A 284,177-nucleotide genomic window follows, 5' to 3' on the forward strand; every position below is an offset into this window, starting at 1 on the left:
CACACAGCCAGCAGCCTCCATCCTTTTTAGATCTGGCATCAGGGTAGTTTCTTTTCTTTTCTTTTCTTTTAAGTCCTCACCCCAGGACAAGATGAAAATTTTAGAGAGGGGGTAGGGAGGGACAGAGGGAGAAAAACATTTGATGCGAGAAACATGGATTGGTTGCCTCTCGTACATGCACTGACCAGGGACAAACCTGCAACCCAGGCATGTGCCCTGACTGAGAACCCAGCCCATGACCCTTTGGTTTATGGGACGATGTTCCAACCAACTAAGCTGCACTGGCCAGGGCAAGGGTAGTTTCTAATACCAGGCAGCTAACTTTCTGAAGACCTGTGATGATTCTGTTTCCACCCAGTTAGTCCCACATTGAAATGTTAATTCAAATGAAGATAATGAGCTTCCGAGGAAGGTAAACTACAATCCAACTCTGGATTCTGCTGCAAAGGGCTTGTAGGAAAAGGGAAATGTTATCTTGGAAGAGTGGTGAAAATGTGTGTGGATGGAGTACCTTGCACCTATCACGGGAGAGAGAGGACCTCCCCTCCCAGGGCATGCTGAGGCCTTTGGTTTCATTTATATGACGGCAGAAGCAATGAATACGAGGAATGCAGCTGGCAGTGGGTTGGCTGATAATGGTCACAGAGGAAGTTGAGTAATGAATGAGATACCGGGGAGAGCCCTTGACCTTCACTCTTGTAGGTATTTCTATTCCCCAAGTGCTATGAAAGTGATAATATGTGTCTGGAAGTGAAAAGGAAACCTGTCTATGGCTACCCAAGGCTATGCCTCTGGGCTGTTGCATATGGAAATACCCCAGAAGGTACTCAGGCCAAGAAGGCCCAAAAGTTGTGCCTTCAGTCAGGGGACCACTGCATTATCTCTCTATGAGCTTGGCTCACACAATGGTACATCTGTCTCTGAGGCTGTGCCCTCACTGGACAAGTGTGCCTGGGAAAGGGTATTTCAGAATGTTTACACCACTGCAATGGATGCCTCTTTAACAGGAATGACAATGAGTTTTCTTTCTAATGCCAACACCAGGTGGAAGGAAGTGGCTGCTGGCCATCTAGAAGACAGTGTTGGGGATTCTGACCCCTCGGAATCTGGGTTTAGCAGGAGAGAGGGCCACAATCCACTGGTACTCGCTACTATGCGCCTGGGAGGGGGCAGTGAATTTGCTGTGAACTTGCCCTCCTTGCAAGAGATTTTCTCCAGGGGAACAGACTGCTTATCCTATTATACTCCTGAGGCTATTCCTTGCAAAGCTGGAGCATTTTCTGGGTGAAATTATTTTCTGGAGACAGTTGTTAGCTCAAAGGTGAATTAAATCTGCTGCCTAGTTAGCACCTGGATATATTTTAAAATATTCTGTCCTTCCAGGGCATTCAAGCAAATAACATCATGTCAGTATGATGTTGCCAGGGCAGATGCTGTGACCCCATCACTAAGAGTCCTGGTACTCAGGGTACTCTCAGTCTTCTCACTGTATCAGTTGGTTTCTTCCATAGTCTGATCTTGGTTCTCATCCATGAGAGATGTGCTTCCCCTAGAGCACACCACCTGCAGACAGTTGGACCATTCGTGTTCACCAAACCCCGTCTGGAAAGAAGGCCAGTTATTGCTGTGGTTACAGCTGAGCATTTGGTCACTGGAGCCATCCGGGTGTTGTTGGGTAGGGAGCGTTACTTAAGATCTTTGTAAGATGGTTGTCCCACTGTGCCTCGGCAAAACAGTCCTCTCACCACAGTCATCGTTTCTGTAGGAAGAAGAGACAAAAATAATGCTTTGGTTTTCATCCATATATTTGTAATGTGCCAGGCACTGTGCTGGATGCTGGGGACACATTTCCATGGGTGAGACGCATGCTCTGATTTCAAGGTGCACACTAACATGCATAAGAGCAAAGAGGAGGGAGGGACAGATTTCCTGGGGACTGAGGAAGTCTACAGAGAGAATGCTGAACAATAAGTCTTTTTAAATGTTTTTAAATTTAAGTATAGTTGGTATATATTACATTAATTTTTGGTATACAATGTAGTGACTAGACATTTATATGCCTTACAATGTGATTACCGCATTAATCTGGTAGTTGTCTGTCACCATAGAAACTTATCACAATATTATTGATTACACTGTTCTCACCTTTTCCATTCCCCCGCCCCTCCACACTCTCTCCTCTGGCAACCATCAGTTTGATTTTTGTTTCTGAGTCTGCAAAGAAAGCAAGTCAAATCCACAGTGAGGTACCACCTCACAGCAGCCAGAACAGCTATTGACAAAAAGTCAACAAAAGAGGTGCTGGTGAGGATGCCTCGGGGAAAGGCCACCTGTGTGCACCCTGGTGGGCCTGCAAATCAGTGCAGCCGCTGCAGACAACAGTACACAGATTCCCCCAAAAAACAAAAATAGAACTAACATGTGACCCAGCAATTCTACTTCTGGATATCTATCCAAAGGAAATAAAAACACTAATTAAAAAAGATATGTATGTGTACTTCTATCTTCATTGAGCTATTATTTACAGCAGCCAAAATATTGAAGCAACTTAGGTGTCCATTATTAGATGGATGAATGAAGAAGATGTGGTGCATATATACAATGAAATATTACTCAGCGATAAAACAGAATAAAAGCTTGCCATTTGTGACAACATGGATAGACCTAGAGGGTATTTTGCTAAGTGAAGTAAGTCAGACACAAAGGCAAATACCATGTGGTTTCATTTATATGTAGAGGAATCTAAAAAACCAAAAACAAATGAACAAGCAAAAGGAAAGATAAGGCTAGGGCTGGGGTATCAGGCTGAAGTGGAGTCCATCAGGAGGGAAGAAAGGAGGGCCATCTTGGGCAGAGGAAGAGCCTGTGCAAAGGCACCAAAACAGGAAAGGGCAAGTGGCACACTGGAAGAGTTGTCAGAATTTGTGTGAGGGCGGACTTGTAGGGAGTGAGGCTGGGGAGGGGGTATATATTGGAGGGGTTCTGAGTGGAGCAAGATCCCTTCCTTGTTTCCAGTCTCTGAAGGACAGGCTTTTGGTGGAGCCTAGAGTTAGAGCAGCACGATCTGCTGTTTCACCCTCAGCCCAGCAGTCAGCCTAATTTATAAACTCGGGACACTTTCCAGTAGAGAGTAAGGGCACTGTTAAAGCTGCAGTCACAGAGAGAACAAAAGCCAGAGTCACTTCCATGGACATAGCAGTAACACAAAACATATATCATATAAACTATGGGAGAGCCACAGATATTCACAAACTGGAATACATAGACGGAATTGCAAAGAGCAACTGTTCACGTGTTAAGCAATCAGAGAAAGTAAGGCAAGCCAGAGCATGTGCTGTAGAGGGAAAGCTGTGTCTGATTGTGACCCTTGGCTCTGAAGCCAGTGTGTGGGGGTGGGCACACCCATACCCCTGGGAAAGGGTATGTTCCTTTCTGTGTCTAGGAGGACAATGTGAATGGATATTTGCCTTATGTTGTGATTCAAATACAACCTTCCCAGACCAGCAGATGCTCTGGAATACCTTCCAAATTGCTCTACTTCCCACCCCACCACCCACAACAGGCCCTGCTTCCCAGGGCCCCTTCCCTCAGCCGGGAGACCCATCCCTGTGGGCCCAGGGTGCCGGTCTGAGTCCTTCCTCATCAGGGATGGCAGAGTGTCAACAGGCTCAGCCCCACCAATGAACGAGATCCGGAATTAGTGACCCTGCTGTTAGACAGCTGTGCCACATTCCTTCAGCTTTTGAGTACCTGTAGTGTGCCAGGCACTATGGTATAAACTTTTCACCTTACAGGAGTCCCACAAGGTTCTTTATGGAGGATACAGAGGCAGTAGAAAGATTAATTTCTCCAAAGCCACGCTGTTACTGTCAGAGCTGGAATTTGAACCCAAGACCTCTAACTTCAAAGTCTAAGATTTAACAATGACATGATTCCTCAACTCATCTGGAAGTCCAGTCTACACATCTGAGCTTTTGCCTCGGTTTTCTAGGCAGAGGAGATAACTTTAAGACCTCTAGTCCAATCTAGCAGTGCACAGCTGGTGCCATATCCCACTTATGGGCTCCTACCTTATTCTCCGTTTCTCTGGATTCCCCTGGCTAGTGACCTGCGTGTGTACTTCATTTGCCCCTCAGTTCTATGTATGACCCCACTCTTCTCTGTTCTGACCTTAATTTCACCTCTCCATCTGAGCAATCCCTTCAGACTGCTTTGGGTAGGTACAGCTCTCCCCAAATGCCACAGCCTTAGAGACTATTTCTTTTTCAGATTTGTTATGGCCTTACCTGAAGCCTGCTGAGAGGGCTGGGCTATGGCCTTGGTCAGTCTTTTACCAGTCCCATGCCCAGGGATACCACCAGCAGAGGCCGTGCTGCCGATGGCCAAATCATAGTAAAGCTCCGACCTGACCTCCATAGCTGGGCTGCGCTCACGTAGTGAGTTTCCTTGTGTGCCATTAGAGGGAGTCAAGCTCAGCCCCCAGAACACTGTGGACTACACTGCTGGTCTCCCCGTCCTTCAGCTGAGTAAGTTTTCTGGGCCCTGATACTGCCTGGTCCCGGGATCCATTGTTTTCTTACACTAGACTGCAGTCTGCTAGCCATGAGATGATGAGGTAAAAGAGTTTCAGTGTGTCTGGTGAATGCAGGGGCCATCTCTACCAGGGGTCTTGCAAGAGAATATTCTTGAAAACAAAGTTCTCCTAGGGAAAGCTAGGTATACAAGCCAGGTGTGAGGAAAGTTGTTCAGCTGTTCCAGGAGAAGGGCAATGTCGAGTATGGCTGGGTGAATTGTGCTGTGACGCAACCCCTTTTGTTAGTCTTGTGGAAAGAAGACTGGACAAACTCAGCCAACCAAGCAAAACAAAATTAAGCAAATTACAACACATTTCCAAACTCTTATCACCTAATCCACTGTTTCTCAGTCAAGATTTCTGTTAAATGAGGTGTAAGAAAATAGTTTTCTATACTGACCCAGTAGGAACCTGGTAGCGGGATGGGGTGAAGACTGCGGCATCAAGACTGTAGACGGCAATGGTGCTCAGCACTGGTGGCCACAAGGCTGGCCTGGATGCTTGCAGTGCGGGCCTGGGCCCACGTCAGTGGTGGAAACAGATGACCTTGTTATCAGATCCAGTGGCCTCCCAGGCAGCATTAGGGCCACTTATACCAGGAAGTATAGTGGCATCAGCAGGAGTAGTCGTTACAATCTTATCTGAACAGAGGAGATTTTAGGCGAATTTAATTGTCCTGAGACATATGAATCTGTTTTGAATTAAATTGAATTGAAACCAAAGATGAGAACTGTCCCAATGGAAACTGTAATGTGAAGTGACATTTCGATCACAAAAATGACAGCTGATGTGAGGCAGGCCATTGAAACTGACCCTGAATTAAGAACATGAAAAGGCTGAGTGGGTCATTAGATAATATCTTCCTGTGAATTTGAAAATGGGCTTTGATTACAGGAAGTATCTGAGGGCTTTCAACTAAGAAGCTTGTCAAAAATTGAAGTGACTCATGACATGATTCAATTTTACATGTACTTAATATTGTTAAACTTAAATTTTAAAAATTTATTTAAAAGAGCATAAAAATCTCGGGATTTTGTTGACTATTTATTACGTACCACAGCTTTGCAAATAGATGCCCACTTAGAATCCAATTCTTCCCTTCTCCCTTTCTGCAAAGAGGGCATCCTTTATTCTTCACTCCCCCTCCCCCATTAAAGAATCAGTATATTAAAGACATAAAGCGGAAGGACTGTAACTATACTTCCAGCCAGGAGACTGGGGCAATAGCATGGAAAATGAAAGAGTCCATTTGGGTAATAACTGCTATTTACTGAGCACTGAAACACCCTGCTCTAACCTCAAGAGTTTTGCATACCTTATCTATTCAACCTTGGCTCTCTGTGATAGATATTACCATTACGTTTTTACAGAGGTAACTGAGTCTGAGAAAGACAAACTAACAAAGGTAGTAAATGACAGGGCCAGGACCTGCCACCATGGTTTATGGACCCAAATGTATGCTCTTTAAGTACTACGCTCAGGATACCAAATTACTGCACCCTGGCTGCCAACTCCATTACGATGCCTTTCTAAAAAGGATTCTCAGTTCAGAATAGACTTCTGAACAGTCCAGTCTTCACAGAAAAGTGTATTAGGATCCACTGTCAAGTGAACCTTGAGAGGAAAGGTGGTGAATGGTGGCACGTGTGACACATAGACTGTTGCTGAGAGAGAGGGGTTCACTGGAGACGAGCAAGAAGCACGGCTCTGAGTGAGGTGCTACTCAAGAGGTGAGAAGAGGAAGTCACAGCTTTTTAGATGAAGGGGTAAGTTAGGGAATTACTGCAAGGAAAATCTTACATTACCTGATGAAATTAAGTAGAAGATGTTTGGCATTTGTTACTCCAAGTGTACATTCATGGTATTTATTCACTAATTCATTCAACAAGCATTTCTGAGTACCAGGTAGGTGCTGTGACTTACTGAATGTGTCAAAAGTGGTTTGCAAAGTTTCGTGCTGGAGATTTCTCACTGGATGATGCTCCACAGTTGGGTAGACCAGTTGAGGTTGACAGTGATCAAATTGAGACATTAATTGAAATCAATCAATGTTATACCACATGGGAGATAGCTGACATACTCAAAATATCCAAATCAATAGTTATTAGTGAAAGTGAAAAATGTGTCATTTACTTTATGGAAAAAAACATACTGACTTTTTGGCCAACCCAATGTAATGTTTATTTTCTGTTTTTCCTATTAGCACGTAAGCTCTGCTAGGGCAAGAGTTTTTATCTATTTTAGGTATTCAATCAATATTTTTTATGAATAAATGAATGATTGCATCCCCCATTTCCCTCTGCAAGGTGATCATTTTAAAGGAAACTGGATTGACCATTACTTGAACAGAACATAATAAATGATGCAGGTAATGCAAAGAGGCATCTTCAAAGGTTGCTGAGATAAGCAGCCAGTATGGCGATTCCAAGAATGATGAAATTCTGAGCATTATGGAAGAATTAGTCGTGGGTCTCCCAGCTGGTTGTTAAACTAAGATGTTACTTAGCAGAGACCTTTATGAAACTGCCTGGGCTTTTGTGTTGCCACAAATCTCACCTGAGACAATGACGGGGAACTTAATTGCACTGTCTTAACGCCCATGGATGTCGCCTTGCCCTTGGAGAACTGGGTGCTGGAAGAAAGGTGGGCCTCATTTAATCCTCAAGAAAAATGAAGTTTCTCTGACTTTCAGAGCTAGCACCAGGTTACTTTTATATATTAAGAGAAACACCACACTTATAGATTTGAAAATAGGACATGAAGACTCCACCTAACAAATCAGCAATCATTTTCCAAACCGTAAGATAAAAGAAATTGGAATCCTATCTGACAAGAATGCATTCAGCGCCAACTTTGGGCCTGGCGTTTTGCCAGGTACTGGTTATACAACGATGACTAACAGCCTCACAAAGCCATTGATGTGCTGCAGAGGACACACGCAGGTGATACTGAGTGGCACCAAATATTATGTTAAGAGTAGGCGCAGGGTACCGGAAAGAGAACAGATAAGAGACATTTAACTCATAGTCGGACGGTGTTCAGAATGCTTCCTGCAGAAGAGGACAATGGACCCAGGTGCTTAAAAGAGAAGCTGGACCCAGCCAAGCAAAGAGGGTAGCAAGGCAGCACAAGAAAACGCGAAAGCAGAAAGAGGGGCATGGTGTGAGTAGAAAACACCACAGTGTAGATCACCAGTAACCGGGCATGGCCTCAGTGTGAAGTGCAAGGAGGAAATGGAGGTGGGTCACAGAGGACCTTGAATGCCCAGGTTGGGAGCTCTGGACAAAGGTCAGTAACTGAAGGATTTTAAGTAGGGGAGGGGCCCAATCAGACCAGTGTTTTGGGAGCGGGCCCTTGGAAGCAGTGTGGATAGGACTAGAGGACATACAGGACAGCAGTGAAGTCAGAGTTGAGTGACCCTCTGGGAGCAGCTGAAGCACCCTGCTGGCTTCAACAGTCCTCACCGCCCTGGCCCCGTGGAAGTGTTGGTCTGTGAAGGGGCCCGCGGGCAGGTGGCATCTGGCTGGTCATGAAACAGCACCGCAGTGTTTAAATTCAGTATTTCCTGAAAAGGGACAAATGGAGCTGTAAAAAAAATAACAAAGAGCTGTAACTATAAATACCAAAGAGATAGTAAATGAAGATTCATGTATCTACCTGTCAATCACCAGCAGACTCTATACATCAGTGCACAATGAAATGCATGCTAGATCTGTTCACCTATGAACCTGACTTCAGGATATCACCATTACCACTTACGAATAATGGGCATTTTCTGGATAAAAAGCAAGACCCTGATGTCCCCTAGTTCTCATTTGCCTGACATGAGGGAGACACTGGAGTGAGGTACACCCAGCCTGCTGCATGTATGGGTACTTCCGTGTCTCCTCTGGGTGCTTCCAGCCACTGTGAGGAGCAATGTGCAGACTGCATCTGCCCTAACCCTCCCTTGGGCACTCTCACACGGACCAGTCAGTCCCCTCCTGTCATGGTGAACATGAATGGACCATCACATACTTGGAGCTTCTCTGTGGACCAGACAGGAGAGGCTCAGTCACCATCTGTAGCAAAAGTCAGCAAAGAGCCCAAATCAGTAAGACACATCAATACAGTGACTGTGAAAGACCCCAGTTTATACCACGAGGAGAAAACACAGCCTTGGACCTGAAGGGTTCCCAGTCAAGAGAGAAGACAGATGAATTAACTAAGTATAAAGCCACAACTAGAGGCAGAGTGTGGTCCCTCTGAATCATAACTGAACTACCACGGGAGTGCTTTGTGTTAACTGGGGCGTAGTCACTGGAGACTTCACAGTGGAGGTGGCACTTAAACCAAACCATAAGGATTTCTTAGGATTCATATGGTAAGAATGCAGAGGAAAGGCATTCTAGGCTGAGAAAGCCTCAGGAGAAAGAGTACGAAAAGAAAATTAATTTAGGAACTACTAATAAGTATGGCCAGCCAGTAGAAACTTTTGTAGGAGGGAGAACTGGTAAAATACGGATTCTCCTCCCCACAGTGAGTGGCTTAGAAAGAGAAAGGAACAACAGGGGCTGCTGAAATCGATTCCATAGACCACCTGAAGGACAGATGACAGGCCCTGGGCAACCTCCTTCTGGGGCACCTGCTGGGACCAGCCTCTTCCGACTGGGTGGTGATACTCACTTCAGCAGATATGACCCCAGAGATGGTCACTGATTCCCAGAGTTTACACAGACCAAAGAGCACCGCAGTGGAATTTGTAGCCCACTGTGGTACCATGAGGGATAAAACACCGACTGCATGACGGCCTTAAGCCGGGCTCTCCAGCCCCTCTCCCAGGCCTTTCATGCACCCCTTCTTTCCTCCAGGCGTGACCATGGGTGTGTTCTCCTTCCCCAGGGAGGAGTCCTCAGAATTCGCTCAAACATCAGGATGTAGTTGCATGGAATAAACACACTTAATAGATTAAATAGAACTTGATTTTGAAAAGTCAAAACTATGTGGTAATTTTTAAAACTATGTCTTGCAGCTTACTTTTCTCTGAAAGATGAGAGTGAGCATGAGAGAGAGAAATCCTTAAAGGCGTTCGTTGTTTGAAAGAGGGTATGACATAAGAAACCTTCTTCTCAAAGACTTTGAGGCTTATATTGATATTATTGAAATATTAACATTTTTGGTACTGTTTTTACTACTAACTTTTCATATCACAATATTGAAAAAACCTATCAGCACAATTACTTTTCTCTTATCTGAGTATCTGCTTTCTTCTAAAAAATATGACTGATAGTAGGCCACTAACTGTATCTCTGCACAATGCTGTTCACGCTGGGCCTTTGTGTGAATCAGAAACAGGAACCTGCCCTGGCCGGGTGCCTCAGCTGGGTGGGGCTGTGCACCAAAAGACTGCAGACTCCATCCTCAGCCAGGCTGCTTACAGGAGGCAACTGACTGATGTTTCTCTCTCACATCAATAAAAACATCCTGTTGGGTGAGGATTGAAAAAAAGAAATAGGAACCCCCTCCAGGCACGTGTACCACTTGGTGAGGGGAAAGAACACTGACTTCAGCTTCATGCCTCCCCTCCACCTGGCGCCCCAGGGAAGGAGCTACTTGTAGGACAGTTTGTGGGGCCCAGGGCTGAGGGGCAGAAGCTCTTTGCGGGGCTATTGGTGGACTTAGATTATCAAAAGTAAAGTCCAGATACTATCTTAGCCTGAGAGGCTGAGTCCATGAGAGGCTATTCTGCATAATGATGTGAAGTGTGTTCCTCGCAGGCAGTTTCCTATTGGCAGGAACAATTACATCGTGAAGTAGATGTGTCTATCCCTGGCTACAGACTTTTCAGTTTCACACGATCTGTTTTGTCTTGTAATCCTTCATGTCGTCCCCGCCTCTTAGGAAACTTTCATTAAATGTTTCAGCCTGGCACTAGTGTGCTCTGGGGAGCTGAGAGGGACTGTGTCCACACTTGGGATGCGCACTACAGGAAAAGATGGCAGCTGGGAGCAGTTCTGAGACCCCTTGAGATGAGCAGAAGAGAATCTCTGGGCCCTTGGGAGCAGAAATGGTAAATGACAATTGGGATCTGGGATACAATGCAGACAAATACTCTTCAGGGAATGGTTGAGCCATGTGGGGAGAGGCAATCATCTTAGGGCAGATACAAGTGGTAGAGGTTCAGCTCAGGTAGAACTTGAGGTTCCTGGATTTTCTTTTTTCCTTTAATTATATTTTATTGATTATGTTATTACACTTGTCTTGATTTTTCCCCCTTTGACTCCCTTCATCCAGCACCTCCAACTCCCTCAGGCCATCCCCCCACCATTGTTCATATCCATGGGTCATGGCTACTCCATGACCCATGGCTACTCCATTTCCTATACTGCACTTTACATCCCCATGGCTGTTCTGTAGCTACCTATTTGTACTTCTTAATCCCCTCACCTCTTCACCCATTCCCTGACCGTCCCCCCCATCCAAATCTGGCAACCATCTGGTAACTAACTTCTTTTCTATTGCTGCCTTTAAGAGTTTCTTTTTATCTTTAGTGTTTGGCCTTTTAATTATGACATGTCTTAGAGTGGGTCTCTTTGCATTCATCTTGTTTGGGAGTCTCTGTGATTCCTGGATTTGCATGTCTATCTCCTTCACCAAATTAGGGAAGTTTTCTTTCACTATTTTTTCAGATAGATTTCCAATTTTTTGCTCTTTTTGTTTTCCTGGCATCCCTATGATATGAATGCTAAACCTCTTCAAGTTGTCCCAGAGGCTGCTTATACTATCCTCATTTTTTTTTGGATTCTCTTTTTTGTTTTGTTGTTCTGTGTGGTTGTTTTTCTTTTTCTTCCTTGTGTTCCAAATCATTCATCTGATTCTTGGCTTCATCCACTCTACTGTTGTTTCCCTGTAAATTGTTCTTTATTTCAATTAGTATATCCTTCGTTTCTGACTGGATCTTTTTTATGCTGCTGAGGTTCTCACTAAATTCCTTGAGCATCCTTATAAACAGTGTTTTGAACTGTGCATCTGATAGATTGCTTATCTCCATTTCATTTAGTTCTTTTCCTGGAGTTTTGATCTGTTCTTTCATTTGGTCCATATTTCTCTGTCTCCTTGTTTTGGCAGCCTCCCTGTGTTTGTTTCTATGTATTAGGATTTTCATCAAGGGGCTGCAAACAGGAGTGAAGGAGAAAAGTGACGAGGGTACAGCAAAGATTGGGAAAGCGCTGTTCCTCTTTGATGAATTACGTGTTGCTGTTACCTGTGGGGAAGCCGAATTCTCATGGCTCTGGTAGGAACCCCTGTTAGGCAAGATGAGCCTTCACAGGGGACAGTCTGAGCTCAGCTCCTTTCCCCTGGTGCTCAGGAGGGGCTGGGGACCAGAACAACAGGGGCAGCCATCCCCTTGCCATGGTGCTAACTCCAATCCAGAGGGCTTTGTGTCCCAGCCACACCTGCCTGCTCTCCCTCCTTTCTTGGTCTTTGCTCAGCTGCTTCCTGTTCCAGGCCTCTGTTCAGTGTCACCTCCCCAGCCACCATCACAAAGATATCCGCAGTCACTCTAAACATATCTCTCTGTTGCATTTTCATCCTCGACTTTATCGTGACCTACTTTCTTGCCATTTGTGATTCGTCTATTCCCTTCCACCAGAATGCAAGCTCCACGGAGGCAGGAATTTTGCCTGCCTTGCTCCACACTGTATTCCCAGGGTCTAGAATAGAACATGGCACATGGCAGGTGCTCTATGAATGTTGGCTGAATAAAGGTGTGAATGCGGAGGTCAGGACCACTGAAGACTATTGTGGGAACTGCTGACTAGTATCCTGATGGCCAGCCCTTGGGGGTTAGGAGTGACTTCCCAGCACACAGTGACAACACTCCCTCCCTGTTGTCTGTAGTGCCCTCACCCAGAGCTATGCATCCTGGATGTCACTTTGTAAGACAGAGTTCTCTCGTAGCCCTCTTCCCTCCACAACCAACTGTCTTGGCTGTTAGGTGCAAGGGTAGGCACCCAACGCAAATGGGTGAATGAAAGGTGCTGTTTTGGGAAAATAGGGAAGGGGAAGAAAGGGGAAAAAGAGGCAGAGAAATAAGAATATGGAGAGAGAAAGAGAGAGATGGATAGATATGAAGAGAGAGTTATGAGATAGACATGAAGAAAGGAGAGAGCAGGGTGAAAGAGAAAATAAACATTATGTGGCTTCCCAAAAGTTTCCAGTTGCCAGCCTCAGTCCTTCCTGGAACCTAGATATATTCCTGCCCTTGAATTCCAAGAAAATTTCCTCTACCCTTACAAAAACCCCAAGTGAGTTCCATTTGGTATCTGTTACCCATGATTAAAATAAGCTACAAGAGGAGGCCCTGGGCATGGGTGCCACCCCACACTCCCCGATGCCATTCCCAAGGCCCAAGACTCCCAAGGCTCCTGAGGCCTCCACCAGCCCTCCCGAGTCAGGGCGCACACACAGCAGAAGCCTCAGCCCTGTGCTAGGTAGGGCTGAGAGTTACTCGTGCAGACCCTGGAGCTGAGCATACCTTACAGAGTCACTCTTGTCACCTGCAGATGACAGTGCCACCTATGTGCACCACATTGGCTCTGCCCTAACTAGTCTCAGTTTCTGGTTGCAGCCCCAGGCTACAGCTTCTGCATGACTGACTTTGGTGGAGGTCACGCCACCCTGCCTGCCACTGCCAGCCTTGAAACCTGTCCCTGGCAAAGGCCCTGTGTGGCCTGCATCACTATCTGAGGCCTCCCAGCCCCAGCCCTCCAATCTCTCTTTTCTCTCCACCTTCTCATGTTGGTCAGGGGCTGGCAGTTCCACCCTGAGCTGTTGAGTGCTGAGACACTAAGTGATGCCATCAATGCTACTTCACAATCTCTCGGTGGCCTGTTGTCTCTCCTCCTTCCAGAGGTTCAGACAATGTTACTAGGACTCATTATCCCTTTCCCCACCTCTATCCCTTTCAACTCTGCTTTCCTTTGATTTGCTCCATTCTGGGGCAGGTTCTACAACAGTGATGGCAAGGTAGCAGCTAGGACTCCACACTTGCATCTCACAGCCCCAAGTGCAGAGGAAAGAGGTAATGTTTCCTGATGGTTCCTACAAAACTCCTGGGCCTAAACTGGGTCATGTCCCCATCCTGAGACAATGCCTGAATGTGCTGACTGGACACGGCCCCGGGGGCCCAGAGCCACTCCTAGAACTGAGGGTGCAGTTAGGTCCACCCAAACCGCACGGAAAGAGAGAAGGCAGAGGTGGGTCCTTGAGGAAAAGGGGTTCTTTTACCAGAAGAGGAGGGAAGGAATGCCACATAAGTAAAATCATAAGATTGTACCTCAAAACTTTCCAGGTTAGGAAAACCAGGAAAAATCAGGTTCCAATGTGAAAGAATCAAACCCTTGTAGTTATAAAGTATTGTCTTATCAGAATGCATTTAAAAACACATTTGTGGGAAAATCCCACAGAACATAACTGCTAAAATTTTTTTTAAAAAAGGATTCCATTAGCTTGAAGGATTTTTTTTAAAGGGTTTCCAGTTAATCAATTTTATTGCCTATTGTGCACCGCACACCTACTGGTTTTGAAAATTATGGTTATGTTGAAGCAGCTGATTAGGTGGGGGAAGAAACAGCAAAAGCAAAACAACTGAAAGTAAATTAGCCAAAAGCTCACATGAAAAGCCATTTGGGGATGTAAGCTCATAAGGAATACTGAATCAGCGTCAGCAGGAGGAAAACAAAATGACTTTCCAGAACATTCTTAGGCCTTGTTATAGTTTTATACTCTTAATTGGGCTGAATAATAACAGCACAGAAGGGAAAGTCTTTTAGAACCAGCACAGCTGTGTGACCCTTATGTTGACTGGCCAGTGGGAAGCTGGTTGAGTGTGACAGACACAGCTGTGTTTTCTTCTGAGCAGCCCGACCAGCAGAGAAGCAGGTTTGGGAGATTTGCTGAGAGGCGCAGATATGTGCGGCCTTTCTTTTTTTTTCCTAGCAAGGAGGCAGGGGGAAGAGAAAGAAGAGTATAACTGGAGCAGGTAGAGCCTGCCTCCTTCAAGCAGATGATGAGGTGATGAAAGAGAGCCTCTCCTAAGGGTGTGAAGAGAGTTCCACATCTGGACCCAGGCCAGACACCAGGGCAGCACTGAGAGATAGACGGACACCGATTTTAAAAGTACCGTGTGAAGAATTAGCCAGAGAACATATATGCTCAAGTTCATAGAACTGGGAAATAGCAAAACAATTATATTCATTTTTTAAAAATCCATCTATAATCATGCAAAAATTTTTGGTAAGACACAGCTGGTAAATTTCAATATTTACTAACGCCAGTTACTCTCTCCTGCTAGCTAGTTTTATAACTATAAATCATATTTATGATCAGATATTTTGAAGCAGAGGCATGGATACATGGAACAGACTGACAGCTGTGGGTGGGGGAAGGGGATGCTGGATAATAGAAGGTGAAGGGAGTAGCCAAAGAACATACATGCATAACTCAGAGACAGCCGACAGTGTGGTGATGGACAGAGGGAAGGTGGGTGGTGGCTGGGTGGAGGTGGGCAAAGAAGGGGAAAATGGGGACATCTGTAATAGTGTCAACAATAAAAATAAAGACAAAAATAAAAGCAATGTATGGAATCAGAAAGATCTCAGTTTACATCTGTATTGGTCAGCTCATGTGACATCCTCCACTCAATTTTAGTTGTTTACCACAGTCCACACGTTTCTTACCCATGGATTTGTTGCTTGGCTGCAGCTCTGTTGGGCTCAGCTGCACCTTGTTCCAGACAGGTGGAGGTGTGCTTCTGTGTCTTCTCGTTCTAGGACTTTGGTAACTCCCATGACAGATGCCAAAAGCTCCAGAGGATGAGTAGAAACATGTGATGCTTGTAAAGCTATCACTTGGAACTGTCACCCTTCCCATATTCTATTGGCCCAAGTCACTGGTGTGTAAGAGTGTGCACAGAACACTCTTGCAAGAGTGTGCATAGAACAACGGAAAAACTCTCTACATCACTATGCTAGCTCTACCACTTATTTGCCTCATGATGTTAGATATCTGAGTTAGTCCAGCCTCAGTTTTTTTTTTTCACCCATCTAGGGAGATACTACTGTTTACCTCACAGGGTGAGGGTTAAATTTGATGATGCAAGTACAGTGCTTGGTGCAGTACCCTGGACAGAGCAGGTGTTTGATGCAGGAAAGCTAACAGCACATTATTACTAATCTGAGGTATTGTGTTATAGGGAAAGCATGTCTGCTTGTTGGGAGGACAGTAAGTGGCACTGAGGAGAAGGGAGGACACAGTGATTGACAAGTTAGATGGGCACAGTCCAGGGCAGGGCAGCAGGAGGGGTGGTTTGGCAGGCAGGTAAGGGTTTAAGGTAGTAGGAAGGCCAGGGTCTCATTAGACACAAGGTTTACAAACACTGGGTGGTGAATGAATGAACAGATGCATGGAGGAGACACACCTTGGCCTGCCTCTCAATGCCGGGAGAGCAGTTGGTCTAAGAGTGGCACAGGCTTTATCTTCCCCACCCCAGGACATCAGTTACCTTACCTCCTGCATGTAAGGCAGGCTTTGCCCCTTGAGACTCAACTTGCCAGGTCTCCCCGCCTTCGCCTTCTGCCCTACTGCCCAGTCGCCTGTTTATTCCCTGCTGTCACCCACATCCTGTCCTGTATTCCCCTTCCCTGAAAGACCCCCCTATCCGAACCATCTTCAACCCTCCCCTGGTGCTCTCCATCTGCCATCCACTATGTCTTTGACTTTATTGAAATCTCCTTCCATGCCCCTGCCTTAGTGAATCCTGGTTCTCTCTTGAAGGCTCAACACTCTCTGTAGCCCTCTTACCAGAAAGCTGTTCCATTCCTTGTGTCCCATGCATCTCAGGTGGGGTGGTAGCATTGTCTCTTTCACTCCTCAATGCCTCTGCTTCTGCAATTTCTTTTAAAACCGCCCATCTACCTTATACCTCTCTTCCTTGTAACCACCAGTAACATCCTTGGCCACTCCCTTCAACACTGAAGATGAAGGCCCCTGCTGCTCCTGGTTTTCCCTTCCTCACCAAGCCCTGCCATTGCTCCACACTGATCACCAGGCCAAGGCAGTAAGTGTCTCATCTTGGTGCCAATTCATCCTACCATGAGACCACAGCCAAGCATCATGGTGACTGACTGTGGGGTGAGGAGGGAGTTTCAGGCCTCTGTGGGGGCTGTAGAGATGGGCATCTAACTCTGAGTATACACTGCAGAATTATATGAAGGACCCATGAAACGGAGTTATTTTGAAATAATTCTTTGTGTATGCAGCAGAGGAGATTTTTGCCACTTTATCAAATGATTTCAGTAGGTCTGGAAAACAAAACCAGGCACCACACTATGCTGGAGACACAGTGGGGATGGTTGCCCTTTTCAGCATAGACTGAAGTGGAATAATCACAGCATGAAATTGCAAGAAATAAAGCGCAGTTAGCTTGTTGAAGCCAGCACAAGGGCATGCATGGGATGCTTTCTTCTTCGGAGAAGGATGTATGTGCGGCTGCATTGGCCTCTGCCTTGTGCTGAGCACGGAGGGGACTGGAGTTGTGTGCAGAAGCTAAGATCGATGAGGTGCCTGTGTGTCTGCTGCTCATTTCACAGGAGCCATCAATGGCAATGATGTTCCCCCCAAGTTTTGAACCAGTTCCCCATACATGAGTACAGCACCCTCAAACTGCAAAAGGCTGTTTTCAGAATAGATTCAAGACAAAGCAGGCAGTGCTGACGCCCTCCTGGAGGCCACAGCCTCTTTGATCCTCTGTCTTCATTTCCTGCTGCCTCACCATCTGGCACATTCTCCATTTCACAAAGTCACCAAATCACCTCAAATTGTTAACTATCCCAGCATCCCTGGGCCCTCGAAGCTCAGCTGCATTTCTCTTCTCGTGGACTATGCAGATGTTTCCAAAAAGTCCCCCCAGAGAGGGAGAGTCTCTGTGTTGTCATGGATGTTGTCAGTGAGGGCTTTTCCGTTCTACTTTTCAGTGGGCAGGGCAGGGGGGCAGGGTCAGGAAGAGTTTAAACATGAAAATGTGACAAAATTATGCAATGATTGTCGGTGAAGGGCCCCAGTCTGCGTGTCAGGAAAGGGGCTTTAGTACTTCATGCTGAGCACATGGGAAGTTAGGCCTCCTGCCTTCCTGCCCTCCATCTCTCTCCTTCAGCCAATACTGAGCCCCTACTCATTGCTGGGACCCAGACAAGGGCCCAGGGAATCAGAGATGAAGGAGACACAATCCCTATTCTCAAGGACTCAAAGTCCATTCAGAAAGCAAACACAAAACTACAAAGCAGCCTTATGGGAGCTACCACAAAGGTATATGTACAGACAGGAGGCTACGCTTGGGTTACATCTGAAAGAAGTGCAGTTGTCCCCCCTTTATCCATGGTTTTGCTTTCTACGGTTTCAGTAACCTGTGGTTGACTGGAGTCTGAAAATATCAAATGGCAAATTCCAGAAACAAACAATTCCTTAGTTTTAAGCTGCTCACTGCTCTGAGTAGCACGATGAAGTCTCACACTGTCCGGCTCTGTGCAGCTGGGGACATGAGCCATCTCTCTGTCCAGTGTATCCACGCCGTAGATGCTCCCCTCCCTCAGTCAATTAGTAGCCAACATGGTTGTCAGATTGACTGTTGTGCTATCACCGTGCTCGTGTTCAAGCGACCACCCCCATGTTACCTAACATTGGCCACACAGTGATGCTGGCAATTTGGATGCGCCAGAGAGAAGGCGCAAGGTGCTTCTTTTAAGTGAAAAGATGAGTATAGTACAATAAGATATTTTGAGTGAGAGACTACATTCACATAGCTTTTATTACAGCACATTGTTATCATTATTCTACTTTATTATTAGTTACTGTGGTTAATCTCTTACTGTGCCTGTAAATTAACCATTAATCATAGTTATGTACGTGCAGGAAAAAACGTGTACAGAGGGCCACTGTGGACACTCCAGTTTTCCCCTCTGCTTCTCTCCTCCTGTACTTACCTGTGTGTTAAATATAACATCAGTTACTGAAGTTTACCTAGCAACCATGGAGTGCCAGACACTGTGTTGAACACATTGCCTTGTGTTTTCATTCAGGTCCTGGCACAGCTCTGTTTGGTGGGGCTTACCACTGTGCTATTTCAAAGGTGGGGAGCTGAGGCTGAGAGAAGTTCAGACACTTGCTCGAGGACACACAGCTCAGAAGTGGGGAAGCCAAATGTGAGCCCAGTGGTCTGACTCCAGAGCCCATGCTTTTAAATACCATAGAGGAAAGACCACATTTTTGACCATGAGTTACCGGAAGGTAGCCTAGGGCTCCTGCAAAATCCCGGCAGGGGAGGGCCCTCTTTGGAAGCTTCTTGGCAAAGCAAGCCACCCTCCCTTCTGTCCCCAGGCACTGACCTCCAGGGCCCAATAGTAATTCTGCTCTGGAAAAGCATGAACTCCATGGAAGATCAAAGGCAAAACCAGCACTGCCTGCTAAGCCCTTTGGCCTGGCCCCTCCTGTGGTGTGGGCCTCCAGGGAAACAGCCTGCTCAAGGCACAGAACATCCCTGGCACTACCGCCATGGGGAAGCACGCACATGGGCCTCCGCTCTGGAAATTGGGCAATTTCTCACTTAAAACCATCTGAAAACAAACTGCAGTGCCTTCAAAATTATACATTCTCAGAACATTTCCAGTCTCTGGAATAGGATCAGACGGTAATGATTTAATTGACGGTTAAGTGTGCAGATAAAATGAATGCGCTGAATCCTCTCCGTAATTATCTCCCCAAGGAGCCCTGGCAGCTGTAATTACTGTCTGAGGCCAAAATTACAAACTGGCTATAGATTTAAGCAACATGTGTTGCCACCCCTGCTGGATCTCTGAGTAAAAGTCGGCCACTCCCAGCACAGGGACCACTAGGACCGTCAAAGAGAGCAGAGCGCTTGCAGAGGTCTGCCTCCCAGACCTTGGGAATGTGTTCTTATGGTCGCTCTGCGCCCCTGCCAGCACCCTCACTGCATGCTGCTCTCTCTCCCAGAGCCTACACCCTGTTGGTGGCCAATACACCAAATTAAGTTATAAATCCACTTCGGACTACAATGAGCTGGAATGGCTATCTCCACCAATCAAATGAGTCCAATCACAACTGAATTCCTTGCAAAGCTAAGATCCTGCCTGAATAATTATGCAAAATTCATGTTCATTCAAGAATCACCACAGAATTATGGAGTGCCTCCTATGTCCCAGGTACTGTGCGAAGGACTGAGTACCCTCTGGTGAACAGAGCGGACGGGGCTCTTGAATTATCCTTGATTGCAACCTGCCAAAGGTTCTGGCCAGCACAGTCTCACACATCTGGATCTGCATCTGGAGAGGAGTTAGTTGGATAGGAGGGAGTGTCAGGATGGAGTGGGCAAGCTGCAGGGGAGGGAAGGGCACGCAAGCTGCTGATATCAGCAAAGCTTGTTGGGGACCATGGTTTGGCCCTCAGGCCTTGCCTGCTTTGCAGCCTCTATCATGCATTTAGCACTTCCCAAGATGCCTACTGTGTGTGTAGGAATGTGATTCATTCCTTGTACCCCCAAATCATGGATTTCATGCCCAGTCCGTGCTGTACAGGGCTCTTACTGGGTATAACCAAGACAAAACACAGCCCCAGGTAACACCATAATTGTTACAAGCAATCCCTCTGACTGTTCACTTTTGTCTAACCCCTTAACTAACTGTAAGTGCCATGGGGGATGGAGCTCCATTTCCCTAGTCTATGTCCAGTGCCTGGTAGAATGACACCTGCCCAGAAACATTTGATTTATAGCTAAAAAACCACACAATGCTAGGGAGCAGGCAGATGTCACTAGCACATTCCACCCTAACAGGGAAGGAAGGGGTGCTCAATTCCAAGGATGTTGTCGGGTTGAAGGTGCTCAGAGGCCAAGTCTATGCAATGACGAGCAAATCTAGGCTTCCACAGGGGCTCACTAGAAGTCCTTCATTCCCATTCATTCATACCCTCTCCCCACCGCCTCCCTCTTCACTTTTCCTCACTGGACTGTGCTACTGGCAGGCAAGCACCATATATTTTTATTGCTGAATCACCAGTGTCTAGACATTAAGCAGTACTAAGTGGCCCTAAATATTTGTTGAATGAGTGTATCCGTGAAAGCCATCAGAGCCCTGAAAGGTTACCTGCACTGACACTGATGGCCAGCAGAAGGCAGCAAAGGGCAGCAGAGATGATGGCAGAGGCCCAGGGAAAGGGATTTGTTCAGTGGGGATCATGTGGCATTGAGGCAAGGATCCTATTATCCATGTGGATATTTGGGGACACCGAGGGCACGAAGACTGAAGAAAATTGCTGGCAGAACTCCAACGAAGCCCAGTGTCATTAAGGAGGGTGATCAGTTTGAGTGGGGAACTAGAGAGCCTGGTGGCCCTGGCTGGGGTAGAGGTGTGTGTACAGGATCCCAAGTGAAGCAGTCCAGAGTCACCGTGCTGGCAGCCCAGGCCCTGTGTTGAGTGCCTCTGGGAGCTCTAAACTTACCCTTGGGGCTTTTCCTGGCATTCTTAAAGTGACAGGTGTCCTGAAAGTCAGGCCTGATGCCATCCTCCCTCCTGACTTGGGCTTAGGAACAGTGGGAGAAAGAGCGGGACCCTCCCTGAGCTGCATGGAGGGATGCTCTCACACTCAAAGTGCCCCCCGGGTGTGGGAACTGGCAAAATGCTGGGCCACTGGAAGAAGAGCTCCTCATCCCAGCCGATGTTCTCTGGAGCTGAAAGTGCTAATGGCAGGTGCAGAGATGAGACACGAGGCAGGTGGAGGGCAGGCCGCTGGCTGCCTACCAGGATCATCTCTCCCTGGAGAGGGTCTCTGTGGGGGCTGCAGGTCTGGCTCCAGACTTCATTTGCTGCCCTGTGGAGCTGATGTTGGCTTGAGCCTTTTAGAATTAGCTAGAAAATGGTTTGTTCCCAGGAGGGCAGATAATGGAGCCCAGAGGTGTTGTGGGCAGGCATCAGGGGAATGCAGGGAGAGACAGCTGCAAGGTCAGACAGACATCACTATGGGACGAGAAGATGGTATTTTTATTAATCTGAAGAAGGGATTCTGCCGGAGGCTGGAAAACAATGTCCTCCAAATCAGGGCCTTTGGGCCTTGGTGGCTGTGACGTGGCCCCCAGACCCAGGCAGGAGGACACATGTCCTTTTGGGATGCTGTGAGTGCCAGTAGCTTTGGGAGGTCCTTTGCCCAAGACGATATGAAGAGACACATAACTTTAGGTTTTGTGACCAAAGCTCTGAGGGAAGCAAATTTGCTGTATGATGCCTCGCAGTGTCCCAATTGCGAAAAACAAGGGCCCTGCGTTAAGTGCTTGGCTCCTTGAAGAATCCCAGCTTCCCAGTGTAGACAGAGAGCCAGATTTCTAGGGGTAGGTCTGGAGGAGGCCCCTCCTAGGAAGTGGAGAGACAAGCAAAGCTCTGTATTTCTAGAGAGTGCACGTGTTTCAGAGAAGCAAAGGGATGAGCAAGGGGCCAGATGGTGCTGAGAGACCAGGTGGTGAGAGAAAGGCAGGTGTTTCCAGCTGTTGTGCACATTCTTGTAAAACATCAGTAATCATGCTTCTACGAGCACCTCCCTTACCATCGCTCCGATTGCATCATCACAACAGCACTTTAAAGAGCTTTTCAAATATTCTGAGTTTCCATCTAGGCTCCCAGCAATTGGAAATGTCTACCTTTTTTTCCCCGTCTTCTGGGTTTTTGAAACTCTTTATTCTAAAGCCGGTGGTGGAATCCAATCAGATCCAAATATGCCTTTTGCTACCATGATCTCTACGATGATATTCCTAAGGGCCTAATGACTATTTTGCCAAAGAGTTCTTGTTTTTATACACACTTTCTTTGTCTTTCTCCTTTTTATATTAATAAACAGCTGACCCTTGAACAATGTAGGTGTTAGGGGCACTGACCCTCTCCCGCACAATCGAAAACTGACGAGTAACTTTTGTCTCCCCCAAACTGTAACTACTAATAACTACCGTGACCAGAAAGAAGCCTTCCCAATAACACAAACAGTCGACTGACATGCACTTTGTGTGCTGTATGTGCTATATATTGAATTCATACAATACAGTAAACCACAGAAAAGAAAATGTTATTAAAATCATAAGGAAGAAAAATGCATTTACAGTATTTATTGAAAAAAAGGCCACATTTAAGGAACCTACACAGTGCAAACCCATGTTGCTCAAGGGTCAACCATGTATATTCTCTTACCTGTCCTCACTGTCCACATTACTCAGGAGCTAGCAGGTAAACTACACTCTAAGAACCTGCCTGGCACCATCCCCCCTGTCTCTGCCTTCCAAGTGAACCATGAATCTGTCAGGTGTTCACCCCACTCCATGCTGAGGGGAAGGGGATCTGTCTCTAGAGTTGAACCATCTCCATCTTTAGAGTTGGACCTGTGTGACCCACTAAATCACATTCCTTTTGTCAGTGATGGATTAAAAAATTGGCACACATCTGTTGTGGGTGTGAGGAAGCTACAGAAGTGCATTGTCCTTTGGTTGTTTTCATGTTTGGATGCATGCCTGGAACCGCATCCAGCTTGCTACCAACCTGAGGATGAATCAAAAAGGATGGATGGTTCAGCAGCTTGGGGAGATCTGGTGTACTCGACCCCTGAATTAACTGCTGAAGCTGCACTCTCTGAACTCCATCCTAACTCCAATTCCTGAGCCAGACGACACATTTTCTCACTGCATAAGCCAGTTTGTGTCAGGGTCTCTGTTCTTTACATCGAAAGTATTCCGACTGATATATCTGGCCAGTAAAGTGACTCAAGGACTTGTCCGATCTCTGTTTTCAACTAAAGGAGACTCCCAGGAAATGACCCCCAGGCGAGCATCCTCCTCAGAGATTTTGTCTCTATGCTAGTGCTATGCTTTGCCTGAGGACAGCACCGCTCCCACCTGCGATGCTCCCTTAGCGGGGTCGTTCTAAGCCCCTTGTGGTATCAGCACAGGTTACTTGAGATCAACCACGCTCCTTTTTTTCTTACGATACTGTAAGTATAGATACATGTTTAGCTTTATATCTTTTTAAAAAATTATAAGAGGCAAATTTTCCATGTCTTTGAAAACAATTTTTAAATGGCTGCCTGTGTCATATCATTTCTATTTAACATAATCTACTTACGTTGGCACACATTCCATTCCCACATTTTTACCATTTAAAAAGAATGTGGCAATGAATGTATTTGTGCATAAACATTCGTACGCATTTCTGACTTCTCCCCAGGAAGAAAACGGCTGTGTCAAAGGGCAGAAGCTTTGCTTTGACTCTCCATACATTCTGCCCATTTAATTTCCATGTCTATTGTGTAACACCCTCCAGCACTTTCGTTTTTATAATTTTGAATAGTTTAGGATTTCCTCTCGTTTTTTTTTTCCTTAAAAAGTTTGTTCGATTACAGTTGACACGAAGCATTATATTAGTTTCAGGTGTACAACACAGCAATTGGACATTTACATACCTGGTAAAGAGATCTCCTATAAACCTAGTACCACCTGGTACCAGAGCACACACCTCTTTTCTCTCAGCCCACCCTTGGCTCTAACGCTGTCTGTAGCCTCCTTTTCACTGTTTCCTGGAACAAAAGAACCTCCCCAGAAGGTGTAGATGCAGGTTCTAAGTGAAGGTCTCGCACTATCACGGAAGCAGATCCAATGACTTTTCTTTCTTTTCTACTTCGTGTACACATCTCCTTGCCTCCACTGGCATGTATAATTCCAGTTTGTATAGTCCTTTTCATTCTTGCCTGGAATTTTGTCTGTGCCACTAAGCTGGGTGTTTAGGAACACTGTACAGACCGCTTCATGCCACCGCATGTCTTTCAGTTTGTCTGACCGAAGCCAAATAGGCACAGGGAGTGTTTGCGCTTGGAATGATGAGAGGGAGCCTCTTGCACCAGCGTTGGGCCCTCCCAGACTTTAGAATAAATGCTCAAAGACTGTCCACAGCTGGACTTGCTGGAGCTGAATAGAGAGAGTTGAGGCTATGAATTAGAGCTGGGCAGCGAGGACTTAGCAGGAAGATGCTCCTGCATCAGGGCTGGTGAGGAAGCAAGAGCTGAGATCTAGGCAGAGGCATGGCGTGTCCATTCACAGGTCAGCAGTGGGACGGGGATGGTGTCAGACCCTGCACAGTCGGTCAGGGAGGGGGGCTCTCATCCGAAAGGTGAAGCAAACTGAATTCAAAGTGCAGAGCAGAGTAGTGGGAAGAGGCTGGGTTGTTCCCAATGATGTGATCAAAATTGACCGGAGGATAAGAGCAAGGCCTGAATGCTGGCTAAAGGCCCCGCAGGTCCAGGTAAGGAAAAGGGCCCCATCAAGGCTGAGTCAGGTTGGAACAGGGCAGGGCTGCTTCCAGGACATGGGAGCCTGCAGTGCTATGCAGAGAAAACCTGGGGAGCTAGAGATGTGGGAAGGGAGGAGGCAGGCGATCATATGGACCTCATCGTGTAAATGCCAGGTGCTCTACCTTGTTCCAATGAGCAGCACACAGCTGCTCCTTAACCCCATCCTCTGGGGTAACCTCTGCTTCCATGGCCACAGAGGCGAGATAGGGCCATGGTGGCCAGAAATAGGAGAGGAACATCCTGTGTGCTCGGTGAGAAGAAATGGGCCACAGCCAGGGCCAGGGGTCTCCAGGTTAAAGCCCCCCACACACATTATCCCCTTCCTCTCCTGTATCTTCAACCTTTCCTTCCCTATTAGCCTTTTCCTCAGCCCATTAAAAACACTCAGATATCTTGCTTTTGAAAAAAAAGATCCCACTGTCAAAATCCTTCATCCTTTTTCAGCAGTTGGCCTAACTCTTGCCTTCCCTTTCAGACAGAAACTTGAAGGAGTTGTCTGTAATCATGGACTTTAATTCCCCACTCCTTGTCTGTCTCCAGTTGGAATGCCATCAGATTCCACTGCGGTCTGAGACTGCTGTCCTTGGGGGAGGGGGACACACAGACCTGACAACTCAGGGTCGCCAGCCCAACCACCCTGTGCACACAGAAACACTGGCATGCTCTCTCTTTCTCAAGATATTTGAGAAACTTGAACAGTAGCAAAGGGATTGGGTGTAGTGTTGAGGAAAGATTTTAAAATATTACTAATGGCAGTATTATTTGCAATAGCCACGATACTGGAGCCAAAAGGGCACAGTGCGTGTCTGCGCTCTGAATGATGAGAGGTACTCATCAGTAGATGAGTTGATAGAGAAATGGTGGTACATACATACAATGGAGTATTGCTCGTCCATAAAAAGGAATGAAATCTGTGGCTCTCTATGGAGCACGCCCATGCCTTTCCCCACCCCCTTCCCCCAGGTGCATTTCCTTTGCCTCTCTTCTTCCTAAGCTCCAAGGGCCCTTTTTCCCCACTCTGTAACTTGTTTCCTGAGCCCATTTCTTCTACAGCTCACTTTTTCTTTTTGTTTACCTCTGTGGCTTTCTAAATAAACTTTGAGTCTTGACTCCGAATCCATTCTCAGCCAGAACTCAAGGGCCGAGGTTGCTGACCCTCTAACTAAGCTGTAAGTTTATTATCTGTGGCAGCCAGGCTCCTACTTTATCTCCCACAACACTCAATAAAGTATTTTGCACATGATAAACACTCGCTAAGTGTTTGATGAATAAAATCAAATATTTTGAGTGTGGTCACAACTAATCTAACAAAGATTCTCCATTGTGAGGCTTGATATACAATTTTCTGGAACTATCTCTTATCAAAATATCTCATAACCAATCTAACTTCTCTTGGCTTTAATAATTTCTGGCATTTCCCACTCATATCATACTCATCCCTGACATTTATAAACAAGAAAAAAATCCCTTTTCCTCATTAAAAGTAATCTCTTCAGGCCAGTGGGAACTGAATATATACCTCATTACCTACCGGGTTTGGCCCAGATATGGAGATACTGCTGATGGTGTATGACAAAAGAAAAAAGTAACATCACCTGCCACGATCATAATGAAGCCCCCAATGAGTTATAATAGCATGCCCTAAGTTACTAATTTCAAGGAATGTAAGTTTAACCTGTTTGGCCCTCAGGCAAAATTGATGCCATATTTATAAAAAAGAAAAAGAAAAAAGAATGACATCTTACCATTTGTGACAGGCTGGATAGACCTAGAAGGTATTATGTTAAGTGCAGTAAGTCGGACAGAGAAAGACAATTGCCATATGATTTCACTTATATGTGGAATCTAAAACACAAAATAGATATACAAACAAAACCGAAACAGACTTACACACACAGAGAAGAAGCTGATGGTTGCCAGAGGAGAGGGGGTTGGGTGACTGGGTGAAGGGATTAAGAAGTATAAACTGGCAGTTACAGAATAGTCACAGGGATGTCAAGTTCAGCACAGGGAACATAGTCAACAATATTGTAAGTACTGTGCATGGTGTCAGATGGGTACTGGACTTATTGGAGGGTCACTTTGCAAGGTAACATAAATGTCTAGCCATCATGCAGTACTTGAAAGTAATATATTGACTGTCAACTGTAATTGAAAAAACACGTTAAGTTTAATGTGGAGTTGATTTGGATGGAGTTGCTAAGCCTTCCTCCAGTCCTGGCCTGCTCCGGGACCTGGCGCTGGCTGTCTCAGTGCTACCGTCTGTCCCGCCCTCGCCCCGTCCTCTCCTGCTTGCTGGGAGGGCACCCCATCTGTCTGAGCTCCCTGGATGACTTTTTTTCAGTCCTCACTCTCAGCCTCAGCAGGGAGAAGAGTGCCATGCAAAGAATCCACCTGTTGGAGTCAAGGTCCCTTCTCTTCCCAGTAGGGTCACCGTTGAGTCTGGACTCTTCTTACTGACATGTGGGCCACCTGGGAAAACCTGCAGCCTCCCAAATTCATGGATGGCTTTTGTCAGTAAAACCTGGAGCTTTCCCACGTGTCTTCCCCAGTGGATCTGGCCTTAAAATTCAGGCTAATTAGACAGTTGTCAGCAGATCTGGGGCATGGGCATCTTCATTTAAAAACCCACCTGCCTTCTTTACATGGCCTTGAGCCATGAACAGAATCTGACCAGCTGGCAGCTAGGAAAAGGGTACGAGGCAGGACCGCTGTTTGTGCTCAGATGTGTGAGGGGTGGGTGGTTGAAAGCTAGGAGGCTGGTTGTGAACACAATATATCTTCCAGGAAGAGCATGCTTCACAAGGTCATAGGCGAATGGTACATTCTGTCAAATTCCTCTGCTCTTGGCACATAAACTTCTTGATCTCCCCTCTCTCCTGGTCAGCTCCCCCATACCTCACTCATGTCCCAAACACCCTGTCCCTTCTCTACCATTCTGGAGCTTGGTAGACGACAGGACCATCAGCCAACACAGAGGCCTGGTTCTCAGCCCAGCCTCTTCCCTCTCCCTGACTTCTCACAAACCTCCTCAAGGCCATTCGTTCCTTCTTCCTCACCCGTCCCTTTTATGTCTGCCCGCTTCAGGCCAAGCCTAGTGCATCTTTTTTTTTCATCCTTACCCAAGGATATGCTTACTGATTTTAGAGACAGACAGACAGAGAGAGAGGGAGAGAGAGAGAGAGAGAGAGAGAGAGAGAGAGAGAGAGAGAGAGAGAGAGAGAGAGAGAGAGATGTGAGAGAGAAACACATTCGATGGTTTGGTTGCCTTCACATGTACCCTGACTAGGGTTTGATCCTGCAACGTGGATGTATGTGCCCTGACCAGGAATTGAACCTGGAACCTTTTGGTGTACAGCATGATATTCCAACCAATTGAACCACCCGGCCAGAGCAGCCCAGTGCATCCTGACCTCTGCCTCTCTCCTTGTCCCCCCTGTCACCCACACTCCTCCAGATGGTCAGGTGTTCCTTTTAAAACATAAATTTGAGCATGCTGAAGCTCTACTTAAAATCATTCCAGAGCTCCCTCACTGCCCCAGCAGAAAGTTCTAAGGCCTCATTGTAGCTGAAGGAGCCTTTCCCTCCCATTCTGGCCTCATGTCTGTCCTCCATATACCCTGGGTCTCAGTCACCCTCAACTCCTTGGTGTCCCAGGCTCCACACTCCTCTCTCATACCTTCCTGCATCTGAACGTGTTGCCTTTCTCCTTGAAATTCCTTTTTCTCTTTGCTCAACGGGAGGATTTCTACTCATTTTCAAGAGCCTGCCCAAAAGGTTCAATGTGTAGTCACTACCCTTCCCCAGTGGGTGGCTGGGAACTCTCTCATCTGTGCTCCCACACGAGTTCTGAAGACACAGACTGTACAATTTACTGTCAAATGCCCCCTGGCCCCACGCCCTTCAGGGCAGGTCCTCAGCACAGCATGGGCAGGAGAGCAGTCCTGTCAGCTTGGGGAACTCTTTCGTAACAGTGACACAGTCATCCAGCAAGAATTGCCTCTGCCTTCCTTCTGTGGCTTTACCCAACATTGTCCTTCGATCATAAACACACAGTTGGTGTCTCTGGGATGTTTAAGCATTTTAAGGCTGAGCCCAGCTCCAAACCAGACGGTTAAATATTTGAGATAAAAATAATCTACTTGTGCTCACGCAAATGTGGGGACACAAACTCAGGTATGTGGCATCTTATGCAGAGAAGCTAAAACCAAGGGGTGGTGATGTTTCCTGACAAAGAAACGGGATGAAGAGCTGGGAGTCCTGGTCTGTTGGAGGAAAAGTATTCTGGATGGCCCGAAAGACGCCTACAGTTGGCTGTGGGCCCACATCCCCCTCAGTCCTCCCGCACAACCGCACGACCACCCCGGCCTCTCTAAGTGTGCATGGCCTTCACTCCCCATTTTCAGAGTATGGATCATGACCTACTATTGGGTTTGGAAATCAACTGAATGGTGTGACCAGTTTTTTTTTTAACAAAGTAAAAAATTTTCAAAAAATGCATCACATGTATGTGTATTATTTCATGAGGCTTTTGTTTCAATTTTCCGTCTGCATGTGTCATGAGGTATACAGCATTTCTCACTGAAAATCACAGCCAATGTTGTTTGAGGCATACTGCTCCATTCCCTGAATAATCAGGAGCTTAATGAACTACTGCCTTCTACACCTCACATTCTTAAGATCGAAGTCTCTGTGAATCATTGGAAGTTCCAGAAGCCAAAGAAATGACACACTTGGAACATCCCCAGAAAAGTTATCTATTTTGAACACTGTAGTAACATCATCAAAAATCAGGGACAGAAAGCTGGGTGGCGTTCTATTTTCCTCTTCTTCAAAATTGGTGAGCATCTCTCCCAGCTGGGTATGATGCTGGATGCTTTCATATACATTGTATCATTTAACCACCACAATAAGCGTTCAAAACTAGGTGCTACCCGCCCCATTTCATGGAGGAAGCTCATCCTCAGAGATATGGGAGTTTGCTCAAGTGCACAGTTCTCAGCTCTGAGCTGGCATTAGCGCCCCCTTCCTGTTAGACAGTAATATGACACAGCTGGGCTAGTCTGCCAGGAAGTTTCGCTGGTTCACACTTTCCTCTTGGATGAATGCATTTGGCTCCTTCAATTTTCATCTGCTGCGACCCCAGTAGCTCTTGCTTTCATCTCTTTTATACATTCAGTTTCCAAATTAGATCTGACTTCAGGAAGGAGTTCAACAGTAACAACAAAACCTTCTGCAAACTGCACCCCACTGTGTTAAACAATTTAAGCCTTTGGGTGTGTGCTTAAATTTCCTAAGTACTAACTTACATTTGTACATACCTAGATGCATATGAAGAGCAGATTGCAAAAGATTTAGAATTATGTAAAACCTTCATGGGCCATTCAGTCTGGGAGTCAGACTCAGCAAGTTTTCATAATATGATCCAAATTCAAATCCATGTTAATCCCACTGTAAGACTTGCTGGAGCTATGAAGGTTACCTTGTCCCCTCCCAGCAAAACTGACTCCAAGTCTCCTTTAATTATCTTTCATCTCCCTACCCTACTCTCCCCAGCCAAACCACCAAATTCCTTTCCCTGTGGCTGCCTGCCCTCCACCATTTCTCCCTCTCCCAAACCTACTCTGCCTTCTGATTCTTCAACCACAACTCCTTTTACAACCTCCCGCCTCGCCCCACTCAACAGCTACTCAGCAGGCATGTCCCACTGAGCAACACAGAGCATTAGAAACAGGCCACCAGATGTTCTCTGATCACAGAGGGGAGGTAATACTGGAGGGGGCCCTGCCTTTAACTTCCGAGCCTTCTTCTCTGGGTGGGAATGAGCGAAGGCCTGAGTCTGGTCCAGATCTGTTTCTTCTATCATAGCCTTGGTTCCCCATCATTCTGTGGCTCACAGAGTCAATCCCCTTCTGGTCTTTGCAGCTGGTGTGCTAAGCAAAAAGTGATAACAATCTGTCTGCAATTGCTCAAAGACTCTTGTAAAGCTCAGAGCCACCCACCTCATCTGTAACACAAGACTCAGTGCTGCATTTCCAGGGCTATCACTATTATTAGTTCTGTTCCTAGTTCCTGCAACTGAGGAAGCCCCTACTCAGCAGAGTAGACTCCTGGACTCCCATGAATTCAAACACAGTCTGAAAAGACTGTGAAGGAAACTACATTTGTGCTGCCGGCTTCAGAGAATCCCTGGCTTGCAGCAGTAGGAGAAACATCTGGACTGAGGAGTGCTTGAAGACTCCCATGTGATTCTAAATCCTCTTCTTTCCTATTATCCCCCTTCCTGCTTTCAAGCATCTCTGTCGGCTGCCGAGGCTGGAGCTAAAAGCTCTTTCCCTGTAACAAAGCTCAGCTTTCTCAAGGCCTTTGACGTGTGAGAGCAGGACTAGGTGGAGCAGATGGGCACTGGGTGTGATAGCTTAGATTGTGCTGGGCTCAGCAGTGCTCCTGATTTCCCCTCATCCTGGGATTGTAGGGTTTCTCTGCATCACTATTTCTTTCTCTGCAAGGATCCCTGGATCTTTATTCCTGGTATAAGAGTTAGTTCCAGGTAAGCCCACAATGGCATGCTTCTTTGGTTCCATATTACTTTTAAGTGGCAGGATTAGAGATATTAGTACTAATCCTGGGAGTGGGTATTCTGCAATTTTAGGAACTTGTAATTTCAAATGCAAGTGAAGATCAGATTCTCTCAGTCTCAGATCCTCACCTACAAATACAATGTGGACTTTGCAGGTTCCAGGTGCACAGGTGGACGGCAGTCCTGTGGCTGTCCTGCCATGCTGAGGGGTCCTCTCATACAATTTTTCATAGCCAAGGGGCCTTGGTTGTCAACTCATTCCCCGGCTTTGTGTGCTGAAGTCTAACTCATACACCCTTGGCCTCCACCAACAGGCTGACCCAGCCTGCCAAGCTGGGGTCCTGCTTGGAGCTCCCTCAACCCTAAAAGTCTGCCATGAAGACCTCTGCCATCACTCTAACACTGGAAGCCCACTCTGACCCCTGCCTGACTCTTGGGTACCTTGTTAGAGGCTGGATCTGAGGCCACAGTCAGTGCCATAGAGGAGAGCCCAGCCTCGATCTCTGGATGGAAGCTTCTAGAACAAGGATCAGAGCACCAGATGCTCAGCTTTCATATGTTGATTTTGGATTCTGCAAACCCCTTTGCACCCAATTCACCCATGCCCACTTTCCCCCTATGAGCAGGAGGGGACTGTTCTCATCCAGCTTTGTCCTTGATGTGACCCTGACTCCAGTCAACAAGGAAGGAGAACTAGGTCCAACAAAAGCACTCTGCCTGGGCCCTGGCTGGTGTGGATTAAGCACTGGCCTTCAAACCAAAGGGTTGCTAGTTCAATTCCCAGTCAGGGCACATCCCTGGGTTGCAGGCCAGGTCCCCAGTAGGGTATGTGTGAGGGGCAACCACACACTGATGTTCCTCTCCTTCTTTCTCTCTCCCTTCTCCTTGAAAATAAATAAATAAAACATTTTTTAAAAAAGCACTCTGTCTTATACTCTGTATTTTTTAGAAAAGCACATGACCCTTCTAGAGTGTTTACATTGTTTATATTTAGTCAGTCTCAATCTCTTTGCCTGGCATTTGCTTTCTTGATTGGTTTTATGACCTCCCTCCAGTAAAGTTTCCCACTCTGGATGCTTATTATCAATGCATACAATATTGAAGCATGCTTCATTCAGATCCCTCAGCTACACAGGAGAAAAATCACACCTTTGTTTTCGGTTCATAACTGCGGTCTTCCTGACAGACCGAGCACAACCCCTGAGAGCACATCTGTACCTAGGAGTTAAGACTGCATTGCGTAAGGGTATAGTGATTTGTAAAGCTCCCCTGGCTTTTTAGAACCGCCCCCCATTCCTTATTTTTAAGCATTTCAATGATCAATACCATCACATTTCGTATTCTGAAATTTATTTAAAGTGGAGGAAAATATGTAATTTTAGCACTGTTAGCCATAGACTTTAACATACAATTAAGCTTTAGTGTACAATAAAAAATATAGGATTACTCAAAGTAATCTATAGATACAACTCAATTCCTATCAAAATAACAGTGGCACATTTCACTGATCTAGAACAAATACTCCAAAAGTTTATGTGGAACCAAAAAAGACTCCGAATAGCCTTGGCAATCTTTAGAAAGAAGAATATAGTTGGAGGGATCACAATACCTGATATCAAACTGTATTACAAGGCCACTGTAGGCAAAATAACATGGTACTAACATAACAGACACATGGACCAATGGAACCGAACAGAGAGCCCAGAAATAAACCCATGTCTCCATCATCAATGAATATTTGACAAAAGGGACAGGGGCATAAAATGGAGTAAAAACAGCCTCTTCAATAAATGGTGTTGGGAGATTTGGATGAGTAGATGCAAAAAACTGAAACTCTATCACCAACTTACACCAATATTTTTGCCAATATAAGTCCTAGGGCAAGGGAAGTAAGGGGAAAAAAAGAAACAAATGGGACTACATCAAACTAAAAAGCGTCTGTATGGGTAAAGAAATCATCATTAAAAGGAAAAGGCAACTGAATGTATGGGAGAACATATTTGCCAATGATACCTTGGACAAGGGTTTGATCTCCAAAGTATATAAAGAGCTCATATGACTCAACACCAGGAAAACAAACAATCCAGTTAAAAAAAATGGGCCAAGGACCTGAATGGACACTTCTCCAAGGAGGACATACAGAGGGCCCATGGACATATGAAGAGATGCTCAATATCACTAGCCGCCAGGGAGATGCAAATTAAAACCACAGTGAGATACTACTTCACACTGGTCAGAATGGCCATCATAAACAAATCAACAAACAATGAGGGCTGATGAGGATGTGGAGAAAAGGGAACCCTAGTACACTCTTGGTGGGAATGCAGACTGGTGCAGCCACTGTGGAAAACAGTACAGAATTTCCTCAAAAAATAAAAAATGGAACTGCCTTTTGACCACTACTGGGAATATACCCTAAGAATCCTGAGTCACCAGTTTAAAAGAACTTAGGCACTCCTATGTTCATAGTGGTGCTACTTACAATAGCCAAGTGCTGGAAATAGCCTAGGTGTCCATCAGTAAATGAGTGTATCAAAAAACCGTGGTACACTTATGCCATGGAATACTATGCAGCAGAAAGAAAGAACTCCTACCTTTTGTGACAGCATGTGTGGAAATGGAGTGCATTTTGCTAAATGAAATAAGCCAAGGGTGAAAGACAAATACCGTATAATCTCACTTATGAGAGGAATCTAATGAACAAAATAAACTAATGAGCAAAACAGAACCAGAGACATGGAGGCACGGAACGGACTGACAGTGGCCAGAGGGGAGGGGTAGGGAGATAATGGTACAAAGAAGGGGAAGGGATTAGACAGAGAACATGTATGAGTGACCCATGGACATGGACAATGGTGTGGGGATTGGCTGTGGGAGTGGGAGGTGGACTGGGTGGAAGAGGGCAAAGGGGAAAAAATTGAGACAACTGTAATAGAATAACAATAGCACATGCACACACACAAATACAGGATTAAAAGAGAATGTTTAAGTTGCTCAAATACTATTATTAAATGAGTATAGATTTTCATTTTCATTCTAAGCTAATGAATTGCAGTATATGGGGAACATGTAACAGGGAAAGGACAGGGATGTTGCTGATCTTCGCCCCTGAGGAACCGCACAGGATGGAGAGCTGCCCAGGGCTCCTGCAAATCCACGCAGGATTTGAATTTGCCTTTGGTAAATAAGATACAGAGCAAAAGGAAAGCAGTTTTTCTCACTGTTTACATTGTGTGTCATTAACAGCAGAGTCCTTCTTTTGGCCATAACTGTTTCAATACACAGACTAGTTAACCAAACATCAATAATTTGTTTTTTTTTTAAGGATGCTTTATTGACTGTCTACCACGTGCCACATACTTCGTTAGGTATTGTACGTACGTGGTGAGCGAGACAGAAGGGCTGACCCCATGGCAGCTCTGGGAATGGTTTTCTGTGTCCCTGAGAGGGTGTCTTCTGTTTCAGGCACAGAAATCCTACCTCGCATTGCTTACACCACAAAGGAAACTTACATGCTTACATGTTCATAAAGGCCTGAGCAAACACTACACTCAGGAGAGGCTCGTTCAGCCACGTGCCTGAGGGTCAGAATTCTTTTTATCTATTCTGCCACCCATGGGGCTAGCCTCACCCTAAGCCTGGCTTCTCCAGAGGTCCTACAGGGCCACAGCTGCTCCTGGGAGATAGGCTTCCTTGTTTACATCACAGGGAAGAAAGATCATCTTTGTCCAAGCATTCGCACAGAAAGGTCTATAATACTGTCTGATTAAATCAGCCAACACAGTGCTAATCCCCATGGCTGGCTTGACTGGTTTAGCCTGGGACTAGGTTGTTGTTCCATTACTGGAGCCAAGATTCCTAGCATCCCCAATGAGAAGTCAGGGTCATCAGAGAGAGGGTGCTGGTGCCAGGGAGGTAACAAGCAAATGTTCGTGCTGTCCTGGGGGGGGGGCGGGGTAACTGCAGAACTGGGCAGACCCCTGCCAGCAATCCTGCTTTTTGTATTTGGGGCATAAGAGCTAAAGCCAACTCCCCCAACATCGCTGACTACAGAATACACTCTTCATTAACTTGAATTTACTCTTCTATTGCCTTCATTAGCAACTTGATTCCCAGAGAAGACTGTTGTCAAACTTAATAAAAACTGCAAACAAACTTATTGCACATTATGGGGACCTCCCAAAAGACGATCAACTCTTCCTTAGAAAGCATCAACAATTTATACCCCCAAACTCTTTGAACCCTGGTCTCAAAATCTTCGCCTTTCTCTGTCCACCTAAACTATCCTATCATGATATTCACCCAGTTGTAGCCAAGCCCCTCAGGCCCTGTCTCATCCCCCTTACCACAATTAAAGAGCAACCTTAAACCAAACTTCAAAACCTTCATAAATCAGACTTTGCCTCTCCCCTTCCATTACCAGGCAAGCAATAAACCATTCTGTCTTATCAACAGGTTGTTCTGGTGGAACTTGGGAGGGAGCATTCAACAGGCACATACCCTGAAAGGCCATTTCCAGGAGCAGTGGTCTTCCTGAGGCCCTCTGTCTGCTGCCAGGATGCTCCACCCTGGCTCCGGGCCCCCTCACCCAGGAAGTGCTCTCCTCCCCACAGACAACCCCAAGGAGGTGTGGTTCTTTGAGAGGCTGACATAAGCCACTCTAGTTCATTTCATCTAGGGGGAAGAATCAGCCAGGGGCCCATTATATTAGCAGTCACTTCTGAATGCCATTCCTGGAGCTAGAGACTGTTAAGACTCAAGCCCACTGTTAACATTCCTTAACTTAATTACTATTCAAGTATGCCGCAGGAACGGCCCAGGACAGTGACTGCTGGTGCATCTGTGAATGACAGAATAGTCAAGACGCACTTGTCTTTCTGTTGAGGCAGCAATGCTATTTTCGAACATATCGTTATCCCTCACGACTCCTGTGTTCACCCTAATGCTCCCGTGTTGGGTATGATTACTACCTCTCGAGACCTTTGCAAGAGTCGCTAGTTTTGTATCCAGGCTGAAGATGAGAAAATGTTTAGTGTCCTTTTTTGTACAGATAACTCAACACAAGAAAAAAGACTTGCTTGGGAAATTTAAATGCCCTTGGCTTTGTTTGCTGACCATTCCCTCCACCAGGTGGAAACACACCCCGTTAGCACGAACCATCCTGCTTGTCCCAACTGCGTTCTGGCCACTTACAGCAACTGGCACGGGTTCTAACAGGCTTGTTAATGCTTTTCAGATTTCCAAAATATGGAGCGCATTGTTATGTTCTTTGCAGTCAGTTTTGCTTCAGTGGCCCTGCAGGTATTTATGGACACTGGCACGCTAAATCCCATCAATAAAAATAGCTTTTGGGGGGTAGGGAGGGGAAATCTCAGTTTATAAGTCCCTTATTTTGTCCAAAAAAACACTATCCCACTATTTTTCTCTTTCTCATCTTCACATATAGGTGGAGCGAATCATTACCTTGCATAAAACTGCTGCTAAAATGTTTCCCTGGTGAGAAAATCCAACTGGAGGACCAATATCCTTGTCACCTCCCGACCAGTTCTCATTCAAGGGGCAAGGGTCTGCCCCCACCACAGGGATCTCTGTGGTGTTTCCGTTTCCTCTGTCTCTTATGAAAGCAGTCACTGAAGCACTTTAGTGCCTGGCCATCCACGTAAGCTCAAGAGAAACCTTCAAGATTTGGTAAGATGCCTTAGTTACTGTTCTGAATATTTCTCAAGTGCACTCAAAATGTGAAGCCAGTGGTATCATCAGAAGGCAGTACGTGGGAGCCAGGGGAGCAAATGACCTCGTCTCACGTCCTCCTCCTAAAAGGAGAAAAGGTAATTCAAGCCTGGACCTTAATAAGGACCATCTCCATTAGAAGAGTCTACTGCAAACTCAGTCTCAATATCTTTTACATCGCCCTGAACTGACTTCTACTTTGGGTTCCACTGAATGGGGAATTGTGGAACTTCAGAACCAAAGGAACCCAATCGCTTTCATTACATGACTCTTTCATTCAATCATCAAATACTAACTCGATATCTACATAATAGAGATAGTATTTCCATTCCCTGTAAACCGTGTTTTTCCATGCAATTAATAATCAATGCCATATATTCCAGAACATCAAAGGCAAATAACATAAGGTCAATGATCAGCTAGTTCCTCATGAAGCAAGTGCCTTGTCTGAAAAGAGACACATTGAAATTTCTACATGTTCCCTTTAGATGTTGAGACGAAACTTTGGCTATCTGAGCTAAGACAGGAGTTGAGGGGACACATGCCACACATATAAAGGAAGTGTCCACCAGCTGGGAGGGGAAGGAGAGAGCCTCTGGTGGAGGAAATAGGTGCAAGAAGGATAGGAGGCTCTGATGTAAGGTCCTGGCTTCACTCTCAGGCTTGAAACCCTGAGTTTTAGGTGGGTTAAGGAGGCAGCTGAAGGCACGGGTGGCTCCTGTGCCCACATGAGGCCAGAGGAACAATGTAGAAATGGCCAAGCAACAGCATGTAATGTAATGGCACCAGGTCTCCTGGAGCGCCCATGTGTCCTCGAATGCTCACAGGATGTGGAAAGGAGGTGACAGTATTGGTGACAGAGTTTCAGGGGGCCTCCAGTAAGTGGAGAAGTGCCCCTGGACCAAGGGTTACAAAGAAGACCTCCTGGTCCAGGCACCCAATGGGATGGGCTGCCAGACCTGAGACCTTGAGGGCCATCAACAGCGCAAATGGGGTCTGGTCAGCCTCAAAGTGGGCGACCAAAGTGGCTGCTCCTCCAAGGAACAGCCCTCTTGCCTGGCTGATGCTGAGAACAGGCTCAGGTTCCACCCACAGCGACGCTCAGCAGCACAGGCAGTGATGGAGGTAGCTGGACAACACGCTCAAACACCACAAGCACCGCAACCCCCGCCTGCCATGAGCTTTGGGCTTCCCTGCACCTACACGCCAGCTTGGGAAGGAGGAGGCAGGAGATCTCTAAGAGGAAGGAAAAGAGTTCTAGTTGGAAAACTAGGTGTTACATTTGATTGAATATTTATCCCAAAGAGACTGAAGTAAACTGAAAATCACTGAAAAGCAATAATTGGCAAGATCAAGTTTATATTCTTCCCTTCCTGTTTTTTACTAAGATGGCATCTGTTTTAGATAAAGAAATTTCTTTGCACTATTTTCATGTACTTTTAAACGCTTCTTGTCCTCTCAGTTCCCACCCGGAACAGACACCCCTGCACTACCTGTGGGGGAGCCTGTCATGACAGGAGGGAGACGGTGTGATGACATGTGGCCTTCGTGTACTCACCACTCATCTTCTCCATCACCACCCCAACATGCACATTAGGCTCCTTCATGCTCTGTGCTTGCACCACGCCTACATGGGCAAAGCATGTGATCGCCCGCCAGGGTTCACTCCCTACTAACGGGGACTGGAGTTTGCGGTGTTTCCAGACCCCCAAGCTGGGGTGCTGAGGGGCACCTCACGAACCTTCCGCTTGCTGAGTGGCAATGCTTCCAAAGGCTTTCCCTGTCCTATGCCTCAGGCCACGCTTTTACAAAATAGTTTTTCTGTCTCAGTTACCTTCTCTACTGGTCTAATACTCATCTGAACTCCTTGATGGGAACCTGATTTGCTCGGGTTTTCTAGTCACCCACCCTCCTTCTGGAGCGTCACTCCTGTTTCCTCCATCTGCTGTGAATAGCAGTTTCCCCAGAGAGCTAAAGCCTCTGACTCCCTCGCTTCAAAGTCTGGGTGGCAGTGTGTTCACTTCTGCCAATGACTCTGTCCCGCCAGGACCCTTCTCAGGAAGTCTGCTCCCACATTCCTGCTGGAGTGAGCACCAGATCACATTTCCGCAGCCTGAGGAGAACTGGACCAGGGTGGACACCTAACCCAACCTCAGCGACCAGGACTCCTCGTAGGCTCTTATGCCCCTTTAAAGGGCCCAAGAGTGCAATTCCCTGTGGAGTCTGCTATTTGCTTTAGTTCTACAGCTCTAAGTTCACAAGGCAGAGGATGGTAGATGAAGACTCTGCCTGGCAGGGTTCACTATGCTGCACCTGCCCCCTAGTTATACTGGGAATTATAGAACCCTGAGTCCCAGGGGACATTGGGCTCCCTGAGGTGGTCCCAGCATTCTGCCAAGACTAGTTGGGTGCAGAATCCCATTAGCCTTCCAGGCATATACATAGAAAAGGCTGTGCTTGTAGACAGGAAGACCAGTCCACACCTGGGCAGCCCCTGAGGAGGACGTTGAATTTAGAAACTTGCATCTCTGCCAGTCAGGACAGTGCTGCTGATCTTCACTGTGAATTCTGATTAGAGCCTCTGTCTTCTCTTTTCAAAAAGTAAAACTGGATTTAACCAAACGGTGTCTGTGCCTGGCCTTCCCATCAAACCGGTTACAAACTGTTAATGAAGAGGGTGTATACAGCACTACACATGGAGGCGATGGAAACCTGGAGCTATTTCTATGATTCTCCCCAGGGATCATGATGTAGGTCAGCTCCACACCCAGGAGGGTGGGCAGGATGCCAGGGTGGGGCCAGGCAAGCACCATCTTCTCTCGGATAATTCGGTGCAGGGGGCTGTGGTGGGAGTTCTGAGAGTTCTGTCGTCTCCTGAGGCCCTGCAGAAGAGGTGCTCCTGTCCCTGGTTCCCGGGCAGCCTACTCTGGGGGTGTCTGCACAGCTTCCCAGGCCTCTGACACCATGCACAGAACAGGAAGTGGGATTGGCTGACCTTTGAGTGTGCAGTGAAGCCATCCAGAATCCCTGACAAAGAAATGGGTTTTTGAACTCCTTGGCTTTGAAGACTCCATCTGCCACCTGTCCTGGCAAGGTCAGGGTAATTTGGACGCAGCCCTGAGCAGGTTGCCAGATCTCTGCAGGGATCAGGGTTGAGTCCTAACTTAGTCCCTCAGCCCCTGGCAGTAAGAGCTTCTGCCAGGGCAGCCTCCCTTTACACTACATCCTAATCCCAACTATCCCATATTCTCTCTTTTCCCTTTCTCTCTCTCTCTCTCTCATTCAAACACACATGCTTATGTACACACACACACACACACACACACACACACACACGAGAACTGGGACTTAATTACTGTTTTTGTTTTAAAGCAGAAATTTAAAGGAAAAGGGTATAACAGCAACTTATCCTTATGGATGAAGAAGAAAGGAGAAGGAATAGAAACTATGTATGTGCATCTACGTCCAGCAAAGTTGCAAATGACCCCTCCCCGTAATCTGACGTAACAGCTTGTGGGGGTGCATGGGGCAGGGGATTTCTTCCCTTCCTGTGATCCTCCATGACAGACATTATGGATGATGTTTCTTTATGTGACAGTCACATGAGGACACACAGTACTCACTCAGAGCATGGGACACACACAATAATGACTATAACTGAGGGCTTTCCTGAGCATTTATTATGTGTTGGCCACCGTGCTTCACATACATTAGATGGTTGAAACCTCACTACCACCCTGTGTGATAGGCGCTGTGGTGGCCCCTTGACAGAGGAGAAAACTCACACTCAGGAGGGGAAAACTTGCGAGTGGCAGCAGGGAGGGACTCGAATCTGCTGGGTCTGTCCAACTCCACAGTGAGTGCGTATCCAACCGCCCTGCCTCCAGCCTCCTCCACCCTCACGGCTGTTAGCGAAGTGCAGTGACCGCTCTGATACTGCCTTTCATCTCCTCTGGTACCAATGCCCCAATTCTGCTAGTTGCACACTTATTTTTGAAAGTATCACTTCCTCCCTCAGGATGGATCTGGAGCCCTGGGTATGTGCTTCAAAGAGCAGAAGGCCACAGGGCAGGGACAGCCTCCCTCAGCCCGCCCTTCGTGGAAGGGCACAGGCGTTTCATTTCCTAGGTTCCGCTGCAACAGTTGAGAAGTAATCATCGTGTTAGCTGAAGTTATTTTAGCTGCTGGAACAATCGACTCCCAAGGTTCAGTGGGTTAACCCTAAAAACATTCATTTCTCACTTACATAACCGTCAAACACAGATTTGCAAAAAGCTAAGTGCTTAGGGTTAAGGAGTATCTCCCAGTGACCAAAGTCACACAGCGTCTTTTCCTTGGCAGAGAAGGAAGCTTCTAAGGTCCGCTGTCTACACGCCCCTTTGTGTTCCATGCAGGCACAGCTGCCCAGGGCCCCTGGTGCACGCGCCTCCTTGTGTCACTCCCTGGCAAGGTCACTGAGAAAGAAATGCTTGCACACTGAATCAGGGCTCACGTCTCAGCCCACACCACACCCCTTTTCCTTATCCTTTTCCATGTCCTGTGTCTTGAGAAGCAGAGAGCTTTGCCACTCTTTGACACTCCAAATTACAAAAAAGAATTAAAGTCAACAGTGACTTACTAAGGCTGCAAAAAGTCTACCACAATTGCCCTAACTGCCATGGCTAGTAACAGGCATAGGCAGTTCACTGAGCCCACAGGTGGACTCCTTGGAGACCCACACCAGGAGCTGAAGAGCTGAGGTGCCATTCGGTCAGCATTAGTTCTCCGGCTACGTCTCAGGTGCCTCACAGAACCTGCAGGGCTCCTGTGGGGCTTAATTTGAGTCCAAGAAAGAAAGAGTCTTGGTTTCTATGGCCCAGGGGCAGAGGTGTCCTCCTGGACCTGCAAATCAGAGGGTGGGGGGGGCCCTAGGCTCCTCCTGAATACCCTGAAGCTTAGAATCAATTCATAAACCCTGTCCTGTTCTTGTCCTGCCTCGGGGGCACCATCTCCAACAAAGGAAGACTGTTCCTCTGTCCCCAGGCCAGATAGGGGGCCCCTCTGCCTCTCTACACTGACTGCACGTGGACTTCCACAGACTGACCTGACTGTGCCCGGCAGCAGTACCCACACTGAGTGAGGCTCTGGCATGGGGCGGGGGGCGGGGGTCCTCTCAGGCTGGCTTTGATGGGGGGCAGAGCTGTCTGAGCTGGGACGGTAAGAGAAAATTTTCTGCCTGAAACCCATATTCCCTGGAGCTCCTATTCCCAGGGGCTCAGTTCTCTTCGCCTACCAGGGGCAGGAGGAAGAACTGCTTCGTGGACAATCTCACCTAAGCATGACCAACACTTTCCGGCTTTGTCCTTCTGCAGCACTGGATGTGGGTGGTAATGATTATGAGTGTGCACTTCGATGAGTAGTTTACACGCCATACTCTGTCTCTCTTATGGTGTATGAGCTCTTCCGTGGAAGGAAGGGATGGCATTTGACTCTAAATGTTACCAAGTGAGTGCAATTTATTTTTGAGAGGGTGAATTAGTACATAAATAAAGAGTGAGTCAATGAGCAAAGAGGAATGGGAGAGTAAAAGAGAAGTAAATCATGAGGAGCGAGAGAATGAATGAGGGTACGAGAGGCAGTCACTGCCTCTTCTCTGCAAACAAAACCCTAGTTTTTAATTGGGCACATTTTCACCTAACAAAAAAATACATTTCCTACATGTCTATGTGACTAAGTTCCATGACAAAATTAACTGTAAGTGCCAAGGTTTCCTTGATGAGACATCAAGGAAAATCCTTGGAAAAGGAATGTGTGTGCTTTTGGCCACCTTGCTATGGCAAAGAGGATATGTGATGGCTAGAGCTTGGCAGCCATCATGTACAATGAGTAGACCTCAAAAAAAAAAAAAAAAGCCACACTAGGTCAGTGAAGTAGAAGTCTAGGTCTCTGTTGGTCACAGAATCACTATAACAATCTAGACTACCTTCCTCTGGACCTTTATTACGGAAGACAGAAATAAATTTTCATTTCACTGGTTTTGTGGTCTGTTGTTTCTTAAGATTTTTATCACGTGTAGTTGAATCTGATACTAACCAACTTGTTCAGAATCACAAGTTCATGATAAAGTCAGTCCTAGCATCCAGGTCTCCTCTTTCCCAGTCTCAAGTTCTTTCTGACGCCCATCATAAGTCACTATATGATGGTCTGAAAATGTCACAGTCACCCAGAACCCGCAGATGCCTTTCAAATGTCAACCCAAAGCTGTAATGCAGAGTCAGAGAATCCTGACCTTTTATTAAAGACGATCAAAGTGAGGGATGGCCTCTGATCTGTGCTCAAAACCCACCTGGTGGGTGGAGATCACAGACTCAGCCTCCGATTGAATGCCATTCCTAATAGCCCAGGAAAGTACACTGGAGGTTTTGGTGGCTCCTCTATTTCAACGGCCAAGCATTCCTGCTTCCACACAGCGGAGCATGTGGGCGGGGGTCTTACCTCCACCAGGGAATGCCAGTGTGCGATGGGCTTCCGAGGATACGACAACATTTCACTCCAGTGGTCTCTGCCCAGCCTCTCGGCTTTGTTGCCTACTTGACACACGCCGATGATCTCATTGTGACCTATACTGTGAAAATGGCCCACAATAGTTTTTTCTTAAAGTTGTGGCATGTAAGAACAGCAACTACTCAATGAAACCAATAAAGGAATTAGGGGAAGGGTGGTTCTTCTTATTCACTAATTTAAAACCAGATGCTGGGTTTAACAGAATAGGAATTGGGATCCAATACTGTGCTCACGGGCACAGAGAAGAAGAGCAGAGTCTGGCCCTCACGCACCTAGGCTTTTGAAACAAGAACGATGTGGCATGCCTTAGCTTGTTCCCCAGAACCCCATGCTTGAAAAGCTCCCTGACGTATGCTAAGGACGCCACCTCTGTCTGGTTTTGGAGCTAGGTGGACCTCCTGGCCTCCAAGTCCATGGAATGAAAGGGGGCCACCTGAAAGGAGTTTCTTGCAACAACAGTTGCTCAAATTCCTGCAAGAGGCAACCAAATACTGAGAGGGGGCAGTTCTGTGTCTGCCAGCCACAGCCTTGAACTCACAAAGTGGGCAGAGTCGAGGAGGCTCCAGGGTCTTCCTGCTTCCCCTCTCTTTCTCGAATATGTTTTCTTATGCTCTATCCTTCTTCCTCCCAAACCCAGCTTTGCTTCTTGGACCTGATTTAATTTCCTTACTGTAAAAAGATTCTGAGCTCCTTTAACTTTAGGGCTAATGTTTCTGAAACATTCCCTGGGTAGGTCCCTGCCTTAGCCCATTTTTTTCCCTCAGCAGATTTTGGTGAGAAATGCTTTGCATAACTAGAATAACATGGCCCATCCTTTAACTCTTAGGGAGCCAAACACACAGACTTTTTCTCTCCTTTTTTCTTCCTGTTTGTGGAGGGGGAGACGAGCTGGGGCAGTGGGGTGGAGGGCATCTGAGTCTATGCTCACTGAAATCCGTTGCATGCAGAAGCTCTGTGGATTCTGCCATGTAGTTTTCCAGGCCAGATTCACGAGTTCACTGAGAATTACACCGAGCAGAGCTCACATAATCAGGTTTGTCAATGCGGGAAACTTGGCAACGTCATGAAAAATGCTGGCTTAGCTTTCCACGGTTGGTGGGCAGCATCCCCCACTGTGGCCTGACACTACTGGTGTTGTGTGCTGTCCAGCAGAGGTGGGCGGAGGTCTACTGACCGGCAAGACCTGGTGCACCCCCGTGTAGCTCAGCCCCCCTGCGCCCCTAGGGTGGCAGATGCCTAGGCTCCACCCAGGATCCACTGGAAAGAGTGTTCAGGGCACTGCAGCTGCTTTACTGACATTTCGGGGGCACGTGGGAAAATTTTTAGCTACAAATAATATTTGGAAGATTGTATTAGAAGTCAGAATGATTTCTTTCAAAACTGTGCCCAGACCACGTGGGAGGTTTCCAATTAAAAAGAGACTTTTCATTTCAGTCTAATGACTGGTTTAACATATATAATTCCCTGTTGGTACTTCCTTTGCATATTAAAGTGACTGTTTTTCAAATCTGTTCTTTAAATACACACTTGGCTACAATGTAGGCTATAAATATCTCTTCTGTGCTGTATTAATTAGAAAGTCGAGCATCTTATACATTTTAATGCACCCTGTCACCCATACTGATTCTAGCATTTTCAAGAGAACACTTCTGTGTTTGCTTTCAGACTTAAGTGGATGGAAATGATCTTTATTAAACACACTGGGAGAAGGGAAAAAATAATGTAGTTATGGACTTGGAAATGTGGGCGGTCTGGCTAAAGTAATCACTCTGCTGTTTTGAGTGGCACCTTCCCACGAAGGCCAGGCAGGATCGCCCAAGAGGAGATCCAGACCTGTGGGGCCACAGTTCTCTGGCTGAGGTTCTAGGGGGTGTGCAGGGGTGGAGAGGGGAAGAGGTGGGGGTCGGGAAGGATAGAGAAGGGGAAAAGGACTGAAGAGGGGGAGGAAAGAATGCGAGAGCTAGAGGCACTTTCATAACCCGGCTCTACAGCTGGGTTTGGACTCCCTGCCAATCAGCTTTCCACGGGCTGCTCACTGGAGTCACTGCCTGCTACGGGGACACCAGCTAAGTATCTGTGACCACACCGCCTCCCCCTTCCTTGCTGGGAACACAAAGGACTTGCACTGAGAAAGACCTCCAGGTATCTCACCGGTCGTAGTCCATGACCGCTATGGACAAGTGGATTTGGTCAATGTTGTCGGGAGGGACATCAAAGACTATGGCTTCATTGTAAACAGGATTCAGGGTGTTCCTCTTGGTGGACGTTTTCCTCTTCTTCAGCCGTCTGCCATCGCACATCAGGGAGACCTTCACGTAGGGATCTGCAGAGACCACGAGAAGCAGGGGTATGTGAGGATGCACGCGGACTCAGGCCGGCAGTTTCCTCGCTGTGGAGGTTCATGGACCGCATGCGGAACTCCTTTACCTGCCTGCCAACTGGAGTTGGAGGATTTTAATTAATATGATGCCCGGGCAGTGACTAGAGTTAGGATAATTGAGTCTTTCATTCACGAAAAAGCACAGGACACTGTCTCCTCAGAATGTGTGAAATTTAAAAATAGTGTGAAAAAACACCTGTTACCAAATTAGAAACCGTTCCAGCTAGAATTCAGGCCTGCCTGGCAGTGTGACAGGAAAGGAAATGCAGAGGCACTTTCGAAGCGAGGAGACTCGGGCTGCAGGCCCTGACTCTGAGGCTCTCGGGACAGTCGTCTCCTAGACATCAGGTCTGCAGGAGAGGGAGAATTTCAGGGGTGGATTTCCTAGGTGCAGGGGCCGTAAGCCCCCAGAGCTCCCTTCAGTCAGGCTGCAAAGAGGCAAGCAGTTCAGCACGTCAGGAAGAGCAAGGACACGGGCTTGTGTGGGTGCGACGCTGGGATGGGGCGACAGGTGATAAGGCTGGTTTCTGCCTCAGGTGGGACTTCCCTCATTCCCCCTCACTACCCTACTGCTCAGTGGGGAGTTCTTCTCTCTTCACCTGCATAACAGTGCGTTGCCCTGACTCCCATACACCGTCCAGGAGGGATTTGGCCAGAAGGGGCCACCTCTTCTTTCTGCCTGGAAAACCACTGCAGTACTGGCAGCAGAAAGCGATGTGTCTGACATCCTCTGACTTCAGCAGTGAGCAGCCTGTGGACTGGGTACGTTACAGCCACATTTCAGGAGCCCCTACAGAGGCTGCTTGTGAAGCTGCATATTAGGAACTGCATACTGAGACTTTTTTTAGGGTTTAGAATTTAAGGTACATGTTTGATTTACTGGAAAAACCAAACTGCATAGTTCACTAATGAGCCTTTCATAAGGACATAGGATTCCTCAATCTTTAGCAAGCCTGAGACAATAATTGTTGTATCTGAGGAAAGACTCAAAAGGATAAGCTGTATCATCCTATGTTAACTGCAGACCGAGTTCACAATTATGGTGAAGAAGACTTAGAATAATAACAATGATGATAGCTAATGACAAATAGCATTTAGTGTGTACCAGGCATATTCTTATGGTTTGTTATGTATTAACTCATTTAATCTTATAACAACCCAACAGAGCCAGTTACTATTATTACCCTCATTGTACAGATGGGGAATCTGAAGCCCATACAGGGTAAGTGACTTGCCCAAGGTCACATAGCTATTAGGTCTAAGACAGGGATTAAACTCAGGTAGTTTGGTTCCAGAGTCCATGTGTTTATTACTGTACTAGAAACTTCATAAGATACAACAGAGCTGTGTGAGAAAGTCTGAACTAGAATGTCCCACCTGATGCTCCTGTTATGTCCATCGCCTTTAGATTCCTTGCTTTGATGACAGTGATGGTCAGCCTGCCAGCCGTTGGCAGGTAGCAGAGGGAAAACATCAGCTCTCCAAGATCCACGTTGTCCTGTTGAGAAAGCACAAACTGAAGCATGAGGAAGCGTCTTCAGCCTGGTGTGCGAAAGGACCGGCTGCCACTGGTCTCTCTGTGCGGCTCGCAAATCCCTGGGGCCTCTCACCTACACTTCGGGAACCCTTTGCTGCAAGGAAGCCCAGCCCACCTTCAAATGGCAAAGCTGTGGAGGCCACCCAGAGCCTCTGCCACCTTCTACCCAGCCACGTGCAGCCCTGCACAGCCTCACCCAAGTTCCTGTGGTCCAACAAGTAGCCCCCAGAGCAGTAGCCCCCACAGCATTAACTATTCTGCATGGAGTCCCCCATGTGGGTCCATTCATATCGCCATCACCACCCACACAGAGCCCGCAGGGTACAGCTACCCCGAGAGGCACTATGGCACTGTGCAACCCCAAACCCAGCCCTGCACACATGCGTGCTCTGTGCACAGCCCAATGCAGCCTCATGCAGCCTCTCACCGGTCCCCACTCAGCTCCCGGGGACTGTCCCACTCCTGTTTCCTACATGGCCTCCCAGTTTCCCCCAGAGGCCTCACATAGGCCCACGAAGTCCTCCAAATAGCCACCATCCATATGCACCCTTGCCCCACACACTCTGCTACACAGTACACCCCAAGTTCGCCACTATACCCCTGTATACTCCTGCAAACATGCCCACACCCCAACACACACACACACACACACACACACACACACACTCCTCCACCCACCAGAGCACTGCACACATCGAGTCCCTATGTGGCCTTGAACAAGGACCCTTCAGAAGCCCCAGTAACCCCACACAGCACAGCCCCGGACACATGGGCCTCAGACAGCCCTGAGCAGTCTCCATGCAGGGAGCGATGGCTGAGACCTGGGACCCAGACCCCACAGGCCCCTATGGCCGGTCTTGGGGACTCTCACTTCGCTGCAGGGCTTGCCATCTCTTGGTGTGTCTCTAAGGAGCCCCCATTTCCCTCTGTGGGGGAAGACATCTCCTCGGGCAGTACACAGCCATTCAAATAAGTCAGAAGACATGCTGACATGTTTGTCTTTCTCATTTTTAGCCCAGGGAGAGTGTAACCAGAAAGGAAAATAAAGAAGCCTGTTCATTTATCTTCAATTTCTGTGATACCTGAGGTTACCGAGCTGGGTGCACGTGTCTAATTAAAACAATTTCATACTGGCAAAGCTCTGGGGAGTTTGGTCTTTGCCCTCAACATCCACAGCCTCCCCTCCCCTTCTCAATTCTCCAAGGATGCTTCTATTTTTGGAAGCACAGAATCAGCTCTGGAAGGTCACCTCGCCCAACCTCCCAGCCTTGACTGCTTCTGCTGGGGGATGAGGTGCAGGGAATCTGTTTGGTCACTAAGGCAGATGGATTGCTCTGTATCTTCATGCACCGCTGGCTTCATGTAAATAAATGACCTCACATTGCAAACCAGGCTCTCCTGGAACCCTGACCTCAGGAGATGCAGGTGGCTGGGCCTGTCCCTCTGGGGCAGAGGTGAGGAGGAGGGATGAGAATTCTACAGGAGTGGGGGTGTCACACAGGCAGGCGCTGGCCTGCTTGTGTGCTACTGGGTTCTGCACTGCAGGCAGAGTGTCTGTCTCACTGAAGAGGGAGGATCTGACCCAGCTGCCTGCTGGTGGCACAGAAGAGAAGCAACAGCTGTCCCCACAAATTATCTTTTTCCTCCCTTACTCCCTGGCCTATTCCTTTGCTCTCTGTCTGCCTTAAGTAGAAAGGTCCAGATTCCTGGCCCAGACACAGTTCTCCCCTCAGTGGGCCCCAATGCATCTAGCCCACTCCTCTCCTCTCCCGCACAGAAAACCTAGGTTACGCAAAGTGGAATGGGAGTGACCAAAATCATGCCTATGGAGCTCCACTGCCACCCGCCTTTTCAGCATACAATCCCCAAAGGCCCACACTGCACACGTCTACAGGGTCATGATGTGGCACCTCAGGGCCACTACACAGAACTGAATGTAGTATGCCAGGTTACTTTTGTGCTAAGCACATTTTTGTCCAACATAAACTCCATTCACAAATATTTATATTATATGACTATTTGCTCATGAGTAAAAAGAAAAAAATCAGAGCTTCAGACTTGGTAATACTTCAGAAGGAGAACTAGGGCTAATGTCCACATTTGTACTCGAAAAAATTCAGCAAGTTAATGAAATAGGTATCAAGGAGAAAATGCCTGCTTTGATTTCCAGGTGCTTTACAAATAAATCATTAAACAATTTCTATGTTGTGAGAGTAAAAATAATAAAATTTAAATGCAGAAATTTTTAAGTAAAAAGTAAAACATTCCCTTTTTTATGTATATACCACCTATATTACTCATTTCTGCAGAGTAACACTGTGGATAATCATCCATATTTTTCTTTATATCTCTCCATACATACATACATAAATCCATCCATCTATCCATCCATCCACTCACTCATTGTGTTAACATTTGCTGTGGTTGTGGTTGTTGAGCATCACTTTTTGTCAGGAACCCGGAGCTGTATTTACAGTGGAGAAGAACAGACACGGTCCCTTGATGAGAGGTAGACTTGCTAGGAGAGGGAACAGGAGTTGGTGGCACCTAGTGCTCACTTTGCTTTCTCCCTGTCAGCTGATGCTAATTAGAGGTCAAGAAGCTACAGATTCTGATGTTTGTAAACATTCCCTTAAACCAGTGGTTCTCAACCGCGAGCAATTGTGCTTCCCCAGGGGACATTTGCTACCAGCTGGAGAAATATCTGGTTGTCAAAACTGGGGACGTGAATATCTTACTGACATCTAGTGGGTCAAGTCCAGGGATGCTGCTAAACATCCTGTAATATGCAGGACAGTCCTCCACGACATAGAAAAATCTGGTTCAAATGTTAGTGGTCCCAAAGTTGAGAAACTCTGCATTATACATGCTGAAGTGTCCATGTTACTAGTCAAAAATTTTCCAGAATGCTGATAAAAGTCAAACATAAGAGGGTAGTGAAGCACTTGATTTCTTTTCAGCTTGACAGGATCCAAATAGCAGACGTGTCACTGGTGGCTGAGTGCCCTAGGGGGTGGGGGGTGGGGTCCAAGGGGGAAGGAAAATGTCACACAGAGAAATGCTTCATTTGCTCTTGCTTTGTGTGGCCAATTTCAGTACCATTGGCAAGATATATGGGGAATGCATAGCAACTATGTGTGAATTCTCCACCTGCCAATCTGTAAATTCTTTCAGTGATATGCTTGCCTGTAATGGGCTGTGATAGCTCTAGTTTTTGTCTAACCTGGACACTTTTGCATTCCTCTTGCTAGATTCTATTGGCGGGCTCTCTCTCAATTCCATAAAGTTCTAGGAGGGCTGCCACAGGAATCCAGGCTCACCAAAATATTTATGTCACAATCTACTGTTGTCTGTTCAGGGTGAGTTGTGTGGCCCAAGCAGAGCCATGTGGAGTCCTCTCCGAGACTGGAAAATCAATACTGAGAAATTCTCATTCCACTTGGGTATTCACTAGGAGGGGATGAAACCAGAACTGTTGTAAGGTTCCTGTAATATATAGTAAAAGTGGTACAATATAACTTCAAGTTAGGATGTTCATGTTAAAGATGTGTACTATGAACCCGAAAGAAATGACTAAAATAATACAAGGATTTATAGTTAATAAGCTAAGAAAGGAGATATAATGAATGCTTTAAAATATTAAATTAATCCAAAAGAAGGAAGAAAGAATGGAAAGGAATAAGATCAGAAGAGATAATTCTCAAAGAAATAAAAAAAAATAGTACAAGGGTAAATTTAAACCTATTTTAATAATTATATTAATGTAAATAATACAAGCATCCAAATAAAAGGCAAAGATTGTCTGATTCAATAAAAAGCGGCATCCAATTTTATGCTCTCTACAAAAAGTTTCCTTTAACTATAAAAGTAAAGTAATAGGTTCTGGTTGGGTGCTCAGGTGGTCTGAGTGTCGTCCTGATACACCAAGATTAAGGATTTGACCCCCAGTCAGGTACATACAAGAATCAACCAATGAATGCATAAATAAGTAAAATAGCAAACTGATGTGTTTTTTTTCTCTCTCTCTCAAAAAAAGTCAACCAATAGAAAGATATAAAAAAGATATGTCACACTAACACTAATAAAAAGAAATCAGGAATAGCTAAATTAATACCAGATAAAGTATATGTCAGAGCAATGAATATTATCAGGGACAAACAGGGTGATTTAATTATGACAAAAGGTTCAATTCATCAAAAGCACATAACTCTAAACATCCACTACACACCTTCAAAATACATATTTATCCTTGTGAGAATACACAAGTTATAGTAATAAATTTGAATACCTGTACAACACTACCAACTGTCTGGTAGCAACAAACAAACAAACAAAAAAACAAAAAACACCCCACAACCAAAAACAAAACAAAAAAACAAAAACAACCCCCCCCAAACACTCTACCAATTAACAGTAGAATACCCATTCTTACCAAGTGCACCCAGAACACTAAGCAAGATAGACCATATCCTGGGCTATTAAACAACTCTCAATTAAATTTGAGAAGATTCAAAGCATATTTTCTGGCTGTAATAAAAATGAATTAGAGATCAAATGATTTAGAAATAACAAAGAGTTATCTGGAAAATCTCCAAATACTTGAGAACTAAATAACTCACTTGTAAATAATCCATGGATCAAAGAAGAAATCAAATGAGAAATTAGAAAGTATTTTAACCTGAATTGATATGAAAACCCAACATATTAAAGTTTGTGGAATACAGCCCTAAAAGGAGATTTATCACACTAATATGTCTATATTACACAAGAAAAACACTCTCAAGTCAATGACCTCAGCTTCTACCATAGGAAACCAAAAAATAAAAATAAATGAAAAGCAAAGTAATCAGAAGAATGGAAATAATAAAGATTAGATAAAATAACATAAGGATGTATACTTTAAAGAATCGAGTAACCCCTAAAGAACTAATAGGTGTATGTTCTTCACCAAGCTAGTATTGAAGATAAAATGGAATTGTAAAAATACTCAATGCAAAAAAGGCAAGAAAAAAGAAAAGTACAGATGAAACAAACAGAAAAGGCAGCTTTAAACACTACCATATGGATAATTACATTAAATATATACACCCAATAACCTCAATTGGTCAGACAGAATAACAGAGCAACACTTAACCACATGTGCTGTCTACAGGAAACCCACATCAAATGCCATGGCAATGAGAGGCTATGAGATGAAAAGGGGATGAAAAATGAGGTGATGTAAATGTCAACCAAAAGGATGTTGTAGTGGCCATATTGATATCAAAGAAGATTTTAGACTGAGGAATATTACCAGGAAGAAGGAGACATTTCATCAATAAAGGGTCAAATCATCGAGAGGACATAGTCCTAAATGAGTATGTACCTAATATGAGAACTTCAATATATATTAAACAAAGCTGCTAGAAGTAGGAGGAGAAATAGGCAAACCCATGAACACAGTAAGAGACTCCAACACTTCATCAGTAACGGACTGAAGAAGCAAGCAGAAAACACGTGAGTGTATAAAAGGCTTGAACAATACCATAGGGCAGCTTGACCTGATTGGTATTTACTCTGCCCATCAATACTTCACCCAATAATAGCAAAATGGACATTTTTTCAAGTATATGCCAAACACTCACCAAAATAAACCATATTCTGGTCCATAAAAAGTCCTCATTAAATTAAAAAAGACTGAAATCTTACAAAGAACATTCTTTAACAAGAATAAAATTAAAACTAGAATTTGATCATAGATATCTGGAAAATCCCCAAATATTTGGAAATTAAACAATACTTGTCTACATTACACACAGGTTAAAGAAAAAAACATCACAAGGGATGTTAAAAATTATTTTGACTGAATGAAAATGAAGACACAAAATATCAAAATTTGTAGGACACAGCTAAAGCAATGCTTATAGAGAAACTTATAGCATTAAATGCTAACATTTAAAAGGAAGTATCATCTAAAACCAATTACCTGAGCTTCCATTTAGGACCACAGAAAAACAAGAGAAAATCAAACACAAAGTAGATGAAAGGAAGCAAATACTATAGGAGCAGAAAACAATAAAATGTAAAAATGGAGGCACTAGAGAAAATCAGGAAAACCAACATCCTGGCAAGACTGATGAGGAAAAAAAAGTGAGATAATATCAATCATCAACATCAGAAGGAAGTGGGCATGTCCGTACAGACACCACAGACACTGAAATAATAAGGGGACATTACAGAACAATTTTATCCCAATACATCTGACAACTTAGATAAAATGAACAAATTACTTGAGAGACAAAAAGCCATGAAATTTATGATAAAAAAAAACATTAACTGAGAATATATATTATTACAGACTTCACATTTTCAAAAAAAATTGAATTTATTCAGGTGACATTGGTTAATAAGATCATATAGATTTCAAATGTACTAAAAATTCTGGACAAGAAATACAGTATGTTATACTATAATATTTTATCTAGGTAATTTATTAAATATTAGAGCAGCCAACAAAGCACACATGAAAAAATAATTTTGAAGTTATAGTTTTCAAAATAAAAACCTAATAAGACAGAAAATTATTGAAGAAAGACCCCACCATATCAAACTAAGGAAAAAAAAACAATTACTGAAATCGTCTTACACCCACTAAATAAATGAAGTCACAGTTAAAAACTTTCTCACAAAGACAACTCCATTCCATTTTAGAAAGAAATAGCACCAATTCTACACAAACTTTTCCAGAAAACAGAAGAGGTGGGAACATTTCCTAACTTATTACCTGAGGAAAACATATCCTAATGAGGAGAGCATTATATCCTAATGCTAAAACTAGATAAAGATCTAAGAAAACTAGAAACCAGTGTCCTCATGGACATTGGCATGATTAGACTTAATGACATTTTAGCAAATCAAACCCAGAAATACGTTAAAAAAGATGTGTATTTTAAAGTGGGATTTATTTTGGGAACGAAAGTTTGGCTTAACATTTGAAAATCTTAATAAGGTAAATCACTGTATCAACATACTAAACAAGAAAAACCATAACAATAGATACAAAATGATCATTTGACAAAAGTCAATACGCAATTTAGGGTAGAAACTCTCAGCAAACCAGAAATGGAAGGGGATTTCCTTCTATTAGGAGAGGCATCTGTATAATACTGCAGTTAATATTATACTCAATGGTGAAAGAATGAGCACTTTCCCCCCAACATCAGCCAACATGGCTAGGATGTCTGTTCTCACCACTTCTGTTCAACATTGTACTAGAGGTTCCAGCCAGTGAAAAGAGGCAGCAATAAAATACATACACATTGAAAAGGAAGAAGCAAAACTGTTTTATTTGCTGATATAATTATTGTTTATGGAGAAAATCCTGAGGAATCTATAAAAAGGTACTAAAACAAGTTTAGCAAGGCCAACAAGGGCAATACAAAAGCAACATTATTTCTACATACTAGAAATGAAACAACTGAAAATTGAAATTTAAAAAGTAATTCACATTTATACTTTCAGATAAATTTAGCAAATTATGTACAAGACCTGTACACTGGAAGCTACAAAACACTGCTGATAAAAATTGGATAAAACTGAAATAAATGGAGAACATTCATGGATCAAGAGACTCAGCCTTGTTGATATCAATTCTTCCCTAATTGTATTGAATTCCTATAAATTCAATACAATTTTTAAAAATAAAATTTTATTTTTTTCATCCTCACCCAAGGATATGTTCATTAGAGAGAGAGAGGAAGGAAGAGGGAGAGAGAGAGGGGGAGAAAGGGAGAGAAGGAGAGAGGTAGAGAGAGAGAGAGAAAGAGAAATAGAGGATAAGAGAGAAATATCTATCGGTTGCTTCCCATATGCACCCGGTCTGGGACTGAACCCACAACCTTTGGTGCATAGGACAACATTCTGACCACCCAGCCACCCGGCCAGGGCTCAATACAATTTCAACTAAAAGCCCAATATACCTTTTGTAGATGGTGACAAACTGATATTAATATTACATGGCAATGCAAAACACCTAGAATGTTCAAAACCAGTTCGAAAAAAAACAAAATTGGAGCACTTAACACTATCTGATTATGAAATGTGGAATAAAATTACAGTCATCGAGATGGTGAGGCACTGGCAAAAGGACAGACATAATGATCAATGAAACAGAATGAAGAGGCCAGAAGTAAACTCTCATTTGTATGGTCAAGTGATTTTCTAGAAAGGTGCCATATAATTTAATGAGGAAAAGATACTCTTTTCAATAAAGAGTGATGAAATAGTCGGCTATCCATGGGGGGGGGCAAAATGGAATTTATTTATTAAGAAATTGTGTATTTATTCTTACATGTTTAAACTTCAGTCACCTTCAAAGTACTCTCCATTTGATGCAATACACTTATGGAGACTTTTTTTCCGCTGCTCAAAACAGTTTTTGAACTTGTCAATTTTGATATCTTTTAATGCTTCTGCCATTTTTTTTTGTTTCACCTCTTCTACAATGACAAAACATTTTCCTTTGAGGACTTTTTTTATCCAGGGAAATCAAAAAAGGTCTCTTAGGGAGAAATTGTGTGAACAGGGAGGGTGGGAAATAGGGGCCATGCAGTTTTTGGTCAGAAACTGCTGAACACTGAGCACGGTGTGGGCAGGTGTGCAGGTGCACTTGTAAATTACCCATCATGAAATGGGCAAACAAGTAGAAAGTCTTCAAAAAAATTTTTCACTGAAGCCACAGGCAGCCTCTCACAATAATGCCAGCTGGTACACTGATAACAGATAGGTTCCTAGAACGTTCACCTAGTGGGAGAAGGCTGTACCACAAGGTGCCCGCACTCCAGAAGATAATTCCAGGCGTTTTTTTGGTCCCGTCTCCTCATATTTGCAACACACACACACACACACACACACACACACACACACACACAACCTTTCCTTCATATGCTGTGAAAGCATTTACTGGAAAAGGATCATGAATCATGTAAGAACTAAAACTATGAAACTTGTAGAAAAAAGCATAGGAGAAAATGTGACTTCGGGTTAGACAAAGATTTCTAGACAAAGACTGACATTTAAGAAAATGGACACAAAAAGCACAAAGCATAATTGAGAAAAAACAATAAATTGTGCTTCATTTAAGTTAAAACTTTTGCTCCTCAAAACACATTGTTAGGAAAGGGAAAGGTTAATCTACTAGGTTGAAGGATCATACCTGCAAAACATATAGCTAATTAAAGGCCTTCCATCCAGAATACAGAAAGAACTACAAATCAGAGAAACAACCTGGCAAAAATATGGGCAAAACACCTGAACAGACACGTCATCAAAATTACATTAAACGTCAGTGAGACACCACTATACACCCACTAGAATCATTCAAATGAAAGACTGGCCCCCAGTGCAAAGCAACTGATCTGATAAGTGGCTGCTGTAAATGCAAAATGTTAAAGCCATTTTGGGAAAAGTTTGGCAGCTTCCCTTCAGGTTACACATACACTTGCCAAGTGACCCAGAAATCCCATGCCTACTTCTTTACCTAAGGGAAATAAAATCACACATCCGTCCCAAGACTTGTATGCAGTTTTCCTGAGCACAAACTGAAAAGAAACGCTAATGTAGCATCACATGGTGAAGAGATAAACAAAATATGGCATGTTCACATAACGGAATACTACTCAGCAACCAAATGAAATACACTACTAATAAAAGAAACAACATGAATAATCTCAAAAGTATTACGCTGAATAAAAGCAGTCACACACAAAGGCAACAGGCTGTATGAAATTCTAGAAAAAGCAAAGTGACAGAGGCAGAAAGTGATCTGCGGGAAGTAGGAACCAGGACTGGGAAGAGCAGATGGACTGCAGAGGGGCACTGGGAAGACTCTGGGGATGACGGGCACATTCTGTGTCATGGGTATGGTTGTGGACCAGGACTACACACATGACAAAACCTGTGTGCTTAAAACTAGTTAATTTCATTTTATGTTTAATTCATAGTGGGTATTTGAAAATTCTGAGAAGACTTTGCAAAGGGACTATATTTTTGTTTTCTAGTTTTATGGCCTTTAGTTCAGAATTATCCTATCCTATCCTATCCTACCCTATCCTATCCCATCCCATTCACTTGTGCTCAAATGCCTCTGAAAATAATGGGAATTCTCTATTTGTACGGGACATATTTTTACATGTCCATTAAACCAGACTTGTTAATTTTGTATCCAAATATTTTTCTTCCTAGAACTTATTATGCTTTTGTCTTTTAAAATGTGGTTTTTTACTGCTCTGTTTCACTGACAAATTATTAACAAATATTTAAACTATGGTTAAGATATTCTAATTTCTTGGCTCACTGCAGTTTCTTAACACCCACATCATCCCCACTTTTTAGATACAATTTTCATTTTGCTTCACTAGGTCCTTGAGTACCTTTTCTCCCAGTGAGGGTTTAACTACTCAGAGGTAGTTAAAATAATCTTTATTGTGCTCTGATTTTTTAAAGGTTTAATTTATTTATTTTTAGAGAGAGGGGAAGGAAGGGAGAAAGAGAGGAAGAGAGACATCAATGTGTGGTTGCATCTAGCATGCCCTGCACTGGGGACCTAGCCGGCAACGCAGGCATGTGCCCTGACTGGGAATTGAACCGGGTACCCTTTGGTCACAGGCTAGTATTCAATCCACTGAGCTACACCAGCCAGGGCCATTGTGCTCTAATTCTTAAAAGAAATTTGGCAGGGCACAGACTGTAGGTTCAAATAATTTTATCTTAGAATCACTTTATATTGTCACAATGTCTCCTAGTACTTTATGTTCCAGCAGGGATGTTTGATGCCATTCTTTGGTATTTTTTTTCTCTCAAGGAGATTTTAAGATTGTCTCTTTGTACTTTTCCTTTGTATTTGTACCTTCTGAAATTTCCCCAAAAGGTATTTACATACCTTGTTCTCACTGATGTTGCTTGGTCCTTAGTGATCAATGTTAGAGTTCTTTCTCTTGCTTTAATCTCTTTTTCCAGTGATCAGGTGATCTATTTACTTTGGACATTCTCTTTCACGGTGTTGGTTTTCCTCTGATTCCAGTACATCCCTAACTGTCTAGATTTATAACTGAAGGGTCAAAGCAAAAGTCTTCTGCCTATGCTGTGTGTAGTTCCTTTCCTATTATTTTCTGAAGAACCTCAGGAGGTGAGACTCATGGATTTCATCTGATGTATTTAACTGGAAGTTCTGATAAACTATTCTCTAATACTACTTGTGGTACTAACATCACCAAAATTATTGAGTTTTGGCTTTATAGAAAGTTACACAAGTTAGGTAAAGAGAATTATTATCAAAAGACTTTAGATACCCTCATCTCTTCAATATTTTTTGAGTACCACTATATGGGGGGTCCCCAGGATCACCCACAGGTTTTATGATTCACCAGAAGGACCCCCAGGACCCAGAAAAGTTATACTCGTAGTTATAGTTTATGACAGTCAAAGGACACCGATTAAATTAAGCAAAGGAAAAGGTACACAGGGCGCGGTCCAGGGGAAACTAGGACGAGCTTCCAGTTGTTCCCTCCCAATGGAGTCTCACAGACAGCACTTACTCTTCCCGGCAGTGGTGTGTGACAACATGTGAAGTACTGCCAGCCAGGGAAGCTCAGCCAAACCTGATGTTCAAGGTTCTAATTGCAGGTGACAAGGAGTGCCCACATGACTGGCCTTAACTACTCAGGCTTCATTTTCCTCATCAGGGGTCAAACAGCATGCCTGGGCCGAGGTACAGAAAACAGGAGTTCACTACAAACCATGTCGTTAGCACAAAATATCTGGTGTGGTAGTGGTCTGGTGTGGTTAGCAGGCTGTTTTAAGGGTTTAGAGGCTATCTGTCAGCAGCCAGTCAAGGGCCAGTCCTTTCTTTGGAATGTGCAGGGTTTGGGCACCCCATGCTTGCAGACTTAACACTTTTCTGCATGCACACAATGTGTTCATTTCAACCGGCCCTGGTGGCTGTGGTCCATATGCTCGTGTACCCAGCCATCACACATTCTCACCTGGAGGTCAACAGTTGGTGTCATGGAAGATGTTCTGGAAGGAGGTGAGGCAGCAGAGATGTTAGATGGGAGGGGGGATGAGCATCATGCAATTATACTAGAAATATATAACAAAAAGATAACTAGAAGGTTTTCATATGTGTGGAAACTAAGAAATACACTTTCAAATAAACCATGGGCCTAAGTAAATATCACAACGAAAATTATAAACATATTAAAATGGATGATAAAAATATTTTAAAACAAGTAGAATGCTATATATGGTGATTTATAATAAGAAATACACATTTGAGCCCTAGCCAGGTGGCTCATTTGGTTTGAGTGTCATCTCATATACCAAAAGGTTGTGGGTTCGATTCCCAGTCAGGGCACATGCCAAGGTTGCAGACTCAATTTCCTGTCGGGGTATATATGAGAGACGGCCGATCAATGTCTCTCTCTCCCTCCCTCACTCCCCCGCTCCCTCCCTTTCTAAAATCAGTGAATATATCCTTGGGTGAGGATTAAAAAAAAAGAAATACATATTTATCTTTTCGCCTGTTCCTGACATAGGGTTCTTGAAAACATTGTAAATTCCCAAGTGATAAGAGCACCTGGAGCATCTTTTGTTCTGTTGCGGTGACTCTGAATGGGTGGGGCTGGAAACAGAGTCCACAATAGATCACGCCTACATGAAGAAGCCTCCATAAAATCCCCATAGTATTGGGTTTGGAGAGCTTCCAGGTTGGTGAACACATCCACATTATCAGGAGGGGGATGGACTCCGACCCCACAGAGACAAAAATCTCCTGTGCTTGGGACCCTCTCAGATCTTGTTCAATGTCTCTTGTCATCTGGCTGTTCATCTGTATCCTTTAATAAACTGGTAAACATAAGCAAGCATTTCACTGAGTCCTGTAGCTGTTCTAGCAAATAATCAAATCCAAGGGGGAGGAGGTCATGAGAACCTCTGATTTGTAGACAAGTCACACCAAAGTTTCCTGGGGACCTACTACTTGCAACTGAAATCTGAAGTGGGGGCAGTCTTGTGAGACTGAGCCCTTAACCCGTGGGATCTGACACCATCTCCTGGTAGAGAGTGTCAGGACTGACTTACATTGGAGGACACCTAGCTGGTGTCACAGAACTGCCTAGTAGGGGAATGACTTCCACATGTCTGGTGTCACATGTATTGTGAGTATGGCAGTAGCATGACAATAAGGGAGAAACACGCAGAGCAAAATTAAAAGATTAAAAATCTGATTAAGGGGAAAAATTGAGCTTTAAATGCATAACATAACAAAATGAGGCTAATTATCAGTGATCAAAGCATCTATCTCAAGAGCTTGGAAAAAAAACAAATTAAACCCAAAGTAAGTAGAAGGAAGGAAATAATAAATATAAGAGCTGAAATTAATGAAATAGTGAACAAATATATAGAGAGAGAATTAACAAAGCCAAAAATTAGCTTTGGAAAGGCTAATGAAAATTGCTAACCTTCTTTCAAGACAGATGGAAAAGAACAGGCAGGGGCAGAAAGGCAAAGATAACTATGTCATGGTTGAAAATGCACCATCACTGTAGATTTTTACTAAAAGCATTAAAAAGACACTTTATGCCCACATATTTTAAAATTAGACAAAACATACATTTTTAAGACATAAAGCTAATAAAATTGATGTAAGAGTTAATAGCTGAAGTTTATATAGTTCATTAAAACATTGAATCTGTAAATTAAACACCTCACCATGAAGAAAATTTCAAACCCAGTAAGGTTCACTGGAGAATTCTATTAAATATTTAGGGAAGAAATAAAGCCAATGTTATGCAAACACTATTAGAAAAGAGAAAAAAAAATAGGGAACATTCCTCAATTCATTTTTTGAAGCCATCATATTTTGGGTACCAAAATCTGAGATGGAGATTACAAGAAAGGCCAAATTACAGACCAATTATATTTGAACTGAAATTTAAAAATGAAACAGAATGTTAGGAAACTGAATGCAGAAAAACATGATAATATAGTACTAACAGATGTGTTTTATCTCAAGCTTACAAGGGTGATTTAACATGAAAATTTAAAAACATAATTGTCTATAATAAAAAAATAAAGAGAAAATCATATAATTAAATAAGTGTAGAAAAATGAGAATATCAAGCATTTATTTATGATAAAAGCTTTTAACGAATCGGATATGGAAGTCGTACTTGCTCATCTGATGGAGGCAAACTAAAAAGAAGGCTGGAGCCGTGGTGGGCCTGACAGTGAGATGTGGGAAGCTTCTCAGTCAGTGCCAGCAAGAAGGCACATTACTGCTGTACGTGAGGTCCTGGTGAGTGAAATAAGGTATAAAAAGAAATAAAAGGTATAAAGTGTTGAATGAAGAATCATTATGTTATTGTTAGATGATATGATGTGCAAAAACAATCCAAAAACTCTACAAATAAATTATTGGAATTAATAAGTATGTTTATTGATGATTGATGGGTTGATGAGTATGCAATCCGTGAACAAAAATAAATTTCACTTTTATATACCAGAAAAAAAGGTAGAAAAAAAAATAAGAACTCACTTATAATAGCATCAAAAACATCAAATACCTTGGAAGAAATATAATAAAAAATGTCCAATATTTCTTCACAGAAAAAAAAAACATTATTGAGTAAAGTTAAGCAAGGTCTAAATAAATGAAGAGGTACACCATATCCCTAGAATGAAAGGCTCTATTACAAAGAAAATAAAGATATTCTCCAAACTGATCTACGGGCTAAATGTAATTCCAATCACATGACAACTTGACAAATTGATTCTAAAATTTTATTTGAACCTGCAAAGTACCAAAAACGGTCAAGATTCTCCTGAAGAACAAACTGGCAGCCCCCACTTCACTGGACAGGAAGACCTGCTAGAGCACCATGGACTAGTGCCCAGCTTGGACTGAACTAGTGCAGCATTCGGCGGGGCAAACAGACCAATGGGGTTGTACGTAGCTCTCAGAAATGGACTCCTGCATGTATGAATGTTTGTCTCACATACTGTTTCTCTTCATTTGCCCATCCACACCAGTCACTACTGTATGCTCTAAAAGGCTGTCCTCTACAGATTTACTAAGCGACTTAACCACCTGACACAGTGTGGGAGGAATTAGTGACAGGAGCATGGACACACACCCACACGTGACAAATAAAACCAAGATAATTCATAAAATTAATTACACATAAATACACATAAAACACACATGTATAAGAAATAGAGAGGGGAAGATAAAAGTAGAGAATGGGGCTAAGAGTGCTGGGGGGTGGTGTTAAATAAAATGTCAAAGGGGAGGCTTCCCAAGAGAGTGCCTTTTGAGTGAGGGCCAGGAGCAATGAGGTAAGGAGGCAGCTAGTGCTGCAGACCGTTCACTGGGGACCATTCCACACAGGCCAAGGGGCAAGTGCAGGTGCCTGAGGTGGAAGTGAGCCGCTATATCTGAGGAAGGGAAAGGAGGCAGTGAAAAAAGAAAAGCATAAAAATAATGAGGTGAGAGACCAGGTAATGTAGCTTATCGAAAGGATTTTGGCTTATGCTCTGAGCAGGAATGGAAGCCATTAAAGAACTGAAGTAGAAAAGCAGCACAATGTGACTTGACTTTAATAGGATCAGACGGGCTGTTGTGTTGAGAAAGTCTGAGGGGTCAGGGCAGAAGCAGAGCCATCATCAGTCAGGAGACTGCTGCAATGAACGCGGTAAGAGGTGATGTGACTTGGTCCAGAGAAAGCAGGAGAGAAGTCATCAAATTTTGAAGATAAAACAGGATTTTCTAATACTTCAAATGATAGAAAGAGAGGAGTAAAGGATGACTCAGTATTTTTGGCCTGACATAATGGAAAGGGAGAATTGCCATTAACCCTCCTTTCTAAATAGTAAGGGAACAAGGCATCAGGCTATGGGAGAGATCGAGAACTCAGCTTTGCCCACATTAAGCGAGATCCAAATGGGGAAGTCAGGCAGCAATGACAGTACAAAGATCAGTGGAAAGAGCCAGGCTAGAGATAGAAACACCCACTCTTGGGGGCAAAGAGACAATGTAATCAGCACACTACACAGTTCAGCTAAAACTAAGTTTACTTAATACTGATATAGACATGATTCATTATCTCCACAAATTTATGACACAACTGTTCTGAGAAGCTGGGAGAGGGAAGTGTGTGCAGTTGAACTTATGAGTTAAATCCTCATCTTCCATAATAAAATTCAATGAAAATCTAAAACTAAAAATAAATAAAGCATTAAAAAATATATGGAGGTTTCTTTGGATATATAACCAGAATTGGAATAGCTGGGTCATAAAGCAGTTTCATTTTCAATTTTTGTAAAAAGATTTTATTTATTTATTTTTAGAGAGAAGAGAAGGGAGAAACGGGGGGGGAGAGAGAGAGAGAGAGAGAGAGAGAGAGAGAGAGAGAGAGAGAGAGAAACAATGGGCTGCCTTTTGCACACCCTGACAGGGTACCTGGCCTGCAACCTAAACACGTGCCCTGACTGGGAAGTGAACTGGTGGCCTTTTGGTCTGTGAAACAATGCCCGACCCACTGAGCCACCCCAGCCGGGGCTCATTTTAATTTTTTTCAGGAACCTCCATACTATTTTCCACAGTGGCTACATCCATCTGCATTCCCACCAACAGTGCACGAGTTTAAAAGAAACAGTTAAAGCAGTTAAAGGTATTGCTTCTGATGGGTGGGAACTGAGGTTGGGGGTATAAACAGGAAGATGACTTCATTGGTATTCTAAGGCCCTGAAGTCTGGACACACAGTGCAACTAATTGAAGCTGAGTTCAAGTCTTAGCGCCTCACTTACTATTATGCAAACTTAGATAAGCTACACACTTTCTTAGTTTTTCTGTTCTCTGTTTTGTTTCATCTGGAAACTGGAAGTAATAGCTAAAGCATAGGGTTAAAAGATTAAATGAGAAAACATACATATGCAGTAACTACCAAATGCATGGTAACTATTATTACGAATGCATGATTACAAGTTTCTCAGTCTCCCCGGTCTGTGTACTCTTCAAGACCAAGTCCTTGGTCTCCCAGACACTGCTCTCCCAGTGGCTGACACTTAGGAGTAACTTAGTCACTATTTTTTGAGTTAATGAACTGATGCACAAATGAAGAGCAGGTGCAAGCATCCTTGGACATTAGCTGCAGCCTCAGTAACTCAGCTTCCTGGGGACTTTGGGTCAAATTTCCAGGGAGATGCCACACAGTGGGACAGCTGGTCATGACCACTCCCAATCTTCTGACTCACTGAGAAATGCTGTAATAACAAAGTCTCTTTCAAAAACAAAACCCTGTGAGATACAGCGGCAAGAAATTGTGATTTCACAAGTGGAGAAGAAATCTTGGTTGCAACCTTTCTCCCAAGTGTCATGGATTGTCACCTGTAATAATCACACTGATGGCCCAAACTTGGCCTACCTGTAACACGGAAGCCGTTAATGATTTTATCATTCTGTTTTCTCAGAAGCTCCAGCTGTATTCCTGATACTTGCCCCAGACATGACAAAATTGGCAAAAACACCCCCTTTCAGTGACAGAGCCTAGCAGTAATTAGCATGCTCTGTTAATGTAACTGCTGGTTACACTTTATTTATAGGAATTAACATGATTAATTGCATTGGAAGCATGCCTGGTGGATGACACTTTCTGAGCTGGTGCTGGGGCACAAGTGAGCCCAGCAGCCCTCACAGGGTATTGGGAGGGGCTGCCATCAGCCCACTGCTTTTCCTTTTCTGAATTGCTCCCTCGGATGATTCCAGGTCTAATTCCACAGGATTGGCCCTACATTAGAAAGTATTTACACTGACTAATGATTATGTTCAGCCGGGAATGGATAGGAGAATAACATCACATATGTGCAAAGCACTTTGTGGTTGACCAGAAACATTCACATCACTATCTTATCTGATCTGATCTGGTCTAGTTCCCTGGTTTAAAATGCCACTTATGTATGGATGATGCCATCATCTATATCTCCACCCCAGTCTCTTCCCTGAGTTATAGACTCATATACCCAACTTGTTTCGTAGGCATCTCAATCTTAATATTTCAAAAATGGAGCTGATTCTGCCCCCTACCCCCATCCTTCCTAACCATGTCTTCTTCATCTCTGTTTGATGAAAACATCCTGCCAAAGGCTGAAGCCCAAAATCTGGTAGTCATCACAGCTACATTCCTCCTCGTCTCTCACCCTCCCACATCGGCAAGTCATGTTATTTCTCTCTCCAGAAATATCTGTCTGTCCAAATTGTTTATTCTCTATAGTGCTACCCTATTCCAGATACCATCGCCTCCCTCACACGAACTATGGCAGAACAGTTAAGGCAAAAGGAGAAGTGAGTCCATGAAGTAAGACAGCTGCTATGTTATGCTCCTTACACATGATTCTGTGTGGGTCACAGCTGCTCAAGGTAGAGGGAAGCCTCTGCTGACGGCTTACATGTCCTCATGCCTGCACGGCCACACGACTCTGAGTGTGGGATTCCCAGTCTGGTCTGGTGCACTGGCACATACTCAGAGAAAGCTTCAGAAAAGGGCTGGTTCCGTCCATGCAGAGGACATGGCAGTCCTCTAGGGCCCCTCGTGATTGGGGCTTTCCCACAAACACTTCTAGACCGTGGCCCCGTGGCTGCAGAGTGCCTATCCCATCTCCACCACTCAAGAAGCCGGCTGTATCCTAGAGTTGCAATGGCAGGTAGGATTGCTAATAATAGTAACACCAAGAAGAACTTAATGTCAAGAATGGTATGTCTCATGGAGGAATTACTAGGTACTCAGCTTTTCTCAGCACTAGAGGGTGAAGGGAAAGTTTGGAGACAGGTCCCAGAGGACCGGACCATCTAGGATGACAGGCAGAGCCTCACCACTGGCTGCGGGCAGGGCCCTGACTGGCAGAGAGGGAACCATGGGCTGAGAGTAAAGAACGGAGCCCTTTTCCTGGGAAACTATGCTCAGTGCTTACCTCAGACACGCTATCAACCCTGATTATTTTTAAAGTGTGGTTTTAGAGGCCCTAAAAAAACAATCATTGAGTCTTCATGGCTTCATTACGAACAGGTGATACTAGACTAACAACTTCTGTTTTTGGTGTGGGCCACGTGACACACGTCAGGGCACTTTTGTGGGCACAGGAAGTGTAGGCCACGGCACGGCACTGGGGGAGCCCTCTCCTGACCATCTTGGAGCAGATCTGGAAAACTGAATGACGGTAAACCAAGGCGAATTCTTATCTAGTTGGACAGTCATAACTAAAGGATAGTTGGGTATTATCCAATTCTGTAATTTTATCAATAATTTAGAGGAAGACATAAAATTTGGGCATGACTTAAGAGGCATAATAAGTACACTGGAGTCCAGAATCAACATCCGTAGAACATCCTGACAGGAAGGTGACATGAATAAAGCCTAACAATGTAAATGTATCGAGATAAATTATTTGAGGGCCTAAAACATCAATGATGCAACCTCTTAAGTAGATGCAATCTAATGCATGTGAAAAAATAGAAGACTTCATGGTTCAATATTATTTTGAATCAAAATGTGATATAGCTACCAGAAACTAATTTTGCTTTAAGCTGCATCAATAGAGGTATAATCTAGAGAGGGAGGGTGTACAGCAGCCACAGCACATTAATCTGACCCTGGGCACCTGCATTTTGGAGACATGTGATCAGCTGGAAGACAGTGAGAAGAGCACCCACCATGGCAGAGGGGCAGGATTAATGAGGAGCCGTGAAGAGCTATTAAGCTTTATGGAAAAAATTCAAGAAAGACAAATTTCTTGTCAGCACATACTTGAAGCAGTGCAACATAGAGAAGGCATTAAACTTGTTCTTAAACAACAGAGAGAAATCTGATCAGATCACTGGGAAGGAGTAGGGAGGGGCTATAGGAGGAGGCTGCCTGAGGCAATGGTAAACAGTCTAGGATGGGATTGGCTGAGAAGCTGAATGCTTCCAGAGCACAAGGAATTATGCACGAAAAGATTTCAAATAAAAGAACTCTCTCTGGCTCTCTTGGAGGGGTGCTGGCTTTCTCTGGCTCTTCTTTCTTTTCTTCCTTGAGGATGCCTGGATGATTGTGCTGCAGCTGCCTGCATTTCCCCGAATATCAGGCTGGCCTGGCAGAGGGTGGCAGGGTTATTCTTTGGGTGTCTCAGAGGGGAAGACCTCGAAGGCAGAAGCCTGACATTCTTCCAAAATTGTGTAGCGTTTGTATTTTAAGTTGTTTTAGTTTGTAAACTAACCCTATAAAAATAAGATAATTAAGACTAATGGGGAAATGCTAGGTGAACTCAGGTGTTAAAGAGTTTAGCCTTAACTGACAGTCTAAAGTGACTAATGCATGTGGAAAGCGCTTATTCCAAGATTGTGAAGCTTTTGAATAAAGCCTCCTTTCCTTTATCACCAAACCTTTGCCTGTGGAATTTTGCCTAGAGGGTGGCAGCAGGCAGCAGGACCTCAGCTGCTCTTTGGTAACATTAATGGTTCCAAGGATTAGACCTGGAAGCTACGAAAATTCCCTGGCAAGTGTAATAGGGAAACTGAGACAGACAGCTGAACAAACAGGCTGAGTGATTTACAGCCAGATACAAAGGTCACCTCCCTAGAGGTAACATTTAGGCTTTAGTTGTATTTCAGCTCCAGGCCCAGAAAAGCAGCAAAACCAGGTGGGCAACACCAGGACCAGCTGCAATGACTAATGATCCCCTGTGCTGGCACTGACCAATCAGAGGAGGCCATGACTCTGAAAGAGCACACCTGGAGAGCTGATGAATATTCTGCCAAAACTCTCTCCTGAGACCTCCCCTCTTGACAATGGATCTAGCGCGCACTCTCCCTCTGGGGAGCAGCCTGTGCTAGAAGAGCACCCCTCTTCTTTCCTCACTTCTTCCCCCACAGGCAACCATATCCTAAACTCTAGGGGACCTTGAGTCTTGCAACCAGGTGAGAAATGGGCAGTGGCAACTCGTCCCAGGCTAACCCTGTAAACCTGTTTCCAAGGCCCCTTTTCTCTGACTCCCTTGGGGCTAAGGCAGCCCAGGCTGGGCCCTCCCTTGTTTCACTGTCCCCAGCTTTAATAAACATACCCTGCCAGTTACCTGGACTCATGCTGTGAAATCTTTCCTACGTGAAGTCAAGAATCCACACACTAAAGTCCAGCCCTAGGCAAACTCACTCAGGGCCTGGCCCCCTGTCCTGTAACAGGAAGATTTAGAATAATCTTCTTGAACTTTCAGCTAAGATGGAGGCATAGGTACATACACTTTGCCTCCTCGCACAACCAAAAAAAGGACAACAAATTTAAAAACAAAAAGCCAGGTGGTAAAAGACAACTACTATATGATCTCACCTTTAACAGGAACCTAATCAACAAAACAAACAAACAAGCAAAATATAACCAAAGACAGTGAAATAGAGAACAGGCTGACAGTGACCAGAAGGGAAAGGGGAGGGAATTTCAGGGGGAAAAGGGAAGGGTTTGCAGAAACAAGTATAAAGGACACATGGATAATAACAAGGAGGGGGGTAGAAACGGGAGAGAGGTGGGGAGGGCTGGGATGGGGGTAAAAGGCAGAAAACTGTACTTGAACAACAATTAAAATAAAATCAAAAAGAACTGCCAGAAACTTGAACTGTATGTAAGTTCGACGACCAAGTTGTTAAAGAAGAAACATTCAACCAGACCGGTAGGAGGGGTGGAGACGGGCATTGGGGGTGGATAGGACGAAGGCAAGGCAGTGGATGGAGGACTGGGCAGGCCAGGTGGCAGCCAGCAGAGTGGGCAGTCCCATATTTGCATGCGGATAAACTGGGAGGAACAACTGGGGAGAGAGACAGACCATGCAATCCAGGGTTCCAGGGCAGGAAAAGAAAGCCTCAAAACCTCTGGCTGTCAGAACCTGTGGGGGTTCAGGTGGTGGTGGGAAAAACTCCCAGTTTCACAGGAGAGTCTGTTGGAGAGACCCACCGGGTCCTAGAAAGTACACAAACCCACCCACCTGGGAATCAGCACCAGAAGGGCCCAATTTGCTTGTGGGGAAGTGACTGAAAGCCAACTGAGAGAGCCAAGCAAGTGTTATCATTCCCGCTTTGATACCTCCCCCACATACAGCACCACAATGCAGCGAAATCTGGCAAAGAAAATAGACTTCCGGGAAGCTCAGAGAGTCCCAAAGAAGTTAGACCTAAGGAGGCACGCACCAAGGCACATCATAATTACATTACCCAAGATTAAAATAAGGAGAGACTCTTAAAAGCAGCAAGAGAAAAGGAGACAGGGAGTTCCCAGGAGACTATCAGCTTTCTCAAAAGAAACCTTACAGGCAAGAAGGGGCTGGAAAGAAGTATTTGAAGTCATGAAAGGCAAGGATCTACATCCAAGATTACTCTATCCAGCAAAGCTATCATTTAAAATGGAAGGGCAGAAAAAGTACCTCCCACATAAGGTCAAGTTAAAGGAGTTCCTCAACACCAAGCCCCTGTTATATGAATTGTAAAGGGACTTACCGAAGAAGATAATAAAAAAATATGAACAGTAAAATGAAAAGAAACTCACAGCTATCAACAACTGAACCTAAAAAAAAAAAACCCCAAAACAAACTAAGCAAACAACTAGAACAGGAACAGAATCACAGAAATGGAGATTACATGAAGGGTTATCAGTGGGGAGGCAGAGGGGAGAATAGGGGAAAAGGTACAGGGAATAAGAAGCATAAATGGTAGGTAGAAAATAGACGGGGAGGTTAAGAATAGTATGGGAAATGTAGAAGCTAAAGAACTTACATGTACAACCCATGCACATGAACTAATGGTGGTGGGGGGGATGCTGTTGGGAAGGGGGTGCAGGGCAGAGGGGAGGAAATAGCATAATCAATAAGATATACTTTAAAAAATAGAATGATCTTTTTCAGTCCCAAACCACAGTCTGCCTCTGAAGGTGGTAAGTTCCAGGTCTGTTTGGCAGGTCTTTCTCTTCTTCAGAGAAGAATCCAGCAACAAGGAAGGAGCTGAACAAATGTAAAGCCTGCCCCAACTCTGATAATCCTGCGATTTCCTGATCTTAGACAGTAACTTGTGGGCAGGAGAAGACTAAGTTTTGGAGCAAGACAATTGTGTTATCGGAAGTGTGATTAACAAGACAGGATTTGGTGGACTGTGCAATTGTATTTCCGGGGAAGATCTGGAGACTGGGAGGTCAGACGATGAGGGCTATCGACATAACGCTTAACTCAGCATCCTAGGACAGTGTATACTTTAAAGGGGGACATGGGAAAAAGGTGAATTCCAAGTTTTGGTGCTCTTCGCATAGAAATTTTGAATATTGAAGTCTCCCTGGACCTTCTTAGTCTTCCCTAATAGATAAATTGAGATTCACACATGACTTTTGTAAAGCTCCTATTTTTCCTATCTCTAGAGAAAGAGTGTTCAGTGAAAACAAAGAGAGAAGATCTCATAAGTTAAAGAGCTATAGAAGAGGCTTTAATATTTAATTTGAAGGTAAATAATCTTCTAAAAAGACTTTTTATAGATCTATCAATTCTCTTTTTTAAATTGTTGTTCAAGTACAGTTTTCTGCCTTTCCCCCCACCCCTCCCCACCATACGAGCCCTCCCCACGTCCCCCCGCCATTTCCATCCCACTCTTGTTATTGTCCATGTGTCCTTTATAAATGTTTCTGTAAACTTTTCACCCTTTCCCTCCATTATCCCCTCCCCTCTACCTTCTGGTGACTGCCAGCCTGCTCTCAATTTCAATGTCTTTGGCTATACTTTGCTTGTTTGTTCATTTTCTTGATTAGGTTCCTGTTAATGGTGAGATCATATGGTATTTGTCTTTCTTTCAACAAACACTTCAAAAATTTGTATGGAACCATAAACAACCCTGAATAGCTGCAGCAATGTTGAGAAAGAAGAGCAAAGTAGGAGGGATCACAATACCTGATATCAAACTGTATTATAAGGCCACTCTAATCAAAACAGCCTGGTACTGGCATAAGAACAGACACATAGACCAATGGAACAGAATAGAGAGCCCAGAAATAAATCCAAGACTCTACAGTCAATTAGTATTCAACAAAGGGGGCAGCAGCATAAAATAGAGCAAAAATAGCCTCTTCAACAAATGGTGTTGGGAGATCTGGATACTACATGCAAAAAAATGAAATTCAAGCAACAACTTACACCATACACTAAAATAAATTCAAGGTGGATAAAAGACTTAAATATAAGTCGTGACATCATTAAAGTCCTAGAGGAGAACATAGGCAGGAAAATCACAGATATTACACTCAGCAATATTTTCACTGATATGTCCCCTACAGAAAGGGTCATAAAGGAAAGAATAAACAAATGAGATCTCATCAAAATAAAACCTTCTGCACGACTAAAGAAAACAGCATTAAAATGAAAAGAGAACCAACTGCATGGGAAAACATATTTGCCAATGATACCTCAGACAAAGGTTTGATCTCCAAAATATACAAAGAACTTACATGACACCACTCTAAAAAGACAACCAACCCAATTAAAAAATGGGCAAAGGACTTGAAAAGACACTTCTCCAAGGAGGACACACAGAGGGTCCAGAGACATGTGAAAAGAAGCTCAGTGCCACTAGCTATCAGAAAGATGCAAACTGAAACCAGAATGAGACACCACTTCACACAGGCCAGAATGGTCATCATAAACAAAGCAACAAACAACAAGTGTTGGAGAGGTTGTGGAGAAAAGGGGACCCTAGTGCATTGATGGTGGGATTGCTGACTGGTACAGCCACGGTGGAAAACAGTCTGGAATTTCCTCAGAAAACTAAAAATGGATCTGCCTTTTGACCCGGCAGTTCCACTGCTGGGATTATACCCTAAGAGCCCTGAAACACCAATCCAAAAGAACCTGTGCACCCCAATGTTCATAGCAGCACAATTTACAATAGCCAAGTGCTGGAAACAACCTAGGTGCCCATCAGTAAATGAATGGATTAAAAAACTATGGTACATTTACACAATGGAATTCTATGCAGCAGAGAGAAAGAAGGACCTCCTACCCTTTGCAACAGCATGGATGAAACTAAAGAGCATTATGGATCTATCAGTTCTCAATATAGAGAAAAACAGAAGTTATTGGAAATAAAAATATGTTCTTATTTAAAGCACACATATTGTTTGGGAATATCAGAGCATCCTTAGAACCTTGGGCACTGTCTGCTGGCTCTGACTGCTATGTGTCCCACCCAAAGAAAAGAAAATATCAAGGTGAGCTGGAAGTAATTGGGATTCACCCTGTATTGTAAGCAACATTGCCATCCTGAAAATTTCCATCAAAACTAAGAATTCACAGTTTATAAGAGATGGAAGGATGAAATACTTTAGTGAAGATGTCTTCTAAAGAGAAGCACGGCAGTAAATGAAATAAATAATGTGCTCAGTGGTATGAACAAACACGAAAAACACATTATTTTTATTTGACCATGGATGGAGATCTGCTCCAAAGATAGTCACAGAACACAGGGTATTTTTTTTTATTTTTGTTTTTGTTTTTGTTTTAGGATTTTACTTATTTACTTTTAGAGAGGGGAAGGCAGGGAGAAAGACAGGGAGAGAAACATCAGTGTATGGTTGCATCAGGAGCGTCCCCTACTGGGGACCTGGCCTGCAACCCAGGCATGTGCCCTGATTGGGACTCAAACCAGGGACACTTTGGTTTGCAGGCCAGCACTCAATCCACTGAGCCACACCAGCCAGGGCCAACACATGGTGTTTTTAACCTTTTATTGGGGACAAACACTAGGCATCCCACCTCTTCTGTCCCCACCAACTGTTCTTCCATCCCTATTATTAACTCTTAGAGCTCAGTAGTACATGAATCAGCATGTCATTTCATTCGACCTCCAAAATGCATCTTGATTACAACTATTCCTCTCCATGCCCTTTGCATCAGTGTCCGAAAGATTATTTGGGAGCCAACCTACCTCTTCTAATCCATGCTCCATATAAACACAGATCTGATCTCCCCACTCCTTGCTTAAATCCTTCAATAGATCTCGGGTGCTCTTAGGTTAAAATGTGAACCTCTTAGCATATCCTATAAAAGATGACTTCTCCCACTGTTATTCTCCTAACTTATCTTTTTATTTCTCTAACACGTCTAATTCCCCAATCAGTTGGAACTATTTTTAACTCCCTCTGCTTGCCTTGCCCTTCTAATCCTTTCTGTGCTGTTTCTTCTTCCTGAATGACTCTGCTCACTTCTCTGCTGGCAAAATGTTCTTTTGTATCTTTGAAGACCCAGCTTGCAAGTTATTCTCTCCATGTAGCCTTCAAGTCTGCCCACGCCTGTACTCTCTGCTCTGGTAACCCTGTGTCCATACTTCTATTACCAAATGAAATTATAGATATTTGTGTTTGACTGTGAGATGCCAAAGGCAAGAGCTGTATCTTCCTCCTTTTGGAACTTTTTTTCAGGGCCCTGGCCATTTTACAGAAGAAAGCCCCGGGTCAGAGAGGTTGAGCAACCTGCCTAAGGTCACACAGCTAGTTAGCGCTAGAGCCACGCCTCAACAAGAAAGCCTGGCCGCAAAGCCTGTAGCACTGCCAAGTGGGAAGCCCTAGCATAGCCCAAGGGGATCTTAGGTGATGGTTAAGGGGAAAGCTGCCAAATTTCCCCTTTTCGTGTGTGGTAGAGACTTGAGGAATCTTGGAGGAGCTGAACTGGGAACTACAAGTCTCCAGACCTTTCCCTCTACCACACAACATTTCCACCTTCACCGCTGACCTGACAGCTTTTATCTGCTCAAATTGCTTTTGCCTTTGAAGTTAGTGGGGAAAAGAGGAAAAGAAAGAGAAACTAACTTGACTAAATCCTATTTAAGAACTAGGGCAAATGGGGCTTTAGCAAAAGAAGATATGCCTTTCCTTCATGCACCAACTTCAGACCATTTCCTTCTGTATTCACTAAAATTTCCTAATGCTCTTTAGGGAAATAAGAGATTATGTTACAATGAAGGGCAGTATAAGTATATTCAGTGGCACCTCAGATGCACTTCCAGTAAAGACAATGGTAATAGTCCACCTCTTTTTCTTTCTCTCTCAAAAATTAAATAAATTAATACATGTAAAGCATTAAGCATCATATCTGAAATATATGTGTTAACCCATTACCAGTGCTGCTCCCACACCTCTGAAAGCAGTGCCTGGCTCAGGGTCCGTCCATAATTATTAAATGCAATGCATTAGTGAATGAACAGCACTAGTCTCTACAGCAGGGGTGGCTCAAACTCATTTTCACCAGGGGCCACATCAGCCTCACGGTTACCCCCAGAGGGCCGAATGTTATTTGAGGACTGTAGAAATATAACTACTCAACTGTTAAGCCAGAGCTTGGCACTGCCGCCGGTGCTGGGCTGGATAAAACAAGGCGGAGGGCCAGATTTGGACAACGGGCCTCATGTTTGCCACCTGTGCTCTACAGAAAGGTTAAGACCCATAGATCAGAGAGTGCACCAAGCAAGGACTCCTCTCCACCAGCTCGACCCACATTTGAAGACACTCTCACTTCCTGATCTATACGCCAGATAAAGGAGACATACAGGTACTACAAAATTTCTTAGGCCATGGATAGAATTATATAGGAAAAAAAAACAAATAAGATGTACTTTTTAAATGATATGCCCTGGGACCCCCAGACGGTTATCAGATAGCATTAGAGAGGCTGAACCACTTGCCCGTGGTCATAATGTGCACCAGTGCCAAAATGGGTTTGGAAAAACTGAAACAGACTCACAGATACAGAGAATAGGCTGATGGCTGTCAGAGGGAAGAGATCTGGAGGACTGGGTGAGAAAGGTGAAGGGATTAAGAAGTACAAATTGGTAGTTACACAATAATCATGGGGAAGTAAAGTTCAGCATTGGGAATATAGTCAATAATATTGTAATGACTATGTATGGTGTCAGGTGGGTACCAGAAATATCAGGGAGAACACTTCGTAAAGTATACGATTTTGTAACTGTTGTGCTATATACTTAAAACTAATACAAAATAATATTTTTTAAAAAATAGCTTTGAGCCCTGATTGGTGTGGCTCAGTGGACTGAGCGCCTGACCTGAGAAGGTTCGCTGGTTCAATTTCCAGTTAGGGCACATACCTGGGTTGTGGGACAGATCCCCAGTAGGGGGCGCACAAGAGGACACCACACACTGATATTTCTCTCCCTCTCATTTTCCCTCCTTTGCTTTCTAAAAATAAAATAAATAAAATCTTTTAAAAAATAGGTTTGAAGATACTTTCCATCTCCATGTGCTATCTCTGACCCTAAGTCTCTATTCATAGGTAGGGATTTTTAGAATGCGTCAATCAAACTTACTAGGACCTTGGGTCAGAGAGGTTAGAATTTTAGAACAAATGTCCCTCTCCCACTCCAGGACTCAAAGAGGGTCTTCAGTTTTCTCCATCCAATGGTTGAAACTCACAGGCATTTCTAGGAAGAGTAAGTCAACCAACCATTACAGAGCCTCTTTGGTGACGCCCAAGGTTATTTTGCACGTTGGGATGGTTTGGGTGACAAACCTGGGCACTGAGGTTGCCCCGACCATCTGAGGAATTCCCTGACTCCCTGCAGTCACAACTCAATCTGTGTCATGTTGGAATTCTCTCTTCTCTCCACAAAGGCATAGTTCTCACTCTCCTAGGACAAGAGTGAAGGCAGCTATGTAGGAGGCAGGGGGGAACCTAGGCATGTCTCCGAAAAAAGTCTTCACTTTAAGTGTATTCATTCACTTGTTCAACAAGTACAAGGCACTATATTGAGTGCTGAGAATAAAAAGGGGAAAACAAGGATAAGAATCCCTGCAGTAATGGAGTTGCCATGGTAGCTGACATTCTTGAACTCAGACAATAAACAAATTAAATAAGTAAACCATGTTGTATATTAAATGGTGCTAAGTGTTACTAAAAAAATTACAGAGAGATAGGAGGTGGTGGGAGGAAATGCCATTTTAAATTGGATGGTCAGGGAAGACCCCAAAGATGATAGCATTTAAAAGAAGACCTAACAGGAGTGAGGAAGCCAGGCACATAGAAATCTAGGAGTGGCTCAGGCAGAGAACATGCGCTGAGGCAGGAGTGTGTCTGAGCATCCGAAAGGAGGCTCCAGTGTGCTTGGCAGGGAGAAAGTGTTTGCAAGAGTAGTGGGGGTGATGTCACAGGTAATGGGGGGAAGTGCCCAAATCCTGGAGGACTTTGGCTTTTATTCTAATGCAGGAGAGTCATCAGAAGATTTGGAACAAAGCAGTGACAAGAATCAATCAAAAAGACAAAGGGATCACACTCAAGCTTTTGTGTGGAGAACAGACTAAAGGTCAGAGGGGCAAAATAGGATCAGGATAACCAATTAGGGAACCATTGCAATAAACTTGCAACCTATGCTAGTCAAGCTCTGACTATTTTTAGCTAATTTCTTAAGACTGGATTTGTATAAGGTCTGCTTAATCATGAAGAAGTATTTTAATTGGGCATTGCATTAACCATTGCTCCCACTGTAGACATGTTTCTGCTAGTCATCTAGTCAGATTCTGTAATGCGTGGTAGAGTGCTCCTTGTGTCCCGAAAGATTTACAATAGGGGCCTAACTGAAGATTCTCCCCAGGAACGGTGGGATATCAGAGCAAAACCTTCTGGGCAATCTAGAAAAATGTAAAAAGAATGTTGAAAGTGTTCATCAGGAAGCCCTTTCCCCACACCAAGGGCCCTGATCACACCCACTGCAGGTATCTTCGCACCATCTCTAATGGAGAAGTGAATGCTTCCCCAGACTCCGGGTGCTTCTGTGCAACGGTCACTCTTGCAGGTAAAAAATGGGGGCCTATCAGCAATTTCATGGAGTTTAACCTACTTCATGACTCAGGTCAGTGTGAGCTGATTTTGCTGCTGGCCTAGATGTCCTCATTAAGTACCTTCTGACGTAGTACATGAGAACTCACTCCAAGGTAAAATGCAAACCTCAACAACTCAGGGCAGTTGAGGATGCTGACAACACCTACACCTGCAGCAGTGGGACCCAGAGCAGCAGAGCAGGACACCTGGGAACCTCTGGAGCTCAGCATCTGCCAGCAACAATACAGGAAGAGGAGGTGTGAGATGAAGGGAATCACTCAGTGGTAAAACTGATAGAGGGATAGGAATGAAAAAGTGACACAGGTAATTGATTTATTTAAAAATGTATTCCAGAGGAAAAAAAATATAACTCTCATATTGAGTTTAGTATAATCCTGAAACCAACAGCAGATGAAGATGTACAAAAGAAGCAAGCACCTCCACAAAAACAACAAACAAGAAAGCAAGCAAAACTATAGGCCAATTCTTACACGAATTTCGTTGAAAAAGCCTATAAATACATTAGCACACAAAATCTATCCATATTAGTAATACACCTTGACCGAATAGGATTTATTCCAAGAGACATGGATGTTTCCAAATTAGTAAATCACAATAGTGGCTTAAAGAAGAAAAATACTGTAAACATTTCAACGGAAAAGATATTAGATCAATTTTGACATCCATTCCTAGTAAAATAATAAGGTAACGCCAAGATCATTATCATTAAATTCAGGATCAGGACAAGAATCCTTGCTATCACTCCTATTATTTGACAGTTTGTGAAGTTCTAGCCAACACACACACACACACACACACAAAATAAGAAAAATGTATAAAATGTAAAATTATAACAAAAAAGAAGCAAAAATATAATTCTGCACAGAAGATATCATTGTTGATAACCAAGTGAATAACTATGGGAACTAATGAAACAAGTAGCTAAGTATGAGTATGCAAAAATAGAGAAGTCCTACAAATCATAAATCAAAAGATAACCCAATAAAAATGCGCAAAAAGCTAAAACATCAGCTTTATAAAAGAAGGTATATGACAAGCAAGAAAAGGTGCCTAATGTCAGTAATCATGAAGGAAAAAAACACAACAGAATGCCACCACTAGGATGGTTAAAATAAAGAGATGACAACACCAGACACTGGCAGGGGTATGCAGCAACCGGAGCGCGAAATGCCCTGCTGGTTGGAATGTAAAATAGTGCAGCCACTCCGAAAAGCTATTTGTATTTCCTATAAACATGTATCTATCCTATAACCAAGGAATTTTACTCCTAGGTATTTATCCAAGAGAAATAAAAAACATGTGTCCACTCATAGACTTGTATAACAATGTCTGTAACAGCTGTATTCATATCAGCCAAAAATAAAAGCAGAACAAAACCCTAAACTAGAAACAATCCATGTGTCCAAAGGTAGGAGAATGGATAAACACATTCTGGTGTACTCATACAGTGTAAATACTACTCAGTAATGAAAGGAACAAGCTACTAATATACTCTATATCATGGATGGATATCAAAAAATTTTGTTGAGCCAAGAGTTCCACCCCCCCCAAAAGTATGAAGTGTAAGAACAGGAAGTCACGGTAAGAGGCATCAGAAATCAGCTGCTGTTGGGGCAGGAGCAGAGGGACTGACCGGAACAGGGTGGGGGGCAGCCTGCTGGGGTGATGGAACTGCTCTACACCTGGCCTTAGACGGCAGTGACACGGGTGGACGCCAATGTCAAAGCTCACCATACTGAGCACTCAAGACATGTGCTTCATCAAAAATAAGTTATCTCAATGTAAAAACAGTCTTTTCTATATATACCAGTGAATAAAACATTTTAAAAATGAAAAATACCCCATTCTCAATGGCAGCAAAAATACAAAGTATACAAGAAAAACCTTAAACAGAAATGTTATGAATCCATATAAAGAAATTTTACAAAATGTTATTAAATGACTTTGTTTTTTAAAAAATGGAATTGTGAAATGGAAATATTTTATGTTCCCAGAAGGGAATATTTAATATTGTAAAGATACTCATTCATAGCAAAGTTGTATTAAATATAAGTAATTCCCAGAATAATGTCACAGTTCATTTTTAAACATCTTTCCTAAATGATATAAAGGTTTTACTTGCAAGCTTAAGTGGATGAAACAACCAATCTTTTTATCATTTATAAAAATAAGATGGGAAATCTGTCTTACTTGATAGTAAAATGTATTATTAAGAGGCTGTAATTATAATATCAGCATACTGCTACCAGAAAAGTGAGAAAAATTAGAAGGAAAAAAACCCATTAAGTACAAAAACAGACCAAAGCATACAGACAGTCCCCTATTTTGGTACATAATTATCTCGTAAAAACATACAGAATACAAATGTATAAAAACTGAAAAACACACTTAAAGATTATAAAGGGGTTTCTATTCTCTAAGAACTAAGAATTCTATTAAAACACTAATCACACAAGTTTTAACAATATGTTCCCAACATTTTCTTTCCTTCACAATAGAGCCTAGAATTAACAGGCTAAGTGTAACAGCACATCTGTTTGAGGGGAACAGGGAACTGCTTTCAAATTCTAATTATTTCCATACTTATCACCATCTCATTACTTTTTTAATGCTTATACTTTATGACCCCTATCAGCACTTTCCAAGTTCCCACCTTCTGTGTGTACCTGGATGTGTCTGAGTGGGATGTAGGTTGGATTTTTAAACTGCCTCGCTGAGACATAATTTACATCCCATACAATTCACCTGCTTTAAGAGTAAAATTCAATGACTTTTAGTACATTTACAGAATTTTACAACCATCATCCTAGTCTAATTTCAGAACATTTCCATCACCCTAAAAAGAAACCTTACGTCCATTTGCAGTCACTCCCCACTCCCACCCCCAGTCCTGCACAGCCACCAATCTGCTCTGCATCGGCAGGTGTGCCTTTTCTAGACATTCTACACCAATGAACTCATACACTGTGTTCTATTGTGTCTGGCTTAAACATAATAAAATGACAATTTCAAAAATTTTATCTATCTATCTATCTACTTATTTATTTATTTTTAGAGAGAAGGTAAGGGAGAGAAAAAGAGAGGGAGAGAGACATAGATGTGAGAGGGAAACATCAATTGTTGCCTCTTGTACGTGCCCCAACCAGGGATCGAACCTGCAACCCAGGCATGACATATAATTTTTAATCAATTATATAAATACTTCTAACCAAATGATGATGAAGATTCTACTGAAACTGATCTATTTTAGCAACTTGAAATAGGTTTCAAATCACCAGCTGATGCTTCAGATTTCAGAACTGGGTTAGAAAAGGTGGTTTAATGATGACGTATAAGGCTCAACAGTGCAAAATGCACAGAAATTTAAAATGAGTAGTTGTCATATATGACAATATTGGTAGTTTACAAATGCTAGGTTATTCAGATGGGGTTGATGTAACTGATAAGTCGGAGAAATTAGTTAGGATCACTAGCATATATATATACACCAAATTCATTCCAATTGTATTTGGATTCTGAAATCAGACTACCCAGGTTTGATTTCAGGCTCCACCCCCCTCTATGTGACCTTGAGCAAATCACTTCACCTTTTTGTGTCTCAGTTGCTTCATTTGTGAAATGAGTTATAATAATATCATATGCCTCATAGGATTTTTGTGATAAAGAAGACACCATGTGCAAAAAGTTGTTAGAACAGGGCCCAGCAAAAAGTACTCAGTAACTGTTAGTGCTCGATGTTGCTTTTGTTGTTAATACAGGTAATTTTTGTAACCTTAGGTATGAGGGTGGAGGAGGAGGGACTTTCTAAGCACAATCCAAAGGCGTAATCTCCAATGACAGAACATCATGTGTGCGAATGCATAAACATTTACCAAAGTCACAAAGCAAACAAAGACTGACACTCTTAACTTCAGAGAGATCTTAAAAATTTCTAAGGAAAAAAGTAAACACTAATACAAAAACAAATTAAAGAAATAGATAAGTCACCAAAGAAAAACAAATGGTCAATAAACACATAAAAATGTTTATCTTCATCAATATTATAAGAAACACAAATGTCAAACCCATCATGTCATGTTTTGTTTGCCTATTAGATTAGAAAACAGTAAAATTATGATAACAAAAAATGCGGGAAGTCCACACTGAAACAATACCTACAACAATGAGAAAAATAAAAAGTTAACACAGGTGAGAAGTCCCCTGAGAATGACAGTAAAGGAAAAGCAATGAGCACCAGAAGCCAATGAAAACTTGGCGAGAATATTCCGTGAAGAAAGTTTAATCAGCCATTCACTCATTTATTTTAAAAAGAAGTCGTCACTCATGAGCTGTCATGCACAGCACGAGAAGCCAGAGTCTGGGGTAAGCAAAGATGAATGAAAGCGTTCTCTGACCCATGGAACTTCAAGCCAGTTTGCTCAGAAATGCAAACGAAATACAACCTACATTTAAACAATGCAAAACATTATCAAAACATGACCAACTATAAAGTCTTAAAAATATTTTTAGCTTTGCAAAAACAGAAAATGTGGGGGTTTTTTTTTTCATTTTTGGCTGAGAAAAAAAATATAAAACATGCTTTCTTCCATAAACTGGGAAGAGAATAAAAGATGTACATTTTAAACTGGGGTGTCTATTTTCCTGAAAAATCTCCTGTTCCCATTCTGCCACTCCCATTTTATGGGTTTCTAAGTTATTTCTTCAGTGTTTTTTCTCCTCACAGTCACAAAGACAAAAATGCTTATACTCCACTATCACAGCTTTCATTTTTCAGCCTTCCTGTTATTGGAGGGTTTCACTGCCAAGGAAGTGAGGGTAGCACAAGGGCAGAGGAAGTCTGGGAAAGGGAGCAGGATGGCCGAGGAACAGGTTCATTGTCTAAGAGCCCAAGACACAAAACAAAGACCCTTAACCTAGAAAACCTGTCCTGGGAGGCAAGTCATCACTGCCTGGATAGAGGGCTCAGTCTGGGACAGATTCTTCTTCCTTTTCTCCCTCAAGCATTTGCATTCTCATCCATCTGTCACAGCTGCGGAGTTCTGCAGCCACGAAGGAACCTGACCCCAAATTCTATTTTAGACCTAGTGATGCCTTACATTTCATCAAAATAAATGTTACACGGAAGACAACTAACTCTGCTCACACAGGTGAGAGTTTTCAACTGGGTCACAAAGGATGTTACATATCCATATGAACTGTAGAAAGTCCAGGGAAGGAATGGCGTATGATTTCCAACAAGTCAGTAAAAAATGGGAGATCATTTTTGCCTTTACCATACTCTTTTCATTTTCTTTAAATTAAAGTGTCAAACAGATCTGGGGTTCAAATACTTGAGTTTGGGCAAATAATTTAACATTTGTTTACACATCTGTAGAGTGACAAAAATAGCACTTACTGGGGTTTTGTGAGTATTTATTAATAATAATATATTGTTATTTTGAACAGTTATTTGTTGGGTCAATTAAGAGTAAGAAAAATAAAAGTTTTTATTTTACTTTCACTTAATTCTTCTTTGATGCTTTATGTAGATTCACGTTTCTGACATATTATTTTCCTTTTCTCTAAAAAATTTCTTTGAAAATTTTTTTTTGCAGGGCAAGTCTTCTGGCAAAAAAATTCCACCAGTTTTTGTATGGGGGAGTATTTCTCTTTCACTTTTGTAGGATAATTTCATAGAGTACAAAATTCTAGGTTGGTGATTTTTTCAATCAACTCTTTAAATACTTCACTCCACTCTCTTGTTGCTTGCTCGCTTTCTAGAGAGCTTGTTTGGAGGTTCTAGCAGGGGAGCGCAGCTACTCAGATACCCTTGACTGAAGACTGGTCCTCTCCTCCAGTTGGGAAGGTTGTCCTCTTTGACTGAGTGCACAGCTTCAGAAGGGACACACGTGGATCAGTGAGGGAGGAAGAGGACACCCGCCTAGTCAGCCAGATCAGCCGAATCAACCTTGGCGAGCAATGGGGTGACAGATGTTACAGCCAGATCGCCCTCCCATCTGCTTGCCTGCTTTCTTAAGAGAAGTCAAAGGTAATTCTTATGTTTGTTACTCTATGGGTTAGGTGTTTTTTTTTTAACTGACTTCTTTCAGGATATTTTATCTTTGTTTTTCTGTAGTTTAAAAATGATATGCACAGGTGTAGTTGTTTGGGAATTTATTCTGCTTGGTGTTCTCTAAACTACCTGGATCTGTGGCTTGGTGTATGGAACTAATCTGGGGGAGATTCTCAGTTATTACTGTTTCAAATATTTCTTCTATTCTTTTTTTTCCCTTTTGGGTATTCCTAATTATGAATATATGATGGCTTTTATAGTTGTTCCAGAGCCCTTAGATATTCTTGGTGTTTCCCTCCCCACCCCAAGTCTTTTTGTTCTCTTTCCTATATTTCAGTTTTGAAGTTTTCTATTGAAATATCCTCAAACTCAAAGATTTTTTTCCTCAGCTGTGTCTAATATATTAATGAGCCCATCAAAGACATTCTTTATTTCTGCTAGTGTTTATCTTTAGCATTTGTTTTTTATCCTTCCTCAGGAATTCTATTTGGGGTTTTGTCTTGATTTTGTTAGGCTCCTGCCAATGTGCCTATTAGGAAAAATAGGGGAAGTAGGTTTGAAGTATCTGGTTATCCATTTATCCAAAAATTATTCTATCAGGGTTTACTTCTCATTGCCTCACTATCTTTAGGACAAATTCAGAGAAGGTGGTGTTTAATTATGACTGGTTCATCTGTATTACTTTGCTTGGGGAGACAAAATTTAGCAATACCAATAATTTAAAACATTTTTTTAAAGATTTCATTTATTTATTTTTAGAGAGAGGGGAAGAGAGGGAGAGAAACATCAATGTGTGGTTGCCTCTTGAGCATCCCCCACTGGAGACCTGGGTCTCAACCCAGACATGTGCCCTGACTGGGAATTGATCCGGCAACCCTTTGGTTCGCAGACTGGCATTCAGTCCACTGAGCCACATCAGCTAGGGCAATTTAAAACATTTTTATTATCGGATCCTGAAGACCAGTGTAAACAATATTATTTTTGTTTTATGCTGGTATCTCTATCCTGTACTTCCCACAACTAGACATCAGCTCCTTCTTAATCTCTCAACATAAGATAATACCAACATAGCCTTTGAGAATTTTCCTAGACACCTTACAATCTCTTCTCCACATAAGTCTGAGGGTTATTTTAAAAAAGATTTTATTTATCTTTTAGAAAGAGGGGACAGGAGGGAGAAAGAAAGGGAAGGAAACATCAATGAGAGAGAGAAGTATCGACTGGCTGCTTCTTGTATGTGTCTTCACCAGGGACCGTACCCACAACTCAGGCATAGAACCAGGAATAGAACCAGCAACCAACTCACCCACACTGGTCAGGGCTGAGGATTATTTTTTTTAAGATTTTTTAAAATTTGTTTATTTTTAGAGAGGGAGGGAGGGAGAAAGAGAGAGAGAGAGAGAAACATCAATGTGCAGTTGCTGGGGGTCATGGCCTGCAACCCAGGCATGTACCCTGACTGGGAATCGAACCTGCGACACTTTGGTTCGCAGCCCGCGCTCAATCCACTGAGCTACGCCAGCCAGGGCTGATTATTTTTAAAATGCAAATAATTTTATGTCATTCTCTTCCTAAAAATCCTTCACTAGGTTTCCACTGTTGTTTAGGAAGAAACAACAAAAAAAAGGTTTCCGCTGTGGTTTTGGAAGAAAAAAAAATCCCAGACAGTTACGATGGCTTGTTTTCCATCAAGAAAAGCGCTCTCCCCAACTTCTCTTTAGTGCGCTTCCTCAGGTCACCTTCTATTAATACTCCGGCCCTCGCAGAAACACCGATTCTCTGGGGATACGTCCCCGACTCCTCAGGCCAAGTCTGGCCCATGTGTTACAGGTTCTTGGAGTACCTGGTAGTTTTCTTGTATAACGTCTCACAATTTTAATTAAATAAAAATTTGTGTGATTATTTATTAAATATCTGCTACCCCTCGCAGTTGAAACACCATGAAGGCAGAAACCCTAGGACACAGCAGCAGAGTGCCTGGCACCTGGCAGCCCATCAACATGGAATTGTGAAACACATGAATTAGCATGCAATAACATCACAACTAGAAAAAATGAAGTAAAAGTCATTGTTCTCCAAATACCAGAACCTGCACATGGAGCTTCAATTACTGATGATCACAATTACTGATGATCACAATTACTTTTAATTGCATTTGCTGTAAAATGTGACAGTTGTCTGTAAAGAACTCGACGGTTCAGAAAGTGGTTTTTTGTACTTTCTCAAATGCTCTCAAGTTGGAGGATTAAGTGAGTAAATCACCAGGGGAAAGGAGCATTAGCAGAGTACAGAGAGGGAATGTTCAGCAGGCCCTCCTCTGCCTCTCCTCCCTCACTGGGGGCTTGTGTTACAGAGTCCAAGTCCTGTTGGGAGGGAGAGGAAAGAGCAGAAGAGGCAGAGCCCCTGAACCAGGCAGGGTTGCTTAGGTTACGGCCTTGATGCTAACGTTTCAGAGTTTACGACACTGAACTACAGAAGTAGCCACTTCTGCCAAAGGAGAATCTAGATGCTGAATGTCAGTTGCCAGAAAATTGCTGAAATTAAATTTCACAAATAAGGAAGATGACACGAGTCTGAAGATGCTAACAGTAGGCTCACCAGCTTTCAGGCTTTCTTTCTGTGCTAAGGCTACAACTAGGATCCAGACAGTTAGCCTCTGGGAACCACCTCGTCCATCCTTCGACAAGCTCATTTTCATTTGCTGACTTTAACCACAGTGACCAGTCTCAGCTCCTGGACAGGCTCAGACACAGTCACCTCAGCCTAGACCTGAGATAGCTAAGGAACACATGAGAAACTCTCATCCTGCTGGAATGATTTGAATGACTCTCAAATGAAATTTAAGGAGAAAGCAATCAGGTTCAAATAAGAAACATTTTATGAGCTCCTATTTGTACAGGGCCCTGGGCCAGGCTCACTGTGCCAGACACAAGTCAGTAAGGACAAGAACAGGCCCCCACATTGCTCCTGGGGAGAGAAGACACAGCACAAGAAACACACACAATACAATCCTGGAATTCCAATTCCACCTCCAGGTGACACCTGCAAAGAAATGCCAGGTCTGGTGGTCCTTCTGTTCCCCTCACCCCATCCTGAGCCCATCACTCCTGGGGGGTTTGTTCCCTGGAGAATACACTCACAAACCAATCACCACCAGCTCCTCAAACAGCAGGCTCTGATACCAAGTAGTTGGTTGCTCATTATTATTTTTTTCCCCTTTCTCCTCCCTCTCAGGCCTGTCACACTTCTGGAGATGTCTGTAACACAGATGGAGTCCTGGCAGCCCTGGGTATTCAAATACTAGCATATCTTTCAAGTAAGCCTACTGTCTGAGGGTACTTTGCTTAGGAGAGCAGCCGAATGTTGACAAAACAGAGCTTAGCCTCATCTCAAGTTTCCACTTCCATCTTCTGAATCGATGAGGATTCTGGAAAGTACATCATTAATTCCATTACATCACCTTATTGAAGATGCTGGTGTGGTGTTTACAAAAGGGAATGCTTTCTTTCCCCATAAAAATCAATGATGACAGGCCAAGGCTCTGGGCAGGGAAAGAGCAGTCTGCAGCTCCAGTCTGTTACGCCGCTCCCATGTGGGGAGCCTGCAGCTCAGGAGATGCTCTTAAAAGTAGGCCAGCACCCCCACTGCACTGGGCATTATGTCACTGCCGTCAGACAGGCTGCTCTAAGCCCGGGGCCCTCTTGTGCTGACTGTGGGAGCTTGCTCCTAGCTAGCCACCTCTCTGGTCAATGGGTCCAGGCTTTCGAACATAGAGCCACTGCCCCAAACAACACACAGGTCACACTTTACTTGTACTGAAGATCTTAGAAACTATTGGGCCTTTAGTTCCTTCATCAAAAGTTCATGATATTCGACCATAAATAGGTAATACTTGCCATTTTTTTTAAGATTTTATTTATTTATTTTTAGAGAGGGAAGGGAGGGAGATAGAGAGAGAGAGAGAAACATCAATGTGCGGTTGCTGGGGGTTATGGCCTGCAACCCAGGCATGTACCCTGGCTGGGAATCGAACCTGGGACACTTTGGTTCCCAGCCCGCGCTCAATCCACTGAGCTACGCCAGCCAGGACCATTTCATTTTTTTTTCAAGGTACAAAACAATGATCACTAAAAATTATTTTTAAGACCCTACCTATTTATATAAAAAGTAGGGCTTTCCAAAGGTGGTAACTTTGTTCTGGATATTTTTGAGAAGCATATCATATACAAATCACTGGTTTCATTACCGAGTTGATGCTCACCCTTCGCCACTATGGATGTGACCATCAATCACAAATAGGCAGAGGGTTGGTGATGACGTCAGGGAAAACACTCACCGAAAACAGTGGTTTTATACATTAGTTACAGTGCTGGTAAAAGGTGGAAGTTTCTCTGTTTGCTTTTAGGCAGCATGGAAATGCATGTAGCCCTCATCTCTTCGGGTACCATCATGCTCCCGGGTTGAAAATGGGCGGGGCAGCAACAGCAATGCCAGTTAAAAAAGGAGGAGCTGGGAGTGGGCACTGAGAGCTGAGAGCCCTGGACCTGTAGGGAGACAGAGCAAGGCCTTAGACAATAAGCCTCGAGGTAAGGGAGATGGAGGAAGTCAGCAAAAGCCACAGCCTTGCATTTTGGAGGTACGTGTCCGCGACGCAGAAGGGAGCCGACAGGAACAGAGGCTTGTGGCCTGCAGGATGGACCAGTGCATGTGGGCAGCTCAGGCAGGAGCTGACTGTGGCCATCCTTCAAACTGGTATTCTTCAAATGCCTGTTCAGTGTTTACTAGAAGAGAAGCTGACCACTCTGTTGGGTCAAGAAAGCAGGTAGTGGGGGGCGGTAATGGGCTCCCCACTATCATCTGAACCATCAAGTCCAAAGCCCACAGCTAACTGAGCCCAGATCTTCAGAAGACAGCTCAGTGAGCATTCATTGCAGCCTGAGCTACTTGGGAATGCCACTGCTCTCCTTCACTGGCTTATTAAAGTATTATTTCCAACTGAATGTAATATTCTCCTGGAGAGAAGTACTGATTAATAGTTTCCTCTTCCTCCGTGTTTCAGCCTCCTTTATTGATTAGTTCTCTGGACATCTGTCTGGCCAGCCTGTTCCTTGTTCTGGCTCTGATGGAACATCTATTCATCGGAAAACACGCAGCGGGGAAAGGAGTTGTGGGTGGTCTCACTGGCATGAGTGACTCTCAGGGTGCAGGGATCCACCTCTGGTGAGCAAGCTAGATAGACACCAATCATAACATGAACTCATTTCTATTCCAGAGTTGGCGAGGGCATTATTCCAAACATATTTTTATACTAGGGCAGATATTCTGAAGTGGTATAATGGTTCTGGCATAGGCTTTAAACAGGTTGACATTCAAACTTTGTTTTGCCCCTTATTACTTGTGTGATCTTAGGCAAGTAATGAACCCCACCCTGACAGGGGTGGCTCAGTTGGTTCGGTGTCATCCCAGAGCAAGAGGTTGCCAGTTCAATTCCTGGTCAGGGCATGTGCCTGGGTTTTAGTTCAATTCCCAGTTAAGGTGCATGTGGGAGGTGGCCAATTGGTGTTTCTCTTGCATGGACATTTCTCTCCTTCTCTTTCTCCCTCCCTTCCCCTCTCTAAAAGTGAAAGTAATAAACCCCACTATACCTCAATTTCTTCTTATGTAAAATGGGTACAATACCTACTTCACTTCTGTGATGATTAGGAAATAAGTCATTGAGCCCGGAGTCTGGCACGTAGGAAGTGTGTGTCATTCCTGAGACCCCTCCTTCCTTGGGGGACACTGGCCAGGACTCCGCTCCAGGCAGCACTCAGAGTCTGGAGGGCTTAACCACAATGCAGCTGTTCCTTGACCACACTGATGTTTTTACAGAGGAGTGAAACCTTTTTTAAACAAGAGTTTTGTTTTGTATCTCCCCTGGGTATACCCAGCACCCAGGAGAGAACCTGGCAGAGGGATGGTGTGGGAAGTAAGAAATGGGGGAAGAGAGTGGAAAAAGAAATGGGGGAATTTTGTTAGGACAGGTGTTGGTGGGGTGACGGCCCAGGTCCCTGGGAGCTGAGGCCAGACCAGCCCTCGCTGCCTCCTCATTCTGAGATGAGGAGGAGCCATCTCAGCATCCTCGTTCGGCCCCAGCTGAGGCAGGGCAGCCGGCTCTGCGCACTCTGGTCTGGCTGTCCTCTGCTGGCCCCAAGGCTCTTTCGCATCCTGGCACGCAATTTTTGTTTTTGTGTATATTTTTCAAATTAGAGTACAATACACATTACACAAAATTTGCCACTTTAGCCATCTGTAATTGTAGTAATTCAGTAGAATTAACAACACTCACAATGTGGTGCGAGCACCACCACTATCCATGACCAGAGCTTCTGCCTCATCCCAGACACTATTCGTACGTAAGCTGGAACTCCCCAATCCCCCTCTCCCAGCCCCTAGCAGCCCTGGTTTTTAAGCTCCAGTGACGAGAGCATTCCTATTCCAAACCCATTTCTAAATTCACAACTCAAAAAGCAGTGGGGAGCTCACAACCACATCAGGGTGTGTGGCCTCACTGCCTGGGAGCCCGGCACAGCCCTCCCCATCCCACCCCTGGCTCTGGTGCGGTAAGCAACTCAGCTTGTGGAGGGCCGCTTCCCTCTCTTTCTCCAGGATCAAACGGACCTCTGCCCCTTCCTGTCACTGCTGCAATGGAGAAATACACAGACTGGAGCCAGGGGCAAACCTGAGGCCCACGCCTGAGAATGAAATTTGAGAGACAGTAGAAGGAAAGCCCATTTTTTAAAAAGGACCATCTCAATCCCTAAAATCTACCCATGCACAATCTGAAAATGCAGAAGGATTATCCTTTAAAAACAAACAAAAACAAGGTCTGCTGGCTCTGATACTTGGAAGGGATTAAATGCTAAAAATAGCTCTAGGTGCCCAGAATGCCCTGAGAGTGCTCAGTGCAGGAAGCCCGGGGCAGTAGAATCAACACTAAATGCTAACAAGGGAGGAGTTCTGAGCCTCTGGGACCCTCCTCCATTAGATGTGAAAGCCATCTTCTTTAGTAGCAGCACAATTATGGACCTTACTGGCCAGTCCATTGTGTTAAGAAAGAACTAAAGGCCCAGAGAAGTATTCTACACTGTCTTGAAACGAAGGCAATGAACTATGAGTTAGATTCTCTCTTGTCTCTGTTTTTTGGTTGAAGCCGTGCTGATGATGGCCAGGTAACATTTGCAGGGCCATCTGGTGACATTTCTTTTTGGGAACAGATTCATAGAGACTGGGGAGGGTGATGAGGCAGGTACAGTGGCCAACACAAGGTTCTTAGGTGGTTTCCTGGAGCCCGTGTCCATCTTTGAAGGGGGAATCCCCTATTTTTGTTCTACAAGAGTGTGGTCAAACTATCGTTACTGAACATTCCATGACCTTGTGGATAGATCCTGTGCTGAAATTACTCCTTTTCATGTTGGAAGCTTCTATGAATATGAAACCCAGGGATCAGGGAAAGCCCCTTACTAGGAACTGTTCTCTCTTCCCTCCCCTCCCTCTTCCTGAGTGAGAGGGAATAAATGCAGGTAGAGACGAGTTCCTTATTCTTGGAATTGCTTCCTGCTCAGATGCCGCAGACCTAGCCAGCTTGCAGTCTCCTCCTTCAGTTTCTGTGGGCACCCCAGCGCCTAGCAGACACCCTGACTGACACTGTCTGTTGAAAGAACAAATTCTTCACTGGGCCTTGACCATACCATTATGCTCTGCTTTTCCTGAGTTGTTGATCTCTTTCTCAATATGGCAAAATGCCCAAATTTCCTCTGGCTTCCCATCCCCTCAACACACTGTTGTCCACGGCCTGTTGTGAATAGTGAGACTCTCCCCTCAAGGCCAAAGTGGAAGTGTCACAGGTGGGCACAGGTAACCAGGTTCTTGGTAATCGGGACAAAGAATGGAACCGAAGATGCAGAATTCATATCAGAGAATATGGGAGCAGGCCAACTCCAGCAGAGATTGACCTGATGGGCTGGAGGGACTCTATTTTTAAAGGGAAGATCCTTCCTGGCTAGTTTTGGTGGGCCTTTACTGAGCATGTACAAGTAGTTGTATAACTTTAAGGCTACTGCACATGCGGTCTCCCATGATTTTCCCTGATTGGCTGCCAGGGAAGAGGGTTCCAACAATGCTACTGAATTGACCCCCTCCTTCTCCAGGGGTCCCCCTGTAATAGGTTCACCTTTCCCTCTGCTAGAGAATTATAGTTCTCCATGTTAGAGATTGGTGAAAAGGAAAGGAGTTATTTATTCAAGTTATACAGACTTAAGAGTAATAATTTAATGTCTTCATCAAAATCCCAAAGTCCCTTAAAATACCCACAAACACACACAGTCCTTCCTTCCCCCCCTGCCCAGTCTGGGGTACTGTATCTCAGGAAAACAAGTAGAAGTCTGTGGCTCAGGCAGCCCCCAGTTCTTCCCAGTAATCCATGCCTGGCTGGTAGGCCTCTCTAGGTTCCTGGCACCAATGGCTGTGTTGCCGGGATCTCCAGCTAAAGCTGAGTGGTGGTTCTCTGCTAAAGGTGCATGGTGATTCTTTGCTAAAGCTGCATGGTAATTCTCATGGCTGCAGTGGGGGAGGGTCCCCACTCTGGCCAAAGCCACGTGGCTCTCCCTCACTAAGGCTGCGGGGCCCCCACTCTGCCAAAAGTGCATGGTTTTCCTTCGCATGGCTGCCGCATCTGGGTTTAGATCCCCATGCCAATCTTCCTCTGCAGCCCCATTTCCGACTCCTTTCACAATCAGCTATACTTGCCAGCACTGCCATATCCTTCCAGCTTTACTGGGCTGCCATAGTGGGTCTGGGCAGGTGTGGCCCCATGGCGTGGAGCCAATCATCTCCAAGCTCTCATGCAGGCACTGTAACCAGGGGGAGTTGCTTCCCAGTTAAGTCCAGGGTGGAAGTCACTCCCTGTTCCATGGCTCAAAGCATGGCCACAGCTATTTAACATATCTATGCAACCAGTTTAAAGGTTATAGATATGTTAAATGACCATGCCAGACTACAAAGCTGTTGCTATACAAAACAGCTCTCAATGGCCCTGCTCCATGTATCCCTTCCCCCAACTCACACCTGTGGGGTGGGGGTGAAAACATCCTATAGATCTTTCTAGTATTTCCTGGACACCTCGAGGTCTGGCCCTATTACAAATCTTTCTTTTGGGGGCCCCCTGGCTGTACCCTCCTACAGAAGCGTTTCATATCTGCACACTTCCTTACTCCCCAGCGCCAGCGGCATCCTTCAGTGCAGGGATGCTGGCTCCAAGACCCCCGGGGCTGCACCTGCAGCATTTCCCTACTCAGATTGGAATATTTTCATAAGAACTGTTTGACAGTAGGATTGGTTAACTGATCAGTGCCAGCTTCTCTTTTGGACACACTGACTGGGCCTGCATGGAGTGAAGAAGCTGGACAAGTGCCCTCTGAAGGTGACACACTGGACTTGAGTTTGCCAGGGCTGTCTGGCGGCTCCGCAGGCCTTGACCTCAGGAAAGGTGGATGCAGGGAACAAAGCCCTATCTGGCTCTTCAGGGACAGGAGCCCCAACCTCGCATAGGGGGGTTTCTCTGAGATACACACCTGTGCAGTGTACTTCTTTCCTTAAACTAACGGAAAGAACCTGGCCAGAACGTGTCACAGCCATATCAAAATCTCAAGTGAAGAGCCATGGACAGAGATTATACAGGAAGGACATGTCCAAACTTTAATGGTGATGTCTCTGGGCAGAGGGATGCTGGGTGACTTTGTACTCACGATTATCTACCCTTGTGTTTCTACTCAAGTTTTCTGTATTGCACAAACTACCTATTGAAGAAAAAACACCAATGAATTATTTTTGAAAAGATATGTTCTAAATTTTAAAACAAACCAAAGATAAAATGAGACTGAATTTCACAAGTTGTATTTTGTAGTTACTGGAAAAGGAATCACCAGACTAGTAGACCCTAAAGCGCCCCACGCTCCCCAAGGACAGAGGCTATTTCACAGGCACTCCCCGCACACAGCTCTGTCTCATACTCCATAGAGAAAACAGAGCCACCACTGGGGCTACACTTAACTTCCTGACTCTGCGGGCCTCTCCTTCCCAGGGGTGACTTGGGAGGAAGGGGCCTATCCCAAGGTGATCCACCACTTCTGTTCTGGTTCCCAACCATGCCCACCTTCCAAAGGGCTCCCAGTCCCCGGACACCCTCTACTGCTCAGCCCCTCTTCCTTCCATCTTTAAGCCTCTCCACTCCACTGGCTCTTACCTGCCAGCATTTAAACTGTCTGCCCCTCCCCCATCTTGACAAAGCCCTCCCTATCCAGCCCCTCTCCTCCTCTTCGCAGCCAAAGGTGTCACAGAACTATTTAAACATTCTGCCGTTCATCTGCTTTTCAGTCTTCTCCAATCTGGCTTCTGTCCTTATTGCTAACTTCCCTGACTGGAGCCACCCGAGACTCGCATGTCACAGAATCCAGTGGTTTCTTTCCAGTCCTTTCTTAATTGACATCGGTTTAGCTTTTGACCCACCTGACCACTCACAGTTCCTCGAAACACTATTCTGGTATCTTCCATGACACAATCAACCATTTCCCTTTCGCTTCATTGGTTATCCCATTTCAGGTTAAAGTCTCAGCAATTGGCCCCACACCCACCTCTTTCTTTGCTCTAGATTCTACCTTTAAGTAACTTCATCAGTCTATGATTTAAATACCATAAACAGTATATGTTGATAATTCATAAATTAATATTTCCAATTGAGACCCTACCTCTGAACTCCAGCCTCATATATCCAATTGCTTTTATTTTTTACACTTGAATGTTTCACTGAAAATACAAACAGAATATATTAAAAATGGAATACATGATCTTATATATAACAACAACAAACTCCTCTATTCTTCACCTAATTCTTTCTACCTCAGTGAACACCAACACCTTCCTTGAAGCTGCTCATGCTGGAAATCAGAAAATCTTTGACTACTTCCATTCTTCAAGTCTCATAGAAAATGAATCACTTCTGACAATGATATAGACACAGGAAATGAATTTATCCTCACGTTTTAAACAACTGAAAATCTGGAAAAAGTATATGAAACAACAGTTTCCAAGACATTGGACATCAGACCATGAAGAAAAGTGATATTTGAGTGACAGGAAACAACTGAGGTGACTTCTACAATTGTCCCTGCTCACTACCCTGAAAAGAACTTTCAAGACACAGCACAGAGAGGTGGGAACCCATGTGGAGCCTAGTGGGTTCCCTGAGTTGAGGAAATGAACTTGGGAGTTTCAAAGGCCAACCTGGTTAGAGTTCGCCAGGCAGATCACCAGAGAGGAGAGAGATGAATGCTGAGATAGTTCTAGAGATCTGTAGCATAAAACAATGCTGAAATAAATCAAAGATATATTAAATGGAAAGATATACATTGTTTGTGATTGGGAAGACTCAATGTTTTTAAGATGTCTACTCTTCCCAAATTGATTTTACTGTCAATGCAACCCTAAGCAAAATGCCAATGGGTATGTGTGTGTGTGTGTGTGTGTGTAAAAATAGATTAAGTTGATTTTAAAATTAATATAGAAATTTGAAGGACCTAGAATAACCAAAACCACTTTGAAAAAGTAGGACAAAGTTGGAGCAATTACATTACCTGATTTCAGGAATTATTATAAATCAACAATAATCAAGACACTGTGGTTTTGGAGTAGATACACACATAGAACAATGAGTAAGAATAGAGTCCAGAAACAGACCCATATATGTGATCACTTGATTTTCTTCCAAAGTACAAAAGACAGTTAGATAAAAGATATTCTTTTCAACAATGGTGCTGGAACAATTCAATACCAATAAAAAACTCTAACCTATGCTTCATAGTACAGATAAAAATCACACAAAGTAGATCATAGTCACAAATGTAAAAGCTAAAAGTATAAAACTTGTAAATGACAACAGGAGAAAATTACACTGTGTAAATTTGAATGAGGCATAAATACTCCTAAATGTATACTTTCTAAAGATTAAATTGATAAAATGGACTTAAAATTAAGAACTCCCTTGTTAAGAGAATAAAAATGCACACCGTAGCTTGGGAGAAAGCATTTGCATTTCATGTATTCAATAAAGGACTGGCATCCGGAATACATAAACAATTCTCACCACACAGTAATTAAAAAACAAGTAACCCAATTAAAATGGATGAAAGATATGAATGGACACTTCAACAGAGAACAGTTGGCAGATAAGCACAGGAAAAGATGCTCAACATCTAAGTCAGCAGGGAAATGCAAATTTTTTAAACCTCAATGAGATTCCACTTTATACCTCTTAGAATATCTAAAATTGAAGACGGGCCCTGCCAAGTGCTGGCGAGAATGCAGAGCGAGAACTCTCACACATGGCCGGTGTGGATATAGAATGGCAGGACCGTCTCGGCAAACCACAGGGCGGCTCCCTAGAAAGGTAAACATGCACCTGCCCTGTGATCCAGCTGTTCCACTCCCAGGTAATTACGTAAGAAAAATGAAAGCATACACTCATACAAAGCACATAAATGCTGACAGCAGCTTTATTTGTGATAGTTCTACAGTGAAAATAATCCAAATAATATAATAATTTTATTAACCAATGTCACCCCAATAAACTTAATTAAAATAAAAATAATACAGGCATTTGCCATAAAATAAAAATAATTAAAAAATAAAATTAAAAAATAATCAAAATATGCACTAATAAACAAACAGTAGTATATCTATGCAATGATACAGTACTCAGCAATACAAGTACTGAACTATTAATACACACAGAAACATGGATGAATCTCAAAATAATTATTTTAATCGACAGAGCCAAGCAAAACAGAGAACATACTATATGATTCTTATGTATATAAAATTCTAGAAAAATTCCAACTAACCTATAGTGATGTAATCCAGATCAACAGTTGCTAATGGTTGGATGATGGGCAGCAGGGAAGGAAGATAGGAAAAGATTATACAGGGGCACATAACAAGTTTTGGATTTGTTTGTTATTTTGATTGTGGTGATGGTTTCACAAACGTACACTTGTCAAATACCGTCAAACTGCATAACCTAAACATATGCAGTTTATTAAATGAGGAGGGACCCTCCCAAAGAATGAAATTATCTTCTGGAGGGCAGGCCCCTTGTAGTACAGGCTTCCCTGCTAGCTGAGTGTTCTAGGAACCCTTTTGTACCAGTGTACCAGCTCGCATTGTTGTGAGAGGCTGCACTTGGCTTCAGCAAATTTTTTTGAAGACTTTTTCAATGCACCTGTCCATTTCATGATGGGTGATTTATGAGCACACCTGCCCACACAGTGCTGAGCATTAAGAAGTTTTTGTCCAAAACGGCATGACCCCTATGCCTCACCCTCCCTATTCACCGGCTCTCACCCCAAGGGACTTTTTTTTGTTGTTTCCCCAGATAAAAAAAAAGTCCTCAAAGGGAAACATTTTGCCAATGTGGAAGAGGTGAAACTAAAAACAGCAGAAGCATTAAAAGGCATCAAAATCAACGAGTTCAAAAACTTCTGAGCAGTGGAAAAATGTCTCAGTAGATGTATTGCATCAGATGGAGAGTACTTTGAAGGTGACTAAAGTTTAAAAATGTAAGAATAAATGCACAATTTTTTATAAATAAATTCCTTTTTGGGAGGCCTCCTTGTATACCAATTATTCCTCAATAAAACTTAAAAATTTTCTGGAATCTGCTGTTCCTCTTTCCTATGACCACTATCCTGGTGAGAAAAATCACTCCCAGCCTGGCCTGACCCTTCCTTGCTGTCCCCTCTTTTCCATTCTGCACGTGACAGACAAAGTGATCTTCTGAGAACATAAATCTATTTGTGTTGTTTCACTGCTCAAAATTCTTCAAATTTACCCATAAAATAAAGACCCAAAGACTTATTCTCACCTTCAACACTCTATGTATTCTTGCTCCTGCCCAAATCCTACTCTCTTTTCCATCTTGTTTCCCCACTTTTAAACCTTCTTTCTACTCTTGGAACTTGCAGAAATTGTTTCTGTTGTGGGGCCTTTGCACATGCCAATTTCTCTTGCTTGGGACATTGCCCTTCCACGTGAACTTCTAACCTTCCTTTAGTCTCAGCTCCGGTGTTACCTCCTCCAAGCATCTTCTGATGCACCGGGCTAGGTTAGGTCTCGCCTATGTCTCCTTCACAGCACCAACCGCACACCTAACTATCAGTGCAATTTTTTGTTTTCTATCTGTCCCTTCTTTGTGACTGCCCATCTCCCAAGACCGTAATTTGAGGAGAGTAGGGATCATTATATACTGATGCCTAGTACACTGCCTAGCACATAGTAGGTTTTCAAATATTTGTTGAATAACTAACTGATGGAGACAAAACTGGCACTCACTCCCTAACTTTCAAATTACATTTTTCTCAATCTATTCTTGCAAAATCCATCCTTCTGTATCTGACAACCAAATGTCTTTTTCCTATAGCTACTCAGGCCTCAAACTGCTAAGAATTAAGAAATGTTCTAGAGCCGTATCTTAAGTATTAAATATTTTAAAAAACCAAAGTATTGGACTTAGGGAAGAAAGCTTAGCAATGTGAAACACAGCTGAACTGGATTTAAAAAAAAATCAGTCATGCTCATTTTAATGATACAATTATTCTGGAAGTTACACCCCAAGAGAGTTACAAAGTTAATTAATAAGACAATTAACAAAGAAGGAAACTGACTGGAGGGGAGACTAGAGAGGCAGAACCACCTAGGAAAAGAAGGCACAGCTCCCTGCTGAGAGTGGATGGCTCACCCAGCACGGCAGTGATTCCAGCAAAGTGGTGGCCTAGATTCTTTCTCAGTGAGGCTGCGTGTGTGGGGCTGGGGAGATCAAGATCGCCAACATGGCCATTTTCCAGAACAGCCTCCTAAGAAACAACCTACCTTCCCCTCCCTTTCACTCCCCCATTTTGTTTATAGACTCCCCTTAATTAGAGCATTTCAGCATGGAAGCATAATCCAATCTGAAAGAAAATTTCCCCTGAGAGCCATCTGTCAGAATTAGACCACACTTAGCCACTGGACAGTAAGGCTGGGTTGTAAATACCACCGCCTGCTTCGATCCTCCAAAGGCTCAAAACTCATTTTCCGAGCAAGCAAATGCCAGTCCAGGGGACAGGGCTTTCTGTCAGGAAACTGGCTCTCTGTTTCGGAGTTATGCCTCCACAGGTAGAAGATTATTAAAAGTGGTCCCAGGGGGTCATTCTACCTGCCCAGCCTCACCTTCAGAGACGAAAGTGCCGTTCTTGGCAACTCTATTAAGTCTCCTTCAGTTGTTCTAGGTTTGCAGGAGGTATTTTTTGTTGAGCTAGATTTTCTCCATGTGTTCCACTGTTGAAGACATTTGACTGCATAAGAGGGGGACCAAGTGGAGCCCACTCTGGCTCCCTATAAAGCCAGCCCCCCTCTTCAGGGGCACCCAGCTGGCCATGCACACACCTCCCTGTGGTACCCATACCAAGGCGCAGCTGACGCTTGCCTAGGAAAGGAGCGTGTAGGGTTGGGGTTAGGGGGTTGGGAGGAAGAAGGTCCCTTTTCTCTTTCTTCATCATTTCCCTCTGTCTCAGACATCACCTGATCCAAGGCCTCTCTGTGTCCCTGTCACCCCTTTCCCATCGTCCTGTTCTGTCACACCGCAGAATACTCATTATGTCCAGGCCAGTGCACCCATCTCTTGGTTGCTGTGAGCGCTGGCTGCTCACAGCTCATTGATGCATCCTTGTTGGAACAATGCACCTTGGCTGCTGGGCACCACCTTAAAAGTAACTGGCAGGTTACGCCCTCTCTCCAGGGGTGGCCACAGACAATGACAAAGGCAGGGTAAAGAGGAAGTCCCTGTCTCAGAGCAGGATACCTCTGTGGTGCCTTCCATGTGCCACAGCTGCCTGTGGGCTCGGGCTCAGGACTTTGCTGAAGCCCCATCTTTGCCTGTCCTGCTGCCCTTACTTCCTTACAAGTTTTACTTCAAAGCAGTTCCACAATAAACCACCTGCGCAAGAGTCCCTCTTAGCCTCCGCTTCCAGGGAATCCTAGTGAAGAGACACACACTATATTGGCGCTATCTTCATTTCATTCATCCATCTGCTCGTTCATTCATTTGTTCACTCAGAAAAACGTTTATTGTCTACCTCTTAGGTTAAGTACTGAAGTCACAGACCTTCTCCTCAAGGAACATCTAGTCTAGTGTGATAGGCAGGACAGGTACTCACCACCGAATGTGGTACTGGCTATGAAGGGGTATGTAGAGGATCCTATATGAGCTCACAGGGACACCTAATCTGTTCCTGGTGAATATAGATAGGAAGGGCTTGCTTAAGGTGATGGTGAAGCATAGGACTTGGAGAAGAGTAACATTTAAGTGACCAGAGAAAAGAAGTGGAAATAAAAAGGCCACTGCAGACAGAGAAGAAGGTGTGTACAGAACAAATACACGAGTGAGCGGTTAGAGGGCATTAGATGGAGTAATGGAGGGAACTGGTCGTCCGAAACCTACGCCAGACATGGCTATTGGACCCTGGCCTTCTCATTTGCTAAGCCCTAATTCTTCTTAACAAGCCCACTAATTAGCTAGCATCAGTTGATTAGAACTGGTCAAGATCAAAACCCTTTGCCATACCTTTTGCCCAAAAGTTTCTGTTTATCTTCAAACACAAATCTCCAAACTTTCCTGCATCTGCTCCCACACTTTTCTCAACAATTCCCATGACAAAGGAAACGCGTATCTAAAGCCGGCAGTCTACCTGCACCTTACAGCCTGTCTCCTACCTTTTCTGGGAGCTTGCCCTGTTGATTATTGCACATTCTGTATTTATACCGTCACACTCTACACACACTGACTCTCTTCATCAGATATTCTTCTCATTCAATTAAGTTTCCATTTATCCCTTAAGGGTGGTTTTTTAGTTATTAATTTATTTTTCATGTACGTACAGCAAAATTCAGTTTTGTTACAGTTTTACGAGTGTTGACAAGTGCATGTAACCACCACGACTGCAAGAGCGAACAATTCCCTCACTCCCCTAAAACCGCCTCTCACTGACCCTTTGTCAACTCATCTCCCCACCCCCAACTCCTGGGAACCACTGGTTTGTTCTCTTTCTCTAAAATGTTGCCTTTTTCATAATTATCATATAAACCAATGGTCCCCAACATTTTTGGCACCAGGGAGCAGTTTTGTGGAACACAATTTTTCCACAGACAAGTGTAGGGGGGAGTGATTCAAGGGCATTACACTCAAGCTCACCTCCTGCTGTGTGGCCGGGATCCTAACAGGCCAGGACCAGTACCAGTCTGCGGCCCACAGGTTGAGGACCCCCGACATAAATAGAACAAATAGAACGATGCAGTATGTAGCCTTTTTAGTCTGGCTTCCTTCACTTAGCATAATGCACCTGAGATTGATTCATTTCAGTGTGTGTATGTCACGCACACATTGTTTCCTTCATTGCTGAACAGTATTCCACTGAATAAATGTAGCAGTCTATCCATTTGCCCATTGAAGGATGCTGACGTTGCTTCCGCTTTTTGCTAATTATGAACAACACTGCTTTAAACATTCCCAAATATGTTCATAGAGACTTTTAAAATAAATGTGTTTTTAGTTCTCTTGTAAATTTACTGCTTATTAAATTTCATCTAAAATGATCAAAATGTGGGGAGACTGTATAGAGAAGAGTATCAGCACCCCTGTTCTCTTTTCTGAGCTGCAGAATGCCCCCGTCTCTGCACACAGGAACCCTAACAGAGACAGCCTGCTTTCTCGGCTTTCGGCCCTGTCCTGCTGTTGTGAACCCCAAGAGTCACAGATACGAACTTCAGTATACTGATTATCTCTGGGGGACTGTGGGATGGAGAAGGGACACACGGAGCTTCAGGGAGACGGACAATGTTCTTTACAGTTACATTCTGGATTGACTGATGTGCATTTTGCTATTTTTAAATCATACCTATATGTTACACATACTCTTGTATGTGTCCTATATTTCAATTAAAAAAGCAAATGCTTTGTCCTGGCACCTACAGTGGGAGGAAAAGCTATCCAAGTCTCTTTGCCAGAGACCTGTAGCTTTATTAATTCCTTCTTTCGGACGTTCTGTTCCACAGTTCTACACCTTTTCACTCCCTCTGAACAATCTAGGCATGAAGGGCAGATAACGTGTCTGAGGGTGGGGTTTGAGGGGCTCTCATGGAGACAGACACGGCTCGTTACACTCCAGCGATGGCCCACACCACGCCACGCACACCCACGTTATAGAAGGAACCTGGTTTCGCTGTCATCAGCCAGACACCAGGGCTCCCTGTCGGGCTCCTCAAGTTGTCGGTCCCTTAGGGCCCGTTATCCAACCAGCCTTCGTGTGTCCAGTGCCACATCCAGTGGTAAACCAGAGCTGTTTCCACCACCGGCACCAGCTGGCGAGAGCCCGTGTAAGCGTCTTCTGCCAACTCTGCCTTCAGGGATGACACACTGGTAGATAGACCCAAACCAGCCCTGCTGGCAGGACTGACACTGCAGAAGTGAACCAATGCTGGCAATCAGGTCCCCTTTCCATCCCTCCCGCCCCAGCCAGTTGTTACACTTCTACCAGGACACCAGTGAATGTGACACGGCCACACATAGTCAGCGATGAGGGGCGCGCGTCCTGGGCTTCCCCGAAAACTTGCATGGTCCCCTGAGTGGCTCCAGCTGTTTACCGCCATCGGGTCTAGAAATAGCCCCAGGGGCCTGGAGACAGAACAGGGAAATTCCTAAATCAGCCACTATAATACACTGGACTTGGCAAGGACTCAAAAAGTCAAATTTTGATGGAAGTGCAAGCTTTTTAAATCCCTAACATTAAAATAAAGTGTATGTTGTGGTAAGCCATACCATTCCCTTTCCTGAACGTTGCCCCCTATGGGCGCAGAGGGAACCTCACGACTGCCCGTGTTGCCGTGTGAGGAGGCTGGCATCTCCTCCACGTCAGAGTCAAGTGGAGATGATCACAGGTCCCCGAGAAAGTCCTGAACCAGCTTCTACCACAGCCACCGTGAGAGACTCCTCAAGTGCTCACTGCCTGCTTGCCAGAGAGCCAGCAATGAATGGGGTATATTAAAAATGCCAGGAGCCCATAAAAAAGAATGAAATCTTACCATTTGTGACAGCATGGATGGACCTAGAGGGCATTATGCTCAGTGAAATAAGTCAGAGAAAGACAAGTACCATATGAACTCACTTACATGTGGAATCTAATGGACGAAATAAACAAACAAATAAAATTGAAACAAAGACACAGAGAGAAAACTGGTGGTTATCAGAGGGCAGGGGTGTTGGGGGGCTGGGCGAAACGGTGAAGAGATTAGGAAGCACAAATTGGTTGTTACAAAATGGTCACAGGGATGTAGGTAAAGCACAGGGAATATCCTCGATAATATTTCAACAACACTGTATGGTGCCAGTTGTAGTACTGGGCATATTGTGGGGAACATTAAATAAAGCATACGATTGTCTGACCACACTATGCTGTACACCTGAAACCAATGCAAAATAAAATTGAGAGAAAAAATAGTAAAACTAAAAAATAAAACTGTTGGATCAAAATTGATTTGCATGATTTTAAGAGGTTACTCTGTACATCATTGTCAGGTAAGATTTTGCTGCTTATCATAAAGATTGACTTTAAAAAATGAAGTGCATAGGGGTTAAGTAAAATTAAAAAAATGAATAAATGAGCCGGAAGTACAGGTGTGGCAGCCAACGTTCGCCCAGACCACTCACCTCGCCCTTTTCTGAGACCTTCCCCCGAACGCTGCCCTCTCTCGTGTCGGCCGCCCCACGCCCCACAAAGGTGCATTATACCATTATCGGATGCTCTTGCTTCACTAGGTGAGAGGTTTAATTAAACTATCATTTTTACGTTCAATAATTGCTATTTTTTCTTCACAGGAAGGTCCGAGAATTAACTTTTATTTGACTGTTAACACTTACAAAACTCATAATCTCCCTGGAGAAATAAAGAACAAAATTTTAAAAAACTAGTTTATAGGTTCTGCTCTGCATAACAGCTCCCAACCAAATCAGGCCCAAAGCCTTACCAAAGCAGCCCCTCCTAAGGAACCTCATTTTATTCAGTTAGTGTTCACTAACTATTTCACTTCCAAACACCATTCTAGAGGTCGGGCACACAGTAGCATACCAGCCAGACATGGTCTTTGCACTCAGAGAGCTGTCTAAGGAGAAGAAAGAAATTGCCAAATACCAGAAAAGAAGGTATGATAAGGAATGGCAGAAGTAGAGAGTGTCATGGAAGCGAAGCCCAGAAATGCCTATCCTAGTCCAGGGCTCAGGTAAGAGTTCTCTGAGGAAGTGGCATTTAAGCTGGGATCTAAGCTTCATACAAGCTAGTCAGGGAAAGAAGGGAAAGAGAAGAAGAAAACAAACATGCATGATAATTTTGAGGCGACTTTTCATGAACAGAGTCAGCTGTTGAAAAACTTAGTCCTCATTGCTATCTGGCCATTGTCCAGCTGTGTGACCTTGGTTGAACCTCCTGATGGCCCTCCACTCGGCTGTATGTGCTAAATGAGGATTTTTAGATTATAGGACCTCTGAGGCTCTTCGTGGCTATTCAGTCACAAGGCAAACATAGAATGAATACACAGGTTACTATTCAGTTAGTATAAGTAAAAACTGCTTTCTGAACAGGCTTGGAGGAATATGGTATACAATGTTTCTGGTAATAGGTTGGATGTTCACAGAAACTGCTTCAGATAAAAATACTGGATTATAAAATCCTTTTTAATGCAGAGCAAAGCTGATGGGACAGAAACAGTAAAAAAAAAAAAAGGCATAAATCCACAGAAGTAAGTAAGCTCTAGAGCTGGGGCTTAAATGGAGGAAATTGTGAATCTCTTGTGGTTTAATGCCTTGGTTTGAGGGCTGTTGGAAAATCCTGCATGTATCTGGAGTCCTAAAGATTAAGGGTCACATTTTTATTTTAATTAATTAATTAGTTAATTTGTTTATTTTTAGAGAGAGGGGAAGGGAGAGAGAAAGAGAGGGAGAGAAACATCAATGTGTGGTTGCCTCTCGCATGCCCCCTACTGGGGACCTGGCCAGCAACCAAGGCATGTGCCTTGACTGGGAATGGAACCATCAACGCTTTGGTTTGCATGCTGGCACTCAACCCACTGAGCTACACCACCCAGGCCTAAGGGTCCCATTTTTAAAAGATAAACAAAACAGAACATTTGCTTTGCATAAGTAGGCATTGGAGATCCATTCTGTCTTGAACTTGCTCTGGGTAAAGCAAGAAAAAAAAATCCCCCATGCCAGTTTCTAACCACTAGTACCAGCCTACACTTACACATTTGGAGCCTATACCTACTCTACCTCTGTTGTCCAAAAACCCTCCAGCTCAAAATTCAGTTTAAAGTGGTTGCATGTTGGTAGTTCACCTAGGCATCTGGGAGAAGCTATCACAAATCATCTCTGAAGGGATATACTTTAAACCCAGGGCTTGAAAACTTCAGTGGCCCCCCGTCATTCACGATGTCTGCATCTGCACATTCCATATCAGTCTGCCCTTGGTTGAATCCAAGGATGTGGGACCCATGGATACTGAGGGCTGACTGAGGGAGTTGAGAATCTGCAGATCTTGGTATCCATGGCAGTCCTGGAACCAATTCCCCACAATAACCAAGGATGACTGTACTGACCAAGTTCCAAAACAGATGAGCTCACAATCCTAAATCACTAAATACAAGCAACTACAAGGGATGGTAAGTTACACAGTAGATGGAAATGCCAAGCAAAAGAATCAGAGCTGCAAAGGTTATGAGCAACAGAATATATATGTATATGTGTGCATATATGTGTGCTTGCATGTATGTTTATGTACATGTATGTATGTTTATATACCTATATACATGTTTATGAACATACATCTGTATGAAAGAGTAAAAGAAATAGAAAAGGGAACTGAAAATATGTTGAAAAAAAAACTATCATATATATTAAGCAAATGTGAAAACGTGTCAAATAAAACTTCTACAAATAGAAGAAAATGGCTGAAAATTTTCCAGAACTGATAAAAAGAAACAACTTCAGATCCAGGACACCCAAAAAATCTCAGGTCAGGATAAATAAAAAGAAATGTCTACTTAGCAATATTATAGTTAAAGTACAGAATACTAAATAGGAAAGCAAGATCTTGAAAACAGTAAGAAAGAAAAGAAAAATTACATACAAAGGAATAAATATGAGACTGAATGTTTACTTCTCAAAAGCAATTAGAGGTCAGCAGACTGTGGAATGGTAGGTTCACAATACTGAAATCAGCGTAACTGAAGAGTTTTACAGCCCCCAGTTTTTGTACCCAGAATAACAATCTTCCGAGAACAAGAGCAAAACAAAGACGTTCAGGAGCTGTGGCTGTTAGCTGAAGATTACTGCCAGCCTATGGAGACCCCAAAGAAGATATGTAGAGAAATAAATACCCCAACTTCATTCTCCTCCCTTCCTCATTGTCTGGACCTAATTAGAAGCAATAGACTGAGGGAGATCTTTTCAGTTTGAAGAAAAAGAGACAAAAAACCCAAAGCCTCCAGGGGACTGAGCAGAAACAAATAGAACATGATCACATTACTCCCAACCCAGATAAAGACCACACAAGAAAGTAGATTACAGGCATCACTATGTCAAAAACGCTAAACAAAGTATTAGCCAACTGAACTCAGCAATGCATAAAATAGGTACTGACTGCATCAAGGCCAATTGGGATTACACTAGTGATCTAAGATTGGCTCAAAATGAGAAAATTAATTAATGTAATTGACCAGAGGGGCATATCAAAGGGGGAAAACCTCAGAGTTTCATAGCATTTGGTAAAAGAACTGTTTGTGATAAAATTTTTTGTCAACTAGGAATAGAAGGATACATCCTTAATATTATGAAGACATCCACAAACTATCTATAGCAAAATTTGTATCAGTGCAAATGTTAAAAACATTCCATTTAAAATAAGAAAAAAGTCAAGGGTGACTACTATCGTAATTATCATTCAGCATTGTTTTGGAATTCCTTGTCTCCCCACACTAAATGTTTTTTTAAAAGAATAAAAGGTATACAAATTAGAAAGAAACAAACTATCATAGTCCACGTGACTCACATCTACAAAGAAAATTAAGAAGCATCCACAATCCAATCAGAGAATTAATAAAGTTTTGCAAGATTGAAAAATAGAAGATAAATATTCAAAATTTAAACTCATTACTATATAGTAGCACTAGTTGGGAAGTGCAATTTCAGAAAAGATACTACTTAAAATAACCAGAAAGACTCCTGCCAATAAATCTAACAAGAGAGATGAAAGATCCTCATGTAGAAAATTATAGGACTTGAATAAAAACTTTAAAGGACTAAATAAATGGAGAAATGCACAATGGTCACGAGCAGGAAGACTCAATATCATAAATGATGTAAAACTTCCCTAAATTAACCTACAGACTTCACACAAGTGCAAACAGATAAAAGAAAATATTTTGTGTAACTTGACCATTAGATTCTAAAATTTAAGGGAAAAGTCAAGTACCAGTCAAGACTGAACTGGAGAAAAAGCAGGGAAATGAATAAATTGCTCTTCCAGATATTAAGGCTTATCATAGAATGATAGTAGAGATAGAACAGTGGATAAAAAAAGAGAAGCCAGAACAGACTCTTATATCAAAACCTGTATAGGACAGAGCATGCACAGATTACTGGGAAAATATGCCAGAAAACTGATTACCCATACAGGAAAAGAAATGTGGATGCATTATGGAGTGAATATTTATGTCACCACCAATTCACATGGTGAAGCCAAATGCCAATGTGATGGTATTTGGAAGTGAGTCCTTTGGGAAGTGATTAGGTCTAGGTGAGGTCATGTGGACGGCATCCCCATGACAGAACTAGTGTCCTTGTAAGAAGAGGATGAGCAACCAAAGCTCCCTCACTCTTTGCCATGTGAGGCCACAGTGAGAAGGCGGCTGTCTACAAACCAGGAAAAGCGCCCTCACCAGGAACCAAATGCGCTAGCATCTTGATTTCACACTTCCCTGTTTCCTAAACTGTGAGAAATAAATTCCTGTTGTTTTAACAGTTTATGGGGTTTGTCTTGTCGGCCTGAACTGACTAATACAGAATGCCTGTATTCTCTATATAAACAGTTTCATTCTGGATAGATTAAAATCATAATTAGGAAAGTCAAAGTGTTAAGATTTCTAACAGAAAATATAGAAGAAATCTATAGAGTAAGGAAAGATTTCTTAAACAGGACACAAAAGTCCTAACTTTCAATGAAAAATATTGACATATTTTGCTATATTAAACATAAGAACCTCTATTGATCAAAAGCTACCATAACATGAGTACAAAGGTAGCCATAAGTGGAGAGATGATGTTTGCAATACACATCACCAAGAATTTGCATACAGACTATATATAGAACAATATGAATGAATAAGGAAAAGGAAACAGAAAACAAGTGCTAAACAAGCATTTTGCAAGAAAGGAAACATAAATGGCCAATAAATATATAAAAGATGGGCAACCACAAAGTACAAATTACATACCATTTTCCACGCATGTGCGGCACACATATTCAACAGTGCAACAACTGCAAGAGTTGGTGAGAATATGAAGCATCAGGAACTATCATATCTCACCAGTGGGAGGATCAATTTGTACAGCCGCTGTGGAAAAGAACTCGGCGTTGCCTAGAAAAGCTCAACACATGTCTACTTTACCTCTACTAGGGATGCACCCTAGAGAAATTATTGTGTATATAAACCAGGAAATGTGCACAAAAATGTTATGTGCCATATTATTCAGAATTGTAAAAAACTAATACAAACCCAAATGACATCAATACAAGAAAGCTAATCTGCCATACATAACACAATGGGATGTTCTATAGTAATGAAAATACATGAACTGCATCTCTGTTCATCTCTATTTTAAATGTCAAAATCAATGTGAACTGGGAAAAAAGTCAAAGAAGAGCTATGAAAATCAGGAAGAGACAAAACCAAATAATACATAGTCTTACAAACATGTCACAATAAATAAAAATCAAGATAGTGGTTTTCTCTGAGCAGTGATGAGAGAGAACCCAGAAGTCACCAAAGTACTGGTGATGTTCCATTGTCCACTTGAGCGGCAGGTTCATGCCTGTTGATTTAATTATCCTTATTCCTCAGTACGTGTCCATCATACACACTGAGTTCCAGGTGTGCTATTATAAAGACAAAACCTTGGCAAATGTCAGTCTCTATACAAAGTCACATTCAAAAAAGCACAGTCAACACAGTCCCAAATAATAATTTTTAAATGAAATTTTAAAATTATATGGATTATAAAATAATCTGTATTCCCCTTTTCAGAATAGCCTCTCTCCTGCTGACCATCCAAAGGCCTCAGTCAGGGCTTAGAATATTCATTCATTCATTCATTCATTCACTCACTCATTTTGAGGCCATTGGCCTTTTTGGGTTTCCTCTTTGATAAAAAATTTAACGTTCTTCACAAATTCGTTGCAAATCAAGACTTCCCCAGCAGTGGATGAGGAACTCAGTCCCAGGAAGGTGCTCAAATGGCAGTGATCCCTGGGCCTGAAGGCCGTACAGGCTGCCTTTCTCTGTTCTTATGCCACGGGAAACTAGAAGCCATTCCCACCAGGGAACAGCCTTATTCAGATTTTTATCAGCCACTGTCCAATCAGTGTTGCTCTCTCCACAAAGTCCCTGGAAGGCCACTCACAGCAGGATCCCTGTTGAGCTTTTTAATAACCATTCCAGCTATTTTATGGAATTCGTTTATCAAAAAGTATAAGTTGATGTCATACTAGATGGGATGGCCAACCTCCCTCTACCAAGGCCCATCACTATTGGCAGCAGCGTCTCAGTTTATACCCAATGGAGTAGACTTTGCAGACACTCCATTGAGAGTGTTCGCTCTTGGGCTGTTCATACATTATAAGCAGCCTGCTCATCTTATTTCTTTAGAGCTTCTCATGCTGCCTACTGATTTGGGAATAAGTATAGTCCTTGCTTCGTCTTGCATCAATTTTTGAGTTTATAGATATTGCAACCTTTCAAGATTGAAGAGATCTGTTCCTTTCCTAATCTCTCAAATCACTTCAGTTTCATCACATGATGCTCTCTGCACCTTTTCTTTCCTCAACATTATCATCAAGGCCAGCAAAACCCATGCCACACTTCACTCATTGGAGCAGCAGGGCAAAGCTGGCACTGGGTCCTGGTGGCATGTGAAGAGAAGGTGTCCACGTGTGTTCTAATCCCTAGTTCACAGGCTGAGGATGACAAAGAACTAGGGTGGTTACCTGGTCATCGGGCAGAGAATTTGTATGTTTGAGTCCAGAGCAGGAGTTCTTGAGTTGGAGTCCATCACTAGATGGGCTCCAACTCAAGCTGGATCATGGTCTTGGCTGAGTAAGGATTTGGTGCTTGATGTCTTTGGATTCAAAAAAGGGAAAGGGAAAGGCCTCAGAAGGGCCCATACTCCCGACGACAAGCTAACAAAGTTACCTGAGGGAATTTGGACAGGTGAAAGAAACAAGTAGCATTAACATATCAGTACAGTTTAATCAGAGTGCCGTTTTTTGTTAAAATGATTTTAATTATTGGAATGCACATTTTTTAATATGCAAATAAAAAGTTTTAAACCTAAAGAAAATATCAGTTACCTAAACAAGTCCAATTCCACTTTCCACCTCAGGAGTGTCACTGAACCTCTGCAGGCTAATGGAAAGGATGTAGATGGAATAAAAATAATCACCACCGCAGTCCTGGGCTGAAAATGTACATGTGGATATATGGCATCACCACGTGGCACTCCTGCTCTCTCTCTCCTGAGCTCTAAACTGGGTCTGGCCTTCTATACATTAGTGTTGCCAGTACATGTACATATTTTCAGACCGCTTTTCTTTTAACTTTGAGTCAATATTTTAAAATGTGGCACCAACTCTTCCCAACCATTCTCACTTCTGAGGTTAAGTGTGAAGATCCCATCATAAGAAATGCTACTGAGCCTAGCTGACCTGAGAACATGGGTAAGAACTTAATGCTCTTAGCAGCAGATTACGGTCAATAGGATGCCGGGACCCATTTAGCACAAATGAGCTAAGAAATCTTTAAAGAAAATTGGGTAAGGAGGGAAGATAATATGTAGTGTCTACTAGAGAGGATAGCTAAGGATTACAAAGTAGAAAAGAGCGAAGGTTATTCTTGAATATTGTTTTCATCAATAATCCTTGGAAATTTCAAATGAATATCATTAAAGACCTTTTAAAGTACCGTCTCTAGAAAGGTACAAGGAGGTTCTGAAGCCACAGCTACAATACATGTATATTGACATGAAATTTATTCTTTGCCCCTCAAATACAATAAGGTATAAATAATTTGTTTGCATTCTGACCAAGAAGCACTCCTGCCCCCAGAAGAAATGCTGGACTTACATTGGTGACATATTCGATGTCCTTCCAAAGGATGCACTCCCTGGGGAAATCAGCCAAGTCTAGGAAGTGATCCACCACCACTTGGCCAATTAAGTCATGGCGGGAGAACCTGTCAAAGTCGTACACAGAGAAGTGAAGCTTCCGGGCTGCAAGTTCATTGTAGGGAACAGGAAACAAAAACACTTCATCAAACACAGGGTTCAGGGTCTTTCTGTGAACTTTAGTCTGGTGTTTTGTTTTCCGATCAGGAAGCAAATAGATCTTGACATAAGGATCTGAAGTCCCAGAAAAGTCCTTGGCAGGCAAATTGACAGCTTTATGAATCTTCACTATGAGCTGCTCTAAGTCACAGTCATATTTTAAAATAAAGTTCAGTCTCCCACAGGCTTTGCTGTTATTCCTTCTCCCGTCGTCATTATCCAACGACCTCTGCTTATATAACTCTGGCTTAATTCGGCCAATTCCAGCCAAGTGTTCCTGTTTTTGAAGCTGCTGGATATTGAAGTCCGGGTTTGACAGGTTGAGTTGTCTTCGGATTGAATTATGCCTTGAGTGAAGAGCAAGAGAGGACAAAGTTAAAACCTCATTAGCTATGGGTCTTTCAGAAACTTGTGCCTGGGATGTAGGCAGACTGCTACACACTGTCAAAAGCTTAGATCTGTGGGTCTAAATTCACTAGGCTCATCAATGTGAGTAAGCTGATCCCCAATACTTGAAACCCAAATTTGAGGGCTGGTTTCAGGAAATGAACTTAACTACATGTGACCTTGGAGCTTTAAAGGTTTAATGAGCTTTCTAAACTAATATGCCATAAAAAAGGTCACTTGACTGGTGGAATTTAAAGATTTGTTCAGACTGCTTTAAAAATAGAAGTATTCACTTTTATATATAATATCATCCTGGCATTGAAATAGTTAGCTGTGTATCTTAGAAGAATGAATCTCTCTTTAAATTAAACAAAATATCCTGTCACAGGCTTACAGCTTTATATGGATGTATATTCTTATTGGTTCAAATCACATCATTTGGTTACAAGAACACAATTTTTGCTTTTGTGAGAATGTATGTGACAGGGTGTCTCTGCTTGCAGTGGACTGCATTGGCTGACAGGTCTGGTGACGGCTCTGGGAGCGTGTTTCTGTGATACCACGTGGGTAATGCCTGAGCAGCAGGAAGGGGCTTATGTCTGAACTAAACATTGTGGGTACAAAGGCAAAGAAAGCTACTGCACATGTGTACAAGGATTCAGTTAGAGAAGACTGGATACAGATATTTGCAAATGAAACATTTGCTAACACAATCTACTCTTCACCTTCTAAGTGTATGGGTTTGGGTAAAAAGTTTCCCTGAAATTCTCCTTGAAACGTGCATTATTGTGTGAATCTTCACAAATTGAAAGGAGCAGTCATTACATACAAGGCTGTTTTGAAGGCTGCTTTTGTTTGTTTTTAGCTCAGAGTTTAGTCATGACACGGCATTTTCTGTAGTCTCTCAACAACCTTAATTAAAATAGCCTCTCTCCGCCAGCTCAAAGGGTATGGCCGGGCTATATCTAAAGGATTTGTACATAGTTGGAGAGGCAGAGCAAACATTTATCTTCTTTTCCTTTCTTGAGACTGCTGTATAAAATAAAGATATAAAAATGGTATTAATGACCCCTGAAACATGTTTGAAATCATCCTGCCTTGTCATACAGATGTTATGCTGAACATTCCTCTTCATCCTAAGATACATCCCTAGTCACTAATCACCCACATAGTACAAAACAGGCACAGTCACAAGGCTGTCACCTGCACCCGTCACAGCCAACACTGCCCACCACAAGCAGACATACCCCAGGCACACACATTTCTACATGAGCAAACAATTGTGTGGTCTGAAACTTTCTGTTGTGAGATTTTAATTTCTTACAGAGAAACCCCCCAGCAGAAGTTCTCTCAGTATCTTCTGATTGTTCAGGGGTAGGAAGAGAGTCAGGGGACACTCTGGAGCACCCAGACGGGCTCTCTGTGCAAGTATAGCCTCCCCTGTGCAAGTCCTCCCCTTGTCGAGATGCTGAGCCTCTGTAGTCCTGGAACAAAGCTTTGGTCTTGCTCTGTTGGGCTCTCTGGGCAGAAAGGACGGGCAGAGAGCAGCAAGTATCTGGCCCCATGCAGAGGCCACCAGGGGCTGGTACCAGCTCTGGCTTCTTCTGCTATTGATTTCTCTCTCGAGACTGGATTCAAACAAGAGCCATACTGGGGTCTGGAGTCAGTTCCCACCTATGATGGGCCATTCTAGGAGCTGTTAGTGAGGCTGTTTAAATACTAGAAGTGCTCCACTGAGACTTACTGGATGTGCCTTCTCTGCACCAGTGCCTGTGAGAGGCCCAGTTCTGTGTCCACACCATCCCCAGACCCTGCCACTCTGCTGTCACTTTTCTTCCAAGCTGGTTGCTGAGCAGACTCCTGGTGCATAACAACACACCTTCAATTTTTTTGGAGAGTGCTGGCCTTAGATTCATCACAGCAAGGTTTTGTCTTAACCCTTATCTGTAGGACTAAGCCTGCCACGTAAATTTTAATTTAAAACTGCACAACTTTGGCTGCTTAGCAATGGAACATATTCTGTTTTCCTTGTACATTTTTGTTAAGACACAAAATCTGAAGAGAAATAAATAAGTCCTACATGTTCTGCTGTTCCCAACCACAGTGGATTGCCAGGGGGTAGAGGGAGTGGATCAGGGAGGGCATTACAGAGTGTGTGTGTGATTCAAAGGCCAAAACATTCCCTCAAAAAACAATTGCACAGACACCTCCATTCAAAATTCCAACACAGCTGAAGATTGTTTTTTTAAAAATCAGATACACATGTGAATACTATTATCCACCCAAATGTTTTACATGATGAGTTTTATTCCCAACACTTACCTCACCCCCACTGGGATTCAGAATCCCACTTACTATGGGGAAAACACTTGCATCCAACTGTAAGGTAGTGGCTTAAAGCAGAGAGCGAGGCTGTAACAGGTCAGGACAGTTCTCACTCCCTGGGGCCCTCTTTCAGTTGCTTTCAATTTCCTTTCAGGAAAGAGTCAGCGATTCCTGGGGTTGCAGGCATGGACTAGAGAAGTTCAGGGCTGCCCAAGAACCCAGGTAACTAACTCACCACCTTTGCAGCTCCCTGGGCTGAGAAATGAGAAAGTAGAGCAGGGTGCCTGCCCCAGGGTCCTTAAGGGGAAGGGTAGAGGAAATGGAAAATAAATATTCCCTAGTTCTCGTAGGCTATTCAAATGGAGGTAGGTAGGTAAGCAAGTCAAATGCAAGGCAGAGGAAAGACAAAACAGATGTGACCTGGCTCCCAGCACCCCAGATGAGGGGTCGGCTCTAGGATGGTCTATGGAGGTGGTTCATGACTGCAGTAAGCTGGAAGAGCTGCCCCACCAAAGGAGCAGAATGTCAAGGTTATGGAGTGACACTGAGTGAGCATAGTAAGGGGGGATCTGTGTCTGAAGCAGACAGTCCTCTGAGAAGGTCTGGGGAGTCCTGTATTCTGGTGTTCTTAGGACTTAAGGTGTGCAATGAATGGAAGAAGAGGAGGTGAGGGTGTGATAAGGGAAGAGAGTGTTCTCTGTATGTTAAGTCATACCCTAATGCCGTCTGAGAGAAGCTGGCCCCTGGAGCTGAAACTCAACTTCCTCCACCTCCCACAGAGGCCATTTTCCTGTCTGAGAGAGGCCAGGATGAGAACTTTATCCAGGCCTGAGCTGGAAGATGCATGGTCGAGCCTGAAGAAAGCCTAATTTCGAACATGACTAACAAAATCCAAAGGCAGACTCTCCATAACACACCCAGAAACATACTTCCATGCCTGAAGAAATCTGAGCCTGGTGTCGAGCTGTAGCCAAGGGTCAGGAGAGGCCGGGGCCCAGGTATGAAAGGCTTTTCCTCCTCTCCTTTTCTCAAATTTGAATTAACCAGGTCCAGCACCCCACTTTGAGCCCCCAAAGTCTTGGTCCCTGAGTCATCACCTAAAAAGCCAACTATCTCCGCTGGATGCTAAGACAACATTACTGCAATTCAACAAATTTGAATGTGTAAAAGCAAGGGGTCAGGTAGGGTGGAAGCAAGAGAGAGGAAAAGCCTAGTCACTGCCTTCAAGAAAATGACTCCCAGGTGGGTGGTGAGATAGTCATACACCAACTATATAGACATGGGGGCAGAGGGGGATGAAAAAACAGCTCGAGGTTGGAGAGCCACAGAGGCAGAGGCAGAGGGGAAAACGTGCCTCTGGCTTGGGAAACTGTCTGGAGGAGATGGTACTTGAGCTGAGCTTTCTTACTAACTTGGCCTCATACTTACCAGCCTCCACACAGAGGCTCTAGATCTCAAGAGGGAAATGAAGTTTCCATCTCAGCCCCAGCTCTCCAGCAGGACGAGGCCTTCGGCTCTTCTGCCCCAGCAGCTTCTCCGAACACCCAGTGCCCAGAACCTCTGGCAGCCTTCCCATTGCTGGGTTTCCTCTGGGCAGACATGGACAAGGGGACACTCTCCCTCACCGCAGGGACCTCATTTCAGAGGTGAAAGTTGGCCAATCTTTTCCCTGGTTCTGGGGCGTTCATGTTGACAAGGCTTCGGGGTCCATGGACAGGAAGGAGAAATAAGTAAACTGTGATTTCAGAACCATCATGGGTTTCTTGACTAGGTTCCCATCAAAACAGGGAGGTTTGGAAACAGTGGAGACAGGATTCTTACGTTTCTTTTCCTGAAATGCCCCTGGCTGTGGAAATGGAAGAGCTGCGTTGGCCTGGCTGGCAGGCAGACGCAGAGGAAGGTGGAGTCGCAGACGGGGGACAGATGCAGTCCAACGGCTACAAGGGCAGGGCAGGGGAATCGGAGGCTTTTTTGTTTGTTTTCATTAGTTTTTCCTTTTTATTGACTTTATTGGGGTGACACTGGTTAATAAAATTATACAGGTTTCAGGTGTACAATTCTATAATACATCATCTGCATGTTGTATTGTGTTCACCACCCTAAATCAAGTCTCCTTCCATCACCATTTATCCCTCCTTTACCTTCTTCTACTTCCCCCACCCCTTTTCCTCTGGTCACCACCATACCGTAGTCTATGTCTATGAGTTTTCTGTTGTTTTGTTTAATCTCTTCACCTTTTCCGCCCTGCCCTGCAACCCCTCACCCTCACCTCTGACAGGTGTCAGTCTGTTCTCCACTTCTGTGAGGCTTCCTTGTAATGGGATTCAGAGACTTCTACAGTGAGTGGGATAATTAGGATGTAGGCCTTGGCCAGTGGAGGTGTGTGGGCAATGCAGTCAGATACACTAAAGCATAACCCAATGCTTCTGACCCCCTCCCAAGTGAAACACATTTAAAACCTGGGTGTCATCTTCAAATATTGCATCCCTTGTTACTAAGACGAGCCTATGTCCCCATCACTAAGACTGGCCTTTGTCTAAGGAGCTCACATCTCATACCCCTTTCCTTTCCCACGGCTCCCAAAAGAGTCCAGACCCTCATCACTGCAGGCCTGAACTGGTCCCCCGTACCCAGTCATCACCATGTCCCACGGTGGGGCATCTTACCCACTCCTGCCACATCCAACAACTGGAGCATTAAATGTATGTAATTCGCACATGTCATCAACTAGTCTGTGGACCTTTCCAGGCCAGAGCTGTATCTTTTTTCTCTTTATCATCGGCATATAACATAGAATGGTGCACATAGCAGATGCTTCATGCATGTGTCTGGAGTAAAGATATGAATGCCATGGACATAATAGCTTGCTATAATTAAATCCCAGTAGAGAAAATAGACATTTACGTTTAGTTGAGAGAGGTCTAGACAATTTCCATTTTTGCAGCTGTCAGTATATTAAAATCTGAAGAAGTAACTAAAAAAAGCATTAAAAAACTGTCTCATGTTCCTATCGAACCGATGCTCTCAACATAAAATAGTCTAGCTTAATAGAACTGTGCTACTTAAAGTCTAATTACCACACCTACTCCTAGTGCACCAGTTATTGGAGTGGCAGCAAATAATGGGGCCATTTAAAGTGTGCTCCTTGACTTCTCTGAGTTTAGTCAGTGTATTTATTTCTATGACTCTAAGAATTGCTTAGTTCAGAGATAAGGACTAAAGTCTGGAAGTGAGGCCCTTAATGAATCTGGGACCTGTACAAATGGCCTCACGCCAGCCTCACACCATTCTAGGCCCTACTCAGTTTACATTGTACTGTAGGCCTTTTGCCATTCCTGTCAGCAGAACATGAGCAAAGTGGCCTGATACTGACAAATGTGTTGTCAGTCATTCATGAAAAAAATCTGCTATGTGTCAGAGGCTGGGCTAGTGGTTACACAGTCAAGGGAGAAACAAAGTGGATGTGGCTGGCCTTTGAGCTCACAGAACTCATAGTCTAAAGACAGTAAGAAACAATCAAGAGTCATTTAGTTAAAAATAGAGTTCAATCCCTGTGAAGAAGTGAATTCTCTTACACAGAGAATTAAGAGTGGGAGGGCGTGGAGGGAACAACACATACCTCAGACAGGGTGATCAGGGAGGCCTTTCTGAGGAGGTGACATTTTAGGTGGGAACAAAGGCTGCAAAGGAGCCAGGGATGGCAAAGAAGAGGGAAAAGCATTTCAGGCTGAAGGAATAGCAGGTGTGAAGGCTCTAAGGCAGGAAAGGGCTAGAGACACTGAAGGAGCTAAGAGAGAGGCTGGTGTAGTTGGAGTGTAGTGTGTTTTTTCACGTAAAGCCTTCCACTGAGTCCACGTTAACAGTGTCCTCTGGGGTTGTGGCCCATGGGCCCTGGCCGAGGGTGAGCTGACAGCTGGCAGAAGCAGACTGTGGCAGTATCACACAGAGCCTTAAGAGACCTCATAAGGAGTCTGTGGTGGGGTAACTGAAATTAAAACTAAATTTAGTTTCTCTCTAAAACTAAATACAATTTTTTAAAAAAAAGAATTAACAAGAATTTTGGAGGGTTCTAATAGGAATGGAGTTAACTAGAAACAGAACGCTAACATGTTTGATCTTGGAAGACAACAGAAAGTCATCCTGACCAGAAACGTTCTTCGAAGATGCAACAGAGCTCATCTTCAGGAGAAGCGATGCCGACTGCAGTGACAGTGGGGATGCCCCAACTGGGAGTCTGAGCCTTACGTGCTCTGGCCAAGGAGTGTCCTGGGGATTTTGGGACAAGTGACAACAGCCACAGGAGGGAAGCAGTAAGAGAGAAAGTGACAGCAGTGAGAAGGTAAAGGACATAATGAGAAAGAAGGCAGAAACAGTAGTAAGGAGCAGAGTATCTCCCCCTCGCCAACTATGTTAGTGAAAAAAGAATGTTAAAAACGTTTTGGAGCATGAAGGAAATTTCACTAATGTTTCCCATTTTGTCAGTAAAAATGCTTTATGTGTATGTGTGTTTATAATACAACACAATTCCTAAACAATTATAAGACCATATACCATTCTCATGGTAACACCATCAGCAGAGATATGTATTTCCAGACATAACCCATACGACAAGGGCATTAGTAATTTCAATAAGAATGTTTTAAATGCATAATGATGCAAATTGTCGGTATTAAGTCAAATGCAGATGGAAAGAGTTATTAGTTTTCTTACTGTAGTTCAGATATAACTAAACTTGTTTTGGCCACCAAAAAAGGTAATTTAGCCCTGGCTGGCGTGGCTCAGTAGATTGAATGCCGGCCTGTGAACCAAAGGGTCATTGGTTTGATTCCTAATCCTGGTACATGTCTAGGCTGTGGGCCAGGTCTCCAATAGGGGGCGCATGAAAGGCAACCACACATTGATGTTTCTGTCCTCTTTCCCTCTCTAAAAATAAATAAATAAAATCTAAAAAAAGAAAAGAAAACTTAATTGCATGCCTCCAAACTAAAATAAATCTAAATACAAAATATATTTGACAGGAATAATTTCTTCTCTATTTTCCTTTCATTTTTTCCTTCTATTTTCCATGAATCAGCAGTGACAATATCTGTAGTTTTTATTTTTAAATAAAAAATATTTTTGACATGCAGAGTACTTACACATTTTTCTAGAATAAATACTGTGATAATTATAGTGATGTGATTGCTATCAATTCATTAGAATTATGGCAGAGTCCTCAGATCTATAATCTAATAAAAAACATAACCTTGTCCCCCTGTATTGATGGAACCCAGACCAGAAAAATTAACAGGCAGAGTAAAACCAAAAAGGAGACAATCTCAATGGAAACTCCATCTGAAAGGCTCCAGTTATTCAAGCAGTGAGAGACTTTATTTTGCATCTGCACCACTGCATGAACTCCACAGAAGCATCAAAAAGAGCTCCAGTTATATTTAAGTGTTAAATCCAAAGAGAAATTCTAGTGACAAAATCCGAGGATTCCTTCTAAATCAAATGGCAAACAACCATCCATTTCCTCACAGAGGAATATTTTAGGTTTAGCTCTTTGATTCAGAATTGGAAATGATGCTAAAATAGGTTTCTGAAAAAATTAAATTATAAACTGTCATATTCCATCCCACTTAATGTGAATAAGCAGAGCCTCTAGGATAAACTCGATTAACATAAAAAAGGATAGAATCTTATTTCTGTTTCTAGAGAACAAATAACGAAAGATTTTTAAAAATTATCCCCAAACTGCTCCTACTTTCCAAATAACAGCACAAGCTTTTCCTCTGGCTATCGCTCAAGCAAATAGTTTCATTTTAAAGAAAGCTGCTTCCTGAGTCTCTTTTCCTACAGTCTCTTACTGAGAGTGAATTTTTATATCCAGTGATTCAAAATTGGCTGTGTGACCTCAAAGCCACCTTTATGCAACATCTGAGTCTTTTGGGAGAGGCCTGTCTCTGTGATAGCGATGCTGATAATAGCAACCCTGAAAGCAAAAAAGGCAGCTCACGCCTGCAGTACCTGCCAGGTATAGGTCTGTGCAAAGCCCATGGTGTCCATGTTATCATCTCATTCCCAAAACCACCCATACGTCTGCTATCGCTATTCCTCTCTTACAGAAGAGGAAATGGAAGCATGCAGAGATTAAGGGGTCCCATATCACACACATAAGTAAAGCAGTTCACTGGGCCCTGGAACCTTGCATCTGGGACTACATTATATTATTTCTCCACTGCTGAAGTGCACAAAGCATCCAGCCACAGAACGAGTGACCCCAGGCCTGGGCACTCTGTAGGCCTTGCAAAGCCTGGAGATGGACAAAGACCACCTGCCACTCTGTGGAGTGTAAAGCCAGCCTGTGTGTGACAGCTAGGCTTGGTCCGAGGCACGGGGAATAAGCTCCACAGCACCAGCAGTGGTTAAAAACTTAGGCTCTGGCACTGGCTGAACTAGGGGTCAAACCTGACCTGGGTGCTTACCAATGTATGACTTTGTTACTTAATCTCCTTGAATTAAGTTTCTTCTGTGAAATGAATATGATAATAGGATCCATCTCACATCAAGCTGTCAGCTGTAATAATACAGATAAAGTTCTTAGTACATGACATGGTAAGTCTTAGTCCCGGTAACTACTATTATATCTAGACTAAGCAGAGACTATGCAGAGCTCAGGCACCTCACTGGAACACTGGAAGCACCAACTTTTCCCATATTCATATCCATGACACTGAATGGACATGTGGAAGGTCACAGGCTTCTTGCCTACTCAGTGCCATTGCTGCCAAGAGAGGGAAATGAGTGGGTGGTCCTTGCCTTGCACTCAGAAAGAAAGGAGGCGTTACTGACCGAGTCGACGAGGCTGGCTCTGTGACTTGGCGCTTCATGCGGATGCCCTGGGCACAGTGCTCCTGGCCCCCCACCTGGGTGGAGAGGGGGATGTCGGGGGAGGTGTGGCTGATCTTCATGGAGGAATCAGGGCAGGGGCTGGGAGGGTCTAGGAAGCCCTCACTGTTCTCCTGCTCATTGGTCTCTGTGTCCGTGTAGTTAAGAGGCTCCTGGTTGTTGTCTTTGCTACCAGAGAATAGGCCTCGTTCTCGCCACGGAACCCAGCAGAGTTTCCAAGACACGAAGAGAGACACGCCAAAGAGAGCGAGGCCACAGGCAGTGACCACAAGGGTCAGTAGGCTGACTGAGATATCTGCAAAGAAGCAAAGATTAAAGGTCAGTATGACTGTTGCCCCCCGATCCCCTGTGCCCATCCATTGTACAGGGTAGGCAGAATGACCCTGGCATCCATTCACCCTCAGAGGCCATCTGAGGAAGGCCTGGCGGGGGACACCGTTGGGTCATCTGATTCTGAGGCACAGACAGGGAGGACCTGGACACAGCGCGGAGGAGGTAACATGTGGGCCATGTTTAGAAACAAGACACAGGCAGCCGCAGCGTGAGAAGAGCTATTCAGAGGGACGAGGAAGGCCCTGCAGGTCAGCACAGCAGTATTATCATTTACCCTGTCCCGTGGCCACACAGATCATTGCTAGTGGATGAGCAGGGCAGTTTCGGCTGTCCCCAAAAATCCCTCTGTCATCTCAGAGGGCTGTATAATAAAACTTGTGAATTGTTTAAATAACAACTTTTTAAAAAATTACAGGGTTTTTTTTTCTATTTTTGATATTAACTTCTAAGGGTCTTAGCAAAATGAAGCTCAAGTCCTCTGAAGCCTCAAGAACACCCACACCCTGGTGGTCAGGGTAGCCAGGACCCAGGGACAGTGGTTCTAGTTTGGATGTTCCCAGTAGCAGACCTGAGACAAGGTTCGAGGGCAAGTGGGTTACTGAGATGAAGATAATACAGGTGGGGGAACAGGGAAGTGATCTAGGGAAGGAAGCCAGTAAAGGAGGCTTTGTCAATCCAGTACCACAGTGAGAAACTGCAGGGTAAGCCTGCTGGGGAGGCTCCATATACCTGGAGTCCCCCCAACAGACCTGGGGCTGGGGACATGAGGTATTGATAACATCAACTCCCTTCAGTCACTGATTTGAAGGAAGCTCTCAAGGGGCATTTCCAACCTGCAGCATGGGTAGTAAAGTAAGCTGCAGTGGCCAGAAAAATCCCATGTTCAGATAAACACACAGGCTGGCCTTTGGAGCTCAGGAGGCATGTGCTCAGGTGTAAGGGAGAGGGAATATGGCAGGGCCACGGCAGCATCTGCTATGTGGACTGGGGCCCCATGACTTTAGGTTGGGTCCATAGCAGCGCACTGTCCAGTGGCTGAGCTTCTGACTCTCAGAACAAAGCCCAAACCCATCCTTGCTCCTATCCCACCTTCTAGCAGAGCCACGGAGGCTGAAGCATCAACCTGAGCTCATTCCTAGCACAGAGGTGGCTGTAAACTCTCACTTTAAAGGACACCCCTACTGCCTCTACTGTGCTACAAGGACTCTCCCCATCATTAACATTTACTGCTTTAGCCAAAGTTTTCTGAATATCTATACATGCCAGGTACTGAGCTAAGCTTTGGAGACACAATGATAAAGAAGAAAATTAGGAATACATTATTTAATATTCACAAATTTCACTATCCACAGCACACCAACAATCCATGATACATGAGAACCTGTATTTCTGCTTAGGCATGCCTATGAACCCTTCCTGCAAACCTCTTACCTACGGGGTCAAGCTGACCTCCTAGCGTCCATGTGCTTTTCAACATGACTCAGAAAGTACCTGATCATTCTTAGGAAATGATAAAAGAGTTTCTTCATGAAAAATTGCTCTTGACAGAAAGCCAGCTGCCAGGGCTGGTGACGGATCTAGTGTATCTCCTTTGTGACTCCCAATCAATCTTTGTCACGGTGGTGAAACAATATGATATCTGTGTCTGAAAACACTGGGTTCCAATTTCTGAATGGGTAACTGAGCTTGAATCTTGGCCAGTTTTTCTGTTCAAGTACCACTGGAACGTGACAAGCAGACTACGTAACAATGGAAAACAAGGATGGGTACTGCCAATCCATCAGTGAGCCAGCAACAGTGAGGACTTTCTGGAATTGTTTTAAAGGAAAAGCTTATCAGTGCTGGACACTGAACATGGGCCAGTGAAAACACAGGACACCAAGGGAAAAAGAAAAATATCCCGCCCACTCGGGATGCAGAGCAGCAAGGGCAGGGATGAGGAAGAGGGAGTAGTCAGTGGGGCAAAGTGAAGAGCATCTGAAACCACCGTCACAGAGCCCTGACACCGGCAGGGGGAGCATGGTTTGGCTGCAAGCTCCAGCTTCCACAGCAGAGCGAAAAATTTGCTGGTGCAACTTCTACGGTAGGTGGTAGAGCTGGGGGCCTAGGGAAGGAGAACCCTTCCAGTTAATCAGGCTGTCACAGCAACATTGACCTTCACTCCCTCCAATGAATCTAAAAACAAAACAGGTTTCACACCACAGTGAAAGCCCTTAATACATTCCGTCATCCAAATGGAGACCAAACTCCTTTCCCATCTCCTGTTAGTAACTCCAGTACTGTCCTGACACAGTCACCACTAGTGGACCACCAGCCACAGCTAGAGGAGGGGTACTTGGGAAGCCAGTAGGGTTACTTGTATTATTTATCCAGTATTCACTCTTCCCCACCACAGCGCCCCTCTGAGGGAGGAGCATAACCTGCTACACCTGATGTGGGCCTTGGCCATGTGACTTGCTTTCATGAAATCTGGTAGCAAAGTCCATGAAATATGGGTAGATACAGCCCATGCCACCACAGACCTCAGAACTCCTGGGCTCCTACCTTGTGCCAAGAGAAGACAGGTCTCATGTGCGGGCTGATCTTCTAGCCCGCCCGGGTGTCATCACAGGATGGCTGTGGCATAGGCACAAAATCCAGAATGAAGAGCAAACTGAAACCTGACCCACAGATGGAGCAGAGGCTGTAGCTGATCTAAGATTCATGAGCAAAACCTAAGTGGCTGATGTTTGAAATCACTAAGATTTTGAAGGTGTTTGTTACCATGACAAAAAGCTCACTAATATAAATGACCATATAATTTATTATCCAGGGTTGGGACACTTTTAAGAAGGAAAAGAGGTGATATAAATAATTGTTGGGAACCGCCCTGCCTGGTTTCAGAAGCTGTAACCCCCCATGGCTAAGGTTGAGTGAGTGACCTTGGGACCATAAACCACTAAGTAGACAAAGCTTATCTCCCTGGCAGGGGCACCGCCTCTGCCCCTTTTACTTCACCCTGCCTCGCCCACAATGCATGATCGGTTAGCCAAAGACAGGTAAGATTCCTCAAGGGAGGGATGACCTAAGACAGGCATGATCACAGGGGCCCCCATGGAAGGACTTGGGGGGCTATAGAAAGATGGGGTGATGGACCCTCGCCCCTTGGCTTTGATATAACCTGAGTCCTCATTATGTCTGCAAGAAGTCTCCTAATCTCTTGGCTTCTTTACTTCCCCTGCCTGACTTAACCCTGAAACAATGACAGAGGGCTGTGCAGCCCTGTGCTGGAAAGGGCAGGTTCCTTGGGGTGATCAGGCCTAAGAAAGAATACATAAAGTCCTGTGAAATCTGCTTTGCTAAGAATGCTCTCAATTTTCTGATAAGAGTCTGAGCAGAATATGAGTTTGTTTCCCAAAGTTTTGCAGCCCTTTAGCTAACAGACCCTGACTCAGAATAAGCCCTTGTAGTTCTTTGAATATTATCTATAGTTTGATCCTTACTGCCTGACAATGACTAATGAGCCTTACCTGTATTCCTGTGCAAACTGAACTCAATAAAAGCCAACTGAGGAAAAGGCTCTTGGCCCTTCTCCTTTGAGAGATCAGCCACCTTTCCTCCCCAAGAAGATCATGTCTTGGGAGACTTATTCTCATCCGAGGATGGGGGGCCCTGCGGGCACAGGGCCCCACAATGTGATTATTCGCCCCCCCGCAAATAATCACATGGGACAAGAGACTTCACCCAGGACTGTCTTAGATAAACTCGGTTATTCGGTCACCCTGGATTTAAGAATCCCACCCAAACCCTGAACCTACCAATGTGGTACAGCATGGCCCCCCAGGGTTTACTTGGCAGCAAAAACATGCCAAATAAAATTAAAGCCTGGGCTCACTCATGCTAGAAATCACAGGGCCCTGACCCAGTTCAAAAGCAACGTTAGCTTTTTAGTTGACTCTCAGCTCTTGCACCCAAAAAAACACCTTGCTCACAAGTTCAGTCATGAGGGGTGGGGGTAGGTAGGATCTATGAGAACAAAGCGCCTTTCTGTTTATCTCAGCATAGGACCCCAAGCATCTGAAAGAGTGCCTGGCACCTAGTAGGGATTCAGTAAGTATTTGATGAGGCCCACCTGAGGAACCCAGCAGACACCTCCTGCCTGAATTTACCATGAAGTGTAGTGTGGCTTGTAAACTCCTGGAGGTGATAGTCACATTCATAGTTATTACAGGTCTTTGTGCACAGTGTTATTACAAAAGATTTCTGGCAAGTGGCAAGAGCGGTTTTCTCTTATTCACAGAAAGTACCATGTAGGTCAGCAGTGGGCAGGGAACACTGCCCAGAGAAACCATGGTGCCTTACACAGCCATACCCACCACTACGTGGACCATCTGGATTCTGTCTGCAAACCGCTCAGGGTGCTCTCTACACAGTATGCTTGTACGTTCTCTCTTTTTTTCAGAAAGAAGTGCTGAGAAAACTGCTATGGAGTCACTAAGGCCACACATATTACCGACCTCATACCCCAAGACCTCGGGAGGGAGAGGGAGAATCTGCTTAGAATCACAAAATAGCTTTATTTAGAAGAACAGGAGTTGTTTCTTCAGTTAGGTGGTAGGTATACAGCCATTTGTTTTATTATTGATCTTGAAACTATGTGTATTCACTACGCATACTCTTTGACCATCATGGTATATTTCATAATAAAAATTGTGAAAGACAGTCCTATTAAAATTATTATTCAAAAGATAATTTTTCTAATTGGTCTTTTTGTCCAGGGCTCCAGAGAATAACCAGATGGAGATTCCTGGGTAAAACAAAATAAATGGTAACCAAATTGTGATCAGATCAGGGAGGGGTGGCTGCTTGGGAGTGACTATGCATGAAACCACCCAGAGATGCCAACGAAGAGCATTCTCCCAGGGAAGGAGCAGCATGGAGTGCCCTGCATCAGCCTGAGCATCAGAACCCTCTTCCACGGGCTGTTAGTCCTTGCCATAGGACATGACATATTGCAGTAACAGCCCTGGACAGCAGATACAACATATAGCGGCATTTCTAACCCAGCAGACATCCCAGCTGGATATCCATACTTCTACGGGATCCCTGCACGCCTAAACACTGACTCTGGAATGGCAAATGTCACTGTCCAGTGAGTGAAGAGCTCGGGCACTGGGCTCTTCACTCTGGCACTGGACAGGGGAACAGCAGTCCCCAAAAATAATATGAATGCAAAGAAATTAGGACCACATAGGCATTGGACTTCTCATTAAAGAAACCCAAACACTAGATAATGGAATATTGCCTGCAAACTCCCGAAGGAAAACGAGGTTCACCTTAGAAGTCGATACTCAAACACACTATCAATGAAGTGTGAGGGCTGAGAGAGCCATTTTCAGACCAACAAGAAGTCAGAAAGATTACTTTCCTTCCACCTATCACAGGAAGCTACTTGAGGGTAAATGTATGACATTAAAATGAACAGAAGAAAATACAGTGCACACACACACACCAAAAAACACCTCAACAACAACAAACTGACAAATTGCATTCCACATAGAAACCCAGCAAAGCAGCCCGGGTGAGAGAGCTGAGCTGCGGAGCTGAAGAGCAGCCAGCCCAGCCCAAGCAGGAAGGCTGGGCTCAGGGAGGCGTTCTCCTCAGACAAAGGATTTGAAAAGAAACAAATGACATAATGGAGAGTTTATTTGTTAATGACATTTTTAATTGTCTTCTAATAGCATTTAAAAGAAAGAGGGAGAAAGAGAAATGAGGAATTCCAGGAGAACAATGTTTTTGAGAAAAAAATTTAAATCTATTATCACATAAACACCATTTATTGATTCTCAACTTTTAGAATCAAGACATAGGCAAAGAATGGAAGGCTTAAGTATGGCTGTAGAACAGAATATAAATGTCTTCTACTTCAACAGTTTACGTTAAGAGGTAAAAAAGAAGAAATATAGAAGTTAAAAGAAAGACTACAGGTTGACTACTGAATTGAGGGAACAAGAGATAACATCTATCACCAATAGATGACACTATATATATCTTAATGTTTTCAGGCTTAAAGTATTTATTTTTATATTCAAAACCACACAGAGCTACAGTAAAGCATTTTTATTGAAAAACTTAAACATTTTAAAAACTACTGCAGTATGTGACGTATACGTGGTTTATTTAGTACACTGTGGCGAACATGAGTCTATAATCCCAAAACATTTCTGGAAACAGTCCTTATTTAATCCTACTCCTTGGTTTATAAGGCACAAATAAATGACAACCAGAACAATGATGATAACCTCCGTCTCCCAGGACAGTTTTCCTTCCAAGGAAAACCTCTAAAAGATCTCCATCCTTGTCTATTCATCTTAGTTTGACTTTTGGATTCATGATCAAACTATCAGGAGACTGGCACAGGCTATAACTTTTTACTTTGTGAATACCAATAGTAAAACATACAACTTATTTATTTACACATTCATTTCATACAAGGAAAGATATTTAATGCCACAAAACAAATATCATTTCCTTAAAATACTACGTTGAGCTTTATGACTAAAGCCCCTTGTCAGCTTGCTTCAGACTTGTAGGAACCTTGCAATGAATGAACAAGGTGCCAGAGACTGGGAGTCACTGTCCTAGTCCCTTGTAAGTCAGTTCTGCCCCACCTCTACTTCTTACAGCAACAAATACAGCTCAGAGCAAAACTGGGAAATAGAGGTCACTTGATACCCATCCCAGACTTCCTATCCTAAGCTCTTCTCCTCCAGCTGCCCTCCCCACCTCTTGTTGTCCCAGAGAACTGGAATTTTCAAAGGATTATGTTGGAACCTAAAGATTTTGTATCTGTGTCTTGACCCTGGGAATGCTCAGGATGATTGAAATGTGGTGTTTCCAGGGCAGAGCAGGCGAAGGAACCTTGGAATCACAATTGAGGAAGGAAGTGAAAAGAGACCAGACCTGGAAAGGTGGTGCTGAGCACGGAGACTGAGGGTGGGACACAAACACGAAGAGGACACTTCATGGCCAGAAGCTGTGATGATAGGAATTGGTTTAAAGGTCTGGAGCAAAATGAAGTGAGTCAAGTATTTGGCTCGAGACCACTGATGCTTGTTTACGTATGACTTACTATTTTGCAAAAGGATCTGAGGCAGCTTTAATAATGAATACAGCACAGTGGGATGAAATAAACTTTGTGAGGCAACCAGGGCCAAAGGAAAATAAAGGCAAAATGAAGATGAAGTTAGGGGCAAGGTAAACAGCCAAAGCACATGCTTGAGGTTTGGGGAAGTCGCCAGAGGCAGTGACAAACGGGCTCCCAGCATCCCACTTATCATACAAAAGACAGAAACATGGCCTATTACAAGGTTCAACGTCTAAAACAAAACATAATCAGTAAACATTTATGAGACAAGGAACATCTGAACTAGACACATAATGATATTAAAGATTACTGACTGCGTTTAGATATGATCATTGTGTTGTGGTTATGTTGAGTAGATGCATGTGGAAACAGTCGAATGATATGTCTAGTCTCTGCTTCAAATTACGGATGAAACAAGGTTGACCACAGGTTAATGATTGTTGAAACTGAGTAATGAGTATGTAGAGTTCATTACATTATTTTCTCTACTTTTCTCTATGTTTGACAATTTCCTAAACTGCTGGTCCCTGACTTCAATCTTAGACAAGTTTATTTATTAATAGGTCTTGGGTGAGGACCCTGAACCCCCATTTTTACAAGCACCTCAGATTTCAGATTAATGTAATGCAGATGGTCTATAAATAAATAACACTGCATAAACCTGATCAAGTAAATATATTTATGTTGTGGTTCACAATGAAGACCCTTTCCTAATCCTAAAACACTGTGTCTTGGAGGCCTAATAAAGATAATACTGGGAAATTCAGTTAAGACCATTAGGTCATGGGGAACTTGAGGACATCACATGGTGCCTTGCAGGGAAGGTGATGATGTGATTAGATAGAGGAATCAGGCACGATCAGATCAGACAGCTCTGATGATGAGATGTTAGGTGTTTCTGGGAATTGAACCCGTGTGGAAACTGCATGAAGAGAAACCTCAGGGGGCTGATTCCCTCATCAACAATCTCCTCCATGCGACCATGAGGCCTCTGTTTGAATACTTTATTTTCTGTATTTTTTAAACTTAATACAATGAACATGTATTACTTTGCAAGTAAAAAAAAATGCAATAATAATACAATTATTGCATTTAAAAAAAATCACAGCATCCTGGAGTTAGCCAGTGAAGGGGAACTTAGGCCCATAGACACCAAAGGACATCTTTGGAATGGTGACCCTGAGGTATTTTGGATAAGGAGCATGTAATAGATTTTAGGCTAAAATTAGATGCTTAGGTGTTTAAAAGATTAAACTTAAATTGTCTGAGAAATACAATCTTGCAGAGACCTTCTCTTTAATTACGCTGCAAACTGTAGCCCAACAGTTAGGAATACAAGTTCTAGAATCACACAATCAAGGTCGGCAGCCAACATCTGCTGTTCAGCCTAAGATCTCCATATTTTGTTTTCTCATACTAACATTGGGATAAAAATAGCATTCACTTCTTGGGGTTGTAGAGGGTGCGTAGAAAGGTATTGGAGTTCAATAAATGCAAGTGTTCGTGTTTTGTTTTTTCATGAGGTGGCTCAGTATTCAGCCCCTCCATATCTAGTCTTGTTCTTCCTGCTACAAAGCGATCACCTTGGTGAATAGTCCTCCTGAAGCTTTATGAAGTGAGCTGGCAATGAGTGAATGCATGCCAGGTGCCATGTAGGTATTTACTGAGCTTCCTGAGGATGGCAGGAGGAGCTCCTATTGAGCACCTGATATTTGCTAAAGACTCAACCAGAGGTACAAAGTAAATAGAACGAGACCTTGCCCTCAAAAATAGCCCAGTAAACCTATTCACAATTCATGGAGTACTACAGAACCCAGAAGTGGGTTTGGAGAAGGCTTCCCATAAAAGTGGGGTGAGCCAAGTCCTACTTATAACCACTTCTCTTATACAAAGACCAAACTCAGGTCATTTGGCTGTGTGGTCAATAAACTACACCAGGAGAAAAGGAAGGCTAGGGCTTCTCTGTGTGCTCAGGCATGTTGCGTAAGACACAATGTGCTCAACTATATTTGCAAGCCCCAGGGAAGAACTCACATGTAGTAAGGGCTTGAAGACCAGCTTTGCCACCATTTATATTTTGTGACCTTGGGTAAGCCATTATCCCTCTATGGTCTTTCTCCTCCATCCTTTGGGCTGGGACATAGCTCTCACATTCTGTGGTTCTTATGAAACTGCCAAGTGAACTTGTGTTCACAGCAATGCCTAGATCTAAGGCTAAAACCATTATAATAATTCCTGTTAATGACTCCAAGGCAATGGGCACTATCCAACTAGATACTATGCTTTAGGACCACTCTTGCCTTTTATTCTTATAGCGCACGGGAGGCTCTCTTAGCACTGGCTCATGGTACAAATTATAAGGATTAAGAAAGCATTAACTTGGATCTGCAGGGACCATACCATTATTAAGGTATTGAGCCAGGTAAACAGAATGCTCTACTGCCTTAACTCTAAGAAGCCCCTGGACTAGTACAGTGAATCAGAACACAGAAATTGGCATCAACTGTATTTCACTGTGATTGACATACAGGGAGGAGCACCTCTAATAGGACTGTGTCTCCAGCTCTCAGACCCTTTCCTCAGAAGGCTGGCCAGGTGATCTACCTGCATGAACTGAGCAAGTTGTCTAAAATTAGTAATGAGAGAACACTTTCTGTTGCACCTTCTATTTCCGAAGTGCAGCCTCATCAGTGTGACCAGCTCCTCCTCATAGTGGCATCACCCCCTCTGTCTCTACCAGATGCAGCAGGGTCTGCAGAGGCGACACAGTGGCTGAAGCTACAAACACTAAGAGCTGGGTTTTAGCTCTTGTGTCTATAATCCCTAGCTTCCCAATCCTCATGCACCTGAGCTCCTGCTGTCTGCATAAGACAAAGGCTCAGGAATTATCATCCAGTTTGCTATTGGATTTCCAATCTCTTTGTACTCATTCTCTACAGAAATTACTTAATTGGAAAAAATCCATTTAAAAAATATTTTACCACCCACTGCAGCTTCCCTGTGGGTGCTTGTAAAATCGATACTGTTTTCTCTGTCATGGGATTCTGGCCTGTGCAGAGTGGATGGAAACATTCAGAAGTGCCAAGATTCTTACAAAATAATAGAAAATCGGATGCGCAGGGCTTCAGACAATGGGGACTTTTTGCCAGAAGAGAATACCTTGAAACAAAACTCAAGAACATGCAGAGACTGGACACAGGCCAAAAAGGCCAGTAACACTCCTTGGTGTGTGTGCAGGAAATGGGAGCTGGGCCTGCAAAGGCGGGGGGTGTTGGCCACTGGAGATCTGGTGTCCAGCTCTATGACCTCCTATGAGACTTTGGGTAGCCCACCCCTCTCCCGAGCCATTTCTCACCTCAGGGGAGAAATTCTGCCCTGCTGGCTTGTTTGAAAATTAGGTGCACTTGCATATGTCTAAAAGCCTGCCATGGTGCTTTCACTGCGCAGCTGGAAGTTCTTTTGAAGCCAGCATGCTGCAGCACTGACCCAATAACTCATACCTCCCACAGGACTCCCTTCCAAACTCTGTCAGTCCAAGTCATTTCCTAGGCTGATCTGGCTTTGCTTTGATCCAACTAGCATTTAAATCTCTCATTTACCCTGTGGAACAAGATCAAAAGGTTGCTGACAACCACCTTTGTGAACGAGCATTTAGAAAAATCTCAAAGAAATGTGTGATGTAAGAGTAGGGCCGCTTCTTCCTATTCCTGGCTCCCACAAAGAGTGACTTTTCTCCAAATGCTTGTGACCACTTTCCCTACCTCTACTTCTCTGTTCAGAGAGTAAGTGGGTTGCTTGATTAGAAAGCTCAGGGTAGCTCTACCTCTTCCTTCCACTTGACATCTGGCTACCTGCATGGGGCATAGTGCAGTATTGGGAAGTCTGTTAATTGCTCTCGCTCCTAGAAGTAGGCAGACTTTCTCTCTTGGTTTTTCTTCAGGGACAGCTGGACCCCTACACACAGGGCCTGGTTGAGGGCAGTCCTGTGCAGGTGCACTCGGTTCGCTGTGCCTGTACAGGTGTGGGCAGAGGACTTCCAGGCTTCTATTAACACGAAGAGAGTTACATGATGGGATTTTTTTTTCATAGCATAGCAATTGGGTGAGACACAGGATATATGAGGAAACGGTCCAGAGTCTGAGTACAGACTTGTTTTTAAATACCTGTGAGACATTCCTTAGAGTCTCCCAGTAATTCCTGCAAGAAATATCTAAAGACCTGGTACACCTTGGTGGGCTATTGGGGGAAATGGGCCAATGGATGCTGAGTTTCTAGGCATTTCAGTTATTAGAATTCTATGATTCTAAAACAATTTTTTCTCTTTCAAATTAGAAAATTTTAAAATCCTATACTCAAATAACTCAGCATTTGTATGTGATGCCATTTATAAGAGAGTCAAAGATCCTCCAACACCTGATCAACCCTGAAACTATGTCTTAACATTTGGACACCAGATGCACAGTAAGTCTTCTAGGAGGGAACGATGTGTTCATTTTCCACTTGGCACTACAAAGCCACTCTCCTTCCCTCTCTGCTCTGCTTTGGGCCTTGGGGGCAGACCCATGTGGATTACATCAAGGGGCTCCCGTGCCTTTGACTTGTTGAGTTCAGCCAATAGGAGGCCTTAGTGGGATATTAGAGGGTGGTAAAAGAATGAAGTTATGGTATTTACTCCTCCAGCTTTCTTCCAGCTAGGTCACCCACGTTGTATATGTCCCTCTACTGAAAGCCACGGCTCCTTTTCTGGGTTCTTTTGGGCCTATGGGTGGCAATGGCTCCCTCCCTACTGTTCCTAGGCCTGGAGTGCTTCGCTGTCTTTTGCTGATTTCCCTGAATCCTGACCATACCTTTGTAAAAAGTTCCTGTAATAAGCACTCCCCCAAATTACCTAGTTTGACTGTGCTGCCTGTTTCCACTGGGACTCAGATAGATTTGCTGTAGAATGAGTTGTTTTCTATTTTGGGCCCTACCTCTAGTCACCTGCATAACCTCAGGGAACAGACACTCATGTCTGAGCCTGAGTTTCCTAATAGACAGAATGAAATGGGATGGAATGAAAGGGCCCTTCCAGATTGTATCTTCTTGAGTGAGAGAAATTTTACATCCGAACTATCTTCTGCAACTCAGTATGATGTCTGGTACACAGGGGCACTCAATGTTTGATGAATTATAAAATTCTAAGCTAGGTATCATTTCTACTTTTATATCCACTAAAAAAAAATGTGCTTCAGGGAAAGGAATTGCCAAAGAAGCTGTGTTTTCAAGTGTATATATAGAGAGTATTAGGATTACCTTTTCCACCTGATTAAAAAAAATGATACAATATTTCATGCTTCTCTAAACACCAAGGACTCCAACGAAGCAGTTCAGTGCAGTGCAGTGGAAGGCGTGGGCTCTGGCAACAGTCATTATTTACTGGATTCACTTTACAACACATTGAACTGAGCTGCCTTGATGAAGATATAATGTAATTGGGGGTAGACTGACCTATTCAGAGGGTGCCAGAAAAACTAAGTTTTCAGGAGACACTCTTACAGCCAGATGATATCTCCATAGTTATGTTTTATGGCCAGCACTAACCCTATAAGTACCTCTATGGAGAAAGTTCCAAGCCAGGAGGTTGTTTAAAGTCAGAAGAGAGTGGACTCCAACTCAAACTCTTCCATATTTTTTTCTCTTCTGTCTGGTGCAGACCTTGGTCCATAACTCATACCACAGACTCTCTTACAACATATAACCTCTTACTAGCCTGGACTGCTGTACCCAAAACCCTAATGTACCCCCAAGTCATGGATCTTCCTGTGTTAAAAGCACAATCGGGCTTTGATTATTGGCAACTGATTAAAAGCATGGCTTCCTGTATCTTTGTATTTACCTGTCAATTTTCTACAAACTCATGTTTGTAAGTGAATTTCCTTTCAGTAAATATTTAATGTTGCTGAAATGAGGATGGTTCCTTTAAATTCCCTAATTTTTATCATTAGTCATGCACAGAAATTGGCATTTATCATCAGAATGATTAATAATAGCAGTATATGACCAAGAAATGTAGTAATTGTTCTAAAAAGCATTGATTATAAAGAAAAAATACTTTAGATTTTAATACAAATTGCTCAACTCTAAAGGGAAGAGACAAGAAATACTACTTTTCCTAAGTGTTCTCCTTAGACCTGCCCCTCAAGTCACAGAAATTCTTTACGACAGGCAGTGGACAGAGCTACAGCCAAGAGCAGGCACTGATTTTTTTTCTAAGACATTTCTCTTTAAACAGGGTAGGTTTTTCCCCACTTTTTAAAATTTGGGGTAAAAATCTACATGACAAACTTTACCATTTTAACCATTTTTAGGTGTACAGTTCAGGGACATTAAATTAAGGTCATTTGCCTTGTTGAGCAACCATCCCCACCATCCACCTCCAGGGCATTTTCATGATCCCATACTGAAATTCCACACCCACTAAACAATAACCAGCCAACCCCCACTCCCCCTTCTTCCTCCCAGCCAGCCTTGTCCCTGGCAACCACTGCTCTACTTTCTGCCTTCGTGATAAACTGGCTGTCATGAAAGTCGGTCACTAGATAGATTCTTCACCTCCCAAAAGCGCACAGGAGGAACTGGAAAGGACCCCAGCCAAAGAGCACAGGCAGGCTGTTACGTGAATTCTGAGTAAAGGAAGGACGTGTGGGCCACAGCCCAAGGGCTGCTTTGGAGATTGAGGTGGAAAAGGGGGCCACAACAGGCATCTTTCTAACATTCTCCATATCTCCTGACCCTGGATGGAAATGCACTCTCCTGAAGATGTGCAGACCTTCTCTCATTTTTCTGGGTACTCTTCAGCAACCTGTATCACTAGGGGACCAACCAGCCTTGCAATGAGACACTCTATACAAGCTGGCCTTCAGATAAGAAGTGTTTCCCTAAAGACCAAGAATGGGAGCACTGACGACAGGGGTAACAAAGACTCCAAACAGCAACGGTACCAAGGGAAGGGTTCTTACAGTTAAAGAGGTAGAAGACACAGAGGCTGGATCACCGTGGTAGATCAGGCAGGGACCTACAGTGCAGAGATGAGCAGGCAGCCAAGGCAAGAAGAACGTGAGCAGCATCGAAGGAAAGAAAGAGCAAGGACAGCAAGTATGGATTAAAGGGATGACAAAGGCAGTAGGTAGGCTCAGCTGTAAGAAGGCAAAGCTAAAGAAGTGCTCATGTCATTTGGGTATTTTTATCCACCTCATCTCCCATGAGGGACTCATAGAAAAACATAGGAACTGGCATGGCAAGGGAGCTTTCCAGCCCTTTGCAAGTAAATGCTAATGGTCCAGCAGGCTTAGGCATAGGTGCTAAAGTAGCCTCACCTAGCCCATGAAATAAAAGGTACTGACCCTTCCCACCTCCCCTCTGGTTACTGTCAGATTGTTTGTTTGGTTTTTTAAACATTGTCACGAATGGCCATTTTTGGTTACAAACAGGAATGAAAAAGGCAAGGATAGGAGAGTTCCAGCTCCTGGGGCAGCTTTGAGGACTCAGTGACTGTCCTTGGAAAGGCTGTCAGATTGTTCTTAATTTCAATGTCTCTGGTTATATTTTGCTTGCTTGTTTGTTTTGTGGATTAGGTTCCACTTAAAAGGGATAATGGGGGGAAAGGGTAGAAGGGTTTTCAGGAACAACTATAAAGGACACATGGACAAAGCCAAGGTCAGGGGTAGAATCAAGGGAGGGAGGTGGAAATGGCTGAGGTGGTGGGGGAGTAGGGGGTGGGGAATGCAGACAGCTGTACTTGAACAATAAAATTTAAAAAAATAAAAAGAAATAAAAGGTATTAAAACTATTGGAAAGGATGAGACATTATTATCATAAAAACACAAGAGAATTACTAACCAAGGGAAGACTGATGAAGTGTTAGATTTTTAAGAAATACATTTAATTCCACAGCTTTACCAAATATCAGTAACAGTCCCTCTTAAACTGTTCTGCCAAAGTACTCCTAATGGAGTACTGCCCTCCCCAGAGTTTGGGATTCCTGCTAGGGATTTCCAGGATGCTAATAGTCACATACTTATCCTCACTGTGTTGACTTTGGGAGTCTGTCAGAAGACCCTTGCATAATCCTGCAAAATTAAGTCTAGGGAGCATCTTTGCTGTTCGCCAGGATGTCATGATCCTTCTTTCTACTGTGACCATATGGACTGGTATATGTCCCCTGGAAAACATCGTACATCAAAGCTCAAAAAATTCCACTTCCATAAGATAACAAAAGATATCCAACAAAGATGGGATGAATTCATATGGTGTCTGATAGTCTTTATAACTTGAATATGGCCTTGGGAACTTCTGGATGGTTTGCTGGTTTAAAATTTGTTAGAAGCTGGCAGGGAGCTCCTATCTCACTGTCCCAAAATGAGAAAGAAGAAGTTGCAACTAGATGTCATTACTATTTATCAAGTTAGGTTTAAAATAGGCATGCATGTTATCCCAAGGGGAAGAAGCACTGACCAGGTTGTGAGCAAGGAGCTTGACCTCCTTCTAAGATAGAGAATGACTCAATTTCTACTCAGACCTTTGAAGAGTGAAGTATAGAGACCACAACCACCAGTGAACTGAGAAGTCAGTGCCAGTAAATTACATCCAATTATTACTTAATGTTATCTTGAGAGAAGCGGACTTTGTTAAAAATCCCCTCTGACTAATGATGTTGGTTGCTGAGTTCTGAACCTTACACTCATGAACTTATAAAAAGAACTGTTAATTTCACATAGGCATTGAAAGAAGAGAGAAGCTCACCTGATTTTTAGCCTCAAAATTCCTCCAAAATAGGGTCTACAGATGGCTTGTGCTATAGCACAAATTCCTATCTTATATGCTAATATCCAACCTGATGGTATCAGGAGGTGGGGCCTTTGGGAGGAGATTAGGTCGTGAGGATACAGCCCTTCTGAATAGGATTAGTTCACTCATAAAAGAGGCTGAGAGAGTTCCCTCCTCCTTTCCATCATGTGGGAACACCAAGAGAAGGCAAAATCTGCTTACACCTTGATCTTAAAATTCACAGCCTCCAGAGCCATGAGAAATGAATTTCTGTTGTTTATAAGCCACCCAGTCTATGGTAGTTTGCTACATTATAGCATCCCAAACAGGCTAAGACAGCTTGGTCCTTTGGGGAGGTGGAATTATAAGTGAACGGCCTGAGCAAATGCATAATGAGTTATCTCTTGTTTCTCAAAGCCCAAACTCCATAGTTAGATGAGGGGAAGGGGAAGAACAATGATGAAAGAGTCGTGTAAAGGGAAAAAAGTGTGCAAAATGAGGGAACAAAAGATTCACGTAAGTATTCCGAGGTGACCTTTTGTCTTCTAAGATGCCAAGAATATAAAGCAAAAAGGCAAAGAGCAGCAGAGGAGCTAGGAAACAGCAGATTAACCTAGCAGCAACCCCCACCCCCAAGAAATTCTCATAAAAATAACATTTCCAAGAGTGAAAAACATAAGATTTTTAATTAACTATCCCAGCAAATGCTGAGCAAGATGAATGAAAAAGGGCATACACCCAAACATGCTGCTATGAAATTTCAAAACCCCAAGGCTAGAGAGAATACCATAAAAGATGTAGAAGTAAGCTGCCTGCAGACTTCTTTTAAGCAATTCTATACAGCAAGACCATGGAATAATACCTTTAAAATTCCAAGAGAGGATTATTTTCATTATAGGATGTATGCTCAGCCAAACCATCCATAAAAATGAGAGCACAATAAAAGCATTTTTAGAAATGCATTTCTGAAAATTTTTGCTTGAAGATGTACTCTAAATGAAAAAGAAAGGAATTCAAGAAAGAGAAAACTAATTTATTTATTAGGAAAACTAATAAACAGTGCACTTAACCCACAAGTACACATGACATGGGGTCCCGAACACCAGGTCTGTGTGAGAATATTTCTCGATAAGACCAGAAACTCCTGTGAGGAATACTGTCAAGAAGAAAACCACTGCCAAATGAATGAATTTAATAATAATACAGTGAAGAAATGTGCTTGTTTTTTACAAAATATCGTAAGTATTTTATTATAAAAATATTCTAAAATAGTCTAAGTCACACAAAATGCCATAAAAGTAATGGTCAAGTATAAAGGCAATTAAAATATGACAAGATTTTAACAACTGATGGCATGTAACTGAAGATTTGGATGCAAAGAACTGAATCCTTCAAGTTGCCCAAGAGTAACAACATAAAACTATGCTTCCTTTTCCCAAGGTCCAATCATACTTCATGGCTCAGCACTCACTAACTCTCACAAAGTCACAATGTTGCAAAACCAATGACAGCAGCTCCACATTTGAGTGCCTAACAAGTACCAGTGCTGCAATAAGCATCATCTATGTGCTAATGCACTGATCATTAAAACCCTCAGATTACCACAATTTACCAGATGAGGAAACCTCAGCACAGGAAGGTGAAATAACTTGCTGAAGTCTACTCTTAATCACTGTCCTGTTATTAAAAGCTTCTAACACTCTTAGCAAATGTGGTTGGCACCAGTTAATTGAATATGTCAGTTAAAGGAAAAAATCAACACCTTTAATCCTTAAATATTTTATTTTACTATGAACACTTTATTTTGACTTAAAATATTAATTCACCAATCTTATGATACAGGGTGAAGATTTTTTCTTTGAATATGGGCCCTCTGATTTTAATTTTGTGTTGCCTTTCTTACATCAGAAATACCCATAATGCAGGATGTGTTCAACTTGGGTTTATTTAAAGTAGAATAAAAAGTTAAAGATACTTGTGAAGCAGTCTGAGAGAAGAATCCTTCTAGATTATTATCATTGTTTTCAATCCTCTACTTTATAATTCAGCACCATTTAAAAAAATAACTAACCGTCTGGCTGGTATAGCTCAGTGGCTTGAGTGTGGTCCCATGAACCAAATGGTAGCCAGTTCAATTCTGGGTCAGGGTGTAACAGGGTGCAGCCAAGAGGCGGGTGCCCCAAGAAGGGATTTGGAATGGGGTCCAGGACTCAAGATGTCCAGGAAATATTAGAAAGATCTATAGGATGTTCTCACCCCTTCCCCCAACAGGTGTGAGTTGGGGGAAAGGACACATGGAGCAGGGCCATTGAGAGCTGTTTTGCATAGCAACAGCTTTGCAGCTAACCTCTGGCGTGGTCATTTAACATATCTATAACCTTTAACTGGTTTCATAGATATGTTAAATAGTTGTGGCCCTGCTTTGAGCCAGGGGGATGGAAGTGACTTCCACCCAAGATGTAACTGGGGGACAGGTCCCCCTGATTACAGTGCCTGCATGAGATGATTGGCTCCATGTCATGGGGTCACACCTGCCCAGACCCACTATGGCAGTCCAGTAAAGCTGGAAGGATATGGGAGTGCTGGCAAGTGTAGCCCATTGTGGGAGGAGTAGGCAATGGAACTGCAGAGGAAGCCTGGCGTGGGGATTTAAACTGAGACTCGGCAGCCATTAAGGGAGAACCACGTGGTTTTGTCAGAGTGCAGACCCCCGAAGCTTTGGTGGAAGGGAGAACCACGCAGCTTTGCAGAGGAGAACCATTCAGCTTGATCCTGGCCAACGACACAGCTGATGGTGTCGGGAACATGAATCTACTTCTTTTCCTGAGATACGGTGCCCGAAATTAGGGCAGAGGAAGAACGAAAGACTGTGTGCATCTGTGGGTATCCTAAAGGACTTTGATATTTTAATGAAGACATTAGGTCACTACTTTAAGTCTGTATAGCTTTGAATAAACATTTCCTTTTCACAAATCTCTGGCATTGCGAGATGTCTTTCCTCTGGCAGCAGACAAGTGAACCTAAAGGGGGGTCCTTTCGGTAATAGTATATCATACCCCCCTTGGTCCTGTGTTCTGTAACAAGGGCACATGCCTGGGTTGCAGGCAGGGTGCCCAGTTGGGGACATGCAAGAGGCAGCCTATCAGTGTTTCACACACTGATGTTTATCTCCCTCTCTTTCTCCTTCCCTGCCCCTCTCTCTAAAAATAAATAAATAAAATCAACGTAATTAAAAATAACATATTACTAAGTCTTAGCATTCAATAAAGTTTTCACAGAAACCATTCTCTTTCAGCATGCACATTTCATCACTATATATACTATTTAAATAAATTACACAATTGAATAACAAGCAGAACCTGAGTAAACAAGTTTTGGAACAAAAATAACCACTTCTTAGTAAGCACCCAACTTAACTTATGGGAGCAGAAACAAACAGGGATAGTAGTGAATAGCCTGCCATCGTGAGAATTCAGCCTGTCATCGTATTTATTGAAATTCTTTCTAGAATAAATGGTAAACCCTGATCATTCTGGCCAGTTAGAGAACTGCAAGAAGGTTAAGAAAGTTTCAAATGTACCATAAAACACTGTTTGTTGGTATGTAATGTTTAAAATTAACATACAAACAAAACATGAATGACTTTATAATTATAATGCACAAAGTAAATATTTTACCATCAAATAGTAGCATAGTAGCCTACCAATAGCCTCCTTTTACAAAGTGGAGGATCCTGAAATAGCGTCAAAAGTCAATACAAAAGGAAATGGAAATTAAAACAAAATTTTAGAGTCTAAAAATGTAACCAATAAAAGAATCCAAAATAATATAACAAATGTAAATTGGGAATGGGAAACTTTCTCATCTTATTTATATATTTTCTATAGTTGGTAAATAAAACTGAAGTACAAGGATATTATTTACTCTATGGAGGAAATTATCAGAAACCCACAACTAGAAAAGATTAAATGAAAACAGTTGCCCCTGAGAGTGGAGCCACAGGTAAGAGTTAAAGCTTTTCTTTCTTTTTTTTTCAGTATTGTATACTTTTTAAAAAACTTGTGTGTGTGTATATATACATATAGTTATATATATATATAACTTGTATAATTAAAATTTGTAAATAAAAGGTAAAGTTAAATATAATTTTTTAAAACATGTTTTAAATTAGGAAGCTGAAAATTCCCAACACTGACTAAAAAGGATCTTCAAGGGCCCACAAGAGGCTCTGTCTCAACTGGGACAGATGCCAAGAAGCACCCAACAGCACCTGGGAAGGTTTCCGCTCCCAGAAACTTCCCAGCAGGCGGCCTATAGGCTGCTCTGCACTGAAGAACCCACCCAGATGGTGGCCCAAGACACCCTGGGTCTGCACCTGCGCACAGTGCCCTGGGAGGTGCGCAAGGGCTGAGCTATAATTAGACTCTGCTTATCCTCGGCACGTGAAGCCCGGGGTGCCTAGGCTGCCATCTGTCTACCTGCCTGTTTCTGTGAACCCACACCTAGATACCTGCCTACCTGGTCAGAGAGTATTTTGTAGAAGCCCTGGGCTGTGATTCCTTTTTTGCCCTAAACAAGATCCACGGAATCAGCTGGGCATACACTGAGCACACACGTCTGTGTTCATGGACTTGGCTTGAAGAGAGAAACGGGAAGATGGCAGCGATGCTGTGAAATGGTTCCGGGTCTCCCTCCAGCCAAAAGATGGTTTGGCTTCCCTTTGTTGTTGTTGTTGTTGTTTTTAAATAAGAAAGGTGGCTTTTTTCATTTTACAAAGGTAATATCTTATTAAGAGAGAAACTTCCTTACCCTAAGTAAGAATCAGTGGACACCAAAAGAATTTTAACTTGAGTGTTTGAGAGCCTGTAGAGATCTTTTGTGACTGAAATAGCAGCCGAGTTGCTGGATTATATAGCCAGTACTCACAGCAGAAAAAATAATTAGCAACTTAAAGCAATTTTGTGTTTATATTCTTTTGGCAGGCAAAGTTCTGTTTAAGTTGGCCCCTGTGCCCTAATTACAAGGGTCAGTAGAGAAAATATTGATAGAGCCCAGGTCCCTACAGTAGGAAATTCAAACACACTTCAGGAAATGCTCTTGAGGGGAAGAACACAATTATTTAACAATTTCCTTCTAACAGAACAGTGAGAAAAAAGGAAAAAAGAATGTGATTGCACATTGGAGGCACAGTCCTAACTCTCTGACTATTCAAAAACTCTATCAAAGAGACAACACCCCACAGCACTGTCAGTTTTTAATACAAATTTACATAAAGGTGGGGCTCAAATCCTAATATCTTTGCATGTGGCAGGCAGCTTCAAACTTCCAGCTCCAAAAACATAAGAACTGCAGATTAATTCAACATCTGGCTTTGAGCAGAGGAGTCCAAAAATCTACTCTAGTGGCCACAGCCAGGCTGTCATCAGACTTTAATTACAATCTGACTGCCCTTTCACAGTAGGGTGTGGAAGAAAATAGAAAAGTAACAATACTATGATGATTGCATTCAGAAGGGTTTCTTGACTGGAGGGTATCAAAGTGCAAAAACAGTTTCGCTGAAATCAGTAGGAGGCAACACAAGACAGGTAGTTTCACAAGTCAGAATATCTACTGATGCAAACCCAGAGCTGCCAAAGAGCATGAGTCATAGTTTTCCAGACATGACAGGAAATCTGTTCTACTGGATCTGACCTCATCTGTTTAGGAATTCCTCTTCATTCTGATGCCCAGGGGCAGGACACGTTTGTCAGGTATGTTACTGCCATGTTCTTGCAGACAGATGATTGGGTTATGTGTCCGCTTTTAGGCAGGAGCACCAATTGTACCTGAGTATCAGGTACAATTTCATGCACGTGAAATGCAGCTCTTGTGCGTGAAATGCAGCTCTTCAGTTGAGACAGAGCCTCATATACATATGAAATGTAGCTCTTCTAAGCAAGTTCAGAAAACTCACCCCTACTCAGTAGTGGGCTGAAGCCAGCTCACAACAGCTCAGAAGCAATTGTTAAATTTCCAGGAATTCTAGGGGTCAGTTATTAAACATAGCCTATTACTTCAAAATTAAATTATATAAACTTACACCTGTATAAATTATATGGACAACAAAGGTAATCAGTATTCAAAAGTCATCCTTTTCCACTCTTTTTACTATTATCTATGTTCTGAGGGTTATTGGCGTGTATTGTTATCTGTGTGGCAGAAATCCTACAGAATGATGTGCTACTGCGTGTCTCCTCCCATCTCTGCACTCAGTGATGTCATGTTGGTAGGTTGAAACAGGCCACGGTGGGAGCCTTTGCACCGTGGAAAATCCCCACACCACAAATCCAGGCTGGACACATTATTTTGTTGATGGACTAGTAGTCTTAAGAAAGTGATGGAGAAAATGTCAATAATGCCGATTAAAAGCGTGTTATGTCTGCAGTGATTACATTGTGACTAGCAAAAAAGATTGAAGATAAATTCTTCCAGCATTCAAAAGCTAAAGCTATTGTCTGATTCAACAGAGGCCGCTCACATTATTATTGACAAATGACTGAAGTTACGACATATGTCCTTGTTGTTTCACTTTTATCTTAACTTGTTAACATGACTGAAACTCTCAACCACCATGCATGCTGGACCCACACTCATTTGTCAATTGCCACCAAAGGTTACTATGGATACAGAAGTCTGACAAAAACCAAGGCATGTGTTCTGTAAGAATCAATTGTAATGCAATCAATAAAGTGTATTTTATTATGAATTGTGTACTGCACATCCTTTATATCAGTAAAATTTATAATGAAACTTTCTGTATATGTTTATGCACACATTTTCAATTCTGCACAGCTAGCTGCTACACAAGCTGCAGCACACAGCTGCACCCCGTTCAGGTAGCACTGAGACAGACTTTCTCAAGCAAGTGTAAAGACCTAAGTTTCTATGCCCCTTGCTCTCCATAAGGTCTTTACCTGATGCAGAATTCCCATTTTAGTGCTCAAAGATTTGCCCCATCTGCCCTGCTTTTCCAACATAAGTGGCTGTCACCAGATGGCAACAGCTGGGCGTAACCCTGAGCAATTAGATACTAAGGAAGGTCAGAAATGTCTGGGTCACAATCACAAAAAAGTGAGCCCTGGCTGCATAGCTTGATTGGTCAGAGCATCATCCCAGTATGCCGAGGTTGTGGGTTCGATCTCTGGTCAGGGCACATACAAGAATCAACAAGTGAATGCATAAATAAGTGGAATCACAAATCAATGTTTCTGTGTTCCTTCCTCTCTCTCTCTCTAAAAAAAGTTAATTAAAAAAATTTTAAGTGAATCTGCTTATAAAACAACTAAAGAATTCTTATGCTTCTATAACTGGGTAACTTTCTTCATAGCAGATGATTTTATCTTTAAAGTAATAACTCTGAAATTTGTGTGTGCTTGGCAATTGCCTAGGAAGCTTGTCAAAAGTAGAGATTCCTGGGCTATGCCACCAGAGATCTGGATTCTGAGTGAGGCCCAGGAATCCACATTGTACCTAAACACCCCCAAGTACTTCTAAAGGCAGGTGGCTCATGGCTCACAGTTTGAGAAATGTGTATTATGGGACTCTCTGAACATAAGCCGAGTGGCTTATCTAAGCTCCTTTCTTAAGCAGATCCTAACTGGCTCCTTCAAGCTGGCCAGAAGGAGGCATCTTCTCGCCTCCCTGGCTTTTCTCTTTAGCTGACAGGAGCTTCACCCCACCAACCCAGCTCGGTGTTTTTGTTCCCAGTGAAAAACCCACTTGTGTTGGTTATTGCTGGTTAAGCAGCCTCATGAAAAATCTTGCTGAAGTCATGAGTGACTCTACCAATAAAGGGAGCATGGCAAGTTTACCATGACTGGACTTTAATAAGCCTACTTTGGGAACCTTTTCTCTTCTAGGTGCCCACAAACCATCTGCTAAATTGGCTTAGGACTTCACCAGCAATGGGCACCAATCTCCTGAGCCTTGACTTTCTAGAATCCACATGTCCTCCGCTGTGAGGACTGGGCCACCAGCCCAACTCCGCCTGCTGGCATCGCTCCTGCCTCTACTGGGTGTCTCCTGGCATCTGTTATTACTCCCTCCTCCCAAGCAGGGAGATAGCTTCCCTCTTGGTTTGAATATAAATTAAAGTAATACACCTCTAATTATTCTATAGGTGTTTCCAGAACACCAATTCATTTTTGCCGTCAGCAATCCTAGAAACACCTTTGTGGCATGTGCCCCCTTAAAGGTCCCAAGTCTATATCTGCCTGCCTCCTTCATGTGTGTGCCCATAACCCTTAAATTTGTGCTCATCAGCATCAACAGTTTCTGAGATAGTGTGGTATCTCCACCTCCTACTTTTAAGAGTTAGAATGTGAGAATCCGAGAGACTCTCTATGTTTTTCATTTCTCTTGAGCCATTTGGAATCTGATTACATGAAAGTATTACCTAGTTTTTCACTTAAAATTCTCCAATGTAACAGAACACATGCCCAGCTCTACTGAGCCAAACCCAGTAAAATACAGTATCATGTGAACCATGATGAAGAGCCTCCCTCCATAAACCAGATACCGGTGTTGTTTCCCTAGTTGCAGAGGGAGTGAAGTGTGGCTTGTTTTGCTCCTTTGGTCCAACTGTATTGGAGCCGAGACAATGCTGTAGAATCTCAGAGCTCAGTAAAATGGAGTTTTAAAACCACTGTGCAGATGCAAGCACCTCAGTCTCAGACTGCCTTTTCTCTGCCATTTAAGTAATGCGCAGCTTTCCTAGCTTTTGACAAGTTTATAGCATCACTGGCACAATGCCTTTCTTAGTGAATCTTTACATGCCACTGAGACAGAACTGTTAACTCAAAATATTCTGGGCATGAATTCCAACAAGTTGATGATAAAGCACTGCAACAGAAACATTTGTTTTCACATTGAACACTCAAATCCCATACACACCCTAGAGGAAGGAGAAGCAGCTTTTAACTAAGCATACCCTAAATCCTTAAGAAATTATCCACTAAGCCATGCTGTCCGTGTGTCTGACACAATAGGTATTATTATAACAATACAATCACTTCACTATTGCAAAAAATGACCTTTAGTTCTCGTTGGAGAAAACCCTTCAGATTCATAAGACACAGAAACCCATGGATGTAATCTGCCAACAGTCCTTTCCTGTTTTCTTTTTTCAGTTATTGTTAAGCTGAATTTTGGTTTTAAAAGGACAACAGGGAAGGCAAGGAGTGGGCACTTTCTAACAAGTACAAGGAGAAGGTTCTGTAAGAGAACACACAGAGGACCCTGTTTTGCAGGCTGTACTAACATCTTTCAAGTCTGGGAAAGGCAATTCTGTGCTGTAATTGGACAATGACCAGATTTCAGCCAGAAACAAACTTCTAGATGCGTTATTCACTCATTCTTCCACCTATTCAAACATTTATCGCGTATTTTTGCTCCAGTCACTGGATTAGATGAAGGGAATAGAAAGATGAATAAAACACAGTCCTTTCTATCAAATGAATGAGTTCTTTCATTAGAGTTCACAATCTAAGGAAGGAAGCAGACACATGGACAGATAATGTTTTAAGTGTAGATACAGTGATAGAAAAAAGAGTACAGAGAATCCAGGTGAAAGAAAGTCAAAGCTTAATGTTAAAAGGATGATTAGGAAGAATGCACCAGAAGAGAGGGGGCAGGGCTGTGAGGAGAGTCATTCCGGGCTGAGCGAGCAGTTTCAGTATGGAGACCAGCAACTGCACAGCACACGTTACTGTTGGAGTAGCGCAAGGGAAGGCAGGTTGTGTGGCCAGATTAATCTCTCATACGTCACACTAAGGAGCTTGGACTGATCCTGTGGCTAACTGGAACTGGGAAGAGTTTTACAAGGGAAAGCAGCAGGGTCAGATCTGTTTTTGTGGAAAGATCACTCTGGCTTCTGTGGAGGCTCAATTTTGGTGGTTAAGCACAGAGGCAGGAAGCACATTAGTAGCTTCGATAACACAGGAGACAGAGCTGTGGGCCTGAAATAAGGTGGTGGTCACAGGAATGGGAGCTGGGAGACAGAGATGAGAAAAAAAAATTGTGAGATGAAACTGGCTGGAAGTGGTGACTGTTGGGTGAAGGGAGGTTGAGATGTAAGGAGGGTGATGGAAGTTTCTGGAATGACGCCATTTCTGAGTGACTGAGAACAGGGTGCTGTTACCCATCAAGGTAAAAAAAATACAGAAATCAATCTGAGGTTGGGGAGGTGATTTATTTATTCACTTAATATTTGGGCACCACTATGTTCCACAAACTGGTCTAGTGCTACAAACATAATAGTGAACTAGATAGGTAAACAGAGCTTACATTCTAGTGGGGGGGGGGCAAACAGTAAACAAGAAAAATTCTATGATATAGATTTAGATATATGAGCTCTGAAATAAAGTAAATCCAGGGAAGAAACAGATTCATATGAGGCCTTTCTAAAAGGTGCTGACTGAGCAAGGAGACTCATTGAGGAGTGTGCTGAGCCTGGGGGACCTGTGGGAAGAATATTTCAGGCAGGAGAGCATCAAGTGTAAAGGCCAAATGATGACTCCAGTTTTGGACATGCTGAATTTGAGGTGACTTTTGTCTATCTTAAGGGAGACAGGCAGGAGGCAGTTAAACACACAAGCCTAAAGCTCAGCACAGTCTGAGTAGAAATATGGATTCGGACATATCAGCCTATTGGAGGCTGGTGAATCTTGAGAATGGAGTGAAAGATGTGGGGGAAAGTGCAAAAAGTGAGAACAGTCGTGGCCATGCTAGGTAATTAGGAAACACTGACATTTAAGAGGCAAGTGAAAGAAAAGAAACCCATGAAAGAAAAAGAACTTGATTCAGTCTTGCAAAATCCAAGAGAGTAGGAATCAGTGATCACCATTTCAAAAGCAGCAGCACTCCAATAATTGAAATGTGGCCACTGGGGTTAGCAATCAGCAGGTCACTGATGAGTACAGTTATAGCAGCCTCCGAGGAGTGGTGGGTATGGGGACTAAGGAAGACGAGGATGAAACCCAGAGAGGGTAAGATACCTTGTGAGCAGTGTGGGTATAAGAGAGAGGTTGTTTGGAAAGGTGAGGGCAGCAGAGAGAACATCTACACTGGCAAAGGCCAGAATCTGGGGAATCAGGAGAAATCTGCTGGAGCAGTGCTGGCAGGCAAGAGGCATGCCCTGCACTGCAGCAGAAGCCGTGCATACTTCGCCAGGTGGCTTTGCGCAGCCCTGTCTCTCAAGAACTAATTCCAGCCCATGACCTGAACTTCTCAGGGCCCGGACGAAGCTGTTAGATCACCTAGCATTCCTCACTCCGGGGGACTGCAAAAACCTTTAAGAAGCTCTCCCAAATTCATGTGAGGGACCAGATGTAACAGGAGATGTAAGCAAAATAAAACCAATGATGTCTATTAGTTGAGGGGCCTGGCCATGAGAAGGGGCCCGAGAAACCACTGCTAGGTTTCCTGAGGAGGTGGCCTTATGTGTGGCTGCTGCATCCTGCAAGGGAAGATTTCTCATTCCTCCATTTATACTTAAGGCATTAGCCCCAGAGGTTCAAAGTCAGGTCCAGTTCCATGCATCAGGTGGGCTGTGAGAGGTGAGGAAATGGAAAACATGAATAGTGATGAAGGCAAGAGCCCAGCTGCATGGGGAGAATCTAACCAAACCAACTAACGTGGTGAAAATATGAACTTAACAGAGGTGAGACAGAAGACTATACATTGACTGGTGTAAACTACAGAAGCTTGGACTTGGTAACAAATCCTGAAATACCAGAACAAGGCGGCTCCACTGGGCGCAAAGAGAAGTCGTGGTCTGGTGGATTGAAGGCAGCTCTGCAGTCCCACAGCTGACACACTCATCATCATAGGACTGCATCTCAAAGGGCATGAAAGCCAGAAGCAAAAATAGATTCCAAACACTTTTCTATGACTTCATCAATAACAGAACCATGGTTGTTTCATAAATGAAATTAGCTGATTTAGAGACACATCTCATCTTGGGGACTGAGTCAAGCAGGATAAGACCCTACCTATCCCTTACCCTCAAACCCTCATTCATACACTCTCTCAGGATCACCATTAGCCCATGTTTCCAGCAATAGGACCCACTTAGAAGGGCACTTCTGCTTCTTGGAAGGAAGCCAACATCCGAGTTCCAGGAAACAATTCCTGTGAGACCACAGGCTAAACAATCTATTTCAGCAGTCCCCAACCTTTTTTGGCACCAGGGACCGGTTTTGTGGAAGACAAGGTGGGGGGTGGGGACAGGAGGTGGAGCCCAGGTAAGCTTCACTTTCACTTGCTCACCCTCTGTGGATAGGGGCCTGCAACAGACAGAGTGGAGCTCAGGTGAGCTTCACTTGCTCACCTGCCATGGAGGTGGAGGTCAGGCAAGCAGGGATCCCTTGACCCGAAGGACCCTTGCTCTATTTTATTCTAATTGCCTTCACAGAAAATGCATCCTGGGTTCTCTCCTCAACCTCAACTATGTTCTTCTTATACTTTGATATCTCTTGGATACATGTAATTGAGCCATTATTGTCCAGCCATGCACACCAAAATATAAGGACAGGCAGAAGGGCCAGAATCTTGCAAAAATCCAACAAACAAACAAAACCACTGGGAATAACACATGCAATCACTATCATAATTTCGAAATAAAATTTGAAATTGCTTTCACATTTCACATATTTACAACTACTATATGTCACAGCTACACATTTCTAAAACCCAACACAGTTTCACTCCCTCAACCTGCTCCTTCTTCAATACTCTGTATGATGTAGCTGCCTAAGTCAGAAACATCAAACTTCCTTTATACCTCCCTCCTGCTGTACTCCTTACCTTATGGATTGTACCACAAAATAGATCACTATTACCTTTAGAATAAAATTCAAATTCTTTTTAAAAAGATTTTATTTTATTTATTTTTAGAGGGGAAATGAGAGACAAAGGAGAGAAACATCAATGTGTGGTTGCCTCTTGCACACCCCGTACTGGGGACCTGGCCCACAACCCAGGCATGTGCCCTGACTGGGAACTGAACCAGCGACCCCTTGCTTTGCAGGCTGGCACTCAGTCTGCTGAGCCACATCAGCCAGGGCAAAATTCAAATTCTTAACATGGCCTATAAGACCCCTACATACCTTTCTGACTATCTCTCATTACAAAAACATCCGCCACTCTAACTTCCAAATTCAATTCCACCTACCCTAAGTTTATTCAGGCTCCCTAAGATCAGCACCATTTCATGTATTCAAGCCTTCGTGCATGTTTTCTTTCTGAAAAGTCTTTGTCTGAATGCTTTGCTTGAATTTCTACTTCTATAACATGCCAGTTTATTTATTTCTTCTGTGAGGAAGCGGCCTTTGATACCACCTCTACCAAGTTTAAGTTTGGTGCCTCCTGTGAGCTTCCATAATGCACCACACTTTCCCTTACAGCACTAAATTATAATGGCCTGTTCACTTATCTGTACCCTGCATAAAATGGTAATCTTGAGGACAGGAACCATTCTTTTCTCATCACAACAACTTCAGCACCAAGGACAGCACCAGCACTTGTTAGTTTCCAGTTAAATACAGTGAATTAATATAGCTAGATTACATCTCACTCTCATTCATGAAAAACAGCAGAAAAGTGCTAATAACAAGTTTGGTGGATAAAATGAAGCAAGAAGGGATAGGATGAAGTAAGAAAAAAGAAAACAATAATGTAGTAGGGAACCAGAAGGTGAGTGGAAAACAACAAGAGAGGTTAATGGAAGAAAAAGAAAGCAAAAAAATACAGGATGGAGTAAGAGCCACTTGTACAGACTTCTGTGAAACTCAGAAGAATCTTTCCCCAAGGGGCATAATAAGGGAACTAATGTTTATTGAGTTCTAAGTGCCAGGCCTTGTCCCAAATTCATCTCATTTCCACCTTGCTGTTCCCCTATAAACATTATTATCCTCATTTTTCAGATTAAAAAAATTGAGACACCAAGAAGTTAGGTAAATGTCTCCAAGTTATACAACCATGAGGTGGTGAAGCACTCTTTGAACTCATTTTACATGGGCTGCCCAGGATATGTGCTTTTCCTGGAAAGTGTTCATTCAGGGAGTATTTAACTGCAGAACAAGACAAATTTGATGGTAAAAAATTCTAAGCAGCTAATGTTATAAATGACACTATTTTATTACCTTGTTATAGTTCAGATCCTGCTTTTTCTTTCTTTTTAAAAATACTGATTGACTTTAGAGGGAGAGAAAGGGAGAGGGGTGAGGGAGAGAAAGAGAACATTAATTTTGTTGTTTTGCTTATTTAGGCATTTATTGGTTGCTTCTTTTACATGTCCTGACCAGGGATCGGACTCGCAACCTTAGCGTATCAGGATGATGCTCAGTTTTAATTTCTATATTATAGCTGCTCTGAGAGCACAGAGAATATCTTGAAGTCAGCAATAGCCAAAATCCTACATGCAACTGAAATCAGCACCTCACTTGCCCCCTCTAGGGAAATTTGTGGTTGCAGGGACCCAGGGCACCTGTGTACAACGGGGTTGTTTTTACACTTTGCCACAGGCTCCAAATGTGGGGATGGGAGTACTGCCATCTCACCAACTGCAGCCCTAGCCCATGCTACTACACAGGCAGGTCCTAGCAATACCCCCAAAGTGTAAATTTCCAGAAGTGCATGGTTTGTAGTAGTTGCGGGCCTCATCTAAGGACCATAAGGAAAATGCTCCTAAACTGACATCAAAAATGTTCTTGAAGCTAAAATATATACTGGAAATTTTACAATGGGGAAATTAAAAATTTTGTAATGGGGAAAAAACTGTTGTCTTTTTTCAAACTTCTACAACAATAAAATAGCTTTGTCGTGACCACTTTCGCAGATGCAAGGGAAGAACAGCTGCTCCTCTGGCTGAACAAAAGCTCACACAGTGGCTATTGTGCATCAGGTTCCTTCGGTTATAGAAGTCCTCCCTATTCAGGTAGAAGCAGGGTCCTTTAAAGGTAGAGCCCCTGCAGCCTTCGTGCATCCCCATTTTTTTAATTTACTGGGCTTTGTGGTTTTTAATCTACAAATATTCTCCACATATGATGATATACACATACATACACTTCTTGTGCGTCTAAATATCAAAGCCAAGACTTTCTTATGGAAGCAGATTTTCACAAGAAATTAATTTTAACTGATCCGATTCATCATCTAACAGTGGTTACCAAGGATACCAAATAGCTAAAATCATTTGGCTCCAACTTGCTTGTTAATCAAAAGATACTAACAAAAAGCTGTGAAGAATTACTGCTGTCTAAGTAATCAGGCCAGAAACAATGCTCCCCCCAACCCAATATCCCCAAGTCCTGAACTCATTAAAAACATCCCAGGCTATAATAACCACTAAAAATATGCAAAGCTTTTTCTAGGATTTGAAATTCAGTGATTAGTATTTAGAAAAATGACCGCTAATGGTTTCACTTTAATTCACTTCCTGATAAAGCACTGAACTGAGAATGGCTACTGATTTGATCTTCTTATCAATCTGAAAGCAGATGATTCTCAGCATGGCAGTTAACTGAGCATTCGGGTAATCTAGCTGAATCTCTCCTAAATCAAACAACCCACCACCGTACCTGTATTAATACAGGGTAGCATTAAACGGAGGAGCCTACAGTGTGTACACCCAAAACAAAAAATGCTCCCCCTGGCTAAAAGGTCAACATGGTTTTTCTTTTAAAAGTACATGTAAGGTTAAGTATTGTCCATATTGTATACATTTAAGGAAAAACCAAAGAATTGATACTCCCTCTTCAAAAGGCATAATCAAGTTTCTTACTGATTAGTGTATTTCTTTGCACTTTAACAATATTAATTATATGTCATTTGTGGCAACTATTCTGTTCCATTTGTGGTTTGCCTTCGTTTGCTTATAATGCCTTTTGCAAAAGGAAAAAGAAGAACTACTGTGTTTGTCAAAATCCATCATGCTTGTCTATTACGGTTTTTGGCTTTGGGGTCATGCCAAAGAATGCTTCACCTACCTGAAATATGACAGAAACAGGGAGTTGCCACCCAATATCTACATTGTCCTTTTTCCAAATTAAAAAAAAAACACACCTGAAATTTTAGTTGTGTTTGGAATGACAAGATATCAAGCCAAAAGATGTTTCCCAACTTTCCTTTTATATGCGTATGGTCATGTGATTAAATTCTGATCAATGTGTTGACTAGGACTTCCAGAAAGGTTACTTAAGAGCAGACTCAGGTTGGAGGTGGGCCTTTTGTCTTTCTCAGAAATGTAAATGTGAGTGCTGGAACCCAGCAGCCATCCCAGCCCATGGGGTGACTTTGAGTTAGAAGCCATGCACTCAAGAAGGCAAACTGGAAAGTCGCAGGAACCGGGTCTCATGACTACCTGGAGCCTCCCAGACCTGGGCAGACTATCTCTAGATCTTGTACTTACATGAGAGAATTTTTAAAATGTGCCTTCTGTATTAAGCCACTGTTATTAATGTTTTTCTGTCACACATAAAGAATGCTGATTGTAAATTATCTTATGTCTTTTAGAATTTTAATAGTTTTATTTTTTGTAAAATTCAAAACACATGAAAATTTTGGCAAGTGGAGCAGAAATGCAATAATTAGCCAGTTAGCCAATTATCCCAACACCACTGACTGAATAACCCACTTTCTTCCCCACTGATTTGACATGCTGCCTTTACCAAATACTATAAAACCATGTTACTTTGTTTTTGTTCCATTAGCATTGAGTGGGGGTGGGGGAGAAGAGCTAAAGAGAAGTGGGAGAAGGGAATGTTCAAGGAGCACTGAGGGCTCAGCTGAGATGAGAGTCTCCAGGTTACAGCAGAAGGGTTAACTCTCCAGGCTGGACTCTGCACCCCCACTGCCTGCATTCAGGTTCTGCCTCCATGATGTACTAGCTGTGAGTCAGACAAATCACTTTATCTGTGTACACTTTAGATTCCTCCTTGATAAAACTGAGATAACCCTTTAGAACAAGGTGGCAAACCCAAGGCCTGTGTGCCGAATCCAGCTCTCCACTTTGTTTCTACCAGGTGACAGTGCTGAGCTCCTTGTCCCTAGTTAAGGAGTAGTTACATTTATACAGCTCTAAAATTACATTCGACCCTTGGAAGGCAACTGTGAGGCTGATGTGGCCCCCAGTGAAAATGAGTCTGACACCCCTGCTTTAGAACCTACCTTAAGGTTGCTGTGTTAAATGTGTTATTATATTAAAAGCTTAGAACAGTATTTGGCATTAAGTTCTATTATGAACCATCATCATTATTAATAGTTATAATGTAATTGTTACTGTCATTGTCAATATCATCATTGTCATCATCATCACTACACCAGCATTCTTATTATTAAGGCAGCAAGTATTTTTGTTTCATATGGTATTATCAAGAATAATGTTAAATTTTATCAGATGATTTTTGGGCATCACCTGACATGATTATGTTTGTTTCTCTAAAAACCTAATATTTTGAATGAGACTCCATTTTACACCCACTAGAAAGGCTATAATACAAAAGGCAGATAATAACAAATGTCGGTAAGGATACAGAGAAATAGGAACCCTCACACTACTGATGGGAATGTAAAATAGTGCAGCCATTGGAGAAAACAGTTTGGCAGTTCATCAAAATGTCCAAATTATAGTTACCATTTGACTGAGCAATTCCACATATAGGTATAAACCCAAAAGAAATTAAAACCTATATCCATTCGAAAACTTGCAACTGAATGCTCTTAGCAGCAATTTTTCATAATGGCCCAAAAATGAAAACTCAAATATTCATGAACTGGTGAATGGATAAATAATGTGACATATCCACATGACGAAACACCAATCAGTATTAAAGAGAACTAACAACACATGCTACAACATGGCCGGGCCTCAAAAACTGTATGCGAAGTGAAAGAAGATGGTCGCAAGAGAGATCACATGTCGTATGATGGCAGCTGTATGCAATGACCAGAAAAGGCAAATCTATGGAGACAGAAAGTAGACTAGTGGCCTTCGGGAACCAGGATTAACAGCAAATGAGCACAAGGAACCCAAAGTCCTAAAGCTGAATTACAGTGATGCTGGTGCAACTTCACAGATTCACTAAACAACCACTACACTGTGCACTTACAGTGGTTGGATTATATGACATAAAATATGCCTTGAAGTGTTCTTTTGTGAAAAATAAGGGAGTGCCTGGAGATTAAAGAAACTGTTCAAAGCTTATGTTATTTTATATAAACATGGTAAAACTTAAATTAAAACACATATATCAACAACAAAACAAAACTTATCATTGTAATAATAGGTTTCCTAGGACTTTATCATTCTTGTATTATTGAAATAAACCCTACTAGGTTACAGAATATCATTATTTTAATAGAAAGACATATTTACTTTACTATTATTTACCATAAATTTGGGTATTTCCACTTCACACTGGTCAGAATGGCCATCATAACCAAATCAACAAACAACAAGTGTTGGAGAGGATGTGGAGAAAAGGGGACCCTAGTGCACTGTTGGTGGGAATGCAGACTGGTATAACCACTATGAAAAATAGTATGGAATTTTCTCATAAAACTAAAAATGGAACTGCCTTTTGACCTGGCAATTCCACTGCTGGGATTATATCCTAATAACACTGAAACACCAATCCATAAAAAACTATGCACCCCAATGTTCATAGCAGCACAATTTACAACAGCCAAGTGCTAGAAGCAACCTAAGCGCCCATCAATAAATGAATGGATCAAAAAACTGTGGTACATTTACACAATGAAATACTACGCAAAAGAAAGAAGGAGCTCCTACCATTTGAAACAGCATGGATGGAACTGGAGAGCATTATGCTAAGCATTAGCCAGGTGGTGCAAGACAAATGATCTCACCTATAAGTGGAACTTAACCAACAAAACAAAGAAGCAAGCAAAATATAACCAGAGACATGGAAACAAAGAACAAGCTAACAGTGACTAAAGTGGAGGGGATGGAGATAATGGGGGAAAGAAGGAGAAGGATCAAAGAACATGTATTCAAGACCCATGGACAAAGACAATGGCAGGGAGGACTGACTATGGGGAAGGTAGGAGGATAGGGGAGAGTAATGGGGGAAAATGGGGACACTATGATGGAATATCAATAAAAAAGTTTTTTTTAAAAAGAATAGAATCCTTCCAGCTACTGAGAGATAATCTCTACTCAGAGGTGACCTGTTCCCATGTTTTGTGGAGTGTGCTGTCGCTTAATAAATCTGCTCTCCCTCTTTCTGCTATAAAAAAATAATTTGGGTATTTATGTGCCTGAGATTTTTTTATGTGCATAAGTATTTTTAAAAAATATTTTTCCTACTGACTTTGTCAGATTTAATTTTGCTATGATATTAGCTTCATAAAAGTAGGAGGGATCACAATACCTGATATCAAACTACTTTACAAGGCCACTGTAAACAAAACAGTCTGGTACTGGCTTAAGAACAGACACATATATCAATGGAACAGAACATAAAGCCCAGAAATAAACCCATGTCTCTATGGTTAATTAATATTTGACAAAGGGGGCAGAAGCATAAAATGGAGCAAAAATAGCCTCTTCAACAAATGGTGTTGGGAGAGCTGGACAGATACATGCAAAAAAAATGAAACTCGACTACCAACTTACACTATACACCAGAATAAACTCAGATTGGATAAAACTTTATATTTAAGTCACCACACCATAAAAGTCCTAGGGGAAAACATAGGCAGGAAAATCTCAGATATTCCACCCAGCAATATTTTCCCCAATATGTCCCCTAGAGCAAGGGACATAAAGGAAAGAATAAACAAATGGGACTTCATTGAAATAAAAAGCTTTTGCACGGCTAAAGAAAACATCAGCAAAATGAAAAGGGGACCAACCTTATGGGAAAATATATTTGTTAATGATACATCGCACAAGGGTTTGATCTCCAAAATATATAAAGAACTCACATGACTCCACTCTGGAATAGTTTTGTTAAGCCTCTCCAGAGAAAAACTTGATAATTTTGTATCCACATAGTTAATGTATATAAGTCTACATGTAGCAATTCCAATGCTAGTTTGATTTTTTTTTAAGTAAATAACAGTGATTCTTTCTGGATAATGGGAGTGCTTGTGACCTTTCCTTATTTCCTGTGCTAATTTAAAATGTTGGGTTTTTTTTTTCAATGAGAATTTAAAACAAATTTGCAATAACTATTATGGTTCCAACAAAAGAAAAACATATTACTTGATATTTCGATAGACTAACCTATACAAATACCTGGGCCTATAGCTTTTTATGGGTAGTTCTTATAATGGCCTCTAAATATTTTTATACATGCTTGAGATGTTTATAACTTGCACCTAATTTGTATTTCCACATTATTGCATATATGGCATTTTCTTACATAAGTTTTTTAATCTCTTCTACATCAGTTATCAATTCCCTTTCCTCATTCCTTTTGCTTTGTATTTCTGTTTTCTCATATATATTTTTGGTCAGAATAGCAAAATATTTACTTATTTTTAATTCAAAGAAACAAACCTTGGTTTTGTTTATTAATATGACTTTTCTTTGTTTCTTTTTTCCACTTTCTTTTTTTAATTTTATTTTAATCATCGTTCAAGTACAATTTTCTGTCCTTTACTCCCATTCCAGCCCACCCACCCATCCCTCCCCACCTCCCTCCCATTTCCATCCCACCTAGTTTTTTTGTCCATGTGTCCTTTATATTTATTTGTTCCTGTAAACTCTTCCCATTCTCCCCTGAAATTCCCTCCCCCTCCCACTTTCTAATTCATTAATTTCTTTTTTCTTTTTTAGTTTCACTAATGCTTTGCTCCATTTTTTTTTTTTGGTTTACTATAATTTTCCATTTCTAGGTTCTACAATTTAATAGTTGGTTTATTTATTTTCTATTGTTCTATTTATTTACATAACAAGCTAAAGTTATGAATTTTCATCTAAATATAGCTTTGGCTGACTCCAGTTTTGATATATGTACTACTAGTTCCATTGTATTTTCTATATCTATAATTTTAGTTTCCATTTATGACCTTTTTTTTTCCCTGAAGTATCTCTGAAAGAGTTTGATTTTTAGGTGTTTAGGGTTTTGGTGTTATTGTTTCTTGTTGCTCCTTCACTGATCATTTTACTGCATCACAGTCAGTAAATATGGCCCATATACTTCTGATCCCTTGGGCCTAATGTCCCTTTTTATGGCCTGACCAGTTTCCTTTTAATGAAATATTCTATGAACATTATTTTTCTCTTGGTGAGTAGAAAATTCCATAAGTATTTCATATAAATCAAACTTTTAACCACATTTTTCTATCCTCTGTTTATGCATTTATTTTATCTATTTGAAGTGTCATATTATTAGTGAAGTGTGGTAGTCTCCCACTATAATTCTGATTTTTCTAACTTCTGAAGTCTTGTTTTTAAAATGTATTTTATTGATTATGCTATTACAGTTGTCCCATTTCCCCCCTTCTCTCCCCTCCACCCTGTACCCCCTCTCCCACTCACGTTCCTCCACTTTAGTTCATGTCCATGTGTCATACTTGTGAGTTCTTTAGCTTCTACATTTCCTGTACTATTCTTGCCTTCCCCCTATCTAATTTTCAACCTACATTCTATGCTACTTATTCTCTATACCTTTTCCCCCCTCTCTCCTCCTCCCACCCCCTTACTGCTAGCCCTCCATGTGCCCTCCATTTCTGTGGTTCTGTTCCTGTTCTAGTTGTTTACTTAGTTTCTTTTGGTTTTGCTTTAGGTGTGGTTGTTAATAATTGTGAGTTTGCTGTCCTTTTACTATACATGTCTTTTTCTTTATCTTCTTTTGTTAGATAAGTCCCTTTAGCATTTCATAAAATAAGGGCTTGGTGATGATGAACTCCTTTAACTTGACCTTATCTGAAAAGCACTTTATCTTCCCTTCCATTCTAAATGAGAGCTTTGCTGGATAGAGCAATCTGGAATGTAGTTCCTTGTCTTTCATGACTTGGAATATTTCTTTCCAGACCCTTCTTGCCTGTAAGGTCTCTTTGGAGAAATCAGCTGACAGTCTGATGAGAACTCCTTTGTAGGTTACTGTTCCCTTATCTCTTGCTGCTTCTAGGATTCTCTCCTTCATTTTTACCTTGTTTAATGTAATTATGATGTGCTTTGGTGTGTTTCTTCTTGGGTCCAACTTCTTTGGGGCTCTCTGAGCTTCTTGGATTTCTTGGAAAACTGTTCCCTTTGCCAGATTGGGGAAGTTCTCCTTTATTATTTGTTCAAATACGTGCTCAATCTGTTGCTTTTCTCCTTCCCATTCTGGTACCCCTATAATTCGGATGTTGGAACGTTTAAAGGTGTCCTGGATGCTCTTAAGCTTTTCCCTCGATTTTTTGAATTCTTATTTCATCATGCTTTCCTGCTTGGTTGATTCTATCTTCCTTCTGGTCCACTGTATTGTTTTGAGACTCAGATTCCTTCCTTTCACTATGGCTCTCCTCCGCGTATCTTCCTGCATCTCTTTTATGGTAACCCGCATCCCTTCATCTAAATTGCGCCCAAAATCAACCAATTCCGTGAGCTTTCTGATCACCAATGTTTTGAACTGTGCATCTGATAGATTGGCTATTTCTTGGTCGCTCAAAAGGATGAGTCCTGGGGGACTGATCTGTTCTGTTGGAAACGTGTCTTATGTCTTTCTCTGTCTCTCCTTTTTTTTTTTTTTTCCGTCTGGTCGCTCTTGTTACACTGGGGGGCGGAGCCTTAGGTGTTCACCGGGGCTGGGCACCCTGGTCGCTAGATTGTGACGTTATATGTGTGGGCGGGGGCGGGAGCGGGCGGGGACAATGGCGGTAGTTCCGTTCTCCTGGGCTCAGGCCCTTCCTTGGGATCCTGGGCTGCGAGCTCTGCCCTGGTCCACAATCGCTGCCTCACTGGGTCCGCCAGCCACAGCTTGCGTACTCAGGGATCACCACTGCGTTCTTGCGCCGCGGACGGCTGTCGCGCCGATTTCGCACCAAATTTTCCCCGACCTCCGCGCACCGCTGACCCGAGCCAGCCCCGCGCCCGCCCGGCTCATCGTCTCCTACCAGTCTGGATGTACGGGTCTACTTCAACTTCTTGGCTGTCCGACTTCCATTCAGATAAATCCTCTATCAGTTCTGAGTGATATTCTATTTGTAAATTATTGTTGTTCTAATCTTGGTTGTGCGAGGAGGTACCGTGCGTCCACCTATTCCTCCATCTTGCCGGAAGTCCTAACTTCTGAAGTCTTAACAAACTTGGTTCTATATATTTAAATATTGCTCTGTTCCTTAAAAATAAAAGTTTAAAGCTGCTAAGTCTTCATTGTTCATTGTCCTACTTATCAGCCCAAAATAAGTTTTACTTAATCACTTCTATGTCATTTCAGTATGTTTATTATAGAAATGTTAGTTTAATTAGCATGAGGCTTTGCAAAAAGAGCAGATAAAGACAATATAAAATCCACAGATATTTTGCACTTGTTATTTTAATATATTTAATGAAACTATTTCCTGAACATTTAAAGAATCAAGTAGTGTAAAGCCAACTCTAATCCTCCTGACATTTCCCCCATGTTCTCAGCTGCATTATTAAGGCCACTGTTTAATACCTGCTGCTCTCTAGGAGCTTCCCCGATTAAATCTGACCGTCATAGCCCCGTGTCCACAGCTCTGAACCATCACCTCTTATCATAAAGGCATGCATTACAGAGCTCTTGTTTTATGACTCTGTCCAATGGAACTTCCCAATTCCCACGTACTAAGGCACTGGTAGGACACTTGTGATTGAGTCGCTGAAGCATTAGACAATATAAAAATTAAAAGATCATAAAGCCAATGTAATGGAAAAGAGCTGCTATTTTAATCTTTATCGGCCTGCAGAGTGGATCCTCTCAAATTGAACCTACGGGGATTATATTCCCCCTAGAGAAGCCTACAGTAATCCACACAAAAATGGGCTTCAAAGCAGTGTGGAGTTAGAATCAATAACCTACCAATAGGAGTGGAAAGGAAAAAAGAAACACTTTGTAGACTCTCTCTGAAATACATTCTGTAATATGATGAATTTTAGCTCTTTGGAAATTAAAGTAATTCACATGAAGCACTTTAAAGCCCTAGAAGAAGGATGACCTATAAAATCAGGATATTACAGTGACATTAAATCTAAAGTAGCAGCCACAGTGGAGCAGATTAAAGAAAACCAAACAACAGTTTTCTCTTTCCCTCTGAAGTAATTTGGGAAGCCTTCAGAGCCAGCACAGCTATGCCATCCATTGGCACCTCTGTTATCTGAGAAATTCAGAACTGAAAATATGTTCGACCTTACGACTTTCTGAGAAGTGTTAAGTGTGGTTCTAATGTGGCCCCTCTTTGTTTTCCAGGTTTTTCTGACAGGAAGTGAACATACTGGCAAGCATGAGTGACAGCCTACAGGAATCAAGAAACCATGTTCTTCTCTAAGTTCACAGCCTACTTAGGATTTTTACAGAGCTCATTTACAGCATGGTTTTCCTGAATTAAAAATAAATGATAATCATAGTACTACATGCCTAGAAATAAAGAAGACCATGAGTTTAGTGCCAGAATGCTATAGTTACATCCTACAGCTAAATTGTACACAGAATTTATTATTAGCTGCACCAACAGCAGCCATACTTACAATACTTTGAGATAACTCCCACTGTGGTAAGAAAAATAAAGTATCAATGACAGATAGTAAATGCACTTTTGTGCTTGGATTCCCTTGCCTAATATTTTATAACCATTTTATACAAATGGTTAGAGCATTTATTTTGACAATGGGGTTGTAAAAAGTGATTTCAATCATAAAGGCCATGAATGCATATCCTTTGCAGCCAGGGCTGCACATGGGACTCATGTGTTGAGGTGTTTTAGGTGTCAGCCCAGGAGATTCTGATTTAGTCCGTCTAGGGATAGGGCAGTTGCATCTTCAAAAGTTCCTCGAGTGATTCTGATGCATAACCGGAACTGAGAGTCACTTTTCAAAACCCTTCAATTTAAAAGTGGCCTCAGAATTCAGCCAGTTCTCACTCTCTTTGATTTCCAGTAACTTCTTTCCAATGGCTCTATCAGTTAAATTCCCTGAACATCTGCATCAGATCTCATACACATCCTCACACATAAAGCATTCAAAATTAATTTTATTACTTTCCGACAAAACATGCTTGAGATCCTGCGGTAAACCTGACAAATCACATGCCCATCCTTCCCAGGCACTTATGCCAAAAACATGGGAATCAGGATCCCTCCACTTCCTTTTAGTGTACTGAAAACTTTACCTTTGAATATTTTTTAAATCTATCCCCTCTTCTTCAACTCCATTTTTTAAAAGCATTTCTTCAACACTGCTGCCTAATAAACACTAAGAGTCTACTACTTCTGGTGTTTTCTCTAAACACCCCAGCTCTGAATCTCTGGTTGCCTGTGCACTACTGCACCACAGCTACCCAGCCTTGTCATGGACACCCACCAGTCTTCAGGTCAGGCCCCGCCCCTATTTCTGGCTGGTTGTCACTCTCTCCATCACTACTTTTGTCTTAATTTTTGGTTTATTCAATACCTCCAAAACACTGGTATTTCCATTCTTCTCCTTGTCTCCTTCAATAATTTGTCCTCCACCTGACCTTAGGGCCTCACTCCCAGGATCACACCCAAGACTGGCCACCCAGCCACTGCAGCCCCTCTACAACCTCTGGCTCCCCCCCCTTCACTGCACCCTCAGTAAGCCTCCCACCCCAGGGGACCTACAATCCCCTAACCCTTTCACCTCTTCACTGTCCTTAACCTCTCACATGTCCACTTGACTCTCCTTACTCAAATGAAATTTCCATCAATCACTCCATTCTACAGACCCTCAACTCTGTCACTCTTTCATTGTCACAGATAAGCACAACCCTGCTCAAATACAAACACCTGTCTCTTCATGCCTGCACAAACAGAGCTGCATGGAAGACAATTTCACACCAATGGTGATGGATATCACTTTCCATTCATGATCATCAACCTCAAGTGGGCTCTTCATGTTGTCTGGCAAGCATACTCCACCTCCCCAATCCATTCACTGTCCCATCTCCTGGACTATCATTTATACCTTTCCTGCTTTTTAAGCCTCCATCACTTCCTACTTCATCCTCACTTTCAGCTGATACCTTGCTGCTTCCTTTTTCACCCATAATGGAAGAGCAATCAGAAGACAAACTTCTGTAACATCCTCAAACTACATCCACGCACCTGGGCCCATAAACTCTGCACTGACTGACTCCCTGACAGTGAACAAGCTGTTGAAAAACCCACCCACTCAAGCACGTCACTCAGGCAGTTCAATCTTCTGTATCGTTTTTAAGTTCTCTCTAGCATACAAACATGCAGTTTTTTCCTTTCTTTGAAAACCATCTTTTGAATTATTCTTTTCTTTTACAACAAGAAAAGCAATGTAATTCTCTCTTCAGCTTCTCTTGTTCTCTTTTGAAGAGACTCTAGTCAGACTTTCACTAACTCAACTCACCCAACACTCCTCCAAAATCACTCAGTTCAAGGTCACCAATGAACCTTTGTGTTGCTAAATGCAACAGGCAGTTGTTGGTCCTCATTCTTACTTGATCATCAGCTGCATTTCACACAAGGGCTCCCCTCGTTCTGCTAGGAATACTTTCTTCACGTCTGGGACACCACAATCCTGATCTTCCATCCACTGTACTTGCTGATGAGCTTTTCTCTTTCCTTTGTTGCTCCAGAACCTCTAATTAGTTGTTTGACTTCTCTTCTTTCAAATCTTCATTTGCCTGTTGGTGATCTAGTTTCTCAGCTTTAAATGTCATCTTTATGCTGATGCTTCCTAAATGTACATGTGCAGACTAGACTTGTTTCTTGAATGCCAATGAAGGATATCCCAATAGTCACTCAAGGATATTGCTCCAGCAATCCTCTCTCCTTATCCTACATCATGCGTTTTTGTTCTCTACTGTATCACTCCCATCACATTAGTGCTGTTATCTCTTACAATTTAAAGCAAAAACCAAAACCCTTGATCTCACCTGCAACTACTAATGCACTTTTCTACTTGCTTGCAGAAAAGCTTAGAGTAGTCTGTACTCATTGCCCCCAATGCCCCTTCGGCCAATTTCTCTTAAGGTCACTCCAGTCAAGCTGTTGTTCCCACCTCTTTCCCAAAACTTCTCGTCAACATCACTTCCAGTGGCCCCTACATTATCAACTGTAGTGGTCAGTACTCAGTGCTCATTCTTATTGTACCAGCTCTCATGGTAGCATCTGACACAGTTGTTTATTCTTTCATCTTTGACACACTTTCTTCATCTTGGCTTTCAGGTCAAAGGTCTGGCTTGAATTTTCTGGTCCCTCTTTTATTATAATAGTCTTCTCTCACTGGTTCTTCAACTTCTCTCCACTGTTTAGTGTTGATGAGTTCTAGAACTCAGTCCTGGTCTTCTTCTCTCCTCTAATCACACCGCCTTCTTAAATGACTTCAGCCAGGCTCATTTTAAATATCTCTATGCCTGCAAATCTCACATGTGTATCTCTTGTCCAGCCATGTTTCCCAAACTCCAGGCTCTCATATATCCAGCCTCCCAGTCTGTTCCCCACTTGGCTGACTAATAAGCATCTCCAACTTAATGCATCTAAAACTAAGCACCTAACCATTTCCCTCAAACTTACCTCTCTTACAACTCTATGTTCTTGCTCGGGCCAAAATCCTGCAGTCATCATTGACCCCTCTCTGTCTTTCACACCCTACATCCATCCATCCGTCAATAAATCCTGTCAGCTCTACCTTCAAGCTACCTGGAATCTGACCACTTCTCACTTCTGCTGCTGCCCTCACTCTGGGCCAAGTCACCATCTCCCACACCAGCCATATCACTGCTTGTCCTGATCCACCCGTACACTCCTACAGTCCATTTTCTGTATGCTGGCCAGAGTGATCCTTACTCTTCCCAATCCGGGTATTATCATTTCTCTGCTTAAAACTTTCTAGCAGCTTCCCATCTTACTCTGAGTAAGACAACTTATAGGGCCCTAAGATCAGCCTTCCATCACCACTTTGACCTCGCCTACTACTTCTTTCTTGTCAATTCCACTACAGTACCACCGTCCTTGGCTAATACATGAACATGGCAGGCATGTTCCTGCCTCAGGACCTTTATACCTGCTATTGCCCTCCCTGGAATGCTCTTCCTCTTCATATGTGCATACCTGTTACTGCATCTCCCTTTGACCTTTATTCACACATAAACTTTTCAGTGATGCCATATTATTTCCCATACTTCTCTTCCCAGGCTTCATTTTTTTTTTATTACTGTCTAATATACTATGTATTTAGTTCACTTATTTATGTATTATCATTTTCTTCTCACCAACATGTACATTTCATGAGGGCTTTTTGTTTGATTCCCTACTGTATGTATAACACCGTATCTAGGTCTATGGTATGTACAATACCTAGAACAGAGCCTTGCACAAAGGAGATGCTCAATAAACATTTTTAAGTATATTTTCTTGATTATGTTATTACAGTTGTCCCAATTTTTCCCCTTTTGCCCCCCTCCGCCTGGTACCTCCCTTCCCGCTAACAATCTCCCCCCAGCTTAGTTCATGTCCATGGGTCATGCCTCTAAGTTCTTTGGTTTCTCCATTTTCTATACTGTTCTTAATCTCCTCCTGTCTATGCTGTACCTACCAATTATGCTTTTCAATCCCTGCACATTTTCCCCCATTCTCCTTATCCCTCCCAGTTGATAACCCTTCAAATGGTCTCCATAACTATGATTCTGTTCCTGTTATGGTTTGTGTAGGATTTCTTTTTTTTTAATTTGCAGTTTTTGATAGTTGTGAATTTGTTGCCTCTTTTAATGTTCATAGTTTTGATCTTCTTTTTCTTAAATAAGTTCCTTTAATATTTCATGTAATATGGCTTGGTGATGATGAATTCCTCTAGCTTTATCTTGTCTGGGAAACATTTGATCTGCCCTTCTATTCTAAATGATAGCTTTGCTGGACAGAGTAATCTAAGATGTAGGTCCTTGCTTTTCATCACTTTGAATACTTCTTGCTGGCAGTTTCTTTTTAGAAATCAGCTCATAGTTTTATGGGTACTCCTTTGTAGGTGACTCTTCGCTTTTCTCTTGCTGTTTTTAAGGTTCTCTCTTCATCTTTCATCTTTGGCACTTTTTTTCTTTCTTTTATTGTTTTTCAAGTACAGTTGTCTCCATTTTCCCACCACCACTTTGCACCGTCCCTCTACTCTCAATCCTACCCCCTTTGGCTTTGTCCTTGGGTCCTTTATACATGTTCTTTGATGACCTTTTCCCTTCTTTCCCCTTATTTCCCCCCTTCCTTCCCTCTGGTTACTGTCAGTTTTTTTCTTAATTTCAATGTCTCTAGTTATATTTTGCTTGCTTGTTTGTTTTGTTGATTAGGTTTCACTTACAGGTGAGATCATATGGTATTTGTTTTTCATCACCTGGCTTATTTCACTTAGCATAATGCTCTCCAGCTCCATCCATGCTGTTGCAAGGGTAGGAGCTCCTTCTTTCTTTCTGCTACATAGTATTCTACTGTGTAAATGTACCCCAGTTTTTTGATACATTCATTTACTGATGGGCATTTAGTTTGCTTCCAGCATGTGACCACTGTAAATTGTGCTGCTTTGAACATTGGGGTTCATAGGATCTTCTGAATTGGTATTTCAGGGTTCTTAGGTTATAATTCTAGCAGTGGAATTTCCTGAAAATCCAGCAGTTTCTTCCACTACCCCAACACCCAGTGGTTTTTTACAACCAGAATTTATGGGGATTTATCTTCCCAGTGCTGGAACCTTGGGCTGTGCAGTCTGCGATTGCTTGCTCCCAAGGTATGCCTCTTCATTTTTATCCATCATATGTGAATGTGGGACCACATGCACCTATTCAGCAGCCTCCACCTCTCCATGCTACACCACACCTCTCTGCCTGTCTCTGTGTCTCCTCCCCTCCTATCAGTTTGGATGAATGTGGCTTCTTTAAATCCTTGGTTTTTGGACTTCCATACAGTTTGATTTTCTGACAGTTCTGGGTGTTATTTGTTTTGAGATTTAGTTGTAATTCTTTTTGTGGTTGTGTAAGGAGGTGAAGAGTATCTACCTACACCTCCATCTTGACCAGAAGCCCTCAATAAATATTTGATGAGTAAATGAAATACATCACTAAGTCATAATCTATCCAACCAACTTCATCCTGCCTCCCAAGTGATCTAATTAAGAGATAAATCTGTTCACCTCAATTTTCACCTTAAAACTCTTCAATGGGTCTTCAGGGCTATAGCTGATACAAAGTAAACTGTCTCTATTGCAGGCATACCCCATAAATGTGGTTAAGTAGAGTTTATGTGTGTGGGATATGGTGGTGGGGTGGATATGAAAAATGGAGAGTGCATGATCCACCTAAAAGCATTCAGTTCAATTACTTTTGTTGGCTACTTGGCACCCCTTGTATACAGAATAAAGCACCATCTCCACAGCATAGCTTGGTAGGCACTAGGCAGACTTGCCATGCTTTCTCCCTCCTGGGCCCTATAAAATCAGAAAAATACAGACTCTGCATATCCACAGACTGAGTAGTTACAATGCAGCTGAACACACTGCTTTGTCATTATTAAATAACCAGGCAAGGAAGCAACATGTCACTGTTGGCATAGTCTGAAATTATTATCTGGAGCCCACACATGTGAACCAGATGACTAAAGTTGCTAAAGGCAGTTTTTACAACTGCATGAGGTATTATAGTTGCATTTCAGGGTGACATGATTGGGGAATCTAAAATAGGTAAGCCTCCATTCAGTGATTTCAATCTGTCGGGACCATACCTTGGATGAGAAGAACATCCTTGCCATCCCCTTGAGCTTCTTTCCCACAAAGAACCAGAAAGACTTGAGTGCACTCACAGAACTTCCCCCATCCTAATATCTCCTGCAGTACTTTGCTGAGAATGGGTCCTCTGGGCTTGTTACTGTACACTGCACTTCTTTCAAGATTTCTGCATCAGAGTGCTCTAGCCAAAGTTCTCTGTGGGACCTGGACAATGGCATACAAAACTTGCGTGAACTAACAGTGTTTACTAGAAACAGACAACATTTCCAATACACATTCCATTTACTTTTACCAAAGATTCACTCTCTCCTGTCTTAGGACTTTTGTAAATTCCTAGGTGGTCCTTTCTAGGCAAAGTGCTTCACCCAAAAATCAATTTTTCTGGGAATCCTGTGCAGACCAGCTCAAGTCAGCTAATTATTTCTCTCCTTTCCTGCACTGTATCCAGCACATATCTCCCTTCTTGTCTTTATTTCATTTGTTGTAATTATTGTTTTACCTCAGTTCCATAGAGGCAATAACCATGTCTCATGTATCTATGAATTACTGATGGCTAATCTAGCACTGGCCCTTAAGAGGCATTCAATTTTTTTAAAAAATTAACTTAATTATAATTACAAAAGAGTGATTATATACTGATTGTATGGCTTGAGTAAAGGCTACATAAGTGCTGGGAGGGTAGGGAATTTGGAAAGAGTGAAGGAAAACATAAAGAAAAAGATACCCAAGTTATGTAACAACAAATTGTTTCCATGTTCCTCATAAAGAAAGGCAGCCCTTTGTATTGGAAAGGATCTTACAACATGTCAGTTTTCATCTCTTTGCCATTATGGACAGAAAATGAAAAATTCTGTTCAATTAAAGCTTAGCCACTACCCCCCCTCCCCCAAAATGAATGTTACAACATAATTTTTAAAGGTAGCCTCATTAGTGTAATGGATGGATTATAGTCAGATAACCTGAGTTCACTCACTATATGGTGCTCTTTCTATGAGCTACTTTAACAGGATATTTATTTTTTAAATAATGCAAGTTGGCAAGAAAAACATTAAGATTCTCAGAAAATGAACTGTCACATGGTAAAGAATAAACACCGGAAATTTATATAAGAGGAAATATAAGTAGATTTAAAATATTAAAAATATTGAACTCTACTAACAAGAAGTACAAATTGAAATGACAACGAGCTAGCTACTTTGAGAAGTACAGTTAAACGGCCATCTGCACACCCTGTTAAATTAGCAACCTTGAGTTCACATTATACCACCTAATGCTAGTAGATTCACTGTTGGCATGTAGCAGGGCTTAATGGAATAGATCTCTTGGAAAGCAATTTGAGCACACTGCCAATAATTTATCATTAAGAAATTTTCCCAAAAGGGAGTGGGATACTATATATATTATTTATAACAATGAAAAATTAGAATCTAGAAATGCCCAGAAAGAATATTTAAGTTAAAAAGGTGTGTCTACTCTATGGAACATACATTGTCATCACAATAATTGCACAATAATGATTGTTCATTATGGAAAAATTATAGTAATAATAGGAATGGCTAATATTTAGTGAGCATTTGTTATGTGCTGGGTACTACGGTATTTCACATGCATTATGAGATAGGTACCAATAGAGGGTTACCAGATTTAGCAAATAAAAATATAAGATGCACAGTACAATTTGGATTTCAGATATTGGTTAGGGTAAGTATGTCTCATGTAGTATCATCTGTTGCTTATCTAAAATTCAAATTGAACTGGGCATCCTGTATTTTATCTGGATACTAGCAATCTACTTTACTGATGAGAAAACAAGAATACAAAGATTGTTACCCAGGGACATGGAGCAAAAAGTTGTAGTAAAATGGTAAGTTTACGAAAAGGCAGAATAGAAATATTTGTCCATGAACGATTACAAACAGGTGCAGCATGCATGCTCATGGACATGGCTGAGAGGACACAGGGACAGGGGATGCTACTGCCACCAAAATCCATTTACTGAGCACATCACCCAGGCACAGCACTGCAACAGCCTCCTACTCCCTTTTTACAGATGAATACAGTGAAGAGTTAAACGTTTTCCTCACGGTCATAAAGCTAAGTAGGTGCAGGTTCAGATTCTGACTATAGAGCTCTTGCCTATTCCACTTTGTCATTTTGGTTTTCCTGGGTGAGTTCATTTATTTTTCTTTCCGCTGCAGTTCTATCAATGTTGATATAAAAGTTTTCGTGTGATAAAATACAAGCACAGGATGAATATTTCAAGAGATCTGAAAAACCTAGTCGTTGGGAATTACTTTGGTTTAAAGCCATTGCTACATCCAACCAATAAAACACTTAGAAGAAAAAGCCACGATGCACTTTTATGGCAGAAACTGTGATTTCATTTTGAAAGGAGAAATACATACTCTAACTTACTCATTAAAAAATGAGGCTGCTCTCCCATTTCTGCCTCTCACTAAGCTCCTCCCCTTTCTCTAACTCATCAGCATGTGAACTGGCTTGCGCCTTCAAGGAAATCAGTTAAAAAGGGACTAGGAATTTTTTCTAAGCCAAACATATGGGAAAGCACATGTACACATGCAGACACAGAAATGCCAATATGCTTTTACAGTGAAAGCAACGCCCATCCTCTCCACAGAATAGTGAATTTCAGGGTGGTTTCCCTGAGGTGTCAACTTAATTTTTCCACGCGAGTTTAAGCCCACATCAAAAAGTTGGTGCTTTTGATTGTTTATTCTCGAAGAGGCAGCTGGCCACAGGGCTGCCTGTGATGCCTTTACCATAGTTTGCTTTTGTTTTTCCCTCTTGATAATTACCTCATGACTAAACCAACTCACTGGTCCATGTAGAGAAATCCTACAGAGATGAAAACACACTTGTTTAAATAAAACATTTATGAAGAAGCCCCAAAATGTCACTGAAGTAAATGCAAATTAGATCTTCACATATTATGCCTCCAATATGCCACTCATTCCTTAAGAGACTATTTTCTGATTGCAATTAACATTAATTTTTAAAATTAATCCCATTGTGCATAATCACATCAATGTCTGTTCATAAAAATCCAGTGTTTTCAGGTTGGTTCTCATTTGACTATCTTTGAAAATGTGATTTAAGGATAATATTTAATTTTGATGATTATTTTGGGAACTTTTCCTTAGAAACTATATTCAATTATTATTTTACATGTACTCTTCTAATGAGTTATTTCACTCTAATTCAATATAATGTGACATTAGTAAAGTTTCCACATTCTGGCCTTTTAATGAAATAGTAGTTGGACATGATTTTCTCAATTTGTTCCCTCCCTCACCCCCGAACTGAATGAATATAATAGATTCTCATGATATTTTTAAAGAGCTCACGAAATAAAAGCTTGGGGTAATAATGTCAAAGAAAGTTAAGAATCAGTTGACTTGGGTAGTAACAGTATAAGAGTAACAGTCAAAACCCCAGACGTTTGATACCAACTCTCCTAATTTTGCAAGAAAGACATGGGAGCCTAGCAGAGTCCTGTGGATTCATTCTTCACGGAGGGCCGTAACGGTTGTCCTCCACATGGCTGCACACTGCCGTCAGCTGAGGAACTCAAACAATACTGAAACTAGGCCCTGGCCCCAGAGGTTCCAATTTAATGTTTTAATTTTGTTTGTTTGTTCAAGCTCCCTAAATTGTTTCTAATGGTGAAAGCCACTGGTCTAGAGAAAGCTTTTCCTGAGTAGGGTTGATGTCCACCTAGAAAGAGGAGTCATCAGTGACATGTCGTGAGGCCCTGCTTCACTGGCTGACCAGGTAAAGCAGAAAAATGAGGAAAAGTCTCTAGAAATACAAAGCTAGAATGTCAATGGAAAACCAGTATCCTGAATAATTCATAAAACTCAACGATTTCATATCATTCAAATTCATGTAATTCAAAAATTCATACCGAGAAACTGAGCTGAATCCTTAAAACTGCATAGAATTTAACCTACGCTTAGAGATGAAATCCAATATAGAAGTACCGAATGGAGAAAGTAGGTCTGAAGATGGCTCTGATGGAAAGTACCTAGGAAGTTTTCACTCACAACATCTATAGTCTTAGTACACGTGATGTGTTTGCCTCAGATTTACTTTAATTTAGATTCGACTCTTTTCTTAAATGGAACCCATGGCCTTGGGCTAGTTTAGCTTTCCGAGCTTTTGTTCACCAATTTTCTAGCAATGCTCCTCAAGCCTTAATGTCCCTATGAATCACCTGAGGCTCCTATTAACACACAGAATCATATGCAGTAGATCCAGGGTGGGGCCTGAGAGTCTGCATTTCCAAAAATCTCCCAGATGATGCTCACAGTGCTTGTCCACAGACAAGCATTTTGAGCAGCAAGGTCTTAGAAAACATTATGATGATTAAATTAAATGACCTACATAAAACCCTTGGCACAGACACGGCTGGCACCCTACAGAAGAAAAGACTTGTAAGGGAAATAATAAAACATGGTGAAAACCTAGAAGTCCCATGATCTAATCCTCTTTTCTTTTCCAGATGGGGAAACAACAGGTTGAGAAAAGTTAAAATCTCCAGTTCCTAATAGCCAAAGGTGTGTAATGAGAAGAGACATTCTCTTTGATAGCAGAAAGTACAATCAAGATCAACGAGTAGAAGTTAAAGAGGTTTTCATGCCATACAAGGAAACACGTTTTAACAGTAAGTGCTGTCCTATAATCAACGGGCCCTCGTTAGGAGTAAGAAGGAAGCCCCAGAATGAGCACAGACCATCTGATGACATTAAAGATATGATTTGGGTCACTGTGAATATCTAAGGGACACCACACAATTAGTACAGTTAAAAAAAAATAAAACAGAAACTTCCTTATTCCTCTCCTCACCCCAGCTCAACTCCCCCTGAAGTCTTCTCCTTTGTAGTGAATTGAGATGCTTAAGTCAAAAAGCTTTGGAGTCAACCTTAACTTCTGTTCTCTCACGCCTCACATCCATTCCATCAACAAATCCTAATGCTGTACCTTCAAACTGTCTGTAGTCCAATTGCTTCTCATCACCTGCACTAAAACCAACCTGGTCCAAGCCATGATCTCTGTTTGAGTTACAATAGCCTCCTACAAGTCTCTCTGCCTTCAGCTATGATCTTTTCTCAACACAGCAGCCAGTGTATGGCCACTTCTCTGTTCAACTCATTCTGATGGTTTCATATCTCATTCAGAGTAAAAATCAAAGACCATATAATAGTTTACAAGCCCAACATGATCTTCTTCCTCAAATCCTTGATCAGATTTCTTGTTATTCTCTGTCTTTTTCACTCTGCTTCAGATGCCCTTGAACTCACAGTTCCTTGAATCACATTAAGGATGCTTCTACCTCAGGATCTTTGCACTTGCTCTTCCCTTGGCCATGAAGGTTATTCTCTGAGATTTGCAAGTTTATGCCCCACATTGCCAATACAGTGTGGAGCAAAAGTGGGTTTACAGTTGTGTTCATGGAAAATAATACAATTAATAAATAATAATACAATTAATGAATACAAGAATAGACTCTGTGTTTCATGTACTCACAACTGTAAACCTACTTTTACCCCACTCTGTATGTGAAACAACCTAAAAACATTTAGCAGCAATATTTTAATTGCTTTCCATGGGGGAAAAAATGCTCGCACTTAGCTTAAAGGTCAGCATTTTACCTTCCATAGTTGGTACAAATAAAGGACTAAGTGAGGCAAATCACGCTTTAGAAAATCCTGTCTTAACACCAAGTTAAGGAAGATGAGGTGCTATGTTCCTACATCAGAGTACTGCCAACTACCTGGGCAAAGAATCACCCTTCTGAGGCCCTCTGGTCTGTAAGCCAGGCTTATCCCACCACTAACAAAATGGACACATATCCTAGATTCAATGTCATCCTGCTGTCCACAGGGAATTACATATGTTTTCCCCTTTTAAAACCAAAGTTCCTCAACTGAGCTTGAGAAAACCTAGCCACCCCTAGGTAGCCATGGATGGACAATGGATAGAGAAAATTGGAGCATGCCATCCAGGTGGTTTTTGTTCTTGTTTTTTTAAGAAAAGGAAGTCACACTTTTAGAGAGCCAACTCTCTCTAGGGACTCATGTCCAGGGCTGCTGTGCATGGTGGTTCTGGTTCACACTACATAACAGCACAGGAACCCTTCACAGTTTTGCTCTACAGCTCCTCCAGCCCCTCAGCTTTTAGGGCTCAGAAATTAAAGCCACTCTTGGCTTGCACAAACAGCTTCAGAGGGATGGAGATAAATGCATCTGATATAAGAATTAATATGGGCAAGGAGGTGAAAGAGGGAAGTGAAGATGAATTCTGGCCTGAGCTGAAGTGTCCTGGAAGAGAGGGTACACGCTGGATGTCAGCTTCAGCCTCAGTTCCTCTCATCTTGCATTCACAGCCTCCCCACAACTCCTTCTTCAAAAGCAGGATACTTCTGGATGCAAACCTACAATTGTAGGGGGCTGCCTCAAAACCCCTATGCCCTAGTTTAAGAAAGCAGAGCAGTGCTTTCAGGAACTCAGAGTATCAAGGCACATTCTTATCTATGACTTTCTTAGCCAAGGAATCAGATTTGTCTTTTGTAAGGAGCCTCCTCTGTGATTCTTTCTCAAAGTCTGCCCAGTACAGGGGCTGACCAAGACCTAAGAACATGGGAGCCAGCTCGTGGCTTACAAAGAACAGAGACATAAAATTAGCCAAAAAGATGTTAAACATGCAACTCAGCAAGAGACCTCATCCATCTTCTCTTGTACAAAAGTCAAAGGCGACTGCTTATTGAGGACAACAATGGGAACTGTGGCACAGTCACATGAAGGAAGTGGGACACAACAACACTAACGCTTGCTTTGGAGGAAGCATTTTAATAATTTTGTTCCCGCTGCTAAAAGACAGAACTCTCTGCACTTGGGACATCATCCTGGGCCCCCAATTAATTCATGAAATGAAGCACGCTCACTTGAGTCTGCAGTCTGTGCAGCCGTCACATTCAGCAACAAGACTCACGAAGGCTGGACATTAAAACTCTGGGGAAATCATTTGGGACCAACAGTATTTCTCGGCTTAATTCTCCACTATGAGTAACACATTACTGATCATCTGATAAACTTAATTAACATAACCACAGGCAATGGGGAACAATCATCTTCCTTCTTCAATAGAAAAAAAAACCTTTGAGTAGAGAAAATCTGCTATAAACTTTTAACAGATGAATTCTCTTCACCCTACAGACCCATTGTGGACATACTATCAAGGAAATGCTGTTTTAGTCAGGCTTAGTGTGTACCGCTTTATGAACCAAATAATTCTCTAATTTATCCTCTGGGTAAATAGATTTTTACATAATAGATTGCTTTAAAATGAGGTAGATTCGTGCTGGATAATTTGCACAGCAGTGGCTCATTTCCAGTATTTACACACAGGAATGCCAGGGGAAGGCCATTTTTTCACCCCATCTTTAACAATCCAACCACAATACACTTTTTTTTTAGTACTAAGGCTAAGAGAATATTCGAAAAAAAATAATTTCTCCAGGTGAGTAGACTCCCAAGTAAATATTTAAAAGGAATTTGTCTTCTAGCAAGCAGTAGTGGATGAGAAGACGGAAGTGGGAGACCCAGGGCCCTTTAAGAAAGCAAATGACTCCACCAAAACTGCTTCCACCAACCTTAGTTGGACAAATGCCAAAATAAATGAACTTTCCAAAGTTAGGAGCTTCGCAACTTTCACTAGGGATAACTGCAGGTGCACAAGCCATGACCGGTGAGACCACCGACAAAGGTGTGCCCAGGGGTGGCAGCTGGTCGTGCCAGGCCCAGGCCGCCTCCACGCCAAAGGACCCGCAGGGAACAGGTTCAGGCCCGGCTGCCCAGGGCCCGGGGCTCCCTCCCCCGGCCCAACGCCACATCCCGTCCCGCCCTTCCCACCCCAGACCTAGGAAGGGAAATAGGCGCTCCGGCGCGACGATGAGGCGTGCCCATTGGGATTCAGTTGCAGCCCGGGGCCGTCCCCAACTCCCAACTTCCCGGAGTTTTCCTCCGGCCTCCTCCCCTTTCCCACCGCTCCTTTGACCGCCGAGGCCTCCCCTCGCCCGGAGCGCAGAACCTGGGAAGTGGAGCGCGGAGCTCTGAGCTCCGGAGCCTCCCCCAGGAGCCCAAGCGTAGGTAGCGCAGGTGGCGGGCGTGGTCCCTCCAACCTTAACCTAGCCCACCCGGAATCGGCCTCCGGGCAGCATCCTCCACCGGGCTCCTCGCCCGGTTCCAGCATCAGGCCCCGGTGCGCTGGTTTCCTATCCCCTCCCCTAGCTCGGTGGCAAGCCCCCACCCCCACCCCGCACCTCTTCCCTCCAGTCCACGTTGCTGTTCTGCTTCAGGCCCCCGTGCGGCCCCAACTGCCAGCCCAGGGCCCACCGGTCGGGCTGGGCAGTGGCAGTGGCACTCACCTGGGTCGCGGAGACGAGGTCTGGCGCGGTCCCGCAGGTGGTAGATAAAATCCTGGCAGCTGTCGTGCTCCAGGGCCCCACGGGCACAGAGCTCGGCCAGCAGCTGCAGCGCCTGGTGACAGAGCGCGTCCCTGGCCCCGGGCATCGCCCCCCCGCATCCTCGGACCGCGCCGGGCAGGCGGGCGCGGGAGACAACCCTCCGCCTGCCAGCTCAGAGCCGCCGCCTCCGGGCCGTCTGCGCTCGCCGCCAGGGACAAGCCGAGAAGCGGCCCGAGCCCCAGCCCCAGCCGGCCCGGCCTCCCACCGGTTGCATGCAGCTCTTTGCCAGCCGGTCGTGGGTCGTTCGCGCTTTCTCTCTCTCTCCCTTCCGGCCCTTCCGTCCCTCCCCCGGCACCAGGAGAGGCGGTGCCGCAAAGCCCCGCGCGCCTCGCTCCTAGCGCTCCGCCCGCCACTGGCGGCCGCCCGGGGTGGGGCCGGGCCAGGGGTGCGCGCGGTTGAGTGGGATCTCAGTGGTCGCTACTTGGGCGCCAGTGGGGAACGGGGCGCTTGCGGGCTCCTAGAGGAGCGCAGAACTCGGCTCCGGACCTCGCGCTCGGAGCGGTCGTGCCCAGGCTTGGAGAGTGTGAGCGGGTGCGCGCTCCGAGCGCTCTCACCACCGCTCCCCTCTGACCTGAGGAAAATCAACCTCAGCCTCGTACGTCCAAAGCACATTTCGGGGTGCGTTGCGGAAAAGGTGCAATCTGGACCACACCCGCCGGAACTGGAGAACAGAGCGCCGGCTTCAAACTTGAAAAGCACCGTCTGTCCCTAAACCACGGGCCTACGAGTGCTAGATGCCCAAATGTGGGATTTGAGGTCAAGATTCGCCATCAAAGGAAAGATTTCCCAAGCGCAGGGCCTTTTCCACCACCCTGGTGATTGGGAAAAGGTCGAGGCTTTCCTATCAGAACTAAGGTCAAATAACTGGCACCTGAGAAAGACAATGGAACGCACCTGGAACTTCGTAGGTCCTAGCTCGTTTTCTAAGCAACTGATTGGAAACCCGAGGATTGCCAACGTGTTTCCAGCACCCACGAAAGAAGAGTATCACTAAATTCTAAATTTCTGGAAGGGAGCACAGGGCACCTCTCATACACCCACCTCTTCAGCCTTTCAGGCAATAAGCCCAGAAACAACTACGGAGTACTGAGCTCTTTTGTTTATATGTGTGGGCACTGTGCCACACACAAGCCTTTTAGATACATAATCTCATTTAATTCCCTGGATAGCCCAGCAAGGTCTGTATAACTGTTATCCCTGTTTTACCAATGAAATATCTGAGACTCAGAAAAATGTCACCTGCCCAAGTTCATATGTGGGGAGGCAAGGTAACCCTGGCTTTTTTTGCTTTTACATACTAGTATCTGGGCCCCACCCCCACTCTACAACAATTAGAGTAGACGCTCTGCAACCGGCATCTTAGCCATAAGGTGTATTGTTGATAGGGACATCTCATAAAAAACCGTGCTGCGCAAAAAAGTACTTCAGGACAAGTTTTGAAATTCTGCTGTGAATTCTGCTAGGGCCTGAAAGACCTCCTGTTGCAGTGATTTTCAACCTTTTCATCTTGTGGCACACATAAACTTGTTACTAAAATTTTGCAGCACACCAAAAATACATTGTTTGCCCATCTGACAAAAACAGGTATAATTTTCATTTATTCACACCATTGCCTATTGTTGTGTTGGCTGTTGTCATTTTTTTACTTGACAGTCTAAGAGAAAAGAAAAGAGGTCAGTACCCCTGACTAAATAGTCAGGATTGCATGTTTTAAAAATTCTTGCAGCACACCAGATGAAAATCACTGTTCCATTGGAATAGCAGAGAAAATGAGGAATTGTAAAGGTAAAGATAACTCCAGAGAGTTGTGAAAAGGCAAGTAGACTCTCTGCCCTAAGAAATTATGGGGGGGCGGGGGAAGAAAGTGCTGAGAGGGAGCTTGTGGAGGAGGTAGAACAGAAGCAGGCCCTTGAAAGGAGGGAAAGACACAAAAGGTGGAAGGCGAATCAGAGAGGGTGGTGCTAGGGCTGGTGTAGTAATGGTGGGAAGGAGCTGTGTTAAAGCATGTAGAAGTCCAATACTGATGTGATTTTGTCAGAGAGAAACTGAAGACAATAAGAAATTGGTTTGAGTGACAACAGGGATGGACCTAGAGGCCATTATGTTAAGTGAAGTAAGCCAGACAGAAAAAGACAAGTACCATATGATTTCACTTATATGTATGTGGAAGCTGAAAAAACAAATGAACAAACAAAACAAAACAAAGAAACCCATAGATATAAAGAACTGATGGTTGCCAAAGGGGTGGGGTATGAGAGGATGGGTGAAAAAGGTGAAGGAGAATAACAGGTATAAACTTCCAATTATAAAATAAATAAGCCCTGGCAGGATACTCAGTTGGTTAGAGTGTCGTCTTGATATTCCAAGGTTGTGTGTTCCATCCCTGGTCAGGGCACATACAAGAAGCAACCAATGAATGCATAAATAAGTGGAACAACAAATCAATGTTTCTGTCTCTTCCTCTTTCTCTTTCTCCCTCTGTCTCAAATCAATAAATAAGTCATGAGACTATCATGTACAGTATACGGAATATAGTCTATAATATCAATAATTGTACAATGACAGGTGATAACTAGACTTATCATAGTGATCACATTATAAGGCATATAAATCTGTAATCACTATATGGTATACCTGAAACAAATGCAATATTTTATGTCAACTGTCACTTTAATTTTAAAAATTAAGAAATTACTTTGCTAATTCAGGCAAGATATGAATGAGGGCCTAGATTGGGCTAAAGGCATTGGCTGATTTCCAGAAACATCTGCATTTGAAAAACATTTCAAATATTATTTGACAAAATTGTGACCAATGGAATGAGAAAGAAAAGACAAAGTTTCAGAAACTGGGGTCATATGTGGTTGGTCCCAGATGATACCCTGAATTGCATGCCTAGGATTTAGGAGAGATGGGTGTCAACAAAAGGTCACTGCTACCAATCTAATGCCCACAAGAGTCCCCACCCTGGGTGTGGTAAAGGGAGAAAGTTTAGTCAAATGAACAGTTTGCAAAACAAGAAATCACAGCCTAGAAGAGAGAAAATGTGCACTCCATAAAGAGGAAGGGGAGGCTGCTTTTATAGAGAAAGTTGCAACTTGGGGGCCTCTGATTGGTCCATTTTTATGCAAATGAGAAATCCAAATTTGCATAGTTTGATTGGCTGGAATAGCAGTTCTCCTGACTGGTCAGCTTTGAGTGTTTTGATTGGTTGTTATGGAGCCTCTCTGATTGGTCAATATAGATGCAAATGAGGATATAGCTGCTTATTTCCAATTGGTTGGGGGAGGTCTGAGCCCACTGGTTGAAAGATGATTCCAGATTTAGATTTATTTATTTTTAAGACTGAGAGGAAGGGAGGGATAAAGAGAAGGAGAGAAACATCAGTGTGTGGTTGCCTCTCACCTACCCCCTACTAGGGACCTGGCCTGCAACCCAGGCATGTGCCCTGATCCGGGAGTCAAACCAGGGACACTTTAGTTTGCAGGCCAGTACTCAATCCACTGACGGAAACCAGCCGGCTCTAGGAACTCCTTTATAAGGTTCAGATGGCAGGAACACAATGCAGGGGGCTTAGAAGCTAAGTTTGTGGCTTTCCCCTGAAATTTAGTGTGTGTGACAGGACTTGGTCAGCAATGGCTGCTAGACTCTGGCTATGAGTTGGGGGCCCAATTAACCACCAAGAGTTCTTTATGGCAGATACATTCCTTCTCAGGGTTCATGAGGGAGATTGGCAATCATCTATAGAAAGGTAGAGATTGAGTTACCACATTGTGTAAGTTCCTCCAGGAAAGAAGGGCTGGAAAAATGGGAGATAACTTTGTCATGTAAAACATGGCTTAACAAGGACAAGAATGATAAGAAGCAATCAAAGAAGGAGAACTCAGAGGGGAGTCATGGGGGCCAAAGGAGGAGGAGCAGAGTGGATAGAGGAGTGATCAACAACATCAGCTGTCACTGGAATTTAAAAGAGAAAAAAGCTGTCCTTTTCGCTAACTGATGTGACTCAGTTAGTTGGGCAACAGCCTACAAAGCAAGAGGTCACCACCTCGATTCCCAGTCAGGGCACATGCCTGGGTTGCAGGTTTGGTTCCTGGTTGGGGTGTGTGTGGGGTGCTTAGGAGAGGCAACTGATCGATGTTTCTCTCTTGTACCAATGTTTCTCTCCTCTTTCTCCCTCCCTTCTCTGTTTAAAAATAAATAAATAAAATCTTTAAAATAAACCCAAAACTGTCCTTTGGATGTAGCAGACAATAAGACACACAAGATTTACAGAGAATAGTTACTGTGCAACATACTCTGTGGAAGTTACTTAACATTTTTGTGCCTAAGGTTTTCATTAGATCATACTAATATGTGCGTCACTGGGTTGTTATAAGATTACATAAAGGATCTAGCACAGGGCTGCCACACAGCATGGGCTCAATCAATATATTTTTTGTTGTTGCTGTTGTGTGTCTACTACAGTGTGCTAGGTGCTAAACACAACTTCCCTGAGTGGTCAATGTCATTCTTTTCTATTTTACAGGAGAAGAAAGTGAAATCATGTGTTTAAGTAACTTCCCCAAGGACAAATTGGTGGATTGTTTCCAGAGACAGCCACAACCGTCCCTCCCGTCCCACATGTCCTTTTGCAATGTGACTTTACTACTCCTTCCACCAAGAAGTCAAGTCTGTCTCCCTTCCCCCTAACTCTGGGCTGGCCCTGCAACTTACTTTAACCAACACGATGTGTGGAAGTGATATTCTGGTGTCAGAATGGTGGTTGGCTAGGATGTGGAGAAAAGGGAATCCAGGCGTACTGTTGGGAATGTAAATTTGTACAGCCTCTAGGAAAACAGGATGGAGATTCCTTACACAATTAAAAATAGAACTATTTTTATTTGGTCCAGCTACCCCACATCTCAGTCTATATCTAAAGTAAATGAAATCAATATATCAAAAAAACCCTGCACCCCCACACTCACTGCAGCACTGCTCACAACCTAGGTGCCCATTTACAGACAGTGGAGAGGGAGAATGTGTGTGTGTGTGGGGGGGGGTGCTATACATATACAGACAGAAAAAGAAGGAAATGCTAGTGTTTGAGACAACATGGGTGAACGTGGAGGGCATTATGTGAAGTGAAACAATGGAATAATCCATAGTATCACTTACGTGCAGAAACTTAAAAACAAATTTAAAAGTTGATCTCATAGAAACAGTGGCTGCCAAGGGCTGAGGGTGGGGGAAATGGAGAGATGTAGGTCAAAAGGCACTTTAAATATATACAATTTTGCCAATTATTCCTCAGTAAAGCTGAAAAATAGAAAAATAATAAAAGGAATCCCTTGAGTTTTTCATGCTGCTCTTAGATCATATCCTCACTCCTGGTCCCAAGACCCCGATTCCATCCTTCAGAGATGGTTCGAGATTCCTAATGGCAGAACTTTGTATTGGCATTTTGCTCAATTCAGTTCCTTGCCAGAGAGCTGCCTTTAACAAAAGAAAGATTCAACTCACATGACTTGTTTTTCATGAGCTCAAACTATCTCCCAGTGATTGGCACTCTGACGAATACCCATAAGCCTCCTGCCTCATTATCCCAATCAGGTTTTCAACCTCACACTTGATTTAGAGCCTTGAACATAATTCACCTGGACCAGAAGACTAGCTTGGCCTTCCCTGTTTGGAGTAGTTTTTTGAGAGATAAAATAAAGGCAGATTTGGGATTGGATAGCTCCACTTTCCCCAGGTGTCTGTTATGGTACCAGGCAGCAAATTGTTCTAGGACGTTCAAAATCTTTATTCTTCCTTCCTGGGCTGTGTCACTCCCAAGTTTCATCATTGCCAATTACAAGGTTATAACTCCAATTTCTTTGACTTTAAAGAGTAGGGATTTATTAACTTTAATATTTAAAAGATACCCCAATAAAAGAAGTATACTGAGAGGAACAGAAGGCAATGTTCCAGGTCAGAAGGCCTGGCACTCCTCCACTGTCTCTTCTTAGAAGACACTCATGGTTCCACATTTGCTCATCTTTTCAGAATGAGGCCAGAGGAGAGAGCAGAGGTCAGATTTCTGCTGACTGAGAAAAACCTGGACCTCCAGAAGCTCTGCTACCAAGTAACTTTTTTTAATCCTCACCAGAGGACATGCTTATTGCTTTTAGAGGGAAGGTGGGGAGGGAGAGAGGGAGGGAGAGACAGACAGGCAGACAGATAGACATACAGACAGACATCAATTGGTTGCCTCTCATACATACCCCAACAGGGACGGAACCCAAAACCCAGGCATGTGCTCTGACTGGGAATTGAACCTGCAACCCTTCGGTGTAAAGAACACCACTCGAACCAACTGAGCCACAGCAGCCACAGCAGCTTTATTTGTTTTTTTTAAAGATACTTTTGATATCACTGGAGCTTCCTTTCAAAGCAGCTCATGTCCCTCGCCTGGGACAGGTTTGGGAAACTGCTGATGTCACTCTGGCTGCTGGAAAGAGAAAGGATGATGAAGTCCCAAATTGCTAGGCTGTGTCACCGTGGTCATGGAATATTCAACTAGCTAAAGAGCATCTTGAAGATTCCAAATAACCAACACCTTTCCTCAGCTTCCAGAGCAAGCTGCCCTCCATCCTCAAGGCTAAAAATGGGTGTACAGCACCTTGACCTGCCCTCAGGTGCTTGTTTATTAAGAGAAGAGGTCAAAATGCACATTATTGGGTGAGGATATTTAGGTATTAAGTACTTAAATAAGAATTTCAATAATCTGTGGGCTGGATTGGGAGGAAAAGGGAGAAAACTGTACTTGAACAATGATTAAAATAAAATTAAAAAAAAGAATTTCAATAATCTCTTTTTTTAATCTTTTGTTTGGCAACAAATGGCTTTGACAGAAATCTCTGGGTATAGACAGAGACAGAGAGGCATCCCTTTTATTGCCCTCTAGCCTTATTCAGAAGGATCAGCCTGTATAAACCAACCTTGTAACGACTGTACTAATTTTTTACCCAAGCCCTAACTTTGCTTAGATTCCTCACTGATGAGCACCCAAACCTAAATTTCTTTGTCCTGTCAAATCTTCAGAAATGTATTGTTTGTCTAAAAAGTGTGAAGAGCTGGGCTGGCTCAATCATTTCTCTGAGCATCATTCATGATCTCCCATATGCACATATTAAATTTGTTTTTTCTCCTATTAATCTGCCTTGTGTCAATTTTATTATTCATTCAGTCATAAGAACTTGGGAGGGATGGAGTGGGGGGGAATTCCCCCTCCCCAACACTATTGAGTGTTCACTAGATGAGGATTTTTTTATGCAACTTCTGGGTTGAATATGAAATTTCAATACTTAAGCTTTCTTCTTCTTATATCTTGCATTCATTATTCAAAACTTATCTGCTCATTATTGCTTATACTTTGAATTACCCCTATTGCAAATCTTCTTGACTTTTCATTCCCACCTTTAACCGACCTGCTTCCTAACTTCCTTCTTTCTGATTTTCTTTCCATAAATCCATTCTGCAAAGCTTTTGTCAGAAGCAGAGTAGAATTTGGAACCCTAGAGGTCTTTCTCAAACATTATTATAATTATTTTGTTTCTATTATTTTTACTATAGTTTTTTTAGCTCATGCAATGTGCCAGACACTCTAAAAATGCTCCACACATATTAGCTCACATTATCTCCATATCAACCCTATGAAGAGCATGTTGCTATTAATTATCTCTACTTTCCAACTGAGGAAACATAAGCACAGAATTTAAATAGCCTGCCCCAGGTCACACAGCTAGTCAGAGGTTGTAATGGCTTGTGTGACTCCTGAGCCCTGCCCTCCTTTGTAGGTGGGTATCATGGGTCCAGGTGAAAGCATAGACCCCACACCCTGAAGGCAAAGCCAAATGAGCCCAAATGGTCCAAAGAGCAGCACCGGCATTGTGTCTTCACCAACTCTAGTGGATGAAATAATATCTAAGCTTTAATTTTGTTTTCTGCATTTGAAGATGGGTAGGGTCTGACCAATGTGCATTTAAGTCCTATGTGGTCTTTCCAGACTGGCCTAAGTGTTCATTTGTAACCGACATTTACTGAGCAATTTCTCTGTACCACGTACTGTATGCTGTGCTTGGCTTAAGTGATTCATTACCACAACAGTCTGAAATAGATAATGTTATTATCATCCTGACTTTATAGATGAGAACGCTGAAACTCTGAGTCCTAAGTCACCTGCCCAAGATCATCCAGCGTGTGATGGAACAGACTCAAATCCATGTTGTGGAGACTCTAGAGGCTGAAATCTAACTGTTCCACAGTATGCCTCCCCATAAATTTCATATGCGTTGCCTGGCAGGACTTTTCAAGTTTTATATGCATTCTTGGAGACTCTTATGATCCCCCTGGACAATCACAGGAAAACCAAATCCACACTCTAAAATGAATTATATACAGCTTACTGAAAATTTTATTAAAGCCTAGGCAGTTATACAATAAACTACAAGCAAAACACTCCATGTTCCTATTATTCTGCTAACCCAGTCCCACCTGACTAAAAGCCTGGCAATCCCGCTGTGGTCTGGATCCTCTCGGCTGGTTTCTCCTAGTGTGCCCTCTTCTGCTCTGCTGCCTTTGGCGTGGGCATTGGAATTGCCTTTCTCCCATCCAGGGACCTCAATTTCTCCATCGACTACTTATCAAAGTTCAGATTTTACATACAGAGTTTCCACTAACTAGACAACTGCTGCCCTTTACCATACAATATTCTTTTACTCTGTGTGTGTATGTGTACGTGTGTGTTTTTTTAATAACCTCTGCCTTTTTGTTGGAAAAAGAACCACACTTTTGGCCAGTGTAGGAAGTGATGATGGAGTCTGTCTCTTGCAATACAACACAACTTCCCTGGACTCACGTGGATGTAGCACATGAGCAATTACTTTTCTCTGAATCATTTTATTCCCTGTGGAAGAATAACTGTTTCCAAGGAGAGTTAGAGTTTTCTGGGGTTCCTCAGGGCACAGCAGTGAGCCAGGCTGAGAGCTTACTTCACTCTTTTTGAAGGGTCTTTTGAGTTCTGGCCTCTTCTGAGAGAGTGCAGGTACTGAAAGGAAGGGAAACTAACTCATAAAGTTTAGATAATGAAGGTTTTATGCAACATCTGAACTTCAATAAACTGTAGACAGCTGCCTTACTTTGAGAGTTTAATAATAAGAAGAGGTGTACCTTTTAAACTATAACTTGAACTCCCATTGATTAAAATAAAAGCACATCCCTTAATTTTCTTTTAGATCTTCAAAAAAGAGATTATATTTCAGCTGTCCTACTTGAAATAGTTCTATTTAAAACAACACAATGTTATCTGTGAACTGCTTTAAGGGGATAGCCTCAATAAAACAGGAACACGTGGTCTTGTTCACTTCTTGTTTTAAGATGTTTGGGATACTAAAAGATATAACCAAAGCTTGTCTTGAGGGATTTTTTTTTAAATCCTTTTAATATGGCATTTATGAGGGAAATGTCTTGCATATATTATTTAAGAAAGAAAATGTAGACAAGTTTTCTAAAGTGTTTTCCCTCCTCAATTATGTTCCTACTTGTCTTCAGTCACCTGTGGTATTTAGGGTCAACGGAGGGTGAAATCACTTGAAGCAAATCTGTTATGTGCAACTTCACACACAGATGCGACTTAAAATGCCAGAGATGGTTACCTTCACAGACACCCAGTGATGGAGTGGGGGAGGTGGAGAGAAATTAGGACCGGAGGGGTTGGAGAACAAACATCTCCTGCCCTCTGAGGTCTTGGTTTTCTTTTATCACAGGCATCCTCCCCCATTCTCCTTTGCTGACTTCTCTTCAACCTGACCTCTAATTGGTGGATGTCCTGAGCTTGGTTTTCGGACCTCTGCTCCTGTCTTGCTATACTTTTCCCCAAGGCATTTCATTCAGTGCTAGAATTTTAAATTCCCTCTACATACTGATGACTTTCAAGTCTATATCTCCAACCACAATTTCCCTCTAAACTCATATGTTAAACTGCCTGCTTGATAACCATTTAAAAGTGAAACTTCACCTTCACTGCAACCTGTTTGTTCCCAACCCTCCCAATTTAAGTAAATTAGTGGTTTAAATGCTAAGGTCTACACTAATGCATCATTCCCTTTGTCCTATTCTCTTTTCTCTCCCTCCTAATTCAATCTGCCAACAAATCTTGTTTTTAGATGTGCAGTATATTTACAATCTGTTTCCTTCTTTGTTCCCACTCCATTACCTCAATACAAACAACTATTATCTTCTGCCTGGGCCCTGCAATTACCTACTATAGTAGACTATATTTTGTTGTTTATACAGAATCTATTCATTTCTAGGAGAACCCTAATTTTTTCTTATAGCCACCTTCTTCCACCTGGTCAGGTGCTTCAGAGGAGTCTGGCTCCAACCCCAGATCCCAGAGGTGAGTACCTAACTGGTACAAGGCAACCATGCCAATACCATTCTCCTTCCTAGTGACTGCTTAGGAAGGAGCTTCTGACCAAATCGTGGCCAACGAGACATGAGGGAAAGTTTATGTAGGGCTCTTGAGTAAGGCTCCTCACTCTTACAAAGGAATACACGGAATATAGAGCCTCCCACCTCTGCACATTGTCATATCTAATCTGATACCTGGAACTGTCATGGCTAAACTGAACCCAGCCAGAGAGGAGGGGACAAACCCACAGAGAAGGACACAGCCTTGAGAGCTCTAGGAAAGCGGAGTCAAGAGTCTTGATGGCAGAAGAGCCTCGCAGGCTCCCTCTTCTGTGCTTCTTGTTATGGGAGGGGTTCATTTCCATATTACTTAAGCCACTTTGAGGCAGTGTTTTCTGTTACTTTCTTTCAAAGGCTTCTTTGTCAGTCTTAAATTCCTAGTTGCCAATGATAAAGCCTACTAGATAGTTTAAGCAAATTATGAAAGACTGTCCTGGAGTGAATCAGGTTTGGAATCTAGGAACAATATCATGTTGCATCAGCAGACAGAGCCAAAGACATTACCACTCCCACCACCAGCAGAGGTTCAGGTTGGGCATGAGAGTCACCACTAGCCACTTAACCTCTGCCTCCTGTGAAAGCTGAATCTCCCTGTACCACCTTCCCCAGGGTCAGTTCTCTGAAGCACCCCCTTCTTTGTGGCCTTATTTCCTGAACTGAAGTCCCAGGCACATGGGTTCAATTGGCAAAGCTTAGGCCATTTGACTTTACCCTAGCTGCAAGGGAAGCTAACAGGCAGAGTTTCTTCCTGCTTCCACTTTGAGGTGGCAGGGCTCAAAATTGGATGCTTCAGTGCCCTGGCTGGCATGGCTCAGTTGGTTGGACATCGCTGGTTCAATTCCTGGTCAGGGCACATGCCTGGGTTGCAGGCCTGGTCCCCACTGGGGTGGCTGGTCAATGTTTCTCTCACATACCAATGTTTCTCTTTCTCTCTTTCTCCTCAACGTCCCCTCTTTCTAAAATAAATAAATAAAATCTTTTTTAAAAATGGGGTGTGTTAGTCATCTACTGCCATATGACAAATTACCCTAAACTTAGCAACTTAAGCCAATGAACATTTGTTATCTCACAGTTTCTGACCATCAGGAATCTGAGAGCAGCTTAGTGTGTGGTTCTAGTTCAGGGCTCTCATGAGTCAAGTTGTGGAGTTGTGAGCCAGGGCCACATCATCTGAAGGCTTGACCAGGGATGCTTTCAAGAAGGCTTGTGGCTGGCTGATGCTAGAAGCATCAGTTCCTTGCCCTGTGGGCCTTTCCATAGGGATACTTGGGTGTTCAAGACATGACAGCTGGCTACTAGAGTGAGTGATACTAAAGCAAGATAAAAGCCCCAGACATAAGCCACCGTCTTTTATAACCTAATCTTAGAAGTGATGTACCATCACTTTGGTTGGGTTCTATTAGTCATGCAGACTAAACCCTGGCACAGTGTGAGAGGGGACTACTCAAGGGTGTGAATACCAGGGTGTGGGGATCGGTGGAAACCATCTTGGAGGCTGGTTTCCACAGTGAGAAATTTGCCAGATGTAGGAAGAGGTGTGAAAGGAGCTGAATGACCAGAAAGCATGAAAAACATTCATTAGCACAGTGCTTTCCCATCTTATTCACCTTGTGGCAGACATGGAAAATTATGCTCTTTATTCAGCGGGCTCATGTTAAAGGATGAATCTATTTGAAGACAAACCAACCCTATGGCTTTGGCTAGCCCAGTCCTCTCTTGGTTACATAAGGACCGAAGGAATTAATGACTTTTACACCTATAACTTATTGATGTGCTAAAACATCCCAACTGATGCATTTCCGAAACAGTCTTCCTTCTTTATCCTTGCCTCCTATAATCTTTGCTCCTAAGAGCTGCTATAGTGATCTTTTAATTAACAACTTAAATCACATTGTTTCACTGCTTAAACCTCAGATGGCTTCCAATTGCACTAGAAATGAAGCCCAAACTCCTTTGTTTGATTTATAGTGTCCAGCATAATTGAGCTTCCTTCTACCTTTCTGACACCAACTTGTACTTGCTCAATTTGTCTCAGTTGCATTGTTCTCCTTCTGTACCCAAATACAGTGTGTTGCCCATTCGCTGATGTTTTACCCACTCTGTTCCTCTACCTTAGACACACACCTTCTGCTGTCTCCTTCCTTTTCTTCATATTTGCCTAAATGTCACCTTCTTAGAAAGGTCTTCCCTTACTGCCCCTATTAAATGCTCTATTTAATGTTAATTCATTTCCTTTGTATCACTTATCACCATCAGAAATGATCTTGCTTATTATTTCAGATCACAAATATTCAGTAAGCACTTACTATGAGTCAGAAGCTGTTCAGGAGCCAAACATGTTCTCTGCTTATTTTTCACTTATTCCCTCACATCTTCCCCCATGAGGGGAGGGACCTTGTCTGTCATTGCTGACAATCAAACATCCAATACAGTATCTGACATGTAGGAAGTGTCCAGTGAGTATTTGTTGAATGAAAGACGGTAGATAATGAAGGGCAGCACTGAAATCCAGATGGGCCAGGGTACTTGTGACAGCAGGGAGTCAGTAACTTGACAAATACTTAAGAACCAGAGTCCAGTGTCAGAGAGTCATGTGAATCAGGAGTTCAGAATCCAAGTGAGCAATCTGGATGGGGATATATGCAGGACAGGGAGTAAGACCACAAGCAATGTGGGAGGAACTCATTCATGGAAACAAAGGTAAGCTTTCCTCCAGTGTCACCTCTTTTGCTGTCAGTCTTATCATCACAGATCCAAGCCAGACAAGTGCAAGTGCACTGACAGCTATTGAATAGTGTCCCCCCCTCAAAAAAATTCATATATACCTGGAACCTCAAGAATGTGACCTTACTTGAAAACATGGTCTTTGCTAAGGATCTAGAGATAATATCATCTTAGATTTAGGGTGGATTTCTTCTAAGAAGAGGAAGGGATATAGACAGATACACAGAGAAGAAGACTGAAGAAGAGATTGGAGTAATGCACCTACAGCCCAGGGAATGCCAGGAACTGCTAGGGGCCACCAGAAGCTAGGAAAAGGCATGGAGGGATTCCTCCCTAGGGCCTCCAGAAAGAGTGTGGCCCTGCAACACCTTGATTTCACACTTCCAGCCCCCAGAATTGTGAGAAAATACACTTCTGTTGTTTTAAGCCACCAAGGTTATGGTAACTTGTTATAGCAGCCCTCAGTAAATAATATAACAGCTATGCTGTTATTTATCATTTTTTTTTCTGGGCATAAAGCAAGTATTAAGCCAGGCAAGTTTGTAGCCAACAACCTGTCCTGTATTTGGCACAGAGGAGATGAGTTTTAAAATTCTTGTTGTAATAAATGTTTGATGATTGGGTGACCCAGTATGATTTCATAAAAACCCTTAGGAGAAATATATCAAAATGTTTCAATGACTCTGACTGTGACTATGCAGAGTCCAAAGCACCAGAGTAACCTGACCTTTTCCTGCTGCTGAAATGAAAATGCACTACCTTTGTCTGTAAAATTATACAAGAGCTGAGGTCAAAATGGATAAGAAAACAGAAGGGCTTAAAATGTATCTGTAATTTTTATGCCAAGTATGAAATATTTTATTTATACTTGTATTCAAGATTTAGTCCTTTACTACCTGTGCTGCTTCCTTGTATAATGAATAGAGCCCTGAGCAAAGTTACCTGGACTATTACAGGTCAGTTCAGGCTAATGAAATGAGCATTTCCTGGATAATTAGGACTGTGTTAGTCACTGTGGGCTTTGAAAATGTATAAGATCAGGTTCTTGCCTTGCAGGACAACACAATCCTGAAGTAAAGATGGAAGGGTGGTACCTAATTAAATCACAGGCCCTTAACATTTTTTATAAAATTTAAAAAAAAATTGCAGAGAGTAATTTTTTACTCTCTGGATGGAGAGAGTAATTCTATCAAGAAGTTGGTTATTGTCCCAATACACCAAGGTTGTGGTTTCAATCCCCAATTAAGGTACATACAAAAATCAACCAATGAGTGCTTAAATAAGTGGAACAGCAAGGTGATATATTTCTCTCTCTCTCTCTCTCTCTCTCTCTCTCTCTCTCTCTCTCTCTCTCCCTCTCTCTCTCCCCACCCCCTCAAATCAATAAAAAAGAAGCATCTGTCTAGTATGTGGTTGTGTGGCCATAAGAAAGTAACTCTCTGGATATCAGTGTCCCATTGCCAAAATGAACACGTTTGACAAGACAAGGTCCTTTTTGATGTTGACAGTGTAACGTTGACCTTGAAATTGTCTGTTTCATGAATGTTAGTCTCATGTTCACTGTTAGACTACAATGGGGTAGGAATCACGTCCCCAATGTCCCTCTGTCCCAGAGTGCAGGGCACTGCCTGGGCTATCATGGGCATTAGTTAAGTATATGTTGATGAGTTGATTACTGAGATTCATTTTTCTCTCTTTTTCTAACTTCTTAGAATCAGGTGGAATTCCTTGCCTGAAACAGAGACTTCAAACAACTGAATTCAAAGTTAAATATTAAATATCTGCAAGAAGCTATTGCTGGACTAGAATCTTACCCTCAGGAATCCCACTGAAGGGCTTCAGAAGGGCTCTATATCTCAGTTCACTTTGCTAGTAATCTATCAAAAAGCTCCTGTTCCTGAACTAAGGTAAGGCCCTCACCCTTCCAGGATCCCCTCTAACTCTTAACACCTCAGATCATGACCACCATGTGCCCATATATGCAGATGTGTCTTGAGATGTGAGCATTTATAGGTGAGTAGTGTGTGTGTGTGTGCCCCCATGCACACGCATACACATGCACAAAATGTAAGAGGGCAAATGTGGAATTTAGTAGCGTGGGCCTGAAAGATGTATGGGAGAGACTCTCTGAGTGAGCACTTGTGTGCCTTGATTAGTCCAGTGACAGGAAGGGGTTCTTTCATGCCCCACAGAGTTCCCAGCTCAACCTTAAACCAGGAGCCATCCTCCAAGTTAGAGTTTATCCCAGAGAATGAGCCCGAGGAGCCTCATGCCTCTTGCCTGTTAATCCGTGGGCCTCCATTTCCTAATCCTGGGTGGAGAATTCTGTTCACAGTGAAGTTTCAGATAGAGATGACCATGGAAAAGCTACCAGTCTCACAGTTTTGGTGATGTTTTTTTCCCCACGGTATTAAAAAAGAGCAAGCAAGCAAGCTTGGCTTTCTCTACTGAATGGATGATGTTCTGTCTTTTAGAAGAAATGTTGTCTGCAAACTTTTTTCCACAGATAGCTGTTTTCAGCTTATGACCTGCTCTGCCCCCAGAGGGGTAAGAGAATAAATCATTTGTTTTCCAAAAGAAAAGGTAGAACCATAAAATAAAAAGCAAAGGCCCAATAAGCTGATTTTTTCCCTCAGTTTAAGCCAAACTTGTCTGAGTAAATATGTAGGAGTAAAGGCCCAACAGGGATAAGGTATAAGCAAGTCCAAGTCCAGGCCTCCTGAGACTATCCCATGAGTATTAATACTAATCTGGGATTTTCAGGGAACACAAAACAGCCTATGTCACATCACTAACACTGTTTCTGGGTCAGGATGACTCCTGAGGCAAAAGGAACTTCTCTGTACTGGAGAAGCTTAAGGTTTCTTTTCTTTTCCACCAATAGCCATCCCCTCCTCCCCTGCATCTGCTGTTCTATTGCAAAACTAATGGCTAACACAGAGAAAACCCATTTGTGGAGCTGTTACTGTTCTAAGCACTTTGCAAGCATTAATTTATGGAATCTTCAAAACAATACTATCAGGTAGGTGCTATTATCATATAAGTAAGGAAGTTGAAGCCTGGGGAGGTTAAGTCACTTGCACACGGTGACACAGCCAGAAAGGTGGAGGAGTCGGGGTTCGGACCCAGGCAATCTGCCTGGAAACAGTTTTACTAACCACCAGACCACATTACTCGGCTGGCCAGGCCCCTGTTGTAGACAGGTTTAGAAATGGACTCATAATGTGTATATTAAATAAAATCACAGTTTAAAATAGAACAGAACTTTGGCAATTATGTATTTAGAGTTGATCCATTTGTAGGATTATAATAAGGCAAATATAAGGATGGGAAACACTGAGAATTTGTAACAGCCCATGGGTGTGATAAAAAATGTACTGACAAGAGCAAGGAGGCTTCAAAGCTTTCTCTGCTTCTATTCTTTTATACCATCAGCTTGTTTTACCATCTGCCTATATATGCCCTCAGCTATGTTGAATCCTGGGAATTGAACTCCCTAAAAGCTCACAGGAAGAGACTTACTAATGAAGAGACTGTGTGTGTGTGTGGGGCGGGGGGGTGGGGGGGGTGGGGGGGGTGGGCACCAGGAGAGTGGCTCTCCCTGCAGCCTTGGGTAGTTGAAAGTCCTGGAATGGACCTCTCAGCATTCTCCTCACTGAAGGTCCCCTCTACACTCTGGTGGGTGTTTTTTCCCTTGGGCTCTACCAGATTTTTGACCAATATTCCTATGTAACTTTTTATTTTCACTGGAAAAGAAGGGAAGACAAGTCAGGTGCCTCACTAGGCTCCACCTGAGCCTTTGTGTTATCTCTTCTAAAACAGATTTAAATATGAATCAAGTGGAATTATGAAAATGGACAGTTTGGTATATCCTGAGGCATGTTGCTTTATATGATGATGCATCCTTGAACATCTATTATTATATTTCCTACACTCTGATTCTATTACATAGTTGATTCCATTCATTCCATTCAGAATCCCAAATTTATCAACTATCTGTAACATACAATTGATTATTTCCCTCCTGAATTAATGATCTGCTGTTGCCTAACAAACTACCTTAAAACTTAGGAACTTCAAGTGACAAACGTATTTTCACGAAGTCTCCGTGCGTCAGGAATTCAGGGTGCTTAGCTAGACTCTGACTCAAGGTTTGTCAAGAGGTTGTAGTGAAGCTGTAAGTCAGGCCTGTGGTCTCATCTGAAGGCTTGACTGGCAGAGAATCCCCTTCTAACATCACTCACATGGTGGTCTGCTGCTTCAGTTCCTCACAGTCTGTTGAACTGAGGGCCTGAGGTTTTACTAACTATCGGTTGGAGACCTCTTGCAGTTCCTTGCCATATGGGAAATAAGATATAGCAATTAACACAAGAAGGAAAACATTTTACAAACTATTGATTTGTTGATCTAGAAGACCCAAGGAAGTGTAGCAAAAATTATTTAAACAAATGAGAAAAGTTAGGAAAATGATCAGATGCAAACTTAAATATAAAATATTGATGGTTGCTTTCTTTTTGCCAGCAATAATCTAGTCAAAATCAGAATGGTGAACTTTTTTATTCTATATCATCAAAAATAATAAAGCTAATTTACAAATAACTCTAATAACAAATCTGTAAAAAATGATTTAGAAAATTGTGTCATCTATATTGAGAGAATTGGAAAACATAAGCAAAGATATAACAGGAAATTAAACAAAGAGATACACCCATGTTCCTCAGTGAGAACACTAAACATTATAATGGTAACTATTTAATTCTTCTTAAATAATTTAAAGGTTTAATGTGATTCCAATAAAAATTTCCTAAAAGAGTTCTAATTTTTCTTGATAGAGTGCCAATATAGTTCATTTTAAAAGTATGTAGTTTTGTTTAGTGAAAAATTTCCAAAAAGATAAAATAAAATAAGATGAAAAGAGCAATGAAGAGAGATTTGTCTTACAAGATAACAAAGCCTACAATAAACTCTGAATTATTAAAATGCTGTGTATCTAGGGCAAGAATTGACAGTTTGATCAATGGGGCAATATAAACATTTTAGAAACCAATACTCTTATATGTAAGAATTTAATATATAGCTGAGTTTCCATCATAAATCAATGTGTAAAGGAAGGGGTATTCAATAAATGATGCTGGAACAATTGGTTAGGTATTTAGAAAAAAATAAAGGTACATTGAAATGACTTAGTAATGTGCTTAAAATTAAGACAAAATAAAACTAAACCAAAGTAAACTAGAAAAATTGTAAATGAGGATTGTAGACTTCAGGAAGGAAAAATTTTTACTACAAATGAATGACATAAAAGAAATCACAAAGAATAAACAAACAAAAAAGTAGATTAATTACTCAAAAATTTAAAACTCATTTTTAAGTTACCATAAAATAATGTTCTAAGAAATTTGACAAACTGGGAAATTATTAGTAAATAAAGTCTTAGACTTCCCCCCCCAGGGCCCACAAGACTTTTAATTTCTTTTTTTATTTAATCTTTATTGTATTTTCTTCCATTACCATTTAGTCCCCTTGTACCCCCACCCTCCAGCAATCACCACCCTGTGGTCCATGTCCATGAGTCCTTTTTCCTTTTCACTCAATCCTTCCACTCCCCACCCCCACAGCTATCATCCTGCAAGGCTTCGTCTTCTTAAAATATTTTTAAAAACTGTTGTCAAATCAGGAAGAAACACTCTATTACCTTGTGGACAGATAATTCGAAAAAGAAACATAAAGAATAAAAAAATATTTTTTAAAAAGTTTGATCTTTTTAGTTATGAAAGACATGTGTATTAAAATAACAATGAAGTAATATTTTCCTGATTCTAAATGTAAAAGAAATCTTTAAAAGCTATAATATTCGGTGTCAATGAATACTAGCATTAAGTATAATCCTGTCTGGAAATAATTTTTGAAAAGTATATCAAAGTAGTTAAGTATTAATATCATTTGGCTAAAGTCTCCTTGTTAATCAGAATTTATGTTTTTAAAATTGAAACTTTAAAAATTGTTTAATTTTCTAGTAATATGAAAGAATAGTTAAATGTTAACAGATTAATAATATATTTGTAGCAATTATAAATAATATTCTGAAAGAAATTATGTAACAGAATTGGAAAAGATTCATAATATGAATAAAATATTAGGATGGAAAATTGTTTGCATGACATGATCATAAATGTGTGCATCTCCATGCATGCAATGTGAAAATACCAACATGTGCACATATAAAGATGACGGGGAAATACCCAAAACCTAATCTGTCTTTATGGGTGGATTATATATTTGTTTTCTTTTATTCTTTATTTTTTTGTAATTTTGAATATACTGAGAATATTATATTTTTACAATAACTCAAGAATTATTGAGAAAAAATAAGGGGGTACTTCTAAAATCTAGGTAGACATTCATACACTCATGTAACAAATATTTATCATGTGTCTACTAGTGCTAGATACTATGTTAAGTCCTTGTAACACTAAGGGTGAACAAAACAGGCAAGATTCCTTCCCCCAGGGATTTTACAGTCCCTGTGCTTCTCAAGATCTGTATTCCTGATTTTTGGCTTGCCTTTTTCTAGTATTATCTCCATCAGAATAAATACATTGCATTTTTCTCATACTCAGCAAATAAAAATAGGCTTGCTTTTCCACAAAGAAAACCTAGAAACCAATTCTCTTAACTTACTATCCTTTTGCTTTAATAGGCAGCCCTCCCCTGGAGCTAACTCTTTTTCTTGAAAGATGACTGTGTCATTAGCAGCAGCCAAATTGCCAAATGACACCTTCCTTTCTCTCTGATGTGTTAGCAGCCCAGAAACTCAGTTTAGCAGAGTTCCATGCTGGGGCCCCTAAAGGAATATTTTTTTTTAATATGCTCTAAGATGAGCTCTAGGAAGAGCAATATGGTAAGCTGCATTTTCTCCAAGATTTTGCTGTTATTTCTACAATATAGTGTGTGTGGGTATGTGTGTGTGGGGTATATGCTCATGGTATGCTAGTGATAGGTGCTACATACACATAACACATGTACTAGATTTCCCAAACAAAAACTTTAAAATTTCTAAAAACTACATTTAATAAATAATTCTAAAGTTAACCTTCACTAATGCTACAGCACTTTTAATTACTGATTAGCTAGGCACAAATTTTAAAGCAATATTACCATTCTAGTTGGAAACAGCTTCTGTCAGGCCGTTGTTCAACATTCCTTTCTAAGTGGCAGAAATGACCCTGCCACTGAGGATAGTGAGAAGAATGAAGCAGTCTTTTACCCTTAACTCTCCAACAGGGTTGAGCAGGGGTGTAGAAAATACTATAATACTATGACCTAACGGCTATGTTCAAGGTATGTTGAAGAAGCTTTGAGAACCAAAGGAGAGATCATCTAACACATTCTGTTAAACATATGATATTTATGCTAAATTTGCAAAGATGTGTAGAAGCTTGAATAGCACACAGAATGGGACAAGCAAAGAAAGGGCATGTGAAAATTTAAGGAAACTGGCAAAGGCACTATACAGTAGTGTGTACCAGGATAATTTATTGACCTACTAATGGCTGTTTTGTTTCTGCTGCTGTAAAAGAACTGGAAAGAATGTGAGCTCCTTGTGTTTTTCTCACTGTATTTTCTCTGCTTCCCATTCTGGCACATTATCAAGTACTGTGCTATATCCTTTTTATAGTTACTAATTCAATAAATCCTCAGGAAAACAGTATGAAGGAGGAACTACTATCATTTCTAGTTTACAGGTAAGAAAACTGAGGCGCATAGTGGATAATCAACTTGCTGGTTTAGTAATAAGCCAGAATTTGCAGAGGCAAATTAGGTCAAAGCCTATATTCTACAATTACTAGGCAAACAAAGGATGCATACGTAGAATATACAAAAGAAGAGAAAACACAGAAAAATAGTCACCGGTTATAAAGTTCAAAGAAGAAGGAATCTGAATGAGCAATAAATATGCAAAAAGATGTCAATCTCATTTGGATTTTGCCAAATAGAGAGTAAAGCAACACCCTGATGCCATTTTCTCTCATTAACTAGGCAAGTAACGAAAAGTCTGACAATATCAATTATTTTCAAGGATTTGGGGAAAACCAAATACTTATTCATACATTAGTGGGAAGAATATAAAATGGCATAGCAATTTTTGAGAGTAATTGGTGGCACTAGCAAAATTAAAACTATGCATACTGTCTGATCCAGCAGTCCACTTCTAGATATACAAACTAGAAAAAATTCTCATATGTATGCACCACAAAACATGTATAATGAAAGTAATTAATCTATTTTTGTCATAGTGTAAAGTTGACAACCACCAAAACGTCTATTACAAAGGGAATACACAAAACTTATGTTTATAGTCATAAAATACTTTACAGTGAATAAAAATTTTGAGCTATATATGGCTTATCTACATCTATAAGCCATTAACCACTGTTAATTCTGGGTGGTGGGAGAAAAGGTTTGTCCTAATTATTCTTTGTGTTTTCCCGATCTTTAAAATTTCTTAGAAAAAAAGAAAGGACAGTTCTTCCTATCTTGAGAAAGAAAGCACAAATCCCACAAGATGCCCTAAGTTTCTCAGATTCCAATACTATTTCCTATTTTTTGCCACTCCCTGATTGTGTAGAGACATATAATCAAGCTTTTGCATTTTCAAAAGATTGATATCATTTGACCTCTCCTGCCCTCCATGGGCTTGGATTGTTGGTTCTAGGGCTGAAGGAATCTCTTTACAAAGCCATATGCTGTTTTATTTTTCTATTTACTATTTTCAGATGGACCATCATGAACCAAAGCTTATTTCTTTTGTTAGAGGATATTTATGAAGGGCATCAGAAGTAGCAAAAATACTTCAGCACCCTCCATTTTTGCACAAGGTCCCTAAAATCCCAGTATTACAGTCGGCACAGAATGGGACTTGAAAACTAAGTGTCAATAGAAGGCATTTTAACCAGGTGTTTGACAACTACTCCACCAAGATTGTCATCTTCTCAGCAATGGGCCTCACTATCCAACATGCAAATTTGCTGCTCATTCTGTAATTAGAAGTCTGTCAGTTGTAACCCTCCAACCTTGGCACCAATGCTGGTATTAATCCGACGACTTTAGATTGCAAATAACAGAACCTCAAGTCAAATGAAACATACTGGCTCACCCACCTGGACTAAGGGACTTAAATAATCTGATTCTTCCTCTTCCTTGTGTCCCTCCTAATTTTTTTAATTCTGTTGTTTGCCTTTTCTCTTACTGTAGATGACCTTTTCCCATGCGGTTAGGAAAGATGACTGCCAGCAGCTCCAGGTTCCCTCTGTCTGACCTTGGTAACCCTAGTGAAAAGATAAATGGTTTTTCTCAGAGTCCATGTATCAGTCCCAAGGAAGGGTTCCGATTTCCTCGTTTGGACCAATTACTGTTGTGATGACGTGTGGGCACTGTGATGACACCCTACCAGAAACCCAGTGGAATGGAACTGGAGGGGTTTCCCAAAGGAAGGGTGCTACTACCAGACAAAGAGGAAAGGATTCTGGGCAGCAAAACTTTTTGGTACCACAAGGCCACTAAAATTCTTTCTACTTACCCTTAAACTTTCAGTTACATACAACTTCATTCCATTGGTGGCTCTCTGAAGAATTTAGATGGAATTCTGAAGAACATGACCTTTTCTGAATCATGCTTGTATTGGGGTCAGCATGGTAGTAGCAGGATGAATGTGATGGAGAATGAAGAACAGAGTATCTTGAGTGATTAGCCCACTCACTCTCACCAAGCAAGAGGACTCTGAAGGCTACAGCACTGGTATTTATACTGTGGCTGGCTGGCTAAGAACCCACTTGTGTCAGAACTTTAATTTTGAACTCAGCCATGCCACAGGTACCCCACATTTCCTGGAGGCAGCTTTAGTTCCAATGTCCATTATGGGAGAAACCAGGGCACAGCTTTCCTCCTACTTTCTACGAGGGCTGCATGCGTTAGCCTGATCCTGACTGCCCATCTCTCTAGTCAAATGGAGGTGTTAGTGCTTTTCTACCCTCCCAGGGGAAACATCTGCCCTCCCTGAGAGTGGTCATGCTGTGAAGAGAGAGATTACAGAGGACTGCTCCACAGCCTGCTCCTCCTCTGCAGCCCATCACCAGGCAAAATGTCAGAGCAGCTGGTGCCCATCAATTCACCCTCTGTGATTTCAAATACCAATTAGAATTGCAAACTCCTAATTGCCTCATTTCTAGCCACATTTTAAAGTAATTAATAAGTAATTGAGTAATAGGTTAATAATAGCCTTTATCATTTTTCTAATGATCGACTTCTGAATACAGTCATCTTTATGACCCACGGGAAGCACTGCACTCAGATCATATCTTGTTAATACCTCCAAGCCATCCTGTAAAGCTAGTTTCTTACCAGAGAAATTTGCTTTCATACCCGAAAGCAGTTAAAAAAAATAAGTTCGCCCTTCAAGCTGTAATTTGTCGGAGATCTTTCAAAATCCTTTTCTCCTCTCGCATGCCTTGTCCCTTCCTCTTACCCAATTTATTCTCCTGCTGAAACTCAGAGGGAGGTGTCAACATCTAGGAGTGATTTCTAATTGCTGTGAAGCCTTATCGCATGACCGCTCCTAAACACACACTTCTTTCAGTGGTAAGACATTTACCTGGACTCCCAGTTTTGTTTCATTATAATTATAGCTGCTGTTAGATATGAAGGGACTGATTAACCTTTGGGTTTTAATTCAAGGGGAAGGATGGCCACTGCATAATTACCCAGCCCATCAGAAGAGATATAAGCAAAAAGCAAAGTCATAAATAGATCTCCAAAGAGGCTGAAACTTGCTGTTCTCATGATGACCCCCAGCAGTTGAGAGGCACTGTGACCAAGTCATTTAGAAATGAGTCAGAAGAACATTGAGTGGGCAAAATGGGTAAAGGGGGTCAAAAGGTATGAGCATCCGGTTATAAAGTAAATGTGGCATGGGTATGTAACGCATAGTATGGTGACTAGTCAATACCACTGCATCGCATATTTGAAAGTTGCTAAGAGAATAGACCATAAAAGTTCTCATCACAAGGAAAAAAGAAATGTGTGACTATGTGAGGTGATGGATGTTAACTACACTTATTGTGGTGATCATGTCACATTGTATACAAATATCAAATCATTATATGTATATCTGGAACTAATATAAATTTATAGGTCAATTATACTTCAATAAAAACACAAGACAACCCCCCAACACACACAAAATAGGGCAATACCTAAGGCTGTTTTCTCCTTGTTATAAAAAAAAAAGAAAAACATCATTGAAAGTTTCTGTCAAATACTACCCACCTACAATGTTAGGGGCTTGGGAATTTGGAGATGGGAACTATAAATATGCAGAATAAGAGTTCATTCAGCATTATGAATGTGGAAATGAGACTACTGGAGAAAAACTTACAGGGACTGGTTGGTATAGAGTCCTATCAGGAAAATTCTACTAATTTTTTCTTCTTTCTCCTGTATTCACTTCTTGTTTCTCCATTGGTCTTTTTCATCCAGAATATAAACATACTAACGTGTCTCCATTAAAAAACAAAACAAAATAGTCCTGGCTGGTGTGGCTCAATGGATTGAGTGCCAGCCTGAGAACCAAATGGTCACTGGTTTGATTTCCAGTCAGGGCACATGCCTGGGTTGCAGGCCAAATCCCCGGTAGGGGGTGTACAAGAGGTAACCACACACTGATGTTTCTCTCCCTCTCTTCCTCCCTCCCTTCCCTTCTGTCTAAAAATAAATAAATAAAATCTTTTAAAAAACAAAATCAACTCTCTGCCCTTCCCTTCTGCTTTAGTGACCACCTATGTCACCCACAGCCTTTCTATCTGCAGTGCTGCCCCCCTCCCCGGATTCAGGCCCACCCCAATGTGCACACAGTTCTACTGTGCTAGAATGTTTCTCAAGGAGGTGGTGGGACCAGTGTGGGGTTCAGAACTTGGGGAAGAAAGTTATCAAGTATGGGCAGAGCCACATGATATACCCTCCTTAACTTTATCCTGTCTCCCAGTTGAGAACTTCTGCTTTAGAATTATGTCACATTAATTTCTCATTTCGGAGTCCTTTGATCAGTCAGTCTTCTGCATGATGAAATGAAAACCCTGTTCCTGTTAGATCCAAATCTAGGAGACATAAAGCTGACTATAAACTTATGCTCACTCCCTTAAGTTGGGTTCCCCAGAACAGACACTGCAACCAAGATTTGATGCAGAAGGTTTACTGAAGACTCTTCGTAAGCACAGTGTGTATGAATGAGTTAGAGAAATTGGATTCTGGTAAGAAAGAGGTTAAAGTGGTATGTGGCTGCACTAAGGTTTCAGCCAATCTCATGGGAGCTCTGGAGCTGGGATGGCCCTTCAGAGATGTCCTGAATTAAAGCAAGGGGATTGAGTTTTTGTTTTTTTTTTTTTTTAAGATTTTATTTATTTATTTTTAGAGAGAGAAGGGAGGGAGATAGAGAAACATCAATGTGCGGTTGCTGGGGGTCATGGCCTGCAACCCAGGCATGTACCCTGACTGGGAATCGAACCTGCAACACTTTGGTTCGCAGCCCGAGCTCAATCCACTGAGCTATGCCAGCTGGGGTGGGGGGATTGAGTTCTAATATCCCTGCATCAACCATCATTGAATGTGAGTTGCCCCTGGGGAGAGAGCATAGCTTTCAATAGGACAATTTCTGCACAGGGAATTGCCAACCAGCAGTCAATCTGCCTGACAACTGGAAGAATGAGTGCCTCTTGGAATGAACCCTTCCTTGAAGAGGGATTTAGAGGACAGGCCCCTGCATCTAGTATAGTCATCCTTCCTCCCTCTAAGTCACCTTACTCAAGCCTATTCAGGTGCCTGAGCCTTGCCCATCCCTTCTGAAGCATAGGTATGGTGGGATTCTTGGAATGCTGAGGTGATTTTGTTCATTTGCCTTAACCTGCTCTGTGGGGGTGGGATTTGTTTCATCCTTTCTCTCCCTCTCCAGGAGTTTGGCTCCATTCACTCCTAAAAATAAGCAAACACAACCACACTTTTTCTTCTGGGACTTCCTTGTAATCTTGGGCACTTCCTTTACAACTTGTTCGAAAGGTAACCCATCAAAATCAAATGCAATTCTAGGGAAAGATACTGGAACTCTTCCATACCCTTTTCACTGAGTTCCTAATTGTCAAAGTCAAAGGACATTTTTTAAACCATCAACTTGTTTGACATTTCTAAAATATGTCTTTGAAACTCCCTTCTCTCCCTCCCCCATGTTTTTTTTTTTTTTTAACCTCACATTCTCTTCATACTCAGTTTACTCCTCTGGCTTTAATCTCTGAGATTCTAGGCTTCTCTCTTCTGTCCATCCTTAAAGCACCAGTATGCCATCTAGACCCCACTAATAACCCAAGAATTGTATTTACTTTTATTATTTTTCCTTTACACATCAGCCATATGCTGTTAATACCAGTATCCAGAAATCTGGCTGGCTCATATGTCCTGACTGAACAATTTTGCTGTGTATGTGTGATATGTGAGTATACATATTGGACATATTTGGACATTTACATTCAAATATCTTAGACAAGTTATAAACAATATGTCCCCTTTTTCCCTAAACACAATTCTCCTCCTGTATTCTCCACCTCAAGTAAGGTATCATGAGACACAACCATCACCTAGGCATTCTAGGTTCTGGCTTCTCCTCACTCCACATATATTCAAACATCAGGTCTGTTTCTCCTGCTTGCTAAGTAGCTTTTAATTTCTCTGCAATTCTCCATATTGCTACTTGCCCTGGTAGACGCTTCATAAATTCTCACCTAAACCTCTTTAATAGCTTCTTAATGGGTTTCTTCACTCCATTCTCCTCTCATCCAATTCATTTTCACACTGCTACCAGAATGATCTGCTTAAAACACACATCTTATCTTGTTTCTCTCTTCCTTAAAAGCCTTCAACTTCTATTGCCTTCTGGATAATGTTCAAACTCTTTGTAGGGCATTAAAAAAATAAGACTCAATCTGGCTCTTACCCAGCTCCTTAGTCTTACCTCTTCTACACTTCACTACAAACATGCCAGACCTTTTGTAATTTCCAGAATCTATTATGCTTCTCATATCACCATGTCTTACTTCTGCTGACTCATTTGCAATATCATTCTCCACGTAAGGAGACTTTTCAGAAGTGAGTTATGTTTTCATGGCATTTCTCTTCCGACCACATTGTCCCAAAACAAGAATTATGGGGTGAGGGCCAGTTGGTAAATTTTACCTGAGCATCCTATGGCACCTACGATTGAAGAGTGGAGATGAATGGAGACTATGGTCAATTCCTAGAGATAAAGAAATGTACCTCCCTCACTGCAAAAATGAAGCTAGGAAAAACCATAAAGTATAAAGGATGTTTGCAATTCTGTAAATTCTATTTGCTACCAAGAAAATGCAGCCAAATTATTATTACTGGAAAATAGAGACCAGACCAACATACTGGCAACTTTAGGTTCATAAAAAAAAAGTTCATAAGAAGATGGACTAAAGGACACCCATGTTCCTACTATCTACCAGTAGACACTACATGCAAGTAGAAGCTGGCCAGGTGGCAGGTCTATGCTCCCTAACTGTAGTCACTGGGCCTTCCTGGAAAAAGCTGTGAGCCAAAACTGCCCATAGCTGCCTGCCCACATCAAAGGGTTCTACTTGGCAGTCCTATTTCTGGCACTTCCATCCTGTAACCTTCCAAGGAATTAACATGGATGGAATTCTCATAGTCACTTGTATCATCTAAGGATTTTACAGTAATTTACCTCTAAGAAGAAGTCTACCCAAAGTGAAGACCTATCCATCCATCTGCCTTGCATGGGAGGGCCTGCCTACCTCCCATCTATGATCTTTTAGGAAATACATCCAGCTGCTGCTTCTCTAGGCCTACAGATGCCAGAATTACATAGGATTTGAAGGAACCCACCCCAGTGTAACTCTTCAAGGGGGAAAAAAATCACATAGCAAACAAAACAAATTAGCATGTCAAAACAGAGTAACCAGGGCAAATAGGCCAGCATTTTACATAAGAATTAATATAAAAAGTAAGAGAAGACTTGAAAGAATTCTAAATCCTGTTCTCTGTTAATGGGATAATGCATTGATAAAAACACAGCAGGCTGCTATGCTAAGGAGCCATTTGATAGTAAGAAGCTATTTTTCAATGTAAAAATCATATTTACCAAAATAAAAATTCAATAGAAGCAATGAACAGAAGAATGTATGCTACCAAACACTGAATTAAAGAGTTCAATTATTGAAACAAATAATCCTCCCAGAATGTAGAACAAGAAGACAAAGAGATAGAAAATATGAGAAAATATTGGAGGATAAATCCAGGTGCTCCTATCTGAAAAATGAGAGAGTTGAAAGGAGAGGAAAGAGCTGATGGAGGAGAAATGGCAATGAAAGTTGAACTGGAAGAAAATGTCTCTGAGTTAAGAAACCAAATACTGGTCAAGATTATTTTAAAATATCTATATATATGCATTTAGTGACATTTTGGGATCAAAAGATAAAGTCCTAAATGCTTCCACATAGAAAACAGCAGTTACCTAAGAAAAAAATCATAATCAGATTGATGCCAACATCTTCAAATGAATACTGAATATACAGTATCAATGGAGCAATATCTGTGGAGTTTTAAGAAAAAGTAAGTCTGCATGACTGTATACAGTCAAATTTTGTTCTTTTGGGATGGCAAGAAATTTTTAGACATGCAAGTGCTTAGAAAGTAACTCATCCATATTTCCTTTCTGAATACAGATCCCCATAAAAGTACTCTAGCCAAATGAAAATTTCATTAGCATAAAGATCTCAAGATGGTGAAAATTTAGTATACAAGAAACGATGGCAATCAATGAGAGTACTGGTGGTTCAATCTAAATAACAGTTGGTACTATAGTCCTAAAATATGTGAGAACTGTTAAGAAAGAATTCTTGAAATAATGTAAGAAAAATATGAATAACAGTGTAAGAATAAGTCCAAGAGTGCAAATTCTCAAACTTAACTGCTACTGCTATCATTTTCTAGCTATTATAATCAAGAGCAAATTATTTAACCTCTTGAGCCTTGGTTTCCTGCTTAATATAATGAGACTGATAATAGCATCTGCTTCATAGGGTTCTCTTGAAGAATAAATAAATCAGTACATAAGAAAGGCTTAGAAGAGTGCGTATTCAGCATTTGGTAAGTGCTTACTAAACATCATCTTTCTTCATCATCATCACCATTGCTATTATTAGTAGTATATCTTTGAGAGGGCAGAAACATAATTGCTCTTTTATTCTTACCCCTAGAAAAAAGCAAAGGTTCAAATGTTTATTTAAATTAAGAAAATCAATAGAAAACTTGAAAGAGGTTATAGAACTTCTACATCAATTGAAGAAAAAGGGAACAAACACAATCTGATTAATCCAGCTAATTAGTCAAGATGACAAATACAGGACCAGTAGCTACTCTGAGGGAATTATGATGAATCCAATTTTGGACACAACACATTTTGAGATTCTTCTTTGACAGGTTAATTGAACATCTGGAACTCAATTTAAGAGAGAGGTATGGATCAGGGGCATATATTTTTGAAAATAGAATTTACAGATGTAGTTAAAACGTGAGAGGATTTCAAGGAGGGAGACTAAGATAATGTGTGGCAGAAAGGTCTGATAAAATAGTTTGATTTGGCCACCAGGAGCTCACTGGTAACTTGGTGAGAACTACCCTGACCACAGCAGACTGAAGAGGTAATTGGTGCCTGGCAACAGGCAGAATCAGATGGTTAGATTTAATCACACTGACTGGGAAATGCTACACTCAGAGAAGAATATACCTGTGTCTGTGCAGAAGTAGAAACCTTCACACATGAAATGATATTCTAGGACCAGGATGCAGGCCCTGAGGCAAAGAGGCAGTCATCATTTCATTCATATCTATTTCACACCTATGTGCCAGATGCTGTGCTAGACTCTGGGGATACAGTATACAGCCATAAAAAAAAATTAAGTCTTTCTTCAACCCACAAGAGTCAGATTGAAAGAAGGGGCTTCTTTCAACATGTTAAATCAGCTAGATAAATGCTGGGATACCAGGAGGCTCCAGCTCCTTTCTTTACTTTGCCAGACAGAGACATTCCTTTTCCTTTTCTTTTTTTTATTACTGACAGTATTGCAGATGTTCCCCATTCCCCACCCCCCCACTTTGTCCTTCTCCACCCAGCCCCTGCCCCCACCCCTAGCCTTCACCACATTGTTGTCTGTGTCCACGGGCTGTGCATACATGCATATATGTTCTTTGGCTAATTTCTTTCCAATTCCCCATAGCCCCTTCCCCTCTTTATACTGTTCACTAGATTCCACATGAGTGAAATCATATGGTATCTGTCTTTCTCCAATGGGCATATTTTGCTTAGCATAATATTTTCTAGGTCTGCCCATGGTATCACAAAGGAGGAGTTTCTTCATTTCACAGCCGCATAGTATTCCATTGTATAAATATACCACATCTTTTATATCCACTCATCTATTCATGGGCATTTGGGCTGTTTCCAGATTTTGGCTACTGTAAGTAATGCTGCTATGAACATAGGGGTGCATGTATTCTTTCTGATTGCTGTTTCTGGTTTCTCAGGATATAATCACAGGAGTGGGATCACTGTGTCAAATGGCAGTTCCATTTTTAGTTTTTTGAGGAAACTACATTTTCATCAGTATCCAGTATGCCCTGAATATAGGATATTTAAAATATGTATGGGATATAGACTGTCAACTATATTATTCTTTAAGCCCCAGAATCTTGTGCGTCCCATTAAAAGGGACTCACTCCCTTTAACTGGAGATGAAGAGCACCCACTTATATTTCATTCTTCTTAGATAAGTAGACAGGAAGAACAGCCTATTTTTCAGGGATCCCTACAAACTACAGGTTGCTTATGCAGGAGACAGACTGGGCACTTGTTTTGGACACCCGTTCCCCTCCCACCACCCAATCCATCTCAAATCAATGTTAGGAAGGAGATTAAAGAAGGTTCAGGTAATACCTTTTCTCACAGTTCTTGTGAATATTATACCACAAATTCAAGCTTCATAGTTGTTGGTTGTGTACTGGTAGCAGTTTCCTGTCTGTGTAACTTCACATTTTCATACAATTGTGTTGCATTTCCTTTTGTTGGGAAGCAGAATGAGCATTTTTCATCAATTGCCTTGAGTGACTGATGGAAGACTGGGAATCCAGAATTCCACACATAAATTCTGAAGATGGACTATGTTATAGGACTACAGACAAGAGCAAGGAAATCTTTATTCAAAAAAGTAGGGACACTCTCTATTCTCCTTCTGGCACCCCCATGATGCAAATATTGGTACATTTGAAGTTGTCCTAAAGGCTCCTTACACTATCTCCATTTTTGTGGGGGTTGGGGGGAGGATTCTTTTTTCTTTTTGCTGTTTTGATTGGGTCATTTTGGTTCCTTATATTCCAAATCACTGTTTTGATTCTTGAGCTCCATCTACTTTACTGTTGATTTCCTGTAGATTAATCTTCATTTCAGTTACTGTATTCTTCATTTCTGACTGGTTCTTTTTGATGGTTTCAATGTCCTTTTCTAAGATATTATTTCAAATTGAAGGACAGATAAGGAGCTTTTCAGACAAGGAAAAGCTAAAGAAGTTCATCACCACCAAATCAGTATTAAATGAAATGCTAAAGAGTCTTCTCCAAAAAGAAGAAAAAAAGAGAAAAATATGAACAATAAAATGACAATAAATACATATCTATAAACAAGTGAATTTAAAAAAATAAATGAAGAAGAAGAACAGAAACAGACTCACAGATACAGAGAGCATTTTGATGGTTGCCAGATTGGAGGGGAGTTGAGAGGATGGGTAAAAAAGGGTGAAGGAATTAGGAAGTACAAATTGGTTGTTACAGAATAGTCACAGGGAAGTAAAGTACAGCTTAGGAAATGCAGTCAATAATATTCTAATGACTATGTATGGTGTCAGATGGGTATTAGATTTGTCAGGATGATTGACAGTAAGTTACATAATGTCTAAACACTGGGATATACACCTCAAACTAATACAATATTGTATATCAACTGTGATTGAAAAATAAAGTGATTTAAAAAAAATTTTTAAGTAGAGGCTTAGGGCACCAAAAACAAAAGCATGCATAAAGCCCAGGTGGAAACACAAACTCTGAAAAGAAGCAGAAGGATTTGTCCTAAATTTGTTCTAATACAATGGGACTAGTGTCACATGTTAAATTTGGGGTGTGCGTCCTGGAGACAAAAGTCAGGGATAAAGAAAGCAAGAGTAGTAGTTATTGAAGTTGGTGATTGCTATTATGAGACTGCTTACAGTTTAATTGGGATAAACCTTGCAGGGTTTCTGAAATCTACTGAAGCTTCCTCTGACTTCCATAAGCATGAAACAATTTTCTTAGAGTATTATGTCAGCATAAGTCTGAGTAGGTTGTAGAAAAAACAGGAACATAAACTTGCACTAGCTCCAATATGCATGCCTCAGATTTAGTCTGTTCTAGTTTCCTAGAAAATTATTACTATGGGCTTCAGGAAACTCCATTGAATGGATACATTATGGCCAACTTACCCATTCTCTTATTGTTGAAAATTTATGTTATTTTCATTTTTCACTAATATTACACTATGATTAACATATTCATAATGCATTTGTGTTTCTACTAAATATTACACTATATCCTTAAGATATAGTTTTAGAACTTTAAGAGATGTAATCTTATAGGGAACTGGGCCACATGCCAGTGGCAAATGTAGCCCAGTCCCTGATTTGGGAAAACCGGCAGAGTGAGTCGGCACACAGGACCCAGGCCCACGGATCCGTTTTCCTGTGGGGAATCAGGCCTGCATTGTACCTAGACTGTATTGAGGCTTGCTTTTTGCTAAAACTCCCTCACCCTGAATTGAGGCAGCAAATGTTTATTGCATGTCTTTAACTTCCTAAAGTCTGTGCTAAACCTCCCAAGTATGGAGTGTAACCAGTTTAACCACTTTTCCCCTTGATCTGCAACATTCTTTTCTTTGAAGTAATTAGCAACATATTCTCCTTTGTCATCTGTAAAAGGTAATCACCTACAGTGAACCTGTGCATAGTAAATGAGGACCCTCCTTGATGTAATGTGCCCAGAGAAGCAAGAAACGCCTGTCCAGGCAACAGTCAGAGCCCTCTCTCAGAGAGTGGACATGCCGTCCCTGTTTATCCACAGGACTTCTGTAGTCCATGTGAATTTGTTCGTTGCAGCCACAACACACAGACTCCGCTGACCGGCATCCACATCATAATCTGATTAGATCAGTACTTTAGAAAAACCATTCTGATGAAAGGGGAAACAAATCTGAAATAAGGAAACAAAAGATGAGACATTAGCAATAACTCAGGTGAAAAAGTAATTACTGACCTAAGGAATTGGCAAGGACAATACATCCCAGGTGGGGGGAAAATCGGTTTACATTTGTTCATATGGAAAATAAAAAAACAATAAAAATTAATACAATAAACTCTGTTTCACATACTCACTTCTACAAACCCACTTTTGCCCCACCCTGTATTAAAGGGAGAACTGGATGTGTGAGCAGGTGTAGCAGGGAGAGAGAGGAGGAATTCAGGCAATTTCTTGATTTCTAGGAGATGAAATCAAGTGAAATCTCCCTCAAAATGCCTCTGAGACATTTTGAGGGAGATTTCAAGTGGCCCAGGATGTATATCTCTAGCTCCTGTATTAAACAACCACAGCAATACTAATAATATCACATTTAGTTGAAGTTGAGTTATAAGGTGCATATTTAAATTAATAAGTCCCTTCATTCCAAAAGAAATACCCAAATGGTTGAGCAATCATATTATTTTTTCCAATGCATATGAGGGAATATCTTTGATTTTTTATTTTCCTTCAGTTACTTGACTTATATATTTTCTACTTATCTAGGCAGATGGCAGTAAACATATTGTGTTTTCCCTGACAGATTATTTAGTTTCCTACACACAGAATTGACTATGTTTATACCAATACATTGCAATATTTGTCTTTTCTCTCAAGGATAAATATATTTTGCAAACTTTAAAGATATTATTGATAATTTTCAAGTTTTGATGATCAAAATAAGGTAAAATATATTCTTATATATGTAAACTTATATAGCTGGGTATTTGTGAGGAAATTACCTAATATAATGTAATTTGTTTTTTTATCATAGATAGAAGTTTTCATGAGAATCAAATCTAAGGCACTGGGACAAAAAAAAAGTTATAATATGGTATCTACTAAGAGCTCTGACAACCTAACCTCACATTTCTTTCCACATGAACACTGGATGTGTGGAAATGGGCCTAAGTCATTTACACCTCCCTTCTGATGGTTAAAAATCTAGATTCTAAAAATAAGCACATCCTAAGTGCAGAGAAGGTCCAGTGATGAGGCAACAGGAGTGATGGGCGTGGCCAGTGACATGTGAGCCATTGGGGAAAAGAGGCTGCTCAGGCTGTGGAGGTGATCACGCCCTGCAGGAAAACATATTTGGGACTGGGTATGGAAGTTCTGTTGCTGAATTTAGGATAATAGGAAATCCCACAAACCATCTTATTCTTTCTTTGGCATAAATTTTGTTTTGAAACAATCTCAAACTTACAGAATAGTAGTATGTATAGTACAAAAAAAACCATTTTGAGTGTAAATTGCTGACCTGGTGTCCATTACTCCTTGAATACCTTAGTGTGTGTTTCCTACAAGCAAGGATATTGTCTTAATAATCATAACATGAACATCAAAATCAGGAAACAAATGTGGCATATTAATATATCTAAGCCTCAGACCCCATTTAAATTTTTACACTTTTCCCAATAATGTTCTTCATAACAAGAGGACCCAGTTTATAGTTATGCGTTGTATTTTAGAAGTAGGAATTACGTGTTGCATTTGTGACTTCTGAAGATTACAGGCCAGTTATTTTGCACCACTTCTCCATTTGGCGGTGTCCGGTGTTTCCTCGTGACTACAATCAGGTTATGCAGTTTAGTAGGTACACCAGAGAATAATGCTGTGTTCTTGTCATGCATCTAATTAGGTGACAGAAGATTTCAATTTTTCCCATCATTGATGATGTTCATTTTCACCATTTGTTTGAGGTCCCTTATGCCACACTTCTTTACCGTGAGGTCACTTTTTATCCCTTTGAAATTAAGTGTTTTGTGAGGGAGTTCTTTGAAACTATGAATATATCCCATTGTTCATCAAAATTTCTTAATAATTTAGATATATCAGAATGGACTATTGTTTCCTATTTTATTTCATGGCTTATTCAGTTGACCCTTAAACAACTCTGGGGTTTGTAGTGCCTACCGCCCACAGTAAAAAATCTGTGATTAATCTAAATCCATCCCCCAAATACAGAGACTCCCAACCTCCAGGTGACCCTGCACAAGGCGGGTTTGAATGGTGTAGGTCAACTGAACTGAGCAGGTCAACAGGAAAACATCCACCTGTAAGTGCAGCCATGCAGTTCACACCTGTGTTGTTCAAGGGTCAACTATAATCCTTCACGCTTGTGACTTATGTTGTTGCTCAAAGGTGATGGCTTTAAAGATGGCTCTGATGTACTTTTGACAGGCTTGTCATTCTTTCAGTGCTTTCTTGCTTTCTGGTATAAAAGATGTTCTGGGCTCATTTTGCAGCTTCCCTGCCCCAGCCTTGGGACCTGCCATTTCTCCAAGGAGCACTGGCTTCTTCTAATGGAAAATGCTTTCTAGAAGCCAAAATCTGGGTGCTGTGTGTGCTACTGAGGCAAAGTTTTGAAGCCCTCTCAGTCAACCGAACATTCACACCATTTATATCTACATTTATTTCCATATCTGTCTATATTTATAGAAGTCCATTAGCTCACACTGGTATTTCTAATTCCCATCTGACACCACAGGTTCATCCACGATTGTATCTCTCATCTGTGACAGTGTGAAATATAATAGAAAGTACCTTTAATGTATTTATTTATTTTTATCAACTCCATGGTAAGGAACCAATCTTCCATCTCTCTGCTTACCTTTTTCCCTACATGGATGCTCACCTACCTGTACTTACTCTAGTTCCATAATCTCAGGCCAGGAAGCCCCTTGGTGTGGATGATGCCCTCCCCACCCCACGTGGTCTCTGACTCCCATGCCCCTGCAGGTCCACACCATCCACACCCATGCCTTCTCCAGGTACATCACCCTCTCAGCACCTCAGTGTGTTCACCAAACCAGAATGCTCTCTGAACCCTTTCCTTTAAGGGTTTTTATGAAAGTTTCATTACCAAGACATGATTGAGTAACTGACTGGTCATTGGTGAGTAACTCAATCCCCAGCCCTCCTCTCCCTAGAGATCAGGAGATAGAGCTAAAAACCCAAACCTTCTAATCCTGGTTTGGTTTTTGAAGCCACCAGCCCTCATCCTGAAGCTAAACTATCCCTGCCTGCCTCTACCCTCTCTGGCCAGGAATCAAGACATTCTTCACTCTAGAGATTTCAAGGGTTTTAGGACTTCTGTGTCAGGAACCTAAGACAAAGACTAAATATATAATTTCATTAAACCACTGTTGGGAAGGCATTTCTGCCACTTAACCACTCCATGACCTGAGCTTACATTCCCTTGGTGAGAACTTGCCATGTGGTCACACCTAAGGGACATGGGAGCTGAACAGTATAGGGCAGGTGTGTGCTCAGGTAGGAGTCTCTGCTTCAGTGCCCTGACACAACTTTTCTCATTTAATGTTGCCTTAGTATACTGTTTGCTCCCATCCTTGCTTGCTGTCCCCTGACAATATCTGAAATATTGTACAGGAATTATAAACTGTGACATAAATGATTCTTTCACTCAATGTATACTAGCACAATTAAAATAGTGTCCAGGTTATCCGAGAGAAGAATCAAGGAGAATTAATGCATGCTATCCTTGAGTAAATACCAGTTCCCATATAACTGAGCTCTATCTAGGCTTTCTGTATAACAGTTTGGCAAAATTTGTACTACAACTATGTAAAGGATGCCCTTGAGAGTTGTAGAGTGCAGAATCATACAGGTGGCCCCGTTCTCCCATTCTAGATGACACAATTAGCATAAAGAAAATAACATGAGACACATGGATAGAAACCACAAAAAAGAAAAACTTGAAATCAAAACTTTCTCTGCCTTTTCAGAGAAATGAAAGAGGACATATTCTTTGAATTAAGCCACCAGTGAAGAGATCATAGAGTCATACTAAAAAACAAACAAACAAACAAAACAAATGAGGAGGAGGGCAGTCATGCCATAGAAAGTTGATTTGGCTAGTTGATTCTATATAAGGATATGATGTATATATGGATTTTAAGATCTTAGGTTTAGAACTCAATTTGTTAACACTGCTTCTCCCTGGGGGCATATGTTGTGGGGAGTCCATGATAAAAGTGAGAGAAGAACTTTCACCTTTTACTTTTTATATTTCTGTAGCACTTAATTTGTTTAACATGAAACATGCATTATTTTTCATTACTTTTCTTCTGGGGCAGAGGGTGAGCATCCTTTCCAGCATCTCTCTATTCATCAATAGGCACACAAATCTATTATCACAATTTTATATAACCTGTATTCTGAAACTTTCATTTTTCATTCAATAAGCTCTTTCCAGTCAATAAATATAGCATTCACTTTCAAGAGCTCTATGAAATTCCTACCTCACAATTTACTTTACCAGTCCATTACTGATGGACATTAAGACTGTTTCACATTTTCAATATTGTAAATAGAGCAGTAATGTGCATTCATCTTCTTAGGGTAAATTCCCAGAAGTGTGCTGCAGAAGGAAATATTTTACATTTTAGCATATACTGCTGCCCTTTTTTCTTAAGGTGATGCGATTGTTTTCTACTCTCAACAATCGTTCAGAAGATTTTCTGCCCCTCACAATTGCAAATTTGAGGTCAGAAGTCATTTTAATCTTTGCTGGCTTGATGAAGGGAAAAGGATTATTCACATTTTACTAGTATTCCCTTTATTATTTGTGAGGCTAAACATTTTTCAGATGTCTTTGTGTCTCTTTAGTAACTTGCCTTAAAGTAGTTTGCCAATTCATTAAAACATTGAATATTTCCCCTATAGATTTTCAAGAGTTCTCTATCTGGGTTATTAATTCTTTGTCTAATATTTTGAAAATAATTTTCTAATTTGACTTCAACATTTTATGGTGTTTACTTTTACATAGAGTTTTCATTTTTTTAATAGTCAAGTTTACCAATCTTTCCTATTGTGTTTTTTGATGCTGACAGAAACTTAGAAATGTCTCCCCCAAGCCAAGATTATATAATCACCAACGGTTTAGTATTTTATAGTTTTAGCAAGAATTTATTTTGGTATAGTAAGTAGGAATGCAGGTCTTTCTATTTTCAAATGGCTAGCTAATTGCTTTAACCTCATAAACTGATGTAATTGTAAAAGATACCTCTCCAGACATAAACTCCCCATATACATAGTTCTTTTCATAGTTCTGTTTTTGTATCAGTAACATATAAATTTTAATTGCTTTAACTTTATAATGCACTTTAATATCCACTAAAGCAATCTGCTCTCATTAGTCTTTCTCAGAATTTTTTAGTATTTTCACTTGTTTATTATTTTAATTGTGAAGCTGAAGCAAGTTCTGTTGGACTTTCTGTTGGAACTGCACTGAATATGTGCATAGACACAGGCTATGACCTCTTTCTTTACATACAAAGTCTTTCCATCCTAAAACAACACAGGCCTATTTAGTTACAGTCCTTGGTAAAACCTTATAATGTTATACATTTCATTATTTGTGTTATAAATAACTGGTGGTTTTCCAGTTGTTACAGTAAATTATGTCCTTTCCTACTCTAGCAAACATGCACAAGGAGACATATGACAGGATCTTAACTGCAGCACTGTAAAATGAAAAACAGTAAGTGATCTACATGTCCATCAGCAGGGAAAATGTATGAAATAACCACCAAACTATAACACTTTCAAACAGTAGACTGTGATACAGTAGTTTAAATGAGTGATCTAGGTCTACATGTATCAATGTGGATTAATTTTGAAATCATAATACTGAATTTTTAAAAAACTGCCAAATAAGCACCAAAATTGCCAAAAAAGAATATCTAACTAATATAAAATGTTAAATTATCTAAAGCAATATTGCATGTTTTATGGGTACAAACATATGTGGAAAAGGAAGAATCATAAAGCTCTCCCTCTTTCCTTCCCGCTCTTCCTTTTTTCCTCCCTCTCTCCCCTCCTCTCTGTCTCTGAAAACAAACATGACTTAAACATTTCTTTCTGCTACAATGGCTAATCCCAGGCTCATTCAGTGTCTCCTCAAGTACATCAAGCCCCTGCTCCTTCTGTCTACTCAGACATCCTTAGCATGAGTGTGTCAACTCATGGGCACACGGCAATTGCTCTATCACTGGTTATCTCTACTGTACTGCAGACTGGACAGTGGGCACGGCAAAAGACATGGAAGGTGTGTTTCAGCTGAACATGCCAACCTTGAGGAGATTTCTCAGGAGCTACACTCAACAAAGTCTGCTTATAGCTCGCTAACTAGAACTGAGTTACAGCAGTCCCCCCTATTTGCAGGGAATACATTTCATGAACCCCAGTGGACACCTGAAACTGCGAATAGTACAGAATCCTATGTATATTGTTTTTTCCTAAATGTGCGTACCTTTTCACTTAAAGAGAGCACGTTATGCCTTATCTTTGGCTTATCTGAATTGCTAGCATTACTACTCTCTTGTGTTGGGGCCATTCTTAAATAAATAAGGGAAATTTGAATAAGCACTGAGATACTGTAACAGTCAACCTGACAACCCAGATGGCTCGTAGGTGACTAACAAGCAGGAACATGCATGTTGGACAAAAGGAAGACTCATGTCCCCTGCAGGATGGATCAAAATGGCGCAAGATTTCACCACACTACTCAAAATGGCAAACAATTTAAAACTTATGAATTATTTCTGGGATTTTCCATGTAATATTTTCGGTCCATGGTTGACTGTGGGTAACTGAAACTGCAGAAGGGAAACTGTGGACAAGGGGGCACTGCTATACCAAGTTAACCCTATATGGGGTCTTGTCTGGATTTCCTTAAAAAGCACCTCTTAGATTTTCAACAAATTAGCTGAGGATTATCTGTATTCGGGAGACTGTGCTTATTTCAGATTTTTTTAGTAGCACCTCTGGGGCAACCCCTATTTTTTGCTTAGAAGTTTGAAGATTTAGACATTGCAAGGATTGTTCTTTTGGTGATTCTTACCCAGTTTTATTTTTGAGAAGAGTTGGTGCCCTAACATATGAGTGTTTTTTATCTGGTAAATTATATTGATTTATTACCAATCATTCACCACTACTTTTTACTCTGATGCCTAATAATGAAATGTATGTATTTTTCTGGCACTTTATATACAACTCAAAGACTAGAAATCTGTCACTATTTTTTGCATGGACTACATTATCTGAACATACATTTAACTAGCCTTTTTAACAGTATATATAATTAATTAGCATTGGGAACAGTTTCAAGAAAATATTCTAAAATATTTTTCTATGTTTTATTACTGACATATTAGAAACAGAAAAAAAAAGTTTTATTGTATTCCTGTGATGGCTTTGAGAACACAGATTTTCTAGACATTTATACATGCTCTGTGTATTACACTTGTCAGTTGTCTATGTGATAATATTTTCTCCCACACTGTGTCTTTGTACTTTGGGTAAAAGAGTAGTGAGCCCCAGATTTAGGGAAAATGGTTCAGTATTTCCATGTTTTCATTATAACCATTCAGCATGGTTATCAACATTTGTTTTGTATTTATAAATTATAGTTGATAATTTAGACATTATAAAGTTTCCTCTCTCTTTCAATCAAATTATATAGTTTTGGCTTCTCTTCCCATTATACTTACTATTATAACTGAAATCTGTATGATCAATTATTCTGAAAAAAAAATCATACAAAATCATTCTAAAATTAAGATACACAGGTCAATTCAAAAGGTTTTTAAGTTGCTGCTCTGCTGTGTTGAGCTGTATAATTGTAAAATTAGTTTATTTTCCTATACTGATCACATAAACTTATTAATGAAAAGATGTAGGAGTTTATTCATGAAAGTACTTGTTCCTTCAGGCCATTTCTCACACCACTCAAAATGTCAGTAGAAATTCTGTGTGCCATTTCATTGGATTTACTGCATGACAAAATCTGTCAGGTCCATTAAAATGAGATCTGATGAATTGGGAAGTAAAAATAATAAAAATTAAAAACTCACATAGTTGTACTCAATATTTGTAATACTACTCCAGGTTTGTGCCCTATAAGTATAATAAATCAATAAACATTAATGCATGCACTTCTGATCCAAAAATAAATGTGACTGCCAAAAATAAATAGAGGCTGCAAGGAAGAATCAAGAGCCAACCTGGGTAGGGATTACAACAAGGAAGCAGGTGTTTCCCAAGGGGAGAGGGATAAGGTAGCCTCTGAAAGTCCCATGATGAGTCAGCTTCCGATATCTGCCACACTTAGAAGCACTAACTTCAGCTCTAACTTTGCAAGTCAAATTAAAACATTGGGCCTTTATCCACCCCACTTTTCTCCACACTTTGCTCTGGAGAGACCAGAAATATCATTTGAGAATCAACAAAGGAGATGGAGGAGACAGGAAAAATGAGAAATCAAGTATGCACCCTCCACCAACACAGACTTCTTAGTTGGAAACAAAACTCAGTTTGGGAAAGAAAAGTAATTGCATTTATAAACACAACCTAGGTGTTCATCCATAGATGAATGGGTAAAAAAACTGTGGTATATATACACAATGGAATATTACACAGCAATAAAAAAGGATGAACTCTGCCATTTGGAACAACATGGATAGACCTAGAGGCTATTACGCTAAGTGAAATAAGTCAGGCAGAGAAAGACAAATATGATATGATTTCATTTATATGTGGAATCTAAAACAAAACAAAACAAACTCATAGAAACAGAGACCAAAGGGGTGCTTACCAAAAGGGAGGGATGGAGGTTGAGAATGGGTGGAAATGGGAAGAGGAATTTAGTCAATAGTATTGTGTTAAGTTTACACAATGACATATGATTACTAGAATTAGTGGGGTGATCACATTGTAATGTATAAAATGTCAAATCACTGTATTGTACACCCAAAACTAATACAACCAATAGAAGATTGTATACCAACTATACCAACTATACTTAAATTAAGATATTACATTTAATTGAATTTAAAGTTTTACAGTGTAAAGAACTAGAATTTTAAATGCCAAGAATAAGAAAAAAATTATTATATGGTGAACAAAAACTATGAGAACTCATTGAAATTTTATTCAGAGATGTGGAAATCAGTTAAAGTACAGGTTTGAAAGTGTACTTGTGTAAGATTGCTTCTATTTTCATTCTGTGGAGTCCAACTCATTCAACAAAAGTTAAGTTTGCCCATAGGGTTTAATGTTGTGGACATTTTAAAATTTTAATACACATAAATATGTCAGTAATATTTATGTGTGTATTTGTGCCATATATTAAGAAATCCTTTCCTATCCAATGTCGTAAATATTTGTTTTTTCAAAATTTCAAAGTTTTGTTTTTAACAGTTACAATTTAATGCACCAGGAACTTACTTATTTTATGTATATGTGAGATAATGAGCTCACTTTTATATGGGTAACCAATTATCCCTGCTTAATATATTCAGTCACCCCTCATTTCCCCCCACTGATTAGTAATGCCACTTCTGCAATGAATTAAGTTTCCATACTTGCTTGGATCTATTTGTGGGCTTTTGATTCTGATTCCTTGGTCAATATAATAGTATCTTCATAACCTTACATTTACAATTGTAAATAAAATAGAAAATCTTAGACTAGACCTGTATTATATATCATGAACACTGGTCAAATACTGTTGATTATCTGAAACGTAAAGAGTAAGTTGTTTCTGGAAAAGATATCAAGTGTCAAAAATTAGTATTGCCCTGGTCGGTGTGGCTCAGTTAGTTGGAACATCCCACAAACTGAAAGGTTGTAGGTTCAATTCCCGGTCAGGGCACATACCTAGGTTGCAGGTTCAAACCCTGGTTGGGAGCACATATGGGAGGAAACTAATCAATGTTTCTCTCTCGCATCAATGTTTCTGTCTCTCCCTTCCTCTCTCTCTAAAAGTAATGAAAGGTGGGGAAAACGGAGTTGAGGCAGAAGAAGGTATTAGGGGGATAAATGGTAACAGGAAAGATACAATAAAAAAACAGAAAAATGAATAAAAACAATGAAAAAAATGTCTTTGAGGATAAAAAATAATTGGTATCAATATAGAAGATGGAGAATGGAAAGTCTCGTGATGTAACAAGAAAAGCTTTATGATAAAAAATGACTCAACTTCATGTGTCCTACCCAACCACAAAGCAGCCTGTATCCACGTTCTGTAATCCCGGCTGTTATCATATGGCACCTTTTCCCTTTGGAGTCTGAAAAATTGTTGAAAATTTAGGAAGGTATGAAAGACATATTACTAAACTTCACTTGACGGCAACTCCAGTAATAAATAGGTATAATAATGAAAATAATAATTTTAAAACCCTAGTTTAAATACTTTATATTCTGGCTTTCTGGTGAGTAATCAGTTTTATAGTAATTATACTACATATGCATTTTGACAGCTTTTTGAAAATTTAGAGCATTTAAGAGACTCATATATTCAAAGGGATTCTAATTAAAGGCTTAGAAGTATTTGATTAAGTTTGCAATCAATGTTTAAATGTTTGGGGAAATTTAATCTGTTTAGTGCCTAAGTTTGATTTATCAGTTTATGTACATGCTGTGTAAATATTCAGTCAGATGTTATTAATATTTAAATGAATTTTAGACTCACATGATTAATAAATTAGAAAATAAATTAGTTATAAACAATAAATGTTTATACCTTTTCCTGCATAGAAATTATTTGGACAGAAAATAATCTTACACTGTTAAATAATCTCTTTCCCCTGATCTTTTTCTGCAAAATGGCTTTTCTATTTTTGGCCCATAATTTCTCCATCAGAATTTTAGAATTAGCTCAGTAAATTCTCTAAAAGTGCACTGTAGTTATTTTAGTTGAAATTGCACTGAATCAATAGATTAATTTGGAATAAATTTTCCTCATTATGAGAACACATGGCATTTCTTCTGTTCCAGTTTTAGAAAAAAATGCTTCTAGCATATTCCCAATTAGGATGATTTTTTTTGCATTCAGTGATTCTGATGAAAAACCCAGTGTCAATATTATTCTCATTCATTTGCATATGACTGAGATACTAGACTCTTACCAGAGATATGATTTGCAAATATTTTCTCCCATTCTGCACTTTATTTTTTCATTTTCTCTTAGTAACCTTTGAAACATAGATTTTTTCTATTGTGGTGAACTCTAATTTATCTACTTTTATCTTTGGTTGCTTGTACTTTAGGTGTCATATCTAAGAAAATATTGTTTAGTCCAAGGTCACAAAATTTAGTGCTATGTTTTCTTCTAAGAGTTGTAGATTTAGTTCTTACCTGTAGGTCTTTGATTGATTTTGAGTTAATTTTTTGTATATGGTATATAAGGTACAGGTCCAAATTCATTCTTTTGTGTGTGGCAGTCCAGTTGTCCAAGACCTATTAGTTAAAAATACTTTTCACCTATAGAGTGATTTTTTAAAAAGATTTTATTTATTCATTTTCAGAGAGAGGTGAAGAGAAGGAGAATGAGAGGGAAAGGATTATCAATGTGTGGTTGCCTCTCATGCGCCCTGTACCAGGAACCTGTACCAGGGACCTGGCCCACAACCCAGGCATGCGCCCTGACTGGGAATCAAACTGGCGACTCCTTGGTTTGTAGAGTGATCTTGCTACCCTTGTTGGAAATCAACTGATACGCATACACAATGGAATATTACTCAGCCATAAAAAGATCTTACTTTTTACAACAGCATGGATGGGCCTAGTGGGTATTGTGATAAATGAAATGAATCAGACACAGAGAGACAAATATCATATGGTTTCACTTATATGTGGAATCTAAAGAATAAAATAAACAAACAAAATAGAAACAGACTCATACAACAGATACAGAAAACAGACTGACAGTTGACAGAGGGGAAGAGGTTTGGGGGGCTGGGTGAAAGAGGTGAAGGGATTAAGAAATAGAAATTGGTAGTCACAGAAGAGTCACAGGGATGTAAATTACAGCACAGGGAATACAGTCCCTAGTATCACAGTAACTATATAGGGCCAGGTATGTACTTGAAATACCAGGGGGACTGCTCTGTAAAGTACACGATTGTCTAACTGCTACGTTCTACATCTGAAACTAATACAAAATATTGAATGTAAACTGTAATTGCATGGAAAAAATAAAAAGGAAATCAATGGACTATAAATGTATGCCTCTATTTCTGGACTTTCAATTCTATTCCATTGATCTGTATGTCTATCCTATGCCAGTACCAGTTTTATGATATTATGTAGTTTGAAGTGTGTAAGTTATATACTTTTTTATTACATTTATTCCTAAATATTATATCTTTTTAATGCTATGGAGAGTTTTCCTAATTTCATTTTAAGATTTTTCATTGCTCATATATAGAAATAAAGTTGATTTTTGCATATTGTATCTTGCAACTTTACTGAACTCATTTATTAGCTCTAATGGTTTTGTGAGGAGGGGCGTCCTTAAAATTTTCAATATACAAGCTCAGGCTATCTGTAAATAAAGATAATTTTACTTCTTCCTTTCCAACCTGCATGCCTTTTTGTTCTTTTCTTGCCCAATTTTCCTAGCTAGAACCTCCAGTAAAATGTTGAAAAGAAATAGCAAAAGCAGACATTCTTTTTTTAAAAAATATTTTATTTATTTATTTTTTAGAGAGGGAAGGGAGGGAGATAGAGAGAGAGAGAAACATCAATGTGCAGTTGCTGGGGGTTATGGCCTGCAACCCAGGCATGTACCCTGGCTGGGAATCGAACCTGGGACACTTTGGTTCCCAGCCTGTGCTCAATCCACTGAGTTACGCCAGCCAGGGCAAAAGCAGACATTCTTTTCTTGTCTCGTCATCTCTTAGTTACATAAGCATACTTTCAAATCTCTTTGTCCCTATTCAGTGAGAAATGTCTAGGTGTGGTGCATTATCTATATCCTTTTTGGATACTCCCTATTCTGGGAGTATACTTTTTGTCTAAGAACTCATGTGTTTATTTGATTCTGAAGATTTCAATTTTTAAAAATTTCTTCAAATACTTATCTTTCCTCTATTAAATTTTGGACTCCTATCAAATAAACATCCTGCATGCCTCTTAACTGCCACTTCACAATGTATATATTGGAGTCATCCCTTTTTTGTGTGTCCATTGTCTAAAACCAGTCATGTCAGTCCCCACTTAACCACAGGAGTGTAGAGAATGTGGGGGAGCAGGTAAAATTTGGGGAGAGCACCCAAGCCCCTGCCATGACTCCAACGTCTGTACTCTGACCACTCTGTTCCACTTTTCAACATTATCACATCAGACCGCTCCCACCCTGAGCACAGCCATGGGGGACCTGCCCGGCCTGGTGTGCCTCTCCATTGCTTTGCACATCCAGCCCAACGATGGCCTGGTCTTCTTCGAGGTGGACGGGCAGTGCTTCTGCCAGAACTGCAACATCAAGTTGCTCACTGGCTCCTCCTACAAGGTGGAGGTCAAGATTAAGCCCAGCATGCTGCAGGTCAAGAATATTTCCATTGGTGGTGTGGTTGTCCCACTGGAACTGAAGTCAAAAGAGCCTGGTGGGGACAGAATTGTGTATATGGGCACCTATGACACAGAAGGTGTGGCCCCAACCCAGAGCGGAGAATGACAGCCCATTCAGATCACCATACCATTCACTGACATTGGGACCTTCGAGACAGTGTGGCAAGTCAAGTTCTACAATTACCATAAGAGGGACCATTGCCAGTGGGGAAGCCCCTTCTCTGTCATTGAGTATGAATGCAAGCCCAACGAGACACGCAGTCTCATGTGGGTGAACAAGGAGTCCTTCCTCTGAAGATGGCTTTCTGATGTTGCTGGACAATCTCTTCAGAAATCTACTTTTAGATAACCCAGCACAAGCCTTCACCAAGGCACACCACACCGTTGCTGTTTTCCATTGGGTGCCAATGACCTACCAGCCCTGATTATGTTGAAACTGTAATTCCCCTCTGATGCAATGTCCCCGACAAGAGAGTATGATGTTCCATCCCCAAGAATCTCCCTTTCTGTACTCAGTGTTGGTGTTCCTGTATCCAGTCGTTCTCGGCCACGCTATTGGCCGCTTGTGAGGACCTCCGTGGAATTGACAGGCATGTTCCATCCTTAACTGTTCCACTGAATGACCATCGTGTTTTGTTTCTAAACTGAGTGATTCCCCCCCTTTTTTGTTAAATGTTAAGTAAAAAATAACAATGTGTGTGGGCTCTCTCCCAAGTGTAATATGGTAACATGTAACCTGCAATGTTTTACAGCTCGTGAAGCAGGCTTTGTGAAAATGTAACACAAACAGCAGTGAATGTGATCAAATGTGCTTCCTTTAAACAGCACAGTTTTTCCATGGAAGGATGATGACAAAATAAAAGGAGAAATAGTTAACAAGCATTTATAATGCATTAAAATTCTTTCAAGTAAGTCAAGGTATTGTGCTGTGACCTGGTGGAAATGGGGGAAAGCGTGGGTGTGGACCACACTGCCAGACAGGGTGACGGGAGTTACAGGATGACCTCTTCCACCCTAGTGTGCAAGCACACGCACTGATGGCATCCCTACACCCCCCTTCACTTGAACTTTGTAAAACTGTGTATGGAACTGTAATCGACTTTTGATATTTCTTAATAAAGGTATTGAAAATAAAAAAAAAACATTATCACATCAACCTTCACTTTTGAGGCTACCAGCCCCCAAACCCTTTCAGGGTTATGGCCAATTCTGCCCTGGCTGTAAGCCCGTATGGGTTCAAGCCCATATGGGTTCTCCATAGACCAGAGCCCTGAGTTGATTAATTGGTTGTATTGGTTCCATTTTGCTACTCATACTTTCCCTGGTCTGCTTTCTGGGTGGCCTTTCTCCTCCATGTTGTTTGAAATTATCAGTACTCTAAGGCCTTTCAGTGTTCAAAGATGTCTTTAGCATTTATTGTAACAAACCCAGAGTCCCACTTTGGCAAATGGGGCTTTGCTTGACTCAAAAGACACAGTTTCCCAAAAAGTGTACATTAAGTCCTTGCAACCATGTCTACAGCCTCTAAACCACATGGTGACCTCAGTGAAAACAGCACTGGATTTATTTTGTTCATTAGATTCCACTTATAGGTGAGATCATAAGGTATTTATCTTTCACTGACAGGCTTATTTCACTTAGCATAATGCTCTCCAGATCCATCCATGCTGTTGCAAAGGTAGGAGTTCCTTCTTTCTTTCTGCTGCATAGTATTCCATTGTGTAAATGTACCACAGTGAACAAAATAGAACCACAGGCATGGAAACATGGAACAGACTGAAAGATCAGAGGGGAGGGGGGATAATGGTGGAAAGAAGGGGAAGGGACTAGGCAAAGAACATGTATGAAGGACTCACAGACATGGAAAACAGTGTGCAAACTGGCTGTGGGAGTGGGAGGGTGGGATGGGCAGAGGAGGGCAGAGGGGAAAATTGAGACAACTGTAATAGAATAATAATAAAAATGATTTAATAAAAAATAAATAAAAGAGCACTGAATTTGTAAGTTTTCATCCTGGCTTTGAATTTAACAATCACCATAATAAATGATCATTATGATAATACCTATCATTTATTACTTGCCTGAAATTTGCTTATTTCTCTTCTAAGCACATTACACATTTATTAAAATCTCTAACAGAGATTTTAATAAAGCAGTATTGTTTTTCCTATTTAACAGGTAGGGCTCAGGGAATTACAAAGCAGACTCTCTATCATGAAAACAAAACCTTCCTCTCCTCTTCTATAGAAGCAGTTCTCAAAGTGCGGTCTGCAAATCTGGGTCAAAACTATTTTCCTAATACTAAGATTTTATTTTTCTTTTTTACTCTAATTCTCTCAGGAATGTAGCATACATGAAATTGAATTCAAAGCAGAGTAAGAATCCAGCTCTATTTAGCCAGACATTAGAGAGAATTACAAAATGGTAAAACACTGTTATCTTTTCTCATTATTTTTTAAAATTTTGTAAAACACAGTTATTTGTATATTAATATGTTGTTTATGTTAATATGTAATCAGTTTATTGTTAAAATTTAAAAATAAAACATTTTTTAAATTTTCAGTTTTTACTTCTGATGTACTAAATATCTATAGATATAACTCACATAAACAAAGGTCCTTTTGGTCTTCAATAATTTGTAAGGATACAAAGGAGTCTTAAGACAAAAAAAAACCACACAAAAAACGAAAACCACTATCCTAATTATACTCTCCAACAATAAACATATTTGTGATTGCTTAACTATCTTCATTTTTCCACTAGATGTACAAAAGTAAAAGCATATTTACACACATAAACATACACATATCTTTTCCCTATACAGCAGATTTAAAGTGTTTTATTTTATTTCTTTTTATACATATTTGGTATGTTTCATATGAATTCTTCAGGAAGCTCAGATGCTTGTATGAGAGGTAGACACATAAGAATCCGAGACAGGAGAAAAGGTGGGGCCGGGCAGAGTAGTCGGAGAAGCACCCACATAGAGGAGATCTCTTGAGCTTGTTGTTTTATGACTTACATCCTTACAATAATATTACATTATTATTAATGTAATTAATGTGCAATTATCTGAATAACTTTCATCTGGTGTTCTATGATTTGAGTTTATTAAATGTTTACTCATTTTTAATTTTTTAATTTGAGGTAATCAATTCACATGCAATTGTCAAAAATAACACAGAGAGATGTCATATACCTTTTACCTGGTATTCTCTAATAACTGGTTGCAAAATTATAGTACAACATCACAACCAGGGTATTGACATTGATATAGTCAAGATACAGAAAAGTTGGTGTGACTGCAAACTGGTACAGCCTATGTGAAAATCAGTACAGACATTGCTCAAAAATCTAAAATTAGATATACCATAAGACCCAGCAATTCCACACCTAGGTATTTATCCAAAGGAAATGAAAATACTAATTCAAAAAGATATGTGCACCTCTATATTCATTGCAGCATTACTTAGCCAAGATATGGAAGCAACCTAGGTGTCCATCATCAATAGTTAGATGAATAAAGATGACGTGGTGTATCTATAGAATGGAATATTACACAGCAATGAAAAAGAATGAACTCTTGCCATCAGGAACAACATGGATGGATCTAGAGGGTATTATACTCATTTATTCTTTGGCAATTCAATTTGATGAGAGATATAAATTTAGCTTGAGTTCGATTTAAATTACTGGTTTCTCAAATTATTATCCAGCTATCAACTTGTCATTTAAGTTTTTTTCAGTACTTTTGTGATATTGTTTCATTATACAGTTTTGGAAGTTCTGTTCCATTCCAATGATCTCATATTCTATGGTACAATCAGAAGTCAAGTATTTGAACATCTACCATGTTCTAATACTTTGTAGAAGAGGCCTCATTCATAGACCTCCTGTAAATTCTGTGATTGTGTGAGTTGTTCATTTTCCATTTGAAGTTTAGAAGCACTTTGTTTTTTTTTTCTAACATAAAATCTTATTGGAGTCTCAATCTAAATTATTTGTAACTTCTAAATTAACTGTTGAAAAATAATTACTGAATTTGTTTGGCATTTGTAACAAGGGTGGATGTAGACCTCTGGCTACATATAAAAGGATTTGAAGCACTATTTATGGGAAACTGTCCAGGCTCTGTCTTACCTCCCTCCTTCCATGCCCTCCCTCCTCCCCCAATCTACTCTCTTGCTTGTTTGAATAAGCTTTAATGTAAACCTTTGGTCTTGAACTTTGTTCTTTTTAAAAAATTCCTGTTTTTATTATTGGTTACATCCTTTGGACAGTTTCCTTGGTTTCAGCCTGTGTTCCCTGCTATTTTTTCTTCCTACGGCTTTGATTCTATTATTTTAGAATATTTTTTAAAAGATTTTACTTATTTTTAGAGAGAGGGAGACAGAGAGGAAAAGAAACATCTATGGGCAAAAGATACATCAACAGTTGCCTCTCAGAGGCCCCCACCTGGGGACTCTGCCTGCAACCCAGGCATGTGCCATGACTGGTAATTGAACCAGCAACCTTTTGTTTCACAGGCCGGCGGCACTCAATCCCCTGAGCCATACCAGCCAGGGCTATTATCTTAGCCAGGGGTGTCATTTTCACTGGGGGCCACATCTGCCTCATGGTTGCCTTCAAAGGACCAAATGTATTTCAGGACTGCATAAATGTAATTACCCCTTAACTAGGGGCAAGGAGCTTGGCACTGCCACTGGCCAGAAACAAGGTGGAAGGCGGGATTCAGCCCACAGGCCTTGTGTTTGCCACCTGTGGCTTAGACTATTTGCTAGCCTCTCCTGTTTTTCTCTTCCAGCTCTAGGTCCTAGAACTCCAGCCAGAGTTTGCAGATGTTAATTCTCCCATCTATTAATGTACCTTGCTATGTCTGTTCAAAACTTTTATTTGTATGTATCAGAGTTTTACTACTTTTCATTATGAAGCCATGTATTATTTCATGCCAATGCCTTTGTGTGTATGTGTACTACATTGAGGAAAGGGCCTTTCCTGTTTAAACTCTCCATTTATTATTTTTAAAGTATATTTTATTGATTATGGTATTACAGTTGTCTCAGTTTTTTCTACCCCTTTATTCCCCTCTGCCCTGCACCCCCCTCCCACCAGCACCCCCCTCCCCCAGTTCATGTCTATGGGTCGTACATATAAGTTCTTTGGCTTCTGCATTTCCTATACTATTCTTAACCTCCCTCTGTCTATTTTGCACCTACCATGTATGCTTCTTATTCTCTGTACCTTTTTCCCCATTCTCCCCTCTCCCCCTCCCCATTGATAACCCTCCATGTGATTTCCATTTCTATGATTCTGTTCCTGTTCTAGTTGTTTGCTTAGTTTGTTTTTGGTTTTTAGGGTCATTTGTTGATAGTTGTGTTTGTTGTCATTTTACTGTTAATATTTTTGATCATCTTTTTCTTAGATAAGTCCCTTTAACATTTCATATAAGGACTTGGTGACGATGAAGTTCTTTAACTTGACCTTATCTGGGAAGCACTTTATCTGCCCTTCCATTCTAAATAGATTCTTTTCTAAATGGATTGTGTAGTTTCAGGACCCTATGGGTATCTCCAACTAACTCTCCTGTGAGGCTGGGAGTTTCTCCTGTTGCTGCAACCGTCACAGGTTTTTAGAGCCAGAGGTTCTGAGGCTTTATTTCCCCTGCTCTGGAACCCTGGGTTGCATGGTCTGTCTTGCTCCCCAGTTGTCCCTCCCAGTTTATCTGCATGCAAATGTGGGACTGCCTGGTTCACCAGATGCAGCCTTTCTGCACATCCTCTCCACCCTGGCTGCCCATCCCCGCCCCTCCTACCAGCCTGAATGAATGTTTCTTCTGTAACTCCTTGGTTGTCAGACTTCTACACAGTTTGATTTTCTGGTAGTTCTGGTTATTTATTTTTTTAATTTGTTGTTGTCGTCCTTTTAGTTGTGTAAGGAGGCAAAGTGTATCTATTTATGCCTCCATCTTGGCTGTAAGTACAGACTCTTCATTTTTTATTAACACACTAGAATATTACTGATTTTTTTGGTTTTGTAACTGACATGTCTTCTCCATTAAAAAATTAATGCTGTTAGTTTCTACCAAATCTTGGAAATTTTCCAACTATACAGTAGAAATAATAAACTAATGTTTCAATCTTAACAGTATTGATTGCCCTCATCAATGGGAGTAAGAGAACATGGCATCACTGGCCAGCTATCACATCCACAAGAGCAAGCTTTGGTGCTACTGATGATGACAAAGCACCTTCATTAGTGATGTGGGCCATAGGAGGCATGTGCAATCAGCAGACCTGAGGGACTCATTAATGCACACACATGAGATACTCACTGGAGATGAGTAAAACAACACGAAGGGAATTTACGGACAGGGAAATACAAAATGGTAGGTGAGCAATAGAGCCAGACAAACCTGGTTTATTACCAGATACTATTCATGACTGTTGATATGCTCCTTGGCCTTTGTGACCACAGGAATGTGAAGTACATAACACCAACTATGAAAGCACACAAGAACTGAAGGATCTTGATGAACGTGAAAAATCAATTATAAAAATTCCTGGAAAAGGCAAAAAAGAGTCAGTAACTCAAAAGATAAATCTCATATCTCGGTCCAAGAAAAATAATATAGACAGGTTCAGGAACAACTAACAGGCCTAGACATTAACTTAGGAAGCCATGTCAAAGATTTGTATATTTAAATCCTTAGCTCTTAATGGTGTTCCTAAGTGAAAATTATACTTCACAATAATACAGAGATGTAAATGGTGTAACAGTTTCACAGGGAACACAATTCTTTGGCTATACTTACTAAATAATGAAATTAATTTTTAAATATTCTCCACCATCCAGCAGAGGCCCTCATGTAAATTAGGAGGAAAGATCCCTAGGTGGTCTTGGAAATGAATGAGAAAGTTTTATATTTATGTATTTTGAACAGCTGACTTTCAAACCAATTGAAACCCTTGAAAATATTTTTAAATGTTGGAAAATTATTTCTACATTTTAAGGTATGCAAAAAGGAGAGTTTTATTGGTGACACATAACATTTTCAGCAGCAAAACCACATAATGAAAATGTTTCCAAAATCATTTAAAACATGTTCACTCCATATTTGAATTTATTTCATTAATAAAACATTACATTTTCCTTGCAGAAGAAACCAAATCAGTTTATTTTTTCAAACATATCCACTATGTAGTATACAAATGGCAAACACTGCAGAAAAGGTCAGCAAATATGGAATGTTTACTTTAAAAAAGAAAAATGTATAGTTTAGCTGTGACAAGTATTTTAAGCTTGACAATTATTTTAATATTCCTTGTCATGAAATAATACGTGGAGCCCAAAAGGTTTTTAGAATGATTTCTCATTTCATAAATAAGTACTTTAAAGATTCCTCTATGTAAGAAAAAACAGTCCACTTAACTAGGTTCATAAGCTATAAAACACTACAAAACCTGAAAGCAAAGAAAAATGTGAGACAAGCTCATGAACCACTTTTTTACTGGGTACAATCTGTGTCTCATTTGATTGCCTGTCAGTTGGACCAAGTGAAAGCCCACTGTCAGCCCACAAACTACAATCAGTAAAGGAAACATTCTAAAGATGACAGAATGGGAAAATGGAAAGTACCTGGGTCCTTGATGTCATTGTTGTGCTGCTGAGTTAAGCAAACCAGGCTCATCTTTCACCAGATTCTTGCTGTGTCAAATGGCAAATCCCTATTTTTTCAGCCACTTTGCATTGGGCATTCTTTTTTTACTGGCAGCCTGGTACATTCTGATGTGTGCACTGTATCAGGGTCCTTGCCCTCTCTCTTCTTTCTGATTGTGGAGTGTTCTTACACCAGGGCTTCATATAACTGACTGACTTTTAACAATCATTCAGGCCTCTGCTTAAATGCCACTTCCTTCTATTCAAGCTATTGTAGCCTTCCTCCTACCTAAGTTACTCTCTATCATGTTAAGCCACGTAATTTTCTTCAAAGAATTTAGTTTCTGAAATGTTCTGGTTTGCTTGTTTTATAATATTTTTATTTTCGATCTTCCTTGTGGGCAGAGACTTCATATATTTGTTTACTGCTGTACTCCAGTACAAAAAACCCTGCCTAGAGTGAGATGACATTCAGTATTTGTTGACTAATAAGCTCTATCTTGATTTTAGTTCCTAAATCTTCTCCATATAAAGCCTACGCTCTAACATACTGAGTTTCTAACAAGTCACTGAATGCAGTCTATTCTCTCTTGATACCTACCTTAGAATTTTCTGTTCCTTCTGTCTATACATCTTTTCCCCTTCCTCAGTTCTAAAATTTAAGGTACCCACTCTGTGTCAGGTACTGTGTTATTATGAATATGAAGTTAGTAAAACAAAATTTCTACCACAATGAGTTACCACTTCACACCACTAGGACAGCTGTAATCAAAAGAGAAAAGGGGTGGCAAGGATAGGAAGAAACTGACACCTCATATACTGCTGGTCAAATATAAAGAGATGCAGCCATTTTCAAAAACAGTTTGGCAGTTCCACAAACTATTAAACAAGAGTTTTCAGATGAGTTAGCAACCCTACTCCTAGATACAGACCAAGAGAACAGAAACCATATGTCCATGCAAAAACTCATACATGAATATTCATAGGAACATTATTCATAATAGCCAAAAAGTGGAAACAACTCAAATGTCCAGAGAATTATAGATAAATGTAGTACATCCATACAGTAACATATTATTTGGCAATAAAATTAAAGTACTGATACATGCTACAGCATGGATAAACCTTGAACACATTAGGCTACATGAAAAAAGTTGGCCATGAAGCATCATTCATTGTACAATTCTATTTATATGAAATATTCAGAATAGGCAAATATATAGAAACAGAAGGAAATATATGGAGACAAATATGTAGATTATTGTTTGCCTAGGACTAAGAGAAAGATGAGGGTTTGGGTGATGGCTAAAGGGTGAGGGGTTTCTTTTTGGGGTAAGAAAATGTTCTAAAATTGAATATGGTAACCAATTCATACATCTCTGAATACAATAAATGCCACTGAATTATACACTTTAAATGGGTGAATTGTATGGCATATGAGTTACATAAAAAAAAGATGTTAAAATATGCAAATCAACAAAAACCACAAAAATAAAATCTCCGTCACTTCTAGATGTCTTCCAAAATTGACCTCTAGTTTTTTACCTCAAGGAAGTCTCGGTTCTGTGTGTCTGCAGAATTCTGCAGTTGCTTATATCACAACTTGAATTACCTGCTCTTGTAAGTTTTATTCCTTTGTCTCTTCTATCACACTGAGTGTTCCATGGGAATAGGAATGGTGTCTTTCTGTACTGAATCCCAAGGGCCTAGAACACACATAATAGCTGCTTTAGTAAATGTCGTCTGAAACAAAGAATGTGAAGAAATAACTGGGTTAATAACAAAGATAAAGGGAAAGGTTTTGCTATAGAATAGGAAAAAAACTGCAATCCCTTCCCCCTGAAAAACTATAATGTGTTGGAGCAAATCCAGGGAGGGGGTGTGAAAACAAAAGGTCAAGTTTGCAGAGTAGAGATGTCCTAAGAGGAGTATGGAGGGACGTGAAGGTGGTTCCCAATGTAAAGAGAAGGTCAAAGTTGCTGGACAGCAGGTATCTATATTGTACTTCTATTGAATGACCATTGGATAGAGCTGAAACTTATCAGCTGAGGCTTTTCCAAGTGTTAGTGGGAAAGTGTGTAAAATAGCAAAAAAAAAAAAAAACAAAACCCAAAAAAGTCAAGTCCCAAAGATCTCAAGAAATGTGGGAGAGGAAAAGTTATCTGAACAAATAATAAAGGAGAACTTTCCCAATCTGACAAAGGAAATAGACTTCCAGGAAGTCCAGGAAGCTCAGAGAATCCCAAAGAAGTTGGACCCAAGGAGGAACACACCAAGGCACATCATAATTACATTACCCAAGATTAAAATGAAGGAGAGAATCCTAGAAGCAGCAAGAGATAAGGGGACAGTAAACTACAAAAGTGTTCCCATCAGACTGTCAGCTGATTTCTCAAAGGAGACCTTACAGGCAAGAAGGGACTGGAAAGAAGTATTCCAAGTCATGAAAGGCAAGGACCTACATCCCAGATAGCTCTATCTAGCAAAGCTTTCATTTAAAATGGAAGGGCAGATAAAGTGCTTTTCACATAAGGTCCAGTTAAAGCAGTTCACCATCACCAAGCCCTTATTATATGAAATATTAAAGGGACTTATCTCAGAAAAAGAATATAAAAAACAATTACAGTAAAATGACAGCAAACTCACAATTATTAACAACCACACCTAAAACAAAAACAAACTAAGCAAACAACTAGAACAGGAACAGAACCACAGAAATGGAGATCACATGGAGGGTTAGCAACAAGGGAGTGGGAGGAGGAGAGGGGGCAAAAGGTACAGAGAGTAAGTAGCATAGATGGTAGGTAGAAAATAGACAGGAGGAGGGCAAGAACAGTATGAGAAATGTAGAAGCTAAAGAACTTATGACACATGGACATGAACTAAAGGGGGGAATGTGGGTGAGAGAGAATATGCAGGGTAGAGGGGAGTAAAGGGGGAAAATGGGACAACTGTAATAGCATAATCAATAAAATATATTTAAAAACAAAAAAAAGAAATGTGGGAGAGAAACAAGGATGGGAAGAAGAAAACACAAACAGTACAGATTTTAAAGGACAGTACAGGCATAGCCTTTTTAGTGTAGGAAATATTTTCTTGGAAGTGAGTGTGTTAACTAAGCTTCAGGGTTGTTTTAGCAGAGTAGTGGCATTTAGCAGAGTATATGCCACTTCCATAGTTCCCTCAGGTTTCATCAAGTGATTGTTGCTCTGCAAGAATGTTTACAACACCCTTTAAAATGTCAAAGTACTTCCACCAATATCTGCTGATATTTGTCTTCTGTAGCCTTGCCCACTACATAGGATACCTTGAACCATTATAAACTTTGCATTTTAATATCCAGCATAAAAATCATCATTGGCAATTTTATGGTACTACAAGCACCATCTTGGCATATCTTTTAATAGCCAGGAAGGGTCAAAAAAGTTCTCAAAAAGAAGTTAATAAGAGTATAAAGAAATACCACAGAGCAGCAAACAGACAGACCTGTGAAGGTCATTCCAAGTGCAAAGTACACAGGCTAGCACACTGGTCCTCACTGGTTGAGAGGGTACCACCTTGAGAATAATCAACTACCGAACTCACATTGATTGAGGGCTTTCTGTATGTCTATGATGTTCGAAGCTTTTTACATGTTTTAATTCTAATCCTTGTAACAATTCTTTGGTGGAAGGATAATACTATTATTTTTATTTTTACGGAGGTGGACATGGAGTGGCTAATATCAAGGCAGTCTGGCTCCCAAGCCCGTATCCTCACCACCTTACTACATTATTCTCTGATGTCTCTCTACTTTACCAGTTGATGGGACATGGGAGTGATCTATATGTTTACTTGTGACATGGAAAGCACTATAGAGAAATGGCACTCTATGGGGGAAATACTAAGTATAATGTTATAATTAAAGGAATGTACTAAAAAATGGGCTAGAAATGGCAGTAGAAATTCAGTAGAAATGTTTACGTATTGGTTCCCTGAACACTATTATCTTGACACCTGTGTGCTTCTATACAAGTTCTTTTCAATACCTAGACTGTCTTTTCCATCCTTAGCTGACTATTGAATAATGATTACTATTCATCCTTCAAGATACATAATATTGTAACTTCCTCCATGGAAACTTCTCCAACTCTCTCAAGCAGAATTAGTCATGCATTTGGCTGGATTCTCAACCCCTTTGTTTACATACCTTTTATACCATCTGTAAATGTTCTGTACTGGAAGCAGAAACCACAATAGGTACATTAAGCAAAAGATTTAGATGTTTACAAAATTGTTGCAAGTATGCTAGGCTAGGTTTCCTGCAATGATTCTTAGAGTGCCACAGAACTGACCTTAGTGCAAGAGCACACACCTTACCTATGATCCAGTGATCAAAAAAAGTTGTCAATACTTCAACTGAAATTGCCTCTTGGCAGCTACAAAGTTGGTAAGTGGCTTTAGAAACACAAGGCCAAATGGCTGTGGCACAATACCCACATTCCCCAGGACCCTGCGTGCCAACAAAAGGCAAGAGAAGGGCAGGAATTTGCCCTTCCATATCATATGTGAGTGCCTCAAACTGGTGGAACCTAACTTATCCAGAACTGTAGCTGAAATGGACTCTAGGATATACAGTTTTTAGCTTTTCAGCCTTCACAAACAGCAAGTCTTACCAGAAATAAGGCAACTGAAACTGAGTAAGACAATTTATATCACCCACTATAGTACTTTGCAGGCTGTATTTTGATATATCTGCTTTCATTAGTGGCTCATAAAGGGGTAGCAAAAAAGCATCTTATTTGACTTTTCTAATTCCAAATACTTAGCTGAGTATCAATAGACAAAAGATATCAATAGACATTTGTGGAATGAAGAACAATTCTCTAGCATCTCTTATTTGTTTTGCTACTAAGGTGAAAGGAGAATAAGAGGCACTATTGAAACTATTATTAAATTGGCACACTCCATGTATATTGAGAAGTGAGCAGGTGAGCCTGAAAAGCTGGAGTACATGGATGGAGAGAGCAATGGGAACTTAATCTATTAGGCCTAATCCAGCTACTTCTCAAATGAAGAGTCAGTGTGCTAACTAACCACATTCCATACTGGACACACCCAACCCCAGATCCATGTATCTGGAAGTTTTCCTGTTACTTTCCTATGCACAAAGTTGGGTGTGTGTGGGGTGGGGTGGGCAGGGAGCAAACTGGATATTAGGAGAATAGCCTTTGGGCTTCAGGAAAAAAATTGTGTTGCCACTAGGCAGGAGACTTTCACATAGGTTGGTTTCTCACAGAACCCTGTTAATGCTGTGGTCTTATTAAAAATCTTCAATGCTCCCATTTCCACAAAACAAAGCATCCTTACCCTAGTATTCAAGACCCATTACCATAAGGTTCACAACTACTTTTAAAAAAACATCCTCCCTCCATTACCATTGTTACTTTGAGGTGTCCATTCATTGTTTAGATGGACCATAAGCTCCCCTCCATGTTTTGCTCTTGCCATTTTCCTTTCTAGAGCATCCTTCCTCCTTTCTGTTTTGAATAGAACCTTATTTTCTCTGAAGGTTGGGCCTCTCTCTCTCTCCACATGGTCCCTCTTCCTCAGTGAGGCTGGCCTTGACTTGTTCTCTTGGGTGAAGTTTCTCAAGGGAATGAGAGCATGTGCTGAAAAAACTCACATCACTGTAAAAACAGGCATCACTTCGGCAGCATTCTACTGGAAAGCACATCATAAGATCAGCCAAATTCAAGGGACAGGGGAATCTACTTTACTTTTGGAAGAAGTTACAAAGAATCCATGGAAATTCTTATCTACCACATCCACTGTGTTCCACCTATTTATTGTCTGTTTTTATAATTAGATTGATAAATCCTCATATGTCTTATCTAGATATGTATTTTCATGTGCAGAGTGTCTGGCACAAAGTAAACCACTCAGTGCAGGCTTGATAAGTGTTAGATTGCATGTTAGGCAGTGGCTGGGACACAAAGATCTGTGGGATACATAACATAGTCCCTGCTTCTGGTAGAACAGGAAAAATGATGAGGCAAGAACAGGGTTATTGAGCCCTGTTGTTCTTTAAAAGGACCTTCTGAAACAATTACAAAAATAATTACCTAAACTGGCATACACAGGCCAGAAAGCAAGCATGTTACACCTGGTGATTGGGAAACAAAGACCTGCACAATGTTTTGAGGATGAGATTTGGATTCTTAAGTAATAGCTGGGTATAACTAGTAGACACAACCACATGAGAAATGGGCCAGGGATAAGAAAGTAAAACTGTATGTTCAAAGAGGTAGCGGCTGCCCACTTTGTCTGGAGCAGGAGCGGGTGCTGGGGCACAGGGGAAGGAGGAAGGGGTACTTTGGAATAAGGCTGCTTGGATTCTCTCTTGCTGGTGATAGGATCTTAGAACACAAGAGGATTAGGATAAATACTGTGTTTAGGTAAAGAACCAAAACAACATATTTAAAATGAACAAAAGAGAGAGAGACAGGAAATAGAAGCAGCATGACAAGGGCCTAAACCTCATGCTGGCAGCAAGAATGGACAAGAGGAAGCCAAGGAAACAACAGTTATTGAGCCCTGTTGTTCTTTAATACACATTATTTCATCCAATCCCTCAATGATCAATTATCCTGTGATGCAGATGTCAACACCACCATCTAACATATGAGGACAGTAAAGTTCAGAGAATTTAGGTAACGGGCCCAAGATCATGTATGTGTTAATGGAAGAGATAGCTCTTCTAACTGAGTTCAAAGTTGTATTCTGCTCTTCTCAGGATACAGAAATATTTCATTATCATTTATTTTACCCCAAGTTTGTGTAAGGTTGTCACCAAAGGAAGAGCAAGTCTCTAACATAATAAGAGTGCCCCTGCCCTCTCTATTTCTGTTCATACGGTGGAGAAAAGAAAGAGACACTTCAAACAAAGTGCAAGAGAGTAAAGCAAGAGAGACAGAAAAAGGGACCCAGCACAAAAGCATCCAGCCACTAAGTTCCAACATAAGCATTAAACACTCGTTCAATATATATTTAGTACTTAGTAAGTGCAAGCCCTGAGCAGGGTGCTGGGAAGAAAAGATGAATCAAACACTATTCCTATCTTTCAAAATAGTAGAAGAAGCCAGTATGTAACAAATAAATACAGTAACTCTTGCAAGGGAACTGATAAGATATACTGTATACAGTAAGCCAAGAGGCAAATAGGAAGGGATTATTTCTTGCTGACGTATAGAAGAAAAGCTTCATAAAGAGAGAGAATTTGGTGTGCATATTAATAGGCAAGAAGATGGCGAAGTAGCAGAAAGGGATAATGAAGCTGTAAGTGGCATAGAGGGTACAAAGCAGGGGATATGAATGCAATATCACTCACTGCAAGACAGGAATCACATGGAAAAGAGGGACCAGATCAGGTGGAGAAGGGCAGTTTAACTACAGGCAATACAGAACAGCAAGTAAGAGGCTCAATTCTAGGGTCAGACAGATAAGCTTCAAATCCCAGTCTGCACTTCCTTCCTTTTTGGCTTTAAACCAGTTGTTCAACTTTATTAACGCACTAATTCCTCATCTGTAAAGTTGAAATGATAACAACATCTTCCTCCTTTCTCTCCCAACTTCTGAACCAACGGCAGAGTAGACAGGTGTCAAATAGAAATCAATCTATAGGCTTTAACCTGATAAATCTGGACCTGAAGTGAAAGGGAGCTTTCTAACACTTTCTCTGAAGCCCATATAAAGGGCCCTGCATGTGAGGATAGTTGGAGCTGCTGGAAAGGTACTTAGCATTGTACCATTGTAACTGAAGCCTCTCACACTCTGTAGACCCTTGTCATTCAGAGTGTGGTCCACAGACCAGACACATTGGCATTACCTGAGGTTTTAATTGGAATGCAGACTCTGAGGCCCCAGCAAAGACCCACTGGGTGAGAGTATGTATTTGAACGAGATTCCCCAGCTGACTCCTATGAACATTAAAGTTTGAGAACACTCAAGTTTCCTCTACTGCCAGAGAGCACTAGAGAAAAATGGACCTCTGGACGAGAGATTCTATACCTGTTCTGAAAGATCCACCACTCCTCTGTAGAGGAGCCCATGAGAGATGGATAAAAGGCAGAAGATTCTACCTGATGCCTCTGTGAAGGCTTAAAGTCCTGCTAGAGGCTGGCAGGAATTCAGGATGGGTGAGAGGATGCCATCTCCTGTAAGCATAGAGGTGGAGGAGAAAGATAACCCTATGAATGTGACTCTGGAGACTGGGTGCAACATTCCCAAGATTGGGAAGGCAAGGCAAGGGAGAAATCTGAAAAGACAATTTGGAATAGTTTATAGTTTCATTTTTTATGTTTAAATTTTAGATCCATCTAGAACTTCTATGTTTCTGCTCAAATGTCATTTTATAGGACATCCTCTGAGCACCTTATAGAAACCCCTTAACACTGCCACCACCACCTCCAGCACTCCCACACCCTGCTCACCTAAGGGACTGCCTTAGTTTACCTGTCTCCTCCCCTCTCCTCTAGAAGACTAGTTCCACAAGGAGTTTTGTCTATTTTGTCTGTTATTGTTTCCCTGCTGCCTAGAGCAAAGTGGCACTGGAGACATACGGTAGGTAATTGAAAATATTTGCTATATGAAGAATATGACTCTGAAATCCCATGGGAATTTCAGAAGTTGTCCAATAATAACTGTTTTTATGTATCTGGAGTTCAGGGAAAAATCTGAGTTAGAGGTAAAGACAGAGTCATCAGCTGTTGGTGGGAACTGAAGCTAGGAGGCTGGATGTGATCACTTGGAGAGAGCTGTGCATTTCAGGGAAAGATGATTTGCTTGTTTGGTTGAGGTGATGTGGAACTCTAGGAGAAAAAGTGGTGTCATCTCCATCACACCTGGTCAGAGAGTATAGGCAGTTCACCACGAATGCCATCAAAGACAGGCACCTCTTCCCGTTTTCCTTGGACAAAGCTAGCAACTTCTTGGAAAGTTTTGTGAGGCAAAACAGCCAACAACAGCATTTATCATTTATGGAAAAACACTTTAATAATTCACTGCTTCAATTAACATTTCCTGTTAATCAAGATTTCATGTCTGAAAGCATCATACCCAAACTCAGCAGGTTGGTTCCGAATCAACTCCATCTGCCAGTCAGGGAACCCAATGGGCTGAACACAAGGAGGCAAATGCCAACCTTCCAAGGCAAAGTGCTCCTGGGAGCCAAGCACCCCATGGAGTTAGAAAAAGTGAACTTCTGCCTCCAAGGGGGGCCTAGACTTTCCAAAGGAAAAGCAGAATGTTTTCTCTACATGAGAGGAAGTGATTCCTAATTAGTTTATGTCTCTCCCACATACCCTTTCATACAAGATGACTTCTCTCCATTCTTTCCTTTCCTACAAGCTGAAAAGACAACCCATAATGAAGCAGATGAAGGAAATACTGTTCCCATATTTAATCACTTATAATCTCATCATTTGCTGGTAACTGTTTCTGCCAAAAGGTAACCTTTCTCCCTGAGCAGAAGAGATGAAAGGATGCTTTTTACCATTACCACTTATTGTTACTATTATTTCTATTGTACTAGGATGTATAAAATCTTAAAAATTTTTAACTTCAATAATCACACTTTACTGGGATGAAGCCATATTAACAGATCACTAGATATCACTAGATATCTCTGATCATTAAATGATCAGAGACTCTACTCTTTGACTTAAATAGCAGTTACTTAATCTCTCTGGTCTCAGTTTCTCCATCTATAAAGTGGAAATAATTTCAGAAGGCTGTTGTAAGTATTAAATGGATCATTTAAAAAGCACTTTGCACATTACCTGTCCCCTTGGAGATGCTAAAACACTTTGTGTGTAACAGGTGAGTTGCACTTCATGCCTTCAGGGAATAAAGGTGAGTACATCTCCTCTATTCAATTATTCACCCAGACCTTTCATCCATTCGACAATACTTGTTGAATGACTACCACATACTAAGCATTGTTCCTGGAGCTGAGGATCCAGTCAAAATCCCTGCTCCCATGGCCCCTGCAGTAAACTCCTGGAAGAAATACTAAATGAATGAATTCACAGCTAGCCACTCATTCAATTATCCATTAGTCACCACTCTTCCCCTCTCCACTTTGAACCTAGACCAAAAACTGGTAGATAGCTTAGACTAGAGAGGTGATAGATAGGCAGACAGATGAAAATTACTAAGAAAATAATAGGTGGTGGTAGCTGCTAACTTGAAAATGTCAGAGTGATGGGAGTGGGGCTATTTTAACTTGGGTGTCTAAGAAAGGCCTCTCTGATGCCATGATGCAGAAGCTAAGGGGTCAGGAGCAGTGTGATGCAGGCCGATGCCCAGGTGCAGAGGTGGAAATGAACTTTCCTGTTTCAGAAACAGAGTCTTGTGGGTGGAGGGCAGTGTGGAGGAGAAGAAGAATGAGCAGGGCCTGGAGAGAGAAAGGGTCAGGCCCTGCAGCCCAGGGGAGGGAGATCTGATTTTGTTATGAGCAGGATGTTAAGTTGTTGGGTGTTTTAGCAGGGAGAGTGGCAAGACTGATCTATGTTTTTAAAATTTAACTGTGCAGATACTGAATTTCATAGGAAGGAAGCTGAAACAGGAGTTAGGAGGCTAGAAAACTAGGAACACAATGCCAGAGGCCCAAACTATCATTCTTTACTTCAAACTAGACACAGAAATTTTAAAAATTAGATGGATTCATTTAGATTTTAGAGGTAGATTCATTAGGGATTTATGATAGATTGGTAACAGAGAAAGGAAAAATTTCTGGCTTGAGCAACTTTGAGAAACCCAGTCTCTACCTCTTGAAGCCACCACTGTGCCCACACGTGCAAGAACACTAGAGGCTTGCTCAGTTTGCAGAGATTCCTCCTGCTTCCCAAAATATATCAAGACAACAAAACTGAAAAGCAAAACTCCATTGTTCCCACTGTCTCATAATATTCGAGCACTGGTTTCATAAGATCAGAGGGGTGCTTGTCTACAGCAGAAGCCATAACCTCTATATAGAGTTTCTTCACTGACACAGCAGGGCCACACCCTTGGATTCTAAGTTTATAACCTGGGCAGTTTAAAAGCACCTGCTTAGCCTTTCCCCCCAAAGTTATGCACTCTGCTGAGGTGGCTGAGCCTGCTGCATTTGCCAACCTCAAGCACAGACTAAGGCAAAGCCCCCGACTCCACTCAAGGCCTCATATGCTGCACTCCCAGCCTCAGCCCAGTCCCATGCATGGAGAGCTCCTGTTTGGGGACCTTCGTGTCATTTCCAGCCCTCGGCTTCATGTTTGCCATGCAGATGGACCACAGGAGGTTTTCCTATCATTAAATCTGCTTATACAAATCATTTCATATTCTTCCCTGAGCTCAGCACACCATGAGGACAGGATCATAGCTTTTGCTTAACTATATAAAGGGAAAAATGCCCTTTTAAACCTAGTCCCAGGGTATAGCAGGCCTACTAGTCATACATGTCAATAAATAACTATCCAAATGTTTTGTTCCCAATGAGGAAAATCTTCCCAATTCTATCTCCATCAATAGAAATACAATACTGCTATAAAGCCAATTTTTTACTTCAAAAGTTATGCCTTTAGCTTGGCAGGGTGGCTCGGTTGGAGTACTGTCCCATACACCAAGGCATTGTGGGCTCAATTCCCAGTCACAGCACATACCTAGGTTGCAGGTTCGATCTCTGGTCAGGGTGTGTACAAGAGGCAGTCTATCAATGCTTCTCTAACATCAACGTTCTCCCCTCTATCCCCCACCCTTCTTCTCTCCCCCACAAAGTCAATAGGCATACCTCCAGGTGAGGATTTTAAAAAGATGTTACACCTTTATATATGGAAAACTGAACTTCTATTTCTCCCCTAAAAAATGTGTAAAACTTATTTTTAGAAAATGAAGTAGTAGATGAGCCAAAGCAAATGTGGAAGCTGACAATCCTCCAGGAACATAATTTATCTTGGTGACAGGTGGGGAGCATGCCATTTTGAGGTGAGATGAACTGACTCTCAAATTAATTGGAGTAGGCAGCATCCATCCTGTGTAGCAAGGACAGGGCCTTTTAGAGCTAGTGTGGTTCCTTCTGTAAAAGCAGGCCAGGCTCAGCAATTGCCAAATGCTCTGTAATACAATGGTGAGGTTTATTGTTTCAAAATGGACAAGGCCCAGAGTCGTGCTGATAGCAAATTATTTCTCTGCTGGCAAATATTAAACTGTGTTGTCTTTAACAAAAATAGTACTCACCTTGATGAGCTCTGTTTACACGTTAGGTTAGTTTTTTAAATTTAGCTTTTAGTTTTCTCTTTTGGAAATTAAAATGAAGTTTCCCCCCACCTCACCACTCCCAACCTAACAGTGAATTGAGCAGAAGAAAATGGCAATGAGCACACAGAAGAAACTTGAAACACTATTGGAGTCTGCAAAATGCAAAGGATGAAACTTAATCCTAAAGTGTGGCGAGTTTCCTGAGTGAAGAGGGAAGGCACAGGATGGCACTGATGACTTAATGAGAGAGTTGCAGGAGGAAACAGGGACGGAGAAAGTAGAGTCAGTTGGAGGGAATGTGTACTGGGGCACATCTGTGCACAAACTAGACTTGAGTTCTGAGCTTGCTCCTCCCACATCATGCTCCTATAAAGAGATGACCTCATCCTTCCCTTCTATTATTATCTTTCTGCCTGTTTTTCTGATGGAGAACAGTGAGGCTCTGGGCAGTGGCCAGAGGAAGGCTTTGTCGTCTCTGGTCCCATCACAATGCTCTGGGTGATAGATTTTTTAAGAGTTTTCAGCCCATATGGATTATAAAATAACAGCTGGTCTTCAGCAGTGACTATCTCCACAAAAATCACACCCATCAAATACGGGAAATTCAATTGCCTCTCACAGATGAGCAGAGCTGGAAAGAAAGAGGCCTGCCATACCCAGATTACAGTACGAAGAGGGTCTCCACTCACGTGTGACCACATGGTAGACTGACAAGGCTCCTTTTCTTGCTTTATAGAACACATGTGCTTTAGCAAAATCAGTTTGATAGTTAATTTATGCACACTAGATTCAAATTTCCCTTTTATTTGTGATATCAATGTAGACATTATAAATCCAATGGAAGAAGTTTCAAAAGAAAGTATTAGCACACGAATATAGAAGTTTTCTGTGTATAAAAATCTAATTCAAAACCCTAAGGCAAATGATAAACTGGGGAAAATATTTGCAACATCGTAACAGATCAAGTGTTATACATTTAGAATAAAAATTCAAATGACAACAATGAGTAACTTTCCACCTGTCACACTAGCAAAGATTTTGAAATAAGAATGCTCAGTGCTGGCAAGGGTACAATGGTTTTTGGATAGCGATTTGGTAATAGGTTTTAAGAGCTTTAAATAAGTTCATACCCTCTTAACCACGAATTCTAATTTGGAATAGAGCTAAGGAAACCATATAAAATGGAATAAAAAATTTAAGCACACAGTTGTCCTCTGAAGCATAATTTATAAGAACAAGATAAATATCCAACATTCAAAGAATGATTAGGGAGACTGTGGTGAGTCCATATAATCATACATGATGCTACTATTAAAATGATGCATATGAAATTTTTTAATGAAAACTTTTTTTATTGTTGTTCAAGTACAGTTGTCTCCATCTCCCCCACCACTCTCCCCTGCCCTACCCACCGCCACCTCCCACCCTCAATCCTATCCCCCTTTGGCTTTGTCCATGGGTCCTTTATACATGTTCCTTGATGACCTTTCCCCTTCTTTCTTCCATTATCCTCTCCCTCTTCCCCTCTGGTCACTGTCAGTTTGTTCTTTATTTCAATGCCTCTGGTTATATTTTGCTCACTTGTTTGTATTATTGATTAGGTTCCACTTATAGGTGAGATTATGGTATTTGTGTTTCACCACCTGGTCATTTTGAAAACTGTTTAAATGTTGCTTTTAAAATGGTAGGATTATTTTTCTTCTTCTTTATACTATTATATTATTTCCATACCCTGCAATGAGAATATATTTTTATAATTAGAAAAGAATTAGCAAACATATAACACAGATTCACATTAAAAGGAACCAAGACCCTTTAGAGAAATGGCCGAATTTCAAGTTTGGGGTACACAGTTATAAGGTGACTCTGCAGCATTTTGTTGGTACCCCAAAACAAGGAAGCTTTCAAAGACTGTTGGAATCAGTCAGGTCAAAAGACACATGGAACCAACTTGAAGAAGCTCCTGTAGGCCAAACATGACATAACTTGACCTCCCAAAAGAAACAAAGAACTAAGTAACTAAAACACATTAAATACAATATGTTTAAAACAAGGCTTGAGTTCATAGTGTTATGAAAATAAAAATCACTGGTCACCATTGGAGGCTTCTAGGGAACTGAACTATTATTCAGAGAACTAGGTTACAAAAAGAAATCAGGAAGGCTTCTGGTCAGGATGGTGCAGAGGTAAATGTGGTCTTTTCCCACAAACACATCAAAATTACAACTGAAGTGCAGAACCACCATCATTGAGAACTTCCTGAAACCTAGCTGAACAAAAGTCCTAGAACTAAGAATATAAAGAAGGAGTCATATCGAGACTGGTAGGAGAGGCAAAGACACAGAAGGGGCTAGTTCTACACTCATGTGTATTGAATAAAAGTCAGGAGGGATATATCAGAGACTGAGGTCCCACCTGTGGAGCAAGGGGTACCAGCCCTATACCAGGCCTCCTGGCCCAGGGTGCCAGTGCCAGGAACAGAAGCTGCATGGCTTCTAGCTGTAAAAGCCATCAGGACTTGTGGCTGAGTGAGACAGAGGGCTTCTGGAATCCCAAGCAGTCCTCTTAAAGGGGCCACACAGGGACTTACTCAGATTCAATCACCCTGAGCTCCAGCACTAAGACAGCAGCTTGAAAAGCACCAGGGACATACGGGGAGAAAATGAATTGTCTGGCATTAGGGCAGGAGACAGAAGTGCTGGCAAAGTCCATTGTTCCTTTTCTGAGCCCTCTGTACACAGAGCCAGCAGGTGGGTACCATATCTAAGTCTCCATCAACCTAACACTTCAACCCGTCTTAATGATTCCCTTAGGGCCTGCCCCACTCCATCCCACCCAACATTCAGGCCCTCCCAAGCTGTTTCCAGTGGCTTTTCCATACAATACCTTTTGGCTCATGCTTCCAACTTTCCTAAAATTTCTCAAACAAGAAGCATCTGGTCTTGGCGTGCCCTGTACATCATGCTAGGTGGACCCAGGCCCAGCACTAGTGCCAGATGGCCTTGGTTCACAGACTGGCCTCTCTTGGGCACCTTCAAACCCAGCACAGGTAGTAGCCATCTGCAGATTGTTTTGTAGCTCATACTGGGTGGCCCTGGACAGAACACAGGTAGTGGCTGACCTTGGCTGGCCTGCACCTTCCAGGAGGTCCCTGAGCCAGTGAACCCAGTGGACAGCTTCAGGCCATGTTGGAGCACAACCTAACCACCTCCACAAATGACACATTCAAGAAGTGGACTCAGCAGGCACCAGGGCCCCACTGAATTAAGTCCTGCTCTGTGGGGTCAGCATCTACACAGCTGATCCTCCACAGTGTTAATAGCCAGTCCTTGCAGCAGATCAGCCTGGGGGTAAGCACTCCCATGGATGTGCCAATAGCAATCAAGGGTCAACATACAACAGGACAGTGCACACAGCCCACATGGGGGTGGGGAACACTGGGGTTCCTAGCTCAGGTGAGTGAGAAGGCTGTACCACTGGACCCTACAGAAAATCTGCTATGTAAGGCCACCCTACCAAGCACAAGGGACATAGCAGCTCTACTTAATACACAGAAACAAACACAGGGAGGCTGCCAAAATGAGACCAACAAACATGTCCCAAATGAAAAAGAACAAAATTCTAGAAAAAGAATGAAACAAAATGGAGACAAGTAATCTAAGGTGCAGAATTCAAAAAACTGGTTATAAGGATGTTTAATGAACTTAGGGGAAGAACAGATGAACTTAGTGAGAACCTCAACAAAAACATAGGGAACACAAAAATGGAGACAGAAAACATAAAAAGAACCAGTCAGAAATGAAGAATATACTAACCAAAATAAAGAATACATTATAGTGAATCACACCCCACCCACAGTCCGGCCCATGGCTGGGTGGTGTCTGCAGAAGTTTCCTGAGTCTGGCCCAGTTGGCCTGAGCTGCACTAAGACCCGGGCACCAGCGGCACAGAGAGGAGGCCAGAGCCAGACCAGCGACCAGCCATGGAGACCTGCTCCAACCTGAAGAGTCTGTATGTTAAACGTTTAATAAAAAAGCAGCAGAACTGAAAGATCCAACAGATCATTATCATGCACAGCTTTTAGAGGGTGACCTTTTTGAATGTCACTTCACAGTCAGAGGGCCTCCTATAGGGAACCGTTCTGTATGATGTGGGGAATGTAGCCCAGTCCCTGATTCGGAAAACTGGCGGAGAGTGAGGTGGGCACATGGGACCCAAGCCCACAGATAGGTTTTCCTGTGGGAAATCAGGCCTGCATTGTACCTAGGCTGCTTTGAGGCTTGCTTTTTGCTTAAACTCCTTCACTCTGAATTGAGGCAGCAAATGTTTACTGCATATCTTTAAAGTAACTTCCTAAAATCTATGCTAAATCTCCCAAGGATGAGTGTAACCAGTTTAATCACTTTTCCCTTTGCATTGCAAATATCCTTCTTCTCTGATGTAATTAGCAACATCCTCTGTGTTTTCTGTAAAAGATAACCACCTAAAGCAAACCTATGCATATTAAATGAGGACCAGTCTCAATGTAATGTGCCAAGAAAAGCAATAAAAGCCTGTCCAGGCAGGAGTCAGGCCCCTCCCGCCCCTCACTGAGTAGCTGTGTCATCCCTTTTTCTCCACAGGGCTTCTGTAGTCTGTGTGATTTTGTTTGTCACAGCCACAACACATGGACCCTGTGGGCCAGAGTCCACATCAGCCTCCAGATTCTGATTTGATGGAGGAGTTTATCATGGATGAGTAGTACTCCCACCGGAGTATCCCATGAAACCACCAAGCATTATTCTTCTAATGGTTAATGGACGATTTGAAGTAGGCAAGAAAATCTGTTTGAGCATCTTAGGACATCATCCTGCAACTTGGCAGCATTCATGGAGCATAAGAACATTATTAGCCATCATTGGGTTTATGCCAACTAAAGGAGAGGGAGCCACAGGTTCTCTAGATTACACACCTGAGGAAAGGAGGGCACTTGCCATAAAATCACAAGATTTCTGTTGTGAGGGATGTGGCTGCACCATGAAGGATATCCTGTTGCTTTTAAAATCTGGAAGTGATCCACGCAAGGCTGACCAAGAAACCAAGGAATTGGCTAGACAAATCAGTATGAAGGCAGAAGTCAATTCATCTGCAAAAACTATTGCTGAGTCAGACTTAAACCACCCTTTTTCGCTAAATGATTTATAAGGCAATGTGTCTACGATGTTCCAGGGTGCTGTTGCCAGGACATCATATGCAGTCTAGAACCTTTCAAGAGCATCTCTTCAACAACCTGTCCAACCTGTAGCTAAAAATACCTCCAGGAGTCCTCGACAGCGCAGGGCCCAGCAGCAGAGTCAAAGAAGGTCATCTACTTCATCAGACATTATAATCCAGGGCCAGCAATCTAGAAGCAACCACATTGATGGTGGAGATATGCTGTATTGATTGTCACCTTGATTTTGGCATTGGCAGCTCTTACATGCCAATGAATATATCTGGCCGATGAGCAAGTATTTTACTTTGAGTTATAATACTAGTTTATGTCTTAAGAGCTGTGACTCAACTGCTTCATTAAACATTCTGCATTGGGTATCTAAGAATTGTTTACAAAAATTATTTTGTATGTACCCTTTGTTCCTTTTTTGATCCTTATAAATTCAATAGAAGTACAGCTAGACATTCAGTCTATGCCCTGCTTAGTTTAAGGGACTGGAACTCAAGTCCTTTGTCTCAGTATATGACCTGCTTTACAGGGAAATAATTTATTTCTCTTATCTCAGCTTCTTTTTATGTAAATTTATCATAGTTTTCTTTATAGCCCTTTTAAATTTTTGAATAAAAGATAGTGTTTTAAGTTCCAATGAGTATTAGTAGTTACTCAATATCATGTCAATATCATGTACTGAGTACTCTGCTTCTACTTACATATAATGATATAGGGATAGAAGTTGAAGAGGCAAAGTAAAACTCCTCTAATAGCTTACTTAAAATGTCATTCATATTGGGATCACCCATTCTGTGACATACTTTGTGTCCTGAACATTTTTCAGTGGAAGTTACTATTTCAGTCAAACATTTATGAGGAAATGAGATTACATCTTGGCTATTGGATGTTACTTGAAGAAGGAATAATGCTTTGTAACCACGTTGATATACTATTATCCCATTCTCTCCAATGAGCACTTAAGATTTAAAAAGAAAGAAAACAATCCTCCATAAACCTATGTTTTAAAGGAGAAAGGAAGGAAGGGTCCAAGCAAGGAAATTACTTAATTTTATTCTAGAAGTTAAGGGGGAGTATCTTAAGATTTGAATGTTTGCTTTGAATTGTATATCTTTTGAGATGTATATATGCCTAGCCTTATAATCACTATACATTTAATTACTCTGAAATATGCATAATGTTGAACTACTTCATGTACCATATTAATAAAAAAGCTCAGAGCCCAAGCAACTATGACAGAAATTAGAAAAAATGTTACTTGGAATTGTCCACCTAATCAAAGCCCAAGAAATAACTTTCAGTGCAAAGTCAGTATGTAACATAGTGCTAACTAGCTCCACAGACTCTATTAGGTAATTTTACCACCACAATGCCAAGTGAGAACATATACTCACAGAAGGACACTGCCTTCAGCATGTTCAGTGGCAACACTGAAGGCACTCTTGAGAGTATTGTTAGTGAAGACTTAATTTTCATGTAAGTACAGGCAGTCCCCCAGCTTTCAAGTAGGTTTTGCTCAAAAAGTACATTTGTAAGTTAATTTTTTTATACCTCAATGTTGTAAATGGTTTTTAGGTTCTAGGGCAATCCACAAAAGTTAGTCCATAGTATATCTCCAATGATTTGGGGATGGTATCCATAAAGTCCTTATGTGGTTTTAACTAACTGAAATTATGGGCAAGATAGAAACAATGTGTGAAGTGATTTCAAGGCACATGTAGTGTGCACACCTGCCAGGGGACTTTGGTTCTGGCAGCTGCCAAATGCCATTTCTGTGTCCCTCCCCGAGCCACTTTTCTTTTGCATCTAAAAGAGCATACTGTATACTATGGTATAATACATAGTTGCCTTAAACTTTAATAAATGAGCATTTTGAAAGTGTTTACAGTTTGTTTTTGTTATATCTACAGCTGTAGTTGGTGAAGTCTAAAAAACCCAAGGACTTTATGAAGACTTCGTATATCAGAAAAATGATAGGTTACCATTTTGTCATTTTATTGCCATGAGAAAATGCATTCTGAAGTCTTGGTTTAGAACATAAGACATTACAATTATTGGTTTAGTCATCATTGATCTCCTATCCAGAGGCCACTGACCCTGGAAGGCCAGGTAATGTTATCTTGGAGAAGGAAATCCCCATGCTCTCAGCCCATGTGGAGATTAACCTTGTGCTAGGAATAGTCTTCACTTCATTTCCTCTCCATCACACCTGAGCCAAACTCTGAATCTATATGATCTTGTGGTATGCTTCCATGGGATGTACTTATGCTTTCAAATTGATTAAATCAAGATGTTGCATTGTGCAGATCCTTTTCTATTTGATTAGCCTCTCTCCCCTCACCTGTCAACTAACAGGCTACCTTTTTTGTATTGGGATTTATTTTTTAGCACCTGATACACATCTGAAGGTGGCATCTTTAATATTCTTTCCCTTTCAGCTCAAATATGTGGTTTAAAAATCCTTAAATTGTCAATCTGACCCCCATTGTGGAGTTCCTGAGCAAAACTAATCTTTGTGGCCATTCTTACTCAAACCCCATTTGATGGACCCCTTCATAAAACCATTATTATTTTTTATTTTTTTATTGTTGTTCAAGTACAGTTGTCTGCATTTACCCACCACCACTCTCCCCACCACCCCAGCCATCCCTGCCTCCCTCCCAATTCCAGCCCCCTTGGTTTTTGTCCATGTGTCCCTTCCAGTTGACACTATGGGGGAAGGGTTCCTGAAAGCCCTTCCCCCCTCCCATTATCCCCTCCCACCTTCCCTCTGGTTACTGTCAGATTGTTCTTAATTTCAGTATCTGTTTCTGTTTTGCTTGCTTGTTTGTTTTGTTGATTAGGTTCCACTTACAGGTGAGATCATTTGTCTTTCACCACCTGGCTAATGCTTAGCATAATGCTTAGCATAATGCTCTCCAGTTCCATCCATGCTGTTTCAAATGGTAGGAGCTCCTTCTTTCTTTCTGCTGCATAGAATTCTACTGTGTAAATGTACCACAGTTTTTTGATCCATTCATTTACTGATGGGCACCTAGGTTGCTTCCAGCACTTGGCTATTGTAAATTGTGCTGCCATGAACCTTGGGGTGCATAGTTTTTTATGGATTGGTGTTTCAGGGTTATTAGGATATAATCCCAGCAGTGGAATTGCTGGGTCAAAAGGCAGTTCCATTTTTAGTTTTCTGAGAAAATTCTATACTGTTTTCCACAGTGGCTGCACCAGTCTGCATTCCCACCAAACGTGCACTAGGGTTCCCTTTTCTCCCCATCCTCTCCAACACTTCTTGTTTGTTGATTTGGTAATGATGGCCATCCTCACTCGTGTGAAGAGAAAAAAGAACCAACTATATGGGAAAACATACTTGCCAATGATACCTTGGACAAAAATTTGATCTCCAAAATATATAAAGAATTCACATGACACCACTCCAGGAAGACAAACAACCCAATTAAAAATGGGCAAAAGACCTAAATAAAACTATTATTTTTTAAAGCCCCCTTTTAACCCATTATTTAAAGCATAAGGAAAAAACTGGATGTACTACTTAGTGGTAAAGGTTTGGGACTCATTCTTTCCCCAGTCCTCAGATTAAGGTAACTCAGTGACTTCTTCTTTGGCCAACATAGTACACACCTATGTATGAAGGTAGTTAAAATAGCATGCTTGAAAAGATATATGATGTCTGTTTCATCTTTTAAGTGCTTAAGCAAATGAAACCTTTCCAGTTTTATGTGTTGTGGGGCTTTTATGTAGCACTTTATGTTTTTCACTCTGCTTATTGTTTTTATTCTACTGAAACACATGAATTTCATTAAAAAAGAATACATTATAAGGAATCAATAGTGGAGTAAATGAAGCAGAGGATCAAATCAGAGACTTGGAAGATCTGGAAGCAGAAAACACCCAATCAGAACAGCAAAAAGAAAAACATCCCCCCAAGTAGGATAGTATATAAACCCCTGGGAAAACTTCAAGTATAGCAGCATTTGCATGATAGGTTTGCCAGAAGGAGAAGAGAGAGCAAGGAATTCAAAACCTGTGTGAAAAAATAATGGCATAAAACTTCCCTAACCTGGGGGAGGAAATAGACATTCAAATCCAGAAAGCACAGAGAGACTCAAACAAAAGGAACCCAACAAAATCCACACCAGGAGACGTAATAATTAAAATGCCAATGGTTAAAGACCAAGAGAGAATCTTAAAAGCAGCAAGAGAAAAGCAGTCAGTAACCTAAAAAGGAGCTTCCATAAGACTTCCAGCTGATTTCTCAACAGAAACTTATAGGCCAAAATGAATTGGCAAGAAATATTCAAAGTGATGAAAGCCAAAAGCTTACAACCAAGATTACTCTGCCAAGCAAAGCTATCACTTAGAATCAAGGGGCAGATGAAGAGATTTCCAGACAAGGAAAAGCTAAAGGAGTTCATCACCACCAAACCAGTATTACACAAAATATTAAAGGGTCTTCTTTAAGAAGAAAAAAGACTAAAATATGAATAAAATGGCAATAAATACATATGTATCAACAACTGAATCTAAATAACAAACTAAATGAAGAAGCAGAACAGAAATTGACTCATAGATACAGCGAACACTTTGGTAATTGCCAGATGGGAGAGAGGTTGGGGGGATGGGGATGGGTGGAAAAGGTGAAGGAATTAAGAAGTATAGATTGGTAGTTACAGAATTGTCAAGGGAGTGCAAAGTACAGCATGGGGACTATATAGCCAATAATATTATAATAACTATGTATGGTGTCAGGTGGGTGTGAGATTTATCAAGATTATCACTTAAGTTATATAATGTCTCATCACTGGGTTATACACCTGAAACAAATATAATATTGTATGTCAACAGTAATTAAAAAAATAAAAAAATAGTAAAAAAAAGAGAAGTCATGAAACATTTGTTTTTTCTTTCTATACACACTATACCTTAAGGCAATGCTTTTCAAAAGTGTGTTCCAAGGACCAAGCAACATTATGTGAGAACTTGTTCAAAATGTGAAATCCCAGGCCCCACTTTAGACTGAATCAAAATTCTAGGGATGGGCCTGAGCATAAAAAGGTTAAGAGTAGGTTCTGTGAACGTTATATTAAGTTCTAACACACAAAAAAAATCCTGACACATTTCTTTTTGGTTCTGTTATTTCTGCACCAACTACACGGCTCTGGTATGGCCTTTTCTTATTAAAGAGATAAAATCCTAGACATCTTGTCCCAGTTTAAGGGGAAGAGGGTAGGTGGGCATTTCAACTTACTTTCTATAAGGACATCTGGTCAGTCTGGCCTGAATGAGAATTCTCCCAGTGTCCCTGCATGCCCCAACTGGGGAGTCCACTGGAGTGTTGGGCCAAAGTCCTGGCCAGGATATTAATGCTCCTCTCTTGGCCATTGTCCCAGTGCATGTAACTTCTCATAAATTGTATCAATTCTATCCAATTTCACAGGTCAGTCCTTTCAAGCCAGTAAGTAAATAATTTCTATCCCTTTTATACTGTTGCAGAGCTTAGAGAAAGGTTATGAAGCTGATATAACACTGATAACAAAACTGGACAAAGAGCACTAAATAGGATACTACCAACCAGTGCTGTGTATGAATAAAGATTCAAAAACCCTACATTGGGAAAAATGAGTAAAATCCAATTAAAGTGTAGAATTAATCAACAGTAATCTACCAAAGTTAGTTCCTCAATTGTGACAAATATAACATAGTATGGTAAGATATTAATCAGAGGGGAAGCCAGGGAAGGAGTATATGCAAACTTCCTATAGAATCTTTGCAATTTTTCTGTAAGAATAATATTATAAAATCAAATGTTTATTTAAAAATTTTAAAACCTACTTCAAAATTAATCATCCCATGCTTCCTTGGGGAGGGCTCAAGTTCATGCTCAGATACATGAACAAATGAACCACACTAAAAGGATCCTAGGACAGTGCCTCTCACTATATCCATTGGGCCTACTTGACTTCCTACCTGACCATGGCTGAAACCTATACCTCTGATATTTCCTTCCTGGATTTCTAACTACCATTGCATCCTTACTTGCATCCTTACTTGCACCCTAACTACCTTCTAATCCTTATCTTAAGACAGGGACAAAACACCACTGTGGGTCATCACCAATGAAAGGATGCCACTTTGGAGGCATGGAGATACTTCCTCAGAGTAGTACACAACTCTCAACAGTAAGTTCTGACTACCTAGTCTTAGTGCAACTGAGGCATATCAGAAAGCTTACCCAAAGAGTTCCAAACTCTACCTTTCAGAATTTTAGACCCACCAAATAGGTGCCAGGTCTCAATAAGCCTAAAAACAGACAGCAGAGGCCACCCTGCCTGATTTCGTGAGCCCAAGAAATTCCCACCCTCGTCCTCACTGTGACTGACCAAAATGATCAGACAGGAACAATAAGCCAGTACTCGTACCCTGCAGTGCAGAAGGCCTCCTGTTCTAAGGGGCAAGTTCATCTTCCACTCACACAGTGCAAGTCTGCTGCAACCTTCATGTGAGCCCCCTCAGATAATACAAAATGTGAGGATGTTTTGTGGCTATAAATCTGGTCTGGTGCCCTGCAGTTCACATGTATCTATGACATATATGCTTGAGTCAAAAACAGACCTGCCAGAAACCTGAAAGCTTCTAGGGCAAACACCATGGGTTGCATAACTGACCCCACTAGCATTTCCTAGACTTGAGGAGTAGGGGTACAGTTTTAACAGTTTCCTTCTCATTGATTACAGACACTAAAACCAATGTCTTAACCCTCTTTCATCACTGAATCCTCAGTGCCAGGCACAGTTCCTCATGCACAATACATTTAAATAAATAAATGTTGACTATATTTGTTTAGTTACTTAGCTTCCTAGGTTGGCCTACCTGAACAGAAAATGTATTAAGACTAACAATTATAGTAATAAACTTCGTGCCTTCAGACCATGTAATTTCTCTTGGATATTTAGAGTCGAGTGAGATTGTCTTCCCAAAGTCTTGATCACTTTAAACCTGACCTACAGGACTTGTCCAGCCACAGGCCCCTCTTAAAGCAACTTCTAAGATTTTGGCCTGAAATTAACAAAAATCCAGCCTGCGTCATCTTCTGTTTAAAATAAATTAGAAGTGTGAATTTCCTCATTAATCCAATTCTTCAGATGATCAGGGTCCCTGGCAAAACGTTTCCAGGCAGGAACACTCTAAAAAAGATCAAACAAATTTTGGAGAGTGGAGTCTACCAATTAGGACCTAGGATCCCTGAGACATCAAAGGAGTACGAAGTAGGTCTAATTGCTTCCTTGAGAAGAACGCAGTTGGATCAGACACTGGCCCCTAAACCACCTGCCATTGTGTTGGCTCACAGAGGCATCGATGATCTGAGCAGGGAAGTCCCTTCAAACAGCCCCTGCAGTCAGTGAGAGAGCAATTCGCCCTCATGGTTCTATCAGGTGCAGGCTGCATTTATTCTGGTTCTGCTCTTTTAATGCTCTGTGAACCATCCACATGTGTAAGGCCTATGCACTATTATCGGAGTGTAATCTTTTCACTTTTCAAAATAGCTTTTCTCTGGAGCCACAAAGCTTAAATAGGGCACTGGAGTGCTAATCAGCTCCTGTTCATGTGTGGGAATGGTAAGCCATCTGTGTAACATCCGAAACAGAATAGAAAAGCTGGATTCCCTTGGTCTGACCGTGGGGTGCAGTAATGCTGTCTACAGCTCATATCCCAAAGACACTGTCCTGGGTTCCAATTAGTGAGAAGAGAGAAAGCAATGGTGGGGCAGATTAGATGCACTTTGACTGTAGATAAATAGAACAGGCATCAACACAGCTTCTCATGCAGACATTAGACTAGTGCTAGAATCAGAAGTTTCTGGGCTACATTCACTACCACAACATGAAGAAAAGATTTCTTCTGAAGCATTTATCTTTTGACTTAATATGGAAACATAGATTCATTTTTCCAGGATGTTTTCCTCCTTAGTCAGGATTTACGCACCGATTTTCATTTTTCAATCAGCGAAGTCCCTAAACACTGATTCCTAAATCAAGAAGAAAAAGTAAATAAAATGCTACATTTTCATACACAGTAAATCTTGTTTTTCCTTAGATTGATACATATTTTCAGGACACACCAGAAGCTATTTCAATTAGTGTTCTTTTCTTAATTTTTAAATAAGTATTTTATTGTTTATACTATGAAGAGTTGTCCCAGTTTTTCCCTCTGTAACCAGTGGCACCCCCCAACTCCCTCAGGCAAACCTCACACCGTTGTCCATATCCATGGGTCAGGTACATATGTTCTTAGGCTAATCCTTTCACCTTCCTTCAACTAGTCTCCACCTTCCCTTCCCGTCTTACAGCTGTCAATCTGTTCCATGTTTCTATGCTTCTGATTCTATTCTGCTTGTTAGTTTATCTTGTTCATTAGATTCCACATATAAGTGAAATCATATGGTATATCTTTCATTGACTGGTTTATTTCATTTAACATAATCGTCTCCAGGTCCATCCATGCTGTCACAAAAGGTAAAGAGGTCCTTCTTTTTTACTGCTGCATAGTATTCCATTGTATAAACATACCACAGTTTTTTTTACCCACTCATCTACTGATGTTACTTAGGCTGCTTCTAGATCTTGGCTATTGTAAAAAAAACACTGCTATGAACATAGGAATGCATACCCTCTTTTGAATTAGTTTTTAGGATTCTTAGATTATATTCCCAGAAATGAGATTGCTGGGTCATAAGGCAATAACAGTTTTAATTTTTTGAGGACACTCCATACTGTTTTCCACGGTTTTTTACCCATCTGCATTCTCACTAACAGTGCACTAGGGTTCCCTTTTCTCTACAACCTCACCAGCACTTGTTTGTTGATTCATTAATGATGGCCATTCTGACGATTTGAAATGATATTTCACTGTGGTTTTAATTTGCACTTCTCTGATGATGTGACATTAATCATTTTTCATATGTCTACTGGCCACATGTATGTCCTTCCTGGAGAAGTATCTATTCATGTCCTTTGCCCATTTTTTAATCGGGTTGTTTATCTTTCTGAGGTTGAGTCGTGTAAATTCTTTATATATTTTGGAAATTAAACCCTGGTCCAATATGTCATTGGCAAATATGTTCTTCAGTACAGTTTCCTTTTCATTTTATTGATGGTTTCTTTTGCTGTGCAGAAACTTTTTAATTTGATGTAGTCCCATTTGTTTATTTTTTCCTTGGTTCCCTTGCCCTGCAAGATATATTGGCAAAAATATTGCTATGTGAGATATCTAAAATTTTACTGCCTACATTTTCCTCTAAGATTTTAATTGTATTTCAACTTATATTTCAGTCTTTTATCCACTTTGAGTTTATTTTGGTGAATGATATAAGCTGGTGGTCTAGTTTCTTTTCTTTTTTTTTTGCATGTACCAGTTCAGTTTTCCCAATAACATTTACTGAAGAGACTGTCTTTACTCCATTGTATGTTATTGCCTTCTTTATAAAATATGAATTGATCATAAAGGTGTGGCTTCTGTTCTGTTCCACTGATGTATGTGTCTGTTCTTATGCCAGTACCAGGCTGTTTTGATTACAGTGTCCTTATAGTATAGTTTATCAGGTATTCTGATCCTTCCAACTTTGTTCTACTCTCTTGAGATTGTTGAGGCTATCCAAGGTCTTTTTTGGCTCTATATAAATTTTTGGAATATTTGTTCTAGATCTTGAAATATGCCATTGGTATTTTAACAGGAATTGCATTGAATCTATAGATTGCTTTGGGTAATACAGACATTTTAATGATGATATTCTTTAAGTTCATGAGCACAGAATATGCTTCCACTTACATGTATCTTTCTCAATTTCTTTCTTCAATGTCCTATAGTTTTCTGAGTACAGGCATTTTATTTTCTTGGTTAAATTTATTCCTAGGTACCTTATATTTTTGGTTGTAATAGTAAATGCCATTGTATTGTTTCTTTTTAACTTAAGGGAAGAAAACACCTGTCTAATTCTCCTCTAGGGGTTAAAACAAGCCCAATGAGGACACTGGCAGGGAGGCCAATGCCAGAGGTGGGTGCCAAGTTCTCAATGAGGGTTAAAAGAGTTGGCCCCCAAAGTACCTAGAAGTGAGTGGCATCAAGTGAGGGTATGTCTTAGAGAGTACTTAATGGCCAAAGCCAGGAGGAACATTCCATCTCTGATACTCCACATACCCCTCAACCAACCCAACAGCAATTCTTTCGGCTGTACCTTCATAATATATTCAGAACTGCCTCTCTTCCTCACATCTCTAAACCTTTATAACCTGGTCCAGACCACCATAAACTCTTTCTAGGTAATTCTGATAGATTCCTAACTGCTCTTTCTTCTTCTAATTTTATCTCCCCCACCCAAGACTATTCTCCATACAAGAGTCCAAGCTGTACTTTTAAAATATTTCAGATGATGGTGATTCCTTGCTCAAATATGTTCAAGAGTTACAGTCTCAGATTAAAGGCAAAGTCTTAACCATGGCTTAGAAGGCTTTAATTCCTGTGCTCCCCTTACCCACTACTGCCATGACCTTATCAGCCTTGTTCCATTCATCCTATTCCAGTCTTTACACTAGCATTTCCCTCTCCCGGGATACTCTCCCTCCCAGACACAGGCATGACTCCCACTCTAAATTCCTTCCAGTCTCTGTTAAAGTGTCACCTTCTTTGAGAAGGCTTTCCTTATCAGACTACATAAGCCAGGAGCCCCCAGTACTCCTTATCCTTCTTAATTTGATGTATTTTATTTTTCTTCATAGCACTATTGTAAACCATATCTACCTACCTATCTTTACCTATCTATCTATATATAATATATGTATATTTATCTGTATCTATATTTACCTATCTATACATTTATACATCTGCATATTTATATAGATATATATCTCTACCACCACAAGCAGCACCGAAAGGTAAGCTCCATTAGGACTGGGACTTTGTTTTACTCACTGATATATCCCCAGCACCAAAAAAGAATCTGGTACATCTTAAACATTCAATCACTATTTGTTGCATTAATGAATGAGTGAAAGTCTCATTTGTCAATTTATTCAGAGACAAAGGACAGAATTATAACCAAGAGGCAAAGCTAAGGGCTAGAAGCCTGAAGTACACAGCAATAGAAGAACAACTAGGGGCTAGAGCAGAATCAAACTGAGATGGGTCCATGGTTCAGCAGCCTGAATCTCACTTATTTTGCCCACCAGGGTTTGATATGGGGTATGTCAACTTGATTTGAAGCCTGATTGAGAACATTTCCTGACCTCTTGTACCTGTTTCAGTCTCTAGAATTCCTCAGGCTTCCAGAGAGACTTCCTTGTGTTGTCTCCATCTCTGTGTTTCAAGTGTCTGACCCAGTGCCAGGCAAAAAGCACATGCTTGATAAATGGTTAGCGAAATGACTAAACTGTGAGTTTACCAAGAATCTCCTTTGCAAACTCTTAGAAGGTGGGATGTAAGTCCTAGGACTGGAGATGGGCCAGGGTTCTCTGATGCTCCACCCCACTCTGCCCTCTCTCCCCTCTCTCCCGAGTCCTTGTAACCCTTCTCAGCCCAACATTAGGCTGTGAAAGACAAGACAGAACAAACTCAGGACTAGACATTTACTTCCTTGTCCCCATAAGCATTAGAACATGGTCTTTAAGCAGGGTCTATTCTTTCTTAGGACAGGATCTGTTCTTTTATAGCCTCTGGCTAAAAATAAAGCCTCTTCATTTCTTTTGCCCCACAGCATTTTTGTAATTCTAGTATACTTGGATATAATTTACCTGGACAATGCTATATGTCTTATCATTGTCATTAATTTCAATTTTATTCATACAAATGTTTATTAAATTAATTCTCAATGAACAGTGCATGCAAGGCAGCCTTCGGTGTTTGCTCTTCTTTCATCTTGGAATTGTCCTTGAGGATCTGAGCTGATCAGACAGCTCCCTCTACAGCCTCCTTGACATCTTCATGTGCCTCCTCTTTTTCTTTGTTAGTCTATTTTCTCTTTTTTAATCAGAATTTTCTAATTCTTTAAAAGTGAACTTCCCATTTAAAGTCTTACTTTACAAAACTATAATTGCCTTTTCTTCTTTTTATCATATTTACCCTTTTCAAATTCAAATCTACCCTTTCATTTTTTTTTCTCAGTTTTTACAACACCAGTGAATTCTTTGTTAGTTAGAATTAGGCCCTCAATTATTCAGGGTTCTCCAGAGAAACAGAACTAACAAGAGATCTATCTCTATATCTATTCTGTGTCTATTTTCTATATCTAGAGAGAAAGAGAGAGAGAGAGAATAAGGAGGAGACTGATTTATTATAAGGAATTGGCTAAAGTGATTATGGAGACTGAGAAATCCCAAGATCTGCAGTCAGCAAGCTAGAGAGCCAGGAGAGCTGATAGCGTGGTTCTATACAATCCAAAAGCCAGCAGGCTTGAGGCCCAAGAGGATCCAGTATTTCAGTTCAAGACAGAAGGCAGAAAAAGACCAATGTCTCAGCTCAGCCCTCAGGTCAAAGGAGCTCCCTCTTACTCAAGGGAGAATCTGCCTTTGTTCTATTCAAGCCTTCGACAGACTGGTTAAGGCCCACACATATCCGAAAGGGCAATCTGCTTTACTCAGTCTACTGATTCAAATGCTAACCTTATCCAAAAACACCCTCACAGACACACCCAGGAATACAGTTGGAAGAAATATCTGGACATCCTTTAGCCCAGTCAAGTTAACACAAATTAACCATGACAGGCCCTTAGTTGCCCAGTTCTCTAGTTCTTTTTCTACTTTTGGAAAATAAAATTTCACAGAGGAATCAGGGTCCTTCCAGATTCTGCTTTCAACCAGAGGTGTCCTTTAGATATCTAGTTAATTCTTATTCCCTTTCAACATACTGTTCCCCGACAATATACTGTTTATGCCAATTTTGTTTTGCATGAGGTGTGCACCATTCCACACGCAAACATTTTGTATCGATCACCTATTACGCAGCAAGGACGGTGCCAGAAATCATTCACTCCTTTTGTCTCACCCAGTGAACTATGAATGTCCCTGATTATTTGATTTCAGTTCCTCTCTGCTGCTGGCTTTGCTCACAAGCTCTGAGGAGAGGGTCCACTCTCAGTCCCTGCATTTTCTGGCAGGCACCTGTCTATCTTCTTCATATATAAGCAGTATTTTTCTCACTTTCTGTCAGATTGGTTATTTATTTACATAGTTATTATTTTGCACATCTGTTATAGCTTATAATTCATAGGCAAAGCTAGTGGTTTACTCACAGCAAGATAAATGCAAACAGGAAAAGAAGTCATAAGCTGGCAAGAGATTCACCTATCTGAACAGTGCAGAGAGACTCTAAGTGACCCTCTTGACTGGCTGTGTTTGTCTGAGAAATATTAAATTTGGGTAAAAGGACAGCACTGAAAGAGAGGTGGAGTGCAGTGATGGAGCTCTACAGGGGACAGAACTCTGAAGGACTGGGGGACAGACTGATGGCACCCAAGATATTCATGTTTAGTTGGCCTAACTAAGTTCAGGGATGAAACTGCAGTTTCTGAAAAGAGAATTAGCAAGAATGAGGCCTGACCTTGGTGGTTCAGAACACGGACTCTGAAGTGAGTGTCTGGTTTTAGACTCACTTTGTAGCTGATAAATCTTGGGAAAATTGTCTAATTTCTTTACCCTGGTTTTATCATCTATGAAGTGGAAAAACTAACAGCACTCACCTCACAGGATTGCTGTGGAGCTTAAGTGAATATATATAAATTACAATATGCAAAGCCTAGCACAAAGTAAGCATTTTAATTTAGACATTATTTTACAGGTTGTCTGAATGGGAACTAATGCAGAAGAGTAATTATAGGAAGTAAATGAAGGTGAGAATTGGGAGTGTCTTCAGGTTCAAAAATTTAGTGAAGAATGTTTCTACCAAAACAGGAGATTAAATGACTAACATGGTAATAAGTGAGGGAGTGAAAAAGTCACCCTGGCACACTTGGCCCAGGCCTGGAAGACCTTGCTGAGCTGAGAGTGTGACCTCAGAGATGAGCCCAACCTTACGAGCAGACGTCTCAGAATCTCAGGTGGGGAGGAAACGGCTACCAGCTTTGGGGACTCGTGCAGGGCAGTCCTGAAATGTGTTTAACCTCCTATTGTATACAAATATTTGGTAATTTTCATTATGAAATGATATATATATGAACATATAACATGTGTAGACTAAATAATATTAGTAAAACACCCCTATATTCACCAACCACAAGATAAAGAATATTATAAGAACCTATGAAGCCCTCTAAGTCCTCTTCCCTACTCATGACCCTTTCCCATCCCCCATAAGTTAACACTATGCCAAATTTTCTAACAGATTTTTATCATCTATATCAAGTGTCTCTAAACACACTATCTAGTTTTTCAGAGTTTTGAATTGTATGTGTACTCCTCTGTAATTTGCATGTCTTTCTCAGCATTGTCTTTGAGATTTACCCATGCTGATGCATGGACCTGAAGATGTTTCACTGTCATTGTGCTTTGATGCTGTTAATAGAAGTTTTAATTCACTCAGCAAACATTAAAAAATTTAAATAGGACTTTCAGCCAAGACAGAGGTATAGGTAGACACACTGTGCCTCCTCGCACAACCAAAATAAGGACAACATTTTAGAAACAAAATAACCACCAAAAATGATAGAAAATTGAACTGTATGGAACTCTGACAACCAAGGACTTAAAATAGACACATTCATCCAGACCAGTAGGCGGGGCAGAGTTGGATGGCCAGGAGGAGAGAGGTCGAGACACAAAAAGTAGTGGCACCAGGCACACAAGACAGCTGGGTGCGCAAGATGGCAATGGATGGACCCTGGGCGCATAGGCGGTGGTTGGCAGACCCCGAGCGCGGGGTAACAATGGGCAGACCCAGCAAGGTGGCCATTGTGAAGCTAGGCACTGCGCATAAGGCAGCTGGCTGACCAGGTGGTCCCACATTCATGTGCAGATAAACCAGACGAAACTGTGGAGCAAGACAGACCGAGCACCCAGGGTCCCAGCACCAGGAAATAAAGCCTCAAATCACTGATTGTAAACACCTGTGGGAGTTAAGGTGCAGTGAGAGACTTCCAGCCTCACAGGAGAGTTTGTTGGAGAGACCCATAGGGCCCTAGAATGTACACAAACCTATCCACATGAGAATCAGCAACACAAAGGCCCAGTTTGCTTGGGGGAAGTGGCAGAAGGGACTGAAAGCCAACAGAGAGAGGAACGAGTGCCATTGTTCCCTCTCTGAACCCTCCCCCGCATACAATGTCACAACCCAGCGACCTGGGTTGCCCAGCCCTGGTGAACACCTAAGGCTCCGCCCCTCATATGTAACAGGTGCAACAAGACAAAAAAAAAGTGGCCCAGACGGAAGAAGAGATCAAAGCTCCACAGCAAATACAACTAAGCGATGAAGAGATAGCCAACCTATCAGATGCACAGTTCAAAACATTGGTGATCAGGATGCTCACAGAATTGGCTGAATTTGACCACAAATTAGATGAAAAAATGAAGGCTACGCTAAGTGAAATGAAGAAAAATGCACAGGGAACCAATAGTGATGGAATGAAAGCTGGGATTCAAATCAATAGAGTAGACCAGAAAGAAGAAAGAAACAACCAAACAGAAAAGAATGAAGAAACAAGAATTCAAAAAAATGAGGAGAGGCTTAGGAACCTCCAGGACAACTTTAAACGTTCCTACATCCAAATTATAGCGGTACCAGAAGGAGAAGAGGAAGAGCAACAAGTAGAAAACTTATTTGAACAAATAATAAAGGAGAACTTCCCCAATCTGACAAAGGAAATAGACTTCCAGGAAGTCCAGGAAGCTCAGAGAGTCCCAAAGAAGTTGGACCCAAGGAGGAACACACCAAGGCACATCATAATTACATTACCCAAGATTAAAATGAAGGAGAGAATCCTAGAAGCAGCAAGAGATAAGGGGACAGTAACCTATAAAAGAGTTCCCATCAGACTGTCAGCTGATTTCTCAAAAGAAAACTTACAGGCAAGAAGGGGCTGGAAAGAAGTACTCCAAGTCATGGAAGGCAAGGACCTACATCCAAGATTGCTCTATCTAGCAAAGCTTTCATTTAGAATGGAAGGGCAGATAAAGTGCTTCTCAGATAAGGTCAAGTTAAAGGAGTTCATCATCACCAAGCCCTTTTTTATGAGATGTTAAAGGGATTTATCTAAGAAAAAGATAAAAAACAATTACAGTAAAATGACAGCAAACTCACAATTATTAACAACCACACCTAAAACAAAAACAAAAACTATGTAAACAGCTACAACAGGAACAGAACCACAGAAATGGAGATCACATGAAGGGTTAGCAATAGGGGAGTGGGAGGAGGAGAGAGGGGGAAAAGGTATAGAGAATAAGTAGCATAGATGGCAGGTAGAAAATAGACGGGAGGAGGGCAAGAATAGTATGGGAAATGTAGAAGCTAAAGAACTTATGACACATGTACATGAACTAAAGAAGGGGAAGGTGGGTGGGAGAGGGTGTGCAGAGTGGAGGGAAGTAAAGGGGGGAAACAGGACAACTGTAATAGCATAATCAAAATATATTTTTTAAAAATTTAAATAGTAAGTACTTAGTGGCACAGCTTTAAAATACATAAAGCAAAATTTATTGAAACTACAGGGGGAAATCAACAAGTCCACCATCATGAGGGGAGTTTTAATCTAACTCTATTAAGACAATAAATCAAGCAAAGAAATAAATCAGGAATCATAAAAGACAGAAACAAATAGTTGTACAGATAGCAAGATGAAATTGGTGAACAAAGTATTATCAAGGAAACAGGCATGGTTTAAAGGGAGATTATAAAAAAACAAATGAAAAAGAACAAAAAACAAAAATCAAGCATTCTCTAGAACACCCTTTTAATCTATGCCTCTTGCTACACTGGGAATACAGCTTTAAGGAGAATTATAAAATTTAAAAAAATGTCTCATACCATCCCTGCCTTTTCTTTAATTTTTTCCTGGAAGGAAGGAACATTGGTTTGATTAGTTGGATCTAGATGACTAACTGGGCCATACTGAACAATGACAAAAGGTCACTGTAGATTTAAAGTTGCCCATATATTGGTTTTCTCTCTTCTTTTTTCTTCTCCAGCAAAATGGTGAGTGAACAATTCTGAGGCTGAAGCTTTGGGCTTCTTAGAAGGAGCACGAAATAGAGGCTCCTTAAACTGCGTCTTCTGAAATAATTTATAAGAATTCTCAGCATCAGGGTTTAGGGCCCAAATCTAGGTAACGAGTCATATTTTGCTTTCTATTTTTCATCATTCCTTGTAGGCAGATTTTTCATGGGGATGTGTAACTACCATCTGGTGTGCCATTAAGTTATTCCTAGGTTCCCTGAAAATAGTAATACCTATAAGCGTACCAAATGCCCCTATTTTTTTTTCTGAGAAGGATATATTCCTTATTCTGAGTTCTGTCCTCCAGAATCTGTCTTCCCCTCCATAGGAATCGTCCTGATTGTGTAGCTTCAGTTGTTCAGAATTTCTTCTGCATCTTTACCTCCTCTAGGCACCTTTTCTCCACACTCCTAACCCTTGATCAGGCTTTAATTTGTCTTTAGGTCATTGGAAACCTGCACTTTCAGATTTACTACTTGCAGTATTTCCTCATTCTCTCTAGGAACTCTTCCTCCTCTCCATAAGCAAAAGAGAAAAGGAACTCTTCTTAAATCCCTTACTCCCCATGAAACAGAGTAACTGTCTACTTTATGTATTTGTATATAACTAGTCCGTAAATGATGGAACAATTCGCCTGTTCCTGTATGTATGTAACCCAGTTGTAAGGACAGTGTATTTGTCATTTCGATGAGATGCCATTGATAATTATGCAACAGCCATACTGATCTTTTTGTATGCTTTGGTCTGCATTCTTGCTACAGGTCTTTTTTAACATATCATTTCCTCCTGACTTCAGTATTTTCCCTTCCACTCTTTGCCTTGTTAGCTCCACCTCTACCTTTGGATCTCAACTCAATCATCATTTCCTCAGAGACTTTCTTGACCTCTCTTACATCCTTGATAACATAAAATACCTTTATGTTCTTACAGTAACATATTTTTCTCCTTCATGTTTGGTACAGTTGGTATTTCTTATATTTGTGTGTTTGAATAATATATATCTTCCACACTAGACATGCTCCCTAAGGTTAGGAACTCTATTAGGAGCATAGAGAATTGGAAGAGGTGAGGCTTGGAAGTTAAGCAAGGGCTATATCATAAAGACTTGTAGTTTGGACTAGGAAACTTTAATTTGATCTAAAAGTGAAAGTTTTCTTATGGGCTGTGGATTGTATTTTAAAATTTTATTCAATTTTTTTGTGACAGAAACTGTTGCATAATTACCAAATTACTCACCAGCTCAAGAAGTTGCTATTGAACTAAACAGGAGAGAATTTGAATTTACTCCGTGAAATGAGAAAATTTGAATTCCCTCTCTGAAAGGAAAAAAACTTAAACCAAATCACTAGAAAAATGATAAGAAATCAATTTGTGGTGTTATAACTAAGCATAATTAGTATCCAACCAGAGGAATCAACTGACCCAGCATGTACTAAAGGAAATCTTCCAGCTCTCCTAAAGGCATTCCCTAATTCTCCAAAGACAGCACCTGAGAGAGAATGTCTACAAGAGGAAGGGGAGAGGTTATACCTCATAGCAAACTTTTGCCCCCTCCTAACACCTTTCCCCAAAGCACCTAAAATTGGAGATATGTGCATGAAACCAAACTCACTCTTTCCCAGCCCCCTTTTTCCTTATTTCCTAAAAATGACACCAGCATCAATTCTACATCTCTTTCAGAAAACAAAAAAGATGAAAGATCACTTCCCAATTCATTTTATGAAACTAATGTTACCCACAAAGACAGTATATTAAAAGTGAAGCAAAAGATCAATATCTCATGAATATAGGTGAAAAATCCCTTAACAATGTATTAGCAAATACAATCCAGCAATCTATAAAAAAGAATTATATATACCACGGCCAAGTTGGGATTATTCCAGAGAGGTAAAGCTGATTTCATATGCAAAAATAAACCAATATAATCCACCATGTTAACATGGTACAGAAAATCACATGAACATAATACAGAAAAACTTCATCACCCATTCACAGTAAAAACTCTCAGAAACACAGGAATACACAGGAACTTCCTTAACCTAATAGAGCATATATAAAAAACTTATGATAACATTGTGTTTAATGTAGAAAGAGTGAATGCTTTCATCCCAACACTGGGTCAAAGCACTCAGTGTTCATACTCAGCATAAGTGCTGTAAGTTCCAGCCAGGGCAGTAAGGCAAGGGAAAGAAACAAAAGGCATACAGAGAGAAAAGGAAGAAACAAAACTGTCCCTACATGCTGATCCCATGATTATTTAGGCAGAAAATATCAAGGAATCCATCAAAACTGCTAGAACTAGTAAACAGGTTCAGCAAGGTAATGGGATAAAAAATAAACATAAATACTACACTAATAATACTTACCTGGGTAATGAAATTAAAAATACAATACCATATACAATCACTTGAAAAATGGTATACAAGTGTAAATCTAACAACATGCATATAGGACTTGTATGCTGAAAACTACAAAATGCTGATGAAAGAAATCAAAGATCAAAATAAACAGAGAGACATATTGAGCCCATGGATTGAAGAACTCAACACGGTAAAAATGCCAATTCTCTCCAAATTGATGTGCAACTTAATATGGCTCCTACTAAATTCCCAGCAAGACTTTTTGTAGCTAATAGATGAGACTATTCTAAAACTTACGTAGAAAAGCAAAGGAACTAATATAGCTAAAACTTTTTTCAAAAATAAGAATTAGAAGGAAGCAATCTGGCCAATTTAAAGATTTATTACAGAGTTATAGTAATCAAAACTGTGGCACTGGCAGAGGGATGAACAAATGGAATGATGGAACACAACAGGAAGCCCAGATATTGATTCAAACAAATATTCCTGGTAGCTTGCTGACAGAGGTTCAAAGGTAATGCGGTGCATCCAATGGAGGAAGATGGCCTTTTCAACAATTGGACAAAACATAGGCAAAAAACCTTGACCTAAATTTCACACCTTATTGTAAAATTAATTCAAAATAGAGCACAAACTTAAATGTAAAGTGTAAAACTATACTTTCACATCAAAGTATAGTTAGCATTTCAGGTGTACAATATAGTGATTCAACATTTACACACCTTACAATATGATCATCAAAACATCAAAATAAAAAGTCAAAAAAACAATCTTACCTTCATCTTCAAAGATGAGTAGAAATTTTTTCTTTCCAATTGCTTTATGCTTCCTATCAGAATAAGAACAATATTTATTGAACACATTATGTGATGGCCATTCTAACTTGATCCAATTTGATGGTCACATAACATTGGGAGATAACATTATCCCCATTTTATATGTGCAGTATCTAAGGCTTTGGGAGGTTAAATATGTATACAAGATTACACTGTTGCTTGTCAAGTTCTAAAGTCAAGATTCACCTGCAGACTTGTCTGGCTCTAAAACCAGTGCTCTTAACCACCGTAGTTTTCAAGGACAATCTGTGATGAGCCTCACTTGAGCAGGACTTTATTTTGGGCTGAGAGCTAGCAGCATGAGATCTTAATTGTTTTTCCCTCAACCAGTTGTTTTTTTCTCCTATCTCCTTTCTGCCACTGCTCCTCTGTGCTCTAGTGCAGATACATTTCTTGTATTCCAGAAGCATTACAAGCAAGCTGAGCTTTTTCTGCTTCACTGACTGAACTGATAAAATCCAGTATTTCTTAAAATAAGCTTCTAAATAGCTCATGGAATCATTCTCCAGCATTGCCTGTAGCACCCAGTTTGTTGTTCTTCTGAATCTCCCAGTAAAAGTAGCTGCCTCGCCCTTTCCTCCAACTTCTCTACTTTCTGGGCAGTGGTTTTTAAGTTATGTTAACAAGAAAACCCACTCATTATAATTAATCAAAAACCTCAGGTAGGGGTGAATAATCCCTCAGCCTATGATACCAAATGTTTTGCATTTTCACGGTTGGAGAGATTGAATTCAACATTGAATTAAATTAATATTGAATTAATTCTATTTGAATTCAATTAATTCAAAATGGATATGGGAGATTCTTTAGAATTGTCAGCCACACATGGCTCCATAGAGATTGCAGTAAACAAAATGCTACACAAACCAGCCTATTCTTTAGCAGTAATCTCTCTTAATAGTCCTTTGGGAAAGAAATTGAGTGTACATTAATTTAGTTATTTATGATGTTTTGGGCACTGTGCTGAGTACTATAAATGTGTTAAATGCTGTAATCCTCCCCAAATCATCACGACATGTGTCTATCATACTCACTTGACAGATGAAAAACAGAGCTGAGAGGTGAGGTGGCTTGCCTCAGAACCACACTCGGGATGAGGATCTGAACTCAAGACGGTCTGATCAAGAGCCCAGAAGCTTAATCTTCATGTTTTTCTACTTCTTCATTTTAATTTATTTGTTTCTCTATTTTACTAATTTGCTTCCATGTACCTTTGGGGATCATTAGAAGAAAGCTGAAGTCAGGAAGAAAATGGAAGTAGAGACAATATCAGAGAAAGTGATTTTTATAATGATTCCAAAGAAAAAATACTAAAAAGAATTCTAGTATGCCTTCAGCCAAGTTTTCCAGTTGTTAGCACTTGACATATTTTCTTTGTGTGTATAGACACATTTTTCTAAATTAGTTAAAAATTAAGTTTCAAGCATGATGACCAATTACTGCTATTTCTTAGAGAAAAGGACTCTCCTCCACATAACTGCAAAATTGAAAAAAATTAACACTAAGATCATATAATCCAGAAGACCCATTCAAATTTTGCAAACTGTCCCAATGTACTTTATAGGAAAGAAAAGTACAAAGATCTCTGGTTCAAGATCCTTGTGGTGATTAAGTGTTACTATACTTCACCATTTCTATTTTCAGTCTGGAACAACGTTTCTTGGTTTGTGGTCTTAATGTTTTTGAAAAGTACAGGTTATTTTGTAGAATTCCCTTCAATTTGATTTCATTCATGTTTCTTCCATATTAGGTTCTAGTTATACATTTTCGGCAAGAATGTCACCAAAGTGATAGTGGGTTCTTCTCAGGGTACCTTAGCAAGAATACAATGTTGATTTGTAACATTCCTAGTGATGTTAACTTTCATCACTGGGTGAAGGTGGAGCCTATCAAAGTTCTTCACTACAAACTTAATCTTCCCTTTGTAATTAGTAAGTATCTTGTAGGGAAATCCTTTGAGATTACATTACTATCCCACTAGTTCAATACTTGATTACTCTTGAAATAATTATGTTGTTTGCTAATGATAACTTCACTTTGTAGCTCTATCATTCCTTCCATGTTTACTCATTAGTATTGTACTGTAAGAAAGAGCTTTTCCTATATTTATTGATTCACTTATTCATTTATAGGCTGATCCTTATATAATCAGTAAGTTACGATTCATTAATCATTATTTATTTTGATGATGAATTCAGTGTGTGATCAGTGAGACTGAGTTGTCTACGGGATGTATAGAAAGATGGTGATCACTAAGATGCTGAGCAGTAGGGGCTTTAATAATTGAACAAGACTGAAGATAAGTCTCTGAGAGTCACCCGTGTATTAGTGGTAGTGGAATTGATGGTAACAGATGATACAACCTAGAGAATTTTTTTCCGTGAAAGGAGACGTCAATGACAGAGTCTGGAAACAAAAACACCCAACATGCGCTCAGAAGTAGGACTTGCAAATGGGCTTCTCTGTCCTATTTCCCTTTTGCTATCTCTTATAACCTCATTATGTTCTCTCCTCCTTTCTTCCGTCCCACTATGCATCCTTACTTTTTCTTCACATTTTTTTATTGTTGTTCAAGTACAGTTGTTTCCATTTCCTCCCCCCAACCCCAGCCATCCCCACTTCCCACCCTTGATTCTACTTTTATGGTAGTATTCAATAATGCCACTGTCTCCCTCACTGTATTCTTATCCTACCAAAATTTCTATTTGCTCCTTCATTTGGGATTAACTTTACATTAGAAAAGTAAGCTGAGTCAATCAAGCCACCCATGGGTGTTAGTATCTGAGGACCAATTTATGTTGAGGTGTTTGTTCATTCAGTCTCTCTGTAAAGAGGTTGAGGGCAGAGACGTTTTCCTTAACTCATACCAATTGACATCACTATGCAAGACCAGGCTTTGGGCTGAAGGGAGTGTACAAGAGGATGGACTTCCAAAACATTTTAACTTTCTCTGAAATAGGAAGGCATTGCTCTTACTATCAATTTTTTCTTCCTCTAATCACTTTCTAGGGCTTGAGCTTTAAAAATCCCATTCAGAAAGAGAACAGGATTATAGAATTATAGTTTACAGACCCAAAAATGGGACAGTGTCATAACACTGAACATTTGAAAATGTGACCCTCAGAAAATTCTAGAACTCTGTTTGCAATGTGAAAATTCAATAGGAGTTCAGTCCTAGCCCAGGTATTACCTGCACATGCATTAAAAAGTTATTCGGTCTTCGTAGACCTTGGTTTTCTTATCCCCATACAAATCTTTCAAAGGGTGATTATAAGAATTAAATCCTCAAAGTTCCATATAATGTAAAATCCAGAATCGGCTCTTCAACCCTTTACAGATAGTATTGCATTAAATCTTCACAGGAATCTACGTGGCAGGTACTATTCCTTACTACAACTTTACAGATGAGAAAACAGCCAGAAAGGTTCAGGAATGTATTCAGGGTCACACAGTTTGAATTTGTAGAACTCAGGCAGTCTGACTGCAGAGCCTGCACTTTTTAACTACTATATTATTCTAAATCTGGTGGAGTATGCTACAGTATTCCATTTGGACTCAATGCAAGTGACTGATGATTTTCAGTGTGGAAAGCATGGGCATCTTGAGGGTAGGGCTTACATTAGATTTATCTTTGTACCTTCCCCAATACCTCCCATTTGTGTGCTTTGATAGTTACTCAGTTTATTTTAGTTAAACAAATAAAACATGAACTCAATAGTAAGTGGCAAATGATTTTGAGTGGAAAAATGTAGATCTTGGTTACTAAAATAGTAATTTAAGGCACAGGATTTTATTTAAGTAATAAGTATGCCAAAAAATAATATTGAAGCTAATTCTTCTGTTCAACACCTCCATCAAAAGCTCAGAATTCACCAATCTTAAAGCACAAATCCCTAGTAAGACTGGAGTTTAAACTAAGAAACTGTGATTTGCTCTAATTATTCTTTAAAAGCATAGAGCCAATTATAATAACATATTTGCTCTTGGCCTCATTCTGTCTTATTATCCTTAAAAAATGGAAGATGAAGGAATTTACACTGTATTTTTATATGGTTCTAAAAATGTCCTAGGATAACATAATGCAAAAGCAACAAAGAAAGTGCCCTGCCATCAAATCCTGTCTCAGGCCTGTGCAGCTTGACATTGTCTGCTCCAGAATAATGCACCTACACGGTGATGCTGCTGCTCACAAGAATTAAAACTTGTTGTCATTCCGTCAACCACCTGAACATGCTGTGGCAGTATGGTAACTAACTCTCTTATTCTGTAGACAGTGTGGAGTGTCAGAGGTGACCAATCCATCAACACAGTAGAATTTCACAATGTGGATTCCATTCTTGAATAGGTAGCTAATTCCCCAGAAGACCAGTAAGGACACTAATTTCTGACCTAGAACTTAGACCGTAGGACTCAGAAACAGTTATGAGACTTGGAAAGATTACTATGTGTGATAGTTAAACTTGTCTTCTGTTTCCAGAATTATCTGTTTCCCAAGGGACCAGTTTTCAGTTTGTTCACCTCAGTCACGTTACAGGCATTCCTTAAATATCTGATGATTCATAGTTGTCTACTTCTATTTAATAATAAGGGAGTAAGACTGACTAGAAGCTCCATAGATGTGGGTGGAATTTAACAACTGGCAGGCTTCACATCTTTTCAAATATATTAAATCATTGGTCCACGACCCAAATTGGGACACACATAACTTATATTTTATAAATTATATTGTACTTAATTAAAAATTGGGTTATTACACAGAAATGATACTCTGGCTGCTTTGGAAAAATAGAGACTATCTAGCAGCAATAGTACCACATTCACAAATCCCACCTGGCCAAGAGCTGGTGGCTTTTCTGCTTGCAACCCATTTTCCAGGTGTGTGTGACCTATCTGGCTCCTAATCACACTGGAACTTAAATATGAGTAGTGAGCAGTCAGGAGGCTGGATCTTCTTCTGGAGAATTCCAATAAAAAGGTTCTGACGTGTCAGACCACACTAGCTGCCCCTGCTCTTTCTGGACAGACTTTGTTTCTTTGTTTTATTTTATTGTTTTGTTTCTTTCTTTTTTTTTTTTTAAAGATTTTATTTATTTATTTTCAGAGAGGGAAGGGAGGGAGATATAGAGAGAAACATCAATGTGCGGTTGCTGGAGGTCGTGGCCTGCAACCCAGGCATGTACCGACTGGGAATCGAACCTGCGACACTTTGGTTCACAGCCCGCGCTCAATCCACTGAGCTATGCCAGCCAGGGCTTATTGTTTTATTTCTTACTGTGCCATCCACACTACTATTCCATTTTCTTTCATTGACACCAAGTCAAATGTCTTCTCTAAGGTCTTGAACAAGTATTGTATGGAAAATATCATATTACCTGCAAGTAACACCCAGCCTTACAGGAGAATAGTAACATTATACCAGGCTTACCCATCCCTGACACCTAAATGAGAAAAGAAAAATAAACAAACAAAAACTACAGACTAGACTCACTTTTGAACACAGATAAGAAATTATAAATCAATATTAGAACCCAGAGTCCAGCAGTGCATTAGGAAAAAATACATCATGATAATGAAAGGTTTATCTGAAGATACTTGTACATCAGAAGTTTAAAGGAAACATACAGCTGTTAATGTTCAACAAACATTCCTGGTTAAAATGATCAAATAAAACCCAACTACTTTTAGCAAACTACGAATAAAGTAAACCCCATGGCAAACACCATGCCTCATGTTAAATGTCAGAAGCAAGCTGAACAACTGTAGCAGAGTGAACAAGGACTCTCATTGTCACTGCTACTAGTAAAAATTTATTGTGTTGTATCCATTTCAATAACATAAAAAAATATAAATAGACACAATACTGGGGGAAAGGACAAAAAGTGCTATTTTGCAAACTATCTAATTGTCTCCTTAGAATGTATAATGAAAGCAACAGAAAAACCATTAGAGGTTATTACGAGTGTTAAGTTGGCCCTAGATGAGAGAAGTCTACAAAGATCAATAGCTTCCTATACCAACTAGCGATAGTAATTAGGAAAGACTGAGAAGGAAAAATGTTCACTGAAGGGAGTAGAAGTATTAAATACATTGGAATAAACCTAATGAAATCTATAAAAACAAAATGACTCAATTTTGCCTAAGGATCTAAAAGAAACTTCATTTAAATGAAAAAGTAAACTGTATTGTTGGATGAGAAAATTCATTATCTGCAAGTAGTTTAAAAATACCAATTCATACCAAATTTACCTATAATTCAGTGTATTCTCAATTAAAATAGAAAATCATTTTTTAAGGAACTTGACAAGTTGATTTCCAATTTTGTCATCCATGGGAAAACCCCACACGACTTAGAAGATAGGAAATAGAGGCAGATTTGGCTGTGAAGGGAAGAAGAGCCAGCTGACAGGGTGGCAGCTGGAGAAGGTCTGGTGATCAAGAGAGGTTTTTTAAAGAGACTTGAGCACAGTTAAATGCTGATGGGAAAAAAACAGTGTAAAGGAAGAAGTTGAAATTGAAAAATATAATAGCACAAAGTTTCCTAAACAGCTAAGGGGCATGGTACATTACCAATAAAGTTATAACAAAATGAATATTTACATACTGAATGTTTGTTCAGGGTGGCATCATGAACATACTAGTTTAAATCCTATCTTCTGTCCCTTCTGAATTCTCATTGAAAGGACCAAAATAATAATATAATGAAAGTAGAAAGTATCTGTGAGGAGACTATGGAACATATTTTACCTATCAGTTCCATTGAGAATATATTGAAAGATATAATAGACATAAGACAGGAAAAAAATCACCAAACTGTAATTTCCTACAAGAGACAGAAAAGCCTCTCTGGGAATAAGTGGAAAGTGATGCCAAGGTAATTCCTAATTAATCACATCTATTCCCTAGTCACCTCTCTGTGCCTTTATTCGATGCTGAAAAGGGGGCAAACTGCAGTATTTGCAGGGAAAGAGGTCTATGTAAATCCTACTGGAATATAAAGGGAAATGATATTGTTAAAACAAAGAATCCAGGCTCATCACAGATTACTAGCTGATTAAGACGAGGGTCCTGCTGTGATATTTTTAAAAGGCAGTCACACACATTAGAAAAAAGTATAGGTTTAAGGCTATTCTAACCCACCCCATATGCTCTATAGAGATTAAAAAAACCTCTTAAATATTTTGACATATATATTACTTAATATATATTAATCTCAATTATATATAACATATATATTTTGACATATATGCCAATGTGTATATACTGACATGTATATTACACAAAAAATATATAATTGAGATACAATATATATCTCAAAATAAATCTTCTGCCCTAGCTGGTATGGCTCAGTGGATTGAGTGCTGGCCTGCCAACCAAAGGGTCAATAGTTCAGTTCCCAGTCTGGGCGCATGCCTGGGTTGCGGGCCAGGTCCCCAGTAGAGGGCATGTGAGAGGCAACATTGATGTTTCTCTCCCTTTCTTTCTCCTTCCCTTCCCCTCTCTCTAAAAATAAATAAATAAAATCTTTTAAAAATAAATAAAAGCAATAACGTGATTATTCAAAAGTCAGGGAAGTGGTTATGGTACTCCCAGGAGACAGAGAGGAGATCTGTTTGAGAGGCAATGGGGGGCTGACCTCCTGTGTGCTGCCTTATCTAGTTAGCAATTATATATGTGTTCACTTAACAATTTCTCTCTAAACAAATAATTTTCTACTCTTTTCTCCATGTATATTTTGCAATATACATTTAAAAGGTAAACCAAGACAAAAAAGTAAACCTAAGAGGAGGAGGGGGAGGATGACAACAGAGGAGGAGGAAAAAAAGGAGAAACAGTGAAGGCACCAGGCTAACTTGCACTGACTGTCACAATAAACAAGGGAACATGTTGTTTGAGCAACAAGGCAATGCTCCTTGCTTTGCCACTCCTAGCTCTACAGTTTTAATTTCCCTCATAGGTTTCTGGATCTCTAAAATGGCGAAGTAAAACTTGAGAAAACCTAAAATGTTTCCTTCTGTTTGTTGCTGTTTCAAGTATTTAAAAGGAATCAACACAGCCTCTGACAAAAGCCACTCTGCCTCCCTGCTGCTAAAACAAAAACACTGCTCACCAGACAAAATGAAAAAGAACAATGAGAACTGTACTACAAAAATACTCATCAGTGAAAAAGAGAGACTGAGCTGACAAATCTGAACAATGCGACACCCACTGGTCACCCCAAGTAAATTGACTTCTTGTCCTGAGAGAGAACAATCATCAGAAATCTCCAATTCACATACTCAACAAGATTTTAGAGTACATTCTGACTTACGAAATGAGAACATAAAACTATGACAAGCACAATAAGAATTAGGAGATATTTTTCCAGGTTTGAAAACCGTAATTGCTGAAGTTTTTAAATGGAGCCAACAAACAAAGAGATTTGCCATGAGAAAAAAAGCTGAGACAAAGTGAACACATGCTCAAGAAAAATTCTTAAACCTCAAAAAAAAAAAAAAATGGCACAACACAGAGAACTGGTGAGAAAAATATTAGATACATGGAGGACAAATCAAACATGAAATATGCATATAAAAAGCATTCTCAAGCTCTGGCTGGCGTAGCTCAGTGGATTGAGCGTGGGCTGGGAACCAAAGTGTCCCTGGTTCGATTCTCAGCCAGGGTACATGCCTGGGTTGCAGGCCATAACCCCCAGCAACCGCACATTGATGTTTCTCTCTCTCTCTATCTCCCTCCCTTCCCTCCCTAAAAATAAATTAATAAAATCTTTAAAAAAAAAGCATTCTCAAAAGCTTGTATCACAAATGGATATTGAATTTTTATTAATGATTCATTGAAATCTATGGATATAACCATGTGACCTTTTCTTTTGATCTATTGATAGAAAAGATTAATAGATTTTATAAAACCACATTCCATTTGTTCATGGTGTATTATTTTTTAAATGTTGTGTGGTTCCGTTTACCATTACGGAGAGTATATTTTTATCTACATTTATAGGTGAAAGGTACCTATAATTTTCATATTTTTGTCAGATTTAGGTAGCACGTTTATACTGGCTTGTAAAATGAACTCAGACATTGCCTACCTTTTAAAATATTCTTTAATGGTTTATATAGCATGGGAATTACTTCTTTAAAATCTGAGCAAAGCAAGCATGATCTGAGAGTTCATTCTTTCACTGGTTTTAAATTGCTTCAATGGTTATTAGCCTATTTATATATTCTATGTATTCTGAATCTATTTCTATAATTTATATTTTTGTATTAAAACACCTATTTTATTGAGAGCATAGAGGGAAATCCAGGAAAGTATCATTTTGGGTCACCAAAAATGGTTGTTTACAAACATGTGTAAAATCAGACGAGTGTTTCAAGACAGCACATCCCTCCCCCGAAGTTCATAAATCTAGCTTTGTTACTAACCCTGCCCAGAACAAATGAAGCACAGGAGTTCATCCAAATATATTAGTTACATGTAGAGTGTTTTCTCTCCTAGAAAAATGAAAATAAGAGAGTTATTGAGGCCATAAAACCCATTTGGTGAGAACTAATATTCTCAGTTTGCTATTTTAGTATAACCAAAATGTTGATAATATTTGACTTCCTTATATCAGAGAAATGATATTTCTTCAAGTCAATTTTGAATTCAGTGTTTCGATGTATTTTTGGTGTTCTGTCAATATTTCACTGGACATAAAAGAGGAAACACGTAACGGCTTTATCCAGGCCCTGCTTCCCTTCAGCCTTTTATTTAGATTCATTTCTGGTCTTCAAATTTCCTTCTGTTCCAAAGCAAAAGCTTGTTTTCCACTGCTACTTTGAAATGTTTTCATTTGTACTCTACATATGAGTTAGGTTACAATTGCTGGTTTGTGTTTTTCTTTTCCACTGGACTCACTGAGATAAACAATCCAAGACAGACCATAATCCATGTCACACATTGACATTTCCACCTTTCAGCACCATGCTTGGCCAGGAGTAAGTGTTGAACTGATCCATATAAATGAGTGGCAGGAAGGCAGAACATAGCTGTAGCACACAGTGGCTCCCTCTCACGTGCCCTCTGCCCTTTCATTCTTCTCCAGTGGGTTGGACATTTTCTGAGAAATCACTGAGCATCAAAAAGGCAGAATTGTATCTCCAGGCTGCCTAAATGCCCAGAGTGATTTACTATCCCAAGATCATTCCCTCCTAATTAAATATCATACAAATGGTTCTTTTCCCCAAGTCTAATTTTGGTGGAAACATAATATCAACTACAAAAGACAGAGAGGCTCACCCAAACACAGAATGAGGTCTGCAGAAAAAGGCTTATAACAAATTTCTGGACTAAAAGGAAGGCTAGAACTATCTGCTACCACATGTGGCCTCAATAATAAAACAAAACACAAGTGAAAGCAAGAACGTTGTAATGGCACAAATTTGAGACTGGAGATAGAATCCTATTATGTATCTTGATGTTATTGGAAAAACAGAGGCAGACAGTTACATAATGTAGTGGGGGAAATTAGGCCATGTAAGTGTTTATGATCTCAAACCAAACAACAGTCAATGAGTTGCTTGCTGCCTCTGAGGTTGTTGGGAGGATTTGGGTGAGGGCATGGTTGAGCTAAGGAATTGAATAGAAGGACTGAAGGATTGAAGGATTTCAAGTACTTCTATCAAATAGAAGGACTTGAGAAGGATTTATTTCAAGTTACATCCACACAACTGCCACCAAAAAGCTGTCAATATGAAAGTAGTGTGTGCCCCAAGGTTCTAACAAAGCTGCACTTGACTGGATTTGATACCAAAAATAATTATAGGGCTTTTAAAAACATGTATTATAAATCCCCGCAATATTCATTGTGAGATTTTAGTTCAAAACAGCTGTCATAATTAAGAGATATGGTACTAATCATAAAATGTTAATGACTGAAAGCAATTAAGAATAGGTAGTAGCTGGCAGAAGGTCATAGCAGCCAACCCATTTTCCTACTCTATCCTTACGTTGTTTTCCATGAAGGAAATGTGACATGTGAGTTATAAAATGATATTAACACACTGAGTTAAACTAGGGATTGAGTGGGGACTTATCCTTATTAAGTAATCTACATCCTAATTTTTAATATATTTCCTATCATTGTTTTCTATAATTCTGAAATATGAATGCTTATTAAATAGGCAAGAAAACATTTCCCAATTAGTGATTTTTCCCAGAACTTCAAGGTGAGAACTGAGCCACTCGAACTGACAGCACAGAGATTCGGGCTCATGCCATGGCCCGCTGGGCACAGGTGACCTTTTCCAGACAGTATAACCTAGTTAAGTAAAACCTTGGGCTCTAGGGGAAACTTAATTGGATAAAAAATATTAATCCATCAAATTTTTATCTCTGTAACCTTCATCAAATGACTTAGCCCTATCATAGCCCTCAGTTTCTTCATTTGTAATATGGGTAATAAACAGACATCTACTTCACAGGGTCATTGTGAAGACTAAATGAGGTAAATTAACTTCATGCCCACTCAGAGAAATCACTCAAAAATATTAGTTATTTCTGTTACTCTCATTAAAGCTAGGAAGAAAACTTAGAAATCATATAGGTCAAAATTATAACCTTTCTCAAGCCTTATTCTTGAATATGAAAACAGCTTAAACAAACTAAATGTTTACATAATTTCTACTAATATTATGGTATTTTAATAAGTATATGAAACCTCTTTTTTTTTAAAGATTTCATTTATTTATTTTTAGGGAGGGAAGGGAGGGAGGGGAGGGAGGGGGAGGGGGAGAGAGAGAGAGAGAGAGAAACATCAATGTGCGGTTGCTGGGGGTTATGGCCTGCAACCCAGGAATGTACCGTGGCTAGGAATCGAACCTGGGACACTTTGGTTCCCAGCCCACGCTCAATCCACTGAGCTACGCCAGCCAGGGCTTTGAAACCTCTTTTTTTAACTGTACAGTCTCTTTTTAGCTGTAAGTTCCAATATGAAATCAGACTTTCTATTTATTCTAAAATACAATTATAGTCTAATACATTACTTAACAAAGCCCCACAAACCCCTATTCTCATCCAATTGTTAGTATCTTCTTAAAATTCCTATCTTGAGACTTCCAGCCAAGATGGAGGCATAGGTAGATACATATTGCCTCCTCACACAACCAAAAGTAGGACAACAAATTTAAAAACAAAAAACAACCAGAACTGCCAGAACATCGATCGAACTGTATGGAAGTCCGACAACCAAGGAGTTAAAGCAGAAACATTCATCCAGACTGGTAGGAAGGGTGGAGACAGGCAGCTGGGATGGAGAGGACTCAAGGCAAGGCGGTGGCTGATAGACAGGGCGAGGTGATGGCTTGAAGACTGGGTGGTCCCATGTTTGTGTACAGATAAACCAGAGGAACAACTGGGAAGTGAGATAAATCATGCAACTCAGGGTTCCAGTGAGGGGAAATAAAGCCTCAAAACCTCTGACTGAAAACACCTGTGGGGTTGTGGTAGTTGGACAAACTCCTAGCTTTACAGGAGACTTCCTTGGAGAGACTCACAGGGTCCTAGAAAGTACACCCAGGAATCAGCACCAGAAGGATCCAATTTGCTTGTGGGTAGCGGGGGAAGTGACTGAAAGCCATCCATGAGTGGAGCAAGAAGCACTGTTCCCTCTTGGACCCCTGCCCCCACATACAGAGTCACAACGCAGAAACCTGCGTTGACCCCCTCTGGTGAATACCTAAGATGCTGCCCCTTACTACATAACAGGCAAGCCAAGACCACAAAAATGGCCCAAATGAAAGAACAGATCAGAGCTCCAGAAAAAATACAACTAGCAACAAAGAGATAGCCAACCTATCAGATGCACGGTTCAAAACACTGGTAATCAGGATGCTCACAGAAATGGTTCCATATGGTTGCAAAATAGAGGAAAAAGTGAAGGCTAAGCAAAATGAAATAAAGGAAAATGTAAAGGGAACCAATAGTGATGGGAAGGAAACTGGGACTCAAATCAACAGTGTGGACCAGAAGGAAGAAAGAAACATTCAACCAGAATAGAATGAAGAAATAAGAATTAAAAAAAAATGAGGCGAGACTTAGGAACCCTCAGGACAACTTTAAACATTCCAATATCCAAATCATAGGGGTGTCAGAAGGAGAAGAGTAAGAGTAAGAAATTGAGAACTTACTTGAAAAAATAATGAAGAACTTACTCAATCTGGCAAAAGAAACACTTCCAGGAAGTGCAGGAAGCTCAGAGAGTCCCAAAGAAGTTGGACCCAAGGAGGAACACACCAAGGCACATCATTACCAGAAATTAAAATGAAGGGGAGAATCCTAGAAGAAGCAAGAGATAAGGAGACAGTTACCTACAAAGGAGTGCCCATCGGACTGTCAGCTGATTTCTCAAAAGAAACCTTACAGGCAAGAAGGGCCTGTAAAAAAGTATTCCAAGTCACAACAGGCGAGGACTTACATCGAACAGTACTTTATACAGCAAAGCTTTCATTTAGAATGAAGGGCAGAAAAGGGGCTTCCCAGGTAAGGTCAAGTTAAAGGAGTTCAGCATCACCAAGCCCTTATTATATGAAATATTAAAGGGACTTATTTAAGAAAAAGGAGGCCAAAAATATGAATGGTAAAATGACAACAAACTCACAAATATTAGCAACCTAAAACAAAAACAAAAACAAACCAAGCAAACAACTAGAACAAGAACAGAATCACAGAAATGGAGATCACATGGAGGGTTATCAGTGGGGAAATGAAGGGGTGAAATAAGGAAAAGGTACAGGGAATAAACAGCATACATGGTAGGTAGAAAATAGCCAGGGGGGAGGTTAAGAATGGTTCAAGAAACAGAGAAGTCAAAGAACTTGTATGTACGATCCATGGACATGACCTAAGGGGGCAATGCGGGTGGGAGGCGGGTACAGGACAGAGGGGAGTAAAGGCGGGAGAAATGGGACAACTGTAATAGTGTAATCAACAAAATATATTTTAGAAAATTTAAAAATCAATTAACCATAAAAAATACTCATATCTTGTTTCTTCCATGTGATAAACATATAGGGGGAGCATTCCCTTGATGAGGTTTCATTATGTGGCAAAGGTGATGGGATGTCACTTCCATGATTATGGAGAAGCTATACAGATGTTATAGAAGACTAACGTTCTGTTTCGTGGTTATGAAAGAGTCTTCATTAGCAGACTGGAGAGTCTCCTTCTTGTAGGCTTTGAAAAAATAATCTGCCATGTTATGAAAGGGCCCGTGGTGGGGTCACGTGACATGGAATTGAGGGGGGGCCACAGCAGTCCTTGGCTGACAACCAGCAAGGAAATGGGGATTTGAGTGTCATAGATGAATTCTACCAAGAGAATAAATGTGTGTATACATATATCTGACAAATTAGTAAATTTATGTTGTCATTTAGAAACAAAGTTTTAGTCTTTGGGCAATCAAATAACTGTGATACCTCTACTGCTAGGCCTAGAAAAATCTTCCCAAATTCAAGATTTTATATATATAAACACATCTATAACTTCTTCTAAGCTTTTTTCAGCTTTTTACATTTAAAAAGTTAACCCACGATTCAGCAAGATCAAGAGTTCTGTGTATAGATGGCAATGCTGTAGGACAACAATGTGAACGTACTTAATGCCACTAAGCAAACTGTACTCTTACAAATGGATAAGATGGTAAACCTTAAAATTGTATT

General features: G+C 41.5%; 1 protein-coding gene and 2 pseudogenes across 2 annotated transcripts; 2 read left to right on the forward strand and 1 right to left on the reverse strand.

Annotated features, from left to right (window-relative positions):
* Nucleotides 1-201: 201 nt before the first annotated feature.
* SYT9 (synaptotagmin 9) lies at nt 202-177,067 on the reverse strand. Of its 2 annotated transcripts, none has more exons than XR_006786096.1 (7): nt 176,756-177,067; nt 121,067-121,418; nt 111,321-111,867; nt 47,611-47,731; nt 46,005-46,176; nt 43,785-43,909; nt 202-1,759 (listed from the first exon to the last, which is right to left on the reverse strand). XR_006786096.1 is itself a non-coding variant. In XM_045842485.1 (7 exons), exons 1-7 carry the CDS (start codon nt 176,898-176,900, stop codon nt 1,751-1,753), a joined length of 1,476 nt encoding a protein of 491 aa, XP_045698441.1. In that variant the 5' UTR covers nt 176,901-177,067; the 3' UTR covers nt 202-1,750. The 2 variants fall into 2 exon arrangements, 1 of the variants encoding a protein (XP_045698441.1); XM_045842485.1 differs by having other exon boundaries at nt 43,785-43,914.
* Nucleotides 177,068-223,745: 46,678 nt separating this feature from the next.
* On the forward strand, nt 223,746-224,240 carry LOC123821278 (annotated as a pseudogene).
* Nucleotides 224,241-247,850: 23,610 nt separating this feature from the next.
* LOC123821276 lies at nt 247,851-249,384 on the forward strand (annotated as a pseudogene).
* Nucleotides 249,385-284,177: the final 34,793 nt, after the last annotated feature.

The sequence above is a fragment of the Phyllostomus hastatus genome, unplaced genomic scaffold (genome assembly GCF_019186645.2).
Source record: "Phyllostomus hastatus isolate PE091 unplaced genomic scaffold, TTU_PhHast_1.1 phas_contig_399, whole genome shotgun sequence".
NCBI lineage: Eukaryota > Metazoa > Chordata > Mammalia > Chiroptera > Phyllostomidae > Phyllostomus > Phyllostomus hastatus.

What these genes read in the sequence shown, in the direction of transcription:
- SYT9 (XM_045842485.1), bottom strand. Translation starts at nt 176,900, where the DNA reads ATGCCCGGGGCCAGGGACGCGCTCTGTCACCAGGCGCTGCAGCTGCTG. An exon ending in ACCTCGTCTCCGCGACCCAG is followed by an intron (nt 121,419 to 176,755) that starts GTGAGTGCCACT and finishes GCTTCTTTGCAG; the next exon opens with ATATCTCAGTCAGCCTACTG. An exon ending in GCGGTCATGGACTACGACCG is followed by an intron (nt 43,915 to 46,004) that starts GTGAGATACCTG and finishes CCATTTTCACAG; the next exon opens with TATAGGTCACAATGAGATCA.